Source organism: Schistocerca nitens, chromosome 2 (genome assembly GCF_023898315.1).
Source record: "Schistocerca nitens isolate TAMUIC-IGC-003100 chromosome 2, iqSchNite1.1, whole genome shotgun sequence".
Taxonomy (NCBI): Eukaryota; Metazoa; Arthropoda; class Insecta; order Orthoptera; family Acrididae; genus Schistocerca; species Schistocerca nitens.
Window position 1 is genome coordinate 1083724918 of NC_064615.1, and position 288358 is coordinate 1084013275.

General features: G+C 41.1%; 1 protein-coding gene across 1 annotated transcript; it reads left to right on the forward strand.

The window, feature by feature from the left end:
• Window positions 1–16452: 16452 nt before the first annotated feature.
• Window positions 16453–151241, forward strand: LOC126237479 (gamma-tubulin complex component 5). The gene is made up of 17 exons (XM_049947622.1): window positions 16453–16568; window positions 16672–16884; window positions 16954–17139; window positions 36254–36513; window positions 61217–61406; window positions 61507–61729; window positions 76317–76449; window positions 76604–76771; window positions 81403–81611; window positions 88628–88970; window positions 98571–98790; window positions 105979–106149; window positions 111165–111285; window positions 123673–123873; window positions 134047–134129; window positions 150022–150181; window positions 150601–151241. The coding sequence occupies exons 1-17, from the start codon at window positions 16503–16505 to the stop codon at window positions 150693–150695; spliced, it is 3042 nt and encodes a 1013-aa protein (XP_049803579.1). The 5' UTR covers window positions 16453–16502; the 3' UTR covers window positions 150696–151241.
• Window positions 151242–288358: the final 137117 nt, after the last annotated feature.

Here is a 288358-nt window from a genome sequence, read left to right on the forward strand (position 1 = left end):
ATCAAATACAGAGCTGAAAGGTACTGGTTAAAGATGGGGGAGACTAGATAAAGTATACACAATAACTAGTGAGCCGATACAGATGATACATCACCTTAAAAGTTGGCGTTTGGACACATGGCAAGGTGAGTGGGATGAAAGTGATAAGGGACGTAGACTGCACGACTTCCTCTCTGACATAAGGGGGCAGTTAAGAATGGAACATATCGTTCCCAGCCGCAGTATGAATGATACATTTCTTAACCGAACACGGGCCTTATCCCACGCACTTAAACTGCATGAGTCTGAGGCAGACACCTACATGCACATGCGGGGAAGAAGGTTCCCCAGAGCACACTGTTTTTTCTGCGGCGAATACGCGAACAATAGACATACACTACACTTACACTACACAGATACAGACCTAGATATATACACAGCAATAAGAGAAGAACAGTGGGCACAATGAAACGTATTGACAAACAGTATTTCAAAAACAACACATGAAGATCACATGCGGACACGACATATGTTGCCTATGAGCAACGTAACAACAATCTCCAGAGGGTGGGCAGCGATACCCACAGTGACAGTGAGATCAGAGACAATGAGGAGGAGCAGGAGGAGGAAGACGAGATGCGACAGTAAATAAGCATAAGGTGCTGGCGATCTAGCCAAGAAATCACCAAATGCTGTACACGGATGGACGCCTAAGAATAATACGTAGAATTAGTAATAAATAGGATAAGCAATACTATTTATCTACTAATAACCATCTGTGTTGTGTGTGTGTGTGTGTGTGACTGGCGGTCAACGGCTCGAAAAAACCATTCCGAGGTATTCACCGTCAGTCACATTCGATGATAGTACTAACAAATATCTCCTCTATCCTATCATCTGTTTATATTCCTCTGAAAAAACAACAAAATTTTATTTTTCAACCTTAAATTGTTTTCATTTTGAAAAGTATTATTCTTTGTAAATGTTGTAGATAAAACAAAAGAAAAGAAAACCGTAAAAAGAGGAAAAATAAAAATTGTAAGATGTACGACCTGTTTTAAAACATCAGGTAACAGGTCGATAATTTGGCAATAAATCAATGATTCATATAGTGTAGCTACACCCCCCCCCCCGCCCCTCCTAAGAACCATGGACCATGCCGTTGGAGGGGGGCTTACGTGCCTCAGCTATACACGTAGCCGTACCGTAGGTGCAACCACAACGGAGGGGTCTCTGTTGAGAGGCCAGACAAACGTGTGGTTCCTGAAGAGGGAAAGCAGCCTTTTCAGTAGTTGCAGGGGCAACAGTCTGGATGATTGACTGATCTGGCCTTGTAACACTAACCAAAATGGCCTTGCTGTGCTGGTACTGCGAACGGCTGAAAGCAAGGGCAAACTACGGCCGTAATTTTTCCCGAGGGCATGCAGCTTTACTGTACGGTTTAATGATGATGGCGTCCTCTTGGGTAAAATATTCCGGAGGTAAAATAGTCCCCCATTCGGACCTCCGGGCAGGGACTACCTGGAGGACGTCGTTATCAGGAGAAACAAAACTGGCGTTCTACGGATCGGAGCGTGGAATGTCACATCCCTTAATCGGGCAGGTAGGTTAGAAAGTTTAAAAAGGGAAATGGATAGGTTAAAGTTAGATATAGTAGTTCGGTGGCAGAAGGAACAAGACTTTTGGTCAGGTGAATACAGGGTTATAAATAGAAAATCCAATAGGGGTAATGCAGGAGTCGGTTTAATAATGAATAACAAAATAGGAGTTCGGGTAAGCTACTACAAGCAGCACAGTGAACGCATTATTGCGGCCAAGATAGACACGAAGCCCACGCCTACTACAGTAGTACAAGTTTATATGCCAATTAGCTCTGCAGATGACGAAGAAATTGAAGAAATGTATGATGAAATAAAATAAAATATTCAGATAGTGAAGCAAGACGAAAATTTAATAGTCATGGGTGACTGGAATTCGGTAGTAGGAAAAGGAAGAGAAGGAAACGTAGTAGGTGAATATGTATTGGGGCTAAGAAATGAAAGAGGAAGACGCCTTGGAGAATTTTGCACAGAGCACAACTTAATCATAGCTAACGCTTGGTTCAAGGTTGTATACATGGAAGAAGCCTGGAGATACTGACAGGTTCCAGATAGATTATATAATGGTAAGACAGAGATTTAGGAACCTGGTTTTAAATTGTAAGACATTTCCAGGGGCAGATGTGGACTCTGGCCACAATCTATTGGTTATGATCTGTAGATTGAAACTGAAGAAACTGCAAAAAGGTGGAAATTTAAGGAGATGGAACCTGGATAAACTGACTAAACCAGAGGTTGTACAGAGTTTCAGGGACAGCATAAGGGAACAATTGACAGGAATGGGGGAAAGAAATACAGTAGAAGAAGAATGGGTATATTTGAGAGATGAAGTAGTGAAGGCAGCAGAGGATCAAGTAGGTAAAAAGACTAGGGCTAGTAGAAATCCTTGGGTAACAGAAGAAATATTGAATTTAATTGATGAAAGGAGAAAATATAAAAATGCAGTAAATGAAGCAGGCAAAAAGGAGTACAAACGTCTCAAAAATGAGATCGACAGGAAGTGCAAAATGGCTAAGCAGGGATGGCTAGAGGACAAATGTAAAGATGTAGAGACTTATCTCACTAGGGGTAAGATAGATACTGCCTACAGGAAAATTAAAGAGACCTTTGGAGAAAAGAGAAACACTTGCATGAATATCAAGAGCTTTGATGGAAACCCTGTTCTAAGCAAAGAAGGGAAAGCAGCAATGTGGAAGGAATATATAGAGGGCCTATAAAAATGGGGATGTTCTTGAGGACAATATTATAGAAATGGAAGAGAATGTAGATGATGATGAAATAGGACACTGCGTGAAGAGTTTGACAGAGCACTGGAAGACCTAAGTCGAAACAAGACCCCATGAGTAGACAACATTCCATTAGAACTATTGACAGCCTTGGGAGAACCAGGCCTAACAAAACTCTACCATCTGGTGAGCAAGAGATATGAGACAGGCGAAATACCATCAGACTTCAAGAAGAATATAGTAATTCCAATCCCAAAGAAAGAAGGTGTTGACAGGTGTAAAAATTACCGAACAATCAGTTTAATAAGTCACGGATGCAAAATACTAACGGGAATTCTTTACAGACGAATGGAAAAAACTGGTAGAAGCCGACCTCAGGGAAATTCAGTTTGGATTCCGTAGAAATATTGGAACACATGAGGCAATACTGACCCTACGACTTATCATAGAAGCTAGATTAAGGAAAGGCAACCCTACGTTTCTAGCATTTGTAGACTTAGAGAAAGCTTTTGACAATGTTGACTGGTATACTCTCTTTCAAATTCTGAAGGTGGCAGGGGTAAAATACAGGGAGCGAAAGGCTATTTACAATTTGTACAGAAACCAGATGGCAGTTATAAGAGTTGAGTTACATGAAAGGGAAGTGGTAGTTAGGAAGCGAGTGAGACAGGGTTGTAGCCTCTCCCCGATGTTCTTCAATCTGTATATTGAGCAAGCAGTGAAGAAAACAAAAGAAAAATTCAGAGTTGGTATTAAAATCCATGGAGAAGAAATAAAAACTTTGAGATTCGCCGATGACATTGCAATTCTGTCAGAGACAGCAAAGGACTTGGAAGAGCATTTAACGGAATGGATAGTGTCTTGAAAGGAGGATATAAGATGAACATCAACAAAAGCAAAACGAGAATAATGGAATGTAGTCGAATTAAGTCGGGTAATGCTGAGGGAATTAGATTAGGTTCATATGGTTCAAATGGCTCTGAGCACTATGGGACTTAACTGCTGAGGTCATCAGTCCCCTAGAACCTAGAACTACTTAAACCTAACTAACCTAAGGACATCATACACATCCATGCCCGAGGCAGGAGTCGAACCTGCGACCGTAGCGGTCGCGCGCTTCCAGACTGTTAGATTAGGAAATGAGACACTTAAAGTAGTAAAGGAGTTTTGTTATTTGGGGAGCAAAATAACTGATGATGGTCGAAGTAGAGAGGATATAAAATGTAGACAGGCAATGGCAAGGAAAGCGTTTCTGAAGAAGAGAAATTTGTTATCATCGAGTATAGATTTAAATGTCAGGAAGTCATTTCTGAAAGTATTTGTATGGAGCGTAACCATGTATGGAAGTGAAACATGGACGATAACTAGTTTGGACAAGAAGAGATTAGAAGCTTTCGAAATGTGGTGCTACAGAAGAATGCTGAAGATTAGATGGGTAGATCATATAACTAATGAGGAGGTATTGAATAGGATTGGGGAGAAGAGAAGTTTGTGGCACAACTTGACTAGAAGAAGGGATCAGTTGGTAGGACATGTTCTGAGGCATCAAGGGATCACCAATTTAGTATTGGAGGGCAGCATGGAGGTTAAAAATCGTAGAGGGAGACCAAGAGATGAATACACGAAACAGATACAGAAGGATGTAGGTTGCAGTAGGTACTGGGAGATGAAGAAGCTTGCACAGGATAGAGTAGCATTGAGAGCTGCATCAAACCAGTCTCAGCACACAAGACCACAACAACAACAGTGTAGCTACGGAAACGTGTCATGCGATTACACGTGCACTAAAGTATTCTGTTCGGGTAGTAATGTATACACTTTTACACTCCTGGAAATGGAAAAAAGAACACATTGACACCGGTGTGTCAGACACACCATACTTGCTCCGGACACTGCGAGAGGGCTGTACAAGCAATGATCACACGCACGGCACAGCGGACACACCAGGAACCGCGGTGTTGGCCGTCGAATGGCGCTAGCTGCGCAGCATTTGTGCACCGCCGCCGTCAGTGTAAGCCAGTTTGCCGTGGCATACGGAGCTCCATCGCAGTCTTTAACACTGGTAGCATGCCGCGACAGCGTGGACGTGAACCGTATGTGCAGTTGACGGACTTTGAGCGAGGGCGTATAGTGGGCATGCGGGAGGCCGGGTGGACGTACCGCCGAATTGCTCAACACGTGGGGCGTGAGGTCTCCACAGTACATCGATGTTGTCGCCAGTGGTCGGCGGAAGGTGCACGTGCCCGTCGACCTGGGACCGGACCGCAGCGACGCACGGCTGCACGCCAAGACCGTAGGATCCTACGCAGTGCCGTAGGGGACCGCACCGCCACTTCCCAGCAAATTAGGGACACTGTTGCTCCTGGGGTATCGGCGAGGACCATTCGCAACCGTCTCCATGAAGCTGGGCTACGGTCCCGCACACCGTTAGGCCGTCTTCCGCTCACGCCCCAACATCGTGCAGCCCGCCTCCAGTGGTGTCGCGACAGGCGTGATAGGAGGGACGAATGGAGACGTGTCGTCTTCAGCGATGAGAGTCGCTTCTGCCTTGGTGCCAATGATGGTCGTATGCGTGTTTGGCGCCGTGCAGGTGAGCGCCACAATCAGGACTGCATACGACCGAGGCACACAGGGCCAACACCCGGCATCATGGTGTGGGGAGCGATCTCCTACACTGGCCGTACACCACTGGTGATCGTCGAGGGGACACTGAATAGTGCACGGTACATCCAAACCGTCATCGAACCCATCGTTCTACCATTCCTAGACCGGCAAGGGAACTTGCTGTTCCAACAGGACAATGCACGTCCGCATGTATCCCGTGCCACCCAACGTGCTCTAGAAGGTGTAAGTCAACTACCCTGGCCAGCAAGATCTCCGGATCTGTCCCCCATTGAGCATGTTTGGGACTGGATGAAGCGTCGTCTCACGCGGTCTTCACGTCCAGCACGAACGCTGGTCCAACTGAGGCGCCAGGTGGAAATGGCATGGCAAGCCGTTCCACAGGACTACATCCAGCATCTCTACGATCGTCTCCATGGGAGAATAGCAGCCTGCATTGCTGCGAAAGGTGGATATACACTGTACTAGTGCCGACATTGTGCATGCTCTGTTGCCTTTGTCTATGTGCCTGTGGTTCTGTCAGTGTGATCATGTGATGTATCTGACCCCAGGAATGTGTCAATAAAGTTTCCCCTTCCTGGGACAAAGAATTCACGGTGTTCTTATTTCAATTTCCAGGAGTGTATTTATAACTTTGGGCCATTCCCTATATTTTCTGAGCAACAAATCGCACGATTCATCATTATTAACACTTTTATTTATGTATTCATTTGTACTAACATCCCACGATGCCGAGAAATGATTTATACATTTGGATTCACTCTAATAATAATGATCTTTCGTCTTGATCATACAATGTAAACTTTCACGGGCGGTATTGTCTTCACTTAAATCTTCCGGGCTGATAGGCCGTGGTCGAAGTATAAAACTGTCTCCTGACGTTTCGTCTCCGACTGCGGGAGACATCCTCGGAGGTAAAGCGGCGAACTGCGGAGACGAAACGTCAGGAGACAGTTTTATACTTCGACCATGGCCTATCAGCCCGGAAGTTTTAAGTGAAGATCTTTCGTCTTGTTTTGAACTTATTTTCCACATAATAACAACAAACCTAACTTCCTTGGTCTGTGTAGCACGTGAGAGATCTGTCAAGGATATTGTCAACACTGCCCACAGAGGGCACAATATTTCCAGATAGCGCAATTTATTTCCAAGGTTTTTGTGTTCTCAATATTACTGCGCGAACTCTCAATCTCACTCTAGACAGTCAGTATTATTGCGCATCCGAGAAATATTGTCAGAATTATTGATCGTCTAGGGGCCGCTTAACCTTTGCTAATGTATACTGCATAGCCACTGGTGTACGCATTATTGCGATTGATGCAGTTATTACTTGATTTGCGAAGAGTAACAAGAGATGAGTTGATTTGTATAATGAGTTGGGATATTAATATACCGCACTAGAAGTTTTAAAATATTTTATTGTTACTTTTATTATCATTATAATCAAAATTCTACCGTCTCTGTTACGTTAAAACTACGATGACAAACTACGAGGGCTGTTCAGAAAGTAACCTCCAGTTGATGTAAAAAAATACACGAAGTTAAATAAAAATATTTTAATATATACATCTTACAACTACATCTTTGCACTATTTTTCTACATAGTCTCCATAGCGATTGAGGCACTTATCGTATCTCTTCACAAGCTTTGAAATTCCTTCTGCATAAAAATCACCCGCTTGTGCCTGGAGCCAGCCTGTGACCGCATCTTTGAGCTCTTCGCCGTCATCAAACCGCTGTGACCCGAGCCATTTCTTCAAATGCATGAAGAGGTGATAATCACTTGGCGCCAGGTCTGGGCTGTAAGGTGGATGGTTGATAACGTCCCACTTGAAGGACTCAAGAAGGGCCGTTGTTCTGCGAGCAGAGTGAGGACGGGCGTTATCGTGCAAAAAAACGATTCCGGAAGTCAGCATACCACGGCGTTTGTTCTGTATAGCCCGTCGTAACTTTTTTATTGTTTCACAGTACACGTCTTGATTAATGGTCGTACCACGTTCCATGAATTCAACCAACAACACCCCTTTGGCATCCCAAAACACCGTTGCCATCAGTTTTCTGGCAGAAAAATCTTACGAGGCTTTTCTCGGTTTGGTAGGGGAATTTGAATGTGCCCACATCTTTGATTGTTCTTTTGTCTCAGGGTTCACGTACTTAATCCAGGTTTCGTCACCGGTCACGATTCTGTTTAACAATGGTTCTCCTTCGTCCTCATAACGTGACAGAAAGTCTAATGCAGAGGCCATTCTTTGAGTTTTGTGGTGGTCGGTAAGAATTTTGGGCACCCATCGTGCACAGAACTTACGGTAACCCAATCTTGCTGTCACTATCTCGTACAAGAGAGTCTTAGAAATCTGTGGAAAACCAGTAGACAACTCTGACATTGAGAAACGTCGATTTTCACGAACTTTGCATCAACTGTCTGAACGAGTTCGTCAGTCACCACTGATGGTCTACCACTCCTCTCTTCATCATGAACGTTTTCTCGTCCACTTTTAAATAAACGTACCCATTCACGGACAACTGCTTCACTCATAACTCTTGGTCCCTACACGGCACAAAGCTCACGATGAATAGCTGCTGCAGAATATCCTTTGGCTGTAAAAAACCTTATGACAGCACGCACTTCACATTTGGCGGGGTTTTCTATTGCAGCACACATTTCAAACTGCCACAAAAACTAAACTAGCGCAGGTACGACGTTCACTCGACCACGGCTTGATGCCGACTGACCTGTTGAGTGCGTGAACGCACAGATGGCGTCGCTACTCCCCCCACAACCCGCACTGTGACCAATCGGAGGTTACTTTCTGAACCGCCCTCGTAGTATTGTCAGAACGGTGCAGAGGAGGAGACGGAGAAGTAACTAATTGTAAATAACTATGAGAAAATCGAAAACTTTTAACTCTATCGAGTCCCTACCACCAACTGCCACCATACTACAGCCCACTTCACATAAGACGACGCTTTCGCGCATAGAGGCGGAGCGAAAGGGAGACGTGGAGGGGATGCGGTTTGCGCATGCGTGGCGGCAGAGAGCGAGCAAACGGAGTCCGTGTTGCCGAACTGTGTTGCTGCGGACAACAATGATGTTCATTTGCTTCAGTACATCGTATCATACGTTCAAATCTATGAGGGAGTAATACATTTTAAAACTGGTTTCGATCATTCGTTTACATGAGATAAATCTTACTTTTGAGTCTTAAGGTTGTATCCACTGCTCCACAGCGATTGCCGGCTGTGGTGGTCCAGCGGTTCTAGGGGCTTCAGTCCAGAACTGCGCAACTGCTACGGTCGCAGGTTCGAATCCTGCCTCGGGCATGGATGCATGTGATGTCCTTAGGTTAGTTAGGTTTAAGTAGTTATATAAACTCAAACCGAAATCATCACATTTGTTTGACAATTACTTCTACTCCATAAAATTTTTAGATGTGCATAATGAGCATATGTGGGTGTATTTCATTGCTGTTCCGTGTAAACCACTACACGTAAAAGAGAATTACTGGTAGCAAATACTATTGCAAATGACTATCATAAAAATTGTCAGTATGTTATATTTTTCGATGTCAACTGGCATTATGAGTTTTAACTAACTTGTTTGATATTAAAGTGGGAGAACGCATTTGTCATACATTGAACAAGCTAACAATTTTTTTTATTTATTATTTATTTATTTATTAATTCTTTGCCCATGGAGGCCAGCTAAAAATCCATCTGAGAGTATTGGGTGTGTCATACAATAGGCTATTAACATCAAACTTGATTTCATTATATGTAAATGAAACAAATAATTAAACAGAGACAGTCTATAAGCATACAAAGGTATTACATGTTTCACATTATATATACACACAAATCCAAACAACATACAGAAATGATAATTTTTAAAGGTACATTTCAGTAATGATATAACATATTTAAACACCATCTTAGTATTCACTCAAACTGTATATACATTTCTCTGTGAAATATAGTTTCAAATGATTTTTAAAACATTTTAGGTCTGTTCCTTTTTTAATGATTTTGGGCAGTTTATTAAAAAACCTTTTGCCTGCTTCTTCAGGGGCAGTCATAGACAGTTTTAGATTTCTGTTTATCATGTAGAAATTTTCATTTCCTCTTGTACCGTGTTTGTGTACATCTTTATTTAGGAGATGTTTATCACTTGACCTTACCGCCATTATGCTTTGGTATATGTACAGTGAATATACTGTCATAATATTATAGTGTACAAAAGCTTGCCTAAAGGTCTGTCTTTGTGGTATTTTTGCAATGCATCTCACTGCCCTTTTCTGAATTGTGAATATTCTTTTTAAGTAGCCAGCTTGTGGACTTCCCCATATAAGAACTGAATAAGACAAATGTGGGAAGACAAGTCCATAATACATTAATCTGAGGACTTTATCATCTACAGTATTAGCTGTTTTATGCATGATGAAGATCTGTTTGTTTATCTTTTTACACGGTGCATCTATGTGCTCCCCCCCATGCCAAATGTTTGTCTATTATAGTTCCTAGAAAGTTTTTGCTGGTTACTTCTTTAATAGTCTTTCCATTTATATTAACATTTATATTATAATTTTCACTATGCTTGGTCTGAAATACTACATTCATTGTTTTAGACTGATTCATAAACATGTTGTTTTGTGTTAAATATTTATTTGCATTTTCGATATTCAGGAGTGCTTCCTTCTCAAGGACCTTCTTTGTGTCAGCTGTGCAAATGATTGTTGTGTCATCAGCATACATTATAAGTTTCTGATTTATATAGCTAGGGAAGTCATTTACATAGAGTATAAATAGCACTGGCCCAAGCACCGACCCTTGCAGCACACCATGTTTAACTGTTTGCAATTTTGATCTGTAGTTTGTTATATTCCCCCCACTAGTATGTCTGATTTCCGTGCATTGTTTCCTATTTGTAATGTATGATTTAAGTATGTCATAGTATTTTCCTCTAATTTCATACTGATATAATTTCATCATTAATTTTGAGTGGTTCACACAATCAAATGCCTTAGCTATGTCCTTAAAAATCCCACAAGTCTTTTGTTGCCTGTCAAGTAAATTAAGAATGTGCTCAATTATATCTGTTCATGCTGTTTTTATTGACTTCCCTTCTCTGAAACCACGTTGTGATGAATGCAGTATACTGTACTTTGTTATAAAACTTACAATTCGATTCTTTATTATCATTTCATAGATTTTAGCAAATGTTGAGATCAATGATATTGGCCTGTAATTTCCTAATTCGTCGCTGTTCCCTTTCTTAAATATTGGCTTCACTTTACTTACTTTCAGTGAATCTGGAAATATACCTTCTTCTATCAGTCAGTGGTTTTAATATACATTCACTGCAGTCCTTTATGAGATGTGATGTGACACTATCCAAGCCAGATGAATGTTTAATTTTAAGTTGTTTTATTAGGTTTGACACTTTTGTATCTGTTGTAGGCACGAAAACCATAGTATGATTTATATGTGGGGGGTTTAACAATTTACTTACTGCATTTGTTTTATTTTGTCTTATTAATTCGTCTGCTACAGTAATATAATATCTGTTAAAAGTATTGGCTATTTCTAGAGGATTTGCGTTGCTTTTCCCACTCATCAGTGGGCAGATGTCCTCTGCTCGAGTTGTTGCTTTTCCTCTCTCTTCATTAATCAAAGACCATAAACCTTTTGAGTAGTTATTTCCCCTATCTATAGACATCCTGATGAATGATGCTTTAGTTTCTCTGATAAAACTACAGTACTCTTTCTTTTTTATTTTATACAGTGTGTTGTAGGCTTCAGTATTTTTTTCTTTGTTTGGAGAGGTCATAATACACTTCAGATTATTTCTGGCATGGATTACTTCTCCAGTCATCCAGATTTTCTTTTTTTGTTGCTTTTTGACAAGCCTTTTACTAACAGGACATGTAACATAATAATAATAATTGAATAAAGAAAAAAACTGGTTCCATTTGGTGTTTGCATCTTTAGCTGCATATGTTGTTTCCCAGTTTTCTGCCTCTAACATCTTTTTTAGCATATTTATGTTATGTGGGTAGTTCTGTCTTCTCATCTCCAATATCTTCTGCACTGAATCACTGGTCTTTATATTTATGTCTATCATGATTGCAAAATGGTCTGCTAATGTGGAGTTTATTACCTGTGTGTTACAATAGCATATAGGAATATTTGTTATTACATGGTCAATTATAGTACCACTATGCTTTGTTACTCTGGTTGGTTTATCTATTTTTATTTTTAGATTGTATATGCACAATACGTCCAGTAGGGTCTTAGTATTGTATTTTTACTTGTGTCTATGTTCAGATCTCCTATAATGACCTAATAAGCATATGTTTTTGAGAGGTGTTGGATTATATCTTCCAGCTGTTGAAAGAAGGTTTTAATTACACCATTTGGTGATCGATACAAACCTAATACACAACATGAATTCCCAGCAATTTTAGTTTCCAGTGTTGTAGCTTCAAAGCTCAATTCTATAGCATATTTTGTTATATTTATGGCTTTACTTGATTTATAGTTGGAAAAAATGGCAACCCCACCACCTTTATAGGAAGTTCTGCAAAAACTGGCTATTTTCACATAATTCTTCAAGTTGTACATTCCTATGTGATTTTCTTTTAGCCCATGTTCTGTAACTACTAGAATGTTTGGCCTATATTCCTGTAATATTACCTCTAGTTCCTCTGTTTTATTGTTTATGTATTGAACATTTTGGTGAAGTATTCTAACAGTTGGCTTTAAATTTAATAGTTCCCCTTCCTGTAATATACTAAACACTTCACTTGCTCCCTTTGCTTCTGGTAATATGAAGTGATTTTTTTCAGTTTGTGTCATTAAACCTGGGTCATATCTTTGTCCTATGTTTATATTCCTCTCACTATTGTCACACTGGTATTTAAGATGAATAGTTTTACTTATATCTTTTTCCATGTTCTATTTCTGCTTACTCGATACCATAAAAAAATCCTCACTTAGAGTAGAAGGTCTCCCAGTTCTCAGGCATCTGTCTTCATTGGAAGCTGCTTCTGCTGTTGATCTCCCAGGCCTCAGGTACCTCTTCTGTGTGGCTGCTGTTGCTGGTGGCTCCTGTGCTGTCCGACTTGGTGACCGCCCTTCTTTGTTAGCTGCTGCAGCTAATGACCCTTGTATGTTTTCCTCACAAGCATTTTCATTGCCTTGAGATAGTATTATGGGGTCTGCTGTTCTGGATGCTGTTGCTGATGACGACAGCTCTGCTGATGATTGTGGTAATTCTGCTGCTAGTGGTTTATCTGACACTGCCGCAAGGAATATCAGAACCTTTGCTGCTGCTACTGGTGTTTGTTGTAGGTCTCCTGCGGATAATGATCGTTCCACTGTTACAGACGACTCTTGTTTTGGCGGAATTGGGATTGGAGACCCTTCCATTACAGATGACTCATTAATAAATTTATTTCAGCACTAATAATCTTTTTCCCTTTTACGTTCAATTGGAGACCATGTCTTGTGAAGTGCTCCCTGTGAACACTCTTAATCTCTACAAAAGTCGTATTCTGGAGACCTCTACATATTTTCTCAAATAGCCTGTTTGCTGTAACAATCTCGATGTTTACACGCTAGTTTTCCATCAGATCGTGTCTCCTGGGGATACTAACAATGTAGAGCCATCTTATGTGAATAACTCGATGGAATGCTGACCGATAACGTTGAAAAACCCGATTTCTCGACAGGTAGCCTTCCCTTTCATTTTAAGGCGCTTTCCATTCTTGCCATGTAAATGAGAGAAGTTTACCCGTCGAAATAGTGGAGTTTCCCAGCCGCATTCTCGCAAGTAATACAACAGGCTGAGAAAAGCTTAACTTCTCCTTGGGTAATGTGTTGAACATTATTCACTGAATACATCACAGGCTTCATATTCCCAGCCAATAAAAGCTAGGGAGTTCTCATGTACAGTGTATGCAATATGTTGACAAAAACGTTTTTAACAATGAGCCTTTAAAACCAAGAAAGGTCATTACTTCGTTTCAAAGTCTACACCGCAATACCATCTACTATCTGATTGTAAAATTAGGATGATACATTCAAGACTTTATCCATCTTTACCTCCCTGCGAAAGTCTAATTTTTGAAACTTTAAGCGTGACACACAGTGTGCTCACGCTGAAGGGGAATGTTGTCTATAGCTTCGTGCTCAAGCCTTTCAGTGTCTGTTATCTTGAATGTTTTTCCCACATAGCTTGTAACCTGTGCGCAAATTAATTCTGTCGGTTTATACTGACAGTAATATATGAGTAAACGCAAAACTGTGTAACCACATTCACATTCAAGAAACTGAAATTTGTACATTGTGCCGCGCAACTTTTGTAAATTAAGGAGCTGCAAGAGTTCCGCACGATTCTGGGTTATATTGTCCAGAATATTTTTATTTTTCAGTCAGAGCGCAATATCCCCTTTCCTGGTGTTCGTACTTGGTCACTTCTCTGCAACAGCTGAATGATAACTGCCACGGTAATTACAATGACCGACTTCGAAGCTAGGTATGGCAAGAATTGTTCAGTGAATCACTTCTTGAAACTGACACCGTTCATTTCCAAATGATAGTCACTAATGTTTTCCTTACATCTAAATACAAGCTTACTCTCAGGAACCAAATCAAAAGAAGAAATAGCATGCAGAATAAGTATCCGAGAACCTTTTCCTAAGGGAACTTTAAAACCGCCAGTACCATCACTCATTTTCCAGCAGGTTTTCATGGAATGATTCTGATTTACCCATGTTTCATCAAGTAACTGTAGAACTACCTCTTCCTTTTGTATGTTTATAAAGGACGTGCTTTGTGCTGCTTCTATGCTACTTCTTCTAATTAAAAACTCTCTTCTTAACATGTTTAATACCAATGTATTTATACTCTTTACATTGACGAAGCGATACATTTGAAGCCAATTTGCTCACGCATAACTGCAACAAGTTTTTGTGATGTTCCATCATCTTTCGGGCGTGTACTCGGGACAGCGACAATTCGTCTTGCGATATTTCGGCTAGAAACCTCCCAGCCATCTTCAAGGCGAGTCGGAGACTGAGTTCATAGCGTTTGCGCGTGCCTATTTATACGGAGAGTCACGTGATACAAAGCTGCTGAGGATATTTCTAGCCGAAATATCGGAAGAAGAATTGCCGCTATCCCGAGTGCACGCCCGAAAGGTGATGGAACATTATGTCCGCCGGGAAAACTTCAAGAATCAGAAGTTTTTGTGATGTTGGATATTCCCTTCTTATATACATTTCAAATACAGAGCGCTTTAAAACATCGTTGTCAAAACCATCTATTTGTGTTACAGGTTTCTTGCAATTTCGATGATGTTCAGGAGCACGAAAACAAAATTTCCTGAGTTTTCTACAGCTCCGTCGCTTTTGTTTACTGCTCTCTGTACAGCTCCGTCACTTTTGTTTACTATTCTCTGTACAGTTCTCTTGTCGACACGTGCTTCTGCAGTTCGTTCTTGAGTCTTGAGAATGTCAGAAATAGAAGTATCTGTTTCAGATCTAAATTTGAAGAAGTTATAAATGCGGAACGTAAACCTCCTCGACTGCTTGTGAAGCATCTACATAACGTTATCCATGTTATAGTTGCATTTTAAGTTATTCGTAATTGTAATCCGTAAGTGTTTAGTTGAATTTACAGCCTTTAGAATCGTGTGTTTTATCCTGTAAACCGAATTTAGTGGATTCCTTTTAGTAATATTGCGGAAAGACTTCAGACTTTTCATCATTTAGTCAGTTGCTACTTTTCTCACCACACAGATATCTTATCGTTTTCCAATTTGTTTTAATCTCTGATGACTTTATAAGACAGTAAATCACAGAATCATCTGCATACAGTTTAAGAGGGCTGCTCAGATTGTCTCCGAAATCACTTATTAGATCAGGAGCAGAGGAACGCCTATAACATTTCCTTGCAAATGCCAGGTATCACTTCTTTTTACTCGATGATTTTCTGCCGATTACTACAAAAAATGGTTCAAATGGCTCGGAGCACTATGGGACTTAACGTCTGAGGTCATAAGTCCCCTAGAACTTCGAGCTACTTAAACCTAACTAACCTAAGGAGATCACACACCCATGCCCGAAGCAGGATTCGAACATGCGACAGTAGCCGTCGCACGGTTCCGGACTGAAGCGCCTAGAATCGTTCGGCCACCGCGGCCGGCTCGATTACTACATACAGTGCTCTTTCTGACAGAAAAGCACGGAACCAGTCGCACGACTAAGACGATACGCCATAGGCAAATTAAAGTTGCTTGTGAGGAGATTCACGTTTATTGCCATCACATGACATTTTCATTTGGAAATCACACTAACGCGTTTACAGACACACATTCACAGCTATACTGCTACAAGAAAGTAACATCGACATCTGAATGAATAATTCGGTCACTCTGTGAATGAAACTGCATTGTCGCAAAAAACGGCAACAGCGCAGCACGTAGGACGGACGTTCTCGCAGTCCAGTTTGTAACCAGCGTCTAGCCGCTCGGAAAGAGAACGAATGTTATTCATTACTAGCAGATGCGCAGGACCGCTGAAAATAGGGCCGCCTTCCAACATGATGCGAGCTATAACAGAGAAGTCAATAATACAACATATTCTGAAAAATCACTTTAAATCATGATCACACTATTACCGTCTACCACAGTTGAGTCCCATATGCACTTTCGAATGACGTGAGACGACAAATGATCAGTTTTAGATATTTCCATCCTGTCTTGACATCAAATCACTTGAATCTTGCGCCAAACAGTGTTGTCTCATCATTCATCTGCACGGAGAGCGAGTAAGGTGGTAGACGCGGTGCAATTATGTAAGTATTTTTATTTCAATGGGATATATCATACAAAAGAAATCTGCATATAATTTGAACGGTACAGTTTTCACAAAGAAATAGTGGCTACTGCTTTTTATGAAATGTCAGTGAGAACGAGCAAAGAGGCAATGTCAGAGTGGCAGCAGTGTATAGAAACAGAATAACAGCGCAAAGCCGCAAACAGTTTGAAGTGGTGGGGCGTTTGAGGTTAATTTTTGTCATGTCTCATAAAGAAGAGTTGGCTCAGGATGTTAGGAAGCTGGTGAAACAACTTACTGGTTTCGAAGTAAGCCAATATTTTGTAATCTATATGCCATCGGGAAAAAAACAGAGAAAATCTCTAGAAGCGGATAACCGGTGAATGACATTTGCTTTTGTTAATGTTGCAGGATGATGATGAGAACCTTAGACATTGCGAAAGTTATGCATTATCAAATATTTTGTATCATCGCTGCGTGTCTGTCGAAGGGCAAAAAGTTCGTAAAGCTATTGATGGGATAGTGACGAAATTTTTTGTACATGGCCATTTGCAAGCTTCTAAAAGATTGTCGGAGCTTTTTGAAAAGTTCTTAACAGATGAGAAATTTGGAGATCCATCCCACGTAAGCATTAGTTCCTGATGCCTTAGGTAAAAGGTGAACATATGTGGTCAGACTTGTTTTACTTTTCAGTGCGACGAGCGATGGTCGATGTTATGGCTCTTGCTGTGTTTGGCAAATAGACCAACCAATAAAATTCAACCTAATGAAACGCCAGAACCCGTCAAAGAAAAGAATGGTGACGAGAACTTTGATTGGGGAGCATATTTAATGGATGGAGTTGCTCCGTTTAGTAGACCATACAAGGATGATTCAGATGTAAGTATGTGCATAGTTTTAGCTGTTTATATTTTTAACTATGTCAAAACTCTGTTACTGTAGTGCTGCGTCGTTCATATATTAGTGATATAGTATACTTAATGCGCCCCTTCTAGTATACCTGTGTTAATAGTTTATTGAGAAATGAGATATGTCCATGTTAGAAAAGTGCCATAGTTTCTGTATGAGTAGAGATAATCTTTTGGGGAACAGAGGTGGTTTTAAAATTACTCATGTATGGGGTTTCCCAATCTTATGCGAACTATTGTTACTCATATTTGTAAATGATTTCCCATCCAATATACAAGAGGCTGAATTCTTTCTGCAGATGACACTAGTATTTTAATCAATGCCAGCATACAAACATTAACAAAAGAAGTGGTAAACAATGTTCTTAAAACTATCATTGACAGGTTTTCTGCAAATGGTCTCACTGTCAAGCTTGAAAAGCAACAACATATTGAAGTTATGCACATCTACGGGTACTACACCAATGAGTATAATCCAAGGTTAGGATATAATAAAATTGGGGGGAGGGGGACTTCAGAAGCCTTAGGGGTTCATATTTATGACAATTTAAACTGGAAAAGACTACTTAGTTCAGCCTCATTGGCATTTAGAATCATTGCAAATTGGACGCAGAGACAAATCAGTAAGTTGACATATTTTGCGTATTTTCATTCGGTAATGAAATGTGGGATAATGTTCTGGGGTAACTCATCTTTACGTAAGAAAGTGAATCATTCCATGTCAAATCAGCACAATGATTTTATTTCTCATCTCAGATTTTGAAACTTGGCATAGAGGTAGTGTACATGTAGACAAAGGAAAATACCCAATTTTATTAAAATGCAACAACTCATTTTGAAAATAGGCTACAGCAATGTGAAATTGTCAGAAATCTCCAAACAACTCCCAACTGCCATAATTTCAAATTGCTGGAGCAACCATACTAATTACACTAAAGTATTGAGATAGATGTCATTTTTCAGTATTTTACGTGAGATTTGCTATAATATGCAACACGATATGGAGTTGAAATAACATTTTTTTTCAAATTTAAATGAAAATATAAATTTTTAATTTGATTATCAAAAAGCACATCTTTAAAATTTTTCAAAAATTGTATAGCCAACAAAACTTCACATTATTGTTAACTAATTCCCGGAGTATGAAAGTGGGAGTGTCGCGGGTACACACCGCTATATAACTTAAGAAATGCGTATTTCACTAATAAAATTTACAGATTTTAATGGAAACTTGCATAACTTTATCCTTAGTATATCTGTGTAAGGTAACACATTCAAATTTACTGTTAACACATACATTCAGAATGTCACTTGCGAAAGCTGATACAAACAACGCAAGTGTTAAGATTACACTTCCTTTTAAACGTACCTCATTTGTTTGTACAGCATCATCACCACCAGGAATCTTAATGTTATTTACAAGAACCCATAGGATGTTAGGTTTTCTAAGGTATGCTTGAGAGAGTGATGGGCCAGCTAGGTGAAGGAAGCAACTTTAACTTAAAGGCCTTAATGTTTTGTTGAAACATTAAGCTAGACACCTTTCCCTAATTGGGGAGCATGTTTTAATGGATGGAGCTCTGGTGCAGACTGCACACGGTTGAATATTGGGCTCGTGAAGATAAGTAGTTAATTCTATAAAAACTGTCAATTAAGTTAATATTACACCACAAGGAAGTTAGTCTGTTTCATATTATCTTTTGAAGGTTTCACTCATTGCAAAGTATTACAAAAAAAGGGGGGGGGGGTAACCTAAGGACTGCCTTCTGCATACTTTTGGTGTAGGTTTACATACAAATTTAAGATATTGGCTTAAGTATTAAGTGAAGAATTTATGTTGTTTTGATTACACACATGTTTAGTAGTGCCATATTTACTCAAGGAATTGAAGATTTTTAAGTTGTCCCTTTTATTTCCTTTCAAAATTTGTAAAGTACATATAGCGCATACGAGATCTTAATTCTAATTTCTCAGATATACAAGTTTCGATTTTTAACCTTAGTTTAAGTGCATTACATTACTATAGTAATAGTATACACATATATTATCATTCCAAGTTACTTTAGAAACTCTTGTGATCTGTAGTTAGTAAAAGAATACTGTTATTGTCTAGATAAATTTTGTAAAAATATTGTAAACAACCATGAGTGAGAAACGTTTGATCTGCCATAGGAAAGTTAGTTCTGGAGATCTGTGCAGCTGTCTGGTGTAGTGGCATGGGAATTGGGGAAGTAAATGGGTCTCTTCCATGGTATTGCAGAGTATGTCCAAGGGATAGGAAAATAGCTGAACAGGAAAGGAAGATTAGAGCCCTTAAGGCTGAACTGGATAGTGCTAAGGAGGAACTGATAAGATCAAGGGAGCAGAAGGGTGAAGGCAGGTGGGAGGAAAGTTCTGTTCTTAAGTTGTAGCCAGATCTTGCAGGAAAAATTACGTGACAGATACCTGGTCACAAGTATTTTCAAGCCCAGTGCATGTCTTAGCCAAGTGATAGAGGATGTAGGATCATTGTGCAAGGGTTCCACAAAGCAGGATTGTGTTGTGGTAGTAGGTGGAGCGGGAAACAGTATTGATCTACATCTACATCTACATTCATACTCCGCAAGCCACCCAACGGTGTGTGGCGGAGGGCACTTTACGTGCCACTGTCATTACCTCCCTTTCCTGTTCCAGTCGCGTATGGTTCGCGGGAAGAACGACTGTCTGAAAGCCTCCGTGCGCGCTCTAATCTCTCTAATTTTACATTCGTGATCTCCTCGGGAGGTATAAGTAGGGGGAAGCAATATACTCGATACCTCATCCAGAAACGCACCCTCTCGAAACCTGGCGAGCAAGCTACACCGCGATGCAGAGCGCCTCTCTTGCAGAGTCTGCCACTTGAGTTTATTAAACATCTCCGTAACGCTATCACGGTTACCAAATAACCCTGTGACGAAACGCGCCGCTCTTCTTTGGATCTTCTCTATCTCCTCCGTCAACCCGATCTGGTACGGATCCCACACTGATGAGCAATACTCAGGTATAGGTCGAACGAGTGTTTTGTAAGCCACCTCCTTTGTTGCTGGACTACATTTTCTAAGCACTCTCCCAATGAATCTCAACCTGGTACCCGCCTTACCAACAATTAATTTTATAGGGACCAGGGCTAAAATATTCAGTGTGAACTGGTAAAAACAGCATATGCAATGAATGATACAAATGTTGGCTTGGTTCTTGCTTTCATGATTGGCCCCAGTTGAACAGCTTTGTCAGGAGGCTGCTTCAGGCTGCTACTTTGTCAGGCATATGTTAGGTTCCTGTTGATGGTATTGGTAGGTGGGACTTCACAAGACATGGCCTGCATCTCGGTGGGAAAGGGAAGGGTAAATTGGCTGGAAAGATGGCAAAATCTAAGGAGGAAGGGGGGGGGGGGCGCTGAAACTCGTGAGAGTACATCTTTTTTAGGCTAAGATCAGTGTCCAATCATCCACCATTGATTGAAATCAAGCTCAATGAGAAGCTCAGAGAGGCAGGTACTAGAGATGTTAAAATATCACAAGATTCTCATAACAGTACAGTGAAAAATAATGTTCGTATATTGCATCAGAATATCAAGGGATTAGAAAAACAAAGTAGATGAGCTTCTGTCTGTTTCGAACATTTAGAAATTGAGGGTGGAAGAGATGTACCATGCCTGTCTGAACATCATATAGTCACAGGTATGGAAATCGTAAATGTAGATGGATATAAGATTGCAGCATATGTAAGTAGAGACACTAGGGAGAGAGGAGGAGTTGCCATATCTATTAAAATCTGTCATAGTGTGAAAAATTAGGAAACTAAAAATTTTGTGTAGAGGAACATATAGAAGCATTTGCTTCTGATCTTAAACTAAATAATGGTACTTTTATAATTGTAGCCATGTATAGGTCTCCATTGGGAAATTTTCAGCTATTTTTCAAAAACTTGGGTTCTTTGTTGTGCTATCTGTCAGACACAGGGAAGCAAATTATTGTTTGTGTGGATTTCAATGTAGATTTTTCTAAAAGAGCCAGATAGAAAGCTTGAGTTTGAAGTATTACTTGATTCTTTCAGTTTGACGTCAATTATTGATGTGTGGTACAGGAAAGCAGCAAACTGATGGATAATGTTTTTATAGACAAAGATAAATTTAATTGGATAAAAACTTTTCCTGTTAAGACTGGTATGTTTGATCATGATGCACAGGCAGTTACAGTATATGACATAACTCCATACAATCATGCAAAAACAGTCCTCCAAAATAAGTGTTCAATTAACGATTTAACAATTGAAAATTTTAGGGAAAGCTTGCAACAGTTAGACTGGGATGAGACGTACGGGGAACCTGATGCTAATTTAAAATTTAACCAATTTCATGATACCTTTGTGAGTATATTTGAAAACAGTTTCCCTAAGTAAACAGTGAAATATAATTGTAAGAAATCACCTAAAAAGCCATGGCTTACTAAAACGATAAAAATATCTTGTAAACAGAAAAGGGTAATGTATTGTACAGCTAGGAGGAGTAATGATTCAGAAACAGTGAAACATTATAAAAACTACTGCACTGTATTAAGAAAAGTTACTAAAAAGTACAGAAGTGTGCGCATGACGTCTGAGATTAGTACATCTGGTAATAAAATTAAAACAGGTTGGAATATTGTTAAAGGGAAACAGGGCAACTGAGAGCACAGGAAGGCTGTATTTCTGTCAAAGTCAATGAAAAGTGGGCTGTACATTGAAGATGTGGGTCTTATGGGGAGCGTGCCAGAGATAAGTCCCTGCAGTCGCACAATCCTCCATGTTCTTGATGGCCGAGATGGATAGAGCAGGAGATCCCAGGTTTGAGTCCTGGTCTGGGCACACTTTTTCAACTGTCCCTGATGGTATTTATCAACCCCTGTCAACAGCTGAAAGGTCTTAATTCATTGCAGTTTTATTCTTTGAAAGCTGCAAGATCACCAATGGTATATGTTCTTTCGGACATGCCCGAAAGAACAAATACCATCTTCCTACAATGAAAAATTCTGTAGCAAGAAGTCAGAAATAGAAAACACTCTTAATAATAGTTTTTTAAGTGTTGTAGAGAAAATAGGATCCAGCTATTATTAGAAAATGCAAGGCAGTATATGAAAGAGGCAATACCTATGCCATTTGATAAAACTGAAATTCAAACCACGTCTCCTACTGAAATTAGGAAAATAATAAATTCACTTAAAAGTAAAAGCTCACATGGAATTGATGGCATTTCCATCAGAGAACTAAAAGCTTGTTCCCAACAGATAAGTAGGATTCTCAGCCACATATGTAATAGCTCACTAAAACAGGGTATTTTTCCAGATGGACTGAAATACGCTGTTTTTAAACCATTGCATAAAAAGGGAGATCGGTCTGATGCTGACAACTACTGCTCAATCTTGCTTCTGACAGGTTTATCCAAAATTTTTGAAAAAGTTATATAATCAAGAGTAGAATCACATATTTGTCAAAATGAAGTACAAACAAAATGTCAGTGAGGTTTTCAGAAAGGCTCTTCTACAGAAAATGCTATATATGCTTTCACTGATCAGATATTAAATGCATTGAATAACCGAACTTTACCCATTACCCATTCTGGAAACATCACCTAGGCTGTGGCTAAGCCATGTCTCTGCAATATCCTTCCTTCCAGGAGTGCTAGTTCTGCAAGGTATGCAGGAGAGCTTCTGTGAAGTTTGGAAGGTAGGAGACGAGGTACTGGCAGAATTAATGCTGTGAGGACGGGTTGGGAGTCATGCTTGGGTAGCTCAGTTGGTAGAGCACTTGCCCGCGAAAGGCAAAGGTCCCAAGTTAGAGTCTCAGTCCGGCACACAGTTTTAATCTGCCAGGAAGTTTCATATCAGCGCACACTCCACTGCAGAGTGAAAATTTCATTCAGGAAGAATGATTGTTTGAATGCCTCTGTGTGTGCAGTTATTGTAATCTTATAATAAAGATCACTATGTGAACAATATGTAGGGCATCGTATATCCTTAGAGTAACCATTTAAAGTCAGTTCTTGAAACGTCCACCCCCAGTAGCTGAGTGGTCAGCGCGACATAATGTCAATCCCAAGGGCCCGAGTTCGATTCCCAGCTGGGTCGGAGATTTTCTCCGCTCAGGGACTGGGTGTTGTGTTGTCCTAATCATCATTATTTCATCCCCATCGACACTCAAGTTGCCGAAGTGGCGTCAAATCGAAAGGCTTGCACCCGGCGAATGGTCGACACAACGGAAGGCTTTAGTCACACGACATTTATTTTTAGGTCTTGAAACTTTGTTAATAGACTTCCTCAGGATAGTTTGTCTGCCTTCAAGAGTTAGTAAGTTAAGTTCCTTCAGTATCTCGTGACACTCTCCCATAGATTAAACAAACCTGTGACCATTCATACTGCCCTTCTCTGTATATGTTCAATATCCTGTTAGTCCCACTTGATCAGTATTCTAGAATGCGTCACATGAGTGATTTGTAAGCAATCTCTTTTGTAGATTGACTGTATTTCCCCAGTATTCTATCAATAAACCAAAGTCTACCACCTGCTCTACTCATGACTGAACCTATGAGATCATTCATATCCCTACATACCCAGGTATCTGTACGAGTTGGCAGATTCAAACAGTGACTCATTGATATTATAATCACAGGATACTATATTTTTTTGTTTTGTGAAGTGCAAAATTTTATATTTCTGAACATTTAGAGCAAGTTGCCAATCTCTGTATCACATTGAAATATTGTTATGATATATCTGAATATTTATGGAGCTTCTCTCAGGCAGTACTTCATTATAGATAACTGCATCTGCCTGATTTTATTATTAATGTTGTCTGCAAGGTCATTAATATACAACATTAACAGAAAGGGCCCCAAGACACTTCTCTGGGGCAAACCCGAAGTTATTTTTATATCTGTCGATGACTCTCCATCTAAGGTGACATGTGATGTTCTCCCTACCAAAAAGCCTCAATACAGTCAACAATTTCACTTGATAGCTCATATGATTGTACTTTCGACAATAAGTGTAGGTGTGATACTGAGTCAAATGCTTTTTGGAAATCAAGAAACGCTGAATCTACCTGGTTACCTTGATCCAAAGGATTAATAATAAATAAATAATAGTAAAAAATAAATGTCATGAGAGAAAAGTGTGAGTTGGGTTTCACATGATTGACGTTTCCAAAATCCCTGCTGGTTGGCATAGAGGAGGTCATTCTGTTAAAGACCCCTCACTACGTTTGAGCTCAGAATATGTCCTAAGATTCTACAACAAATCAATGTCAAGGATATTGGACGGTAGTTTTGTGGATCACTTAAACTACCCTTCTTGTAGACGGGTGCGACCTATGCCCCTTACCAAGAACTGGGCAAGGTTTTTTGTTTGAGGGATTTACGATAGAATATAGTTAGAAGAGGGACTAACTCGGCTGCAATTTCAGCACAGCAGCTGACAGGGATTCCATTGGGGTCTGGAGCTTTGATCAGTTTGAAAGATTTAAACTCTTTCGCAACGCAGCTGACATTAAAACTTATTCGTCTCATTTGTTCAGTGGTACGAGGATTATATTAGGGCAGCTGTCCTGCGTTTTCCTTTGTAAAGAAATATTTGAAAACAGAGTGAAGCACTTCAGCTTTTGCTTTGTTACTCTGTTTCAGGTCCTGTCTCATTCGCTGGGGACTAGAAACTAACTTTGGTGCCGCTAACAGCCTTTATGTACGACCAGAATGGCTTTGGATTATGTGAAATGTCATTTGACAATATTCTGCTTTGGTAGTCGTTGAAGGCATCATGCATTGGTCTCTTGACAGCCAAATGGATTTAATTCAGCATCTCTCTGTCTTTAGCCCTACGCTTTGTTTTACGTCTATTATGCAGCAAATTCTACTTCTTTAGAAGCTTCTGTACAGTGACTGTATACCATGGAGGTTCCCTCCCATTATGGACTGCCCTACTGGGTACATACCTATCCAGTGGGTGGTCAGTTATTCTTTTAAACTTGTGCCAGTGTTTCTCCGCATACTCCTGACCTGTGCTGAAATTTTCAGGTTTCTCGTTGAGATATGGCATTACTAATTTTTTTATCTAGTTTACTGAACATATCTGTCTTTCTGCTTCTTTTAATTGTCCATTGTACTTTGTTAATCATTGTTACCACAGCCACTTCATGGTCACTGATACCAGTTTTGACGGGGAAATTCTCAAATACGCCAGGTCTATTTGTTGCCATTAGATCCAATATATTGTCACGTAGAGAAAGGTGTAAGTAGATAAACGACAAACACTAACTTCACTTAACAAAGGTTTATTCAGCACTTTGCATACAAGAGTGCGGTGTGAACTGCCTCTGGGCAGAACACATACGGTATATACAGGGTGTTACAGAAAGGTACGGCCAAACTTTCAGGAAACATTCCTCACACACAAAGAAAGAAAATTTGTTATGTGGACATGTGTCCGGAAATGCTTACTTTCCATGTTAGAGCTCATTTTATTACTTCTCTTCAAATCACATTAATCATGGAATGGAAACACACAGCAACAGAATATACTAGCGTGACTTCAAACACTTTGTTACAGGAAATGTTCAAAATGTCATCCGTTAGCGGGGATACATGCATCCACCCTCCGTCGCATGGAATCCCTGATGCGCTGATGCAGCCCTGGAGAATGGCGTATTGTATCAAGGCCATCCACAATACGAGCACGAAGAGTCTCTACATTTGGTACCGGGTTGTGTAGACAAGAGCTTTCAAATGCCCACATAAATGAAAGTCAAGAGGGTTGAGGTCAGGAGAGCATGGAGGCCATGGAATTGGTCCGCCTCTACCAATCCATCGGTCACAGAATCTTTTGTTGAGAAGCGTACGAACACTTCGACTGAAATGTGCATGAGCTCCATCGTGCATGAACCACATGTTGTGTCGTACTTGTAAAGGCATGTGTTCTAGCAGCACAGGTAGAGTATCCCGTATAAAATCATGATAACGTGCTCTATTGAGCGTAGGTGGAAGAACATGGGGCCCAATCAAGACATCACCAACCATGCCTGCCCAAACGTTCACAGAAAATCTGTGTTGATGACGTGATTGCAGAATTGCGTGCGGATTCTTGTCAGCCCACACATGTTGATTGTTAAAAATTTACAATTTGATCACGTTGGAATGAAGCCTCGTCCGTAAAGAGAACATTTGCACTGAAATGAAGCTTGACACATTGTTGGATGAACCATTCGCAGAAGTGTACCCATGGAGGCCAATCAGCTGCTGATAGTGCCTGCACACACTGTACATGGTACGGAAACAACTGGTTCTCCCGTAGCGCTCTCCATACAGTGACGCTGGAGCTTTGAATTTACCCTGGGCTGCAGGATCCTTATAGGGCTTCATTCGAAGGACGTGGACCATATCTCTGATCTTTCATCGTCTTGAGTTGGGTCGAAATCTTCATAAGTAACATCAGACAACTGTCTTACAGCCTTATAAGGTCCAAAGTAGCACCTGAGGAGGTTCTCAGAGAGAACAACCTTCTGTACATGAGTGAAGATCCAGACGAGGTCACCATGCCGATAGACAACAGGCCGGTGTCTCGCATCATACCTTCGGCAATCATTTTCTTGAGCTTTCAGCATGCGGAGTCGAGCTAACTGCTGATCTTCCTCGACTCTGGTTAACACTTGGCCGATGTAGTCGTCATCCACGTCATCAGGATGTAACAAAAACACAGTGTCCGTCGTCGTCGCTGCCTTGTGCGCATGCACCAGGAAAAATGGCATAAATCCTGTGGTGTCTTGTTTGGCAGTGTTGTAGGCAAACATCATGAAAGGTAGCACCTTATCCCAGTTGCTCTGCTCAACACTGACGAACATTGATAGCATGTCGGCCAAGGTCTTATTAAGGCGTTCAGTAAGCCCATTAGTTTGCGGATGGTAGGCAGTCGTCATGTGATGAGTAATGTTGTACCATTGGTTTATCTCTGTCACAAGATTTTATTGAAAAACTTTCCCTCGATCCGTCGGCTTTTGTAATGGCATAGCGTGTCAGATAATCAGTGCAAACAATAATCCATCTATTGCCACTAGCAGACAATCGTCTGAGTCGGCCAGTCGGTTTCTGAGGAACTGCCTTTCTCCTCTGGCACTCTCGACAGTGCGACACATAGTGACGAACACTCCTAAATAAACCTGGCCAGAAAAATCTCTTACGGATCCTATCGTATGTCTTAACAAATCCTAAATGTCTGGCCTCAGGTGTGTCATGGAATTTCTATAGAACATCTAAGCGCATGTGTTTAGGAATCATTGGTAGCCACCTCTTTCCAAACGGATCAAAGTTTTTCTTGCAAAGTAATCCATCAACTACCTTAAATTGTCCTTTCACATCCTCTGACCGATTTAAGGCAAGCATAATTTGAGATATCTTGGCATCCTTCTGCTCAGCAGAGAGATCCTGGAGTGCAGCGAGACAGTCACTCTCTTCATCAAAGTCTTGATGGTCTTGCACAGGGTTTCTTGAGAGACAGTCGGCATCTTGGTGTTTTCTTCCACTTTTGTACACTATGGTAATGTCATACTGTTGAAGATGCAGTGCCTACCTGGCGAGTCGTCCTGTTGGTTCCTTAAGACCTGTCAACCAACAGAGTGAATGATGGTCTGTAACAACTGTGAATGGCCTTCCATAGAGATACTGTCAAAATTTGCACGTGGCCCAGATCACAGCAAGACATTCTCTTTCTGTAGTTGAGTAGTTTCTCTCGGCTTTTGTAAGTGTCCTAGAAGCATAGGCGATAACCCTCTCTTTTCCATCAGAAATCTGCACCAGATCAGCACCGGCCCCATACCCACTGGCATCTGTGTGTAGTTCTGTTGGTGCTCTCTCATCATACAGACCAAGTACAGGGTCAGTCGTCAGAGCTTTTTGCAGCACATTGAAAGAATCTTGTTGAGCACCATCCCTGATAAATTTAGCATCGGCTTTTAACAACTCTTGGAGTGGCCTGGCTTTGATACAAAAGTCTTTGATAAAACGACGGTAATAAGAACACAATCCGAGGAAGCTTCTCACATCTCCAATACTTTTAGGAATAGGAAATTCCATTATAGCTCTCACCTTTTCTGGGTCTGGCTGCACATCTTTGTTTGACACAAGGTGCACAAGTATTTTGATTTCTTTTGCTCCAAAGAGACACTTCCTTGGATTAATTTTCAGTCCGGCTTGTTGGAGACACTTAAGAACAGCCCTCAGTCTTTCTATGTGTTCATCAAATGTCTCTGAGAACACTATAATGTCATCTAAATAACAAAGACATGTCGTCCACTTCAGGGACCTTAGAAGATTATCCATAATTTGTTTAAAAGTTGCTGGTGCATTACACAAACCAAACGGCATTGCTTTAAACTCATACATGCCCTCAGGAGTGATGAATGTGGTTTTCTCACGATCAGTGTCATCTACTTCGATTTGCCAGTATCCCGAGTACATGTCCGTGGTTGAGAAAAACTTAGCGCCCCCTCAGACGATCTAGTGTATCGTCAAGTCGTGGAAGAGGGGTGAACGTTCTTTTTAGTTATCTTGTTAAGCTTCCTGTAGTCAACACAAAAGCGCCAACTGCCATCCTTCTTCCCAACGAGAACTACTGGTCACGACCATGGGCTCTGCAAAGACTGATTGACGTCATTCTTCATCATTTTCTCTACCTTGTCGCGAATTACTCAACGTTCCATTGCTGACACAGTGTATGCTCTCTGGCTTATTGGTTGATGGTCTCCAGTGCTAATCTGATGCTTCACTGTCGATTTGTCTGATTTGCTTTTCACCTATGGATTGAAGTGTTCAGAGAACTCTTGAAGAATGGCAAGTAGCTTCTTCTGTTGTTCCTCAGTGAGATCTGGTGAGAGTCGAGCTAGAAGATCTTGTCGCATAGTGGTAGCGTTAATTTCGCCCACAGACTCAGCATGGGAGGTTTCTATGACACTCAGCTGTTCTGCAATTAATGGCTCAGCGTTTGCTATGCACATGTGTCTTGGAAGGATCTGCTGTTCTCGGTGACAGTCAACTATCCACAGTTCACAGAATCCGTTTTGAAACAAGACGACAGAGGCTGGGATGACTAAGTTATTCTTCAGTGGTATGCTTCTCTTGCATTCCACTAGAAGATCCATGGGCTGCTGCATGGCATGACACATGACAGCTACCTTTCTAGCGATGACTGCAGGAATGATCACTTGATCCAGCACACATAGCCTCCTCACACTCGGACGCGCATCTTCCTGTCCACAGCATCTCATCTCATCTAGCATGATCTTAAAGTGACCACAATCTATAACTGCTTGAGAAGCTATCATGAAGTCCTATCCGAGAATGACGTCATGAGTACACTCTTGTAAGACAATGAATTCTAAGGGCTGTGTGTGGCCACTTATACCCACACGAATGACACATCTTCCTGTAGGTTTTACATATTTCCCATTAGCCACCTTCAGCAGAGATGCTTTGTTGTCAACAAATACGGTTTTCTGCAACTGGCGACGGTACGTCTCCGAAATGACTTAATGTGATGCTCCAGAGTCCAGAAAGGCATCGGCTGGTCGGCCATCTGTGAGGATATCAACATAGTTTCCTATTATTTTTGTAGTGATCGACGGTGGAGGATATTTCTCTTCGTCAGCCTCACCTCCAAGGAAGGTCGCACACTTTAGTTTTCCAGGTTGCGGCTGCTGTGTGATTGGCTGGAGCTTCTAAACGTCAGTGGAGACCTAGATCGGTGTGTTAGGGAGTGTCCTCTTCAGCGGCTATCTTGCGGCGATGGTGACCTATGTCGTCCTGCTCCCACATCTTCTTGTTCATCTTCATCGTCCCGGAGTTGGTGTCGGTTAAGATCGGTCTGCTGTCTTCTGGCACGGGCATCATCAAATATCCGCCGCCTTTCTCGACAATAGCGCACCACATGTCCCGGTCGTCCGCAGTGGAAACATACTGGTTGGTTATCCTGGGTCCTCCAGACATCAGTCTTCCTTGGTGCCCAAACAGATTCCTCATGTGGCATTGTAGGAATGTAACTTCGCCTGGGTCTTGACATTTTTAGCGTTTTAAAGGGAAGTGAAGAACGAGAGATTGGGTTCAATGTCTGTTCCACTTCCTCCCTTATTACCTCTTGAAGTGTTTCAGTTTTTTGCTCGCCATGCAATCCTAGTGCCTTCTGAACGTCCTTTCTCACTATCTGATGAAGAACACTTGTGAAATCAGTTGCTTCCTCCATCACAGGCATTGATACGATGTTTGGGAGCCATTCAAACTTCTTGCGTGTAATTCTTTTTTGATGCGTTGTCTCGATATATTGGCACCATTTTATGAAGTCGTCTGCTCTCGAAACCTCCTTCAGGAGTAGGGCTTAATGCATGACCTCAGCAACACCCTTCATGAGATGTGCAGCCTTATCTTCCTCCTTTATTCAAGGATCCACTATTTTACACAGCTCCGGACGTCTTGAAGGTAGGATGCTGTCGTTTCTCCTGGACGCTATGCCCTGCACTTGAATTTATCTTCAGCATTGCACTTTTGTCATTGTGGGTCGCCAAAATACTTGTGCAGTTCCACCTGGAATATTTCTCAGTTGGTCAACTTCTCGTTGTTCTCATACCATTGCTTGGGAGTGCCCTCCATGTAGAAAAATACGTTAGCCAAACATGTTCATATACCTTCAGCCACTTGTTTGGATCTTGGCCATTGTCACCAGAGAACCCGGAAGGATGTCTCATGTGGTGGCACACAGTTGCTGTCATCGTGACATCCTCTTCTTCTTGTGTCTCCGATAGATTGCGATATGTTGAATATGGCTCGAACTTAGGTTTCTTGTCACGTAAATGGCAGCTCTGTCATGGCCTGATAGGAGCCACTGTGTCGTCGATAATGTGCGGTATCACAAGTACCAATTCTCAGCATCTCCACCAGAATAATGCCACATAGAGCAAGGTATAAGTAGATGAATGATGAACACTAACTTCACGTAACGAAGGTTTATTCAGCACTTGCACATACAAGAGCATGGAGCAAACTGCCTCCGGCCAGAACACATACGGTATGCATACAGCAACAGAACATTCCAGTACAATGATGCTTGCCATTTGTGGATACTTCTAGAATGTACTCGAACTGAATATAGAAATTAAAATGTTTCAGTTCAGGTGAGTTTTGAACTCGCGACCCTCCATGCAACAATCCAGTATCATAACTGTTGTGTCTAGCTCCTACAGTCTAGACACAATGAGGTAGCTAGGTGCACGCTAAACTAACGCAGACGGGCTTGAAGTTCTGGAACATGAGACTTATTAATGAATAAGAAGAAAAGTACGTAGATATAGGTTACTTAACTTTTATTCTCTTGTTGGAATACATCTCTCTTGAATATTAGGAAGCTATAAGCACTGATACAAATGGCGCCTTGCTAGGTAGTAGCTATGGACTAAGCTGAAGGCTATTCTATCTGTCTCTCGGCAAATGAGAGGAAGGCGTCGTACTTCTGGTCGCAAGCAATGTCGTCCGTACAACTGGGGCGAGGTCATGTCCGTGTCTTGTGACCTGCCATGTGGTGGCGCTAGGTTTGCGATTACACAGTGGCGACACGCGGGTCCGACATGTACTACAGGACCGCGGCCGATTTAAGTTACCACCTAGCAAGTGTGGTGTCTAGCGGTGACACCACAATAACCACTATACTGTGGTGACTGTGCTACTGGGCTTCTTCTGCGACAATATTTCCATCACGAGTGGGGTTCCTAACTATCTGTTCTAGGTAGTTTTCAGAGAAGGCATTTAGTAAGGTTTTGCAGGATGCCTTATCATGCCCACCACTAAAAGAACTGTAATTTTCCTGTTTAATTGTTGGATGATTAAAGTCTCCACTGATGATTACAGTGTGATTGGGGAACTTATGCACAGGTGAACAGGGGATTCCTCTAAGGTTTCAAGTTACATAAAGAGATTAGTCTGGTGGTTGACAGAAGGATCCAGTTATCATTTTATGCCCACCCCTGGTACTGGTCTTGTCCAAACAATTTCACATGCAGCTTCAGTTCCTATCTCTCCTTTTTAATACACTGTAAAAGGGTGCACTGCTATGATCACTTGACCAATAACAACTCTGGGCCTTATTTGGATCACTAAAGTGTAATTCTCAGGTAAGTCGCATGTAACAACATATTCGTTCTTAATCAAGTTCTCCTTGACTTCGTTTACAGAAGAGTTTTGCTGCTTAACTAAAAAAGAGCATGCAGTATCAATGTGGTCAGTTTTCCAGCAAATAATTCAGTATACTTTAGTGAAGTCTTCTGCATTGTTTCCAAGTTACATCTGTTTACTTAAATCCACTGTTGAAAAGTGATATCTTCAACTATATTATTATCAAATGCATGTTGTAGTATGCATTACAGGGTTTGTATAAAAAGTAATGAGACTGATGTTTTTCTGTTGCGACTGTACTTTGCAGCGCGCACTCGCCTTGGGTGTTGGTGGTGGGGGGATGTCTGGTCAGAAACGTGCGGTGTGCCAGTCGCCTGTGGGCTCTTGTCTCGGCAGCATCGTGCGTTGAGTGGACACGTTGCATCAACCAGAAAAACTGGCAAAAAGATCTACCCTGTCCGCGTTTTATTGAACACTGACCGTTGGATGAGTGTCAGGATGATAGCAGATGACCTCAGACTTGATAAAATGACAATGCACATGATCATTACCAAAGAATTGTCGATGAGGAAGTTCTGTGCCAAGATGGTACCTAAGATTTTGCCAGACGTTCAAAAGCAAGCATGTGTGGACACCTGCTAAGACAATATCCAGAGCCCCTGAAAGCTGATCCGGAATTTTTAGATAGCATTATCACTGGAGATGAAACCTGAGTGTTTCAGTACGACCCAGAGACAAAGCACATCAATGCTGAATGGCACACCACAGCCTCCCCACGTCCAATAAAGGCTCACATGAGCAAATCGAAGGTGAAAGCCATGCTGATTGTGTTTTTCGACATCAGGGGCATGGTTCATGAGGAGTTTGTGCCCCAAAGCCAAACTGTTAACAGCGCTTTCTATTGCGAAGTGCTCAAGAAACTGAAAACCAGGTCCATCACTTGAGGCCAGCCATCGCCGATGATTGGAAGCTGCCGAGTCACACCTGCTTCATGGTGGCCAGTTACCTGGCCAAGAAAGGGATTCCAATGGTTCCTCAGCCCCCCTACAGTCCCGATGTGGCCCTGCCAGACAGGTTTTGTGCCCCAAACTATAAACTTCCCTTAAAGGACACTGTCATGGGACCCTGGAGGAGGTCCAAGCCGCCACAACGAGGGCTTTGAAGACCATCCCGGACTCAGCATTTGCAGCAGGATTTGAAGCTTGGAAATCTCGCATGCAGCGCGTTGTTGACTCTGAAAAGTCATACATTGAAGAGTATTAAGTGGCTGTAGCGATATCTACAATAAATTTTGATTCACAAACTCAGTCTCATTATTTTTTAGACAAACCCTGTGTGCTGGATCACTGTCAGATTACAAATATATTAATAAATTTAAATTTTTAATAGTTCTGATAAAATAATGACTCATTGTAGTCATTACTTTTTAAACATTTTACAGATAAATTTATGAAAAAATAAAATTTATTTACAAGAAATTTATATATATTTCCACTTATATATCTATAAATTTTACAAAAGTGTATTTTTTTAAGTTAAATATGTATATTTGAAATTATATAAAGTGTGAACCTGTGACAGCCTCACTTTCATAGTAAGAGAATCAGTTAATAATAATGCAAAGTGTTGTATATAACTTCCTTAAAAATTTGAAGATGTGCTTTCCATTAAATTAAAAATTTAAATTTTCATTTAAATTTGAAAAAAAAGATTTTAGTCTCAAACCCATATTATGTTGTATATCATAGGAAATCTCAAGGAAAATGCTGCAAAATGACATCTCTCTCTCTCTCTCTCTCTCTCTCTCTCTCTCTCTCTCTCTCTCTCTCTCTCTCTCTCTCTCTCTCTCTCTTTTTTAACTTCAGGTTGCTGAATTTTCAAAATGGTCAATGAATTTTAATAACATTGGCTATTTTTCTTTGCTTGTGTGTAGGTTACCTCTGTGCCAAGTTTCATCAAAGTCTGACATTGAGAGTTAAAATTCATATTAAAATTGGATTGATTTGACATGGAATGTCCCAAGTCTTCACTGCTCAAATACAAGCTGTAAGAATATGTGGTGCTCACCCATGATCATCGTGTAGACATATGTTTAAAGAGGTGGGCATTGTAACTGATGCTTCACAATATACTTTTTCCCTCTCGAAGTTTGTTGTACAAAACCTAATGCATTTGAAAAGGAACAATAATTTTCACGATTTCAATACTAGAAGGAAAAATGGCATTCATTACTCCACATAAAGTTTGTTTTTAGCACAAAGAGGGGTGCACAGTACTGCAACTAAAAGTTTAGAACATTTATCCAGTGATGTAAAATGTCTAACAGACAACAAAGTAAAAAATGAAAACAAACTGAAAAAGTTTCTCCTTGACATTTTGAATATAAGAATTTCTGTTATTGTAATGTGCAAAAGGCGGTGGGTATAAATTACTCACCTACATCAGTAAATCTCATAAATTTTCAGCATGTAGCCATATTTACAGATTAATTTGTGTTGTGAATGTGAAATGGCTCATTCTATATCATTATGATTTATCGTGCAAAATGGTCTATGGGACATGAAACTAACTATCTGTTCGAACCCAAAGACTTACACTGCATCGGCATAGCCATGTTGCAAAATATAGTGTAAATAGGATTACATAGCACATTAATCTCATTATTGTTCTTATAATTTTTTGAGTTTAGCTGTGTTCAATCCTTTTATATGTAATGAAATAGGCCTAAGTTACTAGTATTGTTTCCATATGTGAATTACGCTTCTGTCTCATTTATTATGGCCTCCAGCAGTGTCTCAATACTTCTTTCTTATGTTTTGTGAGAAGGGAATGGAACAGTGTGCTTTCCCACAAGTGATAATTGAATACTGCTGTTTTGCATGTGGAAAATTCAGTGGGTCGGTCAGTAAGTAATTAAAAATTCATTCATTCGATATCGAACATTTCTTTTTCTAAATTTCAGTGTTTGGAATAGCTGTTCATATTAGTTACCTTTGTTGCATATAAGCATATTGAGATTTCACAGGATTAGGACATGTTAGAGAAACATTATACATATTTCACATAAGAAATAGGTGGTTGGTTCCCAGACATGTAAATGCATTAACATTCATAAATTGGCAGTTATATAAATAAGGATTATAATGGATGGAAAAGTTGATAAAAGCCCACTCAGGTGTTACAGGAGGCATTTATCCAGTAGTGGATGTCAAATGGTGGCTGCTGCTGATGCTAATATAAATACTAAAGTGCATTAAATGATTTTTAACTACTGTAGCCAAGCACCATTGATTGATAAAAAATCATAGTGTTTATTTATGCATGTGATGTATAGTTAATATTTTATTTATTTATTCATCCACAGGTCATTTCACAGTGATATAGGATTTATTGTAATATAATGAAAATAAACAACTGAAAACACACACACACACACACACACACACACACACACACACACACACACACAAAGTATCCAAGTGTGTTTATATAACGACAGGACAGGTGGTCTGCCATGGTGTTAACAGATAAGAGTTTTTTCAACTAAGAAACAGATGACCACGAATAAATCCCTCTACCTTCTCTTAAATGGAATTGCATTTGTGGCTTAACTTTTGATGCTTACTGGCAGGTTATTTGAAAATGTCAGTTCCTGAATAAGGGACATATTTCCAAACCAAAAGCATGGCTTCAAATCTTAATGTAGATCGTTCTTATTCTCAGTATACCTGCAAATATTTACCTTTACTTTGACTTCCATTAATAGTATAAATAAAGTTCACATGCATGTGCTGTAATAAGGATTCAGACCAAAGTGGGCCTGTTTGACAGTTCACTTGCGAGAATGTTTCAATTCACTTGTAGTTTATAACTTTGTATGATTGTTTGTTTTCAGGACTCTTTCTCAGAGCTAGATGATTCTGGCGTAAGTAGCGTGGATGAAGCATTCACTCATACAAGCACGCTTTCTGTGGGGCATAAAAGTGCAGAATTAGAATGTACAAGTAGAAACGAAGAGTTAGTGGAATTAGTCAATAAAGGTGTTGAGGCTGAAAGGTGGCTGAAACGAAATGTTCAGAATTGCTGGTGGATCACAGGCAATGTACCAAATGAAGTTCACAGCAAATATCCTTGTGCAAATTTTGCAGAAAGTTGGTGAGTAATTTTCCCAGCATAATTTTCCCTGCTACACATTCTTCAATTGTGACATTTACTGCATCATTACAGTGTAAGGACTGAGAAAATCCAAAGTTCTTGTTCTCATCTAAATAGCTTACAAAAATTCAAAGCAAAGAATGTGTTCAAGTGTCTGGATATTAATGAATATCAATTTTCACAAGTTTCATTTAAAATTTTCTTACAGTTCGTATATTAATTGATAAACATGAAATGAGGAAGTAATGAATATGATACAACCTGTCTGCTTTGACCAGTGATACTGTTGGCAAGGGGTCACTCAACGACTATTGTGACTCTGTGGGAATTTGGGGTCCTGTGAGAACTGTTGTTATTAATGCCCTTAAACATATTTAAAATTTGAAAATATCAGACCACAGTAGGAAAGTAAGAGTTAAAACTACAGAATGCACTATGTATATAAAAACAGAATAAGGTCAGTTTCGTGTCACAATTGTTGACGTCACCAACTATCGGTCAGATGATCGTCTTACAACCTACCCTAGATGATGAGCTACATTATAGGTTAGTCTGTCACCACAACTGTCATTTTCAGAAAATAGTGTCAGCAGTGTCACAACTGGTCAAAGCAGTACAGCAGTGTCATGAACTTTACTAAATGCATGAAATCAAATCCTCTCTAATGACAAAAACAGCCTTCTGTAACTCCAGAAAAAGACATGTAGTTATGTAAGCAGTGGGATATGTAAATTATGTTTTTTATGTATTGTTTATGTGAGTGTTACTGCTATGCATTTCACTAAATGTAAATTTATAAGTAGTTTCTCTTCTAATATTGTCTTCGTGGATTATGATCTCCTATTGCACACTGCAATTAATTTAAGATATCAAATTCTTTGAAACAATAAGTATTCCACTGGCATATTAGAACTCTTAAACATTCAACAAAGTTGTATGTGTTTGATTTTCATATCCAAAGCTATGGTGTTCATTCACCTTTTTGTCCAAGATTTTTCCTGTGACTTACCACTTCCATCTTGCTTTGTAAGGTAAGATAGAGCTGCTATCAACTCAGAGATTAGTTCAAAAACTGCAGTTCTTTACTAGGCATAGTGCCATTGAAGGTGGTATGCCCCTGCATTCGTATGACCTATGAACTGTCTTACTCATCCAGGTACAGGCTGTCCTACAGTTGAACTTGGACCCCAGATCACAGTACAACTTGGCATTTTACCCACACATACACAATTAATTTTTAAGGATAACAAGAGAAAATATAAAATTGCAGAAAATGAAGCAGGCAAAAGGAAATGCAAATGTCTAAAAAATGATATTGATAGGAAGTGCAAAATGGCTAAGCAGTAATGGCTAGAGAACAAATGGAAGCTATACGATATATCACTAAGGGAAAGATAGGTATGCCTACAGGAAAATTAAAGAGGCCTTTGTAGAAAGATAAGCAGCTACATCAATATCAAGAGCTCAGGCGGAAAGCCAGCTGTGAGCAAAGGAGGGAAAGCTGAAAGGTGGAAGGAGTATATAGAGTGCCTACACAAGGGAGATGAACTTGCACACAGTATTACAGAAATGGAGTAGGATGTAGATGAAGAGGAGATGAGAGATGTGATATTGCAAGAACAGTTTGACAGAGCACTGAAAAACCTAACTTGAGACAAGGCCCTGGGAATAGATGATATTCCACGAGACCGACTGTTAGCCTTTGGAGAGCTGGCCATGACAAAACTTCCATCTGGTGTCCAAGATACGAGGCAGATGAATTACCCTCACACTTCAAGAAGAATGTATTAATTATATTCCAAAGAAAGTAGGTGCTGACAGAAGTGAATATTACCAAACTGTAATATGTCATGGTTGCAAAATACTAACATGGTTTGTTTACTGAGAAGTTATGCATTGTCACTGGCTGGGCACAGCTGAGAAGATGCACTGCTTCTGTACTCCCTCAGTCTTACTGCTTCTCCTCTTCCTACTATTCCCCTCAGCTTTGTCACCACTTCTTTCCACTAGCCTAGCAGCTGCTGCTGAGGGGCAGGGAAGTGTAAGGAGTCATTTGTTTGGACCTGATTCTCAGAGAATGGAAAAAAAAACTAATAGAAGCTGACCTTGGTGAAGATCAGTTTGAATATTAGAGAAATGTGTGCAGACATGAATCAATACTTACCCTAGGACTTAACCTTAGAAGAGAGGTTAAGGAAAGGCTAACCTACATTTACAGCATTTGTAGATTGAGAGAAAGCTTTTGACAATGTTGACTGGAATGTTCTCTTTGAAATTCTGTAGGTAGCAGGGGTAAAATACAGGGAGTGAAAGGCTATTTACAACTTGTAGAGAAACCCAACAGCAGTTACAACAGTTGAGGGGCATGATTGAGGAGGGAGTGAGATAGGCTAAAACCCTATCCTCGATGTTATTCAACCTGTACATTGAGCATGCAGTATAGGAAACCAAAATTTGGAGAAGGAATTAAAATTCAGGGAGAAGAAATAGAAACTTTGAGGTTTGCTGTTGATATTGTGAATCTATCAGAGACACCAAAGGACTTGGAACAGCAGTTGAATTAAATGAACAGTGTCGTGGAAGGTGAGTATAAGATAAAGGATAATGGATTGTAGTTGAATTAAATCAGGTGATGCTGAGGGAATTAGATTAGGAAAGAAGGCACTTACAATAGTATATGAATTTTGTTATTTAGGCTGTAAAATAACTGATGATGACCAAAGTAGAGAGGATATAAAATGTAGACCGGCAATGATAAGAACAGCATTTCTGGAGGAAAGAAATTTGTTAACATCAAATATAGCTTTTAGTGTTAAACTCTTTTCTGAAAGTATTTGTATGGATTGTATCCATGTATGGAACTGAAACATGGGTGATAAACACAGGATTGCCACAAGTTCTGGAAATCAGGGAATTTCAGATGTGTCGGGGAAATATCAAGGAAATTTGACAAAAAAGCACTGGTAAAATCTTGTTTTTGTCTCCGTAGATGACATGGTTTGTTTACTGAGATGTTACGCGTTGTCACTGGCTGGGCACAGCTGAGAACATGCACTGCTTCTGTACTCCCTCAGTCTTACTGCTTCTCCTCTTCCTACTATTCCCCTCAGCTTTGTCACCACTTCTTTCCACTAGCCTATCAGCTGCTGCTGAGGGGCAGGGAAGTGTAAGGAGTCATTTGTTTGGACCTGATTCTCAGAGATTGTTGATGCAGCGGCCAGAGATGGCAGGCATGTGTGCATGAGTTGTGTCCGAGTGATTTTTGTGTGTGTGTGTGTGTGTGTGTGTGTGTGTGTGTGTGTGTGTGTGCTCTTGTTTTATGACAAAAGCTGTGGCCAAAAATTTAGTTGCGCGAGTGTCTTTCTATGTGCAAGCCTGTGGCTCAGCGATCATCTTCACGGTGAGTTGCTACCATCCTCATTAGCATTGATTCTCAGAGTATTTGTCCAAGTTATCTTTTGCGTGGATTGATCACCGTGCTCTCATTTCATCGACATGGTGTCTGTAAAATATGAATAGCTGGCCACATGAGTGGATTTCCGCGAAGGGCCAAAACAGCAGACGATTTCTGCTGGTATCTCTAATGGATCGGGCCTGCTATTCTGAAGCCTGTCATTTCCCACTAACAATCAGGCTGTGCCCATTGGACCTAACCTCACTGTTCTGCCCGCAGGAGTCTGTCTGTGATGGCATAATGTGGCGGATTTTCATGGTTTATCCATGGACCAAGGACCGAGGTACTCCTTGGCAGGCCAGAGGCCATGGGTGATGGATTTCAGGAATTGAGTCTGTCTAACCACAAGTATGTTATACAGTGCGGCTTTTTATAGACATTATGTTCACTGTAGTACATTTTGGCCCTTGGAAAGTAGATTATACACGGTGGTCCATTGATAGTGACTGGGCCAAATATCTCACGAAATAAGCATCAAATGAAAAAACTACAAAGAACGACACTCGTCTAGCTTGAAGGGGGAAACCTGATGGCGCAGTGGTTGGCCCGCTAGATGGTGCTGCCATAGGTCAAATGGATATCAACTGCATTTTTTTAAATAGTAGCCCCCATTTTTTGTTACATATTTGTGTAATACGTAAAGAAATGGAATGTTTTAGTTGGACCACTTTTTTCGCTTTGTGACAGATGGCGCTGTAATAGTCACAAACGTATAAGTACATGGTATCACCTAACATTCTGCCAGTGCGTACGGTATTCGCTTCGTGATACATTACCAGTGTTAAAATGGACTGTTCACCAGTTGCGGAAAAGGTCTATATTGTGTTGATGTATGGCTATTACGATCAAACGCCCAATGTGCGTGTGCTATATATGCTGCTCGGTATCCTGGAAGACATCATCCAAGTGTCCGGACCGTTCGCCAGATAGTTACGTTATTTAAGGAAACAGGAAGTGTTCAGCCACATGTGAAACATCAACCACACGACCTGCAACAAATGATGATGCCCAAATAGGTGTTTTAGCTGCTGTCGCGGCTATTCCGCACGTGAGTAGCAGACAAATTGCACGAGAATCGGGAATCTCAAAAACATCGGTGTTGAGAATGCTACATAAACATTGATTGCACCTGCACCATATTTCTATGCACCAGGAATTGCATGGCAACGACTTTGAACGTCGTGTACAGTTCCGCCACTTTGCACAATAGAAATTATCGGACGATGACAGATTTTATGCACACGTTCTATTCAGCAACAAAGCATCATTCACCAACAGCGGTAACGTAAACCAGCATAATATGCACTACTGGGCAACAGAAAATCCACGATGGCTGCAAGAAGTGGAACATCAGCGACCTTGGCGGATTAATGTATGGTGCGGCATTATGGGAGGAAGGATAATTGGCCCCCATTTTATCGATGGCAATCTAAATGGTGCCATGTATGCTGATTTCCTATGAAATGTTCTACCGGTGTTACTACAAGATGTTTCACTACATGACAGAATGGCGATTTACCTCCAACATGATGGATGGCCGGCACATACCTCAATTTCTTTCTGTGGGGGAAGTTGAAGGATATTTGCTATCGTGATCCACCGACAATGCCTGACAATGTGAGTCAGTGCATTGTCAATGCATGTGCGAACATTATGGAAGGCAAACTACTTGCTATTGAGAGGAATGTCGTTACACGTATTGCCAAATGCATTGCGGTTGACGGGCATAATTTTGAGCATTTATTGCATTAGTGTGGTATTTACAGATGATCACGCTGTAACAGCATGCATTCTCAGAAATGATAAGTTCACAAAGGTACATGTATCACATTGGAACAACGGAAATATAATGTTCAAACATACCTACATTCTGTATTTTAATTTAAAAAACCTACCTGTTACCAACTGTTCGTCTAAAATTGTGAGCTATATGTTTGTGACTGTTACAGTGCCATCTATCACAAAGTGAAAAAAGTGGTCCAACTAAAACAATGTTGTTGTTGTTATTGTTGTTGTTGTTGTTGTTGTTGTGGTGGTGGTGGTGGTGGTGGTGGTGGTGGTCTTCAGTCCTGAGACTGGTTTGATGCAGCTTTCCATGCTACTCTATCCTGTGCAAGCTTCTTCATCTCCCAGTACTTACTGCAACCTACATCCTTCTGAATCTGCTTAGTGTATTCATCTCTTGGTCTCCCTCTATGGTTTTTACCCTCCACGCTGCCCTCCAATGCTAAATTTGTGATCCCCTGATGCCTCAGAACATGTCCTACCAACCGGTCCCTCCTTCTTGTCAAGTTGTGCCACAAACTCCTCTTCTCCCCAATTTTATTCAATACCTCCTCATTAGTTGTGTGATCTACCCATCTAATCTTCAGCATTCTTCCGTAGCACCACATCTCCAAAGCTTCTATTCTCTTCTAGTCCAAACTATTTATCGTCCATGTTTCACTTCCATACATGGCTACACTCCATACAAATACTTTCAGAAATGACTTCCTGACACTTAAATCTATACTCGATGTTAGTAAATTACTCTTCTTCAGAAACGCTTTCCTTGCCATTGACAGTCTACATTTTATATCCTCTCTACTTCGACCATCATCAGTTACTTTGCTCCCCAAATAGCAAAACTCCTTTACTACTTTAAGTGTCTCATTTCCTAATCTAATTCCCTCAGCATCACCCGACTTAATTCGACTACATTCCATTATCCTTGTTTTGCTTTTGTTGATGTTCATCTTATACCCTCCTTTCAAGACACTGTCCATTTCGTTCAACTGCTCTTCCAAGTCCTTTGCTGTCTCTGACAGAATTACAATGTCATCGGCGAACTTCAAAGTTTTTATTTCTTCTCCATGGGTTTTAATACCTACTCTGAACTTTTCTTTTGTTTCCTTTACTGCTTACTCAATATACAGACTGAATAACATCAGGGATAGGCTACAACCCAGTCTCACTCCCTTCCCAACCACTGCTTCCCTTTCATGTCCCTCGACTGTTACAACTGCCATCTGCTTTCTGTACAAATTGTAAATAGCATTTTGCTCCCTGTATTTTACCTCTGCCACCTTCAGAATTTGAAAGAGAGTATTCCAATCAACATTGTCAAAAGCTTTCTCTAAGTCTACAAATGCAGAAACGTAGGTTTGCCTTTCCTTAATCTTTCTTCTAAGATAAGTCGTAAGGTCAGTATTGCCTCACGTGTTCCAACATTTCTATGGAATCCAAACTGATCTTCCCCGAGGTCAGCTTCTATCAGTTTCTCCATTCATCTGTAAAGAATTCGCGTTAGTATTTTGCAGCCGTGACTTAGTAAACTGATAGTTTGGTAATTTTCACATCTGTCAGCACCTGCTTTCTTTGGGATTGGAATTATTATAATTCTTCTTGAAGTCTGAGGGTATTTCGCCTGTCTCATACATCTTGCTCACCAGATGGTAGAGTTTTATCAGGACTGGCTCTCCCAAGGCTGTCAGTAGTTCTAATGGAATGTTGTCTACTCCGGGGGCCTAGTTTCGACTCAGGTCTTTCAGTGCTCCGTCAAATTCTTCGTGCAGTATCATATCTTCCATTTCCGTAATATTGTCCTCAACTACATCGCCCTTGTATAGATCCTCTATATACTCCTTTCACCTTTCTGCTTTCCCTTCTTTGCTTAGAACTGGGTTTCCATCTGAGCTCTTGATATTCATACAAGTGGTTCTCTTTTCTCCAAAGGTCTCTTTAATTTTCCTGTAGGCAGTATCTATCTTACCCCTAGTGAGATAAGCCTCCACATCCTTACATTTGTCCTCTATCCATTCCTGCTTAGCCATTTTGCACTTCCTGTCAATCTCATTTTTGAGACGTTTGTATTCCTTTTTGCCTGCTTCACTTACTACATTTTTATATTGTCTCCTTTCATCAATTAAATTCAATATTTCTTCTGTTGCCCAAGGGTTTCTACTAGCCCTCGTCTTTTTACCTATTCGATCCTCTGCTGCCTTCACTATTTCATCCCTCAAAGCTACCCATTCTTCTTCTACTGTATTTCTTTCCCTCATTCCTGTCAATTGGTCCCTTATGCTCTCCCTGAAACTCTCTACAACCTCTGGTTCTTTCAGTTTATCCAGGTCCCATCTCCTTAAATTCCCAACTTTTTGCAGTTTCTTCAGTTTTAATCTACAGTTCATAACCAATAGATTGTGGTCAGAGCCCACATTTGCCACTGGAAATGTCTTTCAATTTAAAACCAGGTTCCTAAAGCTCTGTCTTACCGTTATATAATCTATCTGATACCTTTTAGTATCTCCAGGGTTCTTCCATGTATACAACCTTCTTTCATGATTCTTAAACCAAGTGTTAGCTGTGATTAAGTTATGCTCTGTGCAAAATTCTACCAGGCAGCTTGCACTTTCATTTCTTAGCCCCAATCCATATTCACCTACTATGTTTCCTTCTCTCCCTTTTCCTACTTTTGAATTCCAGTCACCCATGACTATTAAATTTTCGTCTCCATTCACTACCTGAATAATTTCTTTCATCTCCTCATGTATTTCATCAATTTCTTCATCATCTGCAGAGCTAGTTGGCATATAAACTTGTACTACTGTAGTAGGTCTATCTTGGCCACAATAATGCGTTCACTATGCTATTTGTAGTAGCTGACCTGTACTCCTATTTTTTATTCATTATTAAACCTACTCCTGCTTTACCCCTATTTGATTTTGTATTTATAACCCTGTATTCACCTGACCAAAAGTCTTGTTCCTTCTGCCACCGAACTTCACTAATTCCCACTACATCTAACTTTAACCTATCTATTTCCCTTTTTAAATTTTCTAACCTACCTGCCCGATTAAGGGATCTGACATTCCACGCTCCGATCCGTAGTACGCCAGTTTTCTTTCTGCTGATAACAACATCCTCTTGAGTAATCCCCGCTCGGAGATCCAAATGGGGGACTATTTTACCTCCAGAATATTTTGCCCAAGAGGACGCCATCATCATTTAATCGTACAGTAAAGCTGCATGCACTTGGGAAAAATTATGGCTGTAGTTACCCCTTGCTTTCAGCCGTTCGCAGTACCAGAACAGCAAGGCCATTTTGGTTAGTTTTACAAGGCCAGATCAGTCAATCATCCAGACTGTTGCCCCTGCAACTACTAAAAAGGCTGCAGCCACTCTTCAGGAACCACACGTTTGTCTGGCCTCTCAACAGATACCCCTCCGTTGTGGTTGCACCTACGGTACGGCTGTCTGTATCGTTGAGGCACGCAAGCCTCCCCACCAACGGCAAGGTCCATGGTTCATAGGGGGAGGACTAAAACAATAATATTTCTTTATGTACTATATGAATGTGTAATAAAAATGGGGTTTCCTATTTAAAAAAAAAAAACGTAGTTGATATCCGTTTGACCTATGGCAGCGCCATCTGGTTTCCCCCTTCAAGCTAGACAAGTTTCGTTCTTTGTAGTTTTTTCGTTTATGCTTATTTCGTGAGATATTTGGCCTGGTCGTGATCAACGGATCACCCTGTATATTAGAAAGTATGATAGTAGACATAACACAGTGGATAATAACAGACAATGGTGAACATAATAGAACCAGCATTTTATTGGCTGTCACCTATAGTTTTTGTTTACACAACTCTGTGCCTTACACATTTCTTTCAAGAGGCCTACTTTTTTTGAAATTATTGAAGGTATTTTAAATGTCTTGCAACTCCAAGGAAATGCGTATTTTTGTCACCAGATGTATTTAGTTTTATTTAAATAAAACAACAGGGTTTTAATGAAACACATATGCCATTTGGCTTGCTTTCTCCATCTAAAAACAGTTCATTACAAAAGATGTTGATTTTAGTACATAAGATTTTGTTCACGTGGGGGAGAAATACAGAAGTCATTACATTTTTTCATCAATTTATGTCTTTAATTACCCCTGAGATCTCAAAATTTGTCAGGGAAAATGCTAAAACTTGTCAGAAATCGGGGAAATATCAGGGAATTTCACTTGTGGCAACCCTGAAACAGTTTAGACTAGAAGAGAATAGAAGTTTTTGAAATGTGGTGGTGCAGAAGAATGCTGATGATTAGATGGGTGATCACATGACTAATGAGGTGGTACTGAATAGAATTGGTGAGAAAAAAAAGTGGTACAATGTGGCTAGGAGGAGTAAATTGATTGGTATAATTGGTGTATGCAATATGAGAGAGACCTTTTCAGCTGTTGTACCTTTAAAAATAGTAGCTTCAGTGACAATATTTTGCATAATTTTATCTGCAAATAGGTAGGATTGCAAAGTTAGTAATAAACACAACTTTCCTGTTTTTGTTAAACCAAGCTGTCAGAAAGGAAACAAAATGGCACATTGTTATGTACACAGTTTTTTTGTAAAATTATACATAAGGGATGGGGAATCAGAACACATACCATATTTTACAGACTATAACTATCAGACGCACCTTAATTTTTAAGCAGTTGTTTAAAAAATAACATTTTTCCATTTTTGTTTTGGATTGCAAGGGTAGACTTAAAAGATTCGTAGTTTATAAAACTGAATTAATGTTTAAAATCCCCAAAAAATTGTCATCTGAACTACTACTTCCTCCTCCTCCTCCTCTTTAGCATCATCATTGTCGTCATCATAAATAAGATGGTCTTCACCGCCATAAAGAGCTTTACTAAAGCTGCCATTCTTGGAAGATTTGACAATGTCTTCTCTCACTCTAGACCATGATTGTCTTATCCACTGAAACACTTGTCTGATTGTAGGCCATTTTAGAGCTCCCTATCATGCTGGGTTTCATCCATCATCTACTTGTTCCATTCCTCTCTCATATATACTTGAAATGGTTTATTTATCGAGACATCAAGAGGTTGCAATTGTGGAATAAGTTGCCACACAATAACAGCAAGCTCTGTATTTCCCTGTCTGTTTCTCTTTCACAGAATTTTTCAAATGAGTACTAAAGTGATCTAGCACAAGAAGAGAATCTTCTTCAGTGAAGCATCTTTCCTTCTCTCATACACTCTGTTAATCCGTAATTTCTTACCAGCCTTGTCAATCCAACCCTTACCATGTACACGAACACCACCACCTGGTGGGGAAGGTTTCGGCATTGTTTTGCACTTGAAAATGATCATTGGATTAAGTTCAGTACCGTCAGCACAACATGCAAGGGCAACATGTTTTTCATGTCCAATTGTTTTTATAGTTACAGTTTTAGTTCCTTCCATGGCAACAGTTCTGTTACTGGGCACATCAAATGTCAGAGGAGTTTTGTCCATATTCACTACCTGGCTTAGTACCACACTGCTTTTCTTTCGATGTTGAAAAATAAACTGATAGAAAGGTAATATTTTCCCTTCATACCTTGTGGAATTTTCTGAGATTCTTTGGTTTCACTTACAGGTTAAGTCCGTGGATGCTTTATAAACCTGTAGCACCAGCCAACTCCACCCTTAAAATCTGTCGAGTTTCACTATAGTGCTAGCTTAAGAACGTGTATTAGAATCATTTTTGTGTTATTTTCAATGCTATTTTGATGGTGTCCTTGAATCCATTTCAATGTCATCTTCTAGTTTTGGCCATTTTTTCTTTCAGTCCCCTACCTGCACATTTAGTCTTCCTCATTTTTTTCAGTTCTTATTTAGTAGTGCACCAATAGCAGATATTTTTTTTTTTTTGGGAGGGGGGGGGGGGACCGAAATGCTGCTCAGCTGCTCAGTTTCTGTGTTCCTCTGCATATGCTATTACTTTCAATTTATAGCCTGCATCATATGAATACCATTTATTTATTTTTTTTCCATTACGAAACTAGCTACTTACAAAAACGTTGTACTGTTACCAGTAACACAATTAAAGTTTTCTGGCACAGTAGATGGCAATGAAACCTCATAGGCTAGACAGTGTCCTGGATTTGTGGTGGCAGAGTGGGAGGGATACAGTGTTAGCAAACATGTGAATCCTTGCAACTCATGTTTGTCGCATTGGTGCACTGCTACTGCCAGTTGAATCCAATATTGCCTGATAGAGATAAGTTTCCCGCGACATATAGTATATGACCATTTTTAAGATTGGCAGGAATTTTGAATCAAACATTGGACATTTTTATATTAATTTCAAGTATAAGACACACCTAAATTTTGGAGGCAATTTTTTGAAGAAAAAAAAATAAGACTATGTCCACCCGAATGTTTATTAGCGTCTTTTGTAAAAATTTGAAGTAATTGTTCAAGAACTTTTCAAGATTTTTGGTAACAATATCAGACGACAACTTGTCTTTATGAAGTAGTATAGATGAACAAAAAACAAAGTTCCCAGTTCTTTTCACCAACGACTCAACCCAACACAGTTTGCCCCCTGCAGGTCCAGGGCTTAGAATAGGCGCGAGGTATTCCAGCCTGTTGGAGTCTCACACGTTTCGGCCCTATAAGTTCAGGTCCCATTTTCTGGTTTGACCTGCCACTTTCTGAATTCTACCAAAGTGCGTGCCATATGGGGAAGGATGCCTTATGTGGTGCACGAGCTATCCATAGTACTCTTAGATTTGGTCTCCTAAGCCTCTTCATCTCATGGTTTTGCATCTGCACCTGCAATTCAACTATTTGGGCAAGGACACTTTCTGGGGTATGTCGTCCTCTACCGTTGTCTCCTGTCCTCTTTTGCCCCCATGACAATATTGGATTTCTCTGTGCCCAATATCCAGCATGGTAGCCAGTCCATTGTGGTAGGACCATCATGTACCCATTTGGTGGTAGCCCCCTGACAACACAGGGATCACACATGCCAGGTGGCCTTTGCTGTGGCTGGGTGGCGCTGTGGGGAGAGCCCCTGATCAAAGTGGGTGGCATCAAGGCGGATGACCTGCAATGATCTGGAGTAAGTCATCTTTTGCTGGGGACCGAATGGTCTCAGCAGTCTCTAAGAAAGGAAAGGTAGATTTCCATGCTACCTGGTATGACCCTAAATCGTTCCCCTCCCTAGCAACACCTTGGGAGGAACGTAGAGCTTCAGAGAGACCGGATCCGTATTCGCCATGTTACTTAGTGTGCAGCAGAATTGTTGGGTACTCCTTTCTGGAAACGAAGCCTACGTTTTTTGTTGAGCACCTTGACGATAAGTTTGGGGAAATGACAGTACTGTCCAAAATGCGCAATGGGTCAGTTTTGATTCAGATGGCATCCCCAATCCAGTCGCGTGCGTTGCTCGCCTGTTAAAAGCTGGGTGATAATCCTGGTTTGGTCACTCCCTACAAAAGCCTCAATATGGTCCAGGGAATTATTTTTCATTGCAACCTCCTGTTACTGTCAGATGATGAGCTACATGCCAATTTAGAATGGTGGGGTATTCATTTCCTTCAGTGTGTTTACAGGGGCTCATGAGACAATAGGGTTGCCACCGGTGCCTTCATCATGGCCTTTGAGTGTGATTCATTGCCTGAAAGGGTCAAGGTGATGGTGTACCGCTGTGATGTCAAACCGTATGTCCCTCCCCCTATGCGGTGCTGTAAATGTCGGAAATTAGGGCCCATGTCCTCCCGGTGCCCTTCCAGCGTCACATGTAGAGACTGCGGACATTCATTACATCCGAATACTCCCATGTGCACCTCCTCCCACCTTTGTGAACTGTGGTCAGCATCACTGCCCAGTACTCCAAAACGAACTCAAAATTATGGAGTGCAAGACCCTGGACAGGCTGTCTTATTGCTAGGCTAAGCTTAAATATGAAAGATTTAACCCTGTTCCTAAGCGATCTTCTTATGCTGCCGCCATGATCACATCGCCATCGATGACTCTGTTACACCCATCTCAAGTTACTCCAGTGGACCCTCAGGGCCACCCATCTTCCCCCCCCCCCCCCTCCAGTTGGCTGGGTGCATGTCGTCTACTGATGCTGATGCTCCTAATGCTTCTACTTTGGGAGCATCATCCCCCAATATGGCAGGGACATCCCTCCCACCAGCTGGAGAAGCAGAGGCCTCCCCTGGCTCCTCTTCCACGGGAGGGGACTCTACCTTCCTCCCCCCCCCCCTGCCCCGCCCCGCCGCCGCCAATGGTCCAGTGAACACCAGTCAGTGGTTGAAAGAACCACTGGCTGCTGGTTGAAGGGCTTCAAGGTCTTCCTCTGTCCCTGAAGCTAATTCCGAGAAGCCCTCCTAGCAAGCGCGTAAGGAGCGGCGAGAGGGCAAAATTTCAAAGAAGTAATCCACTAAGAAATGGGAGCCTCCAGTGCCCCCTACACCATCTCTCCTCCACGGTGCTGCGTCCGAGGAAGAGGTGGAGATTCTGCCATCCCTTGAGGATCTAGACCTTGCCGACGCCTCGGATGCCATGGTACTGGATGCGAAAACTCGCCCAGTGGCTACGGTTGATGCTGAGGCCTAATTTGTCTTCTTGGTCACTCCATACCACCCCAACGACAGAAGGAGTTATTCTCCAGTGGAACTATGGCGGTTTCTTCCGCCACCTGGCTGAATTAGGTCAACTTTTAAGTAGTATCCCAGCTTTTTGCATTGTCCTTCAAGAGACCTGGTTTCCCGCACCGCTGACCTCCGCCCTTCGTGGCTATCAAGGTAACTACAAAAACTGTCCTGCCTATGACAGACTCTCAGGTGGAGTGTGTATTTTCGTCCTTACCTCTGTCTATAGCAAACCTGTGCCCCTTCAAATAGCTTTAGAAGCTGTGGCTGTCAGGGTAGGACTACACAGGAAATTACCATCTGTAACATCTACCTCCCTCCAGATGGTGAAGCACTACCCCACGTTTTGACTGCATTCACTTCGCAACTCCCCCCACCTTTTCTCCTTCTGGGTGATTTTAATGCCCATAACCCTTTGTGAGGTGGAGCCAAGTTAAACGACCTTGGCAGAGATGTTGAAGAGCTACTTACTCGCTTCAAACTTTGTCTCCTCAATACAGGTGCCCTCACACATTTCAGTGTGGCACATGGCACATATTTGGCCATTGATCTCTCGGTTTGCAGTCATGGCCTACTTCCATCTATCCACTGGAGAGCACATGATGACTTGTGTGATAGTGACCACTTCACTGTCTTCTTGTCATATCCCCAGCGTCATGCCAGATGGACTTTATCCAAAGCAAATTGGGAAGCTTTCACTGATGCTGTCAACGTTGATTCTACCCCAGATGGCGTCATAAATTTCGTGGTTGAGCAGGTCACTGCAACAATAGTTTCTGCAATGGAAAACACAATCCCTTGTTCCTTAGGGTGCCCCCAGTGAAAGACAGTACCTTTGTGCTCGCCGGAAATTGCTGAGGCCATTAAAGAGTGCAAGCAGGCTATACAGCGGCATAAGCGGCACCCATCCCTGGAGCACCTAATAACTTTTAAACGGCTCCATGCCCGCGTTCACCAGCTTATAAAAAGAAGGAAACAGGAGTGTTGGGAGAGATACATATTGACCATTGGGTGCCATACATCACCTTCCCAAGTCTGGATGAAGATCAGACCTGTTTTTAGGTACCAGACCCCAACAGGTGTCCCTGGCGCTAACATCAATGGCGTGTTATCTACTGACGCAAACACCATTGCCGAGCACTTTGCTGAGCACTATGCTCGTGACTCTTCATCAGAGAATTATCCCCCAGCCTTTTGTACCGTCAAATGGCGGATGGAAAGTCCTCTTGGTCACTATGTCGCACAGTGAACCCTATAATGGCCCAATTACAGAATGAGAGCTCCTCAGTGGCCTTACGCATTGCCCTGACACTGCTCCTGGGCCAGATTGAATCCACAGTCATATGATTAAATATCGTTTGTCTGACTACAAGTGACATCTCCTAGTCATCTTCAACCGGATCTGGTGGGATGGTGTGTTTTCATCGCAATGGCAGGAGAGCACCATCATACCAGTGCTCAAACCCACTAAAAACCCGCTTGATGTGGATAGCTATCGGCCCATCAGCCTCGCCAACGTTCTTTGTAAGCTGCTGGAACATAAGGTATATCAGTGGTTGGGTTGGGTTCTGGAGTCCTGTGGCCTACTGGCTCCATGCCAGGGCGGTTTCCGCCAGGGTCGCTCTACCATTGATAATCTTGTGTCCTTTGAGTATGCCATCCAAACAGCCTTTTCCAGATGCCAACACCTGGTTGCCATCTTTTTTAGTTTTACGAAAAGCGTATGAAACCACCTGGCAACATCATATCCTTCCCTGATTTTTATCAAAAATTTCCTGTCACATCGTACTTTCCGTTTCGAAGTTCATGCCTCGCATAGTCCCCCCATATCCAGGAGAATGGGTTGCGCAGGGCTCTCTATTGAGTGTATCTCTATTTTTAGTGGCCATTAATGGTAGCAGCAACTATAGGGCCGTCCGTCTCACCTTCTCTGTATGCAGACAACTTCTGCATTTTGTACTGCTCCACTAATACTGGTGTTACTGAGGGGCGCCTACAGGGAGCCATCCGCAAGGTGCAGGCATGGGCTCTAGCTCACGGCTTCCAGTTTTCGGCTGAAAAGTCGTGTGGTATGCACTTCTGTCAGTGTCATACCATTCATCTGGATCCAGAACTTTACCTTAATGATGATCCACTCACTGTAGTGGAGACATATCGATTTTTAGGACTGATTTTCAACCCTTGATTGACTTGGCTTCCTCACCTTCGTCAGCTTAAGCAGAAGTGCTGGCAGCACCTCAGTGCCCTCCGCTGCCTAAGCAACTGGGGTGCAGATTGATCTGGGCTGCTGCAGCTCTACAGAGCCCTTGTTCAATCCTGCCTTGATTATGGGAGTGTGGTTTATGGTTCGGCGGTGCCCTCAGCATTGCGTTTACTCGACCCAGTGCACCACTGTGGCGTTCGACTAGCGACGGGTGATTTTAGGACGAGTCCGGTGACCAGTGTCCTGGTGGAGGCTGGAGTACCTCAATTGACAGTTTGGTGTGCACAACTGCTCACCAGTTTAAGTTTCACATGTTCATAGTATCTGAATTACTGTCCCCTTTTACCACACATGGCGGTTCATCTCGCACGTCGGCGGCCCAGATCAGGGCTTCCAATTGCAGTTCGTGTCTGATTCCTTCTGTGCGAACTGGAGTCCTTACCCATACCATCTATCCTCGAGGTCCATTCACGTACACCTCCATGGTGTAAACCTCTGCCGAACCTTCGCCTGAACCTTTCACATGGCCCTAAGGACTCAATTAACCCTGCGGCTCTCCACTGTCACTTCCTCTCGATTCTCGAAATGTACCAGTGTCATGAAGTGGTTTACACAAACGGCTCGATAGCTGATGGTAACGTTGGCTTTGCTTATGTTCATGAAGGACATATTGAACAGCACTCCTTGCCAGATGGCTGTAGTGTTTTCACTGCGGAGCTGAGGGCCATATCTCGTGCTCTTGAGCACATCTGCTCATGCCCTGCCGAGTCATTTCGCCTGTGTACTGACTCCCTGAGCAGCCTACAAGCTATCGACCAGTGCTACCCTTGCCATCCTTTGGTAGCGACCATCCATGAGTCCCTGTAGCCCTAGAACGGTTCAGTTGTTCCGTGGTGTTTGTATGGACCCCAGGCCACATCAGAATCCAAGGAAATTTACTTCACGACAGGCTGGCGAAACAGACTACACAAAAACTGCTTCTGGAGATTGGCAGCCCCGTAACTGACGTGCGATCATTATTATGCCGCAAGGTTTTTTAGCTTTTGGAGACGGAATGGCATAACCTCAGTATGCACTACAAACTGTGTGCCACTAAGGGCGACCCACGGCTACCTCCTTTGCCGTGTAGACCTGCCTCAGTGTCAGTGCGGCGCCTGGTTGACAGTGACCCATATTCTGGTGCACTGTCCTACTTTGATTGCCCTGTGACGAAATCTTTGGTTACTAGACATGTTGCCACTGTTTTATCTGACAACGCCTCCTCGGATGATTTAGTTTTACATTTTATTCATGAGGGTGGGTTTTATCATTTGATCTAAGTTTTAGCACATGTCCTGTGTCGCTGTGTGTTCTTCACACTAGTGTTTTCAGGGTGGAGGTTTCAATGTGTTGCAGAGTGGCTGGCTTCTCCTTTTTATTCTCATGGTCAGCCAGCCATGGTAACTTGCTTTCTTGTTTTAATCTCCTTCTACATGTTTCTTGCATCTATCTGTGGTTTTCTTGTCCAATTTTGTCCATTTTAGTGTTTGTTGCCGTTGTGTCGTTCTTGCGGTTCTTTCCATTCTTCCAGCTGTGTTTTGTGTGTCTTGACTGTTTTACTCCCACCCTTGTGGAATTATTTTAATTGGCTTTGATCCATTATAAATGGTTCTGAAAGCCTGCAACTGTGAAAACAATAGGTTTGTTTATAAATAACTCATCTGCTACCGGTCACGATTTTCTTTATTATATTAATTTTTTTATTTTTCACACGATGTGTTTTGGGAAATGATTCCTATTTTCAAGTGCTTTTTTTGTGTTTGTTCTGTCATTCCTAAGTGGTGATGTCGATGTGTGAGGTTCTGCTTCATTTAGTTGATTTTGTTTCCTTATGGCCTATTTGTGCGCGCGCGCGCACACACACACACACACACACACACACACACACACACACACACGCAACTTGTTGTACACTTTTAAACATCGTAAACATTTACATAAACAAAACAGTTACTTATAAACAAACCTATTATTTTAATCGGAACGAGGGACTGATGACCTCGCAGTTTGGTCCCTCCCTCCCCCCTACCCCCACCCCATATTTTTAAACCAACCAACCAATACATTTCCCAGGGGCATGTCTGAAGTTACTCTTAAATCTGTTGATGACACTTCATGTTTTATCGCACATTGCATCCTCCCTACCAAGAAATCTTCAACACAGTCACATATTTCATTTGATACCTCATATGGTCCTACTTTGATTAATAAGTGTTAATGTGGTAACAACTCAAAAACTTATATAAAAGACAAGGAACACTTGTGCTTTACTTATTGCTGTGATCCATGGTTTTAATGGTATTGTGTGACCAGAGTGCCAGATGTTTTGCAACCCTAATATTTGGTGGAGTGCAGATAATTTGTTAGAGATAGCTTGTTATGGTTGAGCTCAGAATATGTTCAGATATTCTGCAGTATACTGATGTAGTGATACTTAATGACAGTTTTGTGGGTCAGTTCTACTGCCCTTCTGGTAGACATATGTCTTGTGCTTTCTTTCAAACACTGAGTTTTTTTTTTTTTTAGGTATGTCTGGTATATTATGCTCAAGAGAAGTGTTAATACCGTTGCAAATTTGGATTAGAATCAGAGAGGGATTCCAGCAGACCATAGGGCCTTGCTCAGGTTTAATGATTTCAGCTGTTCTTTAGCAGTACTAGTATTATAACTGGTGCTTTAGTGTGAGAGTTATACTGTGGTATTACTCTTGGATCATTCTTTGTAAAGGAACGTTTGAGAATGGTATTTTAGCATTCCTGCTTTTGCTCTGCTACCCGCAATTTCAGTTTGTCTTGTTCACGGGTGTTGGATATGAACTCGATCCCACTGATAGCCACATATGACCAGAATGTCTTTTGGTTCTTGTGAGAGATATTTTGATGACACTCTGCTGTGGTAGTCATTAAAGGCATCACTCACTGCCCTTTTGAGAGTGAGACGATCTTTTATTCCTCATCTGTATATAGGCTCATGCTTTGCTGTACATTTGTTATGGTGTAGTTTGTGTTTCATTATAAGTTCATTTACAGAAGACTGCATATCAATGGAAGGTCCCTCCCATCATGATCTGTTCCATGAGGTACATATATATCCAGGTCTTCTAAATGTGAGCCACAGTGTGTCTGCTGTTGCTGCTCAGAGTTAAATGTTTATAGTTCCCCATTGAAGTATGGCATTACTGCTTCATTATGTAGGTTACTGAACATGTCAGTCTTTCTACTTGTTGTAGTTGCTCTGTTTGCTTTGGTAATCATTGTTGCTGTAACTTCCTCATGATTGCTGATACCAGTTTTAGTGTGGACATCCTCAAATCGGTCAGTCACATTTGTTACCATTAAGTTTAATATATTTCTGTCATGAGTAGGATTTTGAACTATCTGTTCTAAGAACAACCCAATTATAAGATTATGCTCACCTTCAACACCAAGTCTTACCCAAATAGTCTCACATGCAGCTTCATTGGTGGATTTGAGTTTCTTGTCTGCTGTGATGAAAACACGATATTCATTTCCCATTAGTGTATCACTTTAATATACACATAGGTTTGTTCCAAAAATATCGCTGCTGCATTTTGTTCTTGGTATTGTGTAAGCTCCAATGGTTTTTACAAGTACTTCAGATTCTGTCTGATCACTTAGATTTAACTTTTTTTGTGTGTGTGTGTGGGGGGGGGGGGGGGGGGGGGCAGGGGGGGTGAGGGAGAGGGGGTAATTTATTAGGTTCTTACATTACTACTTCAGAGGGTCTCCCTCTACGGTTTTTACCCTCCACACTGCCCTCCAATGCTAAATTTGTGATCCCTTGATGCCTCAGAACATGGCCTACCAACCGGTCCCTTCTTCTTGTCAAGTTGTGCCACGAACTCCTCTTCTCCCCAATTCTATTCAATACCTCCTCATTAGTTATGTGATCTACCCATCCAATCTTCAGCATTCTTCCGTAGCACCACATCTCCAAAGCTTCTATTCTCTTCTAGTGCAAACTATTTATCGTCCATGTTTCACTTCCATACATGGCTACACTCCATACAAATACTTTCAGAAATGACTTCGTGACACTTAAATCTATACTCGATGTTAGTAAATTACTCTTCTTCAGAAACGCTTTCCTTGCCATTGACAGTCTACATTTTATATCCTCTCTACTTTGACCATCATCAGTTACTTTGCTCCCCAAATAGCAAAACTCCTTTACTACTTTAAGTGTCTCATTTCCTAATCTAATTCCCTCAGCATCATTCGACTTAATTCGACTACATTCCATTATCCTTGTTTTGCTTTTGTTGATGTTCATCTTATACCCTCCTTTCAAGACACTGTCCATTCCGTTCAACTGCTCTTCTAAGTCCTTTGCTGTCTCTGACAGAATTACAATGTCATCGGCGAACTTCAAAGTTTTTATTTCTTCCCCATGGGTTTTAATACCTACTCTGAACTTTTCTTTTGTTTTCTTTATTGCTTGCTCAATATACAGATTGAATAACATCAGAGATGGGCTACAACCCTGTCTCACTCCCTTCCCAACCACTGCTTCCCTTTCATACCCCTTGACTCTTAAAACAGCCATCTGCTTTCTGTACAAATTGTAAATAGCCTTTCGCTCCCTGTATTTTACCCCTGCCACCTTTCGAATTTGAAAGAGAGTATTCCAGTCAACATTGTCAAAAGCTTTCTCTAAGTCTATGAATGCTAGAAACGTAGGTTTGCCTTTCCTTAACCTTTCTTCTAAGATAAGTCGTAAGGTCAGTATTGCCTCACGTGTTCCAACATTTCTACGGAATCCAAACTGATCTTCCCCGAGGTTGGCTTCTACCAGTTTTTCCATTCGTCTGTAAAGAATTCGCGTTAGTATTTTGCAGCTGTGACTTATTAAACTGATAGTTTGGTAATTTTCACATCTGCCAACACCTGCTTTCTTTGGGATTGGAATTATTATATTCTTCTTGAAGTCTGAGGGTATTTCGCCTGTCTCGTACATCTTGCTCACCAGATGGTAGAGTTTTGTCAGGACTGGCTCTCCCAAGGCTGTCAGTAGTTGAAATGGAATGTTGTCTACTCCCGGGGCCTTGTTTCGACTCAGGTCTTTCAGTGCTCTGTCAAACTCTTCACGCAGTATCATATCTTCCATTTCCGTAATATTGTCCTCAACTACATCGCCCTTGTATAGATCCTCTATATACTCCTTTCACCTTTCTGCTTTCCCTTCTTTGCTTAGAACTGGGTTTCCATCTGAGCTCTTGATATTCATACAAGTGGTTCTCTTTTCTCCAAAGGTCTCTTTAATTTTCCTGTAGGCAGTATCTATCTTACCCCTAGTGAGATAAGCCTCCACATCCTTACATTTGTCCTCTATCCATTCCTGCTTAGCCATTTTGCACTTCCTGTCAATCTCATTTTTGAGACGTTTGTATTCCTTTTTGCCTGCTTCACTTACTGCATTTTTATATTTTCTCCTTTCATCAAATAAATTCAATATTTCTTCTGTTACCCAAGGATTTCTACTAGCCTTCGTCTTTTTACCTACTTGATCCTCTGTTGCCTTCACCATTTCATCCCTCAGAGCTACCCATTCTTCTTCTACTGTATTTCTTTCCCCCATCCCTGTCAATTGTTCCCTTATGCTCTCCCTGAAATTCTGTACAACCTCTGGTTTAGTCAGTTTATCCAGGTCCCATCTCCTTAAATTCCCAACTTTTTGCAGTTTCTTCAGTTTTAGTCATCCCTTAGGCACCCTATAAGCGACAGTGGGCAGGACCCCACAGTGTTTGCTGTAAAAATCCTATTATGTACAACCTGTTTGGCTTCTTGTTGAAAATTACAAGAAAAGCATTTAGAATTTTGTGGTGATACGATAAAAAAGATGGAATATGAAACTTTTCTTTTCACATTTTACTTTTAGTGATTTTCATCTTAGAGGAAAAATGAGTTGACCCAATATTTGCGTATGGGGTCTGCAAAATCCCCCTGAAACATTACAACATGAGAAACAGTAAATAAAACTAAATTTATTTTGTGCCTTATTGCAAAACAGCCATTGTTTTTTTGTGGAGACAACTATTGGTGGAATAAAGTAACTGGGCATGTTGGAACAATTGCTTTTTATTTTTTTACTGGAGACTCGTAAGTCTTAATTTTTCAAAAGGATGCAGTTTTGACCCATTAGTACCTTGATTTCTGAAATAATTTTTTAATCAATCCCTACCTCTACAACAGGTGGGTCATGTGGTAAAAGAAAACCAGGCCCTTACTTTCTGGCCTTAGATATCTCCTGATCTCCCACCATATGACTTTCTCTTGCTCGGCTTTGTAAAAGAGGCAGTTCAAGTTTCACCTCTGCCAACAACTGTGATCACCCTGTGGAACCATATCTTAAGTGGTGTACTCAGTAACACAGATGATTCTTTGCATGTGATATGTGTTTGCCTTGCAGCAGCAGCAGTAGGACAGTTAAACATTTAGAAAATGCGTGTTTCTTGAATTTTCCCAGTGGAAGAAATATCCCCTTATCTTTTGTGCATGCACTTGGGATATTATTAATTCTTGTTTCAGTATTTCAGCGGAGAGCATTTCTCAGTGTTAGTCACTTGCAAGGTTTTTAAATCAGTTTACACACTACTGTGCAATAAAGGGGCATGTGTCAGAGATAACACTGCATCAAGCGTTGGTCGTACATATAAATGTATGCATCTAAGTGTAAAATAAGGCAAGTGTAGAGTCACCAAATCTGCAGTGTGTGAAAGTTACGTGGTTAATTATTATGGATGGCATACGTTGGAATACCTTAGACTTAGAACAGTATTGTCTTTGAGAATTCAGACGTGAAACAAGGGGTTTACTTGATTTGTCAGTGAAAACCCTTATCTTTGTTGATCAGCTGTATTATGGGGGTGTGACCTGTAGCTTAACTTTCCCATAATCCATGGAATGACTAGTGGAAATAAAATGCCCAGCCACAGCAGATTTATTGGGTTGTAGATGGTGGGTGTATCACTGGCGTTCAGTACAACATTTCTTGTACGGTGCATATCTATGTTTCGTAAAAGCAGATAATCTTTCACAGCTCCCAAAATAACTGCCATCTTGGCCAGTGGAAGGAAGATCACATCCACTTTATGCTTCTGCATTATTCTTACCATTTCCTGCATACTACACCTTTACCTCTCTTTTCTCTTGTTCTTCATTTGGTTGGTCTGGCTTTCATGCTTGCAGAACTTTCACAATTAAATGTTGTGTATACCCATTCTTATTGAAATCTCTGCCAGGTGTACCAGTTAATCCAATAGACTTCATTGTGAGACACCGAGTGACCCCTTTGCAAAAAAGTTATAGGTACACTCATAGTTTGCAGAGGATGTGGCAGCTAGAAACCTGCAACTCTAAATCGGTATGCATTGGCATATGGTGAGAGCAATGCCTTAAAACCCATCTCCCTTGTGCCAAACAAATACCCAGAAACAGTAGACAGCCATTCGTTTCTCATTCTGTGGTAAATTTGATATTTTCATGGATCTCGATTTCTCCAGAACGCTGTGGAAATAGAGGACTCAAACACTGCAGTTTTAAAACCGATGGTGTTCTCAAGGGATGTCGATGACACATTTGTAATTTGGCCCCTTGGTGATAGATTATCTTGAACATCTTAACTCCATTCATGGAAGTATCAAATTTACAGTGGAATGGGAAATGAATGGCTGGTTACCAGAGCAATTATTAATAGTATCCTGGATGGACACCCGAAAAATTATGGCATAATAATTTGTAACATGTTTGTGAACTCTAAATTTCCTTTCTACATTATTGAAATTGAGTGTATTTTTGAATAATCCTATGTTGGTCAAAGCAGTATTTAACAAAGTACATTTCACCATACATAATTTAAAAGTATTTGGAAGGTCAGTGTGCTAGGAAGAAATTAATTTGTTTGTTTCTGAAACACTTCAAAATGGTGCAGATTAGTGCCACAGTTGCTGTGACAAATTGAGGGGCTTGACTGAGCAGTAAAATTTGAGGATTGTTTTATTAATAAACGTAGGTCATGATCAGCTGTTTTGTTGCCCTATCCAAAACGGAACTGTTTTGTCTTTAACAATACAGATGGAAGATTTGTAGCAACAAAATACATGTGCGCTATGGAGCTTAGATAATGCAAGTAGAATGGGTGTTCTGACTAAATGTAATGGTTTACTTGAAGTTTAACAACTCTGTTAAAAAGCCATTGTCAAATTTTAAGACTTTTGAACCAGACGTTAACTCGCTTATGATTTTGTGTACTAGGGTAATTTTAATCTTTATTTTTTATCTTAAGAAAAGTTTAAAATCATAGATCATTGATCATACTTTACTGAGGTATGTCACTTAGTTTTTGTGACAGTGCAGTGTCATTTGGGAAGAATTGGAGGAAAATAAAAATGCTGAAGTAGTGCATTAAACAGTAAATGCAGGTCTCTTTTAACCTCCCATATTTAAATAAAATTGTAGTTATTGGTAAATGTTGTTGAACAGAAACACTGACATTGCATTTTCTGTGTTTTACATTATATGTGCTTGTTTACCAAAGACTTTACCTGAACTGTAAATAAAAATTAATGAAATTATTATTCTCAAGGGAGGAGTACTCTGTGGCAGAAAGAAATGATGGTCAGTGCTGCAAGCCAAGAACAATAAAAATTAGTGAATACAAAGTTGTGAGAGAAGTACTATTTATGCTTCATTCACCATCAGCAACTTTTCTGTTTCATCAAGAAAATGGCTGTTTTGTTGTACGGAATGATGTTACTATTCCAAGTCTTACCAAGGCAAGTTTTTATCATGGCGTTCTTCAGTAGATCTAGGTCCAACTATTTTCCAGTATCACTTCATGCATTACAAAATGTAATTGTTATCCATGTTTATTAGGATGCTGTCAAGAATTATTTGGGACATGTGTGTGAGTATGTCAACATTGTGTATGAACTACAGAAATTCAGGGAAGAAGTTTATGCTGGTTATCAGTCAGATAGTACCTCAGCTACAAGGTTGCCCACTTTCACGTTTGAAGCATATGCTGCGTCAGTGCATGACATTCTTCAGGAATTTGCTCAGTTCATCTCAAAAATTGAAGGACGAGTAAGGAAACAAGGTAATTAAGAAATTCCACTGTATTGTACTATTAATTTGTTAAAATATTATTTTATTTATTATTACAATATTCACCATTGCAGTATGTAAAATATGTTGTTCAGTAAATCTATATGTTAATTACATTACGTTAATAGTATCACTTTCAGCTCTTGAGTTCTGCAAGCGTTGGAATAGTTCAAATAATGGTAGACAGCTGTAGTATGATACATGATAGTTTAGTGAGGCAGCACATGGATGATGCTGAAAGTGATGTCAACAGTAGGAAGTTTTTCGTATTTTTCTAGCGCTATGTAGGCTGTTCTGAAACTACATTTAGATGTAATATTCTTGGTGAATAGAAACAGACGAAAAAGACTTATATTTAACTTGTAAATTGTAGATTGCAGCGATCAGTCATCCTTTTTAAATTTTATTGTGCACATCTAGATTTTGGCTCGAAGCTAGCCATTCTCAATGCACTATTATTTTTGCTCAATGCATGTAATGCCTCTTGGTCAGGTTTCATCCACAGTACGTTGAGTATTCAATGAAATCTGCACAATAAAAATTAAAAAGAATGACTAATCACTGCAATCTATAATTTACAAGTCAATATAACAGTCGCTGAGTGCAACAGCTTTCTGAATGAAAGGTAACCTGACTTCTGTTTAAGTTCATAGAGCAAAATAACTAAATTTTGTTCCACTAATATGTTGATGATGTTGTGGTCTTCAGTCCAAAGACTTATTTGATGCAGCTCTCCATGCTACTCTATCATGTGCGAGCCTCTTCATCTCCAAATAACTACAACAACCTACATTTTTTCTGGATTTGCTTGCTATATTCATCTGTTGGTCTCCCTCTATGAATTTTACCCCCCCCCCCCCCCCCCCACATTTCCCTCGAATACTAAATTTGTGGCCCTATATCTCAGAATGTGTCCTGTCAACAGATCCCTGATTTTGGTCAAGTTGTACCACAAATTTCTTTTCTCCCCAATTCTGTTCATTACTTCCTCATTACTTAAGTGATCGACCCATCTAATCTTCAGATTCTTCTGTAGCACCGCATGTTGAAAGCTTCTATTCCCTTTTTATATAAAAAGTTTATCATCAATGTTTCAGTTCCATACATGGCTAGTCCTTAGACAAATACCTTCAGAAAATACTTCCTAACACTTAAATCTATGTTGTACATCAACAAATTTCTCTTTTTGACAAGTGCTTCTCTTGCCATTGCCAGTCTAAATTTTATATCCTCTCTACTACAGCAATCAATCACTCCCTTTTCAGCCACTGCTTCCCTTTTGTGCCCCATGACTGTTGTAACTTCCGTCTGGTTTATAGTTATAAAAGCCTTTCGCTCCTTGTATTTTACTCCTGCCACCTTCAGAATTTCAAAGAGTATTCCAGTCAACATTGTCAAAAGCTTTCTCTTAGTCTACAAATGCTGTAAGTGTAGGTTTGCCTTTCCTTAACGTATTTCTAAGGTATGTCATAGGGTTAGTATTGCCTGGGATGTTGCTATATTTCTCCAGAATCCAAACTGATTTTCCCTGGGGTCTGCTTCCAGCAGTTTTGCCATACTTCTGTGAAAAATTCATGTAAGTATTTTGCAAGGATGACTTATTAAACTGATACTTCTGTAATTTTCACACCAGTCAGCAACTGCTTTCTGTGGAATTGGAATTACTACATACTTCTTGAGGTCTGAGTGTATTTTGCCCGTCTCATATATCTTGCACAACAGATGGAAGAGTTTTGTCATGGCTGGCTTTCCCAAGGCTATCAGTAGGTCTGATGGAATGTTGTCTACTCCTGGGGCCTTGTTTTGAGTTAGGCGTTTCAGTGCTCTTTCAAATTCTTCTCACAGTATTCTCTTCTCCATTCCCTTTCATCTACGTGCTTTTCTTTTTCTGTAATATTGTTTTAAGGTTCATCTCCCTTGTATAGACCCTCTATCTACTCCTTCCACCTTTAAGCTTTCCTTTCTTTATTTAGGACTGGTTTACCATCTGAGCTCTTGATATTCATACAGCTGCTTTTCTTTTCTCCAAAGGCCTCTTTAATTTCCCTGTAGGTGGTAAGTATCTTTCCCCTAGTGAAATATTCTTCTAAATCATTACATTTGTCCTCTAACCATTGCTGCTTAGCAATTTTGCACTTGCTGTCAATCTCATTTTTTAAACATTTGTATTCCTTTTCACCTTCTTCATTTGCTACATTTTAAAATTTTCTCCTTTTAGCAATTAAATTAATTATCTCTTGTTTGTCCAAGGATATCTAACAAACATTGTCTTTTTACTTATTTGATCGTGTGCTGCCTTTACTATTTCATCTCTTAAAGCCACCCATTTGTCTTCTACTGTAGTCCCTTCTCCTATTTTAGTCAATCCTTGCCTAATGCTCCCTCTGAAGTTGTCAACAACCTGTGGATCTTTCAACTCATTCAGGTCCCACCTCCTTAATTTCCTACCTTTTTCCCAATTTCTTCAGTTTTAATCTACATTTCATAACCAATAAATTGTGGTCAGAGCCCACATCTGCCCCTGGAAATACCTTACAATTTATAAAATCTGATTCATAAATCTCTGTATAACCATTATATAATCAACATGAAATCTTATGGTGTCTCCAGGTCTCTTCCATGTATACAACCTCCTTTTATGATTTTTAAATCAAGTTCTAGCAATGATTAAATTGTTTTTTGTGCAAAATTGTACCAGGCGGCTTCCTCTTTCATTCCTTTCACCCAGTACTTATTCAGCTACTATTTTTCCTTCTCTTCCATTTTCTACTGTCGAATTCCAGTCCCCCATTATAATTAAATTTTTGTCTCCTTCAGCTATCTCAATAATTTCTTATATCTCCTCATACATTTCTTCAATCTCGTAATTATCTGTGTGACTAGTTCCATGTAAACTTGTACTATTGTGATAGGTGTGGGCTTTGTGTCTGTCTTGAACGTGGCAATGTGCTCACTGCTGTTCATATTAGCTATGTGCATTCCTATTTTCTTATTCATTATTAATCCCTTCCTGCATTACCCCTGTTTGACTTTATGCTTATAGACCTATAGTCACCTGACCAGAAGTCCATCAAGCTTCACTGATTGCCACTATATCCAACTTCAACCTACCCATTTCCCTTTTTAAATTTCCTAACCTACCTGACCAATGAAGGATCTAATATTCCACATTCCGATCCATAGGTGCGTTTTGTTTCTCCTGATGACATCCCCCTTAGTATTCCTCGCCTGGAGATTGGAATGGAGGACTATTTTACCTCCAGAGTATTTTACCCAAGAGGGTGCCATCATCATTTAACCATACAGTACAGCCGCATGTCCTTGGGAAAAATTATGGTTGTAGTTTCCCTTTGCCTTCACCCATTCGCAGTACCGGCACAGGAAGGCCACTCTGGTTAATGTTACAAGGCCAGATCAGTCAGTCATTCAGACTGTTGCCCCTGCTGCCTATCTTCAAGAATCACACATGTATCTTGCCTCTCAACAGATAGCCAGCCACCCTACAGACTGCAAGGTCCATGGTTCATGGGGATTAGCAACTAATATGATCACCTGCATTTGTTACCTGACATTGGTCTAGTAAGCAAAACTGAATTGCTCCAGTGAAATGCTGGGATGATTCCTTTGAAAAGGTGTGACTGATCTCCTACCCCATTATTTCATAATCCGAGCTCTTGTTCTATATCTATAATGAACTTGCTGTCGAATGGACATTACCCTCTAGGCTTCTTTGACACACATTCGAGCGACCATTTCCTGTGTGCTGTTTGATTGCTGACTTGCACCCCATCTATGTGCACACCCAAATGGCAGCTTTCTAAGGCCAACTGGAGGCTTTACTCCTCTGTGGTGACCTTCAACTAACACAATTTCCCCAGTTGTGATGACCAGGTAGCATATCTTACAAAAGTTGTCCTTATTACTACAGAACGTTCCATTCCGTGCACATCCTCTTTACTGCATCATATCCCGGTCCTTTGGTTGACTGAGGCATGCCACAATGCAGTTTTCCTGTGGAGATGTGCTCAGTGTGTTTTTAATCATCCTACAATGGCCAACTGCATTTGTTACAAATAGTTGGATGCACAGTGTCATCGCTGTCTTCGGGACAGCAGAAAAGCTAGCTGGATTTCCTTTACTAGTTCTTTTAACAGTTCCACTCACTTTTTTGTCATGTGGGCCAATCTCCGACAACTGTCGGCCCAAGTTTCATTCCCAAATTTCTGGCCTGACAATAGTGGATGATGTCATAGTGGACCCTTCTACCTCCTCCAATCCCTTGCACTGCTATTTTGCGAAGATTTCAAGCTCCTCCCACTATTACCCTGCCTTCCACTGTTGGAAACAAGTGGAGGAGGCTCAGGCTATTCCTTTTCCTTCTCAGAATCGTGAGTGCTAATTCTTCTTTACTATGAGGAGCTAGATCATGCTCTCACTTCATCCTGATCCTCCTCTCGAAGGCCAGATGATGTTTACGTTGAGATGTTGCAGAACCTTTCTCTTGCGGGCAAGCACTTTTTCCTTTATATGTACAATCGCATCTGCGCACATGGCAAGTTTCCCAGACACTGGCATGAAGCCATTGTCATACCATACCTAAGCATGAAAGGACAAACACCTTCCTTCTAGTTATCACACCATTTCTCTCACAAGGTGTTTGCACGATAATGGAATGTATATAATTCATGCATGGCTGATATGGTGGCTCGAGTCTTACAATTTACTAACTAGTGCACAGTGTGGATTTCGAGCATGCTGTTCTGCAGTTGACTATCTCGTCACTTTGTCCACCCATGTCATGAACGGTTCTGCAGAAATACCAGTCTTTGGCCGTGTTTCTCGATTTGGAGAAAGCCTATGACACCTGCTTGAGGACTGGTATCCTCCGTACTCTTTACACGTGAGGCTTCCATGGCCGCATGCCCAGTTTCCTTCAGGAAATTTTAAGGGGAGGCGGAACGATCCATCTCCTCCATGTTAATTTTAGCAAATAGAAGGAACATTTTTTCTAAAACAATTAAACATATTGCTCTGAAATTTGGACTACATGTTCAGTGAATATTTCTCTACAAAGTGATAATGCCATGTTAAGAAATATTTATTGGTTTTTGTTCTACAATTTTTTTAAACAGATGCTTATTTTTTTCTCTAAAATTTTGCACTTTTTCTTCTATAACTCTTGAATTATACAATATTGTTTTACAATTTGTTATAAAAATGAAGGAAAAGAAGTAAACGATATTGTGTATAAATTTCATTGATATACTGTTAGCAGTTTTTGAGAAAATGTTCCTCAAAGATGAAAATTTTAAAAGTTACGGGAAATGGCTTCCAAAGTTTTTTAATACTTTCCTGCACCATTATGATGGATTAACAGAATCTTCTTCTTTTTCCAGTGTTAGTTTCCTTTTCACTGGTCTTTTCTTCCCTTTTGCTGCATGTTGTAGGCTTTTGTCTCTCCTTCCTGAACCTCTTAGTCTTTCTTCATCAATTAGGCGCATTGTAGAAATGGTGTTGTCCTTGTTGGAAACCTAGACATTTCAGCACATCACATTTGATAAATGTTTCCTTCATTGTATGTTGCCACTGCATAATACACTCCAAAATGCAATGCTTTTATCTGTACAAACACTCTTTTGAGAATCCTAATCCAAATTAAATTATTTACACTTTCATTTGGATTTTGTATTTTTCCTTGTAAACACTTTTCCAATAAATTTGGCTGTGATAAATATCTGAATATGGGCTTAATTACATCAATTACAACATTTAGCAAACTGTTTTTATGGGCATATTCCTTTCCTGGTTGGTACTTACACCAGGAGTCATCACCTGTGGGGCACAGTGCATGTTGTGGGTGCTCATTTGTTAATGCAGTATGGAAAAATAATGCCCATACTGCTCTCCTCATATGCTCAATGCTTCTTGTATTTTGCCTAATTGCTTACCCAGAATACCTCTGCAATCTATCAATTGCTTAATCTGTCAACCTTCCTCTTCGTCCAAGGGCCTTATCATCACTAACCTTCTAGGATCCTAATGTCTGCTTTAGTTTGCACAAGCGAGCCCCCATGTGCTTCTGCACATGTCAAATGCACACCCATTTTTTAATGTGAATTTCATTGCCATAAGATTTGAGTTCCTCTACAACTTTATATCCCTTAGAATCACCATCTCCTAGATAGTGTATCGTACATTATACCACTCCTGTGATCTGGAAAAACTTGCTTTCACTCCCTCTACTTCCATCACTCCACTCGTGCTGTGAAAATTTGCTTCACAACTTTCACTATGTTCGTACTTGGTATTGCCCTTACATCTACAGTGTTTTGAGAGAATAGCAACATCAATTACTTTGCAACAGTCTCCACTGGTAGCTTTCTCAACTCCATTTAGAGATTTATGACTTCTACGTTGCCATGATCCATCTAAAGCAACAGTTAAATCTCTACAATTCCCATTATATGTCGCAGCTTCTTCAACTGCTTTCTTCATTGCTGCTTGAGCAATATGTTCAGCAGAAGATCCCACCAATTCATTATAAAATCCAAACTTGATTGGTGGTTTTGGCAAGTTCATAATTCCACATAACATTGTCCCTGCAGCACTGCCATTGCCAATGCAATGCAGGCCATACAGTAGCCTAACATTTATGTCATACACCTTCTTTCCACTATTACCACTATGAGGAATACTGTTAGAATTAGAAAACAAAACTTCTGCAGCACATTTGTGACTCTTCAATAACATTTTACATGTGAAACCAACGTGTGAAGTTATTTTCAATTCCAGTCCTCTTTCTTTGGAAACTTGGCATAATACTGTTTCAAAATATTAGAGAGCAAGGAAATGGTAATTACTTCATTCACATCATTACTGTCACTTTCATAGTTTTCAAATTTTTCTTTGCTGTCACAAAGTTTTGTGCTGGAAGAAGTTCTATCACATTCATTTGGAGTAGTTAGTGAAGCAGTCTGAGCAGCATCTCCCTTCGAAACAACAAAAGATTTCTTCTTCCACTCATTGTGCCTTTTCTTAAACACTTGATTGCTGAAACGGGGCATATTGATATCCAGAAACCAAATATGTTAAACAGGTACGAGCAAAATTCATCAGATATGCAAAATTGAGAAGCTAAAAAAAAGCAAACTCAACAAGTCAACACACACGGTATAGCGTTTATGTTTACCAATATGAACAGTCACTTGTCACAGAGATAAAGCCATCCAAAGTTGGAAAACAAGACACTGTCTAATTCCGCAAAGATACCCTGCTTGTAGCCAGCGAGCGGCGCCGTCAGAGGTGACACACCAAGTCGCTAAAACCGTTTACGCGGTGTGTCAACTTTGTAGCGATAAGAAACACACTTAAAATTCACTTAGAAGGGTGAAACTTGATAATTTTACAATGAAAAAATCCAAAAAATGTTAATTCTTGTCAGACACCTTTATCCAAGAAAACAGTGTGTCTGTGTTCCGTCCTGAGTGTCGTCCTCTTTGCTGTGGCCGTTAACCCTATAATGGTCTGTCTCACGCCAGGCATATCTGGCTCCCTTTTTGTTGATGATTTTGCGATATATTGCTGCTCTCCATGGACTTTTCTCCTCAAGCGACACCTTCAGCGATGTCTCGATCATCTTTACTCATGGATCATTGACAATGGCTTTCTCTTTTCCACTGACAAAACCATTTCTATCAATTTCTGGCAGTGCAGTTGGTTTCTTCCACTGTCTTCTTCCGTTCATTGAAACTATGAAATTCCTTGGGCTCATGCTCTATAGGAAACTTCCTTGGTCCTCCCAAGTGTCTTACCTGGCCACCCACCATGTACAGTCCCTGAATGTCTTACGTATCCTCAGTGGTACTTCCTGGGGAGTGAATCAGACCATCCTCCTCCATTTTTATCAGTTGCTTGTCTGTTTGAAACAAAATGATGGGAGTTTCGTTTATGCACCTGTACGTCCATCCCCCATCCCTCTTACGCCATCTCAATACTATGCGCCATCATGTCATCTGTTTGGCCACTGGCACAGTTTATACTAGTCCAGTTGAGAGTCTGTATGCTGAAGCTGCCGAGCTACCACTGTCATAAGGCCACGACTTTCTCCTCAGCAGATACGCATGCCTTTTCTCTGCCATATGCCTCCCATTCTATGCCTCCTTCGATGACATCTTTGATCACCAGTATGGGGTGCATCCCTCTTCTCTGTTATCTCCTGGAGTCCACTTTTGGCACTTGCTATAGCGGCTGAACTTCACACTAACTGAAACTGAGCTCTTCACCACCTCGGCTTTGTGTGCCAGCCTATGCTCACCTTGGACTTCACTCACTTCCTAAGAATGCTACTCCAGATTTGCTGTATCGCCATAAGTTTCTCAACTTTCACAGGGTAATTCACGATAGTACCTTTGTGTACACTGATGGCTCTCAGAATGACCGTGGTGTCAGGTGTGCTTTTGTCATTGGCACTGACGATTCTCAGTATTGGCTTCTGGAACACTGCTCAGTATTTACAGCAGAGCTCTTTGCTCTGTATCAGGCCATGCAGTATGTCTGGCGACGCAGGCTTTTCAATTGTCATTTGTTCTGACTCTCTGTGCCCTTCAAAGCCTCTGCATGCTGTACACCCTCCATCCCCTAGTGCAACGCGTCTGTACTTGCTCACTGTTGATGGAGCCACTGTGATGTTTATGTGGGTTCCTGCTCATGTTGGTGTGACAGGAAATGAGGCCACTGACGCTGTTGCCAAGGCTGCAGTCCTTGAACCTTGGCCCATTAGCTATTCTATTCCCTCTGATGTTCTCTGTGTTGCTGTCAGTCAGCAGGTGGTGTCACTTTGGCATCACCACTGGTCCTCCCTTTATGGGAACAAGCTCTGGGAAATTAAGTCTCTCCCACTGGCCTGGACAACCTTCTTTTGGTGCTCTTGCCACGAGGAGATCACTTTAGTTAGATTGCATATTGGGCACTGTCTTTTTACACATCGCCATTAGTTAAGTGGTGCTCCCCCACCACTATGTGCTCATTGCTCTCATCCTCCTACAGTTCGCCATTTCCTGGCAGAATGCCTTTTTTTTAACCTCTTACATTCTCATTTATGTTTGCCGTCTGAGTTATTGGTCGTGTTAGTGAACAATGCGTGGGCTGTTGACCGTGTTTTACTTTTTATCCATTGTAGCAATATGGCAAAGGACATTTAAGCTTCAGTTCAGGACCTGCATTGCTCTGTGACATATTTTATGGATCTTCCTCAAAGTCCCAGTTTTTAGCTGCCTTTTCGTCTGTTGATTGGGCTTAACATGTAGTCATTTCTAATTCCTTTATTTCTTTCTTTGTGCTCTACAGTTCTGATGTGGGCGCATTTGACCCTAGTTGTTTTTACACCCTAAAACAAAACAAAACAAAATAAACGTATCTGCAGTATATCTTCCAAAATGGGTGTTAATATATCTGACAGAGTGGGACTGATCAGCTCAAGTCTAGAACAGTAATCTGTTATAATATATTGCTTGACTTAATGTTGGTCAGCACATCTCACCCAGCTAGCAACAGTTCTGAGCCCAGCATTTTGTTTGTGAGTTGTAACAAAGTTCTAGCAACAAGAAGCAACTTACTTCCAAGTATTGTGTGCATTTCGGTTTAAAATCTTAAATTTGTTTTGTGTTTATGTTGCTAGTAGCAAGAGTTTTGCATTCTAACTACTGTGTAGTGTATATTTCTGCCATTTGTTTTCGATCAGATGTTTTTTTTCATGTGAGTAGTCAGTTGCTGCTATAGATCTCATTAGTTGATAAGAAGCTCCAATTTACACAGCAATGTTTCAGAGCACAGAGTTTCATTTGTGAATTCCACATCCTAAATCAGTTTGCTCTACAGTTCCTTTGACTATACTATGGATAGGATCTGTGACTGCTGTGTTCTGATGCAAGCTAGGTTTATGACCCTTCGCTCACCCCCAGGTGGTGCTGCCTTCAATAACACAGTTTGAGGCTGTTGCCAGCGGGCATCGCTGCGGGGTGCTCTATGTGGGGATGTGAGGTACATCCAGCACATCTCTTGTGTTCCCCAATAGGTCCACTACTGTGACTGCCCAAGTATTGTCCTCATTGAGGATGACACCTCACCTGCGGTCGAGTGGCCGTTTCTTTCAAGGTGTGGGAGGCACTGAAATACTTTCTGGAGGGCCAATCAAAGGGCTCCCCTGTTTGGGCCATATCTGTGGCTATCAAAATCCCTGAGCCAGATGCTGTTGCTCATCTTGTTTCAGGAGAAGCCTTTTGACCTGCAGGATCTGGGCATTCAGAGGGTGGATTAACTTGTGGCTGGTAGCCCCAATGTTAGGTGCGTATTGGAGCCCATTAGGGATATGGCTGCCAAGGAGGGAAATAAATCCAGTGCACTCTGTTTGCATTCTGGGAAGAGTAATTCCAGATGTGTAATGAGTGAGTGCTTCTGGATGTTATGAAGAGCACAGTGTGTGGCCAATTACAGGTGGTAGCTCATGTTGGTACTGACGATGCGTGGCACTTTGGAACAGAAGAGATTCTCCCAGGTTTTGGGCAGCTAGCTGAAGTGGTAAAAGCTGCCAGACTTGCTTGTGATATGAGGGCACAGCTCACTATCTGTAGCATCATCAACAGGACTGACTGTGAACTTTTGGTACACAGTCAAGAGGAGGGTCTGGATCGGAGGCTCATATGGATCCACAACCGTGTACGTTGTGGATTTCTCGTCTTCAGCCATAGCGTGGGGTTTTGGGTTCCGCTTAATAGATAAGGTGTCCACTACACATGGGAGGCTGCTACATGGGTTGTGGGGGCTATATATTTTTAAGGGTTAGAGGGTCTCAGGAAAGTGCAGAAAGGGCTTCAGTTTCAAAGGGTACAGGATGAATACAGGAAGAGGTAGATGTAGCAACAGTGAATATTGTAGTTGTAAATTGTTATAGCTTTGTTGGAAAAGAATCAGATACCCAAGGGCTAACAGAAAGCACTGAAGTTCAAATAATTACAGGTACCAAAAGCAGGTGAAAGCCAGAGTTCAGCTGAAACTTTTACAAAGGATCTAACCGTGTTTGGGAGGGATAGATTAAATACAGTTGGTGGCAGTGTCTTTGTTGCTGTTAGAAGTGGTTTAACTTGCAGGGAAACTGAAGCAAACAGTTCCAGTGAATTAGTATGGGTAGAGGCTATACTTGACAACCAGAAAAAATAGTTTCTTTTACCGACCCGCTGACTCAGATGATACAGTCCCTGAAATGTTGAAAGAGAACTACAGTTTCATTACAAATAGGTACCTCACTCATACAACTGTTATTGGTGGTGACTTCAATCTGCTCTCGATTTGTTGCCAAAAATACATATTCAAAGGCAGTGGTAGATGTGAAACGTTGTCACAAATTGTACTAAATACTTTTTCTGAAAATTATTTTGCACAGTTAGTTCAGGAGCCCACTTGAAGTGGAAATGGTTGCAGAAACACACTTGACCTTTTAGCAGCAAATAATCCTGAGAAAATAGGGAGGATCATGATGGAAACAGGTATTAGTGACCACAAGAACATTGTAGCGAGACTGAATACCATAACGTCCAAATCCAACAAAAATAAACGCATAACTTGATGCCTTTCTAAGAAAGAGCCTCCACTCCTTCCCAACTAATTGTGTAAGTGTAGCTTAAATTGAAAGACATGGTGTCTGAGGCAATAGAGAGATTTATACCAAATAAATTAATAAAAGATTGTGCTGATTTTTCATGGTACACAAAACAGGTCGGAACACTGCTGCAGAAGCAACAAAACAAGCATGCCAAATTTAAAAGAACACAATTTCCAAGATTTGTAATGTTTTACTGAAGCTCAAAACTTGAAGAGGACTTCAATACTAGATGCTTTTAATTGCTGCATTAATAAAACTGTCTTGACAGTGCCACAAAAGTGGAGTTATTAAAGGTAGTTTCAGAAATTTCTCCAACAGAGAAGAGGAAGTAAATATTGCAGAATTTGAATAAAGAACAACTGCCAACGTTAGTAACTTAGGTGATATCCTCAGTGTAGTGAAGTAGCATAAAGCACTTACTAAAGGCAAGTCTTCTGGTCCAGGTAGATACCAGTAAGTTTCCTTCTAGAATATGGTAATACAGTAGCCCTATACTTAACAATCATTTACAACAGCTTGCTTGGCGAAAGATCCTTAATAAGAGACTGGAAAGCTGTACAGGTCACACTCATACCCATATCGCTAACGTCAGTTTGTAGTAGGACTTTAGAACATCTACTGTGTTCGAATATGTTGAATTACTGTGTACGTAACGGTCTATTGACACGCAATCAGCACAGATTCAGGAAATACTGTTCTTGTGAAAGACAACTAGCTCTTAATTTGCACAAAGTAATGTGTTCTATTGCCGGGGGATCGAAATTGATTCCATATTTCTCAATTTCCAGAAGCTTTTTGGCACTGTTCCTTACAAGAGACTTCTAACCAAATTGCATGCCTGTGAATTATTGCTTCAGTTGTGCGACTGAGTCTGAAATTTCCTTTCGGGAAGGTCACAAGTATGCAGTAATTGATGGAAAATAATCATGTAAAATAGAAGTGATATCTGGCTTTCCTCAGGGTAATGTTACAGGCCCTCTGCTGTTTCTGTCTATCTATATCCGAATCCTCCAGCTACTGCTGGGCCTGGGTGCTGACAATTCCTCTCCATCTGGCTCAGTCCATTCCACCACTTTTCTTCCTACACTTGTTGCCAGGTCGCACCTCTCCTTTCCACAGATATTCTCACTCCCATTTTCCACTGTGTTCTTGGGTGCCCTGTGGGTCTTTTCCCATCCATCTTTAGTTCTTCCATAAGTTTGGGTAGTCTCTGCCCATGCATCCTCTTAACATGCCCATACCATCTTAATCTCTTTTTTTTTTCTTCTTCTCTCATACTTTCTTGTTTAAGGTCCTTTCTAATCTCTACATTCTGTACTCTGTCCATTCTTGTTTTTCCCTTAACTGCTCTGAGAAATTTCAGTGCCCCTGCTTGTAGTCTGCTCCAGCCCTTTCTGTCATTGTCCATGTTTCTCCACCATAGTCACAATAGGGAAGTAATAATTCTAATACATAAGGAGTTTTGCTTTTTCTGAAACTTCCTTATTCCAAATCAGGTGTTTTATGGTTTGGTAGAAATTGCCTCCCTTCTGTAACCTCATATTAATTTCGTGAGTTATTCTTCCATCCCTAGATATTTCACTCCCTAAATAAGTGTAACTTTCTACCACTTTGAAGGGTTCTCCATTCAAGGTAATATTTCTGTTGATCCCTTTCTCTCTTCCAAATACGATTACTTCACTCTTATCTTTATTTATTTTTAATACATACCTTTTCATTATTTCCTTCCATGCATCAAGTTCTAACTGTACATATACCTCTTTATCGCCCCATATTACCAGATCATCTGCAAAAATCTTCTTTTTGTCTTTTTCTTTCACTATACCCCTAACTGCCGTATTCATTCCCTCCATCACAACATTAAATAGTGCAGGAGATAGAATACTTCCTTGCTTAAGTCCATGTCTTATTTCGAAGTATTCAGAGTTCCCCAATGGTATTCTGATTCTACAATTGTGTCCTCTGTACATTGTCTTTATTACATTAAGTCAGATGATTAAACATCTCTCATCTAACTACAAGCAACACCTCCTTGTCATCTTCAACTGGATTTGGTGCGATGGCACCTTTCCATCACAGTGGCAGGAAAACACCATCATTCCGGTGCTCAAACCTGGTAAAACCCCACTTGATGTGGATAGCTATCGGCCCATCAGCCTCACGAATATTCTTTGTAAGCTGCTGGAACATATGGTGTGTCGGCGGTTGGGTTCGGTCCTGGAGTCACGTGGCCTACTGGCTCCATGTCAGGGCGGCTTCTGCCAGTGTCGCTCTACCACTGATAATCTTGTGTCCCTTGAGTCTGCCATCTGAACAGTCTTTTCCAGATGCCAACACCTGGTTGCCATCTTTTTTGATTTACAAAAAGCATATGACACGACCTGGCGCCATTTCCTTGCCACATTATACAAGTGGGATCTCGGAGGCCTGCTCCAGATTTTTATCCAAAATTTCCTGTCACTTCGTACCTTCCGTGTCCAAGTTGGTGCCTCCCATAGTCCCCCATATCCATGAGAATGGGGTCCCGCATGGCTCTGTATTGAGTGTACCTCTATTTTTAGTGAGCATTAATGGTCTAGCAGCAGCTGTAGGGCAGTCCACCTCACCTTCTCTGTATGCAGACGACTTCTGCATTTCGTACTGCTCCACCAGTACTGGTGTTGCTGATCAGTGCCTACAGGGAGCCATCCACAAGACACAGTCATGGGCTCTAGCCCACAGTTTCCAGTTTTTGGCCACAAAGTCGTGTGTTATGCACTTCTGTCAGCATCATACTGTTCATCCAGACCGAGTCACAATTTCTGGCGATGCATTTTTGTAGATGCTGTGGCAGTTTTTGTATGCCCATGTCATACTAGCTTGCCGCCATGTTGTCCACAGTACAGGTTTTTTTGATGATTTTTGTTTATTTGTTTTTTTACAGAGGATATTAACACACTATACCAGTTAATCTGTGAATTGAGACCAAAATTTAAAGAACTAAAAGTTGTGTATGATACACATGTATTAGCCGTTGAAGACTGGAAAGAATCTCCGAAATGGTTAGCAGTCACACGGTTAGTATAATCCTTGAAGTTGAACAAAAGGTACAACAGAAAGACTGTCACAAATAAGCTTTACATATGATTGCAGTCTTTGCCAACTGAAGTTGAAAGTAATTGTAAATCTTTAGCAGCATAAGGACTAAATGTGTCTTAATATTCTTTGCAGATTGCTGTCAGTTCTTTATGAAGCAGGAATATCTGCCACTGAGGTATACGAGTCGAGGCATATATTAAAATTATTTCTCAAAAGCTTCCGACCATATTTTGGTATTATTAGCACTTGGTTGACTGAAGGCCATCTTGAAGATTGGCGTCAGGAGTTCATTATTACAAGGTATTTGTAGATGTCTGATAGAGAATATGAAACTTAAATCTATCTTAAAATGCATGGAAAGTGTGCTGGGTGAGCGTTAGTTGTTTTTTACTGACTATAGTAGAAGATAGTGACAAATAATCTTTTCCATTTCAGTGTGAAATTATGCTTCACGAGGGATTACTATGGCATTATGTCTCTTAATGGTTGAAACTTATTACCTTTAAAAAAAAATTGTTGGTGTGTATAGGAAATAATGATTGAAGTTCATTGAATGAGACATTGTTGTAATTTCCATATTTAAATTGTGGAGGTATGTTGGTTGAAAAATAGTCTTACATTGCTTGGAAATAATAAAACAAACTTTAATAAGTATTATCACAAAAAATATATTTATTTCAAATAAACTGATAATAAGTACATGGAAAATTATCATTGCGCTAGTACACAGGCTGTACATTTGTTATTTGGTGCAAGAAATTTGATCTTTATCAATTGAATTGTCCTCCCTAACAATTCTGCAACCAGCATTTTTGTCAAAGTGAGTTAGAGAAGGAATAACGTTGTATTCGATGCCCTGCATCTGCTGATTAATTTGTTTCTGCCTTGCATTATTCTTTTTACCATTGTCTACCCACAGAATTCCTTGTTGTGGCGAACAGTGTTATAAGGGAAGGCATCACGCGTGACACACCAAATGTAGTAGTAATGTGCAGAGTGCAAAAGCATTTTAATAAAGGAAAGAAATATAAAGTTAGCATTTATGAATGGAAGGATAGTAATCACAAGGAACTGGGGGTAGTGTATGTCTATGTATATCGAGGAAAAATAGTCCTGTTCCTGGAAAATTGCCACCTGATGGCTGAGGGGAACACTGTTTTTCATAATTCATGTAGCAAAAGGTGGTGTATCTGAAATATTTGCAGAATGCTGAAGTAGTACTGTTACTTAGTTGAAACGGATGTTCTGAACGTATTTCCTTGCTTGCATTCGAACATAGCTGAAATAACATAATTTTTTTGAGAGACATTCAAAATATTAGGAATGGAATTTTGTCATTTTCTAGGAAAGAATTTACCATTGTCAGTTCTCGTGGAGATTTATCAGCAGACGGTTAGGGGCAGCTCTTGTGGAGATTTTCCTCACTTGATTATGACAAGCAGACAAAATTTTTGGTTTTTCAGTTCACTGACATGGCAGATGTGAGGAGATGAACAACAGAAGAGTGTGTATCTCACTGTCATTGTTCACTTATATATCACTTGCAAAGATGTTATGTAACTTTTGCATATTACAGCTCACAAAGTGCAAATTTTGATCAATAGATTAAAGCATTGTAACACACCTCTCAGAATCTTTGAGTGTGACCGATTTAGTGAAAGGAGAAAAAAAAAAGTTTCCAAAGCAGGAAAGGTTTAAACATGTTAGTTGTTATTTAAGTTCAGATCTGAGCATCTGCAAAATTTGTCTGTATGCAGGATAAATGCTCAGAACTAAATATTTGTGAAAACATGTACAAAAATATTTTCAGAAATGATTTTAAATTAAAATTTGGGATGCCAAGGTTGCATGTATGTTCATATTGCAACAAATTTTTCATGCAGATGGTTAGTGTATAATCTGCTGAAGGAATAAAAAAAAAGCTGAATGAAAGTGCAAATCACCATTGGAGGGCTGAAGCAGTGCACAAAAAGCTTGCTGTTGATACTGGAAGAGCAAAACAGGTAATAATGTGGCTTTCAGAGTTGAGTTACAACAGGTCTAATTTTGAATCATTCTTCGGCATTTATCAATAGTAGTACTCTTGTTACAACCTGGCACCACATAATACTGGCAGTAAACCTTAAAGCACTGCGCCGGCCGCGGTGGTCTTGCGGTTCTAGGCGCACAGTCCGGAGCCGTGCGACTGCTACGGTCGCAGGTTCGAATCCTGCCTCGGGCATGGATGTGTGTGATGTCCTTAGGTTAGTTAGGTTTAAGTAGTTCTAAGTTCTAGGGGACTGATAACCACAGCAGTTGTGTCCCATAGTGCTCAGAGCCATTTGAACCTTAAATCATTGCCAGGAGGGACACAGCAAAGATATTTTCATGCACTTTGAAGTCCATTCCTAAACAATGAAATCCATTCACTGATGAGAGGTTGAGAATTTGATTATCAGATATAATTGTTGCAATGGGCAGAACAACCACTGGTGAATGATTTTCCTTTTCTAAAACATACGTACATATTGTGGTGTCATTGCCAGACACCACACTTGCTAGGTGGTAGCCTTTAAATCAGCCGCGGTCTGTTAGTATACGTCGGACCCGCGTGTCGCCACTATCAGTGATTGCAGAACGAGCGCCGCCACACGGCAGGTCTAGAGACTTCCTAGCACTCGCCCCAGTTGTACAACCGACTTTGCTAGTGCTGGTTCACTGACAAAATACATTCTCATTTGCCAAGACGATAGTTAGCATAGCCTTCAGCTACGTCATTTGCTATGACCTAGCAAGGCGCCATTATCAGTTGCTATTGATATTGTAAAGAATGTACAGACAAGAGCTACGTTCAACATTAATGGATTAAAGTTAAGTATTCCACCAGCTACATCCTTTTTTTCTAGTCTAACTTCCTTGTCCTGTTCCAGACCTCACGCCAGCCTGTGTGAGCTAAACCGCGTGCCTTTCGGCTTCCTCTTACATTAATGGGTTGGCCCTCTTGCCAATCCACAACACATATCATATGTGATCACATAACTAAAGATCATATACTGACATTACAGTGTTTGTCCATAAATGGCAGTATTGTGCACTTTGGACCCAGTTCTCGTCGACACCCAGCTTCTGAAGGCCCTTCTGCAAAATTGGATGGATACCATCAGGTTTTCCCATAAGCACATCTTTGACCCAGCACGTGTTTGGCTTAGCAACATGACCTGCCAGAATTATTCTTTGCTCTTTCATCTTCTGCACAATGTACAGTTGTTTCATCAGATCATATGGTTCCTGGTTCTTTCTATGCCTCCAGGTGCTCTTTTTGTGGCTTGATTTTTTTTTTCTCTTGATTTTCTATTCAAAGATTGACAGGTTCTCTTCATCTTCATCCTTTTTTGTGTAGTGCTTAAGGCTTTTGTCCTGTGTAACAATACTGGTACTTTTGATGCATTCTAGGCTTCAAGTTTGTTCTTAATTGACAGAGTTTTTGATGGCATTATCTGCTTCAGAGTGAAATAAGTTATAGACTCATTGACAATATGTTCTTTAATTTCTTTTTTTTAAGCCTGTTGAACCAGGTGCCTCCTTATTTAAAATCTTACTCTCTGGCTGTGTTTCATTTTGCTACCTGTTAAGGTGCATTATTAGAGGTCTCTGTGGATACTTCAATCATTTAGTGTTCTCTGTATCAGTCCACAGTCCAGTCTCATTGGAATTCTTTGCTGAGTTGCAGTTTCTGCCATTTCTTCCTCTTACTCCACTAGGACTGCAATGTCATTTGCACATTTGAATAATTGTGTTCTTCCGTTTAGTTTCACTCTGAAGTGTTTTTCAAAATTTGTTTGTAAATATTTCGCAGCTCTAGATCAGAAGGCCCTTGTTATAGGTCATAGATTTGTACCATGTGGCAGATATTTTGCCCCTATACTGAGCAATAAACAACCTTTGCATGTATATCACCCATATAACATGATTTTACTCACTGGCAATGGATTCCTTGTCTGCAAGACAGAACTCGAGGATTTTATGAATCTTAGTGCACTAGACAAGGGTTTCATAGAGGCTTGTTCACAATAACTCACTATACCAAGCTACAAATTTCACATGAAGGCACTGCTACACTAAGGGGAAGAAAGTCATAATATCCTGCAAGCATGGGTTTTTTCAAAACATTATAAAGAAGCTTAGAGGTACTGGGAAAATAAATCTGCTTCCAGATAACATTTCAGCTTTTCCTGTCTTGTATAATAAACTTCCGTGAATGAAAAAAACAGGTAGAAAGACTTACTTGATGTGTCTGCATACCAGCTAAATTCTGTCAGTAGCTACCAAGTGAATAGTGGATCTGTCTGGCAAAATCCATTGATTGAGGACTGAACATGTAATGCTGACTGTACATAATTTGTGTAATTGCAACAGGAATGGCATTAAATTTTCTGTTATCTTTTGCTGCTGCTGCTTGCGTTCAATAAACATTATGTGCTTTGATGCATTGTATTTTCTCAAAATAAAGTCTTTATTTTTGCAATAACTAACATAGAAAAACAGTGTGTTGTGGTACAAAGTTCTAATTATGCATATATAATGTTTTTCAGTGAGGAAAATTAAAATAGAGCTATTTGTGTAAGCTAATGTAAGCAATTGTGTAATAACACAAAAATACTCAGAATGACATTTAACCATATATTCAATGCCTGCATAAAAATAGCCCAGCTAGATAAGTATAAAACAGATTTGTTTGTTTTCCTGTAAAACTTGCGTTCTGTTAGTTATAGTGTTGTTCAGGTGAATGATTCAGGTGTTGAATTTGTAGTATGCTTGAATACTGATAAGTAGTTAGATGATGTGTTCTTATTACCTTTTGAGGTTCTGCCACTTAAATATACAGTGTTGATCTTTAAAAAAATGTTTTGAGTAAGAAGAGTCTGAAATATTGATTTTCACTTGGTTCTCAGGAATGACAATGTAATAGATAGAACATGGGAAATGTGGGAGGAAGGCTTCACACTGCATCCTTACATAAACTGTCTTAAATCAAAAGGAATAGAGCCACTGCCTCTGCTGGAAGATGTTGCTGAAAAGGTCCTTCATGCTGGGAAAAGCATTGAATTACTTAAAAAATTGAATAAGATTGGTGATTTTTCGCATCTCAGTGACATGAAAGGTAAGTCTGAGTTTAGTATTTGCTTTTTGGAGATCAGTGACTATTTTTGTTCAGTTATGAATTTGGAGAAAAACTGCTTTTGGGTGCGAATGCAACCCAGTATCTGTGTTCAAATTTCTTGGAGGCATATATGTTCATGTTCAGCGGATCTAGAATTTGAAGTAATATGAATTTGTCATGCATATATTCTCACAACTCAGTCAAATGTTGCTTTATTGTATGTTTATGGAATTTACCTAATCCACATTGAAACAAGTGAGCAGTTCATGTGACTTTTATTCAGCCTCTTTTGTGCTCTTACTGTGCAAATATTGCTGAACTTACAGTCAACAAACATTATCACATAGGAGGCAAAATGAAGTATCACTCTCAAAGAAATCTCACTCATTGTTTCTTCTAAAACCCTACTTAATTAATTTTGTCAGTTTATGTGTGTGGCTAATTTGATTTCAGTCACATTTTGGTCTATTCCAATGAACTCCTAGAGTGCTATTAAAAGTCATGCATAAATAAAAAAGTATGAATCCCAAAACCCTAGAGCAAGCACCCAAATTAAAGAAAAGAAACCTTATGTATCCACTTTTGACACTATATAGTTAACAGGTTCTACTTGCTTTAGTGGTGAAGCTGTTCTCCCATTCTTTTGCTGAGTATTGCAGAAGTGTAAGTTCTAACCATTTGATTTAAATTACCCTAAATTTTTGAAATAATGCAAGTCTAATACAGGGCCAGGTGCTAAGACAAGTGACTTTATGGACTTTTGAGAAATACAAAATGTGAAGATTACAATGTAGTTTGGATCACAGTATTCTTCACTGGTGAATCCACTTTTGCACGTGTGATGTTTCTCTGTAGGTATCTGTAAGAAATCACATGGGATTACGTTAGGTCTGTTAGGCAGAAGTTTGATTGCTGTGAACACCAGCAACTGATTGGTGAAGTTATCTTTCTGAGCAGATATATTGTTATGATGCAGATTAAGCCACACTCCTCCTTGACGTTTTCATTGAAGATTTTCAAAAACCTTTGATTTTGACTCACTCGCCACAAGCTGTCCTCTTTTGTCCAAAGATACTGTTGCAACATAACCAGTTTTGAAGAACAAAGGTGCCACACACTTCTTTGCAACATATCTGAGTTTCTTCACTTTTGTTGGGCAACATTATTAGCAAAGATCCGTGTAATTAATGATGCTTGGTTCCTGAATAAAACTGTAAATCCAGATTTTCTCAACAGTTATAATGTTGTAAACAAATGAGGAGTTCCTGTTGTGAAACATACTGGCCATTACTTGCGCTGCTTAACACCATTGGTTTTTCGCTCTTCGATCAAAAAATAAGGCCGCCATTGGGATGAAACTTCCTTTACTTGAAGAATAACTCATTTGTCAGATGCCACATCTGTTGGACACACAGTGTAAATTAGAGTGCAGATGACATGAATTTGATAGGAATTATTCAATGAACTACTTACGTCCTTTTTATATAAATATCGAAGACTCCTATCTTATTATGTGCATGGAATATGGGAACGTGGTTGGCAAGAGGACAGTGACACATCGACACACTTCGTAGTATCATTATAGGCCAAAATTGCGATTGTAATTAAATACATTAATAACAGTCCGTGTGGCTAAAGTTGTAATTTCTAAAACATTACAGCACAGCGATGCAAGTAAACAGGAAAAAAGATAAAACACTGTCACTGTTTTATCAAGAGATGCCAGAAAAATGATACAGTATTATGAAATTTTTTTGTATGTTGCGATGTGATGCACATTGAAAATTGGAGACTGTGGCTGTTCCGTGAAATAAATTGTTGCTCGTGTACAGCAACCAGCCACGAATTGGTTTTAGGTTACTTTATTTAAAGTACCATTACCGGTTTTGAATTTTTCACAATTTGTCATCAGACAGTTTTTCATGCCTTCTCAAAACAAATTATACATCGGTTTTCTGTTAGCTGCCCTAGGATAAATAATAGTTCATAATTATAAATGTGTAACCAGATGGGCACATTTTATATTTGTGTTGGAATGCAACTTACTTGAAATGTCCATCTGGTACATTTGTTCTTGCAGTTTTCTTGCAATGAAATACAATCTCAAGGATGTTTGCGTTTTCACAATCACAAACATTGAATTGTGTTGTAAACCACTTTCATTCATTCAGTCACAAAACAAATTTTCAGTGTGCATCACACATTCTGATTCGCAACATTCGGAAACAGATACACACTTTACGAGGTACGTGAGTGTCAAAGATGCTGCAATTCAATCATTGCACTGCAACGCCTTTGACACTCATGTACCTTGTAAAGTGCATATTTGTTTTTGTATTTTGCGAATCAGAACATGTGATGCACATTGCAAATTTGTTTCATTTCTGGATGAAACTAGTTCACAATGCAGTGCAACGTTTGTAATTGTGAAAATAGAAAGTTGCATTCCAACAAAAATGTGTAGTGTGCCCATTTGGTTACACATTTATTATTGTGAATTGTTGTTTATCCTAGGGCAGCTTGCAGGATACCAATGTATAATTAATTGGTTTTGATAAAAGCATGAAAAACTGTCTGATGATGAATTGTGAAAAATTTGAAACTGATGACTTTATTTAAAAAGTAGCCTTAAACCAGTTTTTAGTTGGTTGTTGTAACCATCAACAATTTATTGATTTAGCATTACCTATGAGACTGCAGGTGGTATGTGGTCAGATCATTACCAATGCAGGTACTCATGGATGTGGGTGGGTACTCAGGTTTCTGACATTATAGGGTAAAATGTCAAAACACAGTTCCAGATGATGAGTTTTATCTTAGAATGTAGAACCTGCCTAATTTATGCCAGTTACATCAAAGGGAAAATACCATTAAAAAGCTGTTGTTAAGTACATAAGGATAGAATGTCTGGCCAACACTTAAAGTAGGAAATGAATACCGTATTGCAAGTCTCTTTAGATGACATCACTTCAGCGACTTGCATTTCAATGATGATGAAAATGATGATGGACACACAGCACCCAATCCCCTGCCGGGGATCGAACCCGGGCCCCCTTGTGTGGTAGGCAGTAACACTAGCGCTGCACTATGGAGGTGGACTAATTAAAGTAGAAAATAGTAATTGTAGCATCTGGAACTTATTTGTCATTTCTTTGGGGAGAAAAGAGGGATTGGTTTCAGCAGGTGGGAAATGAGGAGGGGACAGCCCATTCAGATTGTAGATTGGGAGGAACCCACTTGCTGTTACGATGAATTAATGTCTACTGGACAAAAAAACCAGATATGTATGGCAAAAAGCGTTTTGTTGTTTGCTTCAGACAAACCACTAGAAAACTATTTTAATACAAAACTTCCTGGCAGATTAAAACTGTGTGCCCGACCGAGACTCGAACTCAGGACCTTTGCCTTTCGCGGGCAAGTGCTCTACTATCTGAGCTACCGAAGCACGACTCACGCCCGGTCCTCACAGTTTTACTTCTGCCAGTATCTCGTCTCCTACCTTCCAAACTTTACAGAAGTTCTCCTGTGAACCTGGCAGAACTAGCACTTCTGAAAGAAAGGATACTGCGGAGACATGGCTTAGCCACAGCCTGGGGGATGTTTCCAGAATGAGATTTTCACTCTGCAGCGGAGTGAAAATCTCATTCTGGAAACATCCCCCAGGCTGTGGCTAAGCCATGTCTCCGCAGTATCCTTTCTTTCAGAAGTGCTAGTTCTGCCAGGTTCGCAGGAGAACTTCTGTAAAGTTTGGAAGGTAGGAGACGAGATACTGGCAGAAGTAAAACTGTGAGGACCGGGCGTGAGTCGTGCTTCGGTAGCTTATGTGGTATAGCACTTGCCCGCGAAAGGCAAAGGTCCCGACTTCGAGTCTCGGTCGGGCACACAGTTTTAATCTGCCAGGAAGTTTCATATCAGCGCACACTCCGCTGCAGAGTGAAAATCTCATTCTGGAAATATTTTAATACAAGTTGTACTGTGTACAGGATGTACTGTTCTGTCAGTGCTGTGTTTGATTATTTATGGGAGTGCAAGGTAAACATAGCAGTACTTATATAACTGTCAGAATGCTCTTCCTCAGTTTATAGTTGCCAGGCTGACATTCAGTAAAAGGACTGATAATTTTTGGGACAAGTGAACATCTGCACTGCCTGTAAAGGGATGTTTTGATGCTGTTAATGTGCCACATTACTTTGGCATTGGGGAAAACCCTGCACTTTTGACAGGGGGGGGGGGGGGAAGGGAGAGGACAATGACAAAAAAACAAACAGTATTTTTAATTATGACAAATTAGAAATGGGAAGTTCAGACTAAGTGAGTGATTATTGTGTTATAAAGAGAAAGTAATTCAAATTGTAGAAGAAACTTTTCTGTTTCTGTGTTTATGATGATGGCTACCACAAACACATTTGAGCTTGCGGGGAGAGACAAAAAACTCAGTAAAAGAAAGAAATGAAAGTTTCTTTCAGAGCTAGGGAATTCTTTTTGTAGCACAAGGCAACCAACACCAAGGAACAGTTTGTACTGCAGACCTTGGTTGAAGTAATCTCTGACATATTTTGCCACATATACTCTGCGTACTGAGGGGGGGGGGGGGGGTCTTACTTGACACATGTCTCCGAAGTCTGAATGTCAGTAAGAGTCATAGGAAAAATCTGTTGAAAGAATCATCTTGATGATGGTGTGACATGTTTCTTCAAATGCTTTGGTATTTCAAAATATACCACCCTTAGGCAAATTAAGTGTAAAAGTGGTTTTTGCATACACACTCTTAAGACAAAAAAAGATGACGCACCTCACACAAATTATCCAAAAGGAAAGGAATCTGTGGATGTGATGTACATGTTCAAACTATGGGTTACAGTGTCACAAAAATTGGATGTTTCATTCAAGAGAGAGAGCTTCACAAACTGAGCAAGTCAGTAATGCGTTGACTCACCTCTGCACCATACGCAAGCAATTATTTGGCTTGGCATTTATTAACAGATTTGTTGGAGTCCCTCCTGAGGGATAAAATTCCTAATTCTATCTAGCTCATACGTTAGATTGTCAATATAATGAGCTGCTTGGAGGGCCCTCCCCATGGTGCTCCAAATGTTCTCAATTGGGGAGAGGTCAGTGACCTTGCTGGCTAAGGTAAGGTTTGGCAAGCATGAAGACGTGCAGTAGAAACTCTCGCCATGTGCGAGTGGGCATTATTTTGCTGAAATGTAAGCCCAGGATGGCTTGCCATCAAGGGCAAGAAAACGGATGTAGAATATTGTTGATGTACCACTGTGATGTGAGGCTACCATGGATTACAACCAAATGGGTCCTGCTATGAAAAGAAATGGCACCCCAGACCATCACTCCTGGTTGTCACTCCGTATGTCAGACAACAGTCAGGTTGGGATCCCATACCCGTCCAGGGGGTCTTCAGATCCATGTTCAACCTGGAATCCCTTTACTGGAGTAGAATTGTCTTCAGTTAAGAGTCCCACTTTGGGTTGAGCCCCAGTGATCAGCAAAGATGTGTCTGCAGACACAGTACCCTCTGGAGTACATCCAACAACTCTTAACAAGCAATACCAAGCAGAAAAACTTCTTGCATAAGGGCGAGAGGTGGACCCACGTGTTTTTGACGTGATCAGTTTACGAAGCTCTTTTTCTTCAATAACTCATACATTTTTTCTGAAATTGTAGTAATTTGTACATCATATCAACAGATTTCTATCTGATTAGAATAATTCCTTCTTGGTGCACCCCACCCCCCATCCCCCACCCCCTACCCCCTTCACTGCGCGCGCGCGCGCGCGCACACACACACACACACACACACACACACACACACACACACACACACACACACACTCTCTCTCTCTCTCTCTCTCTCTCTCTCTGTGTGTGTGTGTGTGTGTGTGTGTGTGTGTGTGTGTGTGTGTGTGTGTGTGTTAATACCCCTATAAAGGAGATACAATTTAAATCTTTCATGTGGCACCAAACAGAAATTTATTGAAGTTTCCGTTACACAGCTATGATGTTTGAAAGTATGCTAAGATTGGCAGTCCTGCTACCTACCTCCATTCTGGATATTTGAGTTAGTATTGGCTGTGTTATAAACGATATGCTCGTTTTTAAATGGTCAGTTACTATAAAAAATCAGTATCTTATAATTGAATCACATCTGTAAAAATTATTGGACAACGAATCACACCATTTGGACCTTGATCAAGCCTGTGTGCACAGTAAGTCAGAAAGGACTTTTCAACTTTGGCATGATGTGGAAATTTATGGAGATAACTTACAGAATTGGCAGCTGTGTCATTTTGTAGCAATTTTGACTAATGTAGTGTGTTAATATCCCATTCTACCAGCAGGAGCGCCTGCGTAGTGCACTGTTAAAATGGATATTACCACTGGTGTGGAGTCTGCTCACTATGTATTTTGGTTTCATGAAACAAACTGTGAAACAACTGTTCAGTGTAAATTTTGCACTAAATATGCTAAAGAACCTCCAAGCGGACCTACAGTTTACTCTTGGCACAAGATCTTTGTTGAGACAGGTCAGCAGATTGGCTGTGAAAGGCCACCTTGCTCCCCAGACGTGACCCCATTGGGTTTCTTTCTCTGGGGTTTCATTAAAAACTCTATGTATGTTCTTCCCCTACCAAACAGTTTAGCCAACCTGAAAAATCAAATCTACACTGCTGTTGCACAAGTTACGCCTGATTTGCTGCAACGAGTGTGGGAAGAAATTAGTTACCAGTGTGATGTTTTCTGCATCACAAATGGTAGTCACATTGAACCAAAATAACACTTGACACTTTTATGTAAAACTTGAGGCTGTTTGCTACAAAATTACACGTCTATCAACTCTGTGAGTTATCTCAATAACGTTCTATATCATTCCAAAGCTGTAAACTCCTTTTTGACTCAACCTGTTTATTAGAAGTGTAGTACATGCTTTTGTTCCAACCTATAGTTCAAAGAAGGAAATACTTGTTCTTAAAACATCTCATTTCTGTTTTTTCCTTCTTCAGGTTCTTTATACAAAGAATTTTTAATTGCCATAATTAAGGAGCTACCTGTTGATGAACAGAAACAGAAAATTTTAGATAATCACTCACATTTTAATGATGAAGATGAACATGAACAAACAAATGGCAAGAGAAATACCAGTGAAGACCATACTTCACTGACACTAGCACATGTCAGTGTTGAGGATGCCAGCATTCCACAACAGAAGGGATTGAATCTTTCAGAAGAGAGACCATTACTTGATTATCCAATATTGGGCAAAATAGTGAAAAACTTGTTCCATGGGGAAGATAAGCTTGAGTGGCAAGACATAGGTCAAATGGAAGAGCAAGAACTCTTCGATAAGTGAGTATTAATGGCATGCATTTGTGCTGCCCACACGCACACGTGCGCGCACACACACACATGCACACGTACGTGCGCGCACACCCGCGCACACGCACGCGCGCCACATGCACACACAGAGAGAGAGAGAGAGAGAGAGAGAGAGAGAATGTTGTAATTTATGTTTGTTTTGTCCCTGCCTGAAAGGTTGATTATTTCAGAAACATTTTATATAAATTTTCGTTTGTCTATCTTTGCACAAAGTCTAGCACTTTTTATAGCAAGCAGGAATATTATTTGTGTCAGCTCTCAGATGTCAAAATATTTGTTTTCAGTACAAATATAACATTAAGAAATGGAAGTGTATACTATGTGTAAATGAGAGATCACTTTGATGATGTAACATTTGTCTAAAATGTCATAGAAATTTCATATATTAATGTAACAGCTAAAGGATGTTTGTATTGATGTCACTAACTGAACATCAAATTTCGCCTTAGATCGGAATATGAACCCAGTTCACAAATTTGGATTGTTGTGGAACACTAAACTTTGATTAACTGAACGATGATCAGTTATGATCTAAATTAGTAGGAGACACACTTGACATCACAACTAATTGGCTATTTATATGATGGTTGCACTTCACTTTCAGGTATTAATTGTACATCATAGATACACAGTATTTATATATGGAGGTTTCATGTTCTGAAGATGGAGGAAAACAAGCAGGAGGAGTACTCTTTCTATTTGTTTCTGGAAATCATTCTGTAGCAAAAATTGTAATTTTAATAGTATCTTGCATATTGGTATCGGAGGCTGATTTCTTTCAGTCAGTTTCAGCAGATGTTCTCTTGTTCTTATTCTAATTGCTGCACAGTATTTTTGTCAGAACAAAATGTCAACTTAGATTGTTTATCAATTAAGTCCAAGAATTGGCTCACTCTTTCAGAGAACACCCAGTGAGCTCATTGGAACTAATTATCGTCCTCGGCACAAACATCGGAATAGTCAGAGTATACAAAAATAAAACATAAAGAAATAAAATGTAAAACAAAAATAAATAAATAAATGCATAAGTAAATAAAAAAGTAGATGTAATTGTCAGTGCTTACGGCTCTTGAACACTAAATGCTGTCCACCATAGTGGCCTAGAAAGTTAGGAAATGAGCAAGCAGCATTTCAGGCTTAATACAGCCATATTTTCCTTATGATCAGTAGTCACTTGGTAGCTGGTAATTGACCCGCACCTGGTGTTTGCCATTAAGTGTTGCAGCAAGGTTGACATCAAATGCAAACCACTGCCAAGTGTGGCATCTTATCACAATAGGCTTTCAGCTGTTTGCTGAGCATGATGCAAACGTACATGTAACAGATAGTTGGCAATGGATTTAGGTGGGTTCCTATGCAGACTAATCTTCTAATAGTTAATATGTTTTAAGGCCATTGTCATTCAGTGATAAAGAGACTATCACCCTGTCACCACAGACTGAAAGGGGGGGGGGGGGGGAAGAACGGGATTAAAAGAATCATCAGTACTTACCAGGCATTCAGTCGAAGATATGTGGATCCATAGTCCACCGTGTAACTACTAAGCTGCCAATTAACATCTGATTAACATCACATAGTCTATTTTTAAATGTTCTTGTTTGCCACCCCATGCTTCTTGTACATGGTGAGTGGCACTCTATCGTAATTCAAACAATATTATGAAAAGAATAGATTGCTACTCACCATAAAGATGACATTGAGTTGCAGACAGATGTGACGAAAACACTGTTGATAGAAGTTTTGTGCCAGAGCCTTCTTCACAAAAGAAAATGCACATACATTCACACAAGCAAGCAAACCTCACACACGACTGCTTTCTCTGGCGGCTCTGTACAGAATGTAACTAAAACGGGTCGAATGAGAGCAGTAATCCGGAGTGGGGCAGGGAAGATTGAGGGAAAGCAGGGAACAGATCAGGGACGAGGAATCAGTGCTGCTGGGTGGTGCGTGCAGGGACTAATGGTAGCAGGACAGTGCTGCCTGACGCAGTGTCAGGAGACCATGAGTGAATAAGAGTTGAGGGGTGGGTGGGTGGGGGGGGGGGGGGGGGATGGAGAGTGGAAAGGAGAGCTGAAGAGAAGGGAGAAAGACTGGTGGATGCACTGCACCAAGCAGTGCACAATGAGGGTGATGGTAGTTGAATTGCGAGATGACAGAACAGGGGGCAGAAACTGTTGGGTGGAGGGTGAAGGAGCAATAGGGTACCTGCAGAGAATGTGTTTTGTGGATAACTCCCCTCTGTGCAGTTCAGAAAATGTAGAGGGGAGGTGTATGAAGAATGAGGTAGGGATCACATCCCTGTGGAAGAGCTAGATGAAAGACTTGCCCAGTTCACCCACTCAGCACCTGTTCCAGTCCTGTCAAAGGCTTAACCTACCCCAGGTCAACTTAGAAAGCAGCCATATCGTGTATCAGCTCTGCTGCAATCATTGCTTGGCTTTCTATATTTCCCCCCCTGCGGGTTCAGGGGTAAGAATAGGCCCGCGGTATTCCTGCCTGTCGTAAGAGGCAACTAAAAGGAGTCTCAACTGTTTCGGCCTTTAATGTGATAGTCCCCTAAAGGGTTTGACCACTCTGTTTCAAAATTTTCCATTAGTGCGTACCATTTGGGGAAGGACACCTTACGTGGTGCTTTCTATATCCATCTTGTCCTAAGATCTGGCACACCCGATATTGTCATGGAGTTGGACTTAACACCGAGCTTCCGGCCACATCAGCTGCAGTGTGTTCTGGGTAGCATACATTCCCTCCATTGTGCACTTCCATATTTGCCCTCATGATATTCATGGATATTTGACACCTGACATCCAGCACGGTAGTCAGTCCGTTGTGGGGGGGGGGGGTCGTCGTGTACCCTCTTGGTGGTAGCACACTGACTACACAGGGATTGCACTGCTGATGCCTGAGCTGCTACCTCCCCACGTATGCCGAGGAGTAGGTGCCTATCCCTCTGGGGCATCAGGACTCCCGGCAAGGGCCATCCTGCCAGGTGGTCTTCGCTGTGGCTGGGTGGTGCCCGTGGGAGAGCCCCTGGTCGGAGTGGGTGGCATCAGGGCGGATGACCCGCAATGAAGCGTGGTATATCATCTCTCGCTTGTGGGCCTCCACCAGCAGTCTCTAAGCGATCGAGGTCTAACCTCAATGGCAAGAAATATGATCAGAGATCATTTCCCTTCCTGGCCACTCCATGGGAGGAACGTATGGCGAAAGATGGCAGTGCAGATTATTCAACCCGGTACCTCGTCTGTACATGAGTTGATGGTGAATCATTTATGCCGACCAAGCCCAAGTTTTTTGTGGAGCATATAGAGGACTAGTTCGGGGAGGTAGAGGGCTTGTCCAAAATGCGCTCTGGTTCAGTTATAACCAAAACAGCATCCTCTGCCCAGTCACAGAGGTTGCTCTCTTGTGACAAGTTGGGGGATGTTTCAGTTACCATCTCACCCGATAAGAGTCTAAACATGGTTCAGGGTATTATATTCCACAGGGATCTACTTGTGCAGTCAGACGATGAACTACACGCCAACCTAGAACAACGAGGTGTTCACTTCATCCGGCGCGTCCAACGGGGTCCGAGGGATAATTAGGTAGCCACCGGTGCCTTCATCTTGGCCTTCGAGGGTGATGTCTTACCCGAAAAGGTCAGGGTGATGGTTTACCGCTGTGATGTGAAGCCATATATCCCTCCTCCGATGTGATGTTTTAAATGCTGGAAGTTTGGGCATATGTCATCCCGATGTACTTCCGGTATCACGTGTCGAGATTGTGGACGTCCTTCGCATCCCAATACTCCATGTGCCCCGCCTCCCATCTGTGTTAACTGCGGAGAACACCATTCCCCCTGCTCGCCGGACTGCCGGGTATTCCAGAAAGAATGGAAGATCGTGGAATATAAGACCCTGGACCGCCTGACCTACACTGAGGCCAAGCAGAAATATGAGAGGCTACATCCTGTGCCAATGACGTCAACCTATGCTACTGCTGCAACAGTGGTTCTCTCATCGCCCATGTCGTCACGTACGGTTGGCTCTGATTCGTCAGCATCCACCGGCCCCCTTGATTGTTGGGGGTTACTTCACTCCCTGTTGCTCCTGCTCCATCTACTTAAGTAGCAACACTCCCACCCCTACCCATCGGGGACATCCGTTCCCACTTCCCAGCCGGAGATGCGTAAGACCTCTTTAGGCTCCTCTCGCCAGGAACGGGTCCGTTGGGGACCTCCCTTCGCAAGTTCTGTCCAGCAGAAAAGCGGACACCCGCAAGTGGCTGAGACAACCACCGGTCGCTGGTCGTAGGGCCTCATGGTCGTCGTCCGTCCCTGAGACTGACCCAGTGAAGCCCTCCCAGCCTGAACCACCGAAGGCAATACGCAAGAAGCAGAAAAAGAAAAAGGTTCCCAAGAATCCTGACATTGCGGTGGCACCTGTCCCACCGCTTTGTACAAGCTCAGCGTCTGAGGATGAGGTCGAGATTCTGGCATCTTCCGAACACCTGGATCTCGCTGGACCCTCGGATGCAATGAATGTCACTCGCGCGGGTACTGAACCAGTGGCAGCAAGTGACCCAGCGGCATAATCTGCCTCCCCAGTCCTTTCACGCCTTTCTCAGCCATGGACAATGTCATCCTCCAGTGGAACTGCGGCAGTTTCTTCCACCATCTTGCTGAGCTCCAACAACTTCTCAGCCTTCACCCTTTCTTCTGCATTGCTCTTCAAGAAACTGGGTTTCCAGCGATGCGAACCCCCGCCCTCCGTGGCTATCGGGGTTATTATAAGAACCGGGCAGATTATGAAAGGATATCTGGTGGCGTCTGCATCGATGTCCTTCACTCTCTTCACAGTGAGTCTGTTCCTCTACAAACACCTTTAGAGGCTGTCGCTGTTCGGGTGTGGACGCCACAGACTGTTACTGTCTGCAGTCTTCCACCGGATGGTGATGCCCCGCAGCATGTCTTGGCTGCGCTGATAGCCCAATTGCCGCCACCTTTCCTGTTACTGGGCGACTTCAACGCCCATAACCCTCTGTGGGGTGGGTCAGTGGCAACAGGTTGAGGTGCCACCGTTGAGCATGTATTGACACAGCTTGACCTTTCCATTTTAAATGATGGTGCCTTCACACGTTTCAGTGTGGCACATGGCACTTACTCCGCCATCGACCTTTCAATCTGCAGCCCTAGCCTCTTACCATCTGTCCAACGAGTGTGCATGATGACCTGTGTGGTAGTGACCACTTTCTGTCACTGCCACAGCGTCTCTCTTCTGGGCGCCCTTGCGGATGGGCCATGAATAAGGCTGACTGGGACTTGTTCTCCTCCATGGCCACTATTGCACCTATTTGTAATCAAGCCATTGATGCGGTGGTTCACTTGGTCACCACCGGCATCGTTACTGCTGCAGAATCTGCCATTCCCCATTCTTCTGGGTCCCCTCGGTGGAGGACTGTGTCTTGGTGGTCACCTGCGATCGCCGAGATGATTAAAGATCGCCGGCGGGCGCTCCAGCATCACAAGTGACATCCCTCAATAGAATACCTCATCGCCTTTAAACAGCTGCGTGCACGGGCCCGCCGCCTTATTCGCCAACACAAGCAGGAGTGCTGAGGACGGTATGTCTCCACCATTGGCCTCTATATCTCTCCGTCGCAGGTTTGGGCCAAGATTAGGCGCCTCTATGGCTATCGGACCCCTGTCAGCGTCCCTGCGCTGTCACTGAATGGAGCAGTTTTTGCTGATTCCGACGTAATTGCAGACCGCTTGGCAGAGCATTTTGCTCTGAGTTCCGCTTCTGCGAATTACCCACCGGCCTTCCTCTCCATTAAAGACCGGGTGGAACGTCGGAGCCTTTCATTTCACACCTGCCATTCTGAATCCTACAATGTTCCATTCAGTGATTGGGAACTCCACAGTGCCCTAGCCGCTTGTCCTGATACAGCTTCTGGGCCAGATCGCATCCACTGTCAGATGCTGAAACACCTCTCAGCGGACTCCCAGCGACGCCTCCTCGCCCTTTACAACCGTATCTGAGTCGAGGGTGAGTTTCCGTCGCAATGGCGGGAAAACATTGTTATCCCCATTTTGAAACCTGGCAAGAACTCATTGGAGGTGGACAGCTACCGCCCCATTAGCCTCACCAACGTTCTTTGCAAGTTGATTGAACGCTTGGTGAGCCGGTGGTTGAGTTGGGTACTCGAGTCTCGGGGCCTTCTAGCTCTGTCTCAGGGTGGGTTCCGTAAAGGCCGCTCTGCCGCCGACAGTCTGGTGAGCCTGGAGTCAGCCATCCGTACAGCCTTTGCCCGCCGTCAGACCTCGTCGCTGTCTTTTTTGACATGCGGAAGGCGTACAATACGACATGGTGCCATCACATCCTCTCTACGCTTCATGGTTGGGGTCTTCGGGGTCCGCTGCTGATTTTCATACAAAATTTTCTGTCGCATCGTACCTTCCGCGTGCAAGTCACGGCCACCCATAGTTCCCCTGAGTTCAGGAGAACAGGGTACCGCAGGGGTCTGTCTTAAGTGTCTGCCTGTTTTTAATTGCAATTAACGGGCTCGCTGCGGCGGTGGGAACGTCTGTCTCAGCTTCCTTGTATGCTTACGACTAGTACCTCTACTGTAGTTCCATTGGCATTGCAGCCGCTGAACATCAGCTGCAGGGCGCTATCCACAAGGCGCAGTCTTGGGCTGTAGCGCATGGCTTCCAGTTTTAGGCTGCCAAGACCTGCGTTATGCATTTCTGCCGGCGACACACTGTTCACCCTGAGCCGCGGCTTTATCTTGACGGCAAACCTCTTGCTGTGGTGAAGACACATCGGTTTCTGGATCTTCCACATATTCGGTAGCTTAAACAGTTGTTCGCGGCATCTTAATGCTCTGCGATGCTTGAGCCACACCAGCTGGGGCGCCGACCGATCTACCCTCTTACGGCTCTACCAGGCGTTAATCCAGTCCTGTCTGGATTATGGGAGCCTGGCTTATGGTTCAGCATCCCCTTCTGCATTGCGAGTGCTGGACCCAATCGTTCACAGCGGAATCAGACTTGCCACTGGTGCTTTCCGGACCAGCCCTGTGAACGGCATACTTGTGGAGGCAGGTGTCCCTCCACTGCGGTTACGGCACCAACGTTCTCTGGCCGCTTATGCTACACCTGTTTGTAGCATGCCCGGGCATCCAAATTATTGTCTGCTATTCCCTCAGTCGGTCGTCCATCTCCCAGAACGTCGGCCCTGGTCGGGTTGTACGATCACGGTCCTCGTCGGAGAGCTTCTCGCCGGGCTTGGGGTTTTTCCTCTTCCACCTCCTTTCCAGTCCCCCCTGCGTACACCCCCGTGGTGTGTGCCCCACCCTTGCCTTCGGCTTGAATTGGCACAGAGCCTGAAGAACTCACTCCCTCCAGAGGCCTTCCACCGCTGCTTTCTTTCCATCCTTGCCATGTATCCGGGCTCTGGCGTTGTTTACACTGTCGGTTTGATGGTTGCTGGTCGTGTCGGTTATGCTCTCACTCTAGGGGACCATTACGAACAACGCTCATTGCCAGCTGGCTGCAGCATTTTCACTGCTGAGCTGGTCACCATCTTTCGTGCCCTAGAGTATATCTGCTCCTGCTCAGGTGAGTCCTTCGTTATCTGTAGTGACTCCCTGAGCAGTTTACGAGCTATTGACCAGGGCTTCCCTCTCTCTCGTCTGGTGATGGCTGTCCAGGAGTCCCTCCATACTCTTACCCGTTGCGGCTGCTCTATGGTCTTTGTGTGGACCCCTGGTCATGTCGGCATCCCGGGTAATGAACATGTTGACCGCCTGGTCAAACAGGCCACCAGTGAACAAACTCTGGACATTGGCCTCCCGGAGACTGATTTGCGGGCAGTCTTACGCCACAAAGTTTTCGCGCTTTGGGACGCTGAATGGCGCGATCTGACCACACCCAATAAACTCCTTGCTACCAAGGAGACGACGACTGTGTGGCGGTCATCCATGCGAGCCACTCGCAGGGACTCTGTTGCCCTTTGTCGGCTCCACATTGGCCACACCCGGCTGACGCACAGATATTTACTGAGCCGTGAGGACCTGCCTCTGTCACAGCGGGGCGGCTTTGACGGTGGTCCACATTTTGTTGGCCTGTCCCCTTTTAGCTGTGCTCAGGCAGACATTTGCGCTGCCAGATACGCTCCCTGCCCTTTTAACAGATGACACTGCCATGGCAGGCTTAGTTTTGCGTTTTATTCGGGCAGGGGGCTTTTATCACTTAATCTAAGTGTTTGTCCCTTTTTTGTGTTGAATCTGGCCTTTGGCCTACGGTTTAGGACTGAGTTTTTACTGTGTCTCTCGGTGGTTGGCTTTTCCCTTTTTGTCTCTATGGTCGGCCAACTCTGTGTGCTTTTAATTCCTTTTGTCTGGTCTCTGTCTAAGTCTTTCTTGTCCTGTGTCGTCTGTCATCTTTTCCATTGTTGATTTTATTCTGTGTGGGTGTTTTCAAGTTTTGGGAAAAGGGACCGATGACCGTAGCAGTCTGGTCCCTTTAATCCCACAAACCAACCAACCAACCTTTCTATATTTTTATGACTACCAACCAGCTGTACACAAAGATGAATGGTCACCACCAAACTCTGGCTAAGAGCAAAGTGTCCTCCCACCCTGTGGGACAACATGCATCTGAATATAACATGCTTGATTTCAGTGGCAGCTTCACAACCAGGCCGTCTTGATCCTCCCCTTCACTGCCAGCTTTTCTGAACTGCTCGGATGGGAGTTTTATCCTTACAACAAGTTCTTGAATCCTGAAATCATCCCAACCTCAACCTACAGTAACCTACTGTCTCCACACCCTCCACCCAATTATTTCCATGTCCTCTGTCCTGTCTCCTCATAGTTTTCCTCCCCCCACCCTCATTGTGTGCTGCTCTCTGCTGGTGCACTCACCACTCTTTTTCCCTTCTCTGCTCTTCTCCTTTGTACTCTGTTTTCCACCCTGTCACTTCCCCATAGCCTCTCGACACTGCACCTGGCAGTCCTGTCCTACCACATCTAGTCCCTGCACGCTCTGCCGGCCACTGCTGATTGCTCTTCCCCCACCTATACTCTGCTGTCCCTCTCCCTTCCCTGATCCACTCCAGATTGTTGCTCCTGTTTGATGCGTTATCAGTTGCAGTCTGGCTGTGTGAATGTTTTTCTTTCTGAAGAAGGGTTTGGCTGAAAGCTTATGTGCAACAGTATTTTCGTCGTGCCTGTCTGCAATTCAACGTATCATCTTCATGGTGAGTAGCTATCTATCCTAATTCATATTGTTGTTCCATCCCAGATTTTCCATTTATTGATTGCTCTGCTAAAGCAGAATGTCTAGTTGGTAACTGTACAGTTATTAACTTCATTTGATTGTAGGAAGACTAATTGTAGTATAAATGAATTATAAGCAGTGAAGCCAGTGCTATTAAGTGAAGTTGTTTTCTTTGTGGTTAACAAAATATTAGAATTGATCTTAGGGTAACACTAATTTCCCTTATGTTTTAGGCATGTTGTTGATACAGTTTGTTCTTATATTTTTGTGCTGTGTAACAACATATAAAATTCCTTTAATTACAGGGTTATACAGAAACTGTCCTCTGGATGTTTCCCTGTAAAACCGTTGTTGGAATCTGTATTCAGCTACTTCATTTATGAGAAACATGGTACTGCGTGTTCACTAGTGAAAAATATATTGCATTCTGAATACAACATTGCAGTTCAGCTCTCCGTTGTAAGAAATATTTATCTCATGGAGGGAAGTGACATGGAAAAATTCTGTTCACATGTATTCAGGGAGGTATGATTACCATTACTTATTTATTTTCTGTCTGTATAACAGTCAGGTTTCAGGCATGTCATGGTTGTAGTTCACATGTACATTGAGATACAAGGTTGTACTAATTATTGCACTTCTCTCAGCAATGAAAGACAAATGCATAAATTGATATAAAAAGTGAAGATTGAAAATTATCAGTTTTTTGTTACAAAAACAAACTTAATGCTATTTGCACTAATACCTTTGCAAGGAGACTCACAGCATTTCTTTGTTACTAAATGCTTCAGTTTATTCTTTAAGGTATTTAGATTAGCTATCTTAAGATCATGTGGATCTGTTGTAAAAAAATTGTTCCTATTGTGTGTGTACTGCAGTTTACAGCTTTTTTATTACTTCTGTGGAAGTTTCCCTTCCCTGTCTGTTGTCATTGTGTACATAAATATTAATTGCATTATGTTCTGTACTTGGTTTCACAAATATCATTGTCTGCAGGACGTACATAGAGTGGATAGTAAGTATTTTATATTTTTTGAAAATTTCTGCACCAGGCTCTCCCTTGTTTATCTTGTAATACATAATGTATGCCATTATTGTACTTATGTCCTAGCCAGTGAGATATGTGTGCTTTGCTAGAGCATTATATATTCCATGCATGAATGTTATATGGTGTAAGAAGTTAAAAATAGTTTTACAAATATAAGGTCCGTCAACATCACCAATACAAGTGCGGAAACTGGAAATTCTGACAAAAAGTAGTCCCAAAGTGGGATTGCATCTGCCAAAACTGTTGGTGGCGAATATGGAAAACATGATGAGTGTGTGGAAGCTGTGGAGTCAAAAATTGGTGTTCTATACCACAGTGACACAAATGAATACCAAAGCAGAAAATTTGCAACTAGCCATATGTATGTCCATGATTTTTAGTGATGCCTTGGTTATACAGAGTATCCCACATAAAACCAGTACACCTTATGCCTGAGATTCAAGTAACAATGAAATAACTAAAAAAGAACAGATAATAGTAATGTTAAAAAACATGTAGTTACCTGTTTATCAGAAACACTGGAAGTGGTGGCCATGGGCATCCAGGCATGCTGATTTCATGTGCTGGTGTTACCAACTACACACTGTAATTCTGCAGGTGTGAAGTTCTTAATTTCTGTTGTAATGTTCTGTTCAAGACTGTCTATTGTGCAAGGATTGTCAGCATACACTTTACTTTTTAGTGTGCTCCATAAATAAAAGTCACACTATGTTAAGTCCGGGGGCCTTTGGGGACCAGGGGCCTGTGCTGACAAGTCTGTCTTCAGGGATCATGTTGGTGACACGGGCCGTACTTTTACTGGATGTGTGAGCAGTTGCTCCATCTTGTTGGAATACTGCACACAGCTTCTCTGCATGTGTTGGTTGTGCATAGAAAGAATCAGAGATCTCTAGATATTTGGCACTGTTTAAGATACAACTGAAAAATACCAGGCCAATAATGCTCATGTTGGACAACACATACTGAACAGCTATCTTCTCTAAATGAAGAGGCTGTTCATGCAGAATATTTGGGTTGTCCTGTGACAACTTCAGCTGTGTCAGTGGTTTGTTGCTGGGGTTTAGGCTTTCCTTATACCAAACATATGCATTCAGCAACATCCTGGCAATTATGCTGAACACTACCTTTTTCCACATCTTGACAGTCCTCCTCTCATCTAAATAGCAGTATGCCATCATATCAGATGAGTCAATGCCACCCATATACTTATTATATTCAAAAATTACATCTGGTTTCTTGACCGACTGTCTATTGCGAATTGTCTTTTCTGATCATGTAGCAGAGGATGATGTACTCACAAGGAGGACTGGATTTCTCTGTGATTTCCTCTGTCTGAAGCCACAGAGAAGTATAAAAGATTTCCTGAAAAACTTTAGCTGACCTGCAGCATAATTCAACAGAAGACCACGTGGCAGGAATTTTCTGTTTCTTCTAATTTTTCCCGTTAGATAAGTGCCGACTGAATACAGCATTTCTGCCAGAGGAATAGATGTAAAAAAGTTATCGCAAAACACATGGTAACCTTTTTGCATGTAGCTTCCAAGAGCTAGTAGTTTCATGACGACTGCATATCCCAGGCCATTCTGTTTTATTTCGTTTTTGTCATCATCACTTTTTGCACCACGGTATGCATAAAACCCTAGGCAGTAATTTACTACTGAATCACACAGCATCCAAAATTTGACTCCCCATCTGTGATGATGTTTATTGGGAAGGTACTGGATTAGCTGTGAGTGCGCCTTTGTCCCAACAAGACTTTCATCAACACTCAGTTGCTGGTGTGGAGTGTAGTAGCGAAGGAAAACATTGTTGGCAATATCCACCAACACTTGAAATTTGGCTGTTGGATCATATAGTGGGTGACCAGGAGGGTGAAGTTTCAAATTGTCTACAAAATGTAAATGCGTTGACTGAATCACCTGGCAAGCGTATCTGTTAAGCCTCAGTCACCATAATCGTAAGAAGCTGCTGCGAGAACAACAAATTGAAAAAATCAATTGGTGTGGTGTTTGCTGGTATATGTTTAGGGCCTGGTACTTCTGCGTACACAAAGCTTGGAGGAGGCGGATTATCTGATGCCTCATCCATTATTTCAACAAAATTATTTGCACTGCAATTCAGTTGTGTTTGGTCGTCGTCGTCGTCATTTGCTGACGCACAATTGTCACTTGAAGAAGAAAATGACGAGTCCTCTTCTCCTCCGGACATCTCATAATCCGATTCACTTTCTGCAAATCCTGCAAATTCATCTTCACTTCCACTACTTATCATATTATTGTCTAAATCACTCGTATCGAACCGTAACTTCTTACTTGACGACACCATGCTGCTGCGAAATACTCGGTAAATAAACACCACCAGAGAAGTTTATTTTACTTGAAATATCGCACTGACAATCGAAAAGAAGATTGATATGCTGTGCCTTCGACCTTCCTTCTGTATCTTGGCTAGAAAATACTAACAACTTTGCCTTCAAGCGCAGAAAAAATGAATGAGAAGGGCATCACGATCAGATCGTTACTGGCATTTTTCCCCGAAAATCTGGATCATGATCAGATCATATTTGGCACTAAAGGGGTTAACCCTATTATGATTGTATCTCGTGCCGGGCATATCTGGCTCACTTTTTGTCAACAATTTTGCCATCTATTGCAGTTCTCCATGGACTTTCCTTCTTGAGCAGTGTCTTCGTCTTTACTCGTGGAGCATAGACAATGGCTTTCGCTTTGCTGTTGACAAAACCATTTATATGACTTTCTGGCAGCGCAGTTGATTTGTTCCACCGTCTTTACATCTTGGGCCAGTTGCTCTTCTTTTTGTTGAAACTACAAAATTCTTGGGGCTGATGCTCGATAGGAAACTTTCTTGTTCCTCCCACATGTCGTACCTGGCCGTCCACTGTGTCTGGTCCCGCAATGTCCTTCGTGTCCTCAATGGTACTTCCTGGGGAGTGGATCAGACCACACTCCTCCGTTTGTACCAGCCCTTGTCCATTTGGAACTAGACTGTGAGTGTTTAATTTATGCATCTGCAAGTCCATCCATCTTATGCTGCCTGATAAAATCCAGCATTGAGGTGTCTGTTTGGCCACTGATACCTTTTATGCTAGCCCGGTTGAGAGTCTGTATGCAGAAGCTGCCAATGCATGCCATTTGTCTGCCATGCCTGGCCACCCATCCTGTGCCTCCTCCTTAGATGACTCCTTTGATCGCCAGTATGGGGAACATTCCTCTTCTCTGTTACCTCATGGAGTTCGCTTTCAGCTGTTGCTCCGGTTGCTTAACTTTATGCTACCTGTCACTTTTCCAATGAACTGTTCATCACCTGGGCTTCGTGTAACAGCCTGTGTTGACCTTGGAATTCACTCACTTCCTTATGACACTACTCCAGACTTGCTCTGTTGCCGCAAGTTTCTCGACTGTCACAAGGAACTTCTCGATAGTGCCTTCGTGTACACTGATGGCTCTCGCACTAACTGTGGTGTCGGGTGTGCCTTCGCCATTGGCACCAACACTTTTTGGTATCGGCTTCTGGAACACTGCTCAATATTTACACCAGAGCTATTTGCTCTGTATCGGGATATGCAGTACATCTGGTGACACAGGCTTTTAAATTATGTCATTTGCTTGGACTCTCTCAGTGCCCTTTAGAGCCTCTGTGTGCTGTACACCGTCCATCCCTTAGTGCAGCAGGTCCAGGAAAGCTTCCACTTGTTCACAGTTGATGGAGCCACTGTGATGTTTATGTGGGTTATTGGTCACGTTGGTCTGACAGGAAATGAGGCCACTGACACTGTTGCCAAGGCTACAGTCCTTGAACCTTGGCCCACTAGGTCTTCCATTCCTTCAGATGGTCTCTGTGTTGTTCTTTGTCACTTTGGCATCACCACTGGTCTTCCATACATGAGAGCAAGCTGCGGGGAATTAAACCTCTCCCGGCGGCTTGGCTGACCACCTCTCAGCCCTCTCGCTGTGAGGAGATATTTTTGGCTAGGTTGCATATTGGGCATTGTCTTTTTAGCCATTGTCATTCAAGTGGTGATTCCCCACCACTTTGTGCTCATTGCCCTCGAACATTGATGCTTTGTCATTTCCTGATGGAATGTCCTCCTTTAACCACTTATGTTCTCATTTATGTTTGTTGCCAGAGTTATCTGCAGTTTTAATGAATGACACGCAGGCTGTTGATTGTGTTTTACTTTTTATCTGTCATACCAATATGGCGAAGGACATTTAATCTTTAGTTCAGAACCTCTGTTGTCTCTGTGGTTATGGACCTTTCTCCAAATCCATGTTTTTAGCTTCTTTCGCTCTGTTGATCGTGGTTAATGTGAGTCATTTTTAACTCCTTTTTCATCTTATTGTGCCGTTCTGACATAGGCGCTTGTCACCCTAGTTGTTCTTGCACCCTAAAACAAACCAAAGCAAACAAACTGACAATGAAACCTACGAAATTGCAACTTTCTTGTCTGGAGTAACTGTAGATTCATAGCTGGCATGTAGGTTTAACAAATGCATATATATTTCGTGTGAACTGAAATCTAAAAATACTCAAATACATTAGTACCAAATATCAAGAAACACCAGTGACAGTAATGTTAGTACTGTGCGCCATGTTATTTGCTCACAAATATTAGTGAAAGCCAAATCGTGCACGCAAACTCTATGGTGGAAGGCTTCAGACTCCTGTTGATACTAACCTAAAGCATGTAATATTAAACGTGAAGTGAACATGTAGACAGGAGAGTAGGGAAAAACTTTTGTAGCAGATATTAATATCCTGGAACTGGGTTGGAACAAGGCAGAATTTAAGATGATGATCATTCCAACACTGGTTTGCAAGAAATATTTAATGGTTTTTTAACACCAGTGCTGAGTAGACAGTTACTTGCACCTGTAGGCGTCATTGTGAATTGTGTTTTATTCATCTCATGACGTACATTTGCAATCCATTTGGTTTGCGTACAGGAGACATGTGAAAAATTTATAAAACAATTATAATGATTTTTACATTAATAATAGCACTATAATAAATAACGACACTATAAGGATAACACATAGTACTCATCTCAAATTTCCAGTTTGTTCCGCATGAATTCATCCAATGAGTAATAACACTTCAGAGTCAGTACCTCATATAGCTTTCTTTTTAAGTGAACCTAAATTCATCTGCATCAGCTTGTTCCCTTTTAATTTGTTACAAATTTTCATTCCCATGTATTAAGGTCCCTGGGCATACAGTCTGAGGCGGTGGGTGGGGAGCATAAAATTTTCTTTGTTTCTGGTATCATGTGAATGGACAAAATGGTTTCCCTCAAATAATTCATGTCTGGTGTACAAAAATATAATTATCTCATATACGTATAAGGATGGCAGAGTTAATATTTTAACTTTTCTAAATAATGGTCGACATGGTTCGAATAGGAGCACCATATAAATAAGTGTGGCAATTCTTCTGGAAAACCTGTAATACTCAGGAATTACATTTTACCTGGAAATATTGGAGAAATCTCAGGGAATTTAGTTTTTTAACCTAACAGTGGAATTTAATTTTATTGAGCTTTATAAAGTACAAATTTTAAAATACTTAATATTGCAAAGTGTGTTAATTATTTGAATATTAGTCCATATAAATTATCAGTGGTTGAAAACTGTGGTTAAACTACAGCCAAGAGGAAAGTAAAGTTATTATGAGATGCTCAATACCCCCACCCCATGGTCACTTTAATTTCTCAGCAGCTTCTTACGACTTCATCTCCCTCTCCTTTCCGTACCTGGAATTATTTGAGATTTTTATTTCCCAAGTTTGAGTAGCCACCCTGTGTTATACAGAGCTATGGGAGATCTTAAATGTACTCATTGTTAGTGAACACTGTTTACCTGCTGTGATTCCCTTCCTGCACTGCAAGGTCTTTATCAGCTGCGTGCCATTGATAAAATTGTGCAGACATTGCATGACAGTCCAGCAGAAATGAAAGAAAATGCTGCAATTCAGCTGCGTACCAGGACATGGGAATAGAAATGCAAAACGGTAAACAGTTTGTTGAGAAGACATTATGATTTATTGTAACATAACTCTTCTAGTAGTTGGAATGTTACTGAGGCGGAGGATAGTACTTAAATAGTTTAATTAAAAGCTAGAACTGCTGAAGAAGTTATAGCTTGTTTGGAGCTCATTTCAGCCACTAAACAAGTATATAGTACTACCAGTGTGCACCATATTAGGCTCTGTCGTATGATACACCACTGTGTCCTTGATAACAAGACCACTCAGATACACCTATGGTGTACCTGTTATCAATCTGCCACTTATAATACAGTTTAAATACCTTTGGCCTTGATATGGTTTAAAACAGTATCAATGTCTAATATGGAGTGGTTCTGCATTTGTGTAAGCAGTTCAACTAGACTTATCTTGTTACTTATATGATTGGACCCTGATCTCACTGTTGGGGACCAAAATCTGAAACCACTATCACCATGTGATTCTCTCTCTCTCTCTCTCTCTCTCTCTCTCTCTCTCTCTCTCTGTGTGTGTGTGTGTGTGTGTGTGTGTGTGTGTGTGTGTGTGTGTGTGTGTGTGTGTGTTTTTAAATCATTACAAATGATCACCTCTATTAATGTATGCTATTCACATGTTATTAATGTGTTTGCTTATCTTACTAGGTTGAGAGAAACTATGCCTGGGACAATGCATATTCACTAACTATGCAATTGGAGAACTGTATAGATGAACAGTATCCTTCACTGAGCTCAAAATTTTCTGTATCTGTTTCTAAGAGATCACAAACAATCGTATCAGTAAACACACTGGACAGCATAAAAATAAAGTTTTCAGTAAGTAGCACAAGAAATATTGAAATTTGTTGTTAAATAAAAATGTACATTACCATATAGGAACTTAATTAAATACTATAATAGGCTCTCTGTTTCATTTTTGAAAAATACTGCATTTTAAGATGTTTATAAAAAAAAAACCTGGGACAGTCAAGGAAAAAAATGAGGCAGAAATTGTACTGACAAAATTTAATTTAATGGTCATGGTTGTAAGAGGTAAAAACTGTATAGGAAGACAGACTGGAATACATCCAGCAAATAATTGAGGACATAGGGCCCAAGTGCCACTCTGACATGAAGAGGGAATCGCAGGAGAGGAATTCACGGCAGGCCACATCAAACCCATCTTTCAGAAGACTGATAATCCAAAAGGGGGTGGGGGGAGTTGGCATGTGCATTGTGCACTCAGATGATCACAAACAATTGTTTACAGTTACTGTGCTGCACTGTCACTGTACTTCTTACTTTTATAGATTTTACCGAGAAGTACTTCTGTCATTCTGTCATAAAAGAGACCATACGTTACCTCATTAAAGCTTGTTTTCGTAATGAGCAAGGCCTTCACTGTTTCAACTTTTGTCTTTTTTTTTTCCATCTAACCACAAAGATTTTAAAATTACACTTTCATTTTGGCATGATGAAACAGTGATTGCATAGATCTAAAATTGCCACATATCCACTATAACATCCTCAGACTGCTTATCACAATGGAAACAGAAATCTGCACTGTCTAAACCAGTCAAGAATTCAACACAAATTGAATCAGCACTACCAACAGTGCAAACATTAAGAGTAAATAAACAAAGATTGTAGGTCAAGTAGTACACGCGGTACTTCCTAGCGTATGTTCTTGCACTGAAATAGCCTTTTTTCACATTGAAAAGAAACAAGAGATACACATAAATAACAATACTGCAGACATTCAGTTTTCATCATTGTTTAAATTTCCTGTGGAATAAATGTTAGTAGTAGGATAAACATCCAGAAACTTAAGTGCATATCTGTAGAATTACATGTTTTCACTGATATTTGATCATATTGAAAGCACACATGAGGTCTGTTCAAAAAATTCTGGAACATTCATTATTTCGCACCAGTGGTATGTTGGAGCGAAATGCAATCCACATCCCTTTACACATTTGTTTAATTTGTAAGTGCCAGAAGTTTCATTGTTGTATGTTCGTTACTTATTGTTTAGTGCTGTATTTAGAATGCAGTGTTGCACAGTTTGTGAATTTCGAGATTGCATAGTTGGAGGAGCGATACTTCTGCATTAAATTTTGCATGAAACTCGAGAAAACCTTTACAGAGACACAACCAAATGCTACAGGAAGTCTACAGTGATGAGTTCTTAAGCCGTACTCAGTGTTGTGAATGGTTCACACAATTTAAAAATGACTGGGCCGAAGTTAAAGATGACCCTTTATCAGGATGCCTTTCAATGTCTACCGACAACTCTGTTAGGAATGTCAACGAAATTATTCATGCCAATCGAAGACTGACTGTCAGAGAGATTCCAGAAGAAGGCATTTCAGTTGGACCATGTCATGAAATCCTGCGAGAAGGAAATGGCCTGAAATGTGGCGAGACAATTCATGACTCTTGTGTCATGATAAAGTACCTGCACATTTGTCCCTGTTGGTGCATGACTATTGCACAAAAAATGATATCACTGTGCTGCCTCATCAGAGCTGAAAACCCTATTGAAAGAAAGATGATTTGTAATGACACGAGATAAAAGAAAATTTGCAGACAGAGATTCACGCAATCCAGTAAGGGGCGAATAAAGACTGCTTCTGGAGGTGGAATCAGCATTGGGAATGATGTATCAATTGTGGAGGAGTATATTTCGAAGGAGACCATGCACAGGAAGTAAAAGGTAAGTGTAGAAAAATTTTGTGGACAAAGTTCCAGAATTTTTTGAACAAACTCCGCACATAACTAAACACTAAAGTTTACATATGCTGGGTCTTTATTTCTTTTTTTCTTAGTAAACATGAAAAGAAAATTTCAGATAATTGCATTATCATCACCCAACAATTTTTCTTATTGTTAGATATAATTATTCTAGAAATAAACTAGACGGTATTACTAAACGGTATTACTAAACGATGGTTCATGATTCACTGGTTCACGGTCCCAGTTGCAAGTTGCCTCTCAATGGTTTTCAGGGGCAACAAAAACTCATTTACAATGTTTCACATATTTATTGACCAAATTTAAAAATTTAATGTGCTGTTGTAGGTGATAAACTCATTAAGAGGTATAATTGTAGTTAAATACAATGCAATAAGTATTTCTGTTAGAGTCTGTCTATATATACACTGAAGCGACAAAGAAACTGGCATACGCATGTGTATTCAAATACAGAGATATTTAAACAGGCAGAATACACGGCCCTGTGGTCAGCAATGCTTGTATAAGATGACAAGTATCTGGTCTAGTTGTTAGATCGTTTACTGCTACTATAATGTCTGGGTATCAAGATTTGAGTGAGTTTGAATTTGGTGCTATAGTCGGTGCTCGAGCAATGGGACACAGCATCTCTGAGGTACTGATGAAGTGGGGATTTTTCTGTATGACCATTTCATGAGTGTACTGTGAATATCAGGAATCTGATAAAACATCAAAACTCAGACATTGCTGCGGTCGGGAAAAGATCCTGCAAGAACAGGACCAATGACAACTGAAGAGAACCATTAACGTGACAGAAGTGCAGCCATTCCGCAATCTGCTACAGATTGAAATGTTGAGTAATCAGTAAGTGTCAGAGTCCGAACCATTCAATGAAACATCATCGATATGTGCTTTCGGAGCCAAAGGCCCATTCGTGTACCCTTGATGACTACACGACACAAAGCTATATTTCTCACCTGCACCCGTCAACGCCAACATTGGACTGTTGATGACTGGAAACATGTTGCCTTTGTCGGGCGAGTCTGGTTTCAAATTGTATCAAGCGGATGGATGTGTACGGGGATGGAAACCCCCTCAAGAATCCATGGATCCTGCTTGACACCAGGGTACTGTTCAAGCTGGTGGAGGCTCTGTGATTGTGTGGGGCATGTGCAGTTGGAGTGATATGGGAAATCTGATATTTCCAGATATCATCCTTGACAGATGACACGTATGGAAGCATCCTATTTGATCACCTGCATCCATTAATTCATTCGATGGACTTGGGCAATTCCAGCAAGACAGTGCGATACCCCATACATTCAGAATTGCTACAGAGTGGCTCCAGGATCTCTCTTCTGAGTTTAAACACTTCCACTGACCATCAAACTACTGATAGCCTTGGGAAAGCCATCCATGACAAAACTCTTCCATCTGGTGAGCAAGATGTATGAGACAGCCGAAATACCCTCAGACTTTCAGAAGAATATAGTAATTTCAATCCCAAAGAAAGCAGGTGTTGCCAGGTGTCAAAATTACCAAACTATCAGTTTAATAAGTCATGGTTGCAAAATACTAATACACATTCTTTATAGATGAATAGAAAAACTGGTAGAAGCCGACCTCAGGGAAGATCAATTTGGATTCCATAGAAATGTGGAACACGCGGAACAATACTGATCCTACAACTTATCGTAGAAGATAGATTAAGGAAAGGCAAACCTATGTTTCTAGCATTTGTTGATTTAGAGAAAGCTGTTGGCAATGTTTACTGGAATACTCTCTTTCAAATTCTTAAGACGGCTGGGGTAGAATACAGGGAATGAAAGGCTACTTATAACTTTTACAGAAACCAGATGACAGTTACAGGAGTTGAGGGACACGAAAGGGAAAAAGTGGTTGGGAAGGGAGTGAGACAGGGTTGTAGCCTATCTCCAATGCTGTTCAATCTCTATATTGAGCAAGCAGTAAAGGAAATAAAAGAAAAATTCGGAGTAGGAATTAAAATCTATGGAGAAGAAATAAAAATTTTGAGGTTTGCCGATGACATTGTAATTCTGTCAAGAGATAGCAAAGGTACTGGAAGAGCAATTGAATAGAATGGACAGAGTCATGTAAGGAGGATGTAAGATGAACATCAAATAAAGGAAAACGAGGATAATTGAATGTAAGTAGTAGATGAGTTTTGCTGTTTGGGCAGCAAAATACCTGAGGATGGTCGAAGTAGAGATGGCAAGGAAAGCATTTCTGAAGAAGAGAAATTTGTTAATATTCAGTATAGATTTAAGTGTCAGGAAGTCTTTTCAGAAAGTATTTGTATGGAGTGTAGCCATGTATGGAATTGAAACATGGACGACAAACAGTTTAGACAAGAAGAGAAGACAAGCTTTTGAAATGTGATGCTATAGAAGAATGCTGAAGATTAGATGGGTAGATCACATAACTAATGAGGAGGTACTGAATAGAATTGGGGAGAAGAGGAATTTGTGGCACAACTTGACTGTAAGAAGGGCTCGGTCAGTAGGGCACATTCTGAAGCATCAAGAAATCACCAATTTAGTACTGAAGGGGAGTGTGGAAGGTAAAAATCGTAGAGGGTGACCAAGAGATGAATACACTTAGCAGATGCAGAAGGATGTAGGTTGCAGTAGTTACTTGGAGACGAAGAGGCTTGCACAGGGTAGAGTAGCATGGAGAGCTGTATCAAACCAGTCTTTAGTCCAAAGATCTCAACAACAACAAAGAGAAAGGGTAAAATACCATTGGTGAAGCCCAGTAAAAGCAAGCTTGACCAAGAGAGAGATAAAATACAGCAAATGATTCAGAAGCAAAAAGAGAGAACACTAAATGTTCAAGACTAATTTTTTGTCACCTTTGAAACTGCCTTTGCATACATTTTGCATTTCCTCCCAGTCGTTTACTTCTGAAATATCCATATTTTTAATCTGCTAGCTTGAAGTTCAGTATGCTTTTCCACACATAACTGTCAATTTAATGGACCTGACTTTCTCATTCAGCATGTTTATTAGAATCAGTTTTAATTTTCAGGTTTACTTAACCGTGATTTCTCATTGTATAACAAAGAAAAGTAATGTTGTAATTTTTCTGTTGCTACAAAGGTTGAATGCCCCATGTCCCTGATATTCTCTAAAGTCAACATGAAGATGTACAATTCTGTATTCAGGTTCCTATTGAAGGTGAAATGGGCACTTTGGGCCTTGGAACAGTTGAGATTTAAAAGTAAGTACCTGTTTCATTGATACTTTTGTCTTCTACCACCGTAAAAATATCCTTATCAAAATCTACATTCTTCTTACATACTGGTGTTTAGGGAGTCTATGGAGAAGGAATGAAAACTTTAAGGATTGCCTGTAACAATGTGTCAGAATTTGCAAATGATAAAACTGATGTTGCTGCATGGTAAGCAGGGCCCTCAATTTTATTTCTGCCATATAAATGCTAGCATTACTTTTCACAAGTTTGTGCTCCAGCATGTTTGTGCCTGTGTGACTGTACTGGTAGTGCATTGACGATAACTATGCTACTGCCAAATCTAGATCTGCAATAAATTATGGATTTCGGTGACTTACTGCTGCCCTTCTTTACATTTAAATTCATATTCATGTGGGGGGAAGGGAGGGGAAAAACCTTATTTTACAAGGCGCCTGGCATCCAGTGCACGTTGGTCTATTGATTATTCATATGATTTTCAAACGCATCCCTGTTTGTTTTGAATCATAAGTTCATTTTTGAATGCGTGCATAGTGTATGTGATGTCTCTGCCAGGAGAATCCCCATCGCATCTACAAATAAACTTTGCTGCAGACAAAAGGGGATGGGGCTATATGAGCTGAGCAGAATAAAACCGAATGGGTGAATGCCAATTACTTTTTATGTGGTTGACTGGGTTTGCGAATGATCAGTGTTATTTTAATTACTAGCAAAATCCTTAGATTCAGACTACCAGAATGGAAATAAATGACTAATAGGAATAACAGGTGAGAAAGTTTTCGTGTTATCTTATTGGTATGTCCAAGAAAATGGAATTTTGACAGAAAAGTTTTTGACCAGACCACTACAGTACTACTTCAGTTGTACAGTCCCCAGCTAGCAGCTGCTTACGTTCCATTCTAGGAGTAGCACGGAAAACTTCTCATTAGCGAAACAATGGCAAGAGACTGCTATTTATTGTTACTTGCACTGATGCTTTCTTTGTTAATGATCAACAAGCACCAAATAATAGACTGCGTATGATAGAAGATGTTCTGAACGAGTGTTTAGCGAAAATTTTTCTCTGTTTGAAAATCTTTGCAGACGCCTCTTTAGTACATTACATTCTGCACAGAAATTAGTCATCTTAGATTTAAAAATCTAGTCAATTGCCGTGCTTCATTTCTGACTGTATCACTATTCGGCATAAGAATAATACGAATATAAACGTGACATGACATGTATATTCTTCCGCGTTTGCTGTTGTCTCGCTCTAGTTTCGTAGTTTATTAGGCAGACAGACAGGATTTAAATGAGATAGCAGCAGCAAAGAATACATGGCATAATGTTTATATTCGTATTATTCTTATGGTGAAGAGAATACTGCATGTGATTCACAATTCATAAAAGTTCCTATTAGCAACCATCTCTTCTCACAGGTAGGAAAAAATTCAGAACGTAGAGTTGGCCATATTGACATACGTCCCGAACAGTCTTGCCAGTCGGATTTTCGTAGTACATTGAAATGCTGCTACTTTTGAAGATGAACAATACGGAATTTGTATTTACTTCGTTAGATAATGTATGAAAATGTAGTGGTCGAAACTCGGGGCGGAGAAAAAAATCTCGTCTTCCACTTTTTTTTAAATTTATTTACTGACCAGAGGTTTTGGCGCCAGTATTTATCTTTGTGCCTGCAAAGCATGCCTGTGTAGCGCTGCATATATTCGACAGCAGAAGTATGTTGTGGCGGCACCTACCAACATTTTTCAGAACTTCCGCTTACTTTTCACTCGATTCTAAGCCTCAGTTGGTTTTTTGGATTACAAAAACCGGAAAAAAAGTGTGGCTTAGATTCGAGTAAATACGGTAACTGGTGAAAAAACATGGGATAACTAAACCGGTGATTGGGGGAGGGTTAGTGAAGTTAAGAATAAGTTTTGACACTGGAAGGAATTGTTGTATCCGTAATTGAAGAAACAACAAATAACGATTGGCGTGGGTTCCAAATTCTGTTTATTGCCAATAGTTCCACAATACTAACACAACTTTATGCTTGATCAAGAGCAGCGACTGGGCTGCAGAGTCCAAGTCCGGTATGGTAAACAGTCGTAGCACAGTGTAGTGTCGTTCCTGGGTGCGACGTCGACGTAGCAAGTAGGTAGCCCAACAAGAGACTGCCAGGCGTGGCGCCATATGCGGCTATATAGGGCGAGTGGCGGAGGAATATGCCTGCCGTAACAGAGTCCACTTGTCGTGTCCTGTTATGATGGACGGCGCGACATCACGTAACTATCTCTCGGGAGGACGCCGGCCGAGGTTGCCATGACAGTGCGGAGGCACTCAGTGTGTGTGAGGCCTGCGTCTGCACTGTACAGCTGTGCAGAGCAGCGCATAAGCGGGGCATGCCGCCCGGTGGCTGTATGACGTAAAGACCGCGGCCACGCGGCTGCAGGTGCCACGGTGTGGGCATTGACTATACCACAGGAATAATTACAGAATTAGTGATGACAGGATTGTTTATTAGAATGAGGAAGGAGATGAAACAGGGACATCACACAATATGATTATTCCAAATTTATATAAAAATTTTGTACTACTAGTTTTCGATCTCCTACTTGAGAAGCTGGAGCATATAAATGAACTGCAAAACAGTTTCCTAACATAAAGCTTTTTGCTTGTAGTAGGCCTAATAGGCATTTCATATTGGTACTTCGTAAATTATATTCTGTTGTGTTGTAAAAATGACCATTTGTGCCAAACATGTCTTGTTGATTTGGCGTGTGTTACAACTGCTGACAATATTAGGCAGGTCTATTTCGTTTTATCTAACAGACAGTGACAAATACACGTAATCAGATCGAGAAACCACACTAGTCTTGGGCACTATTCGTATTAACAGCTTTTTCAGTATTAGAGAAACAATTCATTTTTTCATGTTTGACCAACTTTGATGAGGTTAAAGATTCTTCCCAGAAAGGAAAGCATGCCATGTATAGCTGTAGCGAGATTAGAGAGGGGGAAAAAATGGCAGGACTTAAAGATTGAAGAAATGTGTACTGTCTTGCTTGTCTCTTGTCTGTACTGGTTCTGTGTGCCCTATATTTAATTTTATGTCACACAAAACAGCAAGTTATTAACTAATTGGCAATAGAGTGTGCAAATTTTCCCAGTTACAGATAATCCCATCCAGTATTAATTGTGAGTTTGTTTTAAGAGGAGCAGGATTTCAGACTGGTCAACTGGGAGCAGGAGAGGCACCACGGGACATTTTAATTTTCACTGTTGTAAGTATAGTTTGATGGCATCCATTACAAAATATTATATGTTTGAATTCCACAGAGCGAAATACAGTGACATGCAATAGAACAATGTTGACTGAAGAGGCACACTTAAGACCAAATAACATGGCTAATACTTCCTCTAACACATATGTTTTACATGATTTGTCAGATTCTTCAGAAAGATGTGCACTACAAAATGAACAAATGTTCACTTTAAGCCGAATTATGCGTTTTAGTATGGTTCACGAGATTCTGATGCTCTTGGAGTATCGTCTAATGTCTTGTTTCTTTTATGACATAATGTAAGATCTTTCAGTGTATTATACGTATGAACATATGGGCTTCCTGTGTCATCAGTAACGCCTGTTACCTGGTGCTCCTGGCAACTGCCGAAAGGAACCTGTTTCTAACAAGTCACGGGAAAATATTGCAAACGGTTGTTTGAAAAGCATTACATTCAAGGTAAATTTCCTTTTATGCAAGATGAACTATGTGCAAGAATGTACGGTGAATTTCTTAAATCAGAGAGCGTCTGACTCTCATCTAAAAATCAGCTCTTTGAGGATGACCATTTAGCAGAATTTTGAGACAAGAAGATCAGACATTAAAAAAAATGTTGTTAAAAACTTTACTGCCACATTTGTACGATTTATCTTAAAGTGTAACACACACAAAAAAGATCAACATTATATGTGAAAGCTTAGCTTAGCTTCTCTTGCAGCTTATTAATCTTAGAGGCCAATATCATGTGCGAAAGCTTCCCACCCCCCCCCCCCCAACCCCCCCATTGTAGCAACACTATGTATATTAATTTAAACCATTAACTTGTACTATTTGTGTGTTCACGCTACTTAACAGTGATGTTGCTGTTGGTTGACTAATTCACATGTACAAAATTGTTAAGGCTTTCGTGGCCACTTGTTGACAAACTGCCTATTGGCTTCTGTCTCGGGTTCTTCGGCCGACGTTCATCTAATGATTTTTCTGATGTTTCGCCAGCACGAGTGGCTGGCATTGTCAAAGCTTCACCCTCCATTGCCGGTGGTGAACTGGAGCCGAGCTCGCGGCCGCAGACTATATGTACCTGGCGCGCCAACGTCCGAGGGCTTCTCCGCGATCATTTCCGGTGCGGTTCTCCTCTTGCTACCTGCGACGGTCGTTCGCTGCAGTACGGGAAGCCAGGATCCGTTTACCTTAAGGCTTTCCTCTTTCTTGTTGAAACTGTTCGCGTGTTTTTGTATTTCTACAGCTTCTCTAAACAAGCGCGTGTGATAGTGCTTCTCTACAGCCAGAACTTCCGTGTCGGCGAATTTTATTACGTGGTCGGTCTCACTCAGTGCGTGCTCTGCCATGGCCGATTCCTCCACCTGCCCCAACCTGCAATGTCGCTTATGCTCTTTGATCCTGGTGTTAATGGATCGTCCAGTCATTCCGACATAAACTTTTCCGCATGTGCATGGTATACGGTATATTCCCGACATTGCAAGTGGGTCTCTTTTCTCCTTCACCGATCTAAGGCACTCTTTGATCTTCCTTGTCGGTTTGAAAATCGATTTTACGCCATGTTTGCGCAATATACGGCCGATTCTGTCCGTCACTCTGGGAATGTATGGCAGAAAGGCCGTACCCGACATTTCTTTTTCTGGTTCCTTACTTCGCCGAGTGTTTGGCTCTGTTATACTTCTAATGTAATTTGTGGAGTACCCATTGCTCCTCATAACAGTTTCCAGGTGTTGCATTTCTCGTTTGAGGTGTTGCGGCTCACATATTCGTCCTGCTCTCGTTACGAGCGTACTAATCATGCCTCTTTTCTGGCTCGGGTGGTGGTTTGACAGTTTGTGCAGGTATCGGTCCGTGTGTGTCGGTTTTCGATACATGCTGTGTCCCAGGGTTTCGCCGTCCCTTCTGACCAGCACATCTAGAAATGAAGGGATGGCGAAAACCTGGGACACAGCGTGTATCGAAAACCGACACACACGGACCGATACCTGCACAAACTGTCAAACCACCACCCGAGCCAGAAAAGAGGCATGATTAGTGTGGTGTCACCGCCAGACACCACACTTGCTAGGTGGTAGCTTAAATCGGCCGCGGTCCATTAGTACATGTCGGACCCGCGTGTCGCCACTGTCAGGATCGCAGACCAAGCGCCACCACAAGGCAGGTCTCGAGAGACGTACTAGCACTCGCCCCAGTTGTACGACGACGTTGCTAGCGACTACACTGACGAAGCCTTTCTCTCATTTGCCGAGAGACAGTTAGAATAGCCTTCAGCTAAGTTAATGGCTACGACCTAGCAAGGCGCCATTTGTACCATTGCATGTATCTCAAGATAGTCTCACTTGTATCATCAAGAAGGCTCTATACCAAAGGACGATATAAAAGTTAAGTGTTCTAGTAGCTATGTTCTTTTCTTTATCACATTCATTACGAATCCTGTTCCAGACTTCGCGCCAGTCGGCGTGTGTGTACGTGTGCCCTTTCGGCTACCCGTCACTGTGGACTGGCTGCCTTGTCAGTCCACTACAATTACTACGCTCGTAATGAGAGCAGGACGAATATGTGAGCCGCAACACCTCAAACGAGAAATGCAACACCTGGAAACTGTTCTGAGGAGCAATGGGTACTCCACAAATTACATTAGAAGTATAACAGAGCCAAACACTCGGCGAAGTAAGGAACCAGAAAAAGAAATGTCGGGTACGGCCTTTCTGCCATACATTCCCAGAGTGACGGACAGAATCGGCCGTATATTGCGCAAACATGGCGTAAAAACGATTTTCAAACCGACAAGGAAGATCAAAGAGTGTCTTAGATCGGCGAAGGAGAAAAGAGACCCACTTGCAATGTCGGGAATATACCGTATACCATGCACATGCGGAAAAGTTTATGTCGGAATGACTGGATGATCCATTAAAACCAGGATCAAAGAGCATAAGCGACATTGCAGGTTGGGGCAGGTGGAGAAATCGGCTGTGGCAGAGCACGCACTGAATGAGACCGACCACGTAATCAAAATTCGCCGACACGGAAGTTCTGGCTGTAGAGAAGCACTATCACACGCGCTTGTTTAGAGAAGCTGTAGAAATACAAAAACACGCGAACAGTTTCAACAAGAAAGAGGAAAGCCTTAAGGTAAACGGATCCTGGCTTCCCGTACTGCAGCGAACGACCGTCGCAGGTAGCAAGAGGAGAACCGCACCGGAAATGACCGCGGAGAAGCCCTCGGACGTTGGCGCGCCAGGTACATATAGTCTGCGGCCGCGAGCTCGGCTCCAGTTCACCACCGGCAATGGAGGGTGAAGCTTTGACAATGCCAGCCACTCGTGCTGGCGAAACGTCAGAAAAATCATTAGATGAACGTCGGCCGAAGAACCCGAGACAGAAGCCAATAGGCAGTAATTCACATGTGCTATGCTCTGAATATCCACTGTCATCAGCTGGCGAGATCACGTGGCAGGATCTATGACTGGCATACAAAAGCGCATCGCAGTCTCAATTTCAGTGCTTCAGAAAGTAACATGTGGTGTTTGGTGAAATTCGAATTTATACTTTCGTAATACAAAAATATGCAGTGTACATGTTGGTGCACATCAAAGATCTTTCCAAAGTGTGTTGTTTTTCTTGAGTTTTGTTTTCTAAAGTGCAGGGAAGTTCTACGCTGGTGTATAAAACCATAATCAGTCAGAGGATTGATAAGTTTTACAGTTACGAGGAAAAGTATACTATCACTTAACAGGGAAAAGGTGTATTTTCACCCAGGAGAAAGTGTATTTTTAACCCAGAAATCCAGGAAAAATACAGGAATTTTTCCTTTGTCTATGTATACACCCTGTAACATACAATATAAATTAAAATATTAGGAATTCTTTTCTGAAAATATTTGCCACCTGAGTACAGCTTCTAAATGTTGTTGTCATTGTTGTTTTCAACCAAACACAGATTTGATTCAACTCTCTACACTACTGTTTCCTGTGTAAGCTTTTTCATCTCTGTATGGTTATTGTAACCTACATGCATTTGAACCCGCTTACTATAGTAAAGCCTTGGCCTTCCCTGTAATTTTTACCTTCCACACTTCCCTTGCTTACTAACTTGAGAATGCCTCGATGCCTCAAGATGTCTCCTATTAACTGATCCCTTCTTTTAGTGAAGTTGTGCCATAGATTTATTTTCTCTACAATTCAATTCAGTACTGCTTCATTAATTAACCAATCTGCCTATCTGATCTTCTGGATTTTTCTGTACCCCAATATTTCAAAATCTTCTACTCTCTTATTTACTTACTGAGGAAGACAGTTAATAGTGAAGCCAAGAAGAGACTGTAAGCCTTTTTAAGTGTGGTACTACAGAAGAATGCTGAAGATTAGATGGATCAGTCAGATAATTAATGAAAAGTTGAACTGATAGGAAAAGAACTTAATGGCACAAAAGGCCAAAAGAGAGGAGTAGGTTGAAAGGATATGTTAATGGAGGAAAGTGTGGAGGGTAAAAAATTGTGGTGAGAAGTCAAGTCTCTAATACAAAAGCAGGTTCCAATAGATTAAGTTTATGTTAATTATTCAGAGATGAGTAGATTTGCACGTAACATCTAAAGTGGGGGAGTTTTATCAAAGCAGTCTTTGGATTGAAAACAATGACAGCTGTCATAATAATAAGTCACTTCCAGTGTTTTCATACTTGAAAGTGGCTTGTCTTCAGAATCTATAGAGATATTATTGACTTGATTTTTTTAGAAGTCTGCAGTTATGAGTATATTTTATTTGGCTTATTACATTGACACAGTAGAAATACACAGTAAAGACAATAACATAAAAGTTTGATGTCATGCAAACAGAAGATAGCAAGCCAATATTAAATGTCTATACAAATACCAGCCATTACAGTAAACATTCCATCAAGCGAGTACCCATAAGATGACGTGAATTTCTGGGGCATGACCTCTTCCCAAAGTGGTTCTTGTGAAGACTGCTTGTAGATTGCAGTGCCATTGGTATTGAGGACTGGAGGTAGTGATCAATTTCCAACAGTTGTGACAGCTCCATGTCACCGTCGAAGTATGTCATTACTAAAACTTCCTGGCAGATTAAAACTGTGTGCCCAACCGAGACTCGACTCGGGAACCTTGCCTTTCGCGGGCAAGTGCTCTACCATCTGAGCTACCCAAGCACGACTCACACCCCATCCTCACAGCTTTACTTCTGCCAGTACCTTGTCTCCTACCTTCCAAACTTTACAGAAGCTCTCCTGCGAACCTTGCAGAACTAGCGCTCCTGAAAGAAAGGATATTGCAGAGACATGGCTTAGCCACAGCCTGGTGGATGTTTCCAGAATGAGATTTTCACCCTGCAGTGGAGTGTGTGCTGATATGAAACTTCCTGGCAGGAGACCTTCTATAAAGTTTGGAAGGTAGTGCGCAGTCACAAGCATCGCCAGGTGCTGAGACCCACCTTCAGTGAGTTGTGATCTCAGCTAGGGTAGGTAATGGGGGTACAGAAGAGGTTTGGTGTGGGCAGGGAGAGGTTATGTACTGCTGCCTGTGGGAACGTGCAGTGATTTGATGGGGAAGGATGGTGGGCTACTAAGTGCAGCATCTGGAAGCTGTGTTGGTGAGGCAAAAATGGGAGAGGAAAGAAGCAGAGAAGGGAAAAGGACTATGCAGGTGTGCTAGTATGATGGAAGTCATGTGTAGGGGTGGAGTGGGAGAAGGGAGGGGCGTAATAGCAGGTGGAGGATTTTTAAATGCACCTGCAGGCAGATCCCATATTACTAGATTTCCAGAAAGCATTTGATACAGCTTTCCACTAGAGACCCAGGGCTGCCACAATGTCTGGAAATAAGGGAAATTTTGAAAAAAAAAACTGGAAAAATCTCGTTTTTGTCTCAGTAGCACGACATTTATTGTTTACTGAGATGTCATCTTTCATCGCTGGCTAGGTGCGGCTGAGTATGTGCTCGGCTTCCCGACTCTGTCATTCTTACGGCTTCTCCCCTTCCCACTCCTCCCATCAGCTTGCAGTCAGTGCTGCCACCACTACTTGCATCTAACCTAGCAGCTGCCGATGAGAGGTAGGGCGGCATGACGAGTGGTTTGTTTGGCTGTGTTTGTCAGAGCTTGTTGACGCAGCAGCTGGAGACAACGGTCATGTGTGCATTAGTTGTGTCTGAGTGATTGTGTTAATGTGTGTATGTGCTCTCGTTTTCTGAGAAAGGAGATGGCCAAAAATTCAGTTGTGAGAGTGGCACTGTCTCTTCTATGTGCCTGTCTGTGGCTCGGTGGTCACGTTTATGGTGAGTTGCTACCTATCCTCATTAGTATTGATTCTCAGGATATTTCCACAAGTTATCTGGATGATCACCATGGTCTGATTTCATCAACATGGTGTCTGTTGCACATGAATAGCTGGCCACACGAGTGGACTTCCTTGACGGGTCAAAACCACAGGCCATTTTTGGGGGTTATCTCCAACAGATCAGACCTGTTGATCTGAGGCCCATAGTTTCCCACTAACGTGCAGGCCCTACCTGTTGGATCTAGTCTCACTGATCTGCCTGCAGGCTGGTTCTGTCTGTGTGTCGGGTAATGTGGCGGATTTTCATGGTTTATCCATGGACCCAGGACTATGCTGCTCCTCGGCAGGCCAGAGGCTATGGGTGATGGATTTCAGGAATTGTGACTGTCTCACTGCAAGTACATTGTACAGCACAGCGTATTACAGGCATTTTGTTTATTCTAGTACATTTTGGCACTTTGAAAGTAGTTTATATATTATAAAGTAGTTTATATATTAGAAAGTATAGATGATAAGAAGAAGAAAATTGTGGCAGTCACTGGCAGTTTGCACTATGTACTCATGTATTTCTTGAAAGTAAAATCTCTCAATACCTATAGAATAACAGGCATAATACGGTGAGTAATAACAGACGATAACGAACATAGTAGAACCAACATTTTATTTGTGATCACCTACAGTGATGGTTTACACAACTCTTCTCCAACTTATACATGTCTTTCAAGGGGCCTACTTTTTTCTGAAGTTATTTCTCAAAGCAGTGAAGGTATTTTAAATCTGTCTTGCAACTCCAACAAAATGCATATTTTTGTCACCAAATGTGTTTCTCTTTATTGATATAAAATAACATAAGTGGTCTTGAAAACATATCTACCATTTGCCTTGCTTTCTCCATCTAAAAGCAGTTCATTATGCAAGATGTTGGTGTTAGTATTTAAGAATTTTGCTCACACATTCAGAAATACAGAGGTCCTTACATTTATTATCAACTAACTTCTTTACTTACCCTTTGTCGGGGAAAAATGCCAAAACTTGTCTGGAATCAGAGAAATATCAGAGAATTTCACTTCCCCAAATATGTTTGTGGCTCGAAGACATCTTACGAATTCGAACTCAGTATGTTATTGTGGACGCCGAGCCTTCATCAGAGACAAGGGTATCATCAGCAGTGTCCCAGGCAAATGTTATAGGACCACTCTTTCTCTATATAGACTCAAGTGATCTGATGGATAGGGTGAACAGCAATCTGCAACTGTTCACTGATGACACTGTAGTGTGTGGGAAAGTGTCAACATTGAGTGACTGCAGGAAAATACAAGATGACTTAGACAAAACATCTGTTTTGGGAGACAACTAGCAGCTTGTTCTGGATGTAGAAAAATTTCAGTTAATGCAGATGAGTAGGGAAAATAGTCCTTTAATGTCTGAACACAGTATTAGCAGAGTTTTGCTTGATCTTTCAAATACTGTAATGTTGCAAAGTGATATGAAATGGAAAGAGCACGTCATTTTGATTATACAGTAAGGTTCAGTGTATTTGGAGCATTATAAGAAACTATAGCTCATTTATGAAGAAGATCATATATATAACACTAGTGCAACACATTTGTGAATATTGCTTAAGTGTTTGAGATCCCCACCTAGTCACTGTAAAGGAAGACATTGAAGCAAATCAGAGGTGCGCTGTTACATTTGTATTTTGTTTCTGCAAGGTTTGATCAGTGTGCGAATATTACAGAAACACTCATGAACTCAAATGGTAATCCCTGGGTGAAATATGACGTTCTTTTAGGAAGACATTTCTGTGAAATTTTAGAGGAGTGGTATTTGCAGGTGACAGCAGAATGATTTCTCTGCCGCCAATGTACATTTTGCATAATGACAGCAAAGACAAGAAAAGAGAAATTGGGGATTAAACAAATATATAGGGACAGCTGTTTCTTTTTCCTCACTCCATTTGTGAATGGAACAGAATAGGTAATGATTAATAGTGGTAAAAGATATGCTGCGCACCATATGGTGGCTTGCAGAGTATGTACATAGCTACAGAACTCCTGTTTTGGATTTAACAGTGGTAAGTCTGAGCTTAGCAGTAACTAAATGAAACTGGATTTATTGCTACTTACCACAAAGAGGTGGCATTGAGTGGCAGACATTTAAAAATAGACTAAGCTATTGGACAGGCTCCTTCTTCAGATATAGAAACATCAAAAGACACCCCCCCCCCCCACACACACACACACACACACACTCACTCTTCACACACAAGTGGCCACTTTCAATCTTCAGGCGCTCAATCCTTTGTGTGTGTGTTGAAGACGCTCAATCCTTTGTGTGTGTGTGTGTGTGTGTGTGTGTGTGTGTGTGTGTGTGTGTGTGTGTGTGTCCCTTTAACTGAAGGACTTCTTTTAAATGTGTCAGCCTTACACTCAATTCCCTCTGTTTGTGGTGGGTAGCAGCCTAACCTATGTCAATTTTTATAGTTGTAAGGTACCAGTTACATGTCTTACATCAGCTGGCATCATTTGAAAAAAATTGTAGTATCGTAATATTAAACACATTTATGCATTGTGTATATGGATACGTTTTCTGAGTAAAAGTTAGTCTGGTATGTGTCTTGTTTTTATGTGTCATTAAAATTATGAAGCAAATATATCTTTGGATACTGCACTGATTACACACCAGAGATTCTGACTTTTAAGCGTAGAAATGAAAAGTTTTGTGTAATATTCATTAATTAATGTTAGTTAATATTCTAATGAGTCTCAGAACAATAAAAATTTCTTGAATTTTAGCCACAGTAGAAGCTTAGATGTGATGAACTTTATTTTATTTTTAAGGAGGGGAGTTGAAGGACAATAATAAGGCTGAATCTGCAAGTAACATTAGAAAACGTAACATGTTGTGGCTGTTGCGCTTCTGGATGTTGCATTCAGTTGGTTGTCTTCATTCATACCTGATGGGTCAGGTATTAGTATCACTTGGTTTGGTACTTGAACGAGACATAGAAGAAGCAGCTGATCTGGACACACTAATTAGAGGTATTCATTATGTAATTTGTTTTTGGCATTAAAGTAACTTTTCCTATGTTATAGAAGTATGATATGTCATTTGCATAAGAAGAACTTTAGTGAAAAACATTTTACTTCATCAAAGGTAACAATAAAACAGTGATGTGTAAAAATTTAATTTTTTTGTATTTGTCAATTTTAGTAGTTTAGTTTTGCACTGCCTGCAGTGCCACAGCTCTGTAGTTTATTCCCTTGTTGTAGTTGTCTCATTGCATTCTTCAGTCACTCAGATTGTGTGGATTAGTACTTCTTTCATATTGGTGTTCAGTTGTGGTAGTGAAAAATAAATAGTAATTATAGTTGTGTGGATACTGTGTGAATTGGCCACAGTGTGCATCCATTTAGAAACTACCCTGGCAGTGATTGGCAAGCTTTGGGCTGCTGCACTGATCTGTGGTAACACCGGAGCTCTTGATGTGAAGGTTGTGGTGCATCTATTGCTTCCTGCATCATGTTGGAACACTGATCTCAGTGCACCTTCTAATGCACATGACTTGGTCGGTTCATATTTTCCCAAATTTTAGTAGCAGGTAGTGGTAGAATCAAAGATCTCTAGGCATGATAAAACAAATGTAAGTTGCTGGCTGCAAGAGTATTCTCCTACATGGTAGTGACAGATATGAAACACAGCTCATTGCTGAAAGTTCATCCGAGACTTTGTGGAATGCTTCATCTTTTGCGACAGTGGCCGATGTCCATGGGAGATCTGAACAAAGGCAGAGGGTGGGCAGTTTGGTTTTTTAGACCTCCAGTCTCAGGTAAAGAAGCTCCTGGGGAAAACGAAAGGCAGGTTGGTAAGGAAGGACAGTATACACCAATTAGCATAGTAGCAACCACATACTTTGCTTATTTAACCTCTCAGATGGTTGATAAAATTGAGAAATACTCTCATGAAACCACCTTTGACATTTTGGAAAAAGCATATTTGTGCCATCAACTGTACAATGTTGCGTTTGCTCTCTACGAGTTTTGAGTGTTACATCCATCTTCAAGGAGATGGTGAAACTGATAGAGAATAAACATAAAATTGTATAGCTGATGAAGGAAATATGCTTTTTTCCAATTATTTAAGGGCTATAGACAATCACATACAAAAGACTTTTGACTTTGTTTTTGTAACCAAATGCATCTGATTTACTTCTGGGTTCCTGTAGAATGTTAATATGACATATATGGTTATAGTCTTGCAGTCCATCCGTCGTATGGATATAGATTTTTGCATTTAACTGGTTTTTTGACATCCTATACACTAGCATGCCGAAGATGAATACACAACAACAACAACAACAACAACATAAAAAAACGCAAACAAAACATAAAATATGGAGCACAACAAAGCACACTTCTACTTTTGGCAGATATCAATTAACAAATAGACTATTGCGAATTATAAAATTGAAACTGCAGTCCCTATGCTAAACTTTTGGGACATGATTATCACTGAATCAATTGAAATATGACAGTCACAGGATCTGATCAGTGAGGACCAGTAACGATCAGTGAGGTCAGTGGCCCAGTTGACAATTTTGTAATGTGTGTTGGCAGCCTTGTTTAGAAGGTGTAGCTTTTAGTAGGTACAGTTGAGAGGAGAGGGTTTGTAAACTTAGGTCAGAGATAGCTCTCTATCCAGAGCTTCATTGGGTGGCAAATGAATGTAAGATAATAGAAAGCAAGTTTTTAGTAAATGCTTGAAAAGCAGTTGCCATGAAAAGGAAGAGGAACAGGAGTGGACTGACATGTCATTCACAGAGACGGGGTGTCCCTTTCATCTTTCTTTTAATTTTATGACTCCATTTGTCTATAACATTTGTGTCACATCTCTTCTCAACAGATAATTGTTTTATGATCTGTAGCTCATTTTTGTAGTTGTCTTAACAAAGTGTAATTTAGAGATGTAAAACTACTGTAGGCTACCGTGGACTATCATAAGTAAAGGTAGACAATGGGAGTTTTCCTAGTAACCTTGGTCAGTTAAGTTCTTAACCATGTTACCTGTACATTATGCATACCTATCAGGCATTACCTCATTTTGATTGCTTTGTTTGCATATGTGATCAGTGTCTTACTAGATTCCCTTAGAAACTGGAAGCGGTAGAAACTGAGAGTATATATAAAGGGCTGTATTTTAAACTACAGAACATTTTTGTTCTCCATAGTTATCCTCCCGTCTGTTACTTAAAAATAAACAATATTCATAGCAAAATTTAAATTTTCAATGTTTAATTCAGGTGACTGTACTTTATTGATGTCCCCCAGAAATTTTAATTCAGGTGACTGTACTTTATTGATGTCCCCCAGAAATTTTAGGGTTTTATTTTTTTATGCCTCCTGTTTCATTATCGCCATAGTTTTGCCGTTGTCTAATTTTAAGATTAGAGCCGTATTGTTTCTAAGTTTGGTTACTATTCTCTGGGAAGTTTTTCCTCCTTCACTTTTTGTTCCTGGCAATGTTACTTTTATTTCTTCTTCTTCTTCTTCTTCTCCTCCTCCTCCTCCTCCTCCTCCTCTTCCTCGTCCTCTTCTTCCTGAAAGATTCCTGCTTGTGCATATAACTATTTCTCCAATTAACACTCTTGTCAGACCTTTAGTTACTGTTCCTTTCTTATTTTACCATGTATTCAGTTTCTGAAAAATATATTCTCCACTTTCTTGCACGTAATGTATGTTGTGACATTGTATTTAGCAACATCTTCCACAGAAATTATGAGGGTACAAAGTCTTCTAACCCTCCCCCCCCCCCCCCCCACCCCTCCATCCAAGTCTCTGATTGGTTGTGTAATTAAAACCACAATGAAAATCCAGTGAAGCTTTGTGCAGATGTGCTGCGCAAAGTCATGCTGAGGGTTTTCGCTCGATTTCATGCAGCCCACATAACATAACTGTCATGCGGTCTTTCTTCATGAAAGTTCTTGGCCACATGCTACAGGGACAATGGAGATGCTCTAGCAGGGTTTTCGATGGGAAGTATTTGATAACCCATCATACACCCTGGACTTGGCTCCCTCTGCTTTTCATCTCTTCACTCACATGAACCATTGGCTATGGGGACAGCATTTTGGCATGGACAACGAACTGCAGACCAGTGTAGAGAGCTGGTGGAAATCACAGGTAACTGCTTTCTGTGACAAGTGTAATGGAAAGTTGGTAGCAAGCTACATCAAATTTCTGTCGGAGTGCTGACTGTGTAGAGAAGTATTTGGAAGGTGTAGCTAAATGTTGCAAATAAATCATTTTTGATGTGATTTCCATTTTGCAAATGCCATAGTAGAAGGAAAAGATGTAGTACACAGGTTTCTGCAGTGGAAAACACACACACACACACACATTTATATATTTGCATGCTCACATAGAATAAAATATTGTTAATTGCAACAGTCTTAATATTCCAAGTCTTAAATTTTTCATGTAAATAAGACTTTTATATCAAATGCACTAAAACAACACTGGTAATGCTAGAATTTAGGTGAAACATGTCTGAGTAGGTGAGGAGGAAGAAAACAAAACAAGTGTTTGCTCCATATTCGGTATCAAAGTATGCTGACAAAACTGCCAACACCCTTATAAAGAGACAGTATACTGTCTACAAAGAAAAAGTTCTTGGACAAACTGTTGTTGTTGTTGTTGTTGTCTTCAGTCCTGAGACTGGTTTGATGCAGCTCTCCATGCTACTATATCCTGTGCAAGCTTCTTCATCTCCCAGTACTTACTACAACGTACATCCTTCTGAATCTGCATAGTGTATTCGTCTCTTGGTCTCCCTCTACGATTTTTACCCTCCACGCTGCCCTCCAATGCTAAATTTCTGATCCCTTAATGCCTCAGAACATGTCCTACCAACTGGTCCCTTCTTCTTGTCAAGTTGTGCCACAAACTCCTCTTCTCCCCAATTCTATTCAATACCTCCTCATTAGTTATGTGATCTACCAATCTAATCTTCAGCATTCTTCTGTAGCACCACATTTCGAAAGCTTCTATTCTCTTCTAGTCCAAACTATTTATCGTCCATGTTTCACTTCCATACATGGCTACACTCCATACAAATACTTTCAGAAACGACTTCCTGACATTTAAATCTAAACTCGATATTAACAAATTTCTCTTCTTCAGAAACGCTTTCCTTGCCATTGCCAGTCTACATTTTATATCCTCTCTACTTCGACCATCATCAGTTATTTTGCTCCCCAAGTAGCAAAACTCCTTTACTACTTTGAGTGTCTCATTTCCTAATCTAATTCCCTCAGCATCACCCGACTTAATTCGACTACATTCCATTATCCTCGTTTTGCTTTTGTTGATGTTCATCTTATATCCTCCCTTCAAGACACTGTCCATTCCGTTCAACTGCTCTTCCAAGTCCTTTGCTGTGTCTGACAGAATTACAATGTCATCGGCGAACCTCAAAGTTTTTATTTCTTCTCCACTGATATTAATACCTACTCCAAATTTTTCTTTTGTTTCCTTTACTGCTTGCTCAATATACAGATTGAATAACATCGGGGACAGGCTACAACCCTGTCTCACTCCCTTCCCAACCACTGCTTCCCTTTCATGTCCCTCGACTCTTAGAACTGCCATCTGGTTTCTGTACAAATTGTAAATAGCCTTTCGCTCCCTGTATTTTACCCCTGCCACCTTTAGAATATGAAAGAGAGTATTCCAGTCAACATTGTCAAAAGGTTTCTCTAAGTCTACAAATGCTAGAAATGTAGGTTTGCCTTTCCTTAATTTATTTTCTAAGATAAGTCGTAAGGTCAGTATTGCCTCAAATGTTCGAACATTTCTGCGGAATCCAAACTGATCTTCCCCGAGGTCGGCTTCTACCAGTTTTTCCATTCGTCTGTAAAGAATTCGCATTAGTATTTTGCACCTGTGACTTACTAAACAGTACACACTGAGAAAAAACTGAAGAATCGCAATATACTCCCCAGTTAGATCAGAAACCAATTTGCTTTCTTTTCTCTTGTTATGAAACCAACAAACCTGTCATCACTTTGAAACAGTCACTGATGAATATTTCTTTCACTGTATAATATCATCCAAACTTTCACCATCTTAACTACATACATTGCCAGGTCTTTGACTACCTATCATAGTGCTGTATCTGAAATCCTACCCTCATCGTCAAAAGTAGTATTGCATTTCTACTCAGCCTGTGTAGTATCCTAGCCCATCACCATGCATACCCGCTCAGAATCCTACACCTCTGTGGTCATCACAGTGAGTGACTCAGGTGCAACACTTGTTTTGTACATTCACTAACTACATCCTACTGCAGTCCTGTTTCAAGCAATTCAGATTCTATTCCAGGTAGGGCCACATTTGAAAGCAGCCATGTTACTTACCAGTGTGGTGTTCTGTGTAGCAATGACAGCTGACGACCTACGTACCTGCATAAACACACTGTCAGACAGAATGGACATCATGCAAATATATACATTTCTGAAAGAGTGCAAAAGCCCCTTGACATTTGTCTGCAGATGCAGTAATATCATCCAAACTCGTACGGGAATCAATAATTTGTTAGTAGGGGTTAATGGAGAAGGGCCGCTGCATTGCAGCATGCAGTAAGTTGAAGATTTGAGTTGGTTAAGGACTGTGTCCAGATTGCTGAAGAGGTTAAGGCAACCACTCATGAGAATCCAAAAATCTGAGTTTGAGTTCAGATCTATCACAAATTTTCAACTTTTGCTATTACATAACTGTAATGCTCTGGGTGGCTTTAAGTCACAAATTCCTACTCATATCTTTCCTTTCTTTCCTCATTCTCTATTTCCTACAAACTGTGGTTGACGACAAACTTTAAGGTGCGGCGTACAACAGCACTAATGACTTTGTTAGTTGTTTGAATACCTGTGTCATACAGGTCCCTCAAGCAAGTTCCATCCCTGCTGAACTAAATTGGTGGAAATTGCCCGTCCAGCTTATCCTCCATTTTTGTGCTCTCGTTGCCCTAAACTTCTGCTAACCCCTGTACACTTTGATAACCTTGCTCCTTGCACATTTCCACTTTACTCCCAAATACCCCCAATCACTTCTGTGTCTCCCCCCCCCCCCCCCACTTCCTCCCTCCTCCCCCCCCCCCCCCACTACCCCCTTTTTTAAATGTCACATTTTTCTGTTGCCTCTGAGAGCAACCTTCTATCATGTTTTAAATTACCTCTTCTCTTTCTTCCTGTTCCATACTTCTTAACCCCTCACATTTTCCCCGCACTTTTCATTCCCTGCTGTCCTTTCAATTGTAGCAATCACTCATAAATGGCAGTGTTGCTGCAACCAGGGGTGGGTATGTTCAGGAGTCTGTACGGTTGTGTTGTAAAGTTGGAGTAATGGGTGAACAGTTGCTCTCATTTTTAAAAATTTCTTTTACTGAGTCACATTGTAAGTAGGCCTGAAAATCAATTACACGAAGAAGAAAATAATGTAAAGCCGAGGAAAGGGCTCCATTGCAGCACTGTGTATTCATTTGTTATTTCTTTTCCTTCTAATATGGCTTTTTGTATATGATAGTTTTCCTCTATCTGGTCTCAGAAACTGACATAAGGCTGGGAGAGCGATGTGTTGACCACATGCCCCTCCATATATTGATCCAGTGACGCCTATGGGCTGAGGAAGACACGACGGCTGGTCGGTACTGTTGGGCCTTCACGGCCTGTTTGGGAGGACTTTTAGTTAGTTTTCCTCTATTATAAGTTTTTGTTGGGGGGCGGGGGGGGGGGGGAGGGGGGAGTGGAGTGAGGGAGGTTGTTGTTGTTGTATTTCAGAATTTTTAGGTTAGTGTTTATGTCTCTTGGCCTGTGGTTCATGTCCATAATGCAAATATAGAATGATTGCTGTTACTTTTAAGCAGCCTTCTGTGTTCAGTTTATCTAATGTCGAAATTTCCAATATAAAAATTGCACTGCAATCTTGACAAGCGTGATTGATTCCAGATAAGATGCGTTTGTCAATGTTAGTGTTGGTTGTCCTCAATTACTTTTATATAGAGTTGTCTGTTCTGTAGGCTGTTTTCAGTCCTTGTTTTTTTTTTTTTTTTTTTTTTTTTTTTTTAATATATTGTCAATCCTGTGAGTTACTTTGTTGCTGTAGGTGAGTGTGTGCAGTTGACTGTTGTTGCTGTGTATCTTGTCCAAATGTACAGTGTTTGTTTGTGTTGTGTTTGTCTGTGTGTTGATGCTGATCTGTTTGTTACTGTATGTTTTGTCTTTCTTTCATTTTTATTTTTATTTTTTGGTTTAGTTTGTCATGTTTGTTTTTTATCCATTTTGGACAGTTATAGGTTTGAGTCCCTATAGGTCATTTTTGTAGTTGCCCTCATTGACTATAATTTTATTCAACTCTTTATAGCCTGCATAAAAAAGCTGGCTGCTTTCTGCGTTATGGGGTGGTTTGCATTTATGTGTATCATTGTATTGATGGTGGTGAATTTCATGTGTATGGGAAATGTATGTGGTTGTTGTGTCTGCGTATTGTGATGTCTAAGAAGTTTAACGTGTTGTTATTTTCTGCTAACTAAGAATAGTTTTTATTTATTCATGGTAGTACCATGTTTCCATAATTAATTATTCATGGAATAATTTATTGACAATAATTCATTACAGTTACTGCTCATGAGTTTCATCAGTCACATTTGATTGACTTACTTGTTAATGATGATGTTATTTTTACTACACACACTAACACTAGTAAATTGTATCCTGTGTTTTAACAATGCAAATAATCAAGTTTTCCATGTCATTAAGAAATGTGGCTATTAAATAAGGGGCTGATGCTGTCATGGAATAAGTATGCGCGCACTGAAGATGAACAACCACTAGATGTGAAATATGAAGCCTTCTCAGTTGAATGTTGCATCTCCAGAGTCTGTAGACAAATTGCTGTGCCTGTGGCCTTCATTTGTGTAAGGGCTGTTATTTTGTTTTGCTGGAAAAATAAGTAATGTAATAATGGAGCAATGAATTGTCATGAAGTTTCACATGAAACCTGAAAAATAAAAGAAGTGCATGGTGAAGACCGTTTATCAAGTATGTGAGTTTTTGAATTGTTAAAATGCTTCCAAGAAGGCCAAGATGATGTTGCAGATGCTCACACCTTGGACACTACACAACTTCAGAAACTGATGAAAATGCCGAAAAAGTAGGTAACCTGCTTCATTCTGACTTTTGGTTGAGTATTCAATTGATTGCTGAAACTGTAGGAATTGACAAAGGATGTGTAAGGCAAATTTTACATTACCAGTTTAACATGAGAAAAGTTTGTGCTAAACTGGTTCTGAAAATTCTCATGATTGAACAAAAAAAAGCTTGTGAAAATGTTTGTACTGACATTCTGAATACCATTGAAAATGATCCTAATGTCATGGTAACAGTGCTAACATGTGACAAATCTTGGTCTTTCACTTATGATTCAGAAACTAAGTGCCAAACCATGCATCGGAAGTGCCCAACTTTATCAAGAATGAAAATAGCTTGAATGATACATTCAAAATGTAAACCGATGATGATGATTTTTTTTTTTTGCGTTCATCAAATTGTCTCTCTTCTCTGCATTCCTGAAGATCAAACTATTTATCAACATTCCTACCTTGAGGTTCTTCCTCAACTATGTGAAAAAATAAGAAAAAAACAACCTGACTTGTTGAAGAACAGGTCACGGGTTCTTCATCAAAACAACATGCTTGCTCATACTGCATTGTCTGTCAAGAAGTTTCTAGCGAAAAACAGCATCCCAGCGTTAACAGCCCCCAGCGTGTTCACCTGACCTAGCACCATCTGATTTTTGTCTATACCCCAATCTTAAATCTGCATTAAAAGGAACAAGATTTCAGTCCATTGAAGCAGTGAAAGAAAAAGTGGCACGCGTCATCAAGGAGCTCGCACAGGAAGTCTTCCAACACTGTTTCTGTTGTAACCGCGGCCGGAATGGTAGCGGGGTTGCCGAGAAGGAAAGAGCGGCGGGCCCTAACAGGAGCGGCCTGCGAACAAACAAACGGCCAAACGGGAAAGGATGGACACGAACGATGACAGACGACAAAGCAAGACCAAATGAACAACAACATGCAAGAAGCAACAGGGTCACAAGCAAATACCTCATGAATCAACAACGTCCACTCGTACAAGGAAACAAGCAAAGTAGACACGCTGTCTGAAGGTGAGTTGTCGATACACTCGCGTGAATATCAGACTGCGTCGCTGAGTGAGAGGCAGGCGCTTAAATACATGATAGGGTATGTCGCTATTGGCCGCTAGGACCACGTGCTCCACCGTGGGGTCCTCACATTATAAGCGGGCCATGAGCGCGCGCACCGCCTCGGTTTACAGTGCAACGGTTGCAGAGACCTCTAGTGGTAATTGAGGTCCATGCTGTCTGGCGCAGATTCGAAACCCGTGGCGCTTGGTACCAGTGTTTCCATCAATGGAAAATTCACATGGAACTTCGAAGGGATAGAAGAGGGGTTATATTGAGGGTGTCAATAACTAAATATGTATGTTTTTGAAATAAAATGTTTCACAGCAAAAGCTCCTTTATTTTACAGCCATACCTTGTTTTACTATTATATGCTGGAGATTTGTGTGAAACTAATTCAATTTTACTGATCTATAACATATTCACGTTCTACATGAGTGGTTTTATTTCCGTATCTTCTGTTATTTCTTTCCTATAGTTAAGTCAGCGTAAGTTGATCTCTAACAGTAGCAGTCAGCTGGGCGTGGCAGCTTTGCAGGCTTCCCCCAACCACTAACATAATGCAATATTGTAAACATCTCTGTGGCAATGCCTGTGTGTTGTCGCTGCTCTATAGATAGCTACTGTTTTCACCTATAGCCATTAGGGCTTCGCAATTGAAAGCTGGCAACATCCTGCGAGTTGTCGGGGATCTTCTTACGCTGTCTGGACTATAGAATTTCCTTTTTTGTAATATTTCTTTGTGTTATTACTTCTAGTGATGGCTTTTTGTATACGTTTTCCAAAATTTATCATAGGTGCTCTTGCTTTACCGATGTTGTCATTATATCAAGGCCTAAAGTTGATTTGTAACTAAGCATTTGGCATATGCAAATTAATGAGATGTCTAATATAAGAAGTTTTGTTTCTTATTGAATTTGGAATTTAGCATGCAGTTAACATTCTTTTGTGATGTTTCAGTTCACAACACCTATGTTCAAAAAGTCTACACACACTGCTTACAACCCAAGGAATACGAAAATATCAGAAGGGCTATCCTGGAGGTAAAAATCATAAATAAAAAACACAATATTTGCTGTAAATGAGTTATGCGTTTGATGAATATGATATGTTGCATCGACCATGATTCTCAATTTAAGGATTTGCTATTTATGTAAGAGTAAGACAAGAAATTAAATGGTACTGATGTCTTGGAGATACTTCTTTGTTTTTCAACATGAGTGCTGTATGTACTAGGCAATGGTTAGACTGTAAAGTTTTTTTTTCCATTCTCTTTCAAATAATTTAACAAATTGTTTCTTCTGTCTTATTTGCATTTCAATCTTTTGTCACTACAAACATTTCTGAAAACAGGTGATACAGAATATTGTACTTTGTTGTAATGAACGTTTGCTAAAACTATAAGAGAAAAAGGTTTACTGGTAAAGTGCCAGAAGAGATGTAAGATGTGAACTGGATTACATGGTGAGTAAAGCTTTAGAGCACAAAATATGTGCCAAGAAGTATACCTAGGTGCAAATACAGATGCATATTGTGATGTAATTGTTTGGAATTCAAAAAAGAGAAAGGGGGTAAAGAGAGGCATGGGAGCAGAGCTATATTGACAGTTTGAGAAAGAGTAAAATGAAGCAGAAGTTCTCTGAGCCAGTCAAGTTGTTTGAGTAAAGTAGTTAAATGTAGTTGAGTAAAAGGTAAGGCAGGAAAAAAATTAAAAGCTGGATACACAATGACAGTAGTACTTAAACAGATGGAAAAAAGTTATGGATACCTTTTTTTAATGAAAGAAGAAATACTGGTATGGAAAGGATGAAATGACAGCACAAAAGGAGAGAAGTAAAGAGACTGGGTGCATTGGCAGAATGGTGGCTGTGTAGTGCTGGAATGGCAACAGGGAAGGGGCTGGATGGGTGACAAAAATGATTAACAAAGATTGAGGCCAGGAGGATTATGGGGAAGTAGGATATATTGCAAACAGAATTCCCACCTGCGCAATTCAGAAAAGCTGCTTTTGGTGGGAAGGATCCATATGGCACAGGCTGTGAAGCAGTCATTGAAATGTAGGATGTCGTGTTGGGCAGTGTGCTCAGCAACAGGGTGGTCCACATGTTTCTTGGCCATAGTTTGTCTCTCATCATCCATGCGGACAGACAGCTTGTCTCCTTGCAGTATATCCTACATTCCCGTAACCTTCCTGCCCTCAACCTTCACTAGTCATTTTTCTCACCCAACCAGCCTCTTCCCTGTTCCCATTCCAGCACTACACAGCCATCATTCCACCAATGCACCCAGTCTTTTTACTTCTCTCCTTTCCCACTGCCACCCCCCCCCCCCCTTCCTCCTCTTTCCTACCCTCTGTCTAACCTCCTGACTGCATAGACCTTCAACCAGACAATCGTCAGAGTCGTGTTTGCAGGCAACCCAGTCAGGCTGAATGCCTTGACACACTGTCCAGCGAGTGCAGCAAGGTGAAGGTTCCCTGCTGTTTTGGGGTGGCATTATGTGGGCCTGATGTATTCCGCTGGTGGTCATGGAAAGCACTGTAATGGCTGTACGATATGCGAATGCCATCCTCCGACCGATAGTGCAATCATATCGGCAGCATATTGGTGAGGCATTTGTCTTCATGGAGGACAATTCGCATCCCCATCATGCACATCTTGTGACTGACTTCTTTCAGAATAATGACATCGCTCGACTAGAGTGACCAGCATGTTCTTCAGACATGAACTCGATCGAACATGCTTGGGATAGGTTGAAAAGGGCTGTTTATGGATGACGTGACCCACCAACCATTCTGAGGTATCTACGCTGAATCGCTGTTGGGGAGTGGGATAATCTGGACCAACAGTGCCTGATGAACTTGCGGATAGTATGCCACGACGAATACAGGCATGCACCAGTTCAAGAGGATGTGTTACTGGGTATTAGAGGCACCGGTGTGTACAGCAATCTGGACAACCACCTCTGAAGGTCTCGCTGTATGTTGTATAGTGGTACAACATCCAATGTATGGTTTTCATGAACAATAAAAAGGGTGGAAATGATGTTTATGTTGATCTCTATCCCAATTTTCTGTACAGGTTCCGCAACTCTTGGAACTGATGTGATGCAAAACTTTTTTTGATGTGTGTAAAATAGCAATACTATTGAAAAATACACAACTGCAGAAAAATGCACGTCATACCTTAAATGGTCCCATCATGTAAGAAAGAGAGAACCACGCGCAAGCACAGACAAAAAATAGGAAAACAGTGAAACAGTAGATCACATGTCGCATTTTGTGTCAAATTACGAAGACTCGGTGATGCACATGAAGTCTGTTTGTGTAAGGCTTAATTCTTCCTTTCCATTGTGGCTTCTTCTGTTCGAAGAATAGATTGGGAGAAACAAATAGCTCATTAATTATAGCTTTTGTATGAATGGGTTCAGAACATTTCTAAGAGTTGGAAAAAGCTAGCTCAAGGAAGACTTCTACGCTTTTGTCTGTAGGAGATGTATTTTAAACTGACATCCTCAAGCTAAACAGCCTCCATGAAATGGATGACATCAGCGAGTGAATGACCTACTTGAATGACATATCACTCCACTCCTCGTACTCTTCATTTTCATGACAACAGGTTTTCAGGCATGTACTAAAAACTTTCATTATATTATGTTACAGTTATTTGACACACAATGAAGCTCTGGATAGAGAGGCTATCACTGACCTGAGTTCACAAACTGTACCCAGTGCATATAATATATACTACATTGATCTTGTCAACCAACCACTGGGGTCAAGTTGCTGAAAGCATCATTATCTGCTAAGAGCTACACTTTCTAAATAAGGGTGCCAACACTCATTACAGAATTGCCACTGACCTCATTGACTGTTATTGGTCCACATTGACCAGATCCTTGAATTGTCATATTTCATTATTTAATTGAAGTCCTCAGCTGCTGACAGATGTTGATATACCTCGATGGGGACAGCTGAAAATGTGTGCCCCGACCGGGACTCGAACCCGGGATCTCCTGCTTACATGGCAGACGCTCTATCCATCTAAGTCACCGAGGACACAGATGAATAGTGCAACTGCAGGGACTTATCCCTTGCATGCTTCCCATGATTATAATTTATTCTAGAGAAGCTGCACGGTATCTGTTCTTTTGAGGACAGCTACTATCTTCACCCACACACACACACACACACACACACATATATATATATATATATATATATATATATATATATATATATATATATATATATATATATATATATATATATATATATATATATATATATAACAGAGGGAAACAGTCCACGTGGAAAAAATATATCTAAAAAGAAAGATGATGAGACTTACCAAACAAAAGCGCTGGCAGGTCGATAGACACACAAACAAACACAAATATACACACAAAATTCAAGCTTTCGCAACAAACTGTTGCCTCATCAGGAAAGAGGGAAGGAGAGGGAAAGAAGAAAGGATGTGGGTTTTGAGGGAGAGGGTAAGGAGTCATTCCAATCCCGGGAGCGGAAAGACTTACCTTAGGGGGAAAAAAGGACAGGTATACACTCGCGCACACACACACATCCTTTCGTCTTTCCCTCTCCTTCCCTCTTTCCTGATGAGGCAACAGTTTGTTGCGAAAGCTTGAATTTTGTATATATATATATATAGTTAAAGGCTACCCAGCCATTGACCTTCATGTGTGCGAATGCGCACGGGTTGCCTGAACTCTTATGGGAACTGTCACCTTAGTGTGCGCGTGTAATGAGTGGATGGGCAAATATCTATTAGGTGTATATAGATTGTGGACAGTTGAGAATGTGGGTCTCACAGGAAACGTGCAAGGCATAAGTCCCCACAGTCGCGCTATTCATCTGTGTCCTCAGTGGCTCAGATGGATAGAGCATCTGCATGTAAGCAGGAGGTCCTGGGTTCGAGTCCTGATCGGGGCACACATTTTTAGCTGTCCCTATCGAGGTATATCAACAGCACATGTCAGCAGCTGAGGGTTTCAATTAATTATCATTTATTCTAGAGAAGCAGCACGGTCATCAATGGTATCTGTTCTTTCGAGAACAGTAACTGTCTCCATATATATGTCACATTTCAATTGATTCCTCAATGATCGAGTCCAAAAGTTCAATGTACAGACAACAATTTTCATCTTATTTTTTGCAGTAGTGTATTTGTACATTGGTTAGCTGTCCAAGGTGGAAGACGTGCTCTGTTGTGCTCAGCATTTTTTTGTTTTTGTGAGATATAAGAATGCTGCATTGTGTATCTTTGACGTGCTAGTGTAGATTATGCCACAAAATCAGCTAAATACAAAACCAGTGCATTTTGCATGTTTATTTACATTTATGTGTATAAGCTGACTTCAGGTTATTTTTATTGGCCCAAGTAGAATCGTGAGCCAGTTAAATTTCTTTCAAAAAAGTACACCAAAAACCTTATATAACATTTAAATGTATCAAAACTAGTACATATGTCATATATATGGTGTATTTACATATGTCGTGTGCCACAAAAATCTTGTTTCATGCTGTGGCATCAGTTGTATTTCACATTTCTGTTTCATGTGAATTTAGCAGTAGTATCCTCATCCACAGAATTGTTCACCCCAAATTTCAGAGTATATCCCCGTGAAAACACACAAGTTATGGGAATTCTCAGAATTTATGCACTTTGTACATAACATATTTCATAGTAAATTAGCGTTTGTGATTTAGTTGGACATAGAAGTAACATATCATCTTACGTGTGGTTTTACCTTTCAACAGGAGCATATGTTGACTGTGTTTATCAGAAATTAACACTATTTTCATGGTTTGGTAGTACCTATAAATTTGAACAAATTTCAGAAAGTTCATACCTTCCATACCAGGTTATCCTGTTTTGTTAATAAAAAATCTCGTTTTGTATACAGTTGCTTCAGTTCTTAAATAGAATTAGTAATACTTTTAGCTTAACAGGTCCAGAAATTAAAATAGAATCAGCAGTCTTATTTTAAAGTTATTTATGTACTGTTTTGTAAAACTAAGCATCAGTCACAGTGCAGCCCAACACGAATGCTGTTCTCGAACATAGGCTGAGTTACTTAATGTTCATAAACAGCTGGAAATCATCCTGCCTAACTGTTGTGATTGGTGTGTTCAGAGCACTCTCGAGAGACAAATGTCAGAGATACTGAAGATAAAAGTACTGTTCTTTCCTGTGGATTCTTCCACCTCTACAGGAAGAATGGGATCTATTGCCGCTTGTTCACCTGACTGTGAGTGGCATGTCAGTGGTAGGGCTCAGGGTGTTCCACCCATTCCAATAACCAGCAAGTCTATATACTGTCTTCTACTGAAAGCAAAACTGAGTAATTGAGATTCACTTCACCTTTTGGGAAACCTGCTGTGTCTTTCGTCAAGGAGAGGCAAATGCAAAAGGGCAGGGTCTATTAATTGTGGGCACTTCAAACGTATGACAAAGAATGATAGTGCTTAGGGAAATGGCAGCAAGCGATTGGAAGGAACACCAGGTGCACTGTGTGTCTGTGTGGTGCCATCATTCAACATGTGGAAAAGGCTTTCGTGGCACCCATTGAGGGAACAGGTTGCACCCAACTACAGATTCTGGCTCAAATCGTAGAGAAGGTTGAGAAGATCAGCCATGGTTACAGTGTTTCAACTAAACTCACAGTTTGCAGCACTGGGTGCAGATCATAACCCCCCCACCCCCAATGAGTGATAGATATTATTGTCAGATGTGTTGAGAAATGGCTGAAATTGATAAAATTGAAACAGTGGAATTCATATCAGATTCTATACTGAATTTGTGGCCAAGTTCACCCATTTGAACCCCAATATACTACATATTCATGGGAAAAAATGGTGCCCAGTACATCTACATTTACAATAATACTCTGCAAGCTGTGGTGTGTGGTGGAGTGTACTTCTGGTACTGCTAACTGATCTCCCCTTCCCTGTTCCATTTGTGAATGGCACACAGGAAGAATGATTGTTGGCAAACTTCTGTATTGGACGTGATTTCTCGAATTCTCTTGTTGTGGTCATTATGTGAGTGTCATTTTGGTGGATGTAATATGTTTTCCAAGTTTTCCCAGACCATACTTCCGAAATTTCAAAAATGTATCTCTCTGTGATGCACAACACTTCTTTTGTAGGGTCTGCCATTAGTTTGTTGAGCATCTGTATAATGCTCTCATGCTAGCTAAATGATCCCTTGACAAAATGTGCTGCTCTTCCTTGGATCTTCTCAAAGTCTTCTATTAATCGTACCTGGTAAGGATCCGAGACTGATGAATGTTACTCAATAATCAGTTGAACAAGTATTCTGTAATCCACTTCCTACATGGCCGAATTAAATTTCGGTAAGTTCTTCCTAAGGACCCCAGCCACACATCTGCTTTCCCTACTATTTGTTTTATGTGCTCATTCCGCTGGCCAGAGTGGCCGAGTGGTTCTAGGTGCTACAATCTGGAACCGCACGACTGCTGCGGTCTAAGTTCTAGGGGACTGGTGACCACAGAAGTTAAGTCCCATAGTGCTCAGAGCCATTTGAACCATTTTTGTGCTCATTCCACTTAAGGTTGCTGTGGATAGTTACTCTTATGTATTTTACAGTAGATGCTGTTTCCACCAATGTGTCGTTAGGAGTAGTTATACAGCAGTGGATTTCTTGTCGCTTGTGTGCTCAGTATGTTACATTTATTTTATTTTAGTCAAGTCAATTGCCAATCCCTGCGTCATTCATCAATCTCATGCAGATTACTCTGCAAATTGCTTGTGTCTTCTGGCAGTCATATCGTATTATACACAACCGCAGCATCTGCGAACAGCCTTATGTAGTTTCCAGTGTTTTATACTAAATCATTTATAAATATTGTAAACAGTAACGGTCTATCAGACTACCTAAGGGTATTCCTGAAATTATGTTTACATCTGTCGATTTTGTTCTGTTAAGGGCGAACTGTCAGTTCTATTTTCAAGGAAGTCTTGAATCCAGTTGCAAATCCAGCCCAATACTCTGTACACTTGTATTTTTTCACTAAACAATAGTGCAAGACCATGTCAAATCCCTTGATGTAGAAAAGGAACCTGGCGTCGACCTGGTTGCCAATGTGTACAGTGCTGTGGATCTCGTGCAGGAACAGAGCAAGCTAAGTTTCACAAGATCTGTTTGCAGAGAACCCATGCTGATTTTTGTAGAGGAGATTTTTGGCTTCAGAATCATTATACTATGTGAGCATAAAACATGTTTCACAATTTTACAACAGATTGACATAAGTGATAGGGGCATATAACTACGTGCATCTGTCCTAAAACCGTTGTTCAAAATGGGAACGACCTGCACTTTTTCCTGTTGCTAGGTGTCCTTTGTTGCTCCAGCAGCCTAAAATAAACTGCTGCTATAAGGGGAGCATGTTTTTTTGTGTACCTGTCAGAGACAGCAAAGGACTTGGAAGAGCAGTTGAACGGAATGGACAGCGTCTTGAAAGGAGGATATAAGATGAACATCAACAAAAGCATTGAAATCATCTACACCCCACCATCCCCCACAGAACCAACAACTATTGACCCAGGCTTGGAGACTGTCTGTTCCATAGACACATATAAACATCATCAGCAGATACTATGAGACTGCCTGTCATCTTTGCTGGAATTGCAATGAATTACTCAACAATACTGTGACATAGAAGAAAATGCTTTGACTACATGAAGAGAACCCGAACACCAACACACCATTTGTACAGCCTGCAGCAGCTTTATCAACACTGATGGTCGGCCCAGTGCTTTCCTCTTCTGGTGTCTATGCACCTGGTGTGTGTTTCTCTCACCCTGCCAGATTCACCTGTGCAGTTCAGTCAGTGTGCTATTAGAAATGGAACAGTTAATCAAGTAAACATTACACTAGGCCTACCAGTCTGACTCAAGTGACACAAATTAGCTCTGGATAAAATTTGCTTTGCTAAGTTGGTTATAGAGTAGCTATTGTAAGCTGGTATTGTTGACAGTCTAATAGTCCTTCAGGCTCACCCATTCGGCTCGTACTAAGTAAGGACAGCACCTATAGACTGTGTGGTGACCATCAAGCTCTTAACTCTTGCACTATACTGGGCAGTTATCCTGTCCCTTATATCAGGACTTTTTTTTACATAATTTGTCAGAGGCCTCGGTGTTCAGTGTTAGATTGTGAGAAAGACTTGGCAAAGATTCTTAGATGTGGTCTCGGACACTGCAGAGGTTGAATGCCTCCCAGAGGAGATGAACTTAGGTAGACATTACAGGACGTGATGTGCTGTGTTCACAAGACAAGAGCACCACCTCTTCACCACATGAGTATGGTAGCCAATAGCGTTTAATAGCCAGTACACAGGCAGCCATCCAGCACACTGGTGGGCAGTTCAGTGCACACACTTGATACTTTCAGACCTCTCTTCTCTGTACTATGACTGGTTGATAACTACCTTGCTATCCAGTTACTCTCTTTTGTCATGTCTTAAATATGACTCTCCACTGCTCTTGGCCTTGTAGACATTGTTGTAGCAATGGCTTTGCATAGTGCCTCTTTGTCGTCTAGCTTGTTTGTCTTTGTAAGCTAAGCTGCAACCACCGTGCTGTATTCTACTGTATGTAGGCATGACAACCAACAAGCTGTCTGTCTGCATGAATGACTAGTGACAACACATGAATGACTACTGACAAACTGTGGCGAAGAAACGAATGGACTACTCTGTTGCGGAGCACACTGCCCACCACGACATTCTTCATCTCAATGACTGCTTCAAACAGCCTGTGCCATATGGATCCTTCCCGCCAACACCAGCTTTTCCGAATTGTGCAGGTGGGAACTCTCTCCCTGAAATATATCCTACGTTCCTATATCCCTCCTGGTCTCAATCTTCGTTAGTCAATGTCCTCACTCATCTAATCCCTTCCCTGTTCCAATTCCAGCACTACACAGCCCCCCCCCCCCCCCCCCAGGCCCTCTCTCGCCCTCTGTCTAACCTCCTGACTGCAGCTAGCTGCCCTATCCTCTCTCCACCTTGTCCCTGCATGCTCCCCAGCAGCACTTCACCATCCCCTACCCCTACCCTGCTATCCCTCCCCAGCCCAGTCTCTTTCTTACCCCTGCCCAGTTGCCTCTCCCATCATGCACTGCTGCTGCTTGTAGTGTGGCTTCAGCTGCAAGAGACTGGGGTCATGAGTGTATGAGCTGCATTTGTGTGTGTGTGTGTGTGTTCTATTTTTGACAAAGGCCTTGTTGTTCAAAAGCTTATTTTGTGACAGTCTTTTTGTTGTTATTATTTGCAACTCAGCATCTCCACTGTATGGTGAGCAGCAACTATCCCTTTCATATTATTGTTACATTCCATCCTGGATTTTCCATTTTTTTTATCTTTGTCCTGGTATGTTGTCTTGTCTGCTGTCTATCTGTTGAATTTCATTTGCCTACCATTAGTTTGTGTTACTCTTCCATAGGCTTCGTCCGTTTTCTTCCGCAACTCCGACATTTGCACCAGTACCTGGCTACCTGTGTATATAACTATAGATAATGCTCTTTTTACATTTTCCTTCTGGTATGCTTACTTGTATGATATTTAAGTCTTATCTATTTGCCAAACGAAACACAATGACCATCCAAAACTAGTTTTTGAAGTTGTGCACAAACTTGGTGTTGTCATCAACTATCGTGTCAGCTGAGACCGTCTCAAGATACCATCCTTGGCCATTTGGTTTTCCATGACAAACAAAAGTCCTACACAACAATGTGCTCAAGTCATTCATCACCTACCATGGCCACAGATCTTTCATGAATTATGCTAATTTCTCAGCATGATAAATTTTTATCATTAACACCTGCCTAATGTAGCTGCCAGTCAGGTGCCTCTTACAAATACATTAGCATGTAAGCACATCTTTGGCAAAGAGAATATGAGCTGGACCCTGCAGAAACAACAAGCATTTGATAAAATTATAGACTGCCTTGCTCAGACCACAACACCCACGCTACAACGCTGGCATACGCACACGCACTGCCTATCCGACAATCAACTCAGATGGAGCAATTTTGTAATTTGTGCTGTTTTCCAACAGTCAGTAGCAGGCATGCAACAGCTACCATGTTTATTTTTTAAAAAGATGATGGACTTACAGCATAAGTGGTAAGATTACCACAGGCAACTGTTGGCAGTGTAAGCAACACTTTTTTTTATTTTTAATAACACTGAGGGCAGACCTTACACAGTCTATATTGATCATTGCCCACTAGCAGATTCTATTCGCAACAATGCAAAAGATTGTTGCCCACAGCACATACGCCACATAGACTACAGTGTGCACTCTGCAACAGATGTCCGACATCTTCATGGCATGGACAATGTCATGGCTGATTTCCTTTCGTGGATCAACACTCTCCCAGTAGATATTTATTTTGTCTAACTCGCAACAGTGTAGCTTCAGGACGCACAATTATGCTAACTCCTACATGGAAATACAACAAAACTGCTTATCAAACACCGTAATACTCCTGGCTCTTCAACATAAGTACTACGTGATGTCTCACAAAACTGCCTTCACCCATTAGTACTATTCCTTAAGGGCCATCTTCATCATGTCAGCTTCAACCTCACTGGACACCCTCCCCAATTCAAATGGTTTTCAATATATTCTTTCAGTGATTGACAGAGTAACACACTGGGTCAGGCTATACCAAATCTCAACATCGCTGCTTAGACCACTGCAAAAGCATTTGTCACTGTATTAATTTCCTGTTTTGGCTTCCCCACCACAGTGACAGGTCAAGCCAGACAATTGGAGTCATCATTTTTAACCGAACTCTGTCACTTATGCATTGTTCAGTGCCTTCAAACAACAGCTTATCATTCACAAAGAAATGGACTGGTACAGCATTGGCACTATATACTTAAAACAGCACTTACGTGTCATGGAGGGGAATAGATTGGTGCCCTGTCGTGGGTTCATTTAAATATATGTCTAGCTTATAAAGACTATCTCCACGCATCCCTGGTGGAATTCCTTTATGGAGAACCACAACACCTCTGGCTTTTCACTGCATGGAAAACACTAATGCTACCGTCAACAGACATAAAACCAGCATGGACCCTGCTGGGAGCCACCTTGCACCTAGAAATAACATTAATGACATAAATAACATTGACTTTGATGACAAAACGAAATCATAGCACAAGTGGATATGTGTCAGATGTGATCTGAGGAGATCTCTGTCAAACTAAATGATGATCTTCTTGTCAAGGAAAGACAAGAAGATGACCAATGTGTCCACAATGGCACATTCCCAGGAACATTCTCCTGACAATTCAGATTCCCACTGGATGTCGATCCTGATTCCATCACTTCCATATTTTAAGCAGATGGGTTCTCATGGTCACAGCTGCAAGAAAACCCATTCAGCTCCAGCATTCACCACAAAAGCAAGACACATGCAGTGCTATGGCACCATCGCATCCCTTTATTTCAGCCTCCACCACTCGCCAACACCCAACACCAACCTCCACTCCCTTTTGGATGACATCACCAGCTACCACCTCACCTCATGCAGTACCATCTTTCCTGAAGCTACCAACCTCACACATCAACTTACGCGGTACAGGGAGAAATGGTCCAGCTGCACCCCCATGTAAGCAACCAAGTATTGCACAGCTGATGCATGAAGGTGAGGTCTCCAGCAGTTCTATCCAAGGACACCCATACTGTAGTTTGTAAAGGGGGAAGGTGGGGATGGACGTGGGGGGTGTGGTTTTAATATTTTGGAAGACAAATGGTGGCTTGTAAGTAGCCATAAAAAGGTTCCAGTTCTGGCCCTGTTAAAAACCTGCATAATACAAACTTTTAAATCATTTTCTTGAAAGGAAAAGTCTGACTACACTAGATTTCTCCCTTTCCCTGAGAGCTGGAGTGCATGGGGTGGGATGGGGGGATGGGGTGGGAGAAGCAATGGACCTTGCCTCATGTATGGGCACCCTTGGCACCTCCTCCCCCATCCCCCCTCTGTCTCCCCTTCCCCTCACCAGCACTCTTTTGTAGGGTCTGCCATTAGTTTGTTGAGCATCTGTATAATGCTCTCATGCTAGCTAAATGATCCCTTGACAAAATGTGCTGCTCTTCCTTGGATCTTCTCAAAGTCTTCTATTAATCGTACCTGGTAAGGATCCGAGACTGATGAATGTTACTCAATAATCAGTTGAACAAGTATTCTGTAATCCACTTCCTACATGGCCGAATTAAATTTCGGTAAGTTCTTCCTAAGGACCCCAGCCACACATCTGCTTTCCCTACTATTTGTTTTATGTGCTCATTCCGCTGGCCAGAGTGGCCGAGTGGTTCTAGGTGCTACAATCTGGAACCGCACGACTGCTGCGGTCTAAGTTCTAGGGGACTGGTGACCACAGAAGTTAAGTCCCATAGTGCTCAGAGCCATTTGAACCATTTTTGTGCTCATTCCACTTAAGGTTGCTGTGGATAGTTACTCTTATGTATTTTACAGTAGATGCTGTTTCCACCAATGTGTCGTTAGGAGTAGTTATACAGCAGTGGATTTCTTGTCGCTTGTGTGCTCAGTATGTTACATTTATTTTATTTTAGTCAAGTCAATTGCCAATCCCTGCGTCATTCATCAATCTCATGCAGATTACTCTGCAAATTGCTTGTGTCTTCTGGCAGTCATATCGTATTATACACAACCGCAGCATCTGCGAACAGCCTTATGTAGTTTCCAGTGTTTTATACTAAATCATTTATAAATATTGTAAACAGTAACGGTCTATCAGACTACCTAAGGGTATTCCTGAAATTATGTTTACATCTGTCGATTTTGTTCTGTTAAGGGCGAACTGTCAGTTCTATTTTCAAGGAAGTCTTGAATCCAGTTGCAAATCCAGCCCAATACTCTGTACACTTGTATTTTTTCACTAAACAATAGTGCAAGACCATGTCAAATCCCTTGATGTAGAAAAGGAACCTGGCGTCGACCTGGTTGCCAATGTGTACAGTGCTGTGGATCTCGTGCAGGAACAGAGCAAGCTAAGTTTCACAAGATCTGTTTGCAGAGAACCCATGCTGATTTTTGTAGAGGAGATTTTTGGCTTCAGAATCATTATACTATGTGAGCATAAAACATGTTTCACAATTTTACAACAGATTGACATAAGTGATAGGGGCATATAACTACGTGCATCTGTCCTACAACCGTTGTTCAAAATGGGAACGACCTGCACTTTTTCCTGTTGCTAGGTGTCCTTTGTTGCTCCAGCAGCCTAAAATAAACTGCTGCTATAAGGGGAGCATGTTTTTTTGTGTACCTGTCAGAGACAGCAAAGGACTTGGAAGAGCAGTTGAACGGAATGGACAGCGTCTTGAAAGGAGGATATAAGATGAACATCAACAAAAGCAAAACGAGGATAATGGAATGTAGTCAAATTAAATCGGGTGATGCTGAGGGGATTAGATTAGGAAATGAGACGCTTAAAGTAGTAAATGAGTTTTGCTATTTGGGGAGCAAAATAACTGATGATGGTCGAAGTAGAGAGGATATAAAATGTAGACTGGCAATGGAAAGGAAAGCGTTTCTGAAGAAGGGAAATTTGTTAACATCGAGTATAGATTTAAGTGTCAGGAAGTCGTTTCTGAAAGTATTTATATGGAGTGTAGCCATGTATGGAAGTGAAACATGGACGATAAATAGTTTGGACAAGAAGAGAATAGAAGCTTTCAAAATGTGGCGCTACAGAAGAATGCTGAAGATTAGGTGGGTAGGTCACATAACTAATGAGGAGGCATTGAATAGGATTGGGGAGAAGAGAAGTTTGTGGCACAACTTGACTAGAAGAAGGGATCGGTTGGTAGGACATGTTTTGAGGCATCAAGGGTTCACAAATTTAGCATTGGAGGGCAGCGTGGATGGTAAAAATCGTAGAGGGAGACCAAGAGATCAATACACTAAGCAGATTCAGAAGGATGTAGGTTGCAGTAGGTACTGGGAGATGAAGAAGCTTCCACAGGATAGAGTAGCATGGAGAGCTGCATCAAACCAGTCTCAGGACTGAAGACCACAACAGCAACAACAAAATATATCATTTGGTCTGGATGACTTCCCACTACTAAGAGGTTGTAATTGATTTCATGTTCCATTATGACTTATCTCAATATGTGCCGTTTTGGTGTTGATACAGTGATTGAAAGAAGGGACTGTATTATGATTTTCCACAGTGAAACCTCTTCAGGATTTTTACTCGGATTGGTTGTCAAAATTTTCCTTTCAAAGTAATTGAAAGAAAGCACAGGTCACACCTGTCGACAAGAAGGGAAGCAGATGTGATCCAAAAAAGTACTGTCCAATATCCTTGACATCCATTTGTTGCAGAATGTTAGAACATAGTCTGAACTCTTACATGCGTTATTCCCTCCAACAGAATGACCTCCATGCAGACCTGCACGTTTTCCGAAAACATCGATCATGCAAATCTGAGTCGCATCTTTCTAACATGACATCGTAAAAGCAAGGGATCATAGCAGTCACATTGATATTGTATTTCTTGAATTCAGAAAAACATTTGACTCAGTACTACAAATTTGCTTATTATCGAAGTATGATCAGGTGGGGTAACAACCAAAGTTTCACTATTGAAGATTACTTGGTATGTAAGATGCAGCTTGTTATCTTGAATGTGGAGACATTGACAGACGTAGAAGGAACTTTAAGTGTTTGGACTCTTGCTGTTCATGTTGTATATTGATGACCAGACTTTTTGCAGTTTATGCATTTAACTATAATGAAGTACTGTCTAAAAAGAAGCTGCAAAAATATCCAGTTGTATCCTGATACAATTTCAGTATGGTGCCAAGATTGTCAATTTGCTTTAAATGTTCAAAAAATGCCAAAAAAATAGTAATCTATGACTAAAATACCGACAAGTTACGATTGAAATTGATGAACTGATATGTTGATATAACAATTTGTATGGATATAAGATGGAATGATCACATAGGCTCAATTGTAGGCAAAGCAGGTGACAGACTTAGGTTCATTGGTAAAATACTACAAAATTGCAATCATTCTACAAAGGAGACTGCTAACAGAACACTTGTGCAACCCATCCTAGTATATTGCTCAAGTGTGTAGAACCCGTACAAGATAGGACTAACAGAAGATATTGAACATACACAGGGAAGGTCAGCACAAATTGTCAGAGATTTGTTTGATCCATGGGAGAGTGTCATGGGCATGCCAAAAAACTTAAATGGCAGATATTTTAGGACAGACAAAGCCTATCTCAGAAGGCTTACTTGCACTGTTTCAAGAACCAGCTTTAAATGATGAATCTAGGAATATACTACCACTACCTACATATCACTCCTATAATGATTGTGAGAACAGATTAGACTAATTATTGTGTGCACAGGGAAATGTAAGCAGTCACTCTCCCAGCTCTTCATATGTGAATGGAACTGGAAGAAACTCCAATAACTGGTGCAATGGGAAGCACTCACTTCCATGCACTTCACAGTGGTTTGCAGTGTGTGGCTGTAAAATATAGATGTAGATTTGCAGGGTTAGAGGAGGAGTGTAAACTGCTGGTGCAGAACAAGTTATCATATAGAAGATTTGCCATACTCTTAACAGAATGCTAGAAACAACTTGAGCAGAATTAAGTTTTCTTTGACTGATCACAAAATATGTTGATCTTGTATGTTTACTTCTTGATCTAGAGTTGTTGTGAAGTTAGTATACTGGATGATTGTGATCATCTTTGTCTTAGTATTTGCCAGTCTATTATGAACTCTAAAGAAGGAGTCTTAGAGTGTTTGTTTTGCTTTTATTTTGGCAGACTGTCATTACAAATTTGAAAAATCATAGTTTTATTTACATAGTGACATTCCTTTCTTTACAGCTGGTTACACTTGCATTAAAATTACGTGAAGTCTGGCTTGTGGGCTTGGAAATTGTCTCAGAAGAGCGACTTAGCAAGATGGGTGACTTGTACATAAAGTGTCACAGCCATTTGGGTGCAGTCCTACAGAATGCTGTAGATGCTAATCATGATCCACTTTGTAAGTACTTAGCATTAATGTAAAAGTTTCAGAAACAAGCCATGTAGCTTGGTAAGGTGCCAGACAAGTAGTTGTTCATTTAAAAAAAGGAATGAATAAATTCAGGAAGGACTAGCTCCATCCTTTATGTAAGTTAACTGAATTTTATAACATGCATACAAAAATAAATAGCAGGGGCTTCGTTGTAATGGATGCAAAGAAGTAAATTTTATCCCTAAGTTAATTTGCTGCATTTAATGTAATGCAGTGGCTCACTGTGCTAGAGTTAGAGAAATGTTTGAAATAAAATTCCTGCAAATAATGCAGATATTGCCAGCCTTTCTTATAACTGGCATATAACTTTCGAGAGATCAGGAATCTCACTCTTATAAATATAGAGATTGAAACAGTGTGTTAAAATTATATTTTCTCTTTTACAGTGACTCATTTAAGTGAAGCTATAAACTCCACTCCACCACAGAAAAAAACAGTGGATTCAGGAGGAGAAGTAATTATGCCAGCCTGTGGCACATAATGACAATGACAGCTACTAGAGTTTCTTCAGCAAGTTTCTAGTCATGAAATTCTCTCTCTAGCTTTCTAGCTGGTTGGATTCTGAGTAGTTCTTGTCCACAGTTAATTTCCATCTTTGTTACAGCAATGTATGGGGGATTAGGCTACATTTGTTCTTAAAAGTGTGCTAATGGTTGTTGAAATAAGTTTTTGAGGGTAATAAACAAAGTTGCTTTTGTTGTAGTTCCAAATCCTCATTATCTAAATCGACATAAGTTTAGTGGTTGGTTGTTCTAACAGTGAATCCTTATAAAACCCTTATGTAACAATTGTATTTTTAGGTATCTTTTGAATGCTGTTTGAAATGTGAGTTATCAAGCAGTTTTCAAATTTGTGAAGATGTAAACAATCATTGGACAGACATGTTGTTCTGAATGCTACATGTACACATAGGTGTAAGAAACATTGTAAAACTGAATTTTTGTTCCTCTTATGTGTCAAAAATTACATACTGAGGTCAGTGATTACATTTTTTGTAAGAGAATATAAATTATATGTTTCACTGATACTGTTTATAAAAGAATGTGTTAATCCTGGTCATCTTTACTGACTATATATTGGCCTTTAGCATTTGATGCTGTGTATCCTTCTGCCACATCCTATGTTCTCTGATGTTTCTCCTCCAGTTTTTTTCCTACCTTCCATATATGTGACTTTTACTTTTTATGTTGCGTGTTAAGTGTTTCTAGTGGCATGTAAAGAAGAAAGATGAAAATTTCACAGCTTGGCAATGAAAGTTTTCTTTCAAATCAGGGCACTTTCTAATACTTTCCTGGCATGTGAATTCTGAGCCTGATGTGTGAAAAATACCCTCTATTGTTTCTATAATCTCTTTATTGGCATTAGAATCTTTCCCAATCAAAACTTTCATTAGATGTGCGCATAGTTGTATGTGCCTAATCTATGAAGAAAGATGGATGTCTCAAAAACTGTGCTTCTAATCCTTCAGTTTTCTCACCACCACCAAACGATCTTAATGGGCAAGAGTGTTGTGCTAGTAAAAGATAATTTTTGCAGTTCATGCCTCATATAATCTATGTTTTCATTTTCATTTTTTGAGAATCCCTACAGCTATTGCATAAGACAGGGATACTGAGGACCTGCAGTATATCACAAAGCTGTTAAGAAAGTTGCTAAGAATACTCACAAGGGACAGTCTGTAGAGACATCTTCTGAGATCATCGTAGAATTTCTTCTTAACTTTATAGGTGTGATTCAGCACACAAAGATGATTGGCTATATGGCAAAGGGAATGGGGGAGAATTAAGAACAGCTGTAGAGTATATTTCTTATTGCCCTGCATCTTGAAATGGTTGAGAATTGTAAACATCAAAACAATGTGGGCATCAGGCACTTATCAATGGGATAAAACCTGTACCCTTAACACGTACAGATCATTGTTAGAAAGGAATATATGCCTTCTGGAGAGGGAAATCTCAAATATGTAGTCTTGAAGTGCAACATACACAATGAGAAGTGGCAAGCAGGAGTTACATGTAACAATTTGGTGACTACAGTACGAAATGGCTCAACTGTGGTATAAATATTTGATAATGTTGCAAAAATGATCTGCAACATGTTACTTTGGTAACTAATTGGGGGGGGGGGGGGGGACACTATGGGAAACAGCGGATCTTATGAATTATGGTTACTAAGCAAAAACATTAAAATCTCACTGGTGTACAAAAAAGAATATAGGATAATATAATAGAGGGAAACATTCTACGTGGGAAAAATATATGTAAAAACAAAGATGATGTGACTTACCGAACGAAAATGCTGGCAGGTCGATAGACACACAAACACACACACAAACACACACACAAAATTCAAGCTTTCACAACAAACTGTTGCCTCATCAGGAAAGAGGGGAAGGAGAGGGAAAGACGAAAGGATGTGGGTTTTAAGGGAGAGGGTAAGGAGTCATTCCAATCCCGGGAGCGGAAAGACTTACCTTAGGGGGAAAAAAGGACAGGTATACACTCGCACACACGCACATATCCATCCACACATATACAGACACAAGCAGACATATTTAAAGACCAAATATGTCTGCTTGTGTCTGTATATGTGTGGATGGATATGTGCGTGTGTGCGAGTGTATACCTGTCCTTTTTTCCCCCTAAGGTAAGTCTTTCCGCTCCCGGGATTGGAATGACTCCTTACCCTCTCCCTTAAAACCCACATCCTTTCGTCTTTCCCTCTCCTTCCCCTCTTTCCTGATGAGGCAACAGTTTGTTGCGAAAGCTTGAATTTTGTGTGTGTGTTTGTGTTTGTTTGTTTGTGTGTCTATCGACCTGCCAGCACTTTCGTTCGGTAAGTCACATCATCTTTGTTTTTACAAATATAGGATAATACATAGACATCAAAAACTATCTACAAGTAGACTATTGTAATCATTCTTTTGGTATTCAGTGTGTAATTGTTGCATGTATTTGTCATATTCTTTATAAGGTAATAGAGGTACATAAAAATAAATGGAATGGGAAGTGTGTAGCGATAGACCTACAAGGGAGGTGATTCCAGTTCCCTCAGTCATGGTTAAATCTGCAGGTCCAAACTAAGTCTACAAGTTACGGAAAATTTCCTGGGGATACAAAACTAGTACTTCTTTCAGTATGATGATAAATAAAAAAATTTTAAAAGTAAAAGCTGTTAATGTGTCAACTGCAATTTTTCTATCACAATTAAAGTTTGATAGCTAGTTTTGGTTTCTATCTTCAGACTGTTCATATTTTGAACAGGTGGTGAATAAACACTGGAAAGCAACTTTAGGTGTAGTCATGCAATTTGCTACTACTGCCAATAATTTTATTGTTATTTAAACAAGCATTTTTTTCTGAACATGTCTCATAACATCAGTTTGTGGTTAAAGGAGTAGAAGTAGCATGTGGAGGAAAGTTGTACATCATCTTTTGCCCCGTTCTCACTTTGGAAGCAAAGACTACTAACTAACTGAGTTAATTACTGTTGTGAAAAGGATTGTAATGTGGTTTGTATAAAGTGTAGTACCAAGTGATGGGGTAAGAAAAGAATTCAAGAAGTATCCACTAGATGGAACTTAATGTTTTGTATGATTGAAAATTTTTGCAGCTACATCTAGTGATTGGTAATGTCACTAACTACCATGCTAGTACACCACACATTCTAACAGCTGCAGATCTGATGGGAGGTTGTGACATTCCTTAATTCCTAGAAGTGGCTACTCCTGAAATTTGTTTAGAAAAAAAATTATATAATTGCAATAATTACTATGTTGAATATCAACATGTCTGACATGCAACCAGTACTGACTGTTGGGGAGAATCTGAAGAATAACATTGCAACAGAAACCAAAAAGAACTTACTACCTACAAAACATGTTAAAATATAAGCTGCATCAACATTGCTTGATCCTAGATTCAAGAATACACACTTTCAAGATGCTTTAGCATATTTGAAGGCAATCGAAACCATCAGGTATTTGCATGCAGCTGTTGGAAGGATTGTGTTGGTATGGGAAACATGCTGATACATTACAGAAAAAAACAGAGAAACCAAATTTGATTTATGGGCTGAACATTGCAAAATATCACAAGAAATGAATAATTCATGAACTGAATCAGAAGCAGACTTACCATTAGTAGTATGGTATTCTGCCTTACAGTAGGTCTTGTCATGGGTTAAGCCTCTTCCACGTTCGTCTGTCCATAGCCAGTCTTTTCATTTTTGAATATTTGTGTCCTTTGATATTGTCCAGCATTTGATATCTTCTTTTTCCTCTTCCCCTTTTTCCCTCCACCATTCCTTCTATTCCTTCCTTCAGTAAACATTCCCTCCTCAAACAATGTCCAATCCGGTTTCGTTTTCTCTTTCCGATGACTTTCAGCATGTTTCTTTCTTCTCCAACTCTTCTTAATACCTCTTCATTCCTTACTCGGTCTTCCCATTTCACTTTTTCCATTCTTCTCCATATCCACATCTCTAGTGCCTCCAATCTTCTTTTGTCTTCCTTCCTCAATGTCCAGATCTCCGCACCATATAGTGCAACACTCCAGATGTAACATTTGGCAAGCCTTTTCCTCAGTGGTCCTCAAAGTAATTTCTGTTTCCCCTCGAATCCTTCCCTTGCCATTGAAATTCTTTTCCTAATTTCTGTTGAGCAATACATACATACGTACATACTTACCATTACAGTTCAGTTATTATCTCAAGATTGCTTTCCAGATCCTAAACAAGATCCATTACAAGTAGGGAACATGAATGTGGCTTGGGGCAAAATATAGGCTTTATTTAATGAAAATCAGAACATGAAGGGGCAGACTGTAATTTAAAATTTGGTCTAAAATCAACTTCTCAGCTTAGTAGTTTGGATGTTTAATCATCTCAGAATAGGGTACCAAAGAACCAATAGAAGGCATTATTAATAATTTTTTAACTGAGTGATAGATGTATTTCCAGAATTTATGTCGGTGACAGAATTAAGTGCTGCAGTGTTATCTTTATAAATACAAACTTACAGAGTTTAATTGGCTGGGGTATATGGATTTACTGATTGTGCTTTGTGTATTAAAAACTTCTACATTGTTTTGCTTATTTCTTTGCTAGAAAAATGAATTTATTAAGTTTGCTTTCTGATTCAGGTGCCTACTCATTAAATTTTTTATTTTATTTTTTTGTTTACAAATAAAAAATAGGAAACATTCATGTTTTTATGAATTCACCAGAATGGCTAAAAGACTGAGGACTGTTTGGTCTCAAGAATCCAATTATGGTTGTGAAATGTGACTCACTTAGGCCAAAGAGCATCAGGCTTTAACTTGCACTTCGACAAGTCCTTTCAAAAGTGAGCCGCGATGTAACTTTGATCGGGAATGTTATGCATTATCTTGATCCCAAGAACCCTTCACTCATGGAGGCTTAAAGTTACTTCTCTCCAACAGAACATAATATAAGTGGAAATTTCGATGGGAAGTGGCACAGACTAGTGAGTTTCATACCCTGAATCCCACTTATTCCTAACAGTTTACCATTTAACTTTAAATGTGTAAAAGTTCCAATCATCGTATGTTGTGTAATAACAATACACAAAGCACAGGTTCAGATGATGCATTTTACAAGTGTAGATCTTAGTTTCAGTTGTTTGTTGCACAGCCAAATCTATGTGGCTAGCTCCCATGTTAGTGAAGCAAATGAGCTCTTAGTTTAGGTCCCCAATCTTACTGTGTTAAACACTGTATACAAAGAAGCTTGGTAAGTCAAAAATAAATTCCACGTATGAAGTTTCAGGCACAGCTATAAATAAATAACCAAGCAACTCCGGGTTTCTCAGGTTGTTGCTTAATAAATACATAGGTATATTTGTATGTTCCTTTTTACACCATTCTTTGAATTTAATTTTAAAAACATATATGTTTTGTGGTCAGTTATTATCAGCCATTGATGATTAACTGGAAATCAACATTGATTAATTGCCACATCATAATCGGTCTTCCTGTTGGTCTCCTTCCAGTTTCATGTCGTGTATCCTCCTGAGTACCCTCTTCTCCTCCATTCTCTTAATGAGTCCATACCATATCAACCTGTCTATCTTTGTCACTCCAGTATTGTTTCTCAAGAATTTCATCTCACTAGCTTGTACTTTGCTTTTCTCTCTTCCTTTCATAACCCAGGTTTCTGATGCATATGTCAGGATCGGGACATAGAATGACTGGTATATAACCTTTTTACTGATTTGGGGTGTATCCTTGCTCCATATCAGGCTTCTGACACACTTCCGAAATGCTTCTGTTTTTCTCCCCCGCTTGTTTATTTCTGTCGTTTTTTTCCATTTTCCTGTATCAGGCTTCCTAGGTACTTGAAACTCTCCACTTTCCTCAGTCGTTCCCCACCAATTGTTATTACAGTTGTCCCTCTTTCCTTCTTTCTCGTTGTGATAATCATCTCACACTTAATTATACTAAATTTCATCCCATATTCTTGGACTGTTTGTTCCCGTACTTCCAACTGCTCTTGTACCACCTCCTCCTTATTCCCTCAAATCATCAGATCATCTGAAAACACCATAGCTTTAGTCTTCCTTTCGCCAATTATTTGTACTACTGTACTCATTATATCGTCCATCACTACAAAGAAGAGTAACGGTGAAAGTGCACTTCCCTGCCTCAAGCCATTCTTCTGTTCAATCCCACTTCCACACAGCTCACACTTCCATGGTAAATTTCCCCTATCCTCCAAATAATGTGTTTTTCTGCACCTCTGTTCTCGAGGGCTTTCCAAACTTTGCTTCTACTTACACTCTCATACACTTTTTCACTGTCCAGAAAGGTCATTAGTAGATCTATTCCATATTCATAGTGCTGTTCCTGCAGTTGTCTTACAGCAAAAATTAGATCCACTGTGGACCTTCCTGTTCTGAATCAATGTTGCCCTTCTCTGATTCTTCCTTCTAATTTTGCCCGAATTCGTGCTTCCAAAATTTTCTCAAAAATCTTTGCACAGTGACTCGTCAGTGTTATCCCCCGATTGTTCTTGCACTCTTTTCTGTTTCCTTTCTTAAAGATCAGGACAATTATTCCCTTCTTCCAGTATTCTGGGACCAACTTCTGTCTCCACACAACTTTCATTATTCGATATAGTCATTGTATCCCCACCACTCCTGCTGCTCTCACCATCTCTACACTTAGCTTGTCCAGACCTGGTGACTTCCCTCCCTTCATCTTGCCCAATGCCTCTTCCACTTCTCCCCATGTAAGGTCTTTTTCTATTTCCTGTTCCTCCTCTTTTTTTTTCTCGTTGCCTTGTTCCTCCTCATCCAGGTCTCCATTCTTGCTCAGGAGTTCTTCAAAATACTCCTTCCACATACTTTTGAGTTCCTCCTTATTCTCTACAACTTGTCCCCTTTTCTTTCACCATTCGAGCATAATCGGTTGTACCGTTCCTCCTCTCACTTTTTATCATCCCATGTAACACCTTTTTTGAACCTTCGCTATCCTCCTCCATCATTCTGGTCCACTGTTCCATCCACTTTCTTCTTTCCTTCACCACCACTCTTTTCGCTTCTTTCTTTCTTGCCTGATACTCTTCTCTTGTCTCTACTGTTCTCTTCTGGAACCTTACCCTAAAGGCTCTATTCTTCTTCTGTACTATACCCTTTGTTTTATCATTCCGCCAGGGCATTTCTTTCCATCTCTTTTTCTTGCTCGTCCTCCCACATATTGCTTCCACCGCACTTATTAATGATCCCTTGAATCCACCCCATTCCTCTTCTACCATTTTTGGTTCATCCTTTGGGATTCTTTCCTTTGCTACTTGTAGTTTGCTTTCTTCCTCCTTCAACTTCCATACCCTTATATGTCTTTCCTGGTTTTCTGTCCCTTTGTTATCCTTAGTCCCTCTCAGGTTCATTACCAGCAAACTGGTCGCTATCCAAGGCCTCTGATGGTATTACCTTAATGTCAGTGATGTTCCTATACATCTCACTATTGTACAGGAAGTAGTCAACTATCGACTTTCTCTTTTAAGTCTTGACTGTACCAGGTAATCTTGTGGCTCTCCTTTTTCCTGAAGCAAGAGTTCCCAGCCAGCAAGCCATTCCTTTGACGGAGTTCCAATAGTCTTTCACCTTCCTCATTTTGGCAGCCCCAACCCTCTGGTCCAAGCACACTTTCGCAGCCTTGTCTTTCTCTTTCAATGTGTGTGCCTAAATCCCCCATTACCATCATATTGTTCCTTCCCATCTGCTTCTGCATTTCCTCTTCAAACTTGTCTTTCTCCTCAGAAGTGCAACCCACCTGCGTCGCATACACTTGTATTATATCTACGGTCGTCCCCTTGAGTGATATTTTGGTCTTCATCATCCTATTACTTACTCTCTTCACTTCCTCATTTAACCCACCTCTTACTACTATTTTGACTCCATTTCTCCTTCCCTCCTCATTTCCATTCCAGTACAGTCGGTAGCCTTTCCTCAGTTCTCTCCTTCTTTCTCCTTTTCATCTCGTTTCAGCTAACCCCAATAGGTCTAACTTCCTTATTTCCATCACGCTACAATCTCCTCCACCTTTCCAGTCAATGTTTGTATATTTAATGTTCCAAATATTAACTTCTTGTTTATAGCCAGTCCGTCATCGATTAAATCTGACCTTTCCGATGCCAGTTCTATTTTTGAAAGCAGAAATCATAATCCACTACTAGCTTGCTGGGCCTATCATAGCTTCACTAGAGCCCCACTATCCGTCACTTTTCACAGTTCCTGTAGGACCTTCACAGCTACCGTAACAGTCCCGGGGCTCACACAGTCCCCACTGTACCTTGCTCCTACAGGCAATCCCCTGCTTCATGCCGTTGCCCATCTCTCACAACGTGGACGAGTGGTTGGACTTATGGGAGACTTGTGCCACATCAAACATCCTTAATGTACAAGCAAACAGTGCCCAGATATCTGTCTTGCTCATACTCTTTGGTGTTCCTTTATTTTCGAACAGTGTATCTATCTTCCATTTATCTTGTAATAAATAGATTTCAAATTACCCATATATATTGATATTCTGAGAAGAAGAGTATTTCTTCCATACTTACAGAATTTCTGGTGAAAAATCCTATACCCATCCTTCACATTTGCACTCGAAAAATATTCACTATCATCCATTTCATGAGTTAAAAACTGAAGTATGTCACGTGTAAGTAGCAGCCTAAAGAAACCCATGGTGTATTGCTTGTAGAACGAATGTCTAAATATTCCTGTTTGTTAAACAGATATATTACATGTCATGTGGTTCATTATGCCAAGACTCACCTTATTTACTTTAGCTTTTGTGTGTTCTTGATCATCGTCAAGTCATTACCATCACTGTCTGTTGTACAAACACACAGGTGCAATTGCAGAACTAGACTGAATAATAGAAGTACCCATTTATAAGGATCTGCTGCACTGGTTTGTTGGTCATGGAAATGTTTATAAATGTTAGCTGCACGAGACTAGTAGTTAATGTTAATGCTTATAAATGCCATCCACAGTGAAACTGTTAAGTTGTTGGTTATTTCACATCATATGAAAAACAAATTTCATTGCCAGACTGAAAAAAATTTTAGCTTGTCCATCTGGAAACTAAAAGAAAATAAAAATGGAATTGAAATGAGCTGTGGATTGGTTATTTAGCTTCCACATGTGTGAAAGTTCACTGTGGTCTTAAAAACTTTTGACTTAATTGGAGTGCTATTCAAATCCTGAGGACTGTTATATAAGCAATTTTAAGATCTATTTTGGAAATTACTAGAGAAAGGAAAAAAAGTATAGCAAATCATTGGGTCAGTGAACCTACTGGAATGGAGTGGAAGACATATAGTAAGGGTTGCACTGAAAGTAATGAACAGCATTTTTTTCTCAGCCGAAAACAATGCTACAAATGGGAAACATTACATATGTATTAAATGAAGCCTCCTGAGTGAGTGCGCCAAGTTTCTATCACTTCCGTCAGATAGCGTAGCTGCAGGACAGTTTCAAAATGGCATCTGTAAGTGACAAATATTAAAAGCAATGTGCCGTCAGATCAAGGATGTTTATCTTAGGTAGGTTGTTTGTTATAGGTTATACTTCACAAAGTAAGCTGGAAATTGCCCTATCATAGAATTATTAACATTTTAGCGCACATACTTGTTAATTGTAATTGTATGAGGTCTTCAAAGACTTAATCATTTGAATTTGTATGTATAATGTAATTGAAGAGAAAAAAATCTACTTACCAAGTTGTGGCAGGAGAACACAGATATGAAAGGTAGGAGACGAGATACTGGCAGAAGTAAAGCTGTGAGGCCGGGATTGAGTCGTGCTTCGGTAGCTCAGATGGTAGAGCACTTGCCCGCGAAAGGCAAAGGTCCCGAGTTCGAGTCTCGGTCGGGCACACAGTTTTAATCTGCCAGGAAGTTTCATATCAGCGCACACTCCGCTGCAGAGTGAAAATCTCATTATGAAAGGTATTACGTATGCAAGCTTTTGGAGCCAGTGGCTCCTTGCAGAGAGGATTGAAAGAGAAGGAAGAACGGTGAAGAGAAAGGCCTGGGAAGTTAGGAAAACAAGTAGAGTTTGGAAAAGTTAACCACAACCCCGTGTCAGAGACGACTTACTAGGCAGGATAAGCAACACTCGGTCTTTTCTTCTCATCCTGTCCGGTAAGTCTCCCGTGACCCATGGTTGTGGGTGATTTTTCGAACTCTACCCCTTTTTCTAACCCCGCCAGTCCTTTTCCTTCGTAACTCTTCCTTCTCCATCAACCCTTCTGCCAGAAGAAAGAGCCACTGGCTTCCAAAGCTTGCATACATAATACCTTTTATATGTGCGTTCTCCTGCTGATGCTTGGTGAGTAGACTTTTTTATCTACCTATTCAATTACATTATATTTTCAAAAACTGATTATTTTCATTGAAGGTCTATGTATGTATGTATGTGTGTGTATGTACGTATGTATAATTAACTCTGATGCATTTATCTGTTGAATAGTGTTAATCTCAAATTTTTGTACCCAAAATTATTAGTAACTGTGGGGCATCATGGTACAAAAATAAAGATGGTATGTTCTCACATCTCGAAGTGCATTAAAGCTTTCTGAATTTGAACATTAAACAGTGGATAATCCAGAATGGAATGTAACAATATTGTGAAAAGCAAAGATACTACTCACCAAATAGTGGAGATGCTGAGTCACAGATGGGCACAACAAAAATCCTGTCACAAATATAGCTTTCGGCCAGTAAAGCCTTCGCCTAATTTTGACGAAGGCCTTACTGGCCGAAAGCTATATTTGTGACAGTCTTTTTGTTGTGCCTATCTGTGACTCAGCATCTCCACTATATGGTGAGTAGCAGCTTTACTTTTCACAATTTTGTTGAATCTGAACATTCTCAATTCAAAAGCGATAATTATTGGTGGCAGTAAAATTATTAATGTAATGTATCTATTTAATGGCTGATTCGCAAAATACTTTATAATGTGGAATGGGAGATAGCTGACAAAATGGAGGTCTGTTTTTCAAAAAATGTGTTCAAATGTGTGTGAAATCTTATGGGACTTAACTGCTGAGGTCATCAGTCCCTAAGCTTACACACTACTTAACTTTAAATTATCCTAAGGACAAACACTCACACCCATGCCCGAGGGAGGACTTGAACATCCGCCAGGACCAGCCGCACAGTCCATGACTGCAGCGCCTTAGACCGCTCGGCTAATCCCGCGTGGCTACTGTTTTTGGGAAGGAAAACTGCAGACAGTTGGTTGTAGGTGAAAGCAGAATATCTTTCTGTGGGAGCATTGTAAACGGTCATGATGGGGCAACCAACAGAGAGACAAGTGAAATTAGATTTGTGGAGCTTGAGCTGGCAAAAGGTGGCTGTCAAAGGTTGCTGGTAGGAGGAAAATGAATGTAGGTGATACGTTTTTGAGTTTTGAGGAGTTGCTGGAGAGCATGATGGACTTCTGGAATGGGATCATAGTCGTAAAAGTTTGGAAGCAGTAGAGTCAAAACTTATCTGGAGACACAGATTAGCATCAAGTAATGACCAATTTGGTAAGAGTCCTCATCTGCTGGCAGGGTGGTAGGATCAAGATTGGTGTTAAGGACAGGAATAGCTGTTTGTTCTGTAGCTGTGATGGATTCACACGGTATGAAGGTAAATCAAGTTGAGGAATTCCTGGAGGGGTATCAAGGATGAATTTCAGCATTTTGTTGATGTAGGACCAGCAACCCTTTTATTTTTTGGAAAGACAGCAAACCATAATTCTACTATTTTGGACAATTTAGACAAGAAGTACCCAAATAATGCCTGATAACCTTCTGATTAGTCTGCTAGTATACAGAGTCTTTCAGGAGAAACAACGGCTATCTGATGAGTCCATAGCAGGGCTTATTCTAATAAAAAAATTGTTATACCTAGTTTTCTAATGGCCATGGATGTGAAAATTTGCTTATCACTGTCTTTCTGTCAATTTATATGTTTCTCATGGGAAGGCATTCATATAAAATTTGGAAGAAGAGTGAATGAATGAAAACTAGAATGCTAATGCAGTTATTCAATCTTTACATGTTCCTATGCACCAACCACCCAGTTGAGTGCTTGCCTGTCCTCATTGTTCATATGTTGTATCCAGTTTTAAATAGGTGTAAGATTACAGCTGTTTGAAGTCAGTGAATACAGTTCTTTTACAAAAATGCTACACTAAAAGACTAAAATTTTGGCAGTGGATAATTTATAATTATTGTTCATTCCATTAATAAAGTTTACTGATAAAGCTAGTTTCACCGTATGTATGAATGTATCATCCAGTATAATTATGCATACATCCAGTGAGGTTGCTAGGTGCAATGTGGAAGGATACATCTATCTGTGCCAGGTCACAGGCAAAACTAGTGGCAGATTTAAAGGCTGCCGCAGACTGCCATGGCTTCGCTTGTCACAACCAGGTGATGTTTACAGCAAGCTCTCCATTGCACATACTGACAATGACTCTGTGATATGTGGTTTTTTCCTGGACTTTGATTTTGACTTTGGTATTACCTCCTGGAGACTTTTGTCTAGTGCGTAGACTTAATTGTCTGTCTAATGCTGGCCTGTCTTCAGTCACTGTTCAACTGTTTTCAGTGAGCAAACTGTGGGCATATGGGTGCACTGAGAGCTTGGTTCATATCCAAGTGCTTGTCAGTTGTGCTTACACGAAGTGGTCTGTAGTCCTGACCTGTAAGTTATTCAATAACATTTCAGAGTACTGTATTGACAACGAGATATTCACCTCCAGAGATATTTTGTTTTGTGTATTTCCAGAAGAGTCAAGAACTATTACTTTCTGTGATTTAATTGTAAATAAGTTGGGCTTAAGAAAAAGAAGAAGCAGATTTGAAGCAGTGGAGATGATGGAACTGCAACTGCAGCCCACTCTGTGCATGAAAGGACTTGTCAGTCCATTCTGCTGAGTTTTTGAACTGCAATGGACAAGCAGTTTATCGAGCTCTAGAAACAACAGCTAGAGCAGCATCATGAGCTCATACAGAAGCAGACAGATCTGGCATGTCTACGATTTCTTCAAGCAATTCTAGCTTTCCAGCCATTCAGAGAAACTCGAGAGGATTGTGATGTATATATATGTAGGAATTTAACAATTCACCTGCAGGCAAGTGACATTAGGTGACCTTTTCCTGCATCACTTTGAAATCTTACGACGATCTGACTAAATATTTATGCAGCTTCTTTCAGATACTACTTCATTATAGATAACTGCGTCATCTGCAAAAAGCATGATTTTATTAAATTTCACTTGATGCCCATATGATCGTACTTTTGACAAGAAGAGTAAGTGTGGCACTGAGGCAAATGCTTTTTGGAAATCAGGAAATACAGCATGTAACTGATTGCCTTGATCAAAAGCTGTCAGTATGTCATGTGGGAAAAGTGTGAGTTGGGTTTCTCGTGATAGATGTTTCCGAAATCCATTTCTGTGATTTAATTGTAAATAAGTTGCACTAAGTAAAATTTGTATTGTTGAAAAAAAAAAACCAACTTACTTCACCTATAAATTAAGTAAGCCATTTGTACAACTGAAATCATTTCTGCTTTCTACTAAATGTCTTACAATACCGATCTAAGAAATTCCTTACGTAAAAATTTGGTAAGTTGTCTTTTATTGTTATAAAGTGTTTGTGCATTTCCATAATGGTTTGACGAGTCAGCCTAATCTAACATTGAAGTATCAGTAGCTTAAAATTGTGAAATTTACCAGCACACTGAGGTTCCTGCATTTTTCGTCTGAGTAATCTGAATACATATTAAGATATATTTATGTATATATGTAAGATTTGTCATCATGATACAATGAAAATAAAGAGCTTAAATATACAGACACATAGAATATGAAAGAATGTTCTTATGAGGACAAGACTTAAGCTTCAATGTGTGATTGCTTCTTGTCTTTTCCTGCAATCTTTAAAAGCTGATATTCTTCCTGGATCACATACTTTCTCCAAGGGGCACTGATCCACTGTAGCTGTTAGGAAATGTGCTTTGGTTGTTTAATTGGAAGAGAAGCATTAGTCGTGATGGGTAGTGATATTGCTGAAATTGTTGGAGTGACACAGTTTCCTTCTGTGCTGAATGTTCATTTCATTAAATACATCACATACATTCATTCTTCAGTCTAACATTCTTAATTCTAACATTCTTAATTCTAATTCTGGAGCAATGATCATGACAGTCATGTTTACTGGTTATCAACCTCCCTAGATTTTACTTCATTTTTGTATTAGAGTTAAAAAACTACAAGGACAAATTATAGTAGTTGTTGGGTCCTTAGAAGTTAAAACTGAAGGCAGCTGAAAAATGTACTGGAGAAATAACAGAATTAACAAAATACATAATAATAATAATAATAATAATAAATAATAATGGAAATTCCTGGCAGTAACAACATGTGATACAAGGGAAAGGCACTCACTCACCTATATTTCATCAATGCATGGATCACAACAACACGTAACAGAAAACTGCATTCACACTAGCCTTCTAGTACAAGCTCTTTTTCCAGCAATAGTGCACACAACTGCACAGACAGCCACACACATATCACTATGGTCACGACAAGACTAATTATTGATATTAGGTTACTGAAAACAGTTGCCTGAACTGATTGAGGGGAGGGAGCAGGGAAGGACACCAGGAGGGGATAGCAGGAAAGAGGCAGAACTTTGGAGAGATTTCTTCACAGTTGCATAACAATACAAAAAAAGTACAGAACGTACAACAAAAGGGGAGAGAGAGGGGGCGGGGGGGGGGGATGAGAGAAAGATGGAGAAAAGGAGTTGAAATGGGGGAGAGAGAGGGGGGAGGGAGATAGGGAGGAGGGGGCAAGGTGAAGCTGGTTAGACTGTTTTAGGCCAGGGTAATTGCAAGAGCTCAGGATGTGTTGAAGAGTTAATGCCCATCTGCGTAATTCACAGAAACTTGTACTGGAAGGGAGTATCCAGATGGCCCGCATAGTGAAGCAGCTGTTCAAAACATTTGTGTGTGTGTGCAGCATGTTCAGCAATTGGACGGGCAGGTATGCAGTTTGCCTCAGTTTAGTGGTGGCCACTCCTGTCCCTAGACCACTGGTTACATGCCACACCCACATAGAATGCTGTACAGTAATTGCAGTGTAGGTGATATGTAACATGGCTGCTTTCACGTATGGCCCTGCCATTTTCTGGGTAGGAATTGCCTGTGACTGGACTGTGGTAGGAGATGGTGGGTGGAGGAATGAGACATGTCTTGCACAAGGGCAACCACAAGGGAATGGCCCATGGGGTGCAGGATTGGGAGTAGGATTGGAATAGCAATATTTTGTGGGTTGGGTAGACAGCAGAACACTACTTTGGGGTATTTGGGCAGGATATCCCTCATATCAGGGGATGTTGTGAGATAGTTGAAGCCCTGACAGAGGATGTGGTTGAACTTTTCAGGGTGAGGGTGATACTGGGTGACCAGAAGAGTGCTGTGCTGTGGCTGGTTTACTGGTGTCAGAGGAGCAGATGGCAAAGGAGCATTTACTAACAGTATCCTGTCCAGCTCATCCATAAACAAGTCTCCAATATAACTCAGAACATTAAACTAAAATTCACATTAAGAAAGACCTAAACAGTGCTAGATCTGTGACAGAAAAAATGTTTTCAGCAAGTATGCCTCACATTTTTGACTGAATATGTGTCTTGAACATAGCATAGGGACTGTCACATGTATGGTTTTAAGTGCACAACTGAGTGGGTTGGATCAGTACAAGAGCCTGAATGCATGCAGAACCATGGTGCTTAGGTACATACAGAGAAGTTTTGGAACATGTTCTTGTCCCCACACAACTCAGTGTTTGGGTGTGCCACCTTCAAAACTCTGCATGTAAATGGTGGAACTCATGGGTGACTACATTGTGTGGAGTTTCATCACTACTGAAATTTTGCATGGTATATGCACAGTGACTAGAGCAGTTGCAGTTGTGTTGTGTGTGAAAACAAAACAGACACACATTATTATCATTTCTAGAGCAGTAGATATTGCAGCCATCAATATGAATGCAAACCAGAGCAAATGTGGTACTTAGGTTAAGGAGCACATGTACCATCACAGTCATACTCCTTTGATTAAAGAGCTGCAAGACACTTATTCAGATGACTATTGAACATTTGATGTGCTATTGGATACTATCAAAGACTACTGCCATCAAGTGTAACCTCATTGACCTCATCACAGTCGTCTTGGTCAGTGTTATTTTCATCATCCTCATACAGAAACATGTGTACTAGGAAACTGACAGTTTACAGCTCTTTATCCATGGTAAAAAAATTCATTGTATCACAATGTTGTTATATAAATGTCATCAAGAGACCTGCCACTGCACTAACTGTCAAAAAACTTTTCTTTTCTTTTGTAAATGACCGCCTAAGACTTGTATTTTTATTTCAACAAAGTCATGGTTCACTTCCTGGTAAACTGGTCTGTAGAATGCTACTAACTTAAAAGCCTCCAGCACAGGATAATCTTTGAGCTAGTTCATTCTGAGCTTCTGTGGTGTACGCATATTCTCTGATGATCTCCATGCACTCTGCTATTTGATGTGAAGCATCTGCAGGTGTCAGTTCTACATTGGTGACCCCACATCAGATGATATCAGCTATGCATTATTCTATATTCTTTGACTCATCTTGTTTGCATCAACAGTGGAGCTATCCATTACCATAGTGCTAGAGACATGGAAATACAAGATGTGACTTACACAGTGTTTACTTCAGCGCTTCGCATCACCAATGGCAACTCTTGACTTTGGTTAAATGTGAAAGTAACATTTTCTTGCACAGGGCCAGTGGTGTCAACAAAGACCTGCATGAATCTGAACAATGTGTACCAGCTATCAATCTTCTGATTGAGTTTTGTGATGAATGCAACCTCTCACAGAAGTAGATGTAGATAGGGCTCAACAAGCTTTCAGCAGCAAATTGAATAAGAATGTAGGGAAGTCTGCAAAGAGAAAGAAAGTCTTGTTGCTAGGTAGTTCGCATGCTAGGGGTGTGGGCCAACTTCTGCAGGATGAATTAGGGTCAGAATACCAGGTCACAAGTTTTTTCAAACCTAGTGCTGGACTGGGGCAAGTTACAGAGGATTTAGGTTCACTATGTAGAGGCTTTACTAAGGAAGATACCATAGTTATTGTGGGTGGGCCGGGCAACAGTATTGACAGAGATCCGGGGTACAGCATAGAGTGTGACCTGGCAAAGATTGCATCAACATCGAGTCATACCAGTGTTGGGTTTGTGTCGGTTCTGGAGCGCCACGACCGACCTCATTTGAGCTCTTCTGTCAGGAGAGTTAATTTGGAGTTGGAACGGCTACTTGGATCTGGTGCAGGGTCACACATTGGTGTGGTTCCTGTTGATTCACTCTGTAGGTGGGACTATACTAGACATGGCCTACACCTGAACAAGAAAGGGAAGGGTAAACTTGCTGGGCTGATAGCAGGAAATTTAAAGGGGAGAGGAACTACATCTCATGGTGGAAACTCTTTTTTAGTGTAAGATCAGTGTCCAGTGGGAAACTCAGCCAGGCAAGTACTAAAGATGTTAAAAAAGTTCAAGATACTCGCAAAAGTAAAGTGAAAAATAATGTTAGTATATTTCATCAAAATATTGGGGAATTGAAGAATAAAATTGATGAGCTTCTGCTTTGTTTAGAAGATATAGAAACTGAGAATGTACTATGTCTGTCTGAGCATCACATTGTCACTGATATGCAAAAGGTTAGCATCAATGGATACAAATTAGCTGCACATGTAAGTAGAGATAATATGATGAGAGGAGGAGTTGCCATATATGTCAAAAGCTTCCACAGTGTAAAAAATTTAGAAACTAAAAAATTTTGTGTAGAACAACATATGGAAGCATGTGCCACTGAACTTATACTAAATGATGGCACTTTCATAATTGTAACAGTGTATAGGTCCCCCTCAGGGAATTTCCAGTATTACTCAGTTCTTTCAATTTGAGCTCCGTCATTGATTTTCCTACTGGGATAACAAAGAACAGCAGTACATTGATAGATAACTTTTTTATAGACCAAGATAAGTTTAAGGACATAAATGCTTATCCTGTTGAGAATGGTCTTTTAGATCATGGTGCACAGCTAGTTACAGTACATGACATAGCTCCATGCAGTATATCAAATCAGACTTTCAAAGCAGTGCGTTCAATTAACAATATAAATATTGCAAACTTTAGGGAAAGCCTACAGCAGGTAGACTGGGATGAAGTGTATAAGGAACTCGATGCAAACTTGAAATATAACTTATTTCACGATACATTTTTAAGGGTATTTGAAAATTGTTTTCCCAAGAAAATAGTTAAACATAATTCCAAGAAAACATATAAAAAACCTTGGCTAACTAAAGGAATAAGAATATCTTGCAACCATAAAAGAGAACTGTATCTAACAGCAAGAGGGAGTACTGACCCCGAAATTGTTCAATATTATAAAAACAGCACAGGAAGACTTCAGTGCCATAAAACTGAATGACAAGTGTACTAACAAACAATCGGAAATTGAAAATATTTTCAATCATCATTTTTTAAATGTTGTGGAGAAAATAGGATCTAGATCTTCACTAGAAGAGGCAAGGCTGTGCAGTTTGAAACAACTGTAATTCCACCAACCTCTCTCTCTCTGAAATCAGTAAAATAATAAACTCACTGAAAAGTAAAAGCTCTTACGGAATTGATGGCATTTCCAGAAAGGTACTTAAAGATTGTTCCCCACAGATAAGTATGATTCTCAGCCACGTATGTAATAGATCTTTGGAGCAGGGTGTTTTCCTCGATAGACTGAAATATGCCATTGTAAAACCATTGCATAAAAAGGGGGATACGTCGGATGTCAACAACTACCGCCCAATCTCTCTTCTGACAGCTCTATCAAAAATTTTTGAGAAAGTAACGTATTCAAGAGTAGCCTCCCATATCTGTAAAATTAAAGTACTAACAAAATGTCAGTTTGGTTTTCAGAAAGGCTTTTCAGCAGAAAATGCTATATACGCTTTCACTGATCAAATATTAAATGCTCTGAATAACCGGACATCACCCATTGCTATTTTTTGTGATCTCTCAAAGGCCTTTGATTGTGTAAATCATGGAATTCTTTTAGATAAGCTAAATCATTATGGTTTGAGTGGGGCAGTGCACAAATGGTTTAATTCATACTTAACTGGAAGAATGCAGAAAGTTGAAATAAGTGGTTCATGTAATGTTAAAACAACAGCTGATTCCTCAAACTGGGGGGCTATCAAGCATGGGGTCCCACAGGGTTCAGTCTTAGGTCCTTTACTGTTCTTGATATACATTAATGACTTACCATTCCACATTGATGAAGATGCAAAGTTAGTTCTTTTTGCTGATGATACAAGTATAGTAATAACATCCAAAAACCAAGAACTAAGTGATGTAATTGTAAATGATGTTTTTCACAAAATTATTAAGTGGTTCACAGCAAACGGACTCTCTTTAAATTTTGATAAAACACAGTATATACAGTTTCGTACAGTAAATGGCACAACTCCAGTAATAAATATAGACTTTGAACAGAAGTCTGTCGCTAAGGTAGAATTTTCAAAAATTTTAGGTGTGTCCATTGATGAGCGGTTAAACTGGAAGCAACACATTGATGGTCTGCTGAAAAGTCTGAGTTCAGCTACGTATGCTATTAGGGTTATTGCAAATTTTGGTGATAAGAATCTCAGTAAATTAGCTTACTGTGCCTACTTTCATTCACTGCTTTCGTATGGCACCATATTCTGGGGTAATTCATCATTGAGTAGAAAAGTATTCATTGCTCAAAAACGTGTAATCAGAATAATTGCTGGAGCCCACCCACGGTCATCCTGCAGACATCTATTCAAGGATCTAGGGATCCTCACAGTAACCTTATATATTCACTTATGAAATTTGTTGTTAATGATCCAACCCAGTTCAAAAGTAATAGCAGTGTGCATAGCTATAACACCAGGAGAAAGGATGATCTTCACTATGCAGGGTTAAATCTGACTTTGGCACAGAAAGGGGTAAATTATGCTGCCACAAAAGTTTTTGGTCACCTACCAAAGAGCATCAAAAGCCTGACAGATAGCCAACTAACATTTAAAAATAAATTAAAAGAATTTCTAGATGACAACTCCTTCTACTCATTGGCTGAATTTTTAGATATAAATTGGGGGAAAAAAACTTAAACATAAGTGTCATGCAATATTTTGTGTAATGTAATATCTTGTACAGACATCTTTTATTAACCTGACACGTTCCACATCATTACGGAGTGTTGTATTCATGATCTATGGAACAAGTATTAATCTAATCTAATCTAATCTAATCACATATCAGCAGGATATGAACTCATGAACTGGCACAGAATATCATTGCTTAGTTATGTTGCACCTACTGTTTAGTGGACAGTTCCGCCAAATTCATTTGCATCACCAAGCGGACTGCACTCAATTGAGCCACACACTAACACTCTTCCGGGATTTCCTCCACATTGTGGCCATCTCACAAGTGCTCATCCACAGTTACTCTGAGCACACCAACCTTATTGGGTACGGTATTTTGTCACCCCATTTACCAATGAATATGACGTGGTGAAGACAGAGCTCATTCAGCATCTTGTTTGAACACCAGAACATCAGTTGTGTCAGGTTATTTTCTGATGACATTTGTACACCAAGACACCTTTGCAACTCTGGAGACATCTCTGAACATTGATTGATGCAACACTCTCACCAGATCACAGCCTGTGGACACTGTTGATCATGAATTTACCTCCCCAGTTACAGCTAGCAATGATCTCACATGAGAATGAACCGTTGCAGAAGATATTAATTTTGGCAGACTGATTCGTAGCACTTTTACAACAGTGACAAGTGTTAACAATTCCCATCGAAGATGATGTCACCTGCAGCTGTCCTTGTAGTGACCTGCAGCCAGCCAAAACAAACACATGGCCAGCTAACAATGACATACTGCTTGCCGACGCAAAGATATGACCACCCCTCTATTGGTTTCAAAGCAATTTTAACAACAGAGCACACAACTGTATGATGCCTTGCGTGCCCCCACACAGTATAAATGATCCAGATTGTTCCACCTATTAAAGTTGCTTACTGCCTCAAAATGTGAGCCAATGTCATTGCACTCCATCCTCTTGCAGTAGACTCTACATCCTGCATTACACTTGCAACCAATATTTTCTCTTCGACTCTGAGGTGAACATCATCCCATGTGAATTACCACTGACAGGAAAAACATTACCTCCATTTCAACTCCCTGTGGCGAACAATTCACACATTGTTGCAGTGTATGGAACCACATCTCAAATCTTGGATTTTGGCTTAGTAGACATGTTTTCATGACAATTTTTCACTGCTGACATTAACAACCCAGTATTGGTGGTGGACTTTCCAAGACATTTTCATCTCTCCCCCAACACGTCATGTAGAACTCTTCTACATCATAGCTACTGACATTCTGTAATTGAAATCATCTACACCCCACCATCCCCCACAGAACCAACAACTATTGACCCAGGCTTGGAGACTGTCTGTTCCATAGACACATATAAACATCATCAGCAGATACTATGAGACTGCCTGTCATCTTTGCTGGAATTGCAATGAATTACTCAACAATACTGTGACATAGAAGAAAATGCTTTGACTACATGAAGAGAACCCGAACACCAACACACCATTTGTACAGCCTGCAGCAGCTTTATCAACACTGATGGTCGGCCCAGTGCTTTCCTCTTCTGGTGTCTATGCACCTGGTGTGTGTTTCTCTCACCCTGCCAGATTCACCTGTGCAGTTCAGTCAGTGTGCTATTAGAAATGGAACAGTTAATCAAGTAAACATTACACTAGGCCTACCAGTCTGACTCAAGTGACACAAATTAGCTCTGGATAAAATTTGCTTTGCTAAGTTGGTTATAGAGTAGCTATTGTAAGCTGGTATTGTTGACAGTCTAATAGTCCTTCAGGCTCACCCATTCGGCTCGTACTAAGTAAGGACAGCACCTATAGACTGTGTGGTGACCATCAAGCTCTTAACTCTTGCACTATACTGGGCAGTTATCCTGTCCCTTATATCAGGACTTTTTTTTACATAATTTGTCAGAGGCCTCGGTGTTCAGTGTTAGATTGTGAGAAAGACTTGGCAAAGATTCTTAGATGTGGTCTCGGACACTGCAGAGGTTGAATGCCTCCCAGAGGAGATGAACTTAGGTAGACATTACAGGACGTGATGTGCTGTGTTCACAAGACAAGAGCACCACCTCTTCACCACATGAGTATGGTAGCCAATAGCGTTTAATAGCCAGTACACAGGCAGCCATCCAGCACACTGGTGGGCAGTTCAGTGCACACACTTGATACTTTCAGACCTCTCTTCTCTGTACTATGACTGGTTGATAACTACCTTGCTATCCAGTTACTCTCTTTTGTCATGTCTTAAATATGACTCTCCACTGCTCTTGGCCTTGTAGACATTGTTGTAGCAATGGCTTTGCATAGTGCCTCTTTGTCGTCTAGCTTGTTTGTCTTTGTAAGCTAAGCTGCAACCACCGTGCTGTATTCTACTGTATGTAGGCATGACAACCAACAAGCTGTCTGTCTGCAGGAATGACTAGTGACAACACATGAATGACTACTGACAAACTGTGGCGAAGAAACGAATGGACTACTCTGTTGCGGAGCACACTGCCCACCACGACATTCTTCATCTCAATGACTGCTTCAAACAGCCTGTGCCATATGGATCCTTCCCGCCAACACCAGCTTTTCCGAATTGTGCAGGTGGGAACTCTCTCCCTGAAATATATCCTACGTTCCTATATCCCTCCTGGTCTCAATCTTCGTTAGTCAATGTCCTCACTCATCTAATCCCTTCCCTGTTCCAATTCCAGCACTACACAGCCCTCTATTCCACAAATGCAATTATTCTTTTTATTTATCTCCTTTTCTGCCCCCCCCCCCCCCCCCCAGGCCCTCTCTCGCCCTCTGTCTAACCTCCTGACTGCAGCTAGCTGCCCTATCCTCTCTCCACCTTGTCCCTGCATGCTCCCCAGCAGCACTTCACCATCCCCTACCCCTACCCTGCTATCCCTCCCCAGCCCAGTCTCTTTCTTACCCCTGCCCAGTTGCCTCTCCCATCATGCACTGCTGCTGCTTGTAGTGTGGCTTCAGCTGCAAGAGACTGGGGTCATGAGTGTATGAGCTGCATTTGTGTGTGTGTGTGTGTGTGTGTTCTATTTTTGACAAAGGCCTTGTTGTTCAAAAGCTTATTTTGTGACAGTCTTTTTGTTGTTATTATTTGCAACTCAGCATCTCCACTGTATGGTGAGCAGCAACTATCCCTTTCATATTATTGTTACATTCCATCCTGGATTTTCCATTTTTTTTATCTTTGTCCTGGTATGTTGTCTTGTCTGCTGTCTATCTGTTGAATTTCATTTGCCTACCATTAGTTTGTGTTACTCTTCCATAGGCTTCGTCCGTTTTCTTCCGCAACTCCGACATTTGCACCAGTACCTGGCTACCTGTGTATATAACTATAGATAATGCTCTTTTTACATTTTCCTTCTGGTATGCTTACTTGTATGATATTTAAGTCTTATCTATTTGCCAAACGAAACACAATGACCATCCAAAACTAGTTTTTGAAGTTGTGCACAAACTTGGTGTTGTCATCAACTATCGTGTCAGCTGAGACCGTCTCAAGATACCATCCTTGGCCATTTGGTTTTCCATGACAAACAAAAGTCCTACACAACAATGTGCTCAAGTCATTCATCACCTACCATGGCCACAGATCTTTCATGAATTATGCTAATTTCTCAGCATGATAAATTTTTATCATTAACACCTGCCTAATGTAGCTGCCAGTCAGGTGCCTCTTACAAATACATTAGCATGTAAGCACATCTTTGGCAAAGAGAATATGAGCTGGACCCTGCAGAAACAACAAGCATTTGATAAAATTATAGACTGCCTTGCTCAGACCACAACACCCACGCTACAACGCTGGCATACGCACACGCACTGCCTATCCGACAATCAACTCAGATGGAGCAATTTTGTAATTTGTGCTGTTTTCCAACAGTCAGTAGCAGGCATGCAACAGCTACCATGTTTATTTTTTAAAAAGATGATGGACTTACAGCATAAGTGGTAAGATTACCACAGGCAACTGTTGGCAGTGTAAGCAACACTTTTTTTTATTTTTAATAACACTGAGGGCAGACCTTACACAGTCTATATTGATCATTGCCCACTAGCAGATTCTATTCGCAACAATGCAAAAGATTGTTGCCCACAGCACATACGCCACATAGACTACAGTGTGCACTCTGCAACAGATGTCCGACATCTTCATGGCATGGACAATGTCATGGCTGATTTCCTTTCGTGGATCAACACTCTCCCAGTAGATATTTATTTTGTCTAACTCGCAACAGTGTAGCTTCAGGACGCACAATTATGCTAACTCCTACATGGAAATACAACAAAACTGCTTATCAAACACCGTAATACTCCTGGCTCTTCAACATAAGTACTACGTGATGTCTCACAAAACTGCCTTCACCCATTAGTACTATTCCTTAAGGGCCATCTTCATCATGTCAGCTTCAACCTCACTGGACACCCTCCCCAATTCAAATGGTTTTCAATATATTCTTTCAGTGATTGACAGAGTAACACACTGGGTCAGGCTATACCAAATCTCAACATCGCTGCTTAGACCACTGCAAAAGCATTTGTCACTGTATTAATTTCCTGTTTTGGCTTCCCCACCACAGTGACAGGTCAAGCCAGACAATTGGAGTCATCATTTTTAACCGAACTCTGTCACTTATGCATTGTTCAGTGCCTTCAAACAACAGCTTATCATTCACAAAGAAATGGACTGGTACAGCATTGGCACTATATACTTAAAACAGCACTTACGTGTCATGGAGGGGAATAGATTGGTGCCCTGTCGTGGGTTCATTTAAATATATGTCTAGCTTATAAAGACTATCTCCACGCATCCCTGGTGGAATTCCTTTATGGAGAACCACAACACCTCTGGCTTTTCACTGCATGGAAAACACTAATGCTACCGTCAACAGACATAAAACCAGCATGGACCCTGCTGGGAGCCACCTTGCACCTAGAAATAACATTAATGACATAAATAACATTGACTTTGATGACAAAACGAAATCATAGCACAAGTGGATATGTGTCAGATGTGATCTGAGGAGATCTCTGTCAAACTAAATGATGATCTTCTTGTCAAGGAAAGACAAGAAGATGACCAATGTGTCCACAATGGCACATTCCCAGGAACATTCTCCTGACAATTCAGATTCCCACTGGATGTCGATCCTGATTCCATCACTTCCATATTTTAAGCAGATGGGTTCTCATGGTCACAGCTGCAAGAAAACCCATTCAGCTCCAGCATTCACCACAAAAGCAAGACACATGCAGTGCTATGGCACCATCGCATCCCTTTATTTCAGCCTCCACCACTCGCCAACACCCAACACCAACCTCCACTCCCTTTTGGATGACATCACCAGCTACCACCTCACCTCATGCAGTACCATCTTTCCTGAAGCTACCAACCTCACACATCAACTTACGCGGTACAGGGAGAAATGGTCCAGCTGCACCCCCATGTAAGCAACCAAGTATTGCACAGCTGATGCATGAAGGTGAGGTCTCCAGCAGTTCTATCCAAGGACACCCATACTGTAGTTTGTAAAGGGGGAAGGTGGGGATGGACGTGGGGGGTGTGGTTTTAATATTTTGGAAGACAAATGGTGGCTTGTAAGTAGCCATAAAAAGGTTCCAGTTCTGGCCCTGTTAAAAACCTGCATAATACAAACTTTTAAATCATTTTCTTGAAAGGAAAAGTCTGACTACACTAGATTTCTCCCTTTCCCTGAGAGCTGGAGTGCATGGGGTGGGATGGGGGGATGGGGTGGGAGAAGCAATGGACCTTGCCTCATGTATGGGCACCCTTGGCACCTCCTCCCCCATCCCCCCTCTGTCTCCCCTTCCCCTCACCAGCACTCTGTGACAATCTAGCAGCAACTGCATGATGTGGCATGAGGAATTTCAGTACGGCTCAGCTGAAGGACCATCTTCAAGCATTTACAGATGTATCAATCCTCTGCTTTTTAAAGGCCAACAACCATAGAAAACTTCTCTTCCTGCCAACATTAATGATTGGAATGGTCCAGCACTATGGCTCTGCCACAGTATAACCTTTGAGCTAGTCCATTCTGAGCTTCTGCAGTGTACACATCTTCTTTGGTGTATCTCTGACTTGGTAATAAAGTGCTGATTCATGATATTTGTGCTCCCCATTATTTAACCAAGAGCGTCCACACATGTCAACTATACATGCATATTTATAAACTCCATCAAAGAATCCTTGGTCCAGCAATGGAAAGTCATCAAGATCATTTTTCTTCCAGAATGAGATTTTCACTCTGCAGCAGAGTGTGCGCTGATATGAAACTTCCTGGCAGATTAAAACTGTGTGCCCGACCGAGACTCGAACTCGGGACCTTTGCCTTTCGCGGGCAAGTGCTCTACCAACTGAGCTACTGAAGCACGACTCACGCCCGGTACCCACAGCTTTACTTCTGCCAGTATCTCGTCTCCTACCTTCCAAACTTTACTGAAGCTCTCCTGCGAACCTCCTATGAACTATTTGTGCTTAGCTATGTTTCACACAAAGTTAACAGGAAAGCTGCTACTGTAAAGAAACACTGTTTTTGCAGTATACTGTTGGTTCTTCTTCCTCCTCTTCCTGTGTTTCTTCTGCTTCCTCTTCTTCTATCCTTCAAACTTCATCAAAATCTCTGCAGTCTCTCTCTCTCTCTCTCTCTCTCTCTCCCCCTCCATCCCAAGCAAACTCTACTGACTAACACTCATTACACCTTTATTTGCTTTCATCAGGAGCAAATTTTCTCTCAGAGCTGGTATGCTGGGTATTTTTATATTATTGTTGTTGTTAATTAAGTCTTTTTGCAGCAAATGTGAATTTGCAATCTCATTACTGTGTAGCAATTTACACTGTTTAAGGAAAAAAGTCTAATTGTATGTACTTGTTACTGGAAAAAATATACCAATGAGAATAAAACAGTAATGACATACCAGAATGAGATTTTCACTCTGCAGCGGAACTAAGCTGTGTCTCTGCAGTATCCTTTCTTTCAGGAGTGCTAGTCCTGCAAGGTTCGCAGGAGAGCTTCTGTAAAGTTTGGAAGGTAGGAGACGAGATACTGGCAGAAGTAAAGCTGTGAGTACCGCGCGTGAGTCGTGCTTCGGTAGCTCAGTTGGTAGAGCACTTGCCCGCGAAAGGCAAAGGTCCCGAGTTCGAGTCTCAGTCGGGCACACAGTTTTAATCTGCCAGGAAGTTTCATCATTTTTCTTATTGTAAGTTACCAACAAGAATCTATGGTAGAGTGCATAATATCACATCTTGTACTGGAGACAACTGAGAAGAATGTGTGAAATAGCCTATATGTCTAAATGTGCTATTTAGCAGATTTGGGGTGCGTCTTCACTGAAAGCTTAACTGCACTATTGTCTTCTTCATGAGAGTATTCTCAGAATTCAACAAGTATTCAGAATTTGTTTAGGACACTACAGTTTGTTGTTGCATTAGTGTTCTACTGACTGTCATTTCATTTCTGATTTGCAGTATTCATTCATTTATTCATCCATCCATAATGTTCTGTAGAACCTGTTGTGAAGGAAAATTTTCTGGTATATGCATCCAGTCAAGGAGTACATTAGCAAATGCAAATAACTACCATCAAATTGCTGTGTGCCACTTTGATTACTTAGGTTAAAATGAACACATAAAACGCCACTACTATGAAGAATGTGGCTGCTTTCTCAGTTGTATTAAGCATCTGCTGTTTGATTTCCACTGGTTTCTTAATACTTACATGATTATACTTTTATTTGTCAAATAACAGTTGTTTAAAAGCTTGAAGACTGGACGTCTATCAATTATGAATGTTGCCACTTGTTCTGCTGTTAATAAGAGTCATGAATCCATAATAATTGGAGAAGTGGCTTATAATGTACAGTATTAATTTTATTTTTGATGTGAATAGAGACCCATTACTTGTTTTATGCCTGCTAACAAGTTGTGAAAGGCCTTTCTACTAGAATACATGTCTTAAGACTAAGCAAATTAGTTTGATTTGGGGGAGGGGACCAAAGAGTGAGGTCATTGATCCCAGTGGATTAGGGAAGGATGAGGAAGGAAGTCGGCTGAGCCCTGTCAAAGAAACCATCCCAGCATTTGCCCGGATGGTCAGATGTGACTTTGAACCATCGTCCTCCTGAATCCGAGTCCAGTGTGCTAACCACTGCGCCATGTCGCTCGATCTAAACCAAGCTGTAAAGTTTTTTGAAGTTTTGTGTGTCTTGTTTTGTGGCTGCATAAAATCACAGTTCATCTGAAACTGATTTTTATTATCTGCCAAAAATAGTACACTGAAGAGCCAAAGAAACTCGTACACCTGCCTAGTATCGTATACGGCCCCCACGAACATGCAGAAGTGCTGCAACACAACATGGCATAGACTCGACTAATATCTGAAGTAGTGCTGGAGGGAACTGACATCATGAATCTTGCAGGGCTGCCCATAAATCTATAAGAGTATGAGCGGGTGGAGATCTCCTCTGAACAGCATGTTGCAAGGCATCCCAGATTTGCTGAATAATGTTCCTGGAGCCACTCTGTAGCAATGTTGTACATATGAGGTGTCACATTTTCCTGCTGGAATTGCCCAAGTCCGTCTGAATGCATAATGAACATGAATGGATGCAGGTGATCAGACGGGATGCTTACGTAAGTGTCACCTGTCAGAGTCGTATATAGATGTATCAGGGGTCTCATATCACTCCAACTGCATGCACCCACACCATTATGGAGCCTCCACCAGCTTGAACATGCTAACATGGAGGGTCCATGGACTCATGAGGTTGTCTCCATATGTGTACACGTCCATCGAATCGATACAATTTGAAACGAAACTCCTCCAACCAGGCAACATGTTTCCAGTCGTCAACAAAACAATGTTGGTGTTGATGGGCCTGTGTGAGGAATAAAGCTTTGTGTCATGCAGTCACCAAGGGTATACGAGTGGGCCATCGACTCCAAAACCCCATATCAATGACATTTCATTGAATGGTTCACATGCTGACACTTGTTGATGGCCGACCATTGAAATCTGCAGCAATTTGTGGAAGGGTTGCACTTCTGTGACGCTGAAAAATTCGCTTCAGTCATCCTTGGTGCCATTCTTGCAGGATCTTTTTCCGGCCAGAGTGATGCCAGAGATTTGATGTTTTACCGGCTTCCTGATATTCATGGTACTCTTGTGAAATGGTCATTTGGGAAAAATCCCCACTTCATCACTACCTCAGAGATGCTGTGTCCTGTCGTCATGTGCCGACTATAATATCAAATTCTAACTCAATAAATCTTAATAAAATGCCATTTTAGTGGCAGTAACCAATCTAACAACTGCGCAAGGCACTTGTTGAGTTATGTAGGTGTTGCCAACCACACCGCTGTATTCTGCCCTTTTACATATCTTTGTATTTCAATACGTATGCCTGTACCTGTTTCTTTGGTACTTCAGTGTATTATGGAGTAAATGTATTGGGAAGTGAATATATCCCTTACAAAATCCTGGATGCGGCCTCTCAAAGACTTTATCTACCTTAAAAAACATTATTAGAGATCACATTTTCCAAATAAAAAAAAAATTACTTTAGCTGCATAGTCCCTGATGAATGGAACGAAGGCAACAGCATGTAAAACTATCCTTTTTGAAGCCTTTAACAGATTTTGGATTTTTTTTTGTCCACTACTCCACTGTACACCTTTGTCTATTATCAGTCACGGAAAAGGTTCCTCTGAATGGACTGAGATACCACCAAATTCTTTGGGTTTAATGACCTTAACTAATCATACCCTGTTAAATACAATTCAGGCTTAAAATATCAGGCTGCCATATCTAATTCTATTTTATTATTTAAGTTTCAAGGTGCATAAAGAGAGCCAAAATTTTTCCAAATTTCACCTTATCTATTCGTTATTTAATTCTACAATTATTAATAACTGTTTTAACTTATAGTATTCACATATAGCAGTTATATAACCATGACTGCAGGTATGAATTACTTAAATACTAAATCAACTGCTAATTCCAAAATCATGTGATGATTAAATCAAATTATTGCAAAAAGGAACATATACTCTAACAAAACTTTCATATAACACAAAGAAAAAGTGAATAAATAAACAGTAATAAAGCTTTTGGAATGAAGCCTTAATACCTAATCCATATAAACTAATTAAAAAAAAAAAAAAAAACAGAAAAGAACTAGAAAAATTAGAACATTGCTTCCATATGACCACTACAACTTCATTATTATATATAAATAAAGAGAAATATGGAACTAGTATCCTGATAAATGTGTTATATTATTGTTTTATATCATTTAATCTTTCTTCTATTATTAATAAAGAAAAATTGGACAATATCAATTATTTAGATTATTACAATCCATACTTTAATAGAAAGTGTAATAATATAAATTAAAAGTATAATATTAAATAATATGTCAATAAATTTCTTCGGTAAAATTATATTATCATAATTAATATAATATCTTCAGATGAAAATCCAGGATTGAATAATGACTGTGTTATGAAAAGGATAGACTGCTACTCACTATATAGATGTGATGTTGAGCTGCAGACAGGCACAATGGAAAGACTACTATGCATTTGAGCTGTCCCAAAGGCCTTCTTCTAAAGCAGATAACACACACACACATTCTTGCAAGGAAACACACATATGACCCATGTCATGACAGACTTGTGTCTGTATATGTGTGGATGGATATGTGTGTGTGTGCGAGTGTATACCCATCCTTTTTTCCCCCTAAGGTAAGTCTTTCCACTCCTGGGATTGGAATGACTCCTTACCCTGTCCCATAAAACCCACATCCTTTCGTCTTTCCCTCTCCTTCCCTCTTTCCTGACAAGGCTACCGTTGGTTGCGAAAGCTAGAATTTTGTGTGTATGTTTGTGTTTGTTTGTGTGTCTATCGACCTGCCAGCTCTTCGTTTGGTAAGTCACATCATCTTTGTTTTTACATATATTTTTACATATATTTTTCCCACGTGGAATGTTTCCCTCTATTATATTGATTATATAATAATTTCTTTTTCCCCTAAAAAATAGGTAGCTACAACTTTTGATAAATACATGAATTAATATAATCAATTAATACAAATAAAATATAATTTTTAATGGTGTATTCAATTAAATGTAATATATTAAATTAAGTTGTTAATACTAAAAAATTAAAAAAATTAAAATTCTACTTTTAAAATACAAAAATTGAGTAACTTTAATGAAAATGTACATAAAGAAAATAAGAGAATTTTTAATTGAAGTACTAAATAACAAAAATTAATAGAGTGCCTGATTAAAAGGTTACCTTAATAAGGTAAAAAAAGTAAGTAAAAATTACCTGTAGTAATATTACATAAGATAGAGTTAAACACCTCCCCCCATGAACCATGGACCTTGCCATTGGTCGGGAGGCTTGCATGCCTCAGCGATACAGATGGCCGCACCGTAGGTGCAACCACAACGGAGGGGTATCTGTTGAGAGGCCAGACAAATGTGTGGTTCCTGAAGAGGGGCAGCAGCCTTTTCAGTAATTGCAGGGGCAACAGTCTGGATGATTGACTGATCTGGCCTTGTAACACTAACCAAAACAGCCTTGCTGTGCTGGTACTGCGAACGGCTGAAAGCAAGGAGAAACTACAGACGTAATTTTTCCCGAGGGCATGCAGCTTTACTGTATGATTAAATGATGATGGCATCCTCTTGGGTAAGATATTCCAGAGGTAAAATAGTCCCCCATTTGGATCTCTGGGCAGGGCCTACTCAAGAGGACGTCATTATCAGGAGAAAGAAAACTGGCTTTCTACGGATCGGAGCGTGGAATGTCAGATCCCTTAATCGGGCAGGTAGGTTAGAAAATTTAAAAAGGGAAATGGATAGGTTAAAGTTAGATATAGCGGGAATTAGTGAATTTTGGTGGCAGGAGGAACAAAACTTCTGGTCAGGTGAATACAGGGTTATAAATACAAAATCAAATAGGGGTAATGCAGGTGTTGGTTTAATAATGAATAAAAAAATAGGAGTGCGGGTAAGCTACTACAAAGAGCATAGTGAACGCATTATTGTGGCCAAAATAGACATGAAGCCCACACCTACTACAGTAGTACAAGTTTATATGCCAACTAACTCCGCAGATGACAAAGAAATTGAAGAAATGTATGAGATAAAAGAAATTATTCAGGTAGTGAAGGGAGACAAAAATTTAATAGTCATGGGTGACTGGAATTCGATAGTAGGAAAAGGTAGAGAAGGAAATGTAGTAGGTGAATATGGTTTGGGGGTAAGAAATGAAAGAGGAAGCCATCTGGTAGAATTTTGCACAGAGCATAACTTAATCATAGCTAACACTTGGTTCAAGAATCATGAAAGAAGGTTGCATACATGGAAGAATCCTGGAGATACTGGAAGGTATCAGATAGATTATATAATGGTAAGACAGAGATTTAGGAACCAGGTTTTAAATTGTAAGACATTTCCAGGTGCAGATGTGGACTCTGACCAAAACCTATTGGTTATGAACTGTAGATTAAAACTGGAGAAACCGCAAAAAGGTGGAAATTTAAGGAGATGGGACCTGGATAAACTGACTAAACCAGAGGTTGTACAGAGTTTCAGGGAGAGCATAAGGGAACAATTAACAGGAATGGGGGAAAGAAGTACAGTAGAAGAAGAATGGTTACCTCTGAGGGATGAAGTAGTGAAGGCAGCAGAGGATCAAGTAGGTAAAAAGACGAGGGCTAGTGGAAATCCTTGGGTAACAGAAGAAATACTAAATTTAATTGATGAAAGGAGAAAATATAAAAATGCAGTAAATGAAGCAGGCAAAAAGGAATACAAACGTCTCAAAAATGATATCGACAGGAAGTGCAAAATGGCTAAGCAGGGATGGCTAGAGGACAAATGTAAGGATGTAGAGGCTTGTCTCACTAGGGGGTAAGATAGATACTGCCTACAGGAAAATTAAAGAGACCTTTGGAGAGAAGAGAACCACTTGTATGAATATCAATAGCTCAGATGGCAACCCAGTTCTAAGCAAAGAAGGGAAAGCAGAAAGGTGGAAGGAGTATATTGAGGGTCTGTACAAGGGTGATGTACTTGAGGACAGTATTATGGAAATGGAAGAGGATGTAGATGAAGATGAAATGGGAGATATGATACTGCGTGAAGTGTTTGACAGAGCACCGAAGGACCTGAGTTGAAACATGGCGCCGGGAGTAGACAACATTCCATTAGAACTACTGACGGCCTTGGGAGAGCCAGTCCTGACAAAACTCTACCATCTGGTGAGCAAGATGTATGAGACAGGCCAAATACCCTCAGACTTCAAGAAGAATATAATAATTCCAATCCCAAAGAAAGCAGGCGTTGACAGATGTGAAAATTACCGGACTATCATTTTAATAAGTCACAGCTGCAAAATACTAACGCGAATTCTGTACAGACGAATGGAAAAACTGGTAGAAGCCGACCTTGGGGAAGATCAGTTTGGATTCCGTAGAAATGTTGGAACACGTGAAGCAATACTGACCCTACGACTTATCTTAGAAGCTCGATTAAGAAAAGGTAAACCTACATTTGTAGCAGTTGTAAACTTGGAGAAAGCTTTTGACAATGTTGACTGGAATACTCTCTTTCAAATTCTGAAGGTGGCAGGGGTAAAATACAGGGAGCGAAAGGCTATTTACAATTTGTAAAGAAACCAGATGGCAGTTATAAGAGTCGAGGGACATGAAAGGGAAGCAGTGGTTGGGAAGGGAGTGAGACAGGGTTGTAGCCTCTCCCCGATGTTATTCAATCTGTATATTGAGCAAGCAGTAAAGGGAACAAAAGAAAAATTTGGAGTAGGTATTAAAATCAATGGAGAAGTAATAAAAACTTTGAGGTTCGCCGATGACATTGTAATCCTGTCAGACACAGCAAAGGACTTGGAAGAGCAGTTGAATGGAATGGACAGTGTCTTGAAATGAGGGTATAAGATGAACATCAACAAAAGCAAAATGAGGATAATGGAATGTAGTCGAATTAAGTCTGGTGATGCTGAGGGAATTAGATTAGGAAATGAGACACTTAAAGTAGTAAAAGAGTTTTGCTATTTGGGGAGCAAAATAACTGATGATGGTCGAAGTAGAGAGGATATAAAATGTAGACTGGCAATGGCAAGGAAAGCGTTTCTGAAGAAGAGAAATTTGTTAACATCGAGTATAGATTTAAGTGTCAGGAAGTTGTTTCTGAAAGTATTTGTATGGAGTGTAGCCATGTATGGAAGTGAAATGCGGACAATAAATAGTTGGATAAGAAGAGGATAGAAGCTTTCGAAATGTGGTGCTACAGAAGAATGCTGAAGATTAGATGGGTAGATCACATAACTAATGAGGAGGTATTGAATAGGATTGGGGAGAAGAGGAGTTTGTGGCACAACTTGACTAGAAGAAGGGATCAGTTGGTAGGACATGTTCTGAGGCATCAGGGGATCACCAGTCTAGTATTGGAGGGCAGCATGGAGGGTAAAAATCGTAGATGGAGACCAAGAGATGAATACACTAAGTAGATTCAGAAGGATGTAGGTTGCAGTAGGTACTGGGAGATGAAGAAGCTTGCACAGGATAGAGTAGCATGGAGAGCTGCATCAACCGAGTCTCAGGACTGAAGACCAGAACAACAACAACAGAATTAAACACCCTCCTTTACTATCAAAAACTAACATGCATTATACACTTTAATCTAACTGAACTAAATCCATGTCCAACTGTTAGAGGCAACAATCCTCTGCTTTTTAATGACCAAGGACTGCATAAATCTTCTCTTCCTATCAACATTAATGACAGGAACAATCTCGTTCATTTCACCAAATTCCTGATTAGGAGTTTGAATAGGACTAAACATAATAATAAATGGATCATCAATTAAATATTTTAGTCTTCAAGCAGTAGCATCAACAATATTTTTATTTTCAGTTCTATTGATTTTTGATAAAATATCTGACAGGATGTGAGAGAGAACTTATTCCATTCATAATCATTGGATATAAATTATTATTATTAAAATTGGAGCTGCTCCATTACGCTATTGGTTTCCAGAATTTATAGGAGCAGCAAGAAGAAGTAATACTTCATGTTAACAGCATGACAAAAATGTCCCCTACAATATTCTTATCAAATTGCATCCAGGTAAGAACATTAGTTGCCATGATTACTATTTTAATAATTATTAGGAGGTTTAAATCAAACATCAGTATGACAATTTTTAGCATATTCATCAGTGACACATTTAGGATATATAATTAGATCACCTATTGTTAGGGAAAAATTTGAAAACTATACTTCATTATTTATTAACTGATAAGACTAATTATAGATCTATCTTCAAACAAATAAACCTGTTTGCTATAAATCAAATTACAGTTTATTTGAAACTGATTTTTATTACCCAACATGGATAGTATTACGGATTACATGTATTAGGAAGTGAGCGTTTTGCTTACAAAATCCTTGAAGAGGCCTCTCAAGGATTTGAGTTTAGCTACTTTACAAAATATTCATATCAATCACATGTATAGAATTTAAAAAAATCCTTTTGTTCGTTGGTCTTGAAGGTGATATAAAAAGGCAACAGGAAGTGAAAACATACTTCTTAAATCCATTTTGGGTATTCTGCTTGCCACTATACTGTTTTTTTAAAGATTTCCTTCTCTTTTGTCATACCTACCCCACATCACCATTCACTGCATTTTGCCGGGGTATGTGCGAACCACAGAATTCTTACCGTGTTCCCGTTGTTGTCGTCCTGTCACAGCCCATTTAATAAGAGAACTGCTATCATGTTTTTTCCATGCAGCCTTCCTGAGCTGCATCTTCTCAAGGCAATTGTACTGACTACAGGGATACAAAGCCTGATGCCAGACACATGGTTCATCCGCCTGGTATCAGCATTTGGCATATTGTGTGCAGTATAGCGGAAATAGTGCACCAAAGTGCAGTTCATGCTGGGACTACCAAGATGATTTATTACTATGCTTTTCTGCTAAGTATGCCATTGAAGTGATTTTTCCATGCTTCTGGACGACACCAAACAGAGGTTGCAAGCCACCAATGGTCTGCCTGGTCCAGATCCTTCTCAGTTAAGAGGTACTAGCTCATTTCAAATGTTACTGTAGTCATTACCTTTTGGCTTATATGTTAGAACCAGCCATTTTGCTCTTCCAGCACACCCCATCATGCATTATGGTTTTCTTAACTCGCACACCGCTTAGGCATGTGCAACCCTAGAAGGGAACATAAATGGTTCCTTCGCTGGTGACCCTCCTCTAAACCAAGGTGCTAACACTCATTACTGAAACATGCTGATTTTCCTTTTTTATTATTCCGATTAGCACAACCCTTGTGGTCATAAAATTCGTTCATGAAATCAGCCCGATGCATCCGGATTGCACTCCCACGCACACCTTGCCCTCTCCACCCTCCCACACCCCTCCAAGCACACTACCCCTCTGCACCCATCACCATCCCCCACCCACACCTCTCCACACGCCATCCCTAATGCGCACACCACCACGCCCCTTCCACAGTCAACAGACGTGTGCCCAGAGAAGCCACAGTGTAATCGTGTGGTGTATTTAACACCCCTTCCCGCCATAACATGTGGCGGAGATTGTATTGCACAGTCCATGTTGTGCGTACCTCACCTGCTTTACTCTCTGCAACATTGCCTGCCAGCACCCTCCTGCTTTCCACGAAACGCTGCCTACATGGTTAAGTTGTTGTGTCTGCCACATGTTCCCAACCCCACAGTGGTCATGCCCGATGGGCTCTGTAACCAGCAGCCCCCATTAACTCTCCCACTCCAGCACCTATGAGCACTTTGGAGGTGTCAGAACTTGGTATGCAACTGTCAGCACTACAGAACTGCTTGACTCAGCTGACCAACAGGGCAGCGTGCCCAGCACAAGCAGACTCTTTAGACCATCCCCCCTGGCTGCACTGCTGCTCATTTGCCCCCTTCAACCTGCGAGACTCACATTTGTGGTTTGCTTCCATTGATGCAGTTTTCGCAGGTTGCTCTATTATGAGTGATTCAACAAAATTTGGGATGGTTGTCGGCCACCTCGACTTGACCACTGCTGCCCAAGTCCAGGATGTTGTTTCACACCACCCCCACCCGGTAGCTAAGCAAACTAAAAGAATGCATCATCTCTAACTTCAGGTTGCCCTGGCCTCACATGCCCATTTATTGTTAGGCAATGTAGTGGTCTTGGCCAATAAACTGTTTGAAACCCTGAACTCCTTCCCGGCCATGGCTGCAGTGTGGAATGTCAGCTACCACCCCGCAGCTCCAGCCAGCTATTCACCATCCTACCTGCCCCACCCCAAGCCATGACACGCACAGTGTCATTCACACCATCTGCCTCTAAGGAACCTCTGGGCAGCACACGGGCCTCCGACCTCTACCAGAATCTCGTGTGCCAGAGCTCCGAGATGGCAGCACTTTCCAACATTATCACCTGCCTACACCTCACGCACCTGCTGCCAGGTGTTGACCAACGTCACACATATGAGGCCGGACCAGGCGAAAACAACTGCCCCCATAGGTGTGGTTCTAACCACCCCTCTGACAACCAAAAGCACTGCAAACTAGGCACAGCTTGCCGGTGCCACCAGAAGTTTGGCAAGAATACGAACAACAGCAGAATCAGTCCCCAAACCCCAGCAGCCACTAGCAGTAGGCGCATCCAATTGCTGTGTCACTTCACAGCACCTGTTAATACGGGATTTGAATGACGCTAATCCCTCTGCCCACTACCTCGTTGACACTGGCTCTGACTTATCAATATTCTTGCATGAACCGCTTTTAAAACCTGCCCCCCCCCCCCCCCCCTCTGCTCTCCTCATTCCTACCTACTGGGTCTATACCTGCTTCCAGTGCGAGTTCCCATTAATCTTCACAGTTGCGGACATTACTAACCCCATTGTGGGTGTCGACTTCCTTGGTCATTACAGCCTATTGGTCAATGTAGTGAAGTCGATGGCACATCTGGCAAGATCATCTGGTGCAGCTCCCATCCACCCATGTGCTTTGCCATGAAACAGCTGGTGGTTTTGGGGCCATATGCTCAACTTCTTTCAGAATTCCCCCTCCTCATCCAGCCATCCAGTGCTCCCCAGAATATTCAGCATGACACCGTGCATTACATCACCACTAACCCTGGCTCCCCAGTTTTCTGCCATGCCTGTTCCCTACCCCCTCTTAAGCATAAAATCACACAAAAGGAGTTCAAAGAGCTGCTCACCACCAGCGTACTTTGCCCTTCCAAAACCCCTGGGCTTCAGCTCTTCCCCTCGTCATCAAGAAGGACAGTTCCTGGCAGACATATGGAAATTACTGTAAACTCAATGCCTGCATCATATCTGGCCACTACCTGGTCCCACTCCCTCACACCCATGATAACGCCATTTCAGGAGCTACTTTCAGTGAGATAGTGTGTATTAAAGCCTAGACACAAATCCCAGTCACCCCAGAGGACATCGAGAAAACAGCCATAATCACACCTTTTGGCCTGTTTGAGAGTGCCTTCATGACATTTGGCCTCCACCGTGCCACATAAATATGGCAGTGATTTTTGGACAACACCATCCAGGGCACACCAGGGTATTTTGGCTCCTAGATGATATACTTTTCTAGTCCAGAGACCCTACTGAGCGTAACCAACACCAATGTGAAATTGTTTACTGCCTACAGAAATCTGGAGCAATTCTCAACTTGGCAATATGCAGTTTTGGGGTGAATGAGGTCAATTTCCTTGGACACTTAGTCTCTGCTGCTGGCTCACAGTCCCCCCCCCCTCCCCCCCCCCCCTCCCCAAGACAGTACAGGCAGTAGCGGACTTTCCACATCCTACTATGTTCCAAGAGCTCTGGTGATTCATTGGCATTGTCAGGTTTTTCTGCCGCCATCTTAAGGACACCGCTGCCACCCAAGAGCACTTTTCTGTAGCACTCCATGGTGCTAAAAACTAAGGGAACAAGCTGGTCCCTTGGACTCCAGCCATGATCGAGAGCTTTAAAAAAACAAAATGGGACCTAGCCAATGCGACCCTTCTGGCCCGCCCCCACTCCCATGCCTCCCTCACAATAGTGGCGCATGCAAGCCAGAGCTGTCCTACAACAATATGTGGACATCTGGCAACTGCTCACCTTCTTTTCATCCAAGCTCTCTGATACACAATGTTGCTGGGGCATATATGACTGCCAGCTACTTCAGTCCATGAAGTCATCTGCTATTTCTGATCTTTAGTCAAGGGATGCGTCTTTATGATATTCACAGATCACTGCACCACCTCCTCTGGGATTTTGCAGGACAGTTTAGGATACAGGAGTATATCGCACAGTTCACCACCAATGTCCGGCATGTTGCTGGCATTGACAACATTGTGGCAGATTGCTTTGGCTGCTCCTGCGTCATCACCCAACTCTTAGACTAGAATACCCTGGCCACTGCTCAAGAGGATGACCCCAACCTGGCCCATGCCCTTCGGTATGCGGACTCTGGCCTCAACCTCCATCTAAGAGCCATACCTGGCTCCAACCCTAAGATCTGGTGTGACATCCTCATGCATCCTTCACAACTTGACGGCTCGCCCCCACCCCAACTACAACCAGCACCTCCACAACAGCATGGTGTGCACTGTACCTTCATCCACTGTGACCACACAGCAAGCACACACATCACACTTCAGGTCGATGCATACCACTCACCACTTTGCCCTCAGTATTCGGGTCCACACCTGGTGTTGTGACATGGGGACAAGACATTCTCCATTCATCTGAATGGGGTCATGACAACTGCCTCCATAGACAGACAAGCCGGCCGATGTCCTAGAGCCCCCTCCAGCCAATGAGCACAGCACCACTGAGGTAGAGTTGCCATCAGTGGATACATCCACAGCACCATCAACAATGTGCCCAATACAATGCAGGCCAACACTGTCCCTCTGGTGTCCCTGACATGCCACCAGCTGATGTCACCCCAGATGCCATGTTGACACACCACCAGCCAACACTGCCACTGGTCCATCATCAACTGACTATATGAGTGACACGCCTCCCAGTGCCTGGGCCCTGATGTTGCCACTGCACTACCCTTTTTGCAGCCTCCAGCTAACACAGACTGTGCTCCATCTCCAAAGGTGCCCACCACGCACAACAGAGTGTCGTCACCACAGCCACTGGCATCTGCACTGTTGACACTACTTCACATGCTGCCAATGCTGTGCACAGGAGCTGCCCCTCCTTCCACTGAAAACCACAGATTGAGTGCAGCAGCAACAACCCATGCATGCCTCACAGCAAGTATCATCAGTCAGCTTCAAACACCCCTCTGCACAGTTGACACGTGTTTTACTCTCAAAAGGGGGGAACTGTGTGGTGACTCCTTCCATTTGTAGCAGCAGATGATGGGCTGCATAGACTGGAAAGCAGCCCGGCAATATCCTCGCTGGTTACTGCCACTGGAAGGAGAACTTGGAAGCCGGCCGAAGTGGCCGTGCGGTTAAAGGCGCTGCAGTCTGGAACCGCAAGACCGCTACGGTCGCAGGTTCGAATCCTGCCTCGGGCATGGATGTTTGTGATGTCCTTAGGTTAGTTGGGTTCAACTAGTTCTAAGTTCTAGGGGACTAATGACCTCAGCAGTTAAGTCCCATAGTGCTCAGAGCCATTTGAGAACTTGGATGGCAATGCTTTCCAGACACTAGACATGCCAAACTGTTGCTTGACCAGTCTCTTGTTCCACTCCGACAAGGCAACATCCCCAGCTCTGTGCTCTCAGCAGCTCGCTTGCACAATGCAACATGGCCCACATTGTCGTCTGCTGCATTTCACTGTGGTATGCATGAAATGCAGAATTCTTTTCCCGCACTTGTCCTGTCATGATCCATTTAATAAGAGAAGTGCTACCATGTTTTTTCCATGCAGCCTTCCCATGCTGTGTCATGTCAAGGTGCTTCTACTGACTACAGGAGTACAAAGCCTGATGTTGGATGCCCAGTTCGTCCTCCCAGTATCAGCATTTGGAATATTGTGTGCACTACATTGCAAATAGTGCAGTGAAGTGCAGTGCAGGCCAGGTTTACCAAGCTGGTTTATTACTATTCCATCCCCACCGTTTTGGCACTCCTTTGTGGCCAAGCATGCCATTGAAGTGGTTTTCCCACACCACCAGATGATGCTGAACAAACGTTGCAAGCCACCCAGGGTCTGCCTGATCCACAACCCCCTTGATTAAGAGGTATTAGCTCATTTTGAATGTTACTGTAGTTGTTAGCTTTTGGGTTAATATGTTAGAACCAGCCTGCGTGGCTCTTCCAGCACACTCCATCATGTATTGCTGTTTTCTTAACTAGCACACTGCTTAGGCATGTGCATCCTGTAGGTGTAAAGAAGGGAACATATATATCATTACTTCAACACTGATCAAGATGGTGCAATGGTAAGACACTGGACTTGCATTCAAGAGGACAGTAGTTCAAATAATTATTGATAGGATGCTAAACTCTAATCTTTCTTCCTTTTTCTGTGCATTACTGTGAATTAACATTTTCGCCAGTTCCTATGGTAGTTTTCTACTTGCATCATTCAGCTGCTGTTTTTCTACCAAAATGTAATTTCACATTAATGCAAGTATTCTCATAGTACTCAATAACAAATAGTTATTTACATGCTGGAAGATTTTGCCACATCAAATTCATCATACATATTTATAATTATATAAAGGTGGGAAGATGATCTCCCACCAAATACAGATTGGGCAAAATAAAATGGACTCAGAATTATTTACAATAGGAATGACGTGGGATTGAGCATAGTTAATGAACATCACAGAATAGGCTGGAAGTGGTCACCATTGAAGTCGATGCAGTGCTATGCTCAATTTATCAAACTGTGAGACTCTGTCTTGAGGGACAGCAGGAATGGATTTTCAGTGTTCTGCTGTAGCTCTTCCATTGTGTGAGCTTTACTTGGGTACACCTGACCCTTGCCTTACCCCACAGATAAACATCACAAGGAGAGAGATCAGGTGACTGAGATAGCCAGGAGGTTGCACTGCTTCTACTGATAGTCCTCTCCACACAAGGTTATCAGTGTGCTGTTGCTCTGTCTTGCTGAAAATATCTGTACAGTCACTCACCTTCTGTGAGATGATCCAAATATGGGTGAAACAGATTCTAGACATACTGTGAAGCATTAGTTTGATGAAAAATTCATGTTATAATGCAAACATCGAACACTGAGCACCATAAAAAAGGAGGTATACACCAACACAACACCAGAGGAAAAATTAATATAGATATTCCAAGACACAGACTAGTAAAAACAGCCTACTCATGCACACTTAGCTCTCCAATAATCTTTAACAAATACCCATCCTCAGCACTGTCCATGCCTTCTAAACTGTTTCAAAGAAAACTGTACAGCTGGCTGACTGAAAATCCATTTTATAATGTAACAATTTTTTGATAAAAAAATATCTACATATGTTACAATTTAAAATGTATGGCTAAATGTTTGTAGTTGCGTAGATAATTCAGTATAAATGCTTGTAACTGTGTATATAATTAAGTATAAATATCTGTGATTGAGTATGTAATAAAATATACGAAACATATGTTAAAAGTTAGAATGTACAATTAATATCTGTAATTATGTATAGAACTAAACATATCAGCATTATGTATAAGACATAAAGCCTATTCCTTTATGTTAATGTTCAGCAGCAAATAAAGATGAACACCAATTTTGAGATTGTGCAATCGCTCTTCAAAGTACTGATAGGGATTTTCTGATACATAAAGACACATGTTCCATGAGTTCGTGTAATCTGAAAGGCTGAACTAGACCTTGCCTGAAGAAGTGAACGTCTGCAGGTCTAAAAATCATGTGCAGACATGTGACAGCAGCCGATTGGTGAATAAAAAAAGCACAGTTAGTCTCCATCATTTTCTGATGGGCAGTTCTCCTGTTCATTAACAAAAGTCAATTTCATATGTCTTGCAAACATTTTTCAGGCTAATTTTATTTTGCCCATCCTGTAGTAGGACGTTGTTGATTAAACAGAAATTTGAAAGTAAGAAATCACTATAAACACTGTATAAAATGTGTTAAAAAGTATTCCATATTTTGAGAGATGGTGATATGGACCAGAACAATGAAATATATGCAGTAAAGATAGGTTCCAAAATGAACACCTCAAGTGCTGTGAGCACTTATTCACCTTTACTGCTGTGAAACAAATTTCTTCTATTGCAAGCTATTTGCTAGTGTTAGACAACCTACAGAATGCAGTAAACAAATGAGAACACATTATTCTGTTACTGTGAAATAGCAGAGCTTCTGATGTAATCTGCGTACTATTACACTGACTTACACTTGTGAGCCACCACTAAACAAGGTGCTTATGATGGTGTCCATTCACAGTAAGGCATGCTTCTGTCTGACAGGAAATGCTGCACTCTTTGAAAAATTCAATGTCGTTCGTGGATGCACTAGCAGGCGTAGATGATGCATTCCTATTCTGTTTGTACATCATTAATGGGGGCTTGTATACACCAAAGATTTCAAATGTCCCCACAATAAAAGGATTCAGACTATGAGAATGAGCTGGCCAATGGGCTGAGCCTCCTTGATCAATCCATTGTCCATTAAATGTTTGTCTGATGTGTTCTCAGAAATTTGGAGAAAATTGGCTGTGCTCCATCAAGCATGAACCATGTCTCCAGGAATGTGAAATAGTACATCCTGTAGCTGGACATGCAAGTCATCCAATAGGAACTGAAGATATCTTACACAAGTCAACCTTATAAAAATACAAACTGGTTCCATTAGCACTAATGTATGCACTGCAGCTATCCAGAACAGTGAGTATGTTATTGTGTGCTGTATGCAAGGACAATAGCAGAGGAATGTGTTCTCATTTGTTTACTACATTCTGTAGGTTGTTCATGATGGCAATGAGCTTGCAGTAGAAAAGATGTTTTTCACAGTAGAAAAGATGAAAAAGTGTTCATAGCTCTTACAGTATGTGTTTTAGAGCCCATGTACATGTTGTGTTGTATATAAGTATTCACTTACAAGTTGTTAAACCAAAACTAAAACAAGTCTCATGGAAATACAAATAGAAAAATGTAAATATTGAATTTTTGAGGTGGATAGGTAGATGCATTAAATATAAAAAAAGGCATTGAGGGTAAATGGTAAATAATACATATAAAAGTTTTTATGGAAGAAAAAGCTACTTGGACCCTTCTCCAAGAGAGGCTAGAAGGAGGAGGAATCATAATGAAAAAAAGCTAAGTGTCCACTTCTTGACCTGCACTTACAAGTGACATTCCCGTTTCTGTACCATTGTTAATCTATCCTTTGTTCCTGAGGGTGATTCTGTTTAACTATCCCAGGAACAGTCAATTCCAAGATGTCATTTGTTGTCTTATTTGTATTTTGGTTATTACTATTTTAATTTTTGTTAAGTAGGCCTACTTCATATAGAATAACTTTCTGTCTTTTTCAGATAAATGTATGGCAGCAACGAAAACACAGCCTTTAGTGTATCATTTACCATGTCACACAGCCTCTTCTAACGAATCGCTTGCTCAGTTATCTCCTTATTTTGGAGATCCTACTAGAAAAACAGTTCAGGGATTGGAAAGGTATGTTGGTTATTAATTGTGCACATTATTCACCAAATTCACTGTTGTAGACTATTACACTACGCTCACAGTATAAGGCCATGAGCTCATATTTTAAGAAGGTGATGTTGAAAAAATATGGTTCTGGAAAATCCTGTTTGATATATGAATACTGGAGTGAGTGAAGATAACCACTTACTGTGTAGCAATTGAGGCACTAAGCAGTAGGTTGCCACGTAAACAAGAATTGACACATGATAATTCAGCTTACAAGCATTCACTCCTTTACACACACACACACACACACACACACACACACACACACACACACACACACACACAGATATATGTAACTCAGTACCACCCAGCACTGGAGCAACTGATTCATTTTCTAAGAGGATTTTGACTACTTGTCATCGTGCCCCGAAATAGGAAATATCCTTGGCACTATCTTCCCCGCCTCTCCCACAGTGGTATTCCACCACCCACACAATGTACAAAACTTTGTTATCCATCCCTATTCCACCCCTGCTCCCAACCCCTTGCCCCGTGCCTCACATTCCTGAAATATATCTAGTTGCCAACCTCTCCCAAACATCCTCTCACTACCACCTACTGCATTCCTGTCACAGGCATCTCCTGCTCCATCAAAGGTAGGGCCACCCGTGAAAGCAGTTATTTGACCTACCAAAGTAGCTGCTACCATGATGCAGCATTCTACTCGGGCATGACCAATAACTAGTTGTCTGTCCATATGAACAGCCACCACCAAACTGTAACCAAGAGACAGCTTGACCACCCAGCTGCTGAGCATGCCCCCAACATGATGTGCTTGACTTCAGTGACTGCTTCACGGCCTGTGCCATCTGGGTTCTACCCAACTTCAGCAACTGTTCTGAGTTGTACAGGTGGGAACACTCCGTACAACTTATCCTTCATTCCCATTATACCCCTGCCCTCAATCTTTGCTAGACCATATACCCGACCTGCCTCTGTCCTCTTTCCTGCTCCCATTCCAGCCTCTCACATATACTTTCTATCTCCCTCAGCACATCTGTCTAGTCCTTTCACCTTCTATGCTTCCCTTCTGTCCCCCTTTGCCCTCACAGCACAGTCTCCAGCAGATGAACCTCGTAGTCCTCCATCCTGTCCCCACCTACTCCCAAAGACAGTACTACAAATCTTCACCCACTTCTGTCTTGCTGTCCATCTCCATACCTACTCCCCCTCCCCCCTGTGCAGTTATTCTGTATCTCCATTACAACCCCTCCCTCCCAATCCCAGCCACTGTTCACCACAGCTGCAGTTGAGTCTTAGTGCCCGGAGATGACAGTGATTGTGTGTGTATGTGTTATGCATATGTGAATGTGTGTGTTTTGTTTACATCTGACGAATGACTTAGTCTGATAGCTGATAATATTAAGCAGTCTTCTTTCAATGTGCCTCCTCTATGTGGTGAGCAGCATTTCATATTGACGTTAATGATGGAGCACAATTCACGAACTAGTAACAAATATGTATATACAGAAGACAGTGTTGAAGTTAATGATAACTGCATTGCAAAGGTGTAGGAATTGGAGCACAGGATTCTTGCAAAATGAACCTGGATGCTAGTGAGTGAGATTAACAGCAATTTATTACTAACAGCAGAATATACAGAAAGATCATGTACGTACAATACAATTGTTTACTTGAAACTGAGGATGACACAAGTGACAAAGATATTGTTCCATGTTGGAGAGCTAAATAGTATCATTGCCAAAGAGCTTTATTTATTTAATATTTCACCTCACTGATGACGAGGTCCCCACAGAGCACCCGCTTCCTCCTCTTGCAGTGCAGAGCCCTGATGTGAGGGGCTAACATAGGTTCCAGCTGCTCGCGTATTCTTCATGGAGTTGTTCATGACCAGCCTTGCAATGGCTGGCTGCAATGTAGGACATGACTGGACCATTTCTTGGCAAAGAAGTGCAGTGTTGATGCCCCTCTCCTTCCCCCTGCCCCCCCCCCTCCCCCCTGCCCCACCCAATTTTAGACCAGGTAACACTGGTTAAAATAGGGGGACATCATCAGATGTGACCATAATGAGATTTCTGTGCAGTGTCAAGGGAGTTGCAGTGGCAGAACAGTTGCTTTGGCAGTGACAAATAAGGTGGTGCATTGTCATCCCTCTCTTCTTGTCTGTTTTCTTCTCTCTGAGTGGTGTGTATCTTGCAAAATCCCGATAATCAGCTATTTGTTTCTCCCAATCTCTGTGTTGTGTGTATCTTGCAAAATCCAGGCAGGGTTTAGGCAATGCATGGCCATCTCATAGCACAATGTATTGAACCTCATACATAAAAAGTTTTGGTGAACCTTGGGGTTGGGGCAGAGTGTTCATTTTCACATAATATGTTATTTTGCTCTCCAGGCTAGGCCTGGTAACACTGTAGTGGTCAGTTGTATTGGAAAGGAGAAATATGCTGATAGGTTGAGGAACTCATCATTAAAAATTTCTGCTCACGAAGCTTCTGTGAATGTGTAATGAACACCCAATATGACAGGCTAAGGATTCTGTCCACTGGCCCGCACAGCACTTAGTTGCTGCTTTGCGTGTCTTATGTCACCATTCTGTAAGTCCACTGCTTTGTGGGTGGTAGGCTGTGGTGTGATAGCACTGGACACTGCAAAGGTTACATAGCTGGGAGACCAATAAGGACTCGAACTGTGACCCTGAGAGGTACTGATGGATGTGGGGCAGTTTAAATGCAATACCCAGAATTGTACAAATGGCCTTTCCATTGTTTCCACCATTATATATAAGTGTGTTGCTTCTACCCAGTGAGTGACATGATTGATAGTGGAAAGAGTATACTGATACTGGTAACTAAAAGTCTCTTTGATGAGCACTTATGTTGAATGAGTGTCTCTCTCTCTATGTCTCCCACACCACCTTGTGTTTGCCTTTACATGTGACTGTGTGTGCTCTGTTGTGTTGAATACCTACACCATTGGTTTGATACAGGGTGATGTGTGTAACTGCTTACACATTGCACGCTTCTGTTGTTGTACCGATCTGCTCCAGCTGCTGCAGACGCTGTATTAAAACTGAAAGTGTTAATAAAAGTTGCGGTGAAATATTCATCTGGGCTCTGTTGCATAGTAATCAGATTTGCATTCAGTTCTTAGAACTCTCCAACATTGGTGGATTTAAATGATCCATGAAATTCCTGCTTTTCCGAAGAAAGCATCGAACTATTTAATTAGAAATGAACGCTCCCGTGGGAAATGTTCTCGAGCTGGTATTCATTAATAGATCATAATTGAAGCATACGTCAATAGTTGAATAAACACGTACCTTCTTGAAATGAACAATCTTTTATTGACTTTTGTGTCAATGAAATTCTTCTCATAATATTAATTATCTGTTCACTGGCTTATACACAGATATGTTGTTGTTGTTGTGGTCTTCAGTCCTGAGACTCGTTTGATGCAGCTCTCCATGCTACTCTATTCTGTGCAAGCTTCTTCATCTCCCAATACGTACTGCTGCCTACATCCTTCTGAATCTGTTTAGTGTATTCATCTCTTGGTCTCCCTCTATGATTTTTATCCTCCACGCTGCCCTCCAATACTACATTTGTGATCCCTAGATGCCTCAGAACATGTCCTACCAACCGATCCCTTCTTCTAGTCAAGTTGTGCCACAAACTCCTCTTCTCCCCAATCCTATTCATTACTTCCTCATTAGTTACGTGATCTACCCATCTAATCTTCAGCATTCTTCTGTAGCACCACATTTCAAAAGCTTCTATTCTCTTCTTGTCTAAACTATTTATCGTCCATGTTTCACTTCCATACATGGCTACACTCCATACAAATACTTTCAGAAACGACTTCCTGACACTTAAATCTATACTCGATGTTAACAAATTTCTCTTCTTCAGAAACGCTTTCCTTGCCATTGCCAGTCTACATTTTATATCCTCTCTACTTTGACCATCATTAGTTACTTTGCTCCCCAAATAGCAAAACTCCTTTACTACTTTAATTGTCTCATTTCCTAATTTAATTCCCTCAGCATCGCCAGACTTAATTCGATTACATTCCATTATCCTTGTTTTGCTTTTGTTGATGTTCATCTTATATCCTCCCTTCAAGACACTGTCCATTCCGTTCAACTGCTCTTCCAAGTCCTTTGCTGTGTCTGACAGAATTACAATGTCATTGGCGAACCTCAAAGTTTTTATTTCTTCTCCATTGATTTTAATACCTACTCCAAATTTTTCTTTTGTTTCCTTTACTGCTTGCTCAATATACAGATTGAATAACATCGGGGAGAGGCTACAACCCTGTCTCACTCCCTTCCCAACCACTGCTTCCCTTTCATGTCCCTCGACTCTTATAACTGCCATCTGGTTTCTTTACAAATTGTAAATAGCCTTTCGCTCCCTGTATTTTACCCCTGCCACCTTCAGAATTTGAAAGAGAGTATTCCAGTCAACATTGTCAAAAGCTTTCTCCAAGTCTACAAATGCTACAAATGTAGGTTTACCTTTTCTTAATCTTTCTTCTAAGATAAGTCGTAGGGTCAGTATTGCTTCACGTGTTCCCATATTTCTACGGAATCCAAACTGATCTTCCCCGAGGTCGGCTTCTACCAGTTTTTCCATTCATCTGTACAGAATTCGTGTTAGTATTTTGCAGCCATGACTTATTAAACTGATAGTTCGGTAATTTTCACATCTGTCAACGCCTGCTTTCTTTGGGATTGGAATTATTATATTCTTCTTGAAGTCTGAGGGTACTTCGCCTGTCTCATACATCTTGCTCACCAGATGGTAGAGTTTTGTAAGGACTGGCTCTCCCAAGGCCGTCAGTAGGTCTAATGGAATGTTGTCTACTCCCGGGGCCTTGTTTCGACTTAGGTCTTTCAGTGCTCTATCAAATTCTTCACACAGTATCATTTCTCCCATTTCATCTTCATCTACATCCTCTTCCATTTCCATAATACTGTCCTCAAGTATATCACCCTTGTATAGACCCTCTGTATACTCCTTCCACCTTTCTGTTTTCCCTTCTTTGCTTAGAACTGGGTTTCCATCTGAGCCCTTGATATTCATACAAGTGGTTCTCATTTCTCCAAAGGTCTCTTTAATTTTCCTGTAGGAAGTATCTATCTTACCCCTAGTGAGATAAGCCTCTACATCCTTATATTTCTCCTCTAGCCATGGCTGCTTAGCCATTTTGCACTTCCTGTCGATATCATTTTTGAGACGTTTGTATTCCTTTTTGCCTGCTTCATTTACTGCATTTTTATATTTTCTCCTTTCATCAATTAAATTTAGTATTTCTTCTGTCACCCAAGGATTTCTACCAGCCCTTGTCTTTTTACCTACTTGATCCTCTGCTGCCTTCACCACTTCTTCCCTCAAAGCTACCCATTCTTCTTCTACTGTATTTCTTTCCCTCATTCTTGTCAATTGTTCCTTTATGCTCTTTCTGAAACTCTCTACAACCCCTGGTTCTTTCAGTTTATCCAGGTCCCATCTCCTCAAATTCCCACCTTTTTGCAATTTCTTCAGTTTTAATCTACAGTTCAGAACCAATAGATTGTGGTCAGAGTCCACATCTGCTCCTGGAAATGTCTTACAATTTAAAACCTGGTTCCTAAATCTCTGCCTTACCATTATATAATCTATCTGAAACCTGTCAGGATCTCCATGCTTTTTCCATGTATACAACCTCTTTTTATGATTCTTGAACAAAGTGTTAGCTATGATTGAGTTGTGCTCTGTGCAAAATTCTACCAGGCGGCTTCCTCTTTCATTTCTTCCCCCCAATCCATATTCACCTACTACATTTCCTTCTCTTCCTTTTCCTACTATTGAATTCCAGTCACCAATAACTATTAAATTTTCATCTCCCTTCACTATCCGAATAATTTCTTTTATCTCATCATACATTTCTTCAATTTCTTCATCATCTGCAGAGCTAGTTGGCATATAGTCTTGTACTACAGCTGTAGGCGTGGGCTTAGTGTCTATCTTGGCCACAATAATGCGTTCACTATGTTGTTTGTAGTAGCTTACCCGAACTCCTATTTTTTTTATTCATTATTAGACCTACTCCTGCGTTACCCCTATTTGATTTTGTATTTATAACCCTGTATTCATCAGAAAAAGTCTTGTTCCTCCTGCCACCGAACTTCACTAATTCCCACTATATCTAACTTTAACCACTATATGTAACTTTAACAGATATATAATTCAATTTCCTTCAAAATCTCACAATGGCATTGATTTCTACTTGACAAGAATGAAAACACCCTAATGAATTACATCTTAACAAGAACAAAGACTTCCTACACTAAGAATAATTATCTTAGTGCTAACTGCCACAGATAATAAAGAATATCTTTGTCTCTCTCTCTCTAGCATTGTCACGTCAAGTCACGCTGCTTTCTCTCGTGTTGCAAGATACACTATATATGCCCCTCTTGTGGACGAACATTTTTGGGCAAAACAAACATGAGCATTCACACAACACTATGTTGATGATTGTTCATGACACCGTATACTATTAATGTCCACTATATAGACATTAACATTTTCTTATTAGTCAGTATACTATCAATTAAAATAAATCAGTCATACTATAGCTAAATTCTCTGCATTCTGGAAAGAAAACTTATCTCTACATTGAAAAACAAATACATAATGTCTGCATACATCTTGAACATTATGCCTGAAAAGAAAAACTACTACTAAATTGCAAAAAGGAACAAAATATCCTAAGTATGGTTCATATTTTCAATGTAAAACTGTCTGATCAATGTTATTTGATATGTGTAGTATCTTCAGTCTTCAAATTTTCAGTCATTGCGAAATTCCTTCAACAAGTGATGAGGATACATTTCTTTCACCTTTTCATTCTTCACATCCTTCAAAACATAGGACCCTGGATGAGGTATTTTTGTAATCACAAATGGTCATTGATACAATAGTTGCCTCTATATAAGTGAAGCCTTAGGATGCATTTTTACTAAAACTTCGTCTTTCACTTTATATGTTTTTATTCTTCCTAGTTGATTGTCAAAATAGATTTTTCTTTTCTTTGCCTTGTCCATTATATTGAGTAAGTCTTGGTGTACTTTGTTTTGTAGAGACATTCTGTCAATTGCTGCTTTAGGGATTGGTTGAATCCAGTCATTCTGTACCTGTTTTCCAAACATCAGTTCATACGAAGTGCACTCTGTCATAGTGTGTGTCATATTGTTCACAATTTCTTGAAGATTGTCAAGATAATAGATCCATTTGGTTTGCTGGTTGTGGAAATATGTTCTCATGAACTGGTTTAATTCACAAATGATTCGTTCCACAGGATTTGCAGAAGGGTGGCACACTGATGTTAGAATGTGTTTTGTACCACAGCTGCTTAGTGTTTGTCTCCAATGAAATCCAGTGAATGTTGACCCATTGTCAGAAAGAATAGCCTCTGGTTTGCCTACGTTGACTATATAATCTTTAACCAGTTTCTTGGCTATGGATGCACCTATAGCTGATTTTAATGGATAAAGTTTGACGTATTTCTACGGTATATTGATAATTTTCACTTATGGACCGTCTGACAGCAACTGAATAAAACACAATTTTAGTGCCATACGCGTTTCGCCTTTATTTTCTGCAAGGCATCATCAGTGGCAGGTTGCGTAGACAGTTTCTTACATATTACGCTCCTGTTGCATTTTTGGTGTTGTTCTTCTTCCTATGAGCGCCAATTTGCTGTTTTTCCGCATTCCACAGCACTATGCATAGTGCTGTGGAATGCGGAAAAACAGCAAATTGGCGCTCATAGGAAGAAGAACAACACCAAAAATGCAACAGGAGCGTAATATGTAAGAAACTGTCTACGCAACCTGCCACTGATGATGCCTTGCAGAAAATAAAGGCGAAACGCGTATGGAACTAAAATTGTGTTTTATTCAGTTGCTGTCAGACAGTCCATAAGTGAAAATTATCAATATACCGTAGTATTACGTGTTGTGTCGATTCCCTAAGGTCTCGACACAATGAGTGGCTAGGTGCACGCGAAACTAACGCAGACGGGCGTAAATTCTGAAACAGGAGACTGGATGAAAACTATAAAGAAAAGAAGAGAGATGTTAATATACTTAACTTTAATGTAGTCTTGTTCTTGTTGAAATACATCTCTTGCATAGTAGTAAGCAATTAGCAATGATACACATGGCGCCTTGCTAGGTAGTAGCGATGGACTAGCTGAAGGCTATTTAATCTGTCTCTCGGCAAATGAGAGGAAGACGTGATACGTCTTGTCGCAAGCTATGTCGTCCGTACAACTGGGGCGAGGTCATGTCCGTGTCTTGTGACCTGCCCTGTGGTGGCGCTACGTTTGCGAATACACAGTGGCGACACGCGGGTCCGACATGTACTACAGGACCGCGGCCGATTTAAGTTACCACCTAGCAAGTGTGGTGTCTAGCGGTGACACCACATTACGTGCAACTGAGGAGGACAGGACCACAAAACGTTGAAGTTTGACATATTTGGTGAATATGTTGAGAAAAGCTACAAAATATTTGTATCCTCCTCTTGATGATGGTAGAGGACCACAGACGTTGACTGAAATGATCGATAGCAGTTTAGTAGGCATAATAGGATGTTGTAAATCCATCACACAAAAATTCCCAGGTTTGGCTAGCTGACAAATTTTACATTTCCTTAACTGTCGGTGCACTTTCCTGCGAATATTTGGGAGGTAGCAATATGCTTGAATCTTCTGAGCACATTTTAACACTCCAAAATGTCCCCAAGTGATGTGCATGTACAAAATTAAGTAATCCTCATTCTTCTCGGGAATACACACCTTCCAATTGCCTGAATCAAGATGCCCTTTGAAAAATAAGATGTCATCCTCAACTTTGTAGAGTCACTTCAGATCTTCATTTCCAGGTTTTCTTAAAGCTTCTTTTATTGAAAGCCAATGAGGATCTTCACTTTGCGGTTTTCCTATAGTCTTACACATTTTAAGAAAATGTTTCCTGTATATATTTAAGAGTCATTAACAGAACTTTTAATTTTGACAGATTGTCCGTGATGTTGCTTGTTGACAAATCACCGTCTGGCATTCTTGACAGTGCATCGGCCATGAAATTATTCTGTCTGCTTACGTATTTAATTTCAGATTGAAACTCTTGGAGTGAGAGCATCCATCTTGCTAGTCTGGGATGCGATAATTTACATGTTTGCAAAAAACTAAACTCTTTGTGGTCACAGTATAATGTTGTCTTTGCTCCATATGAGTAATAGTGATATTTTTTAAATGACCAGACTACAGCCAATCCTTCCTTTTTGTAGTCATATACATTCTTTCAAAAGCAGTTAAGAGTCAGGTAACAAAAGTTATTGGACAGAAAGCTGGTTTTTCATCTATCATTTTTACTTGGAAGAGGCAGGAACCTATTCCAATTTCCAAAGCATCTGCCATTAAACTGAATTCTTGGCTTATATCTGGATGATATAAAATTTGTGAGTTAACTAAGGCATGTTTTTTTGCTTCAACTGCATTCTGGCATTGTTGCGTCCACACTCATGGAGTATTTTTGCACAACAAGCTGTACAACGTTTCTGCATTAATAGAGTGGTTGTAAATGAAAATCCTGAAAATAGAAGCAACTCTGAGGAATCCCTTTAATTACTTTTTAGTTGTTGGAACTGTAAAGTTTTTAATTGTCTTTAATTTCTTGGAGTCCAGTAAGATTCCCTTTTCATTTATATGATGACCCAGAAATTTAATTTTATCCCGAGCAAAATGGGGCTTCTGCAGATTTGCAGTTATGCCTGCTTTCTTGAAACGTTCCAACACTCTCCTCATTAAATCGATGTGCTCCTTCCATATGACTGTAGTAATAAGCATGTCATCCACAAACAAAGTTAAACTGCTTCGAAGTGCAGGTCCCAATGCGTAATCTAGAGCATTTATAAAATCTCCCGAGCTGACGTTTAGCCCGAAAGGTAGACCCTTAAATTGGTAGATTCTACCTACAAGTACAAACATGGTGTACCTTCTTGATTGTTCATCTAGCACCACCTGCCAAGACAAACTCCTGAGATCAATATTCGATAACTATTTAATCCCTTCGAATTTTTGAATTAACTCTGTAATATTTTACGGATGAGTTTGGACGGGCACGATAATCTTATTTATTTTCCGTGTGTCTAGCATGAGACAAACTATTCTGCCCTTTTTTGGGACAACATGAAGAGGACTACAGTATGGACTCATCAAAGGTTCGATCAGTTTCCATTCAAGCATCTGTTGGATTTCCACATCAACCACCTTTCTTTGATGCCACGATGCTGGATAAAAAGTACGGCAGAAAACTTGGTGTGGAATCACATCTAAATGATGTGTATCCCTTGATTACATCAGGCTTTTCTTGAAAGACTTCATGATATTCCTGTAGAAGATCGTATAGTTGCTTTCTTTGATGGTGCTGCAAATATTCAGGTTCTTGAACTTTTTCATATACCTCATCTTCAATTTTTAAGACTGGTTGCAAATAATTAATTTGGTATTCCTGTGCAGGTTCGCAATGTATCCATTGGATTTGCAGTTTTCGTCCATGACAATACTTTCCATGGCTACTATGTTCTCTGAGAAGGTCCACCTGATGTCTTCGATCCATTATTGTAAAACCGGCACAAACCAGAGAAAAATCGATATGCCGATTCCTCTCTCTAAATTCATCAATTTCCAAGATATAGTCCTCAACTAATTTTTCTATTACAAGGGATGTGCACTTTGTAGCTAGAGGTGAATTTGAAGGAGAAAATCCTCATCAAACATTGGTTCTTGAATATCTCTGACTGCAAACTGCCATGTAAATTTCTTATGTATGGTGATTCCAGGTAGCCTGATATGACTGTCATCTGCATGTGCATTTGGATGGCAGATGTTGTATGTTCCATTTGTGACAGTTCCCCAGGAATGGTACTCATTTCAGAGCCAGTGTCCATAGGGAAGTATTGATTTGTTGCATTGTCTAACATATACAGTCTACCATCATCACTTCTAGATGAGGAAAAACTAGTTTGGCTCACTTGCTTGAGCTGTAGGTGCCTTTATTGTGTGTTGTGAGCCAGAGCATTTATTGCAGACCACATTTTGCATTTGGGTGCTTGCATGGTGGGAGCACTTCATGCTTGGTCATGAAAATGTTGGTGAAACCCACACACCCGTGGCCACACCTCCTCGCTGCCATGAGGTATATTTTTGTCAGCTGGCCAAGGAAACTGCTTGCAGTGCAGTCACTTGTGATGACACTTTTGTAGGTGTCTGTAATCGTTTTGGTCTTGGCACTTACTCATGGGTGTGGCCAGCATGACATGCCAGGAATTTTCTGGCAGCGTTCATTGTTGCCCTCGTGTCGTCCTGAGTGGGTGGAGCAATGTTGCCTGTGCAGTGTTGAATTTGCCTTTAGCCAAAGGTGCTGTATGATGTCACAAATAATGTGGCACAGTCCCCTATGTTGCTTAGTAGAGCCACAAATTTGTAGTACCATCAGAAAGTATGAATTCAGTGATTGTGGATCATGTTGCCGAGTTTTCCAATTGGAATTTTAGCAGTTCAGTTTGAGAACCCAATTGTATGGTTGCCTTACAGAAGTCCTGTTTAGGATGTGCTGAAACATTTGGTCCAAGGTCAATTGCAGATGTGATCCTGTGGACTGTGTGTGGTACAGGCAGGAGATTGAAAGTCTACTCATGTGGCCCAGCTAGTTGGGCCCCACATTGCATTACAAAAAGATTCAACTGGTTCATTCTTAAAATGAATGGACCACTAAAATCACAGATGAGAATTAGTTGCCTGAATACTGTCGGGCTAATGTGGGGCAAGATTAGACTTGTCATCGAAAGCACCGAAGAGGTCAAAAAGTGTGTTGAACATCGTTTGTTCACATGATCTCCATTGTTGTTGTTGATGATGGTAAGACATGGTAGAATGTTGCTTTCATGCTTTTACACTAATTGTAGTCTGATTATGGTGGAAGAGAACATTATGTGCAAATTATTAGAGAAGGTGGCTGCCATGTAATGACTCCATTTACAAAGCTAACACTATATCACAAAGTACACTTGTTATGTTGAAATAGATACTGCTGCTCATTATGGGGTCACCACTGTTGGAATTAGTGTGGGAGGCTTGCAAAAAGAAGCCGGATATTAGTGAGTGAGGTTAACATGAATTTGTTACTAACAGCAGAACATACAGAAAGTGTAATTATTCACAGCAAACTGAGGATGACTCAAGTGACAGAGGTACTCTACCTTGCAGGAGGGTAGCTAACATTGCTGAGTTGTAAAAGTGCATAGACATAATGATAATGTTTTTTACAGGGCATATATTAGTTATTTCATGTTATAGTGCCTTTCTGTTCTCTACAAAATTTAATATTCTTAGTAGTCTGTTTAGGAAGCAGCCATTTGTACTGCTCTGTCAGTGAACTTCACAGGCTTATCATACATGTTTACATTGATTTTTACCATTGTAATAATGAAATTGCATATAAATTGCAATTATAAAAATGAGACCACTAGCAAATTCTGATCCACAACTGCTCAGTTAAATATGCAAAAAAATGAAACATTTTTCTCCTATAGAAAAGAGAGACAGACCTGTCCTAGTCAACAAAATTTCAGAAGACTGGAAACAGACTGGAAAGTTTTTCTTCATAAAGAAGTTACCAATCACACTACTGTAATCCAAACTGGAAATATTCATCCCAAACTATCTGTCTCTAATATTAGAGCTACATACAAAAAAACTGCAAAGGTGACTGTTTTGTTTGTGAAGCAATATAAGCAATTCATTTATCAGACTATATTTCATTGTGAGTATAATATATTATTTTATAAACTGAGGAGTGTTACTTGCAATAGATGTGACGTGCTTGAAATGTAATCAAAGCCAATACAAACCTGTTGATAACAACCAAACTATAGAAGGAATATTAGCTAAGGAGAGTTGAACAAATAAGAATCACTAAGGAAGGTCGTGTAACAAATGATGGCATCTGATCGCATTTAATCTACAAAAGATGTTGCCCTTTTCAACATAATATGAATCCACTATACAACAAGAGACAGCTTTGGGCATTCATAGAGACATGAAAATGTAGCATATATCTTTGGCAAAATTTGCATATATTTGTGACAAAATTTACACGTATTTTTGGTGAAATTCACATCTAGCTTTGTTTGCTTGTAAAGACTATATATACAGATGTAGCAAGTTGTCATGCTATATGCCTGAAGATGAAGCCTTTGTGCTTTCAAATTGACTGTTAAAAAAAGTGGTAATTGAGAACCTTTTTGACTGGAATGTTTGCTTCTATAAAACCACCAACAGTTTTTTTTTCTGAAATGGTCTTTTCTTCTTTATTTCTATTGGCTCTGTTTAAGATTTCAACAAATGTCTTTCTGTTGAGAAGCAGCTGCATTTTCCTCCCGAGGGAACTGATTGCTTCTCCGATTTAGTCATTTTTCAGTATTATTTTTCTTTTCGAAGCAATCCAATAATTATAATGTTTGCAGATTATTAATTTTGATCTTTTGTGGGCATTTATAGCCATGCAACCCACACTTGACACTGCTAGAGGTAGAGCCAAAGAGGCCCTTAGCACAAAAGTAGAACTGAAAATAACTCTCTTCATATGTTTGGGTAAGAATTTTGGTGTGCTTGAAATATGTTGATAGCTTTTGTTTCCCAGGTGCTATAGTGCAGACACTGTAAACTGGCAGTCAGGCATGAGTGTAAACAAATTGGAATTATGTCTGTCAGAAGGGTGTGGTGTGGTGTAGGGAAACAAGCCCTGTTCCCTGTTGCAGGTCAGCAGCGTACACCATGTTCGGTGTCATCACAAAAGCAAAACTGACACATGGTCCTAGGGATCATCGATCTTTCTTGTGTTGTGAGAGACGTAATTGAACTCTGTGATGAACCATGATTAGTCTCTTTGCTCATTTCAAAATAAGAAAAGAAAACAATGAGCAATGCACAAGATAAAGCACAATTCAAAACACCCATCACCTAAAACTGCCATGTTAAATTTATCTGCATTATATCACCAACTTTAGCTACCAGACAGGCACACTTGTTTCTTCTTTTGGCTCCTGAACAATAGATGTAAGGTGAAGGCATCCATTTGCTATCACTTTTGGTTATTTAGGGGCTCCTGTTGGTTTCTTCATTGATTCTCAGATATGAGACTGAGAATTTTTGTTTTAAGACTATTATGTTGTTGTGTGATTGGCAAACTCTGTGGTCACCTTCCTAGTTAACCAAAAACTTGTCAGATACACAGTAGCGTCAGTAAAATAGTTATGTCAGGTTGGCTACTATGTGATTTCCTAAAGATAGCTTGTTATAGTCTTACAGTATCTGTGGAGCCATTAAGCAAAATAAGGACATGTTAAGTATGTGTGGTGTTCAAATGGCAAAGCCTTATGTAATGTAAGTCACACATGTGACATAGCAGTTAAACCCTTATTTATTGTGCCTTACTGACCTTGTGTGGACAAGTGATCCCTTGATCTTGTGGTAGTATATGTATAGGTTACATCTGTGTTTCATGTGCTTGTAATTTTGCCCATCCATTTTGGGTGTCATGGATCACAGAACTGGGGCCAGCATTCTGTGGGTTGTAATGCTAAATCTGGTGGGTATCTGCTGTCTAATTCATTGGATCATTTTATTAAATAATGCCAGCTGTTGCTTGTCTTAAATTGTAATGATAAGTCTTGTTGGCAGCTGCTGTTCTAATGCTCTTTTGTCAACAGTTACCTTTCTTAAAATGCAACAGTAAAGCTTGTTTGTATTGTTACTTAATATTGATGACATTAAATTTTTGCATTGAGGTCTTTTTTTTTCTTTTTTTAAATTCTGCCACCAGTATTCTTTGCAAAAATCATATTACTGAATGCTAGACGTGTGGGCTGTTCTTATCTGGTATATTTTACATTTGTGACATTTTCCACTTGTTTAAATAAAATGATTTGCTTAAATTTGAATAAACTCATTTTGGCATAGCACTTTATCACTTAACACTAGTTCCCTATTGTTTTTACTACGATGTTAGGCTCCTCGACTGAACCCTATGTTGCATTACATGGTGTGTATCTTATTGAAACCATTCAACTGAATGCAACTGACATTGCACCATGTGCAGTGATATATGTCATTGTCTTCATGCACTTTTTTATGCAATGATTTTATGTATGTTATCTTCCAGAATTGGGCTTCACCAAGTAGTAGTGTACTTATGGCTTTTCATGTTTGGTAACACATTAATTGAAACAGTCAGTCACAAGTGTTTAGTACTAGGACACAGCTAGGGCCTATCTTGAAAATGATGGTGTCTTTGCTCACACTGGAAACTGAGAAAAGAAAACTCAATTTATATTTATTCCCTAGAACTAGATGGATCTAGTTGATAACTGCTTTCCACATCACTTAGATGTTGTCAGAATACCTTTTACCCCAACAAAATGGATTGCTGAGATTCTTATCAATGTAAAAGTAAACACAGGCAAAAACATACATTGGCCCTAATGAGGTGGATGCAGTGCAGGAAGGCAGACTGAAAGGCTTTATTTTTTCAAAGAAACTTTAAATGAAGACATTGCATTTTTTAAGGAAAGCCTTGTATTTCCACATATGCCAGGTGGCCTATACATGTGGCTTCATCAAAAGCATAATGGATCAGTTCTTCTGAAAATATTTAACCTTGCTGCATTTCACTCTTCTAGTTCAGCATGCTTTATACATGGGTTTGGGATCACTGTAGAATGAAGCAGAAAATTTGCCTTCCAGTTCCTGCAGTTACTGACATGGTCATTCATGTGGTGGTGGCTATAGACAACCACCTATTTCCCTGAGAATTGGAACCAACATTGATAAAAAAAACATGATTTCTATGTATAACCATATAAAAATGACAAACTCATCAATTAGTATCAAAAAGAAAATTCACTTGAGAAAACAATAAAATTATGACAAAGAATTATTTACCTTCAAGAGGCAAAATTTCAATGCTTGCATTAGACACATCTAACACTACATACATTACCCTAGCATTTGGAATTAGTAGTTTTTTCTTCACAGCAGGTGGATCCATCTCATTTGCAGTGTGAATAACCTCCATTCCTTTTTAAACTTCCCATGCCTGTCCTTCTCTTTCCCCTGAGGAACTACTAGTTCAAAAAGCTGCAATAGTTTATGTGTAAGGGCCATTCGAATGAAACCCGGCCACTAGTGTAAAGTAATGGTAATTATTTTATTAACTCAAAAATGTCATTATACACAGTACATGTACTCAGAAATAGTAACCAAAACTGTTGGCACATTTATTCCATTGCGACACTAGTCAGTCAATTCCATCCTTGAAGAAGCTAGTAGGCTGCTGTTGGATCCAGTCACACACTTCATTGTCTGTTGGGAATCGATGTCCGCGAATAGCTTGTTTTAGAGGTGCAAATACATGAAAGTCACATGTCAAAAGACCGGGACTCTACGGTGGATGTTCCAGCATTTGCCACCGAAACTGCTGCAATTTCAGTGACTCGCGCCACTCAAGGAATCATTGGCCCCATTCCACAATACTTGAACAACTCAGACTGTACTCACCATACACAGCCACCAAAAATCGAATCACTCATCATTGTTCCTGCTTACTGGCCTGCATGTTTGGTAGTGGACGATAACTTGTGTGACAACCTTCTCTTCAGTGTGAAACCACACTGGCACTATGCAACATCAAATGGTGCACATGTGTCAGTCTCTCTACTAATAGATGGTGCCACCATACCTGCAGTTATGTGGTGCCACCTTACGTACAAGCCAAGACAAATGCCTAATGAACAAAATATCATACACTCCTGGAAATGGAAAAAAGAACACATTGACACCGGTGTGTCAGACCCACCATACTTGCTCCGGACACTGCGAGAGGGCTGTACAAGCAATGATCACACGCACGGCACAGCGGACACACCAGGAACCGCGGTGTTGGCCGTCGAATGGCGCTAGCTGCGCAGCAGTTGTGCACCGCTGCCGTCAGTGTCAGCCAGTTTGCCATGGCATACGGAGCTCCATCGCAGTCTTTAACACTGGTAGCATGCCGCGACAGCGTGGACGTGAACCATATGTGCAGTTGACGGACTTTGAGCGAGGGCGTATAGTGGGCATGCGGGAGGCCGGGTGGACGTACCTCCGAATTGCTCAACACGTGTGGCGTGAGGTCTCCACAGTACATCGATGTTGTCGCCAGTGGTCGGCGGAAGGTGCACGTGCCCGTCGACCTGGGACCAGACCACAGTGACGCACGGATGCACACCAAGACCGTAGGATCCTACGCAGTGCCGTAGGGGACCGCACCGCCACTTCCCAGCAAATTAGGGACACTGTTGCTCCTGGGGTATCGGCGAGGACCATTCGCAACCGTCTCCATGAAGCTGGGCTACGGTCCCGCACACCGTTAGGCCGTCTTCCGCTCACGCCCCAACATCGTGCAGCCCGCCTCCAGTGGTGTCGCGACAGGCATGAATGGAGGGACGAATGGAGACGTGTCGTCTTCAGCGATGAGAGTCGCTTCTGCCTTGGTGCCAATGATGGTCGTATGCGTGTTTGGCGCCGTGCAGGTGAGCGCCACAATCAGGACTGCATACGACCGAGACACACAGGGCCAACACCCGGCATCATGGTGTGGGGAGCGATCTCCTACACTGGCCGTACACCACTGGTGATCGTCGAGGGGACACTGAATAGTGCACGGTACATCCAAACCGTCATCGAACCCATCGTTCTACCATTCCTAGACCGGCAAGGGAACTTGCTGTTCCAACAGGACAATGCACGTCCGCATGTATCCCGTGCCACCCAACGTGCTCTAGAAGGTGTAAGTCAACTACCCTGGCCAGCAAGATCTCCGGACCTGTCCCCCATTGAGCATGTTTGGGACTGGATGAAGCGTCGTCTCACGCGGTCTGCACGTCCAGCACGAACGCTGGTCCAACTGAGGCGCCAGGTGGAAATGGCATGGCAAGCCGTTCCACAGGACTACATCCAGCATCTCTACGATCGTCTCCATGGGAGAATAGCAGCCTGCATTGCTGCGAAAGGTGGATATACACTGTACTAGTGCCGACATTGTGCATGCTCTGTTGCCTGTGTCTATGTGCCTGTGGTTCTGTCAGTGTGATCATGTGATGTATCTGACCCCAGGAATGTGTCAATAAAGTTTCCCCTTCCTGGGACAATGAATTCACGGTGTTCTTATTTCAATTTCCAGGAGTGTATATGGTGGTAAACTGACTATAATTCCTGTCACGAGAATAAATTACAGTGGGAATATCCATCTTGGAGATAGAACCATCAGATGTCTCTAGATCACAAGATGAGCAAAAGCTCGAGAATTTGACAAAAAAGTGATAGCAAACTGTTATTTATTGATCATTTCCCATTGTTGGGACATGTGACATATATGCTAGAAGATATTTTAGTCCATGTTTCGCAGCTATTTTTATAACTAAAATCCACACTGTCATGCAAATCCTAATGCAGGTCATGGGCGTAGTACCAACAAAAGTCACAAGATCGCAAGCTGATCAAAAGATCAAACAGAACCTGAGATTTCACGAACTGTGACATAAACTATTCGAACATTTTGAGTCGTGCTCAAACGCAGCTCTACTTGAAATAGTGAAAATTGAGCTGAAGCAATAGAAGACAAATTCTTCAAATAAACAATAAGATAGTTATTGCAAAATGTATTAACAGATGGTGCAAGTAATCGACTTTTCATATTGTGAAAATATAAAGTATCCAAAAATTTGCTTGAAGAGGTGAATTCAGAATGCTAATAGAAAAACATGTAGTTCCTAATGACGTTTAACAGAAATAGCAAAATTATGTTTTTGAACATTGATAACAAAGCACACCTCCAGCTTTCTCCAGAAGTGAAAGTCTTAAAATAATATATATTTCCTTTTCTTATTTTCCTGTTGCGTGGTGTGATTATTACGAAGCATGGCTGTTAGCTTGGATTACCATATATCAGCAAAATTGTCTTGCTTTCTTTACGTTAATTTTTAGTACCTTTTGGTGCCAATTTGCTGTTACAAGGTAGAACTAGAAGAAGTGTCTGTAGGAGTTTCCCATACGGTATAGGTATAATGAAGGCACAGGGCCAATCACTTTGTGTGGCAGATATTAAACATCAAGGGTAATGCCAGGCATTGCAGCTAGTAATATTATAAATAAATCATTTACCTTGAAAAAAGCGATGGACATAAGACATCTTATGTCTTATGAAGTTCAATGGATTTAGTGGTAAACCAGTGCAAAAGGCATTTCTCAGACACTAATTGAAGTCATAAAGGTAAAATTGACTTACTTAATTGTTTTTCATAGTCTTCTTTCAAACCTACTAAAATTTATTGTTCGTCTATGACACTTCATTTATTGTATAATGTATGTAGTATTTGATACCTGCTACAGTCCTTCAGATCTTTCAGTACAGTTTTCTCAGAGCATATAAGATGTTATTTATACCATTATGGGTTTTCCCCTTCAAATATATCACTATCCAGTTATATCTAAAAATAATGATGATGTAACTTACCAAACGAAAGTGTTGGTGTGTTGATAGACACACAAACAAACAATCAAACACACACACACACACACACACACACACACACACACACACACACACACACACACACACACACACACACAAAATTCAAGCTTTCACAACCCACGGTTGCTTCATCAGGGAAGAGGGAAGGAGAGGGAAAGACGAAAGGATGTTCGTTTTAAGGGAGAGGGTAAGGAGTCATTCCAATCCCGGGAGCGGAAAGACTTACCTTAGGGGGAAAAAGGGACAGGTATACATTCGCACACACACACATATCCATCTGCACATATACAGACACAAGCAGACATATGTAAAGGCAAAGAGTTTGGGCAGAGATGAAAGTCAAGGCACAAGTACAGAGGCAAAGATGTTGTTGTGACAGGTGAGGTATGAGTGGTGGCAACTTGAAATTAGTGGAGGTTGAGGCCTGGTGGGTAACGGGAAGAGAGGATATATTGAAGGGCAAGTTCCCATCTCCGGAGTTCTGATAGGTTGGTGTTAGTGGGAAGTATCCAGATAACCCGGACGGTGTAACACTGTGCCAAGATGTGCTGGCCGTGCACCAAGGCATGTTTAGCCACAGGGTGATCCTCATTACCTGTGTCCATTCATACGAATGGACAGTTTGTTGCTGGTCATTCTCACATAGAAAGCTTCACAGTGTAGGCAGGTCAGTTGGTAAATCACATGGTTGCTTTCACATGTGGCTCTGCCTTTGATCATGTACACCTTCCAGGTTACAGGACTGGAGTAGGTGATGGTGGGAGGGTGCATGGGACAGGTTTTACACCGGGGGCGGTTACAAGGGTAGGAGCCAGAGGGTAGGGAAGGTGGTTTGGGGATTTCATAGGGATGAACCAAGAGGTTACGAAGGTTAGGTGGATGGCGGAAAGACACTCTTGGTGGAGTGGAGAGGATTTCATGAAGGATGGATCTCATTTCAGGGCAGGATTTGAGGAAGTCGTATCCCTGCTGGAGAGCCACATTCAGAGTCTGATCCAGTCCCGGAAAGTATCCTGTCACAAGTGGGGCACTTTTGGGGTTTTTCTGTGGGAGGTTCTGGGTTTGAGGGGATGAGGGGATGAGGAAGTGGCTTTGGATATTTGCTTCTGTACCAGGTCAGGAGGGTAGTTGCGGGATGTGAAAGCTGTTTTCAGGTTGTTGGTGTAATTGTTCAGGGATTCAGGACTGGAGCAGATTCGTTTGCCGCGAATACCTAGGTTGTAGGGAAGGGACCGTTTGATGTGGAATGGGTGGCAGCTGTCATAATGGAGGTACTGTTGCTTGTTGGTGGGTTTGATGTGGACGGTTGTGTGAAGCTGGCCATTGGACAGATGGAGGTCAATGTCAAAGAAAGTGGAATGGGATTTGGAGTAGGGCCAGGTGAATCTGATGGAACCAAAGGAGATGAGGTTGGAGAGGAAATTCTGGAGTTCTTTTTCACTGTCAGTCCAGATCATGAAGCTGTCATCAATAAATCTGTACCAAACTTTGGGTTGGCAGGCCTGGGTAACCAAGAAGGCTTCCTCTAAGCGACCCATAAATAGGTTGGCGTACGAGGGGGCCTTCCTGGTACCCATGGCTGTTCCCTTTAATTGTTGGTATGTCTGGTCTTCGAAAGTGAAGAAGTTGTGAATCAGGATGAAGCTGGCTAAGGTAGTTAACCTTTCCTCCAAACCTTTCTCCCAATCCAAAACCTCTGTCCTATCCAAAGGCCTCACCTTCAGCCCTACTCCCAGATTAAACCAAACAGTCCTCATCAAAGATTTACTGTCCTACACTCGTACTCTCTGCTGGATATATCACTTTGCCATGAAGAAAAATAATCCTAATCCTACTCCTAATGATCCAACTCCCCAAGACACTATCCAAATTGAACCCTGCCTGGAACAGTTCCGTCCTCCGTCACAGTGGGACCCACCTCCTCTTCCTCATAATCACCCTCTCCAAACCTTCCAGGAATTTCTCACTTCCAGCCTTGCCTCTCAATCCTTCTTGAAAAACCTTAATCCTACTCCCAACATCACCACTGCTGAAGCCCAGGCTATCCGTGATCTGAAGGCTGTCCAATCCATCATCATTCTTCCGCCGGACAAGGGTTCCATGACCATGGTACTTGATCGTCGGGAGTATGTTGGCTGAGGGACTGAATCAGCTTTCAGGCAACACTACATACAAAGTTTGCCAAGGTAATCCCATTCCTGATGTCCAGGCGGAGCTTCAAGGAATCCTCAGAACCTTAGGTCCCCTACAAAACCTTTCACCTGACTCCATCAACCTCCTGACCCCACCGACACCCCACACCCCTACCTTCTACCTACTTCCTAAAATTCACAAACCCAATCATCCCGGCCACCCCATTGCAGCTGGTTACCAAGCCCCCACAAACGTATCTCTGCCTACATAGATCAACACCTTCAACCCATTACATGCAGTCTCCCATCCTTCATCAAAGACACCAACCACTTCCTCGAATGCCTGGAATCCTTACCCAGTCTGTTACCCCCAGAAACCATCCCTGTAACCATTGATGCCACTTCCTTATACACAAATATTCCGCACATCCTGGGCCTTGCTGTGATGGAGCACTTCCTTTCACGCCGATCACCTGCCACCCTACCTAAAACCTCTTTCCTCATTACCTTAGCCAGCTTCAACCTGATTCACAACTTCTTCATTTTCGAAGACCAGACATACCAACAATTAAAGGGAACAGCCATGGGTACCAGGATGGCCCCCTCGTACACCAACCTATTTATGGGTCACTTAGAGGAAGCCTTCTTGGTTACCCAGGCCTGCCAACCCAAAGTTTGGTACAGATTTATTGATGACAGCTTCATGATCTGGACTGACAGTGAAGAAGAACTCCAGAATTTCCTCTCCAACCTCAACTCCTTTGGTTCCATCAGATTCACCTGGCCCTACTCCAAATCCCATGCCACTTTCCTTGACGTTGACCTCCATCCGTCCAATGGCCAGCTTCACACATCCGTCCACATCAAACCCACCAACAAGCAACAGTTCCTCCATTATGACAGCTGCCAACCATTCCACATCAAACGGTCCCTTCCCTACAGCCTAGGTCTTCATGGCAAACGAATCTGCTCCAGTCCTGAATCCCTGAACCATTACACCAACAACCTGAAAACAGCTTTCACATCCCGCAACTACCCTCCTGACCTGGTACAGAAGCAAATATCCAAAGCCACTTCCTCATCCCCTCATCCCCTCAAACCCAGAACCTCCCACAGAAAAACCCCAAAAGTGCCCCACTTGTGACAGGATACTTTCCGGGACTGGATCAGACTCTGAATGTGGCTCTCCAGCAGGGATACGACTTCCTCAAATCCTGCCCTGAAATGAGATCCATCCTTCATGAAATCCTCCCCACTCCACCAAGAGTGTCTTTCTGCCGTCCACCTAACCTTCGTAACCTCTTGGTTCATCCCTATGAAATCCCCAAACCACCTTCCCTACCCTCTGGCTCCTACCCTTGTAACCGCCCCCGGTGTAAAACCTGTCCCATACACCCTCCCACCATCACCTACTCCAGCCCTGTAACCCGGAAGGTGTACACGATCAAAGGCAGAGCCACATGTGAAAGCACCCATGTGATTTACCAACTGACCTGCCTACACTGTGAAGCTTTCTGTGTGAGAATGACCAGCAACACACTGTCCATTCGCATGAATGGACACAGGTAGACAGTGTTTGTTGGTAATGAGGATCACCCTGTGGCTAAACATGCCTTAGTGCACGGCCAGCACATCTTGGCACAGTGTTACACCGTCCGGGTTATCTGGATACTTCCCACTAACACCAACCTATCAGAACTCCGGAGACAGGAACTTGCCCTTCAATATATCCTCTCTTCCTGTTACCCACCCTGCCTCAACCTCCGCTAATTTCAAGTTGTCGCCACTCATACCTCACCTGTCATTCAACAACATCTTTGCCTCTGTACTTGTGCCTTGACTTTCATCTCTGCCCAAACTCTTTGCCTTTACATATGTCTGCTTGTGTCTGTATATGTGCAGATGGATATGTGTGTGTGTGCAACTGTATACCTGTCCCTTTTTCTCCCTAAGGCAAGTCTTTCTGCTCCTGGGATTGGAATGACTCCTTACCCTCTCCCTTAAAACGAACATCCTTTCGTCTTTCCCTCTCCTTCCCTCTTTCCTGATGAAGCAACCATGGGTTGTTAAAGCTTGAATTTTGTGTGTGTGTTTGTGTGTCTATCAACACACCAATGCTTTGGTTTGGTAAGTTTCATCATCTTTGTTTTTAGATATATTTTTCCCACGTGGAATGTTTCCCTCTATTATATTCACTATCCAGTTATATGCACATGTGAGCTTCTTCAGTTAGAACACCCCTGGTATGTGGTGTTTTGTGATGTATGTTTTAGAGTTTATTATGTAACAGTATGAAGTGAATGTATTTTATAGTTTCATAATAGATCAGAAGTGAAGCTGCCACCAAGTCTTTTCTCTGTTTTAGCTGATAACAAGAATGTTTATGGATTTTGCAATTTTGCATTATGCATGTTTTCTGAGTGACTGGCTCATCCTGTCTCTACTATGTAATCATTCCAGACACATTCTACAGTTTATTATTATTGTTATAGTTCTTATACAAACTTTGTATGTATTCTGTATTAAATTGTAGTTATTTTGTGTAGTTGTGCATAAAGACAGTCAGATTTTAACATTTGTACCTACTCCTGTGTACAGTTATTAGAAAATTTAACTATATTCATCTCATAATATCTTAGTAAGGATGTTAATAGCCACACTCTTGAGTTCTCTCGAATCACAGATTAATAATGATGATGATGATAATAATAATAATTTGAACAAAAGTGCTACAACACTTATTTGTTTTTACTAAGTATTCCATGAAAAATGTCTTCTATGTAATTAATCAAAGTTGTATAGTCAGTTTTAGTGTGAGATTGTGTAGGGCACTATGCATCAATGTGTTTGTAGGATACTGTACGTCCATATATTTATATGTGTTCATTTCAACTGAAGACATTGAAATATCTCAAAAGCTACACAGGAGATCATAAAAAGTTATAATTCGTATTTTTTGTCTTGGAAGGGAAATCCAATTATACCACAATGGACTAGCCACCCCACCTCATGCGTGGATGGCATGGGGCAACTTTGTAATCTTCAATGGGGCCTCCATTTTTGCTGTATAAAGGGTGTCCCATTTATCTTGACCACCATAAATAACTGTTTGTCCAGATGAAAATTACAAAATGTTTCAAGCAAATGTTCTTTGGCCATCAGGGGGACATCAATAAGCATGATTGCCTTCGTTGTAGCTTGGTTTTTTACAAAGATATGAACAGCGGTATGATTTTTGTAAATGGCACCCTGTATTTTTTATTCATTAATTCATTTCCTCTCCTAAAGACCTATTCAAAAATGTATCACAGTGTACCATTGACTGAAACATAACGTTATTAATTACAACACAACATTGACATTGACGATCCCAGCACTTAGTGCAGGTACTTGGGGTAATGGAACACATCCACGTCCTGACGTTGACAGAGGACAAATGTAAACATATGTAGAATGCACACCCGTCATTCCGTCAACCATCATCAGTTGAAAGAGTTGTGTGAGTAGAATGTACACCAACAAGGAGAAGGTAGAAATGCTACTCATCTGTGGGGAATGTAAGTTAGCAGAACAGTAATTGCAATACTGTTTTCTCATGTATGGGTACATTTAGTACAGTAGTTTAGTCCTTTTAAATACAGTTGTGTAGAGTAGGCATACAGTAAAGGCTGTACTTCCTACATACTGCATCGACATAACGTTTCTTTTATTGTTGTTGTTGTTGTTGAAGGTAGGCGAAATGCTACGCAGGCAGCGGAACTGTACAGAGAGTGATACCCTGACAAGAACCGACCTTCCCCATGGATGTTTTCTCGTCTTGTTGTGATGCCTCAGGAAACAGGAAGTTTGAACCCATGACAATGCAATCGTCATAGCACTCGCACAGCCGGAGTTACTGTTCTCGCTTACTGTTCTGGCTATGAATCCACATGTGAGCACACGACAGCTTGAACATGAGATTGGCATTCCTAAAACCAGTGTACATCCTATTCTTACACATCACCAGTTCCATCCTTACCATGTAAATCTACATCAAGAATTGCATGGGAATGATTTCCAGAATTGTGTACAGTTCTGTCAGTGGGCACAGCAGCAAATCGTCACCAACTCAAACTTCTTCTCCAATGTACTATTTATTGATGAATGTTCCTTCTCAAACAAAGGACAGTTAAATACAAGGAACATGCATTATTGGTCCAGTGACAACCCACAATGGCTTAGACAGGTGGAACATCAGCGTCACTGGAGAGTTAACATCTGCTGTGGGATGCTTGGTACTACAATTATTGGCCCTTATTTCATCAATGGTAGTCTAACTGGCACAGTGTACGCCAACTTCCCCTGATGAATTCTTCCTCTTATTCTGGATGAAGTGCCGCTAAGAACCAGAATGCTTATGTGGTATCAACACGATGGACGTCTAGCACACAATGCCTAGCATGCATGTTGTGTTCTGAACTGAAGGTATCCTGCCAGATGAATTGGTCCAGGAGGAACAGTTACTTGGCCTGCTAGATCTCCTGATTTAAATCCTCTGGACTTTTTTCTTTGGGGATGCATTGAAGATGTTATCTATCGCGATATTCCAACAACTCTGGAGGACATGCAGGAACATATCATGCTTGCTTGTAATTCTCTTCAGCAGGCAACACTGAAAGCAGTAAATAATTCTTTCATTCAACATGTGAACCAATGTATTGGCATCCAGGGTGACCACTTTGAGCACCTTTGAATGTTCTACTCCTGGGCAATGGTACAGGAGAGTCAAAGTCAATTTTGTGTTATGATTTTACTTGGTTTTCATTTGCTTTCTGACAACTCCAGTAAGTGGGCGAGTTTGTGATCCTGGGCTCAAAGCAATGTTGTGTTATGTAATTAATAACATTGTGTTTCAATGAATGGTACGCTGTGATACATTTTTGAATAGGTCTTTAGGAGAGGAAATGAATTACCAAATAAAAAATACAGGGTGACATTTAAAAAAGTCATACTGCTGTTCTTATCTTTGTAAAAAAAAGCTACAATGAAGGCAGTCCTGCTGATTGTTGTCCCCCTGATGGCCAAAGAACAATTGCTTGAAACATTTTCTAATTTTCATCTGGACAAACAGTTATTTAGGGTGGTCAAGATAAATGATTCTACAGCAAAATCTACATATGTTTTGTCTGAACCATTTTCTTCATTTCACCACAGATGGCACTATAATCGGAGGACTAGAAATGGAAACACAATTGTAATACATGACATGCTACTCAGTGGCCCATGAATATCCAATTGCAAGTGGGATCCTACCTCCATGCTGCGAGGGTAAGACAAGCCAGTATTTCATAACTTCTAATTGGAAACACCATTCGCAACATTGTATTCCTCCAAAATAGTGAACTGGGTACTACTCTTATGACCACCGTGGCCATGCAACAAACTACGACGTATCATAACAGGCAATACACTGTGACCAGAACTCATGGGTATCATGCAGATGTAGAACAGATAGCACCTCTAAAAATTACAGCACTTGGACGGTGTTTATTGCCTGCACACCTGCCTGTCATGTGGAGAACAGATGTGCAAGTGGATAATGAATGTTGCAACCACAGAAGAAAAAGTGAAATGGTCCTGATTTACAGAGAATGTAGGGGAAATGTTGAGGCTGCTGTTGCCTTGTATGCCAAGTGTTTTCCACAGAAAGCCTGCTCTCATTCATTCTTTAATGAGGTTGTGAACACCTTTATGTCTGATGGCAGGGTACAGACTGGCAAAAGTAAACAAAGCAAACATGTAACAGAAGCTAATAAAATAGCTGTACTAGCAGCACTACTCCACAACACATGGATAAGCAGCCGGTAATTACACTGCAATTCTGGTATGTCTGTAGGAGCTATTGTGACAATACTGCATTGTCATAAGTATCATCCATACCAAGTGTCACTGCATCAAGAGAACTACATGGTGCTGATTTCCATAATGGGTTAGCATTTTGTGAATGGGCACATCAACAAATGCAAATGACCTCCATAGTCTTTGCCAAAGTACTATTTCCTGATGAGTCTACCTTCACAAATCATGGTAGTGTTAACTGGCATAACATGCGTTACTGGAATGTAGACAATCCCCACAGGTTACAGCAAGCTGACCATCAATGTCCTTCATTGGTTAATGTATGGTGTGGCATCGTGGGGCGAAACTCATTGGTCCATATTTTATTAATGGAACTTTGAGTGGATACAAATGTCAAACATTTTTGGAACAGGAACTACCGTTACTATTGCAGGATGTTGTCCTGGATGTTCAACAATGTGTGTGGCTTCAGCATGACGATTGACCAGTGCATTATGCCACTGAAGCATGGGAGGTATTAGATTGTATTTATACTGGTCAGTGGATCATCAGAGGTGGATCTATTAACTGGCCTGCTAGGTCACTGGATTTGACGTCATCGGATTTCTTTCTGTGGGCATACTTAAAAGGTGTACCAGCAAGTGCCAACAGGCTGTGAAGACATGGTCACTGCATCAGAAACGCCTGTGCTAATATTACCACACATGTGCTTCTGTCCTGTGTACAGTCATTTGAAAAGCAGATCACTAAGTATATTGAAGTTGGCAGTACTACATTTGAACACTTACTATAACTGGAGAAGTAGAGTAGCGTTCGCCTTGAGCCATGGTAAAAGCAGCGTGTTGAGTAGTCTCCTGTTCAATATGTTGGAGCAATACAACGTTGTGAATGGGGTTTCCAATTAGAAGTTATGAAATACCGGCCTGTCCTACCCTCACAGCATGGACATGGGATCCTAGGTGCCATTGCACGTTCGAGAACCCAAACTGAGTAACATGTTGTTAATTATGTTGTGTACTCATTTCTATTCCTCTGATTACAGCTCCATCTGTGGCAAAACAAAGAAATTGCTTCACACAAATGTATGTATATTTTGCTGTAGAATCATTAACAGCAATAAAAAATGGGGGTTCCCATTGAAGATTTCAAAGTTGCCCCCCCTACCCCATGCATGGAGTGGGGTGAGTCAAGTGTGGTATCATTGGGTGTTCGCTCTGAGGTCTTCAGTTGAAATGAACACACCATATACATTTATTTACATATACTATGTATCTTCTGAGGAAATCTACACAATACAAATTGTCTCTGGAAGAAAAAACTACTACTACTACTACTACTACTACTACCACTACCACTACCACCACTACCACTACCACTACCACTACCACTACCACCACCACCACCACCACTTATGCACTGTGGCTGGTCACTCCATTGTTACAAAATAAAATAGTTCCCTATTCCAATCATCCAGCTGTTGTTGACCATTGCACAGTAAGTTTTAACCAAACTGAATCACTTTTGTTATGCCTTTGATACAGTAGCCCTTGAAAAGCCTAGTGCTTGTTTCACTTCAGAAATGGAGTGCACAGTGTCCAGTACGTACAGCAATCATGATCTGGATGTAACCTGCTACGCCAAACTAATTTTGTTTGATAGGGTGAGAGTGGCACATGGTCTTTGTCACTTCATCTACTTTTAATCAAGACGTACTTGAATGCATTGAACATAACTAATGCTCATTAAATATGAACATGTTAACAGTATGAATGAATGAAATGAAAAACTTTACTTCTATAGCAGCTTTCCAGATCATATTAGTGCAAAATAAGTAGTACACTAAAATAATAGGACATTTTCAATTATTTTAAAATATTGCATATACTCCCTTGTTGATTCAGTAAAATCAATATTAGTGAATATTATGTGATCTTAAATCCTTAAAATTTTATGCTGCAGAGGCCTTACCTTAAGACAAAAACTGAAAGAGAAATATACTAGCACTCATAGAAGTCTTTACGTAAAATGAAATACCGTAGTACTTTAACTTCTGTATTGTTTTCTTTTAGGGTACCTCAGAGTGAAGAAGTGGATGTTTTGACAAAGTTCCTGAGGAATATGCTGCTCAGTTACAAAAAAACATCTTCTGCAACATACACTGATGAAGACAGTTTTGTATGTCACAACTTTGTTGCAGCATTTCATTTTTCTGTTGAGGAAAGGAAATATTTTCCTGGTCTTTATGACCAGTATGCAGACATTGTAGGAACTGGTTGGCACAAAAAAATCAGTAGTTATAAGAATATGCATAGGTTATCTCGGAAAAAAATGTTGTATAGAACAAGGAATTATAAACACTCAAAGATTACAAAAAGAAGACTCTGCCTCAGGAGAGAACACAGTTTGTTAATGAAATTCCAGAATTGTTTAAGGTTTAATCAATACAAGTTTCAATCAGAAATAATGGTTAAAAGACAGAATTTCATTTCATTACCGTCTCTGAAAAAAAGAATTAAATTATTCAGTAACAATGACCTTCCACAGACACAAATGGTTTTCAGCAAATCTGATAGCACTCTCATGAATAATTCTAGTCACAGAGTCAAAGAAATTTCTCATGGAATGAACAAAGTAGGTGAAGTAACTGGGGATGCATTTGGAGTATGTTCATCAGAAACCACGGAAGATGGAACTGATGGACCAACAAGCGATGAGTTTATAACAGGAACAAATCACAGCACTAGAAGCATTTCATATGTTTCAGCAACAACTAGCACTGAAATGAATGAAGAAGAGGGTATCTGCAATGTTTCTACGAAGACTTTAGGGAATTTACAGAGTGAGGTGAAACATTGTGGGAATGTTCCTGAGTTTAGGCATGGGGACAAAATTGTTAAGAAAGCTTCATTAAAGAAAAGAAATTGTGAAACATTTTCACAGGATGTTAGATCAGAATTTCATGATGTGGATTCAGATAATGAAGAAATTGGAAATGCTCCTGAGTTTAGACATGGAGAGAAAAGTACTAAAAGAGCTTCAGTAAAGAAAAGAAATTATAAAGCATTTCCACAGACTATCAGATCAGAATTTCATAAAGTACATCCAGGTAATGAAGAAATTGGAAGTGATCCTGACTTCAGAAGTGAAGACAAAAGTAGTAAGAAAACGTCTTTAAAGAACAGAAATTATGAAGGATTTTCACAGTTTGTCAGATCAAAAGTTCATAAAGTTCATTCAGGTAAAGAAGAAATTGGGACCTCGAGTGAATTATCATTTAAGAATATTCCAATATTTCATTCGCAATCCATCACTAACTCTAAGAAAACACAAATCTGTCTCCCCCCACTAACAAAATCACAGGAAGCGTATATAAAAAAAATGGGTAATGTTGAAGCTGGGTATGATGCTGACTGTGATACAGCTGATTCAGAGCCTGAGAACTCAAATTCTGATTTGGAAGACTGGCTTGATATTTTACTCTTTAACTCTAAGACAGATGTAAGGAGTAAATCTAAATCGACGCAGTATACATCTGTATCTGAAGCTGACAGTAAACATTTCAGCAGTTACTTCAGTATAACTAATGATAAGTCACGTTCAGAACTGTGCCTGTCAACAAGCACTGTTTCAGAATGCACTTCAGAACACAAGATCAAACGTTGCAATAGTGGTAGCATACTTAACACTATGTCACATAGAAAAGTGCCTGCAGAAACAGACATTGTTCAAAGGTATCTGAGTTTAGATGACCGTAAGGTACTTAATAGTGCTGACACCATAGATATTCAAAGGCAATCCACAAAAGCTTCTGTATCAATGAATACTTCTTCAGAATATATGACTGGAGTTGAAAGTAAGTCCTGCAACAGTCAAGGAAGTATGATTAATAGTGCTGTATCTCTTCCCAGATTCTGGATCTCAGCTCGTACTAACTCAGAATACAGTTATGAAGCTGATCGCAGTGCAGCCAGTAGTAATTCTTACATAAAAATGTTGCCTCCAATAAATTTGGGTACAGGCTGTTACTGGAGAGGAAATGATCAACCAATAGGCAGACATTTTACAGTTCTGCATGAAAATAAAAAATGCTTCAAAGATTCACTCTCTGAACTTGAAACGAGACAAAATGTTGCTGATCAGAGTACAAAACCCAAAAAAGTGTTAGAAAAACAAGAAATTTCAATTCCAGCAAAACAAATTTCATCTACATCTTCAACTGGACCATTGTGCCGGACATGTGTGTTCAAGTGTGGACTATTACCACATAATGGTAAAACTGTTAGGGGCCAAGAAATTTTGCAGCACTTACTGGAGACAGATAAGAAATCAAAGAAACAAGAAAGTAAGCAAGGCTTATCTCAAATGGACAAGAAGTCAAAGTTTTGCAGCAAATGCAGAAGCTTGTTCACAAAGAATGCATGACAGATAGCATAATCTCATGTAAACTCTAAATGGATGGGTTAGCAAAAAAGCTGTATGTTAGTTGCTGACTGACACAAATTTTAGATGTTGTAAAATTTGTATCAGTTAAAATATTGTGTAATGCTCTGTTATAAAAGTTTTATAACATCGTAAACAGTAGCATGTCCATGTGTGAAAATGACATCTTTTGTTTTAAATTTCAATCAGTGATTCAAGATGTTAAATTTGTGAATGTTTGTCCATATCTGATGTGTCATGTCACCATATTCCAAATAAAATGTCCTTGTATTTTTCAAATTTGTCAGACATTTATGAAATTCCTTATGCTGTTTACAGCAGCTATAATAGTTTCACTACTAGTAAATTTAGGTGTAAGAGAACCTAACATATGTATTGGTGGCAAACTTCTTCTACTGCACAGATAAATTTCTTCATAGAACCAATTGATGTGTGTATTTCATTAAAAAAGCAAGTAATGTGTTATGTAAAATCTGACTAGTGCACATCTTCAATGGACTGATACAACCAATGTAAATAAGTTGTAAACAAGTTTTGTAAACGGATTTTATCTTTGATGACAAGAAGATACAGTAGCATAAGAAATGTTGTATGCACCTCAGTGTATTGTACATTTTGTGACAAATTGTTATTACTTCTTAAATGAAAATATTTTTAAGATTTTTGGACTTTCTTGCTTTGGGGAGTGGTGGTGGGGGGGGGGGGGTGAAGGAATGAAAGAAGAAGGCACCTGGTAGAACTTTGCAATACTTGGTTTAAGAATCATATAAGAAATATTTATATGTGGAAGAGACCTGGGTACACTGGAAGGTTTCAGACTGGTTATAAAATGGTAAGACAGAAATTTTGAAGCAAGATTTTGAACTGCAAGACATTTTCAGAAGTATTTGTGGATTGGTCCTGAACTGCAGATTAAAAATGAGGAAATTGCAGAAAGGTAGGAAATGAAGGAAAAGGGACCCAAATAAACATAGCAACTAGAGGTGTTTGAGAGTTTCAGGGGGAACATTAGGCAACGTTTGACTGTAGGAACGGAAAGGAATAAAATAGAAAACAAATGTGTAGCTCTGAAAGATGAATTAGTGAAGGCAGCAGAGGATCACGTAGGTAAATAGATAAGACCTAGTAGAAATCCATGGATAACTAAGGAGGTACTGAATTTAACCGACTAAAGGAGAGTATATAAAACTGCAGAAAATGAATTAGTTGACTGACAGAAAGTGCAAAAACTTTAAGCGGAAGGGGTAGAGGATAAATGCAAGCCTTTATCAGTATACATAACTAGAGAAAAGTTAGATACAGCGTATACAAAAATTAAAGAGACCTTTAGAGGAAAAATAGCAACTGTATGAATATCAAGAACTCAGACGACAAGCCAGTACAAAGACGTAAAGAAGAGAAAGCTGGAAATAGAGAAGTATATATATAGGGCTCTTGAACTTGAAGACAGCATTATAGAAAGGGAAGTCGATGAAGATGAAATGGGAAATATGATAATGTGACAAGAATTTGACATAGCACCTAACTGGAAACAAGGTCCCTAGAGTAGATGATATTCCCTCAGAATTATTGAGATTCTCGGGAGAGCCAGCCATGACAAAAGTATTCTACTTGGTGTGTAAGATACAGGAGTTGCACATAAATATGGAAACACCAAAAATGCAACACATTACTGTGCCTAATACGGTGCAGAAAAACCATTCGTATTGAAAACAGCTTTCAGTCATTTCTGAATTGATAAATGCAGTTCCTGTATGGTTTTTAAAGGAATCTTATACTATTCTTCTTGCAAAATAGTGGCATGTTCAGGTACAATAGATGGAGGTGGATAGTGCCCATGCACCCTTGTCTCCAAATTACACCACAAAGGCTCAATAATATTGAGATCTGGTCACTGTGGTGGCCAGAGGAGAAGCAAAAATTCATCCTGGTGCTCATATCATCAGTCCTGGACAATGCGAACTATGTGAACAGGGGTCCTGCCATTTTGGATCACAGCATCACCATTGGGGAACAGACACTGTACCATGGGATGAACCTGATCAATGAAAGTGGTCACATAGCCCTTGATAGTAATGCAACCTTTCAGATTACCAGTGGGACCCATGGAATATGATGACATGCCTGCCAGGTCATCACTGTACCCCCAATATGTTTCACTCTTTGAATGTAAACTTAGCCAAAATTTGGAAACAGTGTGAAACAAGACTCATCTGACTAAATTGCTTTCTCCCATTGCTCATCAATGCAGGTTTTATGGCATTGGCACCACATTTTCCTGTTATGAGCATTTGCCTCACTAGTGAGTAGTTTTGGAATTCCATCTTATCTTGCTCTTCGCAGGTTATGGAGCTCCCTTCATGTTGTTTTGGTGTCAGCAGGTTTTGTGAGTGTGACATTCAGTTCCACAGGGACTTTCACAGTTGTTGCCCTGCTATTTTTCATCACACTTCACATCAATGACCATCTGTCACAATCAATCGGCATATTCTTTCAGCCTCATTGTGACGTTGTGTATCAGTTTTTCTGCTTTTCTTGTATGTGGAATAAATCTTTGATACCAAACACTTTAGCTACCTTCATTATAGGAGCACCCACCAATTCACTTAGCCTCACACAATGCACTCACTACATAGAACATTGTTCTGACCATGACTGATGCTTGCAAGATATTGAGGACATTGCACAGGTGCAATTCATAGTGAAATACAAGAGTGTAACCAGCAATTATGGCTAGCATCTACATTTATGTTCAATTACGCATTTCTCACAGTGTTTCTGCACTTTTGTCCAACCCCTGTATATGATGCAGGTTAAATACTGTCAGACTTTGGGAAGAATATAATAATTACAATTCCAAAGAGCACAGGTACTGACAGGTATAAATACTACCAATCCCTTAATCATGGTTGCTAAAGATTGACAAAAGTTATTTACAGAAGAATGCAAAAACTGATAGATGCTGACCTTGGGGAAGAACAGTTTGGGTTGTGTAGAAATGTAGAAAAGCATAGGCAATACTGGCCCTATCATTTATCCTAGATGATAGGTTGAAGGAAGATAAGTCTACATTTATAGCATTTGAAGAGTTAGAGAAAGCGTTTGACTATGTGGACTGGACTACACTCTGAAATTTTAAAGATAGGAGGGATAAAATACAGGGACTGAGGGGTTATTTACAACTTAAATGGGAACCAGACTGCAAATATAAGACTGAATGAAGTGAAAGGGAAGCAGTGCAGTAGTTGAGAAGGGAGTGAGACAGACATGTAGCCTATCCGTAATATTATTCACTCTGTGCATTGAGCAAGCTGTGAAGGAAATTGAAGAGAAATTTTGAAAGGGAATTAAAGTTCAAGACAAAGACAAAAGAATTTTGTGTTTAGCTGATGACATTGTAATTGTGTAAAGATGGCTAAGGGCTTGGAAGAGCAGTTGAACAAATTGGCTAGTGTCTTGAAAAGAGATCACAAGGTGAACATCAACAACAGCAAAACAAGGGTAATGGAGTGTAGTCGAAGTAAATCAGGTGATGCTGAGGGAATCATATTCTAAAATGAGATAATGATGTAATAGGTGAGTTTACTTGTTTGGGAAGAAAAATAACTGGTGATGGCCAAAGCACAGAAGAAATAAAATGCAAACTGGAAATAGCATGAAAAGCTTTCCTGAAAGAGTAGAGTTTGTTAATATCCAAGGAACTCTTTGCTGAAGGTATTTGTCTTGAAGTGAAACATGAATGAAAGGCTGTCCAGACAAGAAGACAGACTCTTATGAGGTGTCATGGTATTGAAGAATGCTGAAGATCAGATGGGTAGAAGGAATCCATTTATAAAAATATATATATGTATGTGTGTACACATGTTCTGCATCTCCTCTACTGGACCAATTTGAACCAAACTTTGTGCACATATCCCTTACTGTCAGGAAACAACCATTGTGGGGGTAAAAGTCAACCAGCTGTTATAGTTCAGGAGATATCACATCGTAAACACTGAGATCTGTGTTAACAGCCACATCATGCAAGACTTTTAAATTGTTACTTCTTTGCTACTAAATCTGTTCGCAACATGTTCTGCAGACTGTATTTACATATGTCACTGAGTATACCTACACAAATACATCACTATACAACACATTGTTCAAGAAATGTGACATAATAAACAGTGAGATGTGTGAAAAAATGCCACATCATGGATGACGTTTTAATACATTTATTTCTTACTACTAGGACACTCCTACAGTTGACTCAACTTAAGAAAATCCCTGACACCTGGCCGTGTTTTTGACAGTTGTCATCTGCAAAGTGCAGTCATCTGTAGGCAAAAACAATAGCCATTTATGATGCTATGAGGAGACCTTGTCATACAGTGAAGTTCCAAAGAAACTGGTATAGGCATGCATATTCAAATACAAAGATCTGTAAACAGGCGGAATACGGAGCTGCGGTCGGCAACGCCTGTATAAGACAACAAGTATATCTTGCACAGTTGTTAGATTAGTTACTGCTGCTATAATGGCAGATTATCAAGATTTAAGTGAGTTTGAATGTGGTGTTATAGTTGGCGCACAAGCGATGGAACACAGCATCTCCAGGTAGCGATGAGTGGCAATTTTCCAGTATGGCCCAAGAACTGGACGAACAATGACTGAAGAGAATTGTTCAGTGTGACAGAAGTGCAACCCTTCCCCAAATTGCTGCAGAATTCAATGCTGGGAAATCAACAAGTATCAGTGTGCGAACCATTCAATGAAACATCATCGATATGGGCTTTCAGAACTGAATGCCCACTCGTAAGCCCTTGGTAACTAAACGACGCAAAGCTTTATGACTCACCTGGGCTCGTCAACACCAACAATGGACTGTTGATGACTGGAAACATGTTGTCTGATTGGACGACTCTCGTTTCAAATTGTATTGAGTGGATGGATGTGTACGGGCACGGAGACGACATCATGAATCCACGGATCCTGCGTGTCAGCAGCGGACTGTTCAAGCTGCTGGAGACTCTGGGGTGTGTGCAGCTGTAGTGATATGGGACTCTTGGTAGATCTAGATACGACATTGACAGGTGGCATACCGTACGTAAGCATCCTGTCTGTTCACCTGCATCCATTCACGTCCATTGTGCATTCTGATGGACTTGGGCAATTCCAGTAGGGTAACCTGGCACCCCACATGTCCAGAATTGCTACAGAATGACTCCAAGAACACTCTTCTGAGTTTAAACACCAAACTTCCCAGACATGAACATTATTGAGTATATCTGGGATGCCTTACAACATGCTGTTCAGAAGAGATCTCCACCCCCTCGTACTCTTACGGATTTATAGACAGCCCTGCCGGATTCGTGGTGTCAGTTCCCTCCATCACTACTTCAGACATTAGTCGAATCCGTGCCACGTTGTGTTGCGGCACTTCTGCGTGCTCGCCGGGGTCCCACATGATATTAGGCTGGTGTACCAGTTTCTTTGGCTCTTCTACATCTACATCTACATCTACATCCATACTCCGCAAGCCACCTGACGGTGTGTGGCGGAGGGTGTAGAAACCTTTACAAAATCGTGTTTTAGGCAGATGAAGCAGCTGTGCCCAGAATACAGAAACTGTCTGTGATAATCTCACACCGAGTCTAATGCAGCGGTACATGTAAGGTTTTGTTTCTAGTAGAAAATTGGCAAAATGAATACCTGGGCAATACCGGAATTATCATTATCATCTCCATCAGCATCTTGCGGGTAATATACGGCTGATGTCCCATTTTCCACTACTTCGGGTCATGCCAGTCTCCTTCTTGTAGTCCTCTGCATCCATTGCGTTGTCGACCTCACTTTCTGTCGGGATCCACTGCCCCTTTCTTTGGCCATCGGCTGTCGTCCATCCTATCCATTTGTTCATACCATTTTAGGCGTTTCATCTCAATGGTGTCTATTATAGATTTATTGACACCTACGGCCACTCTTTGTTCATATTTGGTATGCGGTCCAGCCCTGGGATGCCACAACTTTGTCTCCGAAAGTTCATATCTAGTGCAAGTAACTTGTTTCTGTGAAGATTGTTTATTGTCCAGGTTTCTGTTCCGTACGTCACGATGTTTTTGACAGTTGAATGATACATCATCTGTTTGGTCCTCCTTGTTCTTTTGCAAATCCAAAGGACCGAGTTTAGTTGTTGTATGGTCCCCTGGAGTAGTTTTTTTATGATCTTTAAATTGCTGAAACTGCACTGACATGATCCTGCAGTCATTGGAATTGTCATAAATATCCTCACAGCTATTTCGATGCTTGCCATTTACTCGTAAGTAACTGACTCTGCCGTATCGACATTTCTGCTGTATTTGACAGCAAAATTTTTCAAAATAAGATACAGAAATTTGTTTAAGACGCTGCTAACAGGAAATTTTAAGTGAGATGAAATGGTGTTATGTGAGAGGCCTGTTTCCCATTTCACCTGTTATTCTATCAAATAACTTGAACCAATGTCACTCCAGTCGGCAAAAATCGACTCAAATCGGAAGCCTTCGGTCAAATAGCTTACCTGCTTCAGCAACCACTCGCCAAACTTCGAAATCCTACAATACCGTAGCCAACTTGCAGCAAAAACTCCGTTGTTGCGACTATATATATGAAAGGCAATCTCTTGACTGACTGACTGACTCATCGTCGCCGGCTAAGGATGGGATTGGAACTTGAACTCTGGAGAAGGTGTGGGTCTTATACTGTAGGCATCGTTTAACAAGGGAGTTTTTCGAAATTCCAACTCTAACAGATGAAGGTTTTTTTTCAATGTCGGTATTAAGGCAGTTTTGAAGCTAGACCTATAATATATTTATCGATCAGAAATTAAGAAATACGCTTTTCAGCATTTGGAAATTTGACCCCTATATGGGGGAAATAGAGGGTGGAACCTCTTTTTAAAAAAAATATATCATTAGTAAAGAACTAAAGTGTTTTTAAAGCTATATCTATGAACATGGGTATTTGACTTCTCGGTTACAGATTAAAAAAAAAATACGTGTTACAGATTTTCTGGAAACTGAGATCCTAGGAGGGAGAAATAGGGAATGAGATTTTTTTATGAAAATATTTCATTATGAAAGCATTTATAAAGCTGTATCTATGAAAATTTAAATTTGACTTCTCAGTTATAAATAAAAAATACGTATTTCACTGTTTTTGGATATTCAACTCCTATGGATGTTGTCGTTGGTGGGGAGGCTTGCGTGCCTCAGCGATACAGATGGCCGTACCGTAGGTGCTGCTACAACGGAGGGGTATCTCTTGAGAGGCCAGACAAACGTGTGGTTCCTGAAGAGGGGCAGCAGCCTTTTCAGTAGTGGCAGGGGCAACAGTCTGGATGATTGACTGATCTAGCCTTGTAACACTAATGAAAACTGCCTTGCTGTGCTGGTACTACCCACCTAATCTTCAAAATTCTTCTGTAGCACCACATTTCGAAAGCTTCAACAATGGGGGAGAAATGGAGGATGAAAGTTGTCATGGAAATATTTCATTGTGCAAACACTGTGAAAATTCATATTTGGCTTCTCTGTTAGAAATAAAACACATGTTGTTGTTGTTGTGGTCTTCAGTCCTGAGACTGGTTTGATGCAGCTCTCCATGCTACTCTATCCTGTGCAAGCTCCTTCATCTCCCAGTACTTACTGCAACCCACATCCTTCTGAATCTACTTAGTGTATTCATCTCTTGGTCTCCCTCTACGATTTTTACCCTCCACGCTGCCCTCCAATACTAGATTGGTGATACCCTGATGCCTCAGAACATGTCCTACCAACCGATCCCTTCTTCTAGTCAAGTTGTGCCACAAACTCCTCTTCTCCCCAATCCTATTCAATACCTCCTCATTAGTTATGTGATCTACCCATCTAATCTTCAGCATTCTTCTGTAGCACCACATTTCAAAAGCTTCAATCCTCTTCTTATCCAACTATTTATTGTCCACATTTCACTTCCATACATGGCTACACTTCATACAAATACTTTCAGAAACGACTTCCTGACACTTAAATCTATACTCGATGTTAACAAATTTCTCTTCTTCAGAAACGCTTTCCTTGCCATTGCCAGTCTACATTTTATATCCTCTCTACTTCGACCATCATCAGTTATTTTGCTCCCCAAATAGCAAAACTCCTTTACTACTTTAAGTGTCTCATTTCCTCATCTAATTCCTGCAGCATCACCCGACTTAATTCGACTACATTCCATTATCCTCGTTTTGCCTTTGTTGATGTTCATCTTATATCCTCCTTTCAAGATACTGTCCATTCCGTTCAACTGCTCTTCCAAGACTTTTGCTATCTCTGACAAAATTACAATGTCATCGACGAACCTCAAAGTTTTTATTTCTTCTCCGTGGATTTAATACCTACTCCGAATTTTTCTTTTGTTTTCTTTACTGCTTGCTCAATATACAGATTGAATAACATCGGGGAGAGGCTACAACCCTGTCTAACTCCTTTCCCAACCACTGCTTCCCTTTCATGTCCCTCGACTCTTATAACTGCCATCTGGTTTCTGTACAAATTGTAAATAGCCTTTCGCTTCCTGTATTTGACCCCTGCCACCTTTAGAATATGAAAGAGAGTATTCCAGTCAACATTGTCAAAAGCTTTCTCTAAGTCTACAAATGCTAGAAACATAGCTTTGCCTTTCCTTAATCTTTCTTCTAAGATAAGTCGTAAGGTCAGTATTGCCTCACGTGTTCCGACATTTCTACAGAATCCAAACTGATCTTCCCCGAGGTCAGCTTCTACCAGTTTTTCCATTCGTCTGTAAAGAATTCGCGTTAGTATTTTGCAGCTGTGACTTATTAAACTGAGAGTTCGTTAATTTTTACATCTGTCAACACCTGCTTTCTTTGGGATTGGAATTATTATATTCTTCTTGAAGTCTGAGGGTATTTCGCCTGTCTCATACATCTTGCTCACCAGATGGTAGAGTTTTGTCAGGACTGACTCTCCCAAGGCCGTCAGTACCTAGTTCCAATGGAATGTTGTCTACTCCCGGGGCCTTGTTTCGACTCAGGTCTTTCAGTGCTCTGTCAAACTCTTCACGCAGTATTGTATCTCCCATTTCATCTTCATCTACATCCTCTTCCATTTCCATAATATTGTCCTCAAGTACATCGCCCTTGTATATACCCTCTATATACTCCTTCCACCTTTCTGCTTTCCCTTCTTTGCTTAGAACTGGGTTTCCATCTGAGCCCTTGATATTCATACAAGTGGTTCTCTTTTCTCCAAAGGTCTCTTTAATTTCCCTGTAGGCAGTATCTATCTTACCCCTAGTGAGATAAGCCTCTACATCCTTACATTTGTCCTCTAGCCATCCCTGCTTATCCATTTTGCACTTCCTGTCGATATCATTTTTGAGACGTTTGTATTCCTTTTTGCCTGCTTCATTTACTGCATTTTTATGTTTTCTCCTTTCATCAAATAAATTCAGTATTTCTTCTGTTAGCCTAGGATTTCTACTAGCCCTCGTCTTTTTACCTACTTGATCCTCTGCTACCTTCACTACTGCATCCCTCAGAGCTACCCATTCGTCTTCTACTGTATTTCTTTCCCCCATTCCTGTCAATTGTTCCCTTATGCTGTCCCTGAAACTCTGTACAACCTCTGGTTTAGTCAGTTTATCTAGGTCCCATCTCCTTAAATTCCCACCTTTTCGCAATTTCTTCAGTTTTAATCTACAGTTCATAACCAATAGATTGTGGTCAGAGTCCACATCTGCCCCTGGAAATGTCTTACAATTTAAAACCTGGTTCCTAAATCTCTGTCTTACCATTATATAATCTATCTGATACCTTCTAGTATCTTCAGGATTCTTCCATGTATACAACCTTCTTTTATGATTCTTGAAGCAAGTGTCAGCTATGATTAAGTTATGCTCTGTGCAAAATTCTACCAGGCGGCTTCCTCTTTCATTTCTTACCCCCAATCCTAATTCACCTACCATGTCTCCTTCTCTCCCTTTTCCTACTCTCGAATTCCAGTCACTAATGACTATTAAATTTTCGTCTCCCTTCACTACCTGAATAATTTCTTTTATCTCATCATACATTTCATCAATTTCTTCATCATCTGCAGAGATAGTTGGTATATAAACTTGTACTAGTGTGGTAGGTGTGGGCTTCGTATCTATCTTGGCCACAATAAGGCGTTCACTATGCTGTTTGTAGTAGCTTACCCGCACTTCTATTTTTTTTATTCATTATTGAACCTACTCCTGCATTACCCCTATTTGATTTTGTATTTATAACCGTGTATTCACCTGACCAGAAGCCTTGTTCCTCCTGCCACTGAACTTCACTAATTCCCACTATATCTAACTTTAACCTATCCATTTCCCTTTTTAAATTTTCTAACCTACCTGCCCGTTTAAGGGATCAGACATTGCACGCACCGATCCGTAGAACGCCAGTTTTCTTTCTCCTGATAACGACGTCCTCTTGAGTAGTCCCTGCCCGGTGATCCGAATGGGGGACTATTTTACCTCCGGAATACTTTACCCAAGAGGACGCCATCATCATTTAACCATACAGTAAAGCTGCATGCCCTCGGGAAAAATAATGGCTGTAGTTTCCCCTTGCTTTCAGCCGTTCGCAGTACCAGAACAGCAAGGCCGTTTTGGTTAGTGTTACAAGGCCAGATCAGTCAATCATCCGACTGTTGCCCCTGCAACTACTGAAAAGGCTGCTGCCCCTCTTCAGGAACCACACTTTTGTCTGGCCTCTCAACAGATACCCCTCCGTTGTGGTTGCACCTACGGTACGGCTATCTCTATCGTTGAGGCACGCAAGCCTCCCCACCAACGGCGAAGTCCATGGTTCATGGGGGGAGGATAAAACACATATGTCTCTGTTTTTGGTAATTCAACCCCTAAGAGGGTGAAATAGGGGATTAAATGTTTGATGAAAATATTTCATTACAAAGGAATTTTTGAAGCTAAATCCTTGAAAATTGGTGTTTGGCTTCTCGGTCAGAGATGAAAAATACATGTTTCACTGATTTTGGAAGTACAGCCCAAACCGGTAAGGACAGAAACTTGAAGTTTGGAGAGAGCGTGGATCTTATACTATAGGTATCGTGTACGGAGTGATTGTCCGAAATTCCACTCCTAAGGGGGTGAAATAGGGGATGAAAGGCTTTTTGCAAGTATGTCGCTATTAAAGGATTTTTGAAGCTAGAACTACGAAAACTGGTACTATTTTGTTTCTTAGTCAGAAAATAAAAACATCCTGTTTCAGCATTTTTGGAAATTCAACTACCCCTCCCCCCCTAAGGGGCTAAAATAGTGGGTGAAAGATTTTGGAAAATAAATAATTACTGAACTACTAAAGGATTTTTAAGGTTACATTTATTATAACCGGTATTTGACTTCTTGGTTAGAAATTAAAAGAATACATGTCTCAGTATTTCTGGAAATTCAACCCCTGATGGAATGCAGTAGGGAATGAAAATTTGTAAGAAAATATTTCCTTACATTAAATAAATTAAAGGTAAATTTATGAAAATCGGTATTTCACTTCTTGGTTATACATAAAGAAATATATGTTGGGGGATGAAAGGTGCTATGGAAATATCTCCACGAGAACGCAAAAGGCGTGATTAACAAAAACTTTGAACTCCAGCCACCAGAATCGCGTTTTGGTCAGAAGTACATTCGGAAAAGACCATGCTTACATCGCCTTAATTAGCGTGAAAATCTTCGAATGTGCTGAAATTTTTAAACTCCAGCCACCAGAATCGCGTTTTGGTCAGAAGTACATTCCGAAAAGACTATGCTTACATCGCCTTAATTAGCGTGAAAAGCTTCGAAGGAGTTGAAATTTGTAAACAACATAAAAAATTCGCTTAAATAAAAACAAAACAAAAAAAAATCTCTACTGGCCAAACACTATACTCGAGCGAAGCAGCGGGCGCCAATTATTCTAGAAAAAGTAGGTGCTTTCAGTTAATCATAATTAAGGTATTAGGTCCCAGTATGCTACTATATGATTATCATTAATTATTTTAATAGGCTGCGCGGGGTAGCCGTGCGCTCTTGGGCACCTTGCCATGGTTGGCACGTCTATCCCCTTCGGAGGTTTAGTCCTCCCTTGGGCATGGGTGTGTGTGTCCTTAGCCTAAGTTAGTTTAAGTTAGAGTAAGTAGTGTGTAAGCCTAGGGACCGATGACCTTAGTAGTTTGGTCCCATAGGAACTTACCACAAATTTCCAATTTATTTTAATAAAATATCTATTTTAGATCAATTAGATGCTTTTGTAAACGTTCACAATCGATTGTCGACAATTTTGGTTGTGAGTATTAGCACAGTCCAACCTAACAGTCGTAACACTTCATCTCGACGTTGTTCCCTACTGCACCAGCAGCGCCCCAAGAAGGCAGTAAGTAAAACTGCTGTAAAATTTGTTACCGTTTGACAGCTGGAGCGACACTAGCGCTCCACGCGGCGAGAAAGAACTTCAGATGCGTCGTAAGCATAAATGTTTGCATTGCATCCCTTTCATACCTGATTTCCGAAATATTTGAATTATTCTTTCGCCTCCAAGGGTGTGTGTAATATGAGAAGATATAGATGTTTTTAAAAACCATTCTAAAATAAGTACGATCTGCATCTTACTAACTTGATATTAACGGAATATAAACACATAGATTCACACTTAAGAAGCACAGACACGTATCTCTACGTGCAAAAGGGATCCACGCCGCATTTGTCGTTCCGAAGGCCTACCGTGTTTTAGTCATTGTTGCTTGTTGCCACAAGTACGACCTTCATGTCTGTATTATTCTAAGTGGGACAAGCAACTGTCAAACAGTGGGAGAAACATACTGTTAGTGTAAATACCAAGTCCTCAAACCAATAACACTGTCAGAAGTGCTGTCATGTGTTAAATTTGCCTTTAGAGACTTTTCATCCAATGACATATGCACTAACTTATCAGTATTGGAGAAATGCTGTACCTTCTGCTTTGAAAGGTGGAACATATTGTCACTTATTGGGGTTTGCACAGCTGAATAAGTATTAAGGAGAAAAGAGACATCTTACTAATAACTATATTTGCACATTCAAGAACAAAACAAAATTACAGCGATCACAACACAAGAATCCGCACACACAAAGAGTGTTAGGCAATTCCAAAGAGGTCTATTTTACACAATGCACTTTGCTCCGTCACACACGAAATATATTGTTCACACAATTCCAACACCCCTCCTTGAACTTATATTTTGTGTGTTGCTTCCACAAGATAAACCAAATAGTCCCACAATCTTCTCAAACTTCTCCCTTTCCAAGGGTTTGGTCAGAAGGTCAGCTAACATGTCTTCTGTACGTAGATAGTCCACGGCAATGTTCTGTCGTTCTACGTGGTCCCGAATGAAATGGTGCCGTATATCAATATGCTTTGTCCTAGCACTAGTAACATCATTTTTAGCTAGGTTTATGGCTCCCTTATTGTCACAGAAGATGGTTGTAGGTTCCTCAATTAAATTGGGTTCTATTTCACTTATTAATGTTCGTAGCCATAATGCTTCCTGTGTGGTGTAGGATAGTGCCATATACTCGGCCTCTACGGTGCTCAATGCAACAGTTTTTTGCTTTTGACAGGACCATGATGTGAGGCCCCACATTAATTTAAAACAGCAGCCAGTGGTGGAGTATCTGCCTCCCAATTCACTCCTCCAGTCCGCATCGCTATATCCCTCTAGTTTTGCGTTACCATCTCTATGGTATTTTAGCTCATAGTTTGAGGTTCCTCTTAGGTATCGGAATATCCTCTTTACAACTTTCCAGTGCTTTTCCTTTGGGTCTCTGCAATATTTGCTCACTGCATTGGTGGCAAAAGCAATGTCGGGTCGGGATGTTTGAGACAAATATAACAGACTCCCTACTGCTTCTAAATAAGGAACATTCTTGTCACATTCCACATCAGTCTCATTTACACTTAACTTCACTTCTACTTCCATTGGAGTACTTATGGGTTTGCAATCACTCATGCCAAATTTCTTTAATATTTTTTCCGTGTATGATGATTGACTTATGCTCAATTCTTGTCTTTCTTCATTCTTAGTAATTTGCATACCTAAATAACGTTTAACTTCTCCCAAATCATGCACCTTAAATTTGGTTTGCAGCTGTTTCTTGAAAATTCTCATTTGGCCTTCACTTTCAGTCAGGATAAAGAAATCGTCCACCCATATCGCCATTATTATTATTTCTTCTTTTCTCCCTTTACTCCCTTTATAGTAAATGCTGGGATCTGCCTTGGATTGCTTCATATTCATATTTATTAGAGTTTCATGTAGACATCGATTCCAGCAACGTCCACTTTGTTTAAGTCCATAAATACTTTTTCTCAAACGCCAAATCTTTTTACTTTCTGACCTGGTTTTTATGGCTTCCCTTGGTGGAATGACATATATCTCCTCCTCCAATTTCCCATTTAAATATGCCGTTTTAACACCCATATGATGAATTATTAAATTTCGCTTTACTGCCAAGGCTAAAAGATATCTCAATGATGCATACTTGACTACAGGTGAAAAAGTTTCTTCGTAATCTACCCCTTGTTTTTGTGAATATCCTTTTACCACAAGTCTTGCTTTGTATTTTGGTGATGAGCTTTCAGGGTTCTTCAGATTGAATGCCCATCTTGCCTGCAGTGGTTTCTTATCTCCTGGCATATCTACCCATTCAAAGGTTTCGTTTTGATATAAAGATTCTAATTCTCTCTTCATCGCTTCTTTCTATTCTTGAGAGTTTGGGCCACTCATTGCTTCTTCTGCTGTTCTTGGCTCATCATTAAAAGACTGTGCTGTATACATCTCAAAATCCGGATATTCCTTCGGTTTTGGTACACGAGAAGAACGCCTTACATTGGTTTCTTCATGTTTTCCATCTTCTAACTCATTGTCATCATAAATTGCTTCCATTTGTCCTTGGCTGTCGTCTTCCTCTTCTTCACTTCCTATTTCCTCACACAAGGTTTCACCTTCTGAACTAGGTGCAGTTGACTTAGTGGTTTTGCTCTGAGTCCTTTTTATTTTCAAAGAATATTACACCTCTACTTGTGACAATCTTTTTAGTCAATGGATCCATTAATCGGTAGCCCTTTGAATTTTCACAATAGCCTACAAAAATATACTTTTTAGCTTTCGGATCCCACTTTCCTCTTAGCTGTTTTGGAATATGTGCCATTGCATCACACCCAAAAACCCTTTTATTGCTTAGATCAGGTTTCTTTCCTACCCATGTTTCATAAGGGGTTCTACTCTTTAATGCTTTTGTAGGTGATCTATTGTTCAAATATACAGCTGTTGACACTGCCTCTGCCCAAAAATCTTTGGATAATTCAGCGTCAGTCATCATGCTCCTTGCTTTCTTAACAATGGTCCTATTAGCCCTCTCAGCAACCCCATTTTGAGATGGGCTGTACCTTATGGTAGTTTGATGCCTGATTCCCTTTTCTGTCAGGAGTTTCTTCAATTTCTGGTTAATATATTCTCTCCCATTATCAGACCTGATGATCTTGATCTTCTTTCCTGTCCATCTTTCAACCATATTGCAATATTCCTCAAAGATATCACTCACTTGGTCTTTAGAACTAAGAAAATAAACATGAGTATATCGTGAGTAATCATCAATAAACGTAAGAAAATAATTATTCCCACCTATGGATTCACACTCCATCGGACCACATACATCTGTGTGGATTAACTGTAAGACTTCTGTGGATTTACTCTTACTAGTCTTGAAGGGTAACCTTGCTTGTTTTCCCTTTATACATGTCTCACAAGGATCCTTGGACACACTAAAATTCTGTATTCCCTTTACCATATCCTTTATTATAGACATACTCTTTCTATTTAGATGTCCAAGCCTCCGGTGCCATAAAAAACCTTCTGCTGAATATACTGAATCACTAACATTTTTATGTTTACTGTCAATGATATCCAACTTAAAAATACCCCTTTCGTTACTTGCTGTAGCTATAACTTCACCACTTTCACTGATTACTCTTGCACCCTGCATGTCAAAGGTGACTGTATTTCCTTTCTTGACAATTTCCCCTACAGACAGCAGTTTAGTTGCCACATTTTTCACATAATGAACATTGTGTGCTGTAACCATATCTGATTCACCATTTACACTTACATGTAGATCTAGTTTCCCAGACAGGTGACACTGGAGTTTGTTGCCATCAACAGTAGATATTCCCATATGAGTCTTATCTTTGATGTCATAAAGAAGTGATTTATCTTTAACAATATGCACAGATGCACCTGAGTCTAAAATCCATTCCATATCACGATTGCTCATCCCACCAAAAGAATAAAAACATGAGAGTGCTTTACCTTTGTTATCGGTCCTTCTCTCTGGGCTATCAGTAACATACCTCCTTCGCTGAGTGTCTGATCCTGGGCTTACTTTTTCTTTGCACTGAGACGCAATATGTCCCACCTTCTGACATTTATAGCACCTCACCGGTTTCTTCTTTTTGTTTTTTGAGTAGAGAGCAGACGCACCTTCCTTCTCCAATGTACAACAGCTTGGAGCACTCTTTACGTCCTGCAGGATTTTCACCTTAACACTGTCGCCTGTGATTGGTATACCCGAGCTTTCAAGTCCCATAATCATAGGTGCATACCTTTCGGGCAGTCCTGCCAAAAGCAATGTTCCTATCCATTCTTCAGCGATCTCGAATCCGATGTTTCTCAGTCGGTTTGACGTGGTTAATATTTTGTTAACGTATTCGTCTACACTCTTACATTTGTCCAGACGAGTGGTAATTAACTCGCGTAATAATCCTACTTTTCTCGTAAGACCACCATCCTCGAATGCACTTCGTAAATTGTCCCAGACTTCTTTCGCTGTAGCAGCTTTTTCAACGTGAACATAATTCACCGAATCAATCAGTAATATCAATTTTGATTTTGCTTTCCTATCCTTACTTGAATAATTCTGATCTGTGGATTTCATTGTCCCATCTACCACGTCCCATAGGTCGTCTAAACGTAAATACGCTTCCACTGCGAACTTCCAGGTTGCATAGTTTTCGCGACCTATAAGTCTTTCAATCTGTGGAATTTGTGCCACACTCATTCTTAACGGTAACTTGCTTTTTATTGCCGTAAAGAACACCGAAAAATAATGCGGAAAAAAATTGCGATCGTCTTGTAAGGATCACTCGCACTTCACGTAAATTGGAACTTTTCCAATACTTTCTCCTTACTATTTTGTTGATATATTTATTCCAAATGCACGCTGGGCCCATAACTTATTGGGGTTTGCACAGCTGAATAAGTATAAGGAGAAAAGAGACATCTTACTTATAACTATATTTGCACATTCAAGAACAAAACAAAATTACAGCGATCACAACACAAGAATCCGCACACACAAAGAGTGTTAGGCAATGCCAAAGAGGTCAAAGAGGTCTATTTTACACAGTGTACTTTGCTCCGTCACACACGAAATATATTGTTCACACAATTCCAACATCACTTATTCCACATTTTATTTGTATGCCTTCCACATACCTCCGTAATGTATGCACTAATGGAAACGTAAAAGATTTTGACAAAACATGTATGCCTGAGTGTTGTAATATAATAAATTTAGAGCAAACAGCTTATTTTTGGCTTTCCATCTTGCAGATGTCACGCTAATCTGGCTTAACAAGTCAAGGGAATCTTTTTTAAATAACGGGATCCCATCGTCTTCAAAATTTGTTTATCCTACTTCATTTGCTCTCTGATAGTTTCCTTTGCCGTCTGTACTTCAAATGATAGTCACTTTCCTTGTCCCGTAACAGTTTTGCACGAAGTCTAGAGATCTGCACATTCTGATATTCGACACGCTTCTTCTAGACATGAATAATTGCACTTAATTTTACCACTTCATCGTCGAAGCATGTCTGTGTTGACGATTCAGATGAACTGCACTGATACTGGAGAGTTGAACTAGCTGCTTGAGTGCCATAGGAGTGTTTTACAGCTTTAGACCGATTGTCGAACCTTTGTGGTATTTTTCTCTTCAGCGCCAGATGATGTGGCTTATCTGTAATGTCAAACAATGCGGTTAACTGCATTCCACACGAGATTAGATTGTTTGCATCCATGAACTGGTTTTGTTCGACATGTAGCGGACAAAACGTAGTATTATTATAAAGGTAAACAGGGTCTCTTTTCATAACATGTTCTCGTCTGCTATTCACTATCCATTTTCTGCCTCTAGAACGAAACATACGTGTAGTTTGTAGGCGAATGCTGACGATACAGTTTAGTAACTTGATGTTATATCCCTCTCAGGATCCTTAGGAAACCTAAAAAGACAGATGTGGTATCTTCTTCTCGTTGTTACTGCAATTTTTTGCCCTATGTTACGCTTCCATTTGTAAAAACCGCAGTACAAACCAAAATAAACAATTACTATTCGCTTTCGCTTTCACGATCGCGCCGAACACAACAGATTCACTTACTGGCCGCTTGGTGCGCTGCTGGCGCAGAAGGCAACAAAATCGAACGAAGTGTCGCGGCAGTTATGTTAGAATGTGTACACACACACACACACACACACACACACACACACACACACACTTATTTACAATGAACACACTACTGCACTGACATGATGCAGAAGTTAGATTGTCAGTTGGTTCTACTGAGAAATTCATCAATGGAGTAGAAGGAGTTGGCCACCAATAAATCCTTTAGACTTATCTGAAACTGAATTTCGTTGGTTGTTAAGCTTTTTATGGCTGCTGGCAAGTTATTGAAAATGTGTATTCCTGAGAAATGCACACTTTTTGTACAAGAGTAAGTGACTTTAAATTCTTGTGAAGATTGTTCTTATTTCTAGTATTGATTTCATGAATTGAGCTGTTGGTTTGAAAAGGTGATATATTTTTAATGACAAATTTCATTAAGGAATAACTGTATTGGGAAGCAGGAGTAAGTATCCCTAGTTCCCTAAAGAGGCTTCTGCAGGATGTTCTTGAGTTCACACCACACATAACTCTTATTGCACGTTTTTGTGCCCAGAAAACTTTATCTTGGCTTGATGGATTACCCAAAAAAATAAACTGGACGGAAATTTTATGCTATTTCTTTATCGCCCTTCCTAAACAGTGGCTTAACTTCAGCATATTCCACTGATAAACGACTGGTTACACAGATAGCTTAATATATTACTTAACTCAGAATCATATTCTTTAATTAACTTTGTTGATATTTCATCATACCCACTACATCTTTTTGATTTTAAAGTTTATGATGGACTTCTGCTGGGGTAGTGAGGATCAAATTCATATTATGGAAGTTCTGTAAGTTACTTGAAATGTCTGGTCTGAGGTATTCCATAGCATCATCTACAGAACCTGACAGCCCCATCTTACCAGTAACAGTTATAAAATGTTTGTTGAAAAGTTCTGCAACACTATACACATCTGTCACCAATGTATCATTTACTCTTAATGCTATTTGTCCCTCTTCATGTCTGGTTCTACCGGTCTCCTCCTTCACTATATCTCATATTGTCTTTATTTTGTTATCTGATATGAATATTTTTTTCCTTGCAATATATTTGCTTTGATCTCCGTATTACAGTCTTTAATATTTTGCAGTATTTCTTGTAATCTGCTATAGCATCAACATCAGAACTATTTCAGACTGACAGATACAGTTTTCTTTTTGTTTTACGCGATACCTCTATTCCTTGAGTGATCCATAGCTTCTGTGTAGACTTTGCTCTAACCTTGGTTTGTTTTGTGGGAAAACACTGTTCAAATAAGGTAAGCACTTTATTAGCAAAAGTGTTATATCTTTCATTCATGCCATGAGTGCTGTAAACATCACTCTAGTGAATGTCTCTGAAGAGTGTCCTAAAATAATCAATTTTTGGCTTACTGATTACCCTCTTGAGCTCAGATTTAACAAATTTTATATCCTGTTCAGTATTAACATTTAACAGAAGGAACTGCATGTCATGGTCTGAGAGGCCATTGACTATTAGTTTTGTAATATAATTTTGTTCATTGGACTTTTCTATAAAGGTATTATTAATGGCTGTTTGTGAGCAATTGGCTACCCTAGCTGGGAACTTTACAACGGGAATTAAGTTGAATGATAGTGTTACTAACTCAAGTAAGTTCTTATTGGGAAAGTCTTTAAGTAAATCGACATTGAAATCACCAGAAACCACTATTTCTTTGTTTTTGGTTGTTAAATGGGCCAGTACAGCTTCAAGGTGGTTTATGAACAGATTAAACTTACCTGCAGGTGCTTGATATACACTTAATATTATGAAGGATTTTTTGTGAAATTATACTTCTGTTGCACAAACTTTCATATGCTGTTCTAGGCAAAATTTATGAATGTCTGTGTTCTTAAATTTATGACAGTCCCTGATGAATGTGGCAACTCCTCCTTCCTCCATTTCTGCTCAACACGAGTGAGACGCTAACCTAAAGCCTGTAACACTTAAAAGTTCTATACCAAGAGTCACATGATATTAAGAGAGGCAGATTATGTCAGCTGGGCTTGAGGAATCTAATTCATCTATGCAGATAATTAATTCATTAATTTTATTTGTCAGTCCTCGAATATTTTGATGCAATAAAGATAGCTGACATTTCACATTGACTGATTTAAAATTGGGTAGAGCTGAAATTCTACTGGTTGTTGAAAATTGTTAACAAACAGCTGTTTATACTGATGTAATAACCTAGAATTATGTTTCTTGGTTTCTTTCTCAAACTGAAGGTTTACTCCAAATTAACTCTATTGACAAAAGAGTTCAAATGAGATCGGTCATGGCGCCCAAGAACAGATACACAATCAATACCAGTATGTTTCGATGCTGATGCAGTCTTTGCCAGGCCACACTCTATACTGTACCCATGATCTCTGTCAATACTAATATCTGGCCCACCCACTATAAGTAAGGCATCTTCCTTAGTGAAATCTTTGCAAAGTGATCCTAAATCCTCTGTCACCTGCTCCAGACCAGCACTAGATTTAAAAAAAATTGGTGACCTGATATTCTGATTCTAGTTCATCCTGCAAAAGTTGGCCAACACCTCTTCCATGGGAATTAGCTAACAACACTTTCTTTCTCTTTACTGATTTCCTTACATTCTCACTTTTCAATTTGCTGCTGAAAGTTTATTGTGCCCTGTCTACTTCGTCAACTGCTTGAGGCCCAGCAGCTTCTAATTGAAGTAGCAGGTCAAGTCTATTTCCCACATTCACCACGAAGCTGTCAGACAAAGTTCTAGAACTGTTCTCTTGTTGCCTGTTGCCACTTCACACCTCTCTTTACCCTTCTCCCTCCTTAACCTGTCAAGATCGCCCCTGGCCTTTTCTAACTCAGCCTGAAGGGCGGCAATTTTCCGCTCCTGTTCTAGTATCTTCCTATCTCTACTACATATCCTACAAAACCACTGATGAGTCTCATTTACTTCCCCTATTCCCACACCACTACAGTCACCCACATGGAAAAACTACAACATCCGTCACACCAAAACCCCGACCTAACAATTCGACGGCAAGTCAAGCACTTTTCACTCATGATAAACGTAATAGTTTATTAAGAATAAATCAGTTAAATTACACATCAACACGAAAATAGGATTCCAAAAATTTGACCTATACGCAACTGTAGGTAAACGAAAACAGCAGTGCACAGTTTCTGAAACAACTTAAACTTTACGCTACTTTCCGGAAATGTGAGTTAAATAATGAAGAGGTACGCTACAGTTAAATTGCTGGAGAGAGCAAAGAACAATTAAACGAAATTTTATAGATTTGCTGCGGCGAAACGTAAACAGAAAATACGACTGTAACCCGACTGTACGATCTTTTCGCGTTTTCTGCTATATTACGTAAAGAAAATCGAAACCTTTGATGGTACGCTTAAAAAGCACCCTAATACACATATTTACCACGTAATCAGTACTAAACCTATCTTTACGAAAGCATCAAAACTCGCGCTAGTCGTCTGGCTGCAGGGCTGCCAACTTGTGTCGCGACTGTTGCGTTATACTGTGGTTTTAGTGTCTGTAAATTATAAACAAGTAGGGGGCCGAAATTTGGCACCCTCTTTTCAGGAATCAGAAGGTTTACTTCTGTGTTATCAGTGCTCCCTAGACACGCTATTAACAAAAATAATAACCACAGTAAGCTGCGGCTCGCTTAAATTTATATCACATGTAAATTAATATTCTGTTTGTAATATCTGTCGTAAGTGTTAAGACTAGTCGAGACGACAGTCAGAATGAAATCTTCACTTTCGTGAAAAACACCAGCGACCTGTCACGCAAACAGCCTTCTAGAGGGCCTAATGAAGCCACTAGGCGGAAACAGTCGCGCGCCTGGTCCTAAAATGGTTGGACTCAGTGGCGTCTATTGATTCGTAACAGAGGTTGCAAATCAAGGTTATCAGTTTTATTTTAGTTATTTGTCTGAAAATCAGGAACGACAGGAAAAATTTAACCGGCTCTTAGTACAAGTATCAGAACTACCTTTGGACATTACTTGGTTTTCATATAGAAACAAAATCATGTTAATACCTATAAAGAATTTTTGTTTGATTGTTTACTGTTGTTGTTGTTGTGGTCTTCAGTCCTAAGACTGGTTTGATGCAGCTCTCCATGCTACTCTATCCAGTGCAAGCTTCTTCATCTCCCAGTACTTACTGCAACCTACATCCTTCTGAATCTGCTTAGTGTATTCATCTCTTGGTCTCCCTCTACGATTTTTACCCTCCACGCTGCCCTCCAATGCTAAATTTGTGATCCCTTGATGCCTCAAAATATGTCCTACCAACCGGTCCCTTCTTTTTGTCAAGTTGTGCCACAAGCTTGTTTACTATCAGTACCTTAACGACCCACCGAATACCCATCTCCTCATTCTGGTGTGATAAAAGGTACAGTGATTTGCAGTAACAGCTACTGTCAATAGTTTGCTACTCATAATTTAATTCATGAAATTCGATACGATGCTTACACTGTATTATTGAAATGTGTCAAAAAGTCAGAGTTTCTGAACTGCAGCGTCCCAAGTTGTATTGCTGTCTACATTTACTGAAACTATGACGACGAGGATGTAAAAAAGCATGTGTTTGTCGCAAAGAACTTAAAACACTGTGGATCAAAATAAATGCGTGGATTGTTAGTGTACCCATTTGCCAGCTCCACATTATGTCATGCAAAACAGCACGCATCACGAAGGGCGTTAATATTACTGGCTACGATGCTCGTAGATGACTTCTCTCTTTCCACGTTTTGTAGTTGAAGGAAACGGACCTTCTTTCCAGTTGGCATTTCATGTTTTATTTCCTGTAAGACAGGGTCGGCCATGGTGTGCCAAATTTCACGTGTGCAGCCTGTTATGGATCGCGAGGCGGGCCAAGACCCGGCCTGTCACTCGGGTTTGTTCGGTCCTTCTCGGAAGTGCCCGCAACGGCGCGACATTTCATTTATCATCATGGTGTGGCATTTTTCCGTCGGCACTACTCCAGAGCTCGGCAGAATCGTGCTGTCAGCGCTGTTTACCCTTCGGTATTTGGTCGTGGTATGAAGGATGTTCACAGGTCCAATGGCTGTCTGCAAAAAGTTAATCGTTTAAAATGAATAGGAATGACAGAAGAGAGGAATGGGAATTCTCAATTCACATAACAACAGGTACCGTCTATTTGCTATTAAACGACATTACAACACCATGGAGGAAGAATTTAACTATTTAAGCTGAACAGCCAAAGAAACTGGTACACTTGCCTAATACCGTTTAGGACCCCCGCGAGCACTGTAGAACTGCCAAATACGACGTGGCATGGACTCGACTTATGTCTGAAGTAGTGCTGGAGGGAACTAACACCGTGAATCCCGCAGGACCGTCCGTAAATCCGTAAGAGTTCGACGGGGTGGAGATCTGTTCTGAACAGCATATTGAAAGGCACCCAAGACAGGCTCAATAATGTTTATTTCTGGGTAGGTTGGTGACCAGCGGAAATGTTTAAACTCGGAAGAGTGTTCCTGGAGCCACTCTGTAGCAATTCTGGACGTGTGCGGTGTCGCATTGTCCTGCTGGAATTGCCCAAGTCCGTCGGAATGCACAATGGGCATGAATGGATGCAGGTGATCAGACAGGACGCTTACGTACCTGTCACCTGCCAGAGTCGTGTGTGGGCGTATCCGGGGTCCCATATCACTCCAACTGTACACGCCTCACGCCATTACAGAGCCTCCACCAGCTTGAACAGTCCCCTGCTGACATGCAGGGTCCACGGATCTATGAAGTTGTCCCCATACTCGTCCATCCGCTCGATACAATTTGAAACGAGACTCGTCCGACCAGGCAACATGTCTCCAGTCATTAACAGTCCAAGTCGGTGTTGACGGGCGCAGGCGAGGCTTAAAGCTTTGTGTCGTGCAATCAGCAAGGGTACACGAGTGGGCCTTCAGGTCAGAAAGCCAATATCGATTATGTTTCGTTGAATAGTTCGTGCACTGACACTTGTTGATTGCTCAGCATTGAAATCTGCAGCAATTTGCGGAAGGGAAAAACCCACCGTGGTTCAACAACAAAGTTAGGAAACTACCGCGAAAGCAAAGAGGGCTTCACTGCAAGTTTAAACGCAGCCAAAACTTCTCAGACAAACAGGCGCTAAACGATGTCAAAGTTAGCGTAAGGAGGGATATGCGTGAAGCGTTCAGTGAATTCGAAAGTAAAATTCTAAGTACCGACTTGAAAGAAAATCCTAGGAAGTTCTGGTCTTACGTTAAATCAGTAAGTGGATCGAAACAGCATATCCAGACACTCTGGGATGATGATGGCATTGAAACAGAGGATGACACGCGTGAAGCTGAAATACTAAACACCTTTTTCCAAAGCTGTTTCACAGAGGAAGACCGCACTGCAGTTCCCTCTCTAAATCCTCGCACAAACGAAAAAATGGCTGACATCGAAATAAGTGTCCAAGGAATAGAAAAGCAACTGAAATCACTCAACAGAGGAAAGTCCACTGGACACAGAGTACGCGAAAGAACTTGCCCCCCTTCTAACATCCGTGTACCGCAAGTCTCTAGAGGAACGGAAGGTTCCAAATGATTGGAAAAGAGCACAGGTAGTCCCAGTTTTCAAGAAGGGTCGTCGAGCAGATCGCAAAACTATGGGCCTATATCTCTGACATTGATCTGTTGTAGAATTTTAGAACATGTTTTTGGCTCGCGTATCATGTCGTTTCTGGACACCCAGAATCTACTCTGTAGGAATCAACATGGATTCCGGAAACAGCGATCGTATAAGACCCAACTCGCTTTATTTGTTCATGAGACCCAGAAAATATTAGATACAGGCTCCCAGGTAGATGCCATTTTCCTTGACTTCCGGAAGGAGTTCGATACAGTTCCGCACTGTCGCCTGATAAACAAAGTAAGAGCCTACGGAATATCAGACCAGCTGTGTGGCTGGATTTAAGAGTTTTTAGCGAACAGAACACAGCATGTTGTTCTCAATGGAGAGACGTCTACATACTTTAAAGTAACATCTGGCGTACCACAGGGGAGTGTTATGGGACCATTGCTTTTCACAATATATATAAATCACCTAGTAGATAGTGTCGGAAGCTCCATGCGGCTTTTCGCGGATTATGCTGTAGTATACAGAGAAGTTGCAGCATTAGAAAATTGTAGCGAAATGCAGGAAGATCTGCAGCGGATAGGCACTTGGTGCAGGGAGTGGCAACTGACCCTTAACATAGACAAATGTAATGTATTGCGAATACATTGAAAGAAGGATCCTTTATTGTATGATTATATGATAGCGGAACAAACACTGGTAGCAGTTACTTCTGTAAAATATCTGGGAGTATGCGTGCGGAACGATTTGAAGTGGAATGATCACATAAAATTAATTGTTGGTAAGGCGTGTACCAGGTTGAGATTCATTGGGAGAGTCCTTAGAAAATGTAGTCCATCAACAAAGGAGGTGGCTTACAAAACACTCGTATGGCCTATACTTGATTATTGCTCATCAGTGTGGGATCCGTACCAGGTCGGGTTGAGAGAGGAGATAGAGAAGATCCAAAGAAGAACGGCGCGTTTCGTCACCTCAGCAGTGCCATAGTGCTCAGAGCCATTTGAACCATTTTTTTTTTTTTTTGGCTGTGCCTGTCCGTATGCCGACAGTTTGTACTAGATAAAAATTATACTATGTCTTCAGTACGCCAAAAATAATAATACACTCCTGAAAATGGAAAAAAGAACACATTGACACCGGTGTGTCAGACCCACCATACTTGCTCCGGACACTGCGAGAGGGCTGTACAAGCAATGATCACACGCACGGCACAGCGGACACACCAGGAACCGCGGTGTTGGCCGTCGAATGGCGCTAGCTGCGCAGCATTTGTGCACCGCCGCCGTCAGTGTCAGCCAGTTTGCCGTGGCATACGGAGCTCCATCGCAGTCTTTAACACTGGTAGCATGCCACGACAGCGTGGACGTGAACCGTATGTGCAGTTGACGGACTTTGAGCGAGGGCGTATAGTGGGCGTGCGGGAGGCCGGGTGGACGTACCGCCGAATTGCTCAACACGTGGGGCGTGAGGTCTCCACAGTACATCGATGTTGTCGCCAGTGGTCGGCGGAAGGTGCACGTGCCCGTCGACCTGGGACCGGACCGCAGCGACGCACGGATGCACGCCAAGACCGTAGGATCCTACGCAGTGCCATAGGGGACCACACCGCCACTTCCCAGCAAATTAGGGACACTGTTGCTCCTGGGGTATCGGCGAGGACCATTCGCAACCGTCTCCATGAAGCTGGGCTACGGTCCCGCACACCGTTAGGCCGTCTTCCGCTCACGCCCCAACATCGTGCAGCCCGCCTCCAGCCTCCAGTGGTGTCGCGACAGGCGTGAATGGAGGGACGAATGGAGACGTGTCGTCTTCAGCGATGAGAGTCGCTTCTGCCTTGGTGCCAATGATGGTCGTATGCGTGTTTGGCGCCGTGCAGGTGAGCGCCACAATCAGGACTGCATACGACCGAGGCACACAGGGCCAACACCCGGCATCATGGTGTGGGGAGCGATCTCCTACACTGGCCGTACACCACTGGTGATCGTCGAGGGGACACTGAATAGTGCACGGTACATCCAAACCGTCATCGAACCCATCGTTCTACCATTCCTAGACCGGCAAGGGAACTTGCTGTTCTAACAGGACAATGCACGTCCGCATGTATCCCGTGCCACCCAACGTGCTCTAGAAGGTGTAAGTCAACTACCCTGGCCAGCAAGATCTCCGGATCTGTCCCCCATTGAGCATGTTTGGGACTGGATGAAGCGTCGTCTCACGCGGTCTGCACGTCCAGCACGAACGCTGGTCCAACTGAGGCGCCAGGTGGAAATGGCATGGCAAGCCGTTCCACAGGACTACATCCAGCATCTCTACGATCGTCTCCATGGGAGAATAGCAGCCTGCATTGCTGCGAAAGGTGGATATACACTGTACTAGTGCCGACATTGTGCATGCTCTGTTGCCTGTGTCTATGTGCCTGTGGTTCTGTCAGTGTGATCATGTGATGTATCTGACCCCAGGAATGTGTCAATAAAGTTTCCCCTTCCTGGGACAATGAATTCACGGTGTTCTTATTTCAATTTCCAGGAGTGTACTAAACATTTGTTTTGTTCGTGACCTACGTTGTTGAGAAATGTGAAATATAAAACCAAATAGTATGTAGAGCGACTTCACTGCCATTTAAATCGGGCGCGTTCGCAGTTTTCCCCTCTTCCCTCTCCACATGCTCACAAGGGAACCTTCCCATCGCACCCCCCTCAGATTTAGTTATAAGTTGGCACAGTGGATAGGCCTTGAAGAACTGAACACAGATCAATCGAGAAAACAGGAAGAAGTTGTGTGGAACTAAGAAAAAAATAAGCAAAATATTCAAACTGAGTAGTCCATGTGCAAGATAGGTAACATCAAGGAGAGTGTAAGCTCTGGAGCGCCGTGGTCCCGTGGTTAGCATGAGCAGCTGCGGAACGAGAAGTCCTTGGTTCAAGGCTTCCCTCGAGTGAAAAGTTTATTTTCGCAAAGTTATGATCTGTCCGTTCGTTCATTGACGTCTCTGTTCACTGTAATAAGGTTAGTGTCTGTTTTGCGACCGCACCGCAAAACCGTGCGATTAGGAGACGAAAGGACGTGCCTCTCCAATGGGAACCGAAAACATTTGATCGCAAGGTCATAGGTCAACAGGAAAACACGTCTGATATATTCTATACGACACTGGTGACGGCATGTGCGTCACATGACAGGAATATGTTGTCGACCCACCTAACTTGTACACTTGGCGAATGGGTAAAAAGATTCTTCTACCTTGCCCGATTTAGGTTTTCTTGTGGATGTGGTAATCATTCCCAAAAAAGTGATGAAAACAAAAGAGTTTGTCACATAAACTGCAACAAATGAATGCAACAGTTTCACAGTCGCACAGTTTTCCCTGTGCTCTGTCAAAACATATGTTTTTAACGTTTTCAAATTTTTCCGTGTGTAGACCGTCAAATCCTGCATATGTCCAAGCAAATCTGAACATGCCCTGGAATTTTGGAGAGCGAAGTTGATTATGTGTGAGAGCCTGAACTTTGATAATCGTCTGAAAATAAGAAATTAAAGTCCGCAGCTCGTGGTCGTGCGGTAGCGTTCTCGCTTCCCGCGTCCGGGTTCCCGGGTTCGATTCCCGGTGGGGTCAGGGATTTTCTCTGCCTCGTGATGACTGGGTGTTGTGTGATGTCCTTAGGTTAGTTAGGTTTAAGTAGTTCTAAGTTCTAGGGGACTGTTGACCTCAGCAGTGCCATAGTGCTCAGAGCCATTTGAACCATTTTAAGAAATTAAACTTTTCAATCGAGGGAAGACTTGAACCAAGGACCTCTCGATCCACAGCTGTTCACGCTAACCACGGGACCACGGCGCTCCTGAGCTTACACTATCCTTGATGTTGCCTATCTTGCACATGGACTACACAGATTGTATATTTTGCTTATTTTTTTCATAGTTCCACACAACTTCTTCCTGTTTTCTCGATTGATCTGTGTTCAGTTTTTCAAGGCCTATCCACTGTGCCAACTTATAACTAAATCTGAGGGGGGTGCGATGGGGAGGTTCCCTTGTCAGATGGTGTGGCGTGGCAGTGGGGGAAATGTGAAGCGAGGCTGAGCGCTTCGCACTCATGCCCGGCAAGACCCATGAGGCGAAATTTTGTCCGTCCCTGTTGTGAGGTATACTAGACACATGTGAGTCCCTGTATTACGTTGGTCGCACTGTCTCCTTGTACGCTGTACTGCATAACAGACAATAAAGCTTTGCCGTTCGGTACAAGGAAAAACAGGCGCCTTGCAAATTATGCCACCGACTGTGCAGTTCAAATAATGCGCTAGTGGAAGCTTGCTATTAAGAAAATTAAATTTATAGGCGATGAGAAGGAGGCAGCACTGACAGTGCATAGGGAAAAAGTGATGGTATGTGCGAGCAAAGTCAATGGTGTGCACATTACGGCAAGAGGTAGTTGAAATGAAGTATTTATGCCAAAGAAAAAGAAGCAAAATATAAAAAATAAATACACTTTTTAAAAGAGTTAGGAGAACATGCGTAAAAACGTCCAGTATGTTAAATCGATTTTGATACAAGCTGTACCTGTAGTTATATCGCAGGGCTTGAGATCTTCGATTTCAGTGTGGGAAACAAAATCATTTGTCATCTTTTGGCTGTTTTATGTATTACAAAAAAAAAAAAAAAGGTTCAAATGGCTCTGAGCACTAACGGACTTTACATCGGAAGTCATCAGTCCCCTGGAACTTAGAACTACTTAAATCTAACTAACCTAAGGACATCACACACATCCATGCCCGAGGCAGGATTCGAACCTGCGACCGTAGCAGTCGCGCGGTTCCAGACTGACGCGCCTAGAACCGCTCGGCCACTCTGGGCGGCTATGTATTACAGTGTCGATGATCAGTGAGAAGGAAGTGAGTACTGGCATCTCAGTGTTTTCCAGTTAGGTACACAGATGGCAGTTGGAGCTTTAGGACGTTGTATTCAACCAAGCACACGTAATGCGGCATCTTAATGCGGCGCAAGTTGCAAGGGCGGTCTGTTTGGTCCGAAAAGGATGGACATTCGGCCGTGTTGCTGCAGACGCCAGTGACTCTGCACGTGTCATCCACTGGTTGTGGACATGCTACAGAGAGACAGGTCAGTACACAAGGCGAGTTGGACGAGGTTACCGACGCATTGGCTCAGATGGCTCTGAGCGCTATGGGACTTAACTGCTGTGGTCATCAGTCCCCTAGAACTTAGAACTACGTAAACCTAACTAACCTAAGGACATCACACAACACCCAGTCATCACGAGGCAGAGAAAATCCCTGACCCCGCCGGGAATCGAACCCGGGAACCCGGGCGTGGGTAGCGAGAACGCTACCGTACCGACGCATTACAACCCCACACGAAGACCGATATCTGGCCATGTACTACGTTTACCGTCAGAGCACTGGATGACGATCTCAGAAATGCTACTGGCGCAGCTGGGTCCGATCAGACCGTAATGAAAGAGGACCTCAAGAGCCAGTCGTCCTGTTCGAGTACTCCACTTGATACGACAACTTCCTTCAGCTCGCCTTCAGTTCCGCCGTTCCAATATCAAATGGCAATTTCGTCACTGACGAAACGTGTTATTGACAGACGAGCACGGATATCCTCTGATGGAAGGTGACGACCGTGTTCGTGTGCGGAGTTCCATGGTGCCAAGTGTTACCTAGGAAACCGAGAGATTTCCAACATTATTTAATGTTGTGGGGAGACTTCAGTGTTGACAGCCACACGGATATTGTTGTCCATGGCCGCCTTACCGCCAGGCAGTGCATCGAACAGGTCCCGCAGGACCATGTGTGGCTGCTGCATGCGGTGGTGGCCCTTAATTCCTTGTAACGCCAGGGCCTTTGTAGCAGGGGTCAGCAGGTAAGTCTTTCCTGGACATTGAAGTGGACGACGATCAGTCCTGACCTAAAACCTATCCTGCGTATGTGGGACATGGATGGACAGACGTATTCGTGCTCGTCCTGTTCCACCAAAGTCTGTCCAAGAACTCCATGGGCCCTCTTTGAAGAATGAGAACGGATACCATAGGACTTATACGGAACATGCCACGTTGGTGATAGCCGCTTACGGAGGGCATATACGTTACTGAAGTTCTCAAAGGCCAATGAAAAGTAGCCAGATGGATGAATGATTGTTTCCGCTTTTTTTCGACACCTGTTGGAGATTTCAGTTCTTTTTATGTAAGCTATCTAGGATGTAACGATGTTGTGTTATGTACTTAATTTGTGAAAGCTAATTTGGTAACATACCCAGTCCTCAGTTGTTGTTCAACGAGTGTGGAAGACGCCGAAAATGACGTTCCTCTACATTTTTTGAGCAGTGTGTGCCACTGAAGATATGGACAAAAGTGTCAATCGGTAGCAGTTTCTGCTAGGTGAAAAGTACAAGATTTAAGGTTCCCGGTATTTTGCTCTAATGCCATTCATTTTAGTAAACCTTTGTTCAACAGATGCCAACGCTATGCATTTATTTACTGCCCATTGAGATGGCCACGTCGGTGAAACTGTGCAATAACGCAGTGTCTAAGTTCCTAAGGTAAGTACGCTGAGGAGCATGGGTTTGACACTGCTAACGAACATAAATTTTTCTCTTCTCTGTTGTTCTTTATTCTTGCTGAATTTCCATTTTTGATAATATCTGAAAGTAGACTTCATTACATTGACTGCAATATATATGACCAAGAGAGAAAAACAATTGATTTCACATTTAACACACAGCGTGTGAATATAAATTTATTTATTATATTACCATTTATTATTTATAGTGTGACAGTCGTCACGTATGTTGTTCTTGCACCATGCGCAGTAACTCAGAGTGTAAGGTCGTAAGGCAGTACTCGTACTTGAGGAACATGGCTTCGACACTGCTGAAGAATATAAATCTTTCTCTTCTCTGTTGCTCTTTATTTTTGATGAACTTTCATTTTTGATAATATCTGAAAACGATCTTCATTTGATTGCATGACAAATACCTTCCCACAGCGACATTTAATTTTCAATAAATTTAAGAGGAAATTCACGTGGGTAACATTCTGGAATATTTGTTTTTTGTAAATTAATTTTGCAGTCATAATCAATCGTCTCACTTAAATTCACCGGTCTTCTTCCTTACTTTTGGTGATATAGATCAGCACATTTCGACGCTGGCGAAAATAAAAAAGCTAGCCTTGAGCTTCGGAGCTATACACGCTTGACTATCTCACCATTCATATCACTACCAATCTAACTGCTAGTAAGAAAATCGTTGTTGTCCGGTTACCGTATGAAGCGCCGCATGGAGGGCCACGAGTGTGAACAGCTTTATTGTGAATTGACTGGCAATTTCAGCTACATACCACATCCTCGGCCTCTATTACATTTGTTTTCAAAATGTACTATATTAAACGTGTTATTATGCACAAACGAGACGAAATAGTTTAGTTTAAAAAAAGGCAATACATTTTTACGAATATATGAAGCGTAAGAATGAAAGTAGCCAGTGGTCTACTTAGATGAAAGTTGGATTCATACACATTATACTACGAATAAGTGCTGGCAGGCTGCTAGCGGACGAGGAGTATTGTCAAACAGGATTTCCAGTCAGTGTCTAATTGTTACGCTGTGCAGGGTATTGAGCTAGGGGAGAGCCGCGGCGGGCAAAGTGGCCCTTGGGGTCCTGGGGGCTATAAGGTACTGACATGGCGCGGGAAATGCTTTAATTTATTCTGCCTGGAGGGCCCATACCCCCATGAAGTTGACCTGTTTTCTGTGCCACTCCTTGGAGCCATAACATTTTTTGTGGAATAAAGTAAGCGATCGGTTTGTGTATTTATCGTGGAGAGGGAAATTGTTTTGAAAGTGTCGTATCTTGACTCCATAATCCAACTTTAGTTACTGAAATGTCGGTCATGCTTTAAGAGGGTATATAGCTTTTGTGTAGTGGCATCAGCAAGGATAAAGTGGATATCTCAGCGGTGGCTTCTGGGCACTTTGTGTAGGTGGAAAACGTAACAGCAACGGCCGAAAAAGGGACCTGCGGCGATACACTAAGTGCTTATAAGAGTGACCTCCAAGCGGCAAATACAGAAAAAGAAGAATAATGAACTAAAAAGAAGGAAAAATAGGAAGCAGCCGAAGAAGAGAAAGGCAGTAAAAAAAAGTTCAAAGAGCAGGAGACCCAAGCCCATAAGAGTACTTTTTGACTACAATGATGAGAACGGTGTGGATGTACTCCGAAGAAAAATTTTCAATTTGAAGGCCAGAAGAGCAGTGGATTTAGTGCCCATTGCGCTCTCTCTGGATCCACGAACTCTGTACAGCAGGAACACGCTTTGAATTTCAGTTGTGAAAAGTGTAGATAATTTAGGTCGGATCGTGTTTTATAATAAAATATGTTCAGTTCTTTGTTGAAACTGGTTTTTATCCCTTATTTTTGAGTTTAAAACTAAGTGGCTACTTCGCTCGCTAATGTCGGGCAAAGTGCCATTTTGCCATTTTGTGAAAATTGAATTGTTTAAAGCCCTTAATTTAATCGTAATGTAATTAAATTGTTCGATATTGTACTTCAATTGTTGCAGATCACCGACTTCTAAGCATTTCCGTCTGTTGTCAGCTTAAAAAATAGGAGTACCCTAGGCTGACTCTTTGCTTGGCTCTCCGCTACAGACGTGTAGCAATGTGGCAGTGCTCCAGTTATGAGAATACAGAACTGTACGCTGATGTACGTCTCATCCCTGCTTTTCGAACGTAAAACACGGCGGTGGTGCTACAGCGGCTAGCTCTTCAATTGGTTTACCAGGTAATACACTCCTGGAAATTGAAATAAGAACACCGTGAATTCATTGTCCCAGGAAGGGGAAACTTTATTGACACATTCCTGGGGTCAGATACATCATATGATCACACTGACAGAACCACAGGCACATAGACACAGGCAACAGAGCATGCACAATGTCGGCACTAGTACAGTGTATATCCACCTTTCGCAGCAATGCAGGCTGCTATTCTCCCATGGAGACGATCGTAGAGATGCTGGATGTAGTCCTGTGGAACGGCTTGCCATGCCATTTCCACCTGGCGCCTCAGTTGGACCAGCGTTCGTGCTGGACGTGCAGACCGCGTGAGACGACGCTTCATCCAGTCCCAAACATGCTCAATGCGGGACAGATCCGGAGATCTTGCTGGCCAGGGTAGTTGACTTACACCTTCTAGAGCACGTTGGGTGGCACGGGATACATGCGGACGTGCATTGTCCTGTTGGAACAGCAAGTTCCCTTGCCGGTCTAGGAATGGTAGAACGATGGGTTCGATGACGGTTTGGATGTACCGTGCACTATTCAGTGTCCCCTCGACGATCACCAGTGGTGTACGGCCAGTGTAGGAGATCGCTCCCCACACCATGATGCCGGGTGTTGGCCCTGTGTGCCTCGGTCGTATGCAGTCCTGATTGTGGCGCTCACCTGCACGGCGCCAAACACGCATACGACCATCATTGGCACCAAGGCAGAAGCGACTCTCATCGCTGAAGACGACACGTCTCCATTCGTCCCTCCATTCACGCCTGTCGCGACACCACTGGAGGCTGGAGGCGGGCTGCACGATGTTGGGGCGTGAGCGGAAGACGGCCTAACGGTGTGCGGGACCGTAGCCCAGCTTCATGGAGACGGTTGCGAATGGTCCTCGCCGATACCCCAGGAGCAACAGTGTCCCTAATTTGCTGGGAAGTGGCGGTGCGGTACCCTACGGCACTGCGTAGGATCCTACGGTCTTGGCGTGCATCCGTGCGTCGCTGCGGTCCGGTCCCAGGTCGACTGGCACGTGCACCTTCCGCCGACCACTGGCGACAACATCGATGTACTGTGGAGACCTCACGCCCCACGTGTTGAGCAATTCGGCGGTACGTCCACCCGGCCTCCCGCATGCCCACTATACGCCCTCGCTCAAAGTCCGTCAACTGCACATACGGTTCACGTCCACGCTGTCGCGGCATGCTACCAGTGTTAAAGACTGCGATGGAGCTCCGTATGCCACGGCAAACTGGCTGACACTGACGGCGGCGGTGCACAAATGCTGCGCAGCTAGCGCCATTCGACGGCCAACACCGCGGTTCCTGGTGTGTCCGCTGTGCCGTGCGTGTGATCATTGCTTGTACAGCCCTCTCGCAGTGTCCGGAGCAAGTATGGTGGGTCTGACACACCGGTGTCAATGTGTTCTTTTTTCCAATTCCAGGAGTGTAGTACAGGATCCGGTGAGAAGACCTCCCGTATATCAAAAGGTTGTTACAAGCAAACAAACAAAGATACAGAGAAAACACTTGGCTTTGTGGCCAACAAATACTATGCCATTTTACAGAAGCGGGTTTTCAAAAATGGTTCAAATGGCTCTAAGCCCTATGGGACTTAACTTCTCAGGTCATCAGTCTCCTAGAACTTAGAACTACTTAAACCTAACTAACCTAAGGACATCACACACATCCATGCCCGAGGCAGGATCCGAACCTGCGACCGTAGCGGTCGCGCGGTTCCAGACTGTAGCGCCTAGAACTGCTCGGCCACCCCGGCCAGCATCGGGTTTTAAAAATCCTGTCCGGTAAATGGCATTTTCCATTATTGACACTTTGGTAGAGCCTGTCCAGAAGTTGCCTATAGTTCTTCGTGTCATTTCCGGTGGAATGGTGGCCGCTTCTTGGGTGATTGCCTCGTTAAGTGCTTGCAGGGTTGTGGGACGATGTTTGTTCACTTGGGCCTGTAAGTGTCCCCCAGAAAAAAAATCGCAAAATTATAAATCGGGTGACTTTGGGTGCCAGACGATGTCTCCTCACGAAGAGAGAGACGCTCAGAAAACAACTCTCCCAAAATTTCTACAGAACGCCGAGAATTGTTAGCTGTGGCTCCATCTTGTTGAAACCAGACTTGTCCCTCTTCATGGCCCAAACAAACTTGTTTATCTTAGGTAGGAATTAGGTCTCTATCCTGCGACAGCAGCGATTTTAATCAACTGTTACCTTTGCGCCACGTTCTTCGAAAAAAGAAAAAACGGACCCGACGCACCAAATTCAGCAACGGCACACCCTGCGAAGTGCTCATTGGTGAAATTCCTGAGGCTTTACTGCTGCTCAGTAACAGAAATTTTGTTTTTTTACAGTATTTGACAAGTGCAAGAAGGCCTCGTCAGAAGAAATCAGAATAGCGTCAGGGAGAATGTTTTGAAGAGCCGGCCGAAGTGGCCGTGCGGTTAAAGGCGCTGCAGTCTGGAACCGCAAGACCGCTACGGTCGCAGGTTCGAATCCTGCCTCGGGCATGGATGTTTGTGATGTCCTTAGGTTAGTTAGGTTTAACTAGTTCTAAGTTCTAGGGGACTAATGACCTCAGCAGTTGAGTCCCATAGTGCTCAGAGCCATTTGAACCATTTTTTTGTTCTGAAGAATTTCCTCACGCAAAGCTCTGCGAGTTTCAAAATCTGTCTCACTTAACTCTTGGGTGACTACCTTTTTCTGTGGATGCATGTGAGGATCTCTGTGCAAGATTGTTCTTATACTCCTATCCGACAGCCGGCCGATGTGGCCGAGCGGTTCTAGGCCCTTCAGCCTGGAACCGCGCGACCGCTACGCTCGCAGGTTCGAATCCTGCCACGGGCATGAATGTGTGTGATGTCCTTAGGTTAGTTAGGTTTAAGTAGTTCTAAGTTCTACGGGACTGATGACCTCAGATGTTAAGTCCCATAGTGCTCAGAGCCATTTTTTGAATCCTATCCGACAGTCCCATGATAGCTGCATGTTTAAATGCTGAACGCATTGACCATTGCTGGATGGACCCTCTAACTTGCACTACATTTTCTGGTGTTGTTAACAGTCCGCGTCGGCGAGTAGAGTCTTCTTTTAGTGCAGAACCTGACGCTCTAAAGTCTGATACTCCAACTCGAACGTTTTTTCTATCAGGAACAGTATCCTGTCGGCCAAGTTCGAGCCGGACACGAAATCCCCGCAGAGCGGTAACCACTTCGAACTTTCAGTTACTCCCGGTTAGTCGATGTGGGGGAGGGGACGAAACAGCGAGGTCATCGGTCCCATCGGATTAGGGAAGGATGGGGAAGGAAGTCGGTTGTGCCCTTTCAAAGGAACAATCCCGCGATTTCCGTGAATTCATTTAGGGAAATCACGGAAAACCTAAATCAGGAGGTTTGAACCGTCGTCCTCCCGAATTCGAGTCCAGTGTGCTAACCACTGCGCCACCTCTCACGGTAGTAGTAACCACAGAAGCACCATTACTGCTATACTCCTCCACAACAAACGCACTGTGAACCATGATGAATAAGACCGCTTCAGCTATATGATAAAGCTTTATTTCTGATCAAACTCGATTCACGGCCTCAGAGCCACATCTTCAAGGATACAGCTGTATGTAAACAAGAGTAAAACGAGTAAAGATCCTGTTTAGGTTAAAATGTAATTGTGCTATACACGAAGGGAAGATCATAGTAGTACACGAAAACTAGAATAAGAATAAATAGATCTCAAGGATAAAACAAATGATGTGTGTAGGTGGTGAAAGCTACGTTCACACTGACAAGGTTAAATAAATCTCAAAGCAGAGCTTATATGAATGAGATTTTCCCTCTGCAGCGGAGTGTGCGCTGATATGAAACTTCCTGGCAGATCAAAATTGTGTGCCGGACCGAGACTCGAACTCGGGACCATTGCCTTTTGGGGGAGAGTGCTCTACCAACTTTTTTTTAAAATTGAATCTCACTTTGTTCGTTTTCGTTCGTTGTAGCTGCTCGGGGTGGACGTCATAAGACACCCGTTTAAGTTCGTCGTTGATCCATTAACACGGTTTTTTTATTACAGAGGGCAGCTACCCCTTTGACCGAACACGCTGAGCTACCGTGCCGGCGCCATCTGAGCTCCCCAAGCACGACTCATGCTCCGTCCTCATAGCTTCACTTCTGCCAGTACCTCGTCTCCTACAGGAGAGCTTCTGTAAAGTTAGGAAGGTAGGAGACGAGGTACTGGCAGAAGTGAAGCTGTGAGGACGGGGCGTGAGTCGTGCTTGCGGAGCTCAGTTGGTAGAGCACTTGCCCGCGAAAGGCAAAGGTCCCCAGTTTGAGTCTCGCCTCCCTATCCAGTCGTCTGTTGTCTGTTGTTCCCCTCTCACCCACATTATTACCAACATTAGCACTTAACTAGCTGTAGAATGAAAGACTTTTCTAAGAACACTTTTATTTTTAAAATGATGGAATATGTGAAAAATGAATGATATTTAGTGTGTGTGTGTGTGTGTATTAGAATGAATGACGAAGCAATTTGTGGTGCACCGAAAGTGATACTATTTCTTCTCAGAAAAGAAAGATAACTATCCACGTGCTACAAAACATATTTCCCCTGCATTGCTCCTCTTCATTGCTTGACCTGGACACTGCAGTCCCATCTAAAATCAAACAAGTTCAGATGTGTGCACGACACTTATACTTTGTGAATCACTTTATTGCTGGACTACCTACTTCTGAACTAGCATAAAATGGAGGACTTCACGCTGTCAACGCTTTGTGTCTAACCACTCTAATAATAATAATAATAATAATAATAATAATAATAATGCGTGCAGCCTTATGTAGTTACTGCTGTGCCGTGCTGTCAGTTAATTCATTTATCTGTTTCGAAGAGAGTAGTGAAGCAATTTCTGCACGACGGCTAGTTCTGTCTACAACTTGGAGCCGGCCGCTGGTGGCCGAGCGGTTCTGGCGCTACAGTCTGGAACCGCGCGACCGCTACGGTCGCAGGTTCGAATCCTACCTCGGGCATGGATGTGTGTGTTGTCCTTAGGTTAGTTAGGTTTAAGTAGTTCTAAGTTCTAGGGGACTTACGACCTCAGCAGTTGAGTCCCATAGTGCTCAGAGCCATTTGAACCATACAACTTGGAGAAGAAATTTTCTTCAGATATTTAGCATTTGTCATGTGTATGTCTCACTATTATCAACAGCGACTAATGGGAGAAAGCACAACTTACGTGTGTAGCGCGTGGACAATGTGAGGAACCTGTAACCTCCACCGGATTAATGCTACTAACTGAGAAAAAGTAATTACTGATAACTTACATAATCAATATTAGAGTGTTACAAAATTGAGATACCGGTAATAATCATTTGAAAATAATTTAGTTTCGTGACGGAAACAAAATCAAATCGTTTAGTGCCGCGCGGAGTGGCCGCGCGGTTTGAGGCGCCATGTCACGGAGTGCGCGGCCCTTCTCGCCGGAGGTTCGAGTCCTCCCTCGGGCATGGGTGTGTGTGTTGTTCATAACATAAGTTTAAGTAGTGTGTAAGTCTAGGGACCGATGACCTCAGCAGTTAGATCCCTTAGGAATTCATACACATTTGAACAAATCGTTTAGTTTTTACCCCTCAGAAAATTTCATTTTACCGCACTGGGTGAAGTGGTTGGCAACCACTGGCCTGCATGAACTCAGCTCAGCTGGCGCCGGCGCCGATGAGGAAAACGGGAGCACGCGCTTAAGAACGTATGCAACGGAAGGCGACATGGGAATAGATTCATAAATAATGGCGGAGAAAGTTGGGTACCGTCTGTGCAAGTAGTTTTACATGTGACAGGTAAAATACGATTGTTATTTTATTTACTTTTTAGAAAGAAAGGAACAAGCATACACAGTGGAATACAATTATAAGATAAAAGGAATTGTATAGGACTTTATCGATTAACTTCTTTATGAATCGTAATAGCATAAACAGTGCTGTATGAATCTCACAATGCTTAACAACTCCAGAGATCAAGCACGGAATAGCGGAATAGAGAAGTGTGATTTCAAGGACCGTTGTTAAATAACTATGTATGAAAAGGGTACAAATTAGAGGATGGGCCTATGTATTAAGTTTGCTAAAATGTTGCGATGGCGCAACTCTAGTTACACATTGAGGGAACGCATTGGGAGATGCTTTTTGCTTGTTAATATGTCAATCTCTTCAAGAATGTTCAGATTATGTCCTTTTCTTTCGCGATGCAGAATACTGAGATTATTTTGTAAATTTGGAATGGTGTGGCCTTCATCACGCAGATGGTTACTCAAAGTTGACATGGAGTCAGCTAGTGTAGGGTGTTCCTTAAATGTCATTCAGAAGCTTCTGCCTGTTTGTCCAGTGAATCTCATAGGGCAGCCTTCGAACGAAATGCAATATATCATAGTAGTATTGTGTATTTTACTGGTAGTGTGTTCTTTGCGCCTGTATTTCATCCCGAGCTCGTCACATCACCGAAGTTAAGCACTGTCGGGCTGGGCTAGCACTTGGATAGGTGACCATCCAGTCTGCTGAGCGCCGTTGGCAAGCGGGATGCACTCAGCTCTTGTGAGGCAAACTGAGGAGCTACTTGATTGAGTAGTAGCCTCTCCGGTCTCGTAAACTGACATAAGGCCGAGAGAGCGGTGTGCTGACCACATGCCCCTCCATATCCGCGTCCAGTGACGCCTGTGGACTGAGGATGACACGGCGGCCGGTCGGTAACGTTGAGCCTTCATGGCCTGTTCCGGCGGAGTTTAGATTAGTTTTAGTTCCGTCGTATAGAGAAGGCTGATTGCTTTCTCCGGAACATCACCGAAGTTTATCTTGCCATTGTGAAAGTAGCTTTCACCACCTACACATATCAGTTGTTTTATCGGTGACATTCCTTTATTCTTATTCTAGTTTTCGTGTACCACGATGGCGATCCTTCATTCTGCCTTAATTTCAAGCTGGACTACCGACCTGCTGACGGTTAAACAGTTTGATCACAATGTTATAAAGAATTTTGGGCCCTCTACTGCTTATCGTTTGGAATGAATTATGAATGTGAGTACATAATTTTTCTTGTGTACGAGGGGCGTTTGAAAAGTTCGCGCAAAGTCCGAGAGATAGCACCACCGGCGCGTATCGAGGTCATATTTAGTTAGTAGCATCTCTGGAAAGAACGCATTCCAGGTTTGAGCCATATTGGTCTATTTCTTTGTGTTTGGAATAAGTGTGAATCAAGGAAGTTGAGTGATTATCAGAAAATGGACGAAAAAGAATTTCGTGTGGTGATTAAACATTACTATATGAAAGGCAAAACGCCTCAGGAGACTAAAGAGAAGCTTGATAAACATTACTGTGACTCTGCAATTTCGATTAGAACATTTTATAAGTGTTTTCAAAATTTTCGGAGTGGCCTTATGGGCACAAGTGATGCTGAACGTTCTGGACGCCCTGTGGAGGTTGCGACTCCAGAAATCATTGATAAAATCCATGGTATGGTGATGGATGACAGGAGAATTAAGGTGCGTGTGATTGCTAGTGCTGTGGGCATCTCGAATGAGCGGGTACGTAATATTTTGCATAAACATTTGGACATGAGAAAGCTATCCGCAAAATGCGTTCCGCCACTGCTCACGCTTGATCAAAAACGGAATCGTGTGAAGTGTTGCAAGGATGGTTTGCAGCTGTTCAGGAAGAATCCGCAGGACTTTAAGCGTCGTTTCATCACTGTGGATGACACATGGATACATTACTATACTCCTGAGACCAAACAACAATCTAAACAATGGGTTACCAAGGGAGAATCTGCACCAAAAAAGGCGAAGACCATTCCTTCGTCCGGAGAGGTTATGGCGACTGTCATTTGGGATTCGCAAGGGATAATCCTCATCGACTATCAGGTAAAGGGTAGAAATATTACAGGCGCATATTATTCATCGTTATTGGACCGTCTGAAAACCGAGCTGCAAGAAAAAAGCCGGCGATTGGACCGCAAAAAACTTCTTTTCCATCACGACAATGCACCAGCACACACCTCAGCAGTTGCGTTCGCAAAATTATTGGAAATAGGATTCCAACTCGTTTCACATCCCCCCTATTCTCCAGACTTGGCTCCCTCGGGCTGAAAGGGTACAGTAACGCCCGAAATTGAAAATAGGTACAATACTTCATTATTTTTGTCAGAACAACACATTTTTTTTCGTAAAATAACTCAATTTCAATTAATACAGCGTAGCCGGATACCAGTGTGGGAAAGAATGACAATTTATTTATTTAATTGATCACATGTGCACTCCCACAAAATAAATCCCTACATCCAGTTTGGTGAGATCTGTGAAATGAATGAATGTATGGTCGTCTACTAACTGCAGATAGTGAATGTGAATATATCATCATCTTTGAGACAATCCTTTGGCCACCTTTGGTGGGACCAAAGAGATGAAATTTACCTGAGCTTTGAGCGCCTGAAATGTGGCTGACCAATACGGTAGCAAGGTGCTCCCCCACTTCAGCAGAGGTGCGAGAGGACCTGGAGAACGGCCATGTTTCAGGACTCTGCCGCTGGATCTTGTGCTGTTAAGACCTTTTTTTAGTTGTGCTCCGTAATGACAAAAGAGTGGAGACATGGTATGCATATGGAATATTTAAGAGTAGTTTCAAATAATAATTTCTCTATTTCAGGAACTTTTGTGGGGAGAATTAAGTGTCAGGCAGGTAATATTAATGGGATTGTAGTGATCTTCGGAAGTGACCAACGGTCACAATGAAACCACATGTAGCAATAAGTTGAAATACTTCCGTGTGCTTAAGTTAAGCTGAATTACTAGCGTGTGTACAATAAGTTGAAATATTTAAGAAATAGTGTGTGTACCATAAGTTGAAATATTTAAGAAATAGCGTATGTACCATAAGTTGAAATATTTAAGAAATGGCGTGTGCAGGACTTGAAATTAGAGACGAGTACTTCCACGTGGTGAATACTGTGTGAGTCTCAATCTGTGTATGAGACAAAGGATAAAGAGAAGTACTCGTCCATGGTATCAGTTGAGGACTCGCGTGTGTGATGAATATGTTCTTAATATTACTTTGCGTGATATGATTCCGTGTGACGCTAGAATTCAAACTCTGAGAGAGAAGCAAGGTGAGTCGGCCGTCTATCCAGCAACGCCACTTGGCTTGCATTGCACAGGAAGACGTGCAAATATCTCCAGAGTTCATAGTAGGAAAGTAGAATTACAAAGTGGGGCAGTGTCGTGTGAAACTGGGATAAATACTAATTGAAGTGGGAAAGCTGAAAGTGATAGTGTTGTGACTATGTAGTGTTTTGTATTCCATGTCGTAGTGTGGTGTATGTCATGTAATTTGGGTATGTGTGGTTTGCATGGGAGAGTAGCAAGGTAGTTTCAAAAGATTAGTAGGTTATGCTTGTTCCTTCAGTACTGCTCGGTCTGGAGGATAGTTTCGTGATGATCATTGTGAGAGTCGAAGTGTGAGAAATAATAAAAGATCCACCATCCTATCCAGAAAGTGCACTGTAGCGTTAAATAATTACGAGACCATAATATAGAGATTCACCAATGTAAAGCCATGCCCACTGGGCGGAATTTCTCATGTGTTATTGTTGTAGGTTATAGAGTTTGTGTGTTTAGGTTATAGAATTTATCGGAATAAATAAGATAGTGAAAAGAAAAAGATTGGTGGACTTTTCCTTCGAATTGTATGTTGTTATGATGTCCCGAATTTATAATGTGTGCGCCATTCATATTCAGTGCGGTGGCCACGTGTTGATAAAAGCCGTTAAATAAAAGACAAAAAGAAAATGTGGTATTGCCAGTGCGTAGTGAACAGTCAGAGTTCTGTAAATCACTGATAGTCAGATGTGCGTTTCCGTTGCGTATTATTCATACAGGAGGATAATTTGTAACTTAATTGTGAGTACGAGAGTTCATGTTACTCGATAAATAAGAATGAATCCACTCGCTAGGCAGACCACTCATCTTGCAGGCCTGACTGCTTGATGCCACAGTATGAGCAAGGCATGTGGGTGCCTCTCAGGGCTACTATTTGTTCCCCAATGTGACGAAATGGCTGGCGGGACAAAGATTTTATTCAAAGAGGAGGTGACTGCAGCAACTAATAGCTATTTAGCAGACTGGGACAATTCCAATTATTCGGAAGGGTTCAACAAATCAGAATAGCGTTGGACGAAGTGTATAAGTCTAAAAGGAGAATACGTCGAAAAATAAAAAACGTTTACCCCAAACACGTAAGTAGGTTTTATTTTTGCACGGACTTTTCAAACGCCCCTCGTAGCTTCGTACATAGTACAACTAGATTTTAACCGTAACAGGATCTTTATTGGTTTCCATCCTTTTGTACCAGGTGTATCGGTATGAAATGAGCGTTAAGATACAAATGTGTCGATAGGGAACATTTGTTGTGAACGATCCTTAATTTTTTTTGTTGGTTGGTATGACATCTGTCAAAGATGTTTAGTATACATCAAGTCATGGAACAAACAACATCATATGTTTTCATCGTTTTAACAATGTCGACTTTTGTACCAGAAAGTGATGATTTGCGGAAAGCATTAATTTTTTGTTTTCATTTGAAAAAAAGTGCTGCAGAGTCGCATCGAATGCTTGTCGAGGCATATGGTGATCATGCTCTACCAGAAGCAACATGCAAAAGATGATTTCAATGGTTCAAAAATAATGATTTTGATGTAAGAAATGAAGAACGTGGAAGACCACCAAAAAAGTTCTAAGACGCCGAATTGCAAGCAATATTGGATGAAGATAATACTTTGAGTCAGAAGCAAATGGCAGCAATGCTAAGTGTTGCACAACAAACAATTTCTGACCGTCTTAAAGCTACGGGAAAGATCGAAAGGTGTGAAAAATGGGTGCCACATGAATTGAATGAAAGACAGATGGAAAACCGAAAACCCATTTGTCAAATATTGCTTAAAAGACAAGAAAGAAAATCAATTTTGCATCGAATTGTTACTGTCGATGAAAAATGGATTTATTTTAAGAATCCTAAACGGGAAAAATCATGGGTCAAAAATGGTTCAAATGGCTCTGAGCACTATGGGACTTAACATCTGAGGTCATCAGTCTCCTAGAACTTAGAACTACTTAAACCTAACTAACCTAAAGACATCACACACATCCATGCCCGAGGCAGGATTCGAACCTGCGACCGTAGCAGTCGCGCGGTTCCTGACTGAGCGCCTAGAACCGCTAGACCACCGCGGCCGGCTAAATCATGGGTCAATCCGGGACAACCATTAACATCGACTGCAAAAACAGATCGATTCGGCAAGAAGACAATGCTCTGTGTTTGGTGGGATCAGAAAGGTGTGGTGTACCATGAGCTTCTAAAACCCGGTGAAACTGTGAATACTAATCGCTACAGACAACAAATGATCAATTTGAAATATGCATTGATCGAAAAAAGACCAGAATGGGCCAGAAGACATGGCAAAGTAATTTTTTTTACTCGACAATGCAACTGCACACAAAGTAAAACTGGTTCAGGATACAATCAAAACACTTGGCTGGGAGCTGCTAGCCCACCCGCCGTATTCACCAGATTTGGCCCCTTCCGACTACCATTTGTTTTCATCAATGGGACACGCATTGGCTGAGGAACTCTTCGATTCCTACGAAGAAGTCGAAAATTGGGTGTCTGATTGGTTTGCTTCAAAAGACGAACATTTCTATTGGCATGGTGTCCACAAATTGCCAGAAAGGTGGTCAAAATGTATAGAGAGCAATGGTCAGTACTTTGAATATAATGTTTTTACTTTTCAATTCAAAATTAGTGTTTAATTTTCACAAAAAAACGCTCATTTCATACCGGTGCACCTGGTACATACAGCTGACTCCCTGAAGATGTGGCTCTAACGCCGAGAAACTAGTTGGATCAGAAATGAAGATTGATCTCGCTGCTGAAGCGGTCTACAGCTGTGGATGCCTCCAATGCAAAATTTGCTGCATACGCACGAAGCTCACTTAGCCGAGCCATCGCGCCTACTGAAAACGGCACGTAGACCGCAAACGATCGATAACACAGCTCACACGGCTGCCTCCGCAAACACAGGAGGTCTTTCGGCCAGACCCTGTACTATTGGAGAGGGCAGCAAATTGTCAACAGCTGCGGCGTGACGGGTCTTGCGGCGTGGCGCTGGGCGGCCGGGTTGGGACTTGGCACGTGTGTCTACGCGCGCCCCTCCCGGGCGGCCTTGACCTCCGCGGCCCGGCCACTGCGCCGCTGGGTCACCAATTCCTCAGCGGACACGCCCACCGGCCGGCGTGCGCCGTCTGCAGGCGCCTTCGGCCTCCTCCGTGAGGCAGCCGCCAGCGCCGCGTGGCCGCCCAGCTCACTACGGCCTCCTCCCTCTGGCTTGCGGTACTCTTTGCTTACCTCTGAACGGATGCAACGAGGCAGAGGCGACTTACGCACACAGCGCATGTAGCACATGCTACAGGCCTCGCTTTGCCAGGCGCCAGCTGCACTGCCCAGTTTTTGTATGGGATTTAATTTACTGGATTATTTCGACGTGGTGATTTCGCCAGATATACAGAGGGGTCCAAAAAAATGTATCCACTGTTTAAAAGTCCATAACTTGCAAACTAATTGACGGAGCTGTCTCATTTTCGGTGAAGGTGTAGCTCAAAGCCCAACTTAAAGCTATCACTGTAGGTGTTCGAAATGGTCACCATTAATATACACACACAAACGACGCCGCCGAACTGCAGCACGGACTACTGACTGCAACGTGTTCAGTTGGATATTTGCACATGAATGTACGGTGGATTCTCGAAGTTCATCCAATGTCCGTGGTTTTTGTCGAAAAACGACGTCCTTTAGTGCTCCCCACAGGTAAATGTCCAGAGGAGTTAGGTCTGGGGAACGTGGTGGATACTCCACAGCACCTCCACGGCCTATCCATCCTCCTGGTAGATTTTCGTCGAGATACGCCCAAACACGATTTTGGTAGTGGGTTGGGGCACCATCTTGTTGAAAGTAAACTCTTCTGTCTCCATACAAGTCTGGGATGGCAGGTAAAATGAATGTGTTGAAGCTTCTGAAGGTACACCTCACCGGTAACTGTGCCGTCAAAGAAGAATGGCCCAATCAAGCTCCGGTAAGACAACCCACACCACACATTTACTCCTGGCAAATTCACGGCTTTGTCTACATGGACGTTCGGATTTTCGGCTGCCGAATAGATGCAATTGTGGCGATTTACTGAACCATTGAGTTCGAACTCTGCCTCATCAGACCACACAATCATCTCTGCAAACCCTTCATCGTTGCGCACCATGTTAGTAAACCACTCGCAGTACTCCATTATACGATCTGGGTCGTCCTCGTTCATTGCGTGTAGCAATCGTGGGATGTAGCACTTCTACTTTGCTGTCTTCAAAATTCGCCGAACACTTGAGCGACTCACTCCAGTTTCACGAGCACACTGTCTCACAGACTTCTGTGGTGAGCGAGTGAATTGTTGTAACACACGACGGGAGTTAGCTAGACTTGTTACTGTTACAGCTCGCCCAGATCGTTGTTTGTGTACATCTTTAACACAGCCTACGGCTTCGAATGCGACGAATCGTTAAACTTGTCGGTGGCTCTGTTTGATACTCATTTCGCCATTGCCGTTGAACCTCATTAATGTTTTCGTACTTAAAATACCACTTCAAAACTGACTGCCTTTCATCGAATGTAAGCCTTGCGCCAGCCATGTTTACTCGAGTAACTAGATGCAACTACGAACAAAACACTATCTGGCGACTGTCATCTGACAAAACAAAACGACGCAATACAACGCTTGTGTGGCGATTGCCGGAACCCTAAACTACTATATTACCAAAGATGAGACAACTCCCTCAATTAGTTTGCCAGTTATGGACTTTTAAACAGTGGATACATTTTTTTGGACCCCTCTCTACATTGTAGAGCCAAAGAAACAGGTATAGGCATGTCTACTGAAATACAGAAATATGTAAACATGGAAAATACGGCGCTGCTGTCGGCAACGCTTTATAAGACAACAAGCGTCTGACGCAGATGTTACATCGGTTATTGTTGCTACAATAGCAGGTTATCGATGTTTAAGTGAGTTTGAACGTGGTGTTATAGTCGGCGCACAAGCTATGGGACACAGCATCTCCGAGGTAGCGAAGAAGTGGGGAATTTCCCGTACGACCATTTCACGAGTGTATCATGGGTATCGGGCATCCGGTAAAACATGAAATCTCCGACATCGCTGCGGCCGGAAATAAAGATCTTGCAAGAACGGGACCAACGACGACTGAAGAGAATCGTTCAGCGTGACAGAAGTGCAACTCTTCTGCAGATTGGTGCAGATTTCAATGCTGGGCCATCAACAAGTGTCAGCGTGCGAAGCATTCAACTAAACATCATCGATATGGGCTTTCGGAACTGAAGGCCCACTCCTGTATGCTTCATGACTACACGACACAAAGCTTTACGCCTTGAATGGCCCCGTCAGCACTGACATTGGACTGTTGATGACTGGGAACATGTTCGCCGGTCGGACGAGTCTCGTTTCAAATTGTATCGAGCGGATGGACGTGTAAGGGTATGGAGACCATGAATCCATGGAACCTGCAATCCAGCAGGGGACTGTTCAAGCTGGTGGAGACTCTGTAAAGGTGTGGGCCATGTGTAGTTGTAGTGATATGGGACCCCTGATACGTCTAGATACGACTCTGATAGGTGACACATACGTAAGCATCCAGTTTTATCACCTGCATCCATTCATGTCCATTTTGCATTCCGACGGACTTGCGCAATTCCAGCAGGAGATGGCGACACGCCACACGTCCAGAATTGCTAGAGAGTGACTCCAGGAACACTCTTTTGAGTTTAAACGCTTCCGTTAGCCACCAAACTCCACAGAAATGGACATTATTGAGCGTATCTGGGACGCCTTGCAACGTATTGTTCAGAAGAGATCTCCACCCCCTCGTACCCTTACGGATTTATGCACAAGCCTGCAGGATAAATGGGGTCAGTTCCTTCCAGCACTACTTCAGACATTAGACGAATCTGTGCCACGTCATGTTGCGTTACTTCTGCGTGCTCGCGGGGGGTCGTAAACGATATTAAGCAAGTGAACCAGTTTCTTTGGCTCTTCAGTGTAATTTCGGATAAACTAGGATCATTTATTCAAGAGAAAGAGCTTCACAAATTGAGCAAGTTAATAATGTGTTAGTCCATCTCCCGCCATAATGCAAACAGTTCCTAGCCTTGACATTAATTGACAGAGTTGTTGGATTTCCTCCTGAGGTATATCGCACCAACTGGCGCGTTAGATCGTCAGAATCCCGAGGTGGTTGGGTGGCCGTGCCCATAATGCTCCAAACATTCTCAAGCGGGGAGAGATCCGGCGACCATGCTGGCCAAGACAGCGTTTGGCAAGCGCGAAGACAAACACTAGAAACTCTCGCCCTGTGCCGACGGGCATTATCTTGCCGAAATGTACGCCCACGATAGCTTGCAATGATGAGTAACATGGTTTCTGTCCACTCTGTATATGCTATGAAAAGAAATGGCACCCCACACCATATATCGTTGTCGTCGGGCAATACGGCGGGCTGTCCGACGTGTCCCCAGACATGTCTTTTCTGGGCATCGGGATTCCCTTCGAAGCGGGACTAATCACTGAAGACATTTCTACTCGTCAATGAGATTCCAGGCCGAAGACGTGTCTGGAGACGCCCAGAACAGTTTTCGGATACTATCCTGACTATCGCTCGCCATACAACGCGACAACAAAGAATTATGGTATTGGATACCATCTTTTTTTCATTTCAGGATCTCTCTGGTTGTCGTCCGCAGCTCGTGGTCTCGCGGTCGCGTTCTCACTTCCCAAGCACGGGGTCCCGGGTTCGATTCCGGGCGGAGTCAGGGATTTTCACCTGCCTCGAGATGACAGGGTATTTGTGTTGTCCGCATCGTTTCAGCGTCATTCATGAAAGTGGCATGATTGGATTGAGCAAAGCCGGCCGAAGTGGCCGTGCGGTTAAAGGCGCTACAGTCTGGAACCGCAAGACCGCTACGGTCGCAGGTTCGAATCCTGCCTCGGGCATGGATGTTTGTGATGTCCTTAGGTTAGTTAGGTTTAACTAGTTCTAAGTTCTAGGGGACTAATGACCTCAGCAGTTGAGTCCCATAGTGCTCAGAGCCATTTGAACCATTTTTTTTTGACTGAGCAAAGGTAGGGAATCTGTAAGGGCGCTGATAACCGCGCAGTTGAGCGCACCACGAACCAAAACATCGTCATCATCAACATCATCTTTGGTTGTTATCCACGGCACCCTTATAGGACAGCGGTTCATCGACGATATTCTACGCCCCGTTTTGTTGCCCTTAATGGCAAGCTATCCGGAGCTTATATTTTAGCAAGATAATGCCCGCCCGCACAGAGCAAGAGTTTTTACTGCTTGTCTTCATACATGCCAAACACTGTCTTGGCCAGCAAGGTCGCCGAATCTTCTTCCCAGCTGAGAACGTTTGGAGCATTATGGGCAGGACTCTCCAACCATCTCGCGATTCTGACGATCTAACGTGCAAATTGGACAGATTTTGGCACGATATCCTCGAGGAGGACATTCAACAACTCTATCAATCAATGCCTAGCCGAATAACTGGTTGTGTAAGGGCCAAAGGTGGACCAACGTGTTACTGGCTTGCTCAATTTGTGATGCTCTGTCTCTTGAATAAATCATCCAGTTTTTCTTCTGGTTGTGTAAGGGCCAAAGGTGGACCAACGTGTTACTGGCTTGCTCAATTTGTGATGCTCTGTCTCTTGAATAAATCATCCAGTTTTTCTGAAATTCTAATTATTTGTTTGTCTGTACATGTACAGCTTCGATTTCCGTCACATTCGGATAATTCCGTCGTGCAATGTCGTTTTTTTTTTTTTCCTTATTAGAGTGTATGTGGAAGGAGGTAATAAGTTGCCCAAGTCTTCTTCGAACGTACGCTCTCTGAATTTTAAAAGTAACCTTCTGTTTGATACATAACGCCTCCCTTGCAGTGACTCGAGCAACTCATAACGCTTTCGCGCATATTCAACGATTCCGTGGCGAAACGTGCCGCTCTTCGTTGGATCTTCTCTTTCTGTTAATTCTACTTGGTAAGGCTCCCAGACTGATGAACAGTACCTGACAATCTCTCGAACAAGTGTTTTGTAAGTCTCTTCTTTTGTGGATGAATTATACTTCTTTAAGATGGTTCCATCGAATTTCAGTCCAGCATATTTTTTTCGCACAATTTCTTCTATGTGGCTATTCCATTTAAGGTCTCTTCAGGTGGTCACTCCTAGGTGTTTTACGGTGCTTTTTCACCAATAGCGTTATCGAACAATAATGGTTCTTCTCACCTATTTACGCGCAATATAGTTCACTTGTTAACGTTCAGGGTCAATTACCAGTCCACGCACCAATAATCCGTCCCTTCAGGTCTTCCAGCAATGCATTCTTCCTATAAACACCAGCTTTGTCTACATAAAGCCTCATAAGTTTCCGACTTCATCTATTAGGTCATATTTATTGACCTTATAACATTCCCTTGGACTCCTGCTACAATTTTTACGCCCTCTATTACCAATTGGACTATTGTTTAATCTAACCATACAATGGGGCATGCACAACCGATGTTTACTTCAGTTAAAACTTCCAGCCTGAAAGGCCGTGATCGATATTTAAAGCTATTTCCTGACGTTCGTCTCCTACTGCGGAAGACATCTTCGGAGGTAAAATGGCAATTGGATCAAGGGGACAGCCAATAAACGACCAACTAAGGGGTACCGCTATATGGATAATTCCTTTATAGCATGGACACGCTGTAAAGAGGTGTTGGATGTCTTCTTGATATATGACAGTAAAATCAAACTAAAAATTTTATTTACATTGTAGAAAGACAGCAGTGGGCAACTTAATTTCCTGAATGTATCAGTTATCACACGGTCGAGGATACTTTGTGTCATAAAGTGCACAGAAAAGCTACTAATGCTGATCGATTCCTTCATAAGGAATCCAAACACAACAAAAATGAGATATCATTAAGACATTGGTGGACAGGACTGTTAAAATTTGTGGGCCATTTTATTTAGCAGATGCGCTAAATCACTTAGTAGTCCAGTGAAACTGTCAGAAAAACAGCCTGTACCTTGCAAAAGGTGGGGTAGAAGATTTTATTTTTTTTAACTCGTTCATATTGTTTGAAAGGTTAGAAAACCAAGTTTTGCCAACAAAATTTCTCTTGGGAAAACTTTCTGCAGTCAAAAAACTTCGACAATTTCGGACTTTTTTCAGTTTTTTCAAAATATCTCAGTTTCATTTGCTCCTATCGCTTTGACGTCTATTTTCTTTTTTAAAGAGCATAAAATTCTCTACAAATTTAATGGTTACCATTTTTTTCTACTCCCAGTATCTAAGGCGCTTCAGCGCGTCAAAAAATACCAATCTTTCAGATTTCGAGCAAAGTGGCATATTACCTAATTTTTGTACACTGTTATTTCAGTTTCTATTTGTATACTATAAACATATTACTCATCATGTTATTCATTGGAATTTACCATCTCACTCTGCTGCAGGGCCAGAACAAACAGCATCATATTCAGTAACTACGAACACATTCACGTCGGATTGCGTGAAGTTTATTTGTGTTACAATACGTAATACGATTGCATGCAGCTGCCGTACATTTTCTACAGTTGATTGACGTTAATGATCAGTTCTAAGAAAAAGTATGTAGGAATTGTTCTTTAGCGGACGAAAGGGTATTTATTCTTTGGCGGGCGGAAGGCGATTATCTCTGGTGATTGTTCACAGTGCGCTGACAGTTCTTAGCACACAACAATAAGGGTCCTACAGTTAGGAGTCGCTTCCATTCAGTATATGTTGTTGTGCTGAAAATGAATATGTCTGACATGTATTTGTGTTTCATTTGCGAAAAAACTGTGGTGAGTGGTGGACGCAATGTGAAAATGAAAGGACTGAGCACACTTATCGATTGTAGTGCTAAACGCAGGGAGTCTGCTCACACCCGTTTCTTGAAAACGCTCAGTGAAGTGATGGTGCATGAAGCATGCTACAATAAGTACATTAATGAGAGAATGACAGCAGGTAGCCTTCGACATCCTCAGGAACCAACAGGCGTGCTACGTCGGTCGCAGGAAAAAGGTCAGTTCAATTAAAAAGAGAAATGCTTCTTATGTGCAAAAGGGAATTCTGATGACTTTTTAACCAAGCAGTTAAGATTGCCATATGCCAAACGAAATTTTGTTTACAAAGTAATGAAATAGGAAGTGCAATAGACAGTATTAGAACAGGCTAAACGACGTGGTGATGAATGTGGTCAACAAGTGATAGAGCGGATTCAAAATGTAAATGATTTGGTTGCTGCAGATGGGTGATACCACAGATTTTGCTACAGAAATTTCTTTCACCGTGTTTCAGCTACTGGACAGAAACGAGGTTACCGACCTGCAACACAAGTAGATGAAGGCATGGAGGCTATATTTGCCTACCTGGAAACCAATACGGAAGAATGTCAGTTTTCTACGGACGATCTGTTAGAGCAAATACCCACATCACCTCGTCCTGATATTCGAACTGTTAAGGCTCGCCTTTTCCAGAAACATGGAGACGATGTGGTGATAGCTGAAACAGTTCAAAGCCAGGCACAAGAAGATGCTGACGTTATGATTGCAACACCTGCCATTTCAAGAACCAAACATTTTGGAAGTGTTGTCATTGTAGGAGAAGATGTTGACCTGCTTTTGCTCATGACCGGTTTGGGGCAAGGCATTGAAATCTTATATTTCTTAAAGCCAGGAAAATGCAGAAAGTGGTTTTCCACTGCATCTTACAAGTTTGACAGTGAATATATTCTGTTCACTCACGCCTTTAGCGGATGTGATGCAACATCCGCTTTTTTTGGTCAAGGAAAAATTAAGTGCTGCAATATTGTTGCGAAAAATGAACCGCTAACCTCAGCGCTTTGCACGTTCAATAAACCACATGCTACCCATGAAGAAATAATAACAGCGGGAGAACAGGTTACTATAGCATTGTATAGTGGAGTTGTCAGCAGTTCCGACACACTAGACCATTCGCGGTACCAGCTATTCGCCAAGTCTGCCACAAAAAGCAAACTGAATCTTGCACGGTTGCCACTTAACACAAGATGCTGCACATCATTCGTTGTGGACTTACCAAGTCCAAAGTTGGATGGGAAACTGGAAACCTCCTGAGAAATGGGGTTGGAATCACAGTGACCACGGTCCAATACCCGTTACGATGAGCCAAGATCCAGCACATGAAGCACTTCTTCACATTGTTTCATGCTCATGCAAGCTGAACTGTGGCGGAGCGTGCTCCTGCAGAAAAGCGGGTTTGAAATGTTCTTCAGTTTGCAAGAAATGTATTGGGGTCAACTGTGAAAACGTGCCAAAATTCTTATATGAAGACAGTGAAGATCTTACGGAGGATGTTGAGGAAACCGCTGACGAAATCATCGAACTTGCTGAGGCTGACTCGCTGTTTAAAGAAGAGATCAATCTGGGATCAACTCTATGTACAGACCCTGAATCCGTAACTCAAGGTATTTCTGGTGACACTGAGGAACCTGGCCCATCAAAACGTTGGAAGTGAAGCTCATACCTGTCGCAAGTGCACTAAAGTGCGATATTGCAAGTATTACACACCCAGAACTGTCAACATTTTTAGTAACTGACAATGCATTTTAATTGTAATAAAGCTACTTATTTTTAATGTCAAATGTGTGGCTTTTATACACAAGAATAATTACCTACCTAATTAGGTTGCCTATTGCAGCTAATAATAGTTCAGTTTACTGAGACAATTTATTGTGTGTGTGTGTGTGTGTGTGTGTGTGTGTGTGTGTGTGTATGTGTGTGTGTGTGTCTTAATGATGTATCTTTATATTTATAGTTTTACAAATTCCAGGGCTGAGGTGGCCCATAGTGAACCTCAGGTAGTGATGTAAGAATCACAATAGTTGGGTGCCCAGCAATCCTCATGTTGCATACAGAGAAATTGAATACCTGAAAGTAAGGTGGTAAATTCCAACATATAACATGATGTATAATTTATTTATACTACACAAACAGAAACTGAAAAAACTGTGTTCAAAAATAAGGTATCTTGCCACTATGCTCAAAATTTTAAAAATTGGTATTTTTTGAGGCGCTGTAGCGCCTTAGATATTGGGAGTAGAAAAAGTGGCAAGAATCAAATCTGTAGAGAATTTCGTGCTCTTTAAAAAAGAAAATAGACGTTAAAGCGATAGGAGCAAATGAAACTGAGATATTTTGAAAAAACTGAAAAAAGTCCGAAATTTTCGAAGTTTTTTGACTGCAGAAAGTTTTCCCAAGAGAAATTTTGTTGGCAAAACTTGGTTTTGTAACCTTTCCAACAATATGAACGAGTTAAAAAAAAAGTCTTCTACCCCACCTTTTGCAAGGTATATCGACTATTTCACTGGACTATAGCGTCGGCTTTCAAGAAAAATGTTTACTCCAGTAAGGCGGCGTTTCGAGTACTTTGTTCAAGAAGAGAGAAGTAGGACTAATGGGAGACAACGGCTACAAACTGGGAAAGTTTTCTTCCCATTTGTTAACAAAATTATGGATTGCATCGGGAAAGTGTTGGCTAAGTACAGAGAAGAAACTATCTTTAGACCTACCAAGAAGAAGATAACAAAAATGCTTAACAACTGCAAAAGATGTACGTCACCCACTAGCAACACCTGGGGTCTACAAAATTCCATGTACTTGTGGGCAAGTATATACTGGACCCCAAAACGTTAAGTTTTAACAGGCGCTTAGCAGAACACAAAAGGAATTGCCGACCTCTACGTACTGACAGATCGGCCGTAGCAGAACGTGTTTTCCGAGACGGAAACTACGAAATAACGCTCACTGAAATGAGAGCGTTGTAGCAAAGACAACGCATTATCATACCTGCATATACAGAATGGCCAGAAACAGGGTGGGTAAAGAAATGACTGTCAAGGAAAAAAATCGATAATTTGTTCCGTTTCCTAGTTCGTTAATATTGATGTTAGTCAAACAGACCATTGCGCGGGCAAATTCAAGCGGCCCACCAGGAACAGTAATAGTGTTCTCATAGCGTAGATGACAGCGCACGAGAGTGGTCAGCCTTTGGCTCGGGTTCGTTCCTTACTAATGTCCAACGTCCAACGTCCAATTTTTGTAGCGCTCTCTCGTTTGGTTTTAGGAAACCAAAAGAAAAACACACTTAGGGACACCGTCTCTGGCGAACCGCTTGAATTTGCTCGCAACGGTTTGATCGGCTAACTTCAATGCTAATTAACTCGGAAACGGTGCAACGTCTCGAATTTTTTTCTTTACAATTATTTTTTTGCACAGTCTGCCCTGCAAGGTACCTTACAAGCTTTTCAGACTGTTTCCGACCATCCTGTATAGGCAGACGTTAGATATGTTGTTGCTGTGGTCTTCAGTTCTGAGACTGGTTTGATGCAGCTCTCCATGCTACTCTATCCTGTGCAAGCTTCTTCATCTCCCAGTACCTATTGCAACCTACATCCTTCTGAATCTGCTTAGTGTATTCATCTCTTTGTCTCCCTCTGCGATTTTTATCCTCCACGCTACGCTCCAATACTAAATTGGTGATCCCTTGATGCCTCAGAACATGTCCTACCTACCGATCCCTTCTTCTAGTCACGCTGTGCCACAAATTCCTCTTCTCCCCAATTCTATTCAGTACCTCCTCGGCCACGTGGGATAGCCGTGCGGTTTGAGGTGTATCACGGTTCGCGCGGTTCCCCCCGTCGGAGGTTCGAGTCCTCCCTCGGGCATGGGTGTGTGTATTGTCCTTAGCGTAAGTTAGTTTAAGTTAGATTAAATTGTGCTTAAGTCTTGGGGCCGATAACCTCAGCAGTTTGGTCCCATAGTCCTTACCACAAATTTCCAGTACCACCTCATTAGTTTCGTGACTACACTTCTAATCTTCAGCATTCTTCTGTATCATCACATTTCAAAAGCTTTTATTCTCTTTTTATCTAAACTATTTGTCGTCCATATTTCACTTCCAAGCATGGCTATACTCCATACAAATACTTTAAGAAAAGACTTCCTGGCACTTAAATCTATACTCGATGTTAACAAATTTTTCTTCTTCAGAAAAACTTTCCTTGTCATTGCCAGTCTACATTTTATATCCTCTCTACTTCGACCATCATCAGTTACTTTGCTCCACAAATAGCAAAACTCATCTACTACTGTAAGTGTCTCATTTACTAATCTAATTCCCTCAGCATCATCGAATTTCATTCGACTACATTCCATTACCCTCATTTTGCCTTTGTTGATGTTCATCTTATATCCTCCTTTCAAGAAACTGTCCATTCCGTTCAACTGCTCTTCCAGGTCCTTTGCTGTCTCTGACAGAATTACAATGTCATCGTCTAACCTCAAAGTTTTTATTTCTTCTCCATGGATTTTAATTCCTACGCCAAATTTTTCTTTTGTTCTCTTTACTGCTTGGTCAGTTTATAGATCGAATAACATCGGTGATAGGCTACAGCCTTGTCTCGCTCCTTTCCCAACCACTGCTTCTCTTTCATGCCACTCTTATGACTGCCATCTGGTGACTGTACAAAATGTAAATGGCTTTTCGCTCCCTGTATGTTACCCCTGCCACGTTCAGAATCTGAAAGAGAGTATTCCAATCAACATTCTTGAAAGCTTTCTTTAAGTCTACAAATGCTAAAAACATAGGTTTGCCATTCCTTAATCTGTCTTCTAAGATAAGTCTTAGAGGCAGTATTGCCTCGTGTGTTGAAACATTTCTACGGAATTTAAACTGATCTTCCGAGGACGGCTTCTACCAGTTTTTCCATTCGTCTGCAAAGAATTCGGGTTAATATTTTGCAGCCGTGACTTATTTAACTGATAGTGCGGTAATTTTCACGCCTGTCAACACCTGCTTTCTTTGGGATGTACGAACACCATAATAATTTCAGCATGAAAGAAGGTGTTCAGTCACACTGTAACACCCAGTTGCGACACTCAGTCTCCTTTTTTGTTACTGCGATAGCAGCGCACCAAGCGGCCAGCGCTGAGTTCGGCAAGATCTTGTGAAAGCAAAAGGGAATCGTAATTTTTTCTATTGTCTGTTCAACGGTTTTTACAAATAAGAGCGTCTGTAGCACAATAAACTGGAGCAACAACAAGAAGAAGAATACACCACGTTTGTCTTTTTTTTCAGGTTTCTTAACGACCCTCGTAGGTGAGAATCGCTACATTACAGCACAGTTTATTTACGGTTTTCTTGTAACCTATGGATATTTGCCGGCGAATTTCGTGTTCTTTCAGAACCAAAAATATTGCTAGTAGACAGCAGAAGACCTGACTTTTGCAGAAAGTTTGCATGAAGTTTTCTTCACTACACTTCCAGTACAATCAGTGAATGTGGGACACAGCAACGTGTATGGAATGCAGTACCACTTTATGTGGTGTCACCGCCAGACACCACACTTGCTAGGTGGTAGCTTAAATCGGCCGCGGTCCATTAGTACATGTCGGACCCTCGTGTCGCCACTGGTAGTGATCGCAGACCGAGCGCCACTACACGGCAGGTCTCGAGAGACTGACTAGCACTCGCCCCCAGTTGTACGACGACGTTGCTAGCGACTACACTGACGAAGCCTTTCTCTCATTTGCCGAGAGACAGTTAGAATAGCCTTCAGCTAAGTCCATGTCTACGACCTAGCAAGGCGCCATTAGCCTTAGATAGCTTGTATCTAAAGAGTCTCACTTGTATCGCCACAATCTCCAGATGTCTCATCAAGAACGATGTATACAAAGGATGGATTAAAAGTTAAGTATTCAAGGAGCTACGTACTTTTCTTTATAACATTCATTACGTATCCTGTTTCAGACCTCACTCCATCCTTCGTGAGTTAGCGCGTGCATCTTGGCCGCCTCTTTCAATTAGTGTGCGTAGTGTTGGCAAGTCTGCCGACACTACACTTTATTTAACGTAGCAGACAAACTCCCACAACTGTAACTGAAGGCAAAACCAGACTGGCATGATAATAAAGGAATAAAAGCAATGAAACTGTTTCCCAACAAAGACGAAACCAATTTCACAGTCGTTGCTGCATCTGAGCCATAAATGGCAATACAATCGCTTTTGAAGCAAAAGTAGTTACATTCACAAAAATATTTGTGTATTAGAAAGTCGAGTGAAGTGTAAGGCTATGCAAAACATGCTCCCTACAATGTTGATAGTTGTCAAGGAAAGTGCCTGCCATAATAAGAAAAGACAACAATAGGAATATATTCTTCTCATGCATGAAATATGTGTTTATACTCCCTTGCTTTCAGTGGAATAAGCCGCAATTATATACGTATTCGAAAGTATATCGTTATCATTAAGTAGTAGCCTGTATCACTGAATCAGGGAGCTCCGGCTGTTTTACGTGTATTTGATAGACATTTATGTGTCTTCATAATTTACTAATTCTTAGAACGCAAAAATGTAATAACTAATTAACTAGAAAAACAATTAAAAACAAACTTTAGTATTACCTCTGCTTTCTAGCCATGTGGGGTGCTATAGTGCGTTTAAAATAAATCGCGACTTTTGACAGTTCAGGGCGGAACGAGTGGATGCAAGGCGTAGTTGCCAGCGCGAGCTGGGCGCGTCAGCAGATGACTACGTGAACAACAAGCCGCTGAAGCTGGCCGGTCTGCGATCTTTCTCAGACGGCTGTAAAGAATCTGTCACCTAAAACCTTCTGACTCTCGCACATCTTATAGATTTATTCTTCAGCTTCATGATGAACTGCATATCATTTCGTTAATGCTCATAGTTATTGTGACATTTCAATACTACTGCAAGAAATTCTTAAGTTTGTAGTGAAAAATAAGGGTCGCTATGAATTTGCGTTTCGTGCGTGTTAGATCATATATTGCCTCATATGAAATGTATTATTTAAACTTGGAGGGATCCGTCTCGAGAAAATGGAATGTATGTAAACCATTCCATCATGAAACCACACGCCAGCAAAAAAGCCAGAAAGAAATAGTTATAAATCCCACTTATCAAATAAATCGTTAGTAGTATCGAAACACGATTTTGGCAAATATAGCACACAAAAAGCAGAGTATTTGACATATGATTAATACGCGAAACTTTCATATCCTCCGTGATAAACGAGCAACTACAGATTTTTTTCAGTGAAATAATGTAATTTTTAAGGACCATCGATAGCTGGCGAAATGAGACTGCTGTGAGTTTTGTGATAATAAAATTTCCATTATTATTGTTGAATTCGGAGCAATATTTTGCAGAAGAACACTAGTTTCAAAGCCATTGAATGTGTTCCTGAACATCCACTTTCACTGTGAATCTTGTGTTTTCAGACGTGGTGCACTGTTTTTACTAATACAAATCGAACACAAAACACTTGTTCGCAACACCTGATGACGGTATAACACTTAGAAAATACCGCGCTCCAACGAGAGATGACGAACATAGACGCATCTATTG

Bases quoted from the DNA above. Each gene is read 5' to 3' on its own strand.
- LOC126237479 (XM_049947622.1), top strand. From the start codon at position 16,503: ATGTCTCATAAAGAAGAGTTGGCTCAGGATGTTAGGAAGCTGGTGAAA. The intron at 88,971-98,570 runs GTGAGTATTAAT...CTTTAATTACAG, and splicing joins GAGCAAGAACTCTTCGATAA to GGTTATACAGAAACTGTCCT. The intron at 150,182-150,600 runs GTAAGTACTTAG...TCTCTTTTACAG, and splicing joins TGCTAATCATGATCCACTTT to TGACTCATTTAAGTGAAGCT.